The sequence below is a fragment of the Balaenoptera musculus genome, chromosome X (assembly GCF_009873245.2).
Source record: "Balaenoptera musculus isolate JJ_BM4_2016_0621 chromosome X, mBalMus1.pri.v3, whole genome shotgun sequence".
Taxonomy (NCBI): Eukaryota; Metazoa; Chordata; class Mammalia; order Artiodactyla; family Balaenopteridae; genus Balaenoptera; species Balaenoptera musculus.
Genome location: NC_045806.1, coordinates 90166261 through 90454618, shown reverse-complemented (window position 1 = coordinate 90454618; position 288358 = coordinate 90166261). Strand labels below are relative to the sequence as shown.

The 288358-nt window shown below is 37.5% G+C and overlaps 3 protein-coding genes across 6 annotated transcripts; 2 read left to right on the top strand and 1 right to left on the bottom strand.

Moving 5' to 3' along the window:
* Positions 1-76693: 76693 nt before the first annotated feature.
* Positions 76694-123709, bottom strand: DNAAF6 (dynein axonemal assembly factor 6). Of its 2 annotated transcripts, none has more exons than XM_036840076.1 (7): positions 123595-123709; positions 117608-117745; positions 113516-113588; positions 106278-106383; positions 103239-103335; positions 87888-87973; positions 76694-80002 (listed from the first exon to the last, which is right to left on the bottom strand). In XM_036840076.1, the coding sequence occupies exons 2-7, from the start codon at positions 117740-117742 to the stop codon at positions 79873-79875; spliced, it is 627 nt and encodes a 208-aa protein (XP_036695971.1). In that variant the 5' UTR covers positions 117743-117745; positions 123595-123709; the 3' UTR covers positions 76694-79872. The 2 variants fall into 2 exon arrangements, with proteins under 2 accessions (XP_036695971.1, XP_036695972.1); XM_036840077.1 differs by lacking the exon at positions 76694-80002 and adding an exon at positions 86656-86976 and having other exon boundaries at positions 123595-123668.
* A 112-nt stretch (positions 123710-123821) lies between these two features.
* Positions 123822-199111, top strand: NUP62CL (nucleoporin 62 C-terminal like). 2 transcript variants are annotated; one of them, XM_036841019.1, is made up of 10 exons: positions 123822-124143; positions 149217-149321; positions 151224-151322; positions 155287-155446; positions 167172-167322; positions 167581-167630; positions 167774-167908; positions 169603-169714; positions 173242-173308; positions 198191-199111. In XM_036841019.1, the coding sequence occupies exons 2-10, from the start codon at positions 149264-149266 to the stop codon at positions 198280-198282; spliced, it is 924 nt and encodes a 307-aa protein (XP_036696914.1). In that variant the 5' UTR covers positions 123822-124143; positions 149217-149263; the 3' UTR covers positions 198283-199111. The 2 variants fall into 2 exon arrangements, with proteins under 2 accessions (XP_036696914.1, XP_036696915.1); XM_036841020.1 differs by lacking the exon at positions 123822-124143 and adding an exon at positions 150254-150309 and having other exon boundaries at positions 149246-149321.
* A 4783-nt stretch (positions 199112-203894) lies between these two features.
* On the top strand, positions 203895-263392 carry RBM41 (RNA binding motif protein 41). Of its 2 annotated transcripts, XM_036840992.1 has the most exons (8): positions 203895-203918; positions 206996-207112; positions 207675-207867; positions 208338-208542; positions 210434-210505; positions 238563-238966; positions 260098-260245; positions 262193-263392. In XM_036840992.1, exons 1-8 carry the CDS (start codon positions 203911-203913, stop codon positions 262357-262359), a joined length of 1314 nt encoding a protein of 437 aa, XP_036696887.1. In that variant the 5' UTR covers positions 203895-203910; the 3' UTR covers positions 262360-263392. The 2 variants fall into 2 exon arrangements, with proteins under 2 accessions (XP_036696887.1, XP_036696888.1); XM_036840993.1 differs by lacking the exon at positions 210434-210505 and having other exon boundaries at positions 203897-203918.
* Positions 263393-288358: the final 24966 nt, after the last annotated feature.

The following is a 288358-nucleotide window of genomic DNA, read 5'->3' as shown; positions in this document are numbered from 1 at the left end:
CTCCTCTCCATCCGCACCCATCCTTCCTTTCTTCTCCCCCAGTTTCAGAGGGTGAGGTACCCTCTTCCTGTTCAAGGCCAACACCTTTAGCCAGGCCTTGGACCTACCCCTCCTGCTTCCTCCAGGACCTTACTCTGTCAGATGACCCCTCTCTCCCTCATCCTCTATATCTCTTCCTCAACTGGGTTCTTCCTCTCAGCCTAAAAATTCAAGCCTCTCTTATAAAAACAAAACAAAACAAAACAAAAAAGCCAAAACAAACCCAAACTTTTTTTTTCTTGGCCCTTTTTCTTGATCCCTTCTAGCTACTTTTCAGTCTCTTTTCCTCTCCTTCTCATCTAATTTTCTCAGGAGCGTATTCTACATATGCTATCTCCACATTCTTTACATTCACTTCTCAACCAACTAAAGTCTGGCTTCTGTCCCTCCCCTACTACTTTGCTAAATACTCTTGCTAAAAATCACTAGTTACCTACTCCTTGCCAACTCAATGGACACTGCTCAGTTCTTAGCAAATCTCTCTGAGGTTTTTGAGATTTCTGACCACTCCCTCTTTAAAGAAAAAAAATAACAGGCTCTTGGCTTCCACAGCCCCCTGTTCTCCTTGTAATACCCATTATTCATCCCTCTGCACGTGTGTAAGCTCCTCTTCAGCCACTTACCCCTTCACTGTTGGTATTCCCCACTGTTATCCTTAAGCCACTGCTTTCATCCTGTGCTAGTTTCTCCCTGCATGATCTCATTCATTCTCATGTTAGTAACTCCTCTTTTGGTTGGAGAAAAAAAAACAAAAACAAAAAAACCCTCATTCAAATTATCCTCGATGGCTGGGCTTTGATTTGAGGCTGCACATAGACTGAGGTGGGAACTCTATCAGGTAGTGAAGCAGCTTCAAGAATGGGCAAGTCCCTCCATCTTTTTCTTGGGCCACATGCTCACTTTCTCTGTCTCTCTCTTTTTGTATCCTTTTGTCCAGTGTCTACTCCATTCTTCTCTTTCTACCGCCTGATGTCCTCTGTTGATCCATTGTTTTCATCCCCTTCTTACTTCAGCTTCAAATGGCCTCAGCTTGTCATGTCCCAATTTTCTACAATCTTCCATCTTCGACTTCCATTGTTAACTGGCCTGGAGTCTCTGTAGTTCTTAGTTCAAAATCCTTAGAGAGAGATTCTAATAATCCCAGTTAATCTTTTTCACCAGGCCATGGGTCATAAGTCTCTGGTCAGTTTACAGATTGGCTGCCCTTGGGTCAGGGACATACTTGGTTCCATTGGCTGCAAGCACGGCAGGTGGGGGGAGTAGGTTAGATGGATCCTGTAGCACAAACTATAGCTGCTTGGACATCAGTCAGTGGATGCATTAAGTTCCCTTAGAAGTGCTGTGGTCATGGCAGGCCATGACTAATATCCCCGGTGTAATCTCACATCTAAATCTCTAGCACAGACTCTCCCCAGGGCTTTAAACGTTTTAAATTTTTAATATTAAAATGGAAGCATTTAAATTTCAAAATGCCTGCTAGGCATCACCTCTTGGATACTCCCTAGGCACATTAAACTCAACATATCCCAAAGGGGAAATTCTCCATTTTCTTCTAAACCAGCGCTACCTTTTGGATTCTCTATCGTAGTTGATGGCACCACCATTTTATTGCTCTTTTTATTACTGCTGTTGTTAGTACTATCCATAGAGCTACCCAAACTAGAGATCTGAGTATCATTTTGAAGTTTCCTTCACATAAATCATCCATCTTCAATTGATCACAAAGCCCTGCCTATTTTACCTCCTGATTTTTTTTTCTTAATTCCATTCTCTCCTTTCCACACTGCTCCAGTTTAGGCCACCATTATTTTTCACGTGGATGGTAGCAACAGCCTCCCAACTGGGTTCCCCTTTTATGGTCTTGTCCCTCTATAACCCATCCCTCACACCGCAAGTAGAGTGATCTGTATTTCTAAAAACATACATGACCCTTCCTCTTCTCTGTCTTAGATCTTGCAATGACTCTCTATTGTCTACTGGATCAAGACTAAGCACTTAAAATAACGTACAAGGCCCTCCTCTTTCTTCTGCTCCAGCTCCTCAGCTACCACGACTTGCCTTTCATTTCACATCTCAGCATCACCACACTGCTTATTCCCTCCACACAGCATGCTGTTTCTCACCTCTATGCCTTTGCTTCTGCTGACCCTCTCTGCTTGGAATACCTTCGCCCTGTTCCTTCCTCCACATGACAGGATCATTCAGATTCTGTTCAGGTATAACTTCCTCCAGGAAACTATTTTGTCTTCTCTCCTGTTTCCAATGTGAACAAGGCAGTCCTCTATGTTCTAATTATGTCCTGGTCTTATTTCTATCATTGCATATCTTCCCACATTGCTCTTCAGAGGGCAGAGCCTGTGTCTTATTCATATCTATATTACTAACACCTAGCATAGGTCCTGGCATGCAGTAGGGGCTCAATTTTTGTTGAATGCATGAAAGAAGGAGAGGAAAAGGACGCTGAGGCAATAATAGGCAGGCCGGTGAGACAAAGGAGATGGGGAGGATGAGAGGAAGAGGGAGGGAAGATAGAGAAGATGGGAGGGGAGAGTGAGAGAGAGAACGAGAGGAACCACCACACTGGGTCAAAATCATCTTTCCTCTGACCTAACTCAGAGAGACTAGCCAGAGGGCTGGGACCTGGTTCATCCCCCTTTTCCCTCTCCTAGAATCACAAAAGCTGGCAGAGCTATGTCAAAGGCTGGGCACAAGAAGCCCTGGAGATAGATGGAAATGCAGGCTAAAGGACTGTCAGCTGGGTCACTGCTGACAGCTGTAGCAAAAGGGCAGCAGACTATAAGAGGATGCGGTCCTGCTGGGCTGCTGGAACCAGAGATGGGAGAGCCATTAGTTATTAATAACCATAACTAGGCCGTGGTGGCGCAGAGAGGTGACTGCCTCCAACTGGCTAGGATTCCACTTTTCAAATAAGCCATCGCTTCCCACACCTGTGGGTAATGGCGCAGTTCCCAAAATGAAGCCACAGTCCTATCAGCCAATCCCAGGTGGTTTGGGCTTTTAAACCACATAGAGAAATGACAAATGACAAGGGCTTTGAAATAAGAGGCTGAAAGCCTAGGAATTATGATAGTGTGGCCTGGACTCAAGGAAGACTAATCCTAGTAGAAGCAGAAAGAAGGCCCTTCCCCTGGAACAGAATGCTCCTCCATCCTCCCGTTTCCCCCAAACCACTCCTGGCTCAGGCTTCCCCATTTCTGTCAAGGATGTAAATAGCCTCTCAGTCACCAGGCTCTTCCTCACTATTTAATCATTAATTAGCCAAGACTTGCTTAATCTTTCTATAAAATTTCTCTCTGCTCTTCCCCAGTTAAGTTCTTTACACTCAGGTTAACATATAACATAGTCGCCTCCTAAAGCCCAAAGTCTTCAGTGGTTCCATGGTGTCCAACAAGTGGAATCCACACTGCTAATCCCAAGCTCTCTTTCCAATTTTGTTTCTGACCATCTGCAGTATCAACCTTTTACTCCTGCAGGTCTAGAAACTCACAGTTTTCTGAACTCTCCCTTATGCTGTCCTACATCTGGGCTTGACTTGAGGATTCCTTCCACCTAAAATGCTCTTCACCAATCTCTCCCCCCGGGACATCGCTGCTAAGTCCATACTCAGAGCCAAGAACAGCCCCTGTCATTTACCATCAGTGTGAAATTGGGCAAGTTGTGTTGCCCCCCTAAACTTCCATTTCCTCACCAGTAAATGGGGGTAAAAACAATACCATTCGGGGCTGATGGGAGAAATACATAAATTTTTAAAAGGTATTCAGTGCTCCTTAGCTCAAACAACAAAAGCCAACTCTAGTTATGTTCAGAAGAGGGAATTATTGAAAAGATAGCAGGTTGCTCACAGAATCAACTGGAAAGGCTAGCTATCCAGTTCAGAAAAGGGTCAGGGACCCAGGGAAGCTGGGCAGGGAGACCCCCAAGTAGCTCACATCTCAGGGTCAGTCTAACTAAAATGCCACTACTGATGCTACCTTGCCACGGGTACCACCCTTGGACTCCTGACCCCCCTCTGCTTAAGTGCTCCGTGAATGGTAGCTTTCATATTAAATCTTCACCATCTTTTGAGGCTCAACTCAATTACCACAATAATAATACCCCCCGCCCCCCAGTTTCCAACACCCTGAAATGTCGATATTCTCACTTGATCCCTTCAAGCACCTGGTCAGGTAGAAAGTAGCCAGCTGGAGCAGAACTGGTTAGGTCTAGGATACATGGCCAGTAAGTGACAGACTGAAAGCCAGGTCTTCTGTCCCTAAATTCTATAACAGTAAAATTTATTGGGTGATTACTATGTGTCATGCACTATTCTAAGAGTTTTGTGTGTATTAACTTATCTAATCTTAATATAACCCTATGAGATAGGTATTATTATATAGCCCCATTTTACAGTTGGGGAACTGAGGAACAGAGAGGTTTAGTAACTTGCCAAGGTCATAGAGCTGATAAATACCAGATCTGAACCCAGACAGTTAAGCCTTAGAGTCTGTCTTCTTAACTGCAACACCCAGGCCAGAGTGCCTTCAGAGCCTAAGCTCTTAACTGCTGTACCGTATTGCATTGCAAGTCTGAGATCTCTTTTCTTTTTTTTAATTTTTTTAAAAAATTATTTATTTATTTATTTATTTTTAATTTATTTATGGCTGTGTTGGGTCTTCCTTTCTGTGCGAGGGCTTTCTCTAGTTGTGGCAAGCGGGGGCCACTCTTCATCGCGGTGCGTGGGCCTCTCACTATCGTGGCCTCTCTTGTTGCGGAGCACAGGCTCCAGACGCACAGGCTCAGTCATTGTGGCTCACGGGCCTAGTTGCTCCGCGGCACGTGGGATCTTCCCAGACCAGGGCTCGAACCCGTGTCCCCTGCATTGGCAGGCAGATTCTCAACCACTGCGCCACCAGGGAAGCCCTGAGATCCTTTTTTATGCAGACTAATGTTCCTCCTTTTTCAGCAACCAGTCCAACCACCTCAGCTAGAAGTGATGCCACACACCTAGTTCATCTCTCACGCTACAGGGTAGATACGTAGCGTTTACAAGACATTAAGTTCCTTGAGGACCATGTGCTATACTGCTTGTAGCACTTTGTAACTGGTGAGTGATTGAGTGAAGGAGGAAGTGAATGAAAGAGAAAAAAGACAAGTGACTTCAACTATGGAGAAATGGGCATTGGGTCCAGGGCGCGGGTTGGGGGAGGATTACAAACCTGGTCAAGCTCCATGTCAGAGGCCCAGATGATCAAGGCCCAGGGATGACTCTGAGGGTACCCCAGCATCCCAAAGCTGAACTGGAGCCCAAGGTTTGCTGATGATTGGACCTTGTCTTAGTTTGCTAGGGCTGCCCTAACAAAATACCACAGACTGGTGGGCTTAAGCAACAGAAAGTTATTTTCTTATAGCTCTGAAGGCTGAAAGTCCAATGTGCCAGCAGGCTTAGATTCCTTGAGGCCAATCTCCTTGGCTTATAGATGGCCACCCTCTTGATGCCTCTTCAAGTGGCTGTCCCTCTGTGCCTGCATGCCCCTGGTGTCCCTTTTGTGTGCTCAACTTTCCTCTTCTTATAAGGACATCAGTCCAATTGGATTAGGGCTGACCTTGAGGGCCTCATTTTATACTTAATTACCTCTTTAAAGGCCTATCTCCATATACAGTAACATTCTGAGGTACTGGGGTTAGAGCTTCAACATATGAATTTTGGGGGATACAATTTAGCCCGTAACAGACCCCTTCCTCCATCTTACCCTTGGCTTTTTCCCAACTAGGGTAGAAGGGAAATGGGTGTGCAGTGGAGGTAAACGCATTGAGTCACACTGGGCCTTGTTCACCTACCTGGGGACCTTAGGCCTGTGTAACTCTATGCATTTGCCTTGGGCCTGAAGTGGGTAGAGAGTATCTTTTGAGATTGGACTTAAGGTTAAACAGGACAATGCTGGCAACTTTTGTGCATCCCTTCCAGATATACAGAAAATGAAAGTTGTGCCATCTGGCTTTTAATATTCCACTTGGGTGCTGTCTATTTAGTTAATAAAAGAAAACCCTAATCACTGTCCTTTGCTAAGTGAGCTGTTATAACATCTGTTTGAAAGCCCCCTACACACAAGTAATTAAACAAGCACCGTGTCCTCTGGGGGTGAGGCAGGGAAGTCAGCTGTACTGCCAGCGTTCTCCAGCTGCACAATGCTCGACATCCCAGAGTGCTAGTTCATTCAGCAGCTATTTACTCAACGTCTACCATTGCCCAGGCCCCAGGGGAGGAGGTGGGAATAGAGACAGAGAGGGAGGCCTAGTTCTTGCCCTTAAGAAGCTTACAGTCTAGTGGTGGAGAAAAATGGGTAGCCAGATAATTCAGTACAGTGATCAGTGCTCTGGCAGAGGGAGACACCGGGTGCTGTGCAAAGCAAGGAGGGGCATCTCACCCGGCCTTGGGAGCCAGAGCAGGTTTCCTGGAAGAGGAGGAGATGAAGAGCTCAGTCCGGAAGAGGGACTTCCCTGGTAGCCCAGTGGTTAAGACTCTGTGCTCCCAATTCAGGGGGCGTGGGTTCCCCGATTGGGGATCCCGCATGCCACACTGTACGGCCAAAAATTAAAAAAAAAAAAAAAAAAGAGAGCTCAGTCCTGAAGAAGCAGAAGTTAGAAGTTAGTGAGTTAAAGATGGGGACAGGCTGGGGTGGGTAGGTGAGTAGATGCTGCAAGCAACGTGATTGTGTTGCACAAATCCAGGGGGCGCCACTCACCCTGTGGTCTATGACAGAAGCTGACCCTGGAGTTGTGTGACTCAGTGACAGAAAGGAGTTAGCCTCCCAGTTTTCCAGAAAACCTTTTTTTTTTTTTTAACTGGTTGGTGTTTTTTCTCTTTTCTTTTTTTCTTTTTAATTTTATGTTGGAGTATAGCTGATTAACAATTTTGTGTCAATTTCAAGTGTACACCCAGAAAACCTTTAAAAAGCTAGACTGAGAATCTGGACAAGGTCTTATGCTAAATGCAAAGAAAAGGGCTTTAGGAGGAGGCTATGGCACGAGGCAAGGGGGCACGAGTGGGTTTCTAGGTTCCTACAAAGACTGAGTTGAGACCTCCACTGAAAGTATCTCTCCATGCCCCTAGACCTGGAAACAGTGCTGGGGCCTGGCTGGAGAAAGGAAAGGCTGTCAGGAGGTAAAGCTGGAGAAGGCTGCAACTTCAGACCAGGAACGCTAACAGGCAAGACTCATCCCTAACGGAAACCAGGAAAGAAATTCACCGTCAGTCTCATGTTTTACAATCAGGAATGGCTCATTTTCATAAACCCACTTTTAACAAGAGAAAGCCCTGGGCAAGATTGCGAAATAAAATAATCATACTCCTTTCATTCATACTGCATTGTGTGGTTTACATAAAGTTTCATTTTCTTTTTTTTTTCATGCTAGCTTCACAATAAGCCAGTGAGGCAGGTGGAACAGGGATTGCCACTGCCTTCTGGCAGATGAAAAAACTGAGGCCCAGAACAGTTAAGTTACCCCAATTCATAGAGAAGCAGCTGAGCTAGAATTCAGGCCCTTTTAGACCTGGTCCATGCTTGTTCCACTCACCACGGAGAAAGGCCTGCCTTTGACAGCTTACTGGCCAGCTCGCTCGCCCCGCCTCCTGCCTTCCGGCATCACACTCCTTACATCCACTTCGGATTTTTCTCCCCCTTCGGCAGCTACCCTTTCTAGGCCACATGACCTCATCCACATCCAGCCTTTCTCTTATCTCAGGAATGTGTCCAGGTAGAGAAGCTCTTTTTAAGATTCTACTCCATGGGAGAGGGGGGAGAACCTACCCACTAACCTAATTAATATTCCTGAGAGGTTTGGGAAATGACTGTTACCCCTCCCAGAGAACAGTGCACTTTAAGTTCTCAGTGCCTTAATCCAAAGGGTGGACTCCAATGGTGAGAATTCTAGCGTTTTGGCCTATTTTGTAGCACACTCAGATCCTACCATGTACGTGCCCCCAGCACACACACCTGGGACTAGCCCCACCTGGGTGAGCTAACAAGCTACTCATCTAGTCCTTTGCCCATAGGTTAGACAAGTGCCTTCTGCCCTCTGAACCCCACGTACCCAGGGACCACATCTCCTTGACTCACAGCTGACCAACTGTGGCATGGTGGCCAGCTGGCACCGTGAGCTCTCCAGGGAGAGCCAGCTTCGGGTGCTAACGGCACACTCCTGCCTGGTCTGGAGAGCCGGCCCCCCGCCATACGTGCCCCCTTCCTGCCCCTCCAGGCAGCTGCAGCTTCCCTCTCCTTTCCCCTGGGATGCTCTGGGATTCTTGTCAGGTCGGAGCCAGGGGGCGTGCGGCGCAGGTTTGTCACGATGGGAAAATGGAAATCACAATCACAGACACACGTGTGCTCTGTGCTGACCAAGGTACCAGTCCTGGTGCAGGTCCGCTCAGGCCTCTGATAAGACCCTGGGAAGAGAAAGAAGGAGAAAGATTTCACTTAGAAGCCAACGAAGCCCAGAAAGGAGAGTGCCTTCCTGTAGGAAGGGCTGATGCCTGGCATTGAGCTGGAGGAAAGCGGCCACGCTCCCCATAACTGGGAAAAGGGATGGAGCTGCACAGGCCTGGTGAGGGGGAGTCCTGGGGGCGCTGGGAGGGAGATCAGGAGGCCCATTTAGCACTTTGCTCCTGCCACCTCCCTCGGACTGGCAGGTACATTGGGGGAGTGCCGATTCCTCTCCCAGCAAGAAGTCTGTGGAGCCATCACTCTGGGAAGGGAAGTCCTTTAGTCCTCTGTGCCACTTGCCCGTAGGTCTGAGCCCCTGCTTTGCCCTCTGGGCTTCTCCCTCAGAGCCCCTTCCCGTCCCTGGTCTCTCCTATCCAGGCCCTCAGTCAACCCTGCTGTCCTCCAGCCCCCTCCTTCCACGGTGAGGGCTCCACAGTTTAATTATGCTCCAGCACTGCGTTTCCCTGTTCCCCTGGCTATAAAACTGCCTAATTTAGCTCTCTAGATCTATTTAGATCTCTAATTGATATGACAGTTGGAGAGTATATCTCCCCCGCCTCTGCCCTTTATTTTCTTTATTTATTTTCTGAAATCTGTTTGCCTTTCTCAAGTCTTCACAACTGGAACTGAAATTAGAGCTGTAAAGCACATCATGCCAGTGGCTGCAATGAAACTAAATCCCTGTTCAAAAATGCTTATTCATATTGTATTCCAAATGTTCTATTTCATGTGCCAAAGCTTTTACCACTAGCAACAAGCCATTGGAGAAATAAGTACTAAATGTAAATCGAGTTAGACCAGCCATGGGTCCTATTTGAAACGACTGGTCAGAACAGATAAATTCAAAGAGTAAAGTGGAAAGGGAATTCCTTCTAATTAGGAAACAGGGTTTTGTATATCCTCTCTATCAATATGTTTTTGTCTCCCTTTTTATCTTCCGTGTAGTAAGGAAGAAAGAAATAGCCAGAGAATGGGGCAGCTGAAAAAGCAAATGAAGTTAAACTAGTTTGCAAAGTCTAGGCCAGTGGTTCTCAAACTTGAACCTGAATCAAAATCACTTATGGGTCTGGGGCAGGGCATGAGGATTTTCATGCTAACATGTTCCCAGGCGGTACTAATGCTGTTGGTCTGGGGACCACACTTTGAGAACCACTGCTTTAGGGGCTGTGCTGAGTAGGCTTGAAGGTCAGGAGTCTCTGGTCCTGGGAAGACTTGCCCAGTGGCAGGGACTGCCCCGTGCGCCCTGCAGGAGGTTCGAGCTCAGCGGGCAGAGCTCAGCAACTCGCTCCTGGGGAGCCTACAGTGGCCAAAGAGCACAGGTTACGCCCGGGACCTCCGACTCCAGAGCTCCCCATGTTGTGTCTGCATCACAGTTCAACTTCCTCCTCTACCCGCTCCTGCTCCCCAAGAATCCTCCTGCCTGCGAAGCTCTGTGTCACACTCTATTTCCCTGGGAACGCAGCCCGTGATGCTTCCCCAAGGTCACAGGCCAATTCAGTGGATTCGGGACAGGAGCCCATGTCTTCTGACTTTCGACATTTCTACCACACGTGGCTGACCTCCCACACTGATTCCTCTTAGGCTCTCTCTCTATAACATCCATCCAGGGATTTGGGACAAGTGACCTTAGAGACTGGGTCAAAGGGTGCTAGGAGAAATGCCCCTCGTGCGCCAGGAGCGCCCTGCATGGTAATGAGTACATGCGTGCGTCGGACAATTAGAGCTGTTACAGGTTCATCCGCCAGGAGGAACTGCGAGGTGCCTTCCTGGCTCCTCCAGGCTCCTCCACCTGCCTGGGAGACCAAACCCTAGACTTTCAACAGTTCCCTGGGCCCCTCCGGATCGCCCCTCTGTCTTGGGGAGCTGGAGAGGGGCTGAGAGGAGGCCTCTGACCCCAGTTAACAATCAGGAGGCCAAGTACTTGGGAAGACACAAAGCTTTTGTTTAAGTATCAAATCCCCCAAGTAGTAAACAGGCCAATACTTAGTGCAGCGTTCACAATGCCCCACAGCAAGTGAGACAGACGGACCACAGGCCTTAAAAGAAGGCCAGGAAATGGGCATTTTTAGAAGTTCCAAGACTTGAGCCAGATAAGAGTGAGGGCCAAACAAGGCTTTCAAAAGTGTTGTGCTGCGCTGAGAGGGAGAAATGGCAGTGGGTCACTGTGCAAGGAAGATTATGGAGGCTCGGTCCGGACAGAAGGGTGCTGGTTAAAACCTCACCAGAATGGACATTTATTGTCCCTGCTTCTGTGTCCTGCTTAATATGTTTCTCTCATCTGTAAAGACCAATCTCTTTCGTATTAAAACATTTTATCATGAAATATTCAGATATACAAAATATATAGAATAGCATAATATACACCCATTTATTCACCATTGTGTTTAAGAAATCAGACCTTACAAGTATAATTGGCATCTCCTGTTTACAGCATTCCCATCCACTTCCCCACTCCCATGGAATAGTACTCTGATTTGGAGTTTATCATTCCCTTGCATGAGGAAACACCTTCTTTGTTCTCTGTTAACCCATATTCATCAGTAATTTCAAACCTAGGGCAAAACTCACCGCCTGGCGCAAAATCATCCCCGATTAATCGCACCTCACTTAAATTTCTTTGTTCTCTCTTCTAAGGTTTACATCTTCCACTTTTTTTTACTCTGTTCCCTTTTACCTGTGGATTCATTCCTCGGTAACAGTAAACTTCCTTTATGGGCTCCCTTGATCGCTCCAACCAGCACTGATGTTAGTTCTGAAGGGGAAATATAGTTGGCTTTTAAGTTAAAATAGTCCTGGATTCAAATCCTGACTTCATCACTTACTAGCTCTGTGACCTTGAGCAGTCAACTCCTTTCTCTGGGCCCCTAGTTCCTTATCTATAAGATGGGGGGGGGGTCACATTAAGTTTGCTGTGAAGATCAAGAAAGATAACATATTGGGGTTTATCATCCCCATGCACGTGAAAGTCATCTTCAATGTATTGAAATCCACAGCCATCATCAATTTCAAACTTGTAAGCATTGATTTGGTTGCTTGCGCTTATTTGATTCATCTATTGGTTACGCACTGTCTCCCGATACACTGTAATTGCTCCATGTGCATAAATGTCTTGTCTTCCCAGAAAAGCTGTATGCTCATGAAAAGCAGAGAGTGAGCCACACAGAATGACAATATAATTTATTGCCCAAACCAAGATATTGTTTAGAGTAGGGAAGGGGTGTTAATAATTGCATCAGGTCCCAGCATAAACAAGGACTGTCCTAATGGAACCGGGATATATGGTCATCCTAGTCATATATCTCTTCAGAATCTCCACCAACCCTCAGGCCCAGTACCAGGTGGGGAGTAGATGCTTGCTAAATCAATGCTGTGGAGAGGAATTGAAGGGCTGGCAGCCTTGGAAGTTAGCAAACATGGCTAGCCTTGTATAGCTCATCCCTTCCTCTCTCTGTCTCTTGCACGCCCTTCTCCTTATTCAGCACTAATGTCACCCCCAAATGGTACATTCATCATCCCAAATTAGCCATTATTAAAGCCATTCATTTGCAGGGCTGCAGCTAAAATGAATTGTGTTATTATTCCAGTTATGGCAATGAATGGCTGAACATCAAAAGCCATTTTGATTTTGCAGTAAGAAGGCAATCAATTATTGTGTCCTGCTGGTTTGTCCAAAGCAGCATCCAGCTTGCTGCTGGTGAAAAAAGTCTCCCTCCCCACCTAGTCATACACACAATTCCTTGGGCCTCCCCTCACGACACCTGAGAGCCCAAGAAGGGGAAGGACATATTTCTTCTACCAGTCTGGGGTCCATTTTACCTCTCAAAACCTGGGGTCTTCTTCCACTACAGATGCAAGAAAAAAGTGTCCTTGTGTTTTCTGTCTGATTGTGGTGGCCCGATTGAATGGAGGAATACAGCAAAAAAATTTTGCAGCTCACAAATAACCTTGTGAGCGGTAAAAGCCTGCTTTACTCCAAAGAAGAATTTGAGTTTACAAGAAAAGTACTGGAAAATTACTTCCCTATACCCTTGCCTTCTGTGAATCTACTTTTAAAAGCATAAGGGTTGGGACTTCCCTGGTGGCGCAGTGGTTAAGAATCCGCCTGCCAATGCAGGGGACACGGGTTCGAGCCCTAGGTCTGGGAAGATCCCACATGCCACGGAGCAACTAAGCCCGTGCGCCACAACTACTGAGCCTGTGCTCTAGAGCCCGCGAGCCACAACTACTGAGCTCGTGTGCCACAACTACTGAAGCCCGTGCAGCTGGAGCCCGTGCTCCACAATAAGAGAAGCCACTGCAATGAGAAGCCTGCTCACCGCAACTAGAGAAAGCCCACGCAGCAAGGAAGACCCAGTGCAGCCAAAAATAAATAAATAAAAGCATAAGGGTCAAGTCTAATTAAAGGCAAGCCAATGGGAAAAAAAAAAACCCCTGGGGTCTTCTTGGCTTTGAGGCTGAGGTATGAGACTCCTCCTGGCTTATACTGCTTTCATCGCTCCCCTGCTCCTGATCCCTACAGAGCCGGCCAGTGAGCCAGACTTGGGGTGATTTCTCGGTTCAGTCCCCTCCACTGTCCTGCTAACCTACACTATAGGCTGGTCTTGTTGGAGGCAACGTTGCAAGGCCCAGCAACCTCATTTCTGGGCTCCTCCTTCTCGAGTCACACAGTTCTCTGGGTCCCCACCCTGGCTGCCCAGTACCATCACGTCGCAAAGTTACTGATGCATGAAAAAGGCGTGAGGCAGATCATCTCCCAGAAAACACCTGCATCTTAATAGGGTCTTTACTGCTTTACCTCAAAGGAGTGATTTAAACTCCCAGGGGAGGACAGTGCAGGTTGGGATGGAGTGATGGTGACAATGTAGCCCGGACAAGGTATTGATTAGCAGAGGCCCTTTCTGGGCTGGGAATAATGATGACGGTGATGAGAATAATAGCAGTGACTGGACTTTGGCTGTTTACACTGTGCTAGACTTAAACCAAGCGGGCCGGGCTCCTCCAGTCCCCACTGTGCACAGCCTTGAGCTGTTGGGAAGATTAAATGAGCTAAAGTATTGCAGCACTTCAAAGCATGTTTCCTGAGGGCTGTACTGGGTAAGGCGCTGTGAGCTCTGCTACTTCTCCTCATGTCACACTTTGGCTCTGCTGCCTGTAGCCAGAGCTCCTCACTGATGGTCCGTCTCCCCTTCTCCCAGCTTGGCTTTAGGAGTCAGGCCTGGGGGTAAGACTTAGCAAGAGTGTGTGACGTAGAGCAAGTTTTCCAGGCCTGTCTCCTCATCCACAGGTAGTGGGAACGGAGGCCACGTTAATTAGCTGAAATGAAGTTCTCTCAGTTGGAGAGTGCCCCCAAGGGCTACCACTATAGAATTCATTTGCCTGTGCCCAGTGACAGAAATTACACAAGCCCTGGCATTTCCCCCAAGCCCCAGAAACAGAACCGTGTGAGACTGTCAGCCCCAAGGCTCTCTGTTCACCACCACCCCTGCGCTCCTGATCTGTATTTCCCAATGTGTTGTGCACACACACACACCACACGTACACACACACCACATACACAGCCACACCCACAATACCTCCCCCCCAATCTCACCCCCCGCACACACACACACCCACCCCTCCCCACCCCCTTACCCCTCACACACACACACCCTGAGGAAACTTTCTGGTGAGATCCTCCTAAGAAATGGGCTACGGGGACAGAAACGGTCCTCAAGCAACAGCCCCCAAATACTTGCCAGCTAATATATGGATTTTTGCTGTATATTTGCATTGTCTATGGGAACACAAGCAAGATTATGAAGTATTTGATCAATGTTTTTTTGTGTGTTTTTAGCCGCATTTCTGCCCCTACCATGAAGAGGAAGACCTCTATTTCCAGGAGCAAAGACAAGTATGAGAAGTAAGTGACTTGTTGAAATGGTGTGACAAATCAGAAACTGGACTGGAACAGCAAATGTAGCTTCAGAGTTTCTGATTTGTTTCCTCACTTTTAAGTTATCTCTGAGTTGAGAGCACTCATTTATTTGTTCTGTCGGGCCAGGAAGATCCCAAAGATTACAGTGGTCCTGCAAGTATCCATCCAGCTTGTTTTTCTCTATGCCAACCTTTTATATCCCAATGGGGAGCAACAGCCTTTAAAATACAAAGCCCAGTTCTTTAAAAAAATCTGTAATGTTTTTACAATGTAACAGTAAAACAAGCTTACTTCAGATGTTTAGAGAATGAAGAGAAGCTGAAATCTACACAACCTGTAAGCATTTTGGTACATTTCCTTTTTGTCTTTTTTCTGTATGTGTGTTTGTAGCCATATTTCAAACCACATTTCCTGAATCCTGAGACACATATTCTTCATTTCTGAAATCAGGATGCATCTTATAATGGATGTCAAAAGTGATTTGCAAATGGCCAGACAGAAGAATCCACTGTGATATTGTTGTCATTGCCTGCATGTGCGCAGACTTAGCCGGGTGTCGAGGATATCTGTTCATCTGACTCTCACTTCAAGTGAGTTATTTGCATTGGTTGCATCACTCATGGTTAAATTTTTAACTTAAATTTGGCTTTCTCCCTAATTGTCACTTAAAATGTCTTCTAAAAATTACACTATGATGCATCATTGAAATGAAAAATTATTGTGTCTGCAGAAGATTGCCTGTCATGGTCCAGACAATGCAATTAAGGACAGTAGAAATTGCCAGATCTCTTGGAATAGATCATAAAAATTTCAAAGCTAGGAAAGGTTGGTGTGACCGTTGCATGCATTGTGAGGGACTATTACTCAGGCACTGAACGTCTATCTGTCAAAAGCTTCTGAGTGACTTTCAAGAGAAAGTCTGATTGATTTCTAGCTAATGTAATTGAATTGAAAAAAAAATAGACAACGGAAAGAAAAAAAGAAACTATGAGTTTAACCGAAGAGGAAATGTGGATAAACTCCCAAGATTCTTCTACATGCTTCGATATGATCTTCTCACCTTATCACAAGCCAGGGTTATGAAAAGCAGCCATATCTCAACACAATATGCTGCGACACTGCCAATGGCCAAAAGTAATTCAGAAGAATCTTTAGATTCTGGAACGTGAAGAAAGGTTAGACTCTACTTTTGGGGGTGTTCCTGAAGAAGAAAGTGGTATAAATTGTATGGATCTATGCACATTACTATCAGCAGAATACGATTTGGGTATATTAAAGGTAGTGTTTCTTTTTCCCCAAGCTATTAATAAACCAATTTCTTACAATCTATGTCATCTCTGAATTGAAAAAAATAGGATCATACTGTATGTACAGTTTTGGATTATGCTTTTTCATTTAATATATCATGAGCATTTTCAATGTGGCTGAATATTTGAAAACCCGATTCTATGGCTTGCTATTTTTTAGTATGTGACTATACTGTAATTATTTCAACCATTCCCCTATTATTGGACATGTAGTGTTATAAATAACACTGAGATCAACATCCTTATCTTTTATCAGGATAAAAGGAATTTATCCTGGAATTTATCAGGAATTCCTAAGTTCCTCAGACATAAAAATTGTGAAGGCTCTTGATACATGTTGAAAAACTGCTTCTCAGAAAGGTTTTGCCAATTTACAATTCCACCTACAGTGAATGAGAGTGTATTCCATCAGTACACTTTTTTTCAATTGAAAAATTGGCCTTTGCTAATTTGATAGACAGAAAAAGATAGCGTCTCATTTATACTTGCAGTTCATTGATTACTACTGAGGTTAAATGCTTAAAAATATTATTGTTGGCATTCATATTTTTTGTGTACAGTTTGCCAGTTCATATCCTTGGCTCCTGTGTCCGCTGGAGTCTCAAGGTCTGTCAGATTTGTTTCCAGTTATGTCCAAGATGCTGTTGATGTCCCATATGCCCCGGCCCACCTGATTTCACCTGCAGCTGCAGTTTCCAGCCTCCTGACAGTCATCCACGTTAAGTGGACTGTCTTTCCTCTCTGTCTGCGGCTTTCTTGGGCACAATAGAAGCTTGCTCTGCCTCACCCAGGTGTGCCCTGGAAGTGCAGGATATTTTAACACCACTGAGGCTAAACTTCAACCAGTGGGGATGGAAGTCCACGGACAAATATCACAGACTCTCTGTCCTCCAGCGGGATGATTCTGAGACACGTCTCACACAGTTTCTCAGAGAGTCCCCAGCAGGCCTGAGTCCCAGCTGCCCACAGGTAACTTGCTCATTAACATTCTCCATGTTAGTTTTTCTTCCTCGTGTCACTTTCCCTATTTTCTTTTTGCGCTTCCTGAGATCACCTCCGAAATAAACCACCTGTACCCAAATCCTTTTCTCAGGGTCTGATTTTGAGAACTGGAAGTAAAAAAAAAAAAAGAAACCAGAATGTTTTCTGTCCACATGCCTTTTGACAGCAATGTTCATTCTCTCAGATCGAACTCCTCCAATATGAATGGCATATTTGAAAACAAACACAGAAGAATGAACACTATCCCCTTGGTAAACTTCAGAGTGCAGGACACGGCAAGGCAGATGGTCCCGTCACCTGGGGAATAGCAGTTGGTTGCTTCCAAAACCTTGCAGGAGATGTCTGGACTCTCAGCATAAAGACAAAATTAGCCTTCTGCAAGGCTAAAGATCAGAGTCTGGATTCAGTGAATTCAATAAGGTAAAGTCAACTTAAGCAGGCTCACATGGCTTTTTGATACATAGAGACTTCAATAATCTTTGTGTTTATATCTATATTTCTCTATCCCTCACAAATATATTGGTATTCTGGTCTTGTATATATCTATACTGGCATGCCAATTTATTAATTTACAATGAGAAATACAATTGTTAAACAGGCTAAAATGCTTGAGTGGGCAGATCAGTGTATTCTTTCCCTGTGGGCAAGTTGTATGGGGAGCCAAGTAAATTATCAAAACATTGCTTGGTGAGCATAAAATCAGAACAAGGGGGAGTTAGTTGATCATAATAATGATCTCTCAGATTAGACAACCTGAAGCACTCTCATCAAGTATAGGGCCAGCCTTGCCAAAGAACCCGTAATGCTGGGTTCACTTGGCCAAGATCATTCTCTTGGATGGAACTGGCTGGTAACTGTCATTTCTTTGCTTCTAGCTGGCCAACTACTTTCTATTCACTCCAAGAAGTGTATCATACAATTAATTTGGTTTCCACTTACCAGAATTACAGTTGCATTCCAGTTCTGCCTCCTTAAGATTTGTCCCAGTTCACCTTGAGCAGAGTTTTGAGAGTTTGCAAAATTTCTAGTCACGTGTTTACTGATAATTTCCTGGTTGATTTCCAGATATCTAATCCTGTGCCTTGCATGTGAATTTTACTAGTTTAACTCTCAGGTGGCAACTTAATTTACATTTTTTGGAGGGGGGAAAGTGTATATAGGGAGCATCACATAGGTGCCCCCACCCCTGTTGAGATGAAAACTACTTTCAACTCAACAGATTTCTGCCTTCTTTTCCAGCTTCATCTCCCACAATCACTCTGTGTTCTAGTAACAGCCTTCAACGTGCCATCCCCAGAATAGCCAGTGCTCTTTCCCTTTCCCACAGTCCACACGTGAGAGAATGTGCTTCCTGTCCTCATTCCTCAATGAACTCATCCATTCTTCAAGATCCAGCTAACATAGCACTTCCTCTGAGATTACATCCTTGAACCACCTCCATCCCTACTTCAGCACCGAAGAGATGGACTCTTTCTCTTTAGTGCTGTCACAGCGCTTAATTCAAACTTCTATCATACCATTTACCCCATTGTACTACAATAATTTATAGGCCCACCTTCCCAATAGACTATGAGATCCCTGGTGGCAGAGGCTGGAGTCTTATTTATTTATTTGTTTATTTATTTATAAATTTATTTATTTTATTTATTTTTATTTTTGGCTGCGTTGGGTCTTCATTGCTTGCACGGGCTTTCTCTGGTTGCGGCGAGTGGGGGCTACTCTTCATTGTGGTGTGCGGGCTTCTTATTGCAGTGGCTTCTCTTATTGTGGAGCACGGGCTCTAGGCACACGGGTTTCAGTAGTTGTGGCACGCGGGCTCAGTACATATGGCACACGGGCTTAGTTGCTCTGCGGCATGTGGGATCTTCCCGGACCAGGGCTTGAACCCGTGTCTCCTGCGTTGGCAGGCGTATTCTTAACCACTGCGCCACCAGGGAAGCCCCTTATTTATTTTTATATTCCCAGTGCTTAGCATAGTGCCTAGCCCTCAGTAAATGCTTGAATAAATGAGTTATCCAAAGTGAGACAGCCAAGTATCCAGGAACTGTTATATTTCGAAAACTGTGGTCTTGAAAGATATATGACAGAAAATCATCGAGGGTCGTTTAACAAAGTTGACAGAGAGCTATGAGCTCATATCTTATGCCATCCAGTCATTCATCAACAAATATTTGTGCCCAGCACTGGTGACATGGCAGTGAGTAAGATACGCAAGGCCTCTATTTCATGGAACTTACATTTCTACTGGGGGGAGACAGATGATAAGCACATAGATAATTAAAATAATTTCCAGACTGTGGCAACTATTGTGAAGAAAATAAAGCAGAGTGACATGAAAGTAAGTGACCTGAAGAAAAAGGGTTTTCTTTGATTAGGTTGTCACGGAAAGCCTTTTTGATAGAATGACATTTGATCTGATATCTGAATGATGAGGAGGAGCCAGGTATTCAAGGATCTGCGGAAAGAGTGTACCAGGCTAAAGGAGTGGGAGGTGCCAAGTCCCTGAGGTAGAAACAGGCTTGTGGTTAAAAGAACAGAAAGAGGGCTTCCCTGGTGGCGCAGTGGTTGGGAGTCTGCCTGCCAAAGCAGGGGACACGGGTTCGAGCCCTGGTCTGGGAAGATCCCACATGCCACGGAGCAGCTGGGCCCGTGAGCCACAATTACTGAGCCTGCGCGTCTGGAGCTTGTGCTCCGCAACAAGAGAGGCCGCGATGGTGAGAGGCCCGCACGCCGTGATGAAGAGTGGCCCCCACTTGCCGTAACTAGAGAAAGCCCTCGCACAGAAACGAAGACCCAACACAGTCATAAATAAATAAATAAATAAATAAATAAATAAATAAATAAATAAATAAATAAATAAATAAATAAATGGATCATCACCTTTAAAAAAAAAAAAAGAACAGAAAGAAGTTCTCTGGGGCTGAAGAATTTGTGAGTGCTGGAAGCATGGTGCAGGATGAGCTCAGAGAGGTGAGCAGAGCCCAGATCATGCAGAGTTGTGTAAGCCACATGCAGAAGCTTGGGTTTTATTCAAAGTACAATGGATAAGCACTGGAGGGTTTTCGGTAGGAGAATGATATGCTTTGATTTGCATTTTAAAAAGATCACTAGCCTGTTGCAGGATAATTATACATAGAAACTAAGATTCCCATAAGCAGTACAAAACTGAAAGCTATCACTAATTCTGCTACTTCTACAGCACTCAGTCTAATGGTACACTGATACACAAGGGAGTGAAAAACCAACTTAAGGCTCTAATATACCCTCCAGAAAGTTAGTTGAGTGGCACCACTTTTACAGATGGTTGGGGCAGGTCATGAACACCTTACTCCTTTATAAAGAGAACTTTAAAGAATGCAGAGTCCACTCCAGCTGGATACTTAAAAATGAGGAGGGAAGAAGAGTAGTCCACAAAATGGCCTAGAGTAGGCTGGGGAGGAGACTCTTTGGTCCACGGCCAGATTCATCATTAAGGTATAAGTAGCTTTCAGCTCACTTTTAGTGGTCAATAATCTGTGCTGGAAACCCCACCTAAACTCCCTAACAAAGGTTTAGGAGTTGGAAGAGAGAAGGGCTGAGCAGGAAGCTGTCCACAGAGCACCCACTTTCCCCTCCTGATAAATCACTGCAGAGAAACTACACAGCCGCTTGGTCTCATTCTCAGCCCCTCTCTGCCAGCTGCAGGATTGGGAGCAATGCAGGTGCAATTACAATTCCACCATAACATAACCTGTGTGCCCTGTGAGGTTCTGGATTTGAATTTCCCTTAATAAATCTTAGGAGAGATATGGGAACAGAGGCCCACTGAAGTATTCTGTCAGAGTTGGGCTTTTTGCTTAGAGTGAACCAAGAAGACTTCTGGTGAAGCCTGAGCAAGACAGGACAACATCATCAACTAGGGAAGCATTTTGAGGCAGAACCACGGAGGCTATTTCAATCTCAACCCCTCCGCACAAAGAGGCAGGAGCATTGGATAAGGAAGGCAGACCTAGGACTCATATCTTAGAAACCGAACATGTAGAGGGTCGAGCCGAGCAAGAGGGGGGAGATTTAGAAGACAACAAGGAGGAGGTCCAGATAGATGCTGCAAACTGCCGGGGATCTAAGGTAACGCACTGCCAGAGGTACTAGTGATGCTGATAAGACGAGGTCTTTGCATGACAAAGAAGAAAACAAAAAATCCAAGGCATTGGGTCTACCTAGATGGAAGAAGGGGGCTCCTAATACTGTTTGTCCCCAAAGGATATTTAGAATCCAGGTGTCGTAAGCAAGGGGATCCGGGTCCAGCTGTGAAAGTGAGGAAAGGGTTTTAAATTCTTTCCCCTAATGGGTACACAAAAATTAAGGTAGCATCTAAGCCAGGGGAGCAATTGAAACATCAGGTGGGGGAATTGAAGTCGCTTCTAAACTAATCAGGGGAGTTTGGCCATGTAGATTAAATTCAAAGTATTAAGACCTTAACCAGTAATCTGGTATCTATATGAGGGCCCCAAAGAAGGGAAGGGCCTGGAATTTTTTAAATGAGCACCTGGGGAGAGGTTTTGCTGGTCCCTCAGTGAAAAGGATCCCCAAGAAGAGGGCAGGAAGAGAACTGAATGGAGGAGCTACATGCTGTGAATAAAATGGCCTACCTAGTGAGAGGAACCTAATGGAAATGTGTGGGAAGGGCTGATTAATTAACTGACTTGTATGGAGGGATATAATTATAAATCTCCCACAATTCTCTTACAGCGCCTCCAGTAGGGGCAGTCATTTACTTCATAGCCCTTGAGCACCTCAATCAACAGTGCATGCGGTGCCCCTTCCCCCTCCATACGAGACCATCATCCTGAATTGACTGGAGAAGATCACAGATCGTATATGAGCAGTGCATGGAATTGTACTAAGCCAGGCGCATGTGGGATGAAGGGTGGAGGGAGAAAACAGTGACCTCGAGTTAGGGAGCCCATCTTTGAAGCTGCTGATTGGCTACTCAGGTGCCAAGGGCCTATTAAGGAATATCCGTATCAATTGCCACCCGCCCCTCCTCCCCAACATATTGCAGAGCTACTTCAGGCTAGGGAAATATGACACCTCATCAGTTGGTGGGAAGACAGAATAGCAACTGCATGATATGCCGTCTGGAAGACAGCTGAAGCTGCAGGTTGGATGCAGGACATTAAGGGAAGGAGTGAATGTCATGGCTCCTATAAAGGGACATATCACAAAGGAGTCCATTTTTGTTATATTGTTTGACCTGATGTGCTTGAAATATAGCAAACTGTCCAACTCTATAACACTTGAAAGATTTTGGCCTGACAGTTCCTGATTCCTTCAATATGGGTGGCATTTCGTTTAGAAAAATATATGACCATCGCCAGAAGAGATATAAAGCTGAGAGAGAGAGAGAGAGAGAGAGAGATCCCAGCAATAGTTAGCCAAAGCTCTATTGGCCTTTTTCTCAACCTTGGGTTGATCTGTCAAGTCTAAATTGTATTGTATTTTCACAGAGTTATTGTTTCTAAGTGTTCACAGAGGCAGTGGGCTATAGGGGTAGAACACTGAATTACATTCAGACCATCTGAGTTCTAGCAAGTGACAGAACAAGGATATGAGTAGCTTAACCTCTCCAAGCTTCAGTTTCCCCCCCTATAAGGAGGAGCCAAACCTCATCTACCTCACAACGTTATTTTGACAGTCAGCTGAGAGAAAATGGATGTGTTTTGTAAACTGAAATGCACTCTGTAAACATGAGGGATTATTGTTTATCATCACCATAGATCAGGGTCAACAATCTTTTATTTGTAAAGAGCCATATAGCAAATGTTTTAGGTTGGTCAGATTTGGCCTGTATACCATAGAATGCCAACCTCTGTCCCAGATTATCAACATATTTTGGGACTGATGATCCACCTTCTCTGTATTTTGTAAGGTCCCCCATAAAATCTATCTTGACTGTAAAACTATAAGGATTATCTGAATCTCTCCAGTTTTATTAAGGTAAAATTCACACAACATAAAATTCTCCATTTTAACCATATTAAAGTGTACCATTCAGTGTCTTTGAGTACATTCAAAATGATGTACAACCATCATTATTATCTAATTCCAGAGCATTCTGATAACACCAAAAAGAAACCCATGCCACTAAGCAGTCACTTCCCTTTTCCTGCTTCCCCCCGATTGGCAGCTGCCAATCTGCTTTCAGTTTCTATGAATTTGCCTGTTCTGGACAGTGAATGTAAATGGAATCATGCAATATGTGACTTTTCATGTCTTGCTTCTTTCATTTAGCATAATGGTTTCAAGTTTCATTGATGTAGCATATATCAGTACTTCATTTTTTATGGTTAAATAATATTCCATTGTCTGGACATTTTGTTTATCTATTCATCAATACATGGATATTTGGGTTGTTGCCACTTTTGAACTATTAAAATAGTGCTGCTATGAACATTCATGTACAAATTTTTATGTGCACGTGTTTCCATATTTTCATATTCTAAGTATATATCCATTTCCCTTGGGTATGTGGTTAACAGTGGAATTGCTGGTCATATGTCAATTCTATGTTTAACATTTTGCAGAACTCCCCAACTGTTTTGTACAGTGGCTGCACCATTTTATATTCCCACCAACAATGTATGAGGGTTCCAGTTTCTCCACATGTTCATCAACAACTTGTTATTTATTGTTTTTTTTTTTTTTTTTTTTCTTTTTCTTTTTCTTCTTTTTTTTTTTTTTTTTTTGGCTGTGCCACATGCGGGATCTTAGTTTCCTGACCAGGTATTGAACCCATGACCCCTGCATTGGAAGCAGAGTCTTAACCACTGGACTGCCAGGGAAGTCCCTTTTGTTTGTTTTGTTTTTTAATAATAGCCACCCTAAAGGGTATGAAATGATATCTCATTGTGGTTTTGATTTGCATTTCCCTAATGACTAATGATGTCATATGCTTATTGGCCATTAGTATGTGTTCTTTGGAGAAATGTCTACTCAAATCCTTTGTCCATCTTTAAATTGGGTTGTTTGTCTTTTTGTAGTTGAGTTGTAAGAGTTCTTTTATGTAGTCTGGATATTAGACCCTTTTCAGATACATGATTTGCAAATATTTTTTGCATTTTGTGTGTTGTCTTTTAATTTTATTGATAATGTCTTTTGATGCTCAAAGTTTTTAATTTTGGTAAAATCCCATTTATCTATTTTTTTATTGCTTTGCTTTTAGTGTCATTTTAAAGAATCCATTCCCAAATCCAAGGTTACAAAAATTTACACCTATGTTTTCTTCTAATAGTTTTATAGTTTCAGCTCGTACATTTAGGTCTTTGATCAATTTTTAGGTTTTCTTTTTTTAATGCAATGTGCTGGTTAATTTTATGTCAACTTGACTGGGCCCCAGGAGCCCAGATATTTGGTCAAATATTATTCTGGGTGTTTTTGTGAGGGTGTTTTTGGATGAGACTAACATTTAAATTGGTAGACTGCCCTCTGCCAATTTAAAGGGTAAAGTAGAATGCTCATGTGGATGGACCTCATCAAATCAGTTGAAGGCCTGAATGGAATAAAAAGACTAACCCTTCTCTGAGTAAGAAAGAGTTCTTCCTGCCTTTGAACTGGGACATTGGCTTTTTACTGCTTTTGGACTCAAAATGAAACACTGCCTCTTCCTGAATCTCAAGCCTGCCGGCCTTTGGACTGGAACTACACCATTGGTTCTCCTGGTTCTCAGGCCTTTCGAATTGGACTGGAACTACAGTCTCCTGAGCTTCCAGCTTGCCCTCCACTCTATCATCGATCGATCTATCTATCTATCTGGAAGAACACAAGAATGTGTGCTCTCACTACTCCTATCCAACATTATATTCCTATTGGCTCTGTTTCTCTGGAGAAACCTAGTACATATTGTGTGAGCTCTAACTTCATTCTTTTGCATGTGCATATCCAATTATCGCAGCCCCATTTATTGAAAAGATTCTTCTTTCCTCATTGAATGTCTTAGCACCATTGCAGTAAATCAACTGACTGTAAATGTAAGGGTTTATTTATGGACTCTCAATTCTATTCCATTAATATATATGTCTATCTTTATGCCAGTATCTCAGTATTTTGATTATAGCAGCTTTGTAGTAGGTTTTGAAATCAGGAAGAGTTTCCCAACTTTGCTCTGCTTTTTCAATATTGTTTTGGCTATTCAAAGTCCCTTGCAATTCAATGAATTTTAGGATCAGCTTATCATTTTCTGCAAAAAAAGGAAGTTGAAATTTTTATGAAGATTGCATTGAATCCGTAGATCAATTTGGGTAGTATTGCCATCTTAACAACATTAAGTCTTCCAATCCATGACCATGGGATGTCTTTCCATTTATTTAGGTCTGCTTTCAACAATATTTTGAAGTTTTAAGTTTACAAGTCTTATACCTCCTTGGTTAAATTTATTCCTAAATATTTTATTCTTATTAATGCTTTTATAAATAGAATTTTCTTAATTTGGTTTTCAGATTGTTCATTTCTAGTGTATAGCATATAGAAGTACAGCTGATTGGCATGGAAGGATGTGGAGTTTGCCTCTCCTCACAACTAGGGCACCTGCCAGACACTGGTGGGGGACCCTGACGCCCAAGGAGACAGGAGGAACCCCTGAGTGACCGGGTAGAATGTGGGGGGGGAGTGAGGGGGGAGGACAAATGGAGGCCGGACAGGACCAGCACCCCTGAGGGGTGGCAGGGAGAAGGGAGGTGTTCCTTGGCCTGGAGGGACCCTTGGGGGCTCAGAGGATCAGGGGAGGCATGGAGGGTGTTTCCCGCACCCACTCAGGCCCCGGGAAGCCTGCTGGGCTCCCAGGCCTGGTCCTCCACCCTCCAAGGCCCCCTCTGGCCACAAGGGAACTAGGGGTGTAGGAGGGAGGGACGAGGGGGGAAGAGGAGGAGAGGCAGACATGGGGGACCCTCTGGGATCAGAGGATCAGGGGGAATGCGCCTAGCGTTTCCCCACCCACATGGGCCCAGGGAGCCTGCTGGGGTCCCGGACCTGGTCCTCCATCCTCCAAGGCCAGAGGCACTCCTGGGCACCTCCTGCTGCGTTGAGCCTAAGCCCCACCCCACCTCCCAGGGCCTTTTCCGGCCCAGTGGGTCCTAAGCATAGGCCTCGCCCAGTGCCTAAACCCTGCACTTGCCTAAGCCCCACCCCCACAGCCAAGGCCTTTTCCAGCTTTTTTTTTTCCTCTTTTTTGCCATTGTGGTTCTGTTTTACCTTCAAGTTGTTTCATCTATATTTTTATTTTGTTATTTTTTCTAACATATCTGTTAGTTTTCTAATCTTATTTTATTCTTTACTCTTTGTTACTGTTTTGCTCCTTTTTTCCTTTTTCTTTTTTTTTTTTTTTTGCCTCCCCATGCAGCTTGCAGTACCTTGATTCACAAGCTGGGGGTCGGGCCTGAGCTCCTGTGGTGGGAGCTCCAAGTCCAAACCACTGGACTAACAGAGAACCTCAGACCACAGGGAATATTAATGGGAGTGAGGTCTCCTGGACGTCCTCATTATGGCACCGAGACCCAGCTCTACCCAACAGCCTACAAACTCCAGTGCTGGAGGCCTCAGGCCAAACAACCAGTAACACAGGAACACAATCCCACCCATCAAAAAAAAAAAAAAAAGAGATGACAAAAAAATATGTCACAGATGAAGGAGCAAGGTAAAAGCCCACAAGACCAAATAAATGAAGAGGAAATAGGCAACCTACCGGAAAACGAATTCAGAGTAATGATAGTAAAGACGATCCAGAATTGCGGAAATAGAATGGAGGCATGGATCAAGAAAATACAAGAAATGTTTAACAAAGATCTAGAAGAACTAAAGAACAAGCAAACAGAGATGAACAACACAATAACTGAAATGAAAAATACACTAGAAGGAATCAGTAACAGAATAACTGAGGCAGAAGAATGAGTAAGTGAGCTGGAAGATAGAATGGTGGAAATAACTGCCAAGGAGCGAATAAAGAAAAAAGAATGAAAAGAATTGAAGACAATCCCAGAGACTTATGGGACAACACTACATGCACCAACATTTCAATTACAGGGGTCCCAGAAGAAGAAGAGAAAAACAAAGGGACTTAGAAAATATTCAAAGAGATTATACTGGAAAACTTCACTAACATGGGAAAGGAAATAGTCACTCAAGTCCAGGAAGCACAGAGAGTCCCTTACAGGATAAACCCTAGGAGAAACACACCAAGACACATATTAATCAAACTAACAAAAATTAAATTAAAAAAAATTAAAAGCAGCAAGGGAAAAGCAAAAAATAACATACAAAGGAATCCCCATAAGGTTATCAGCTGATTTTCCAGCAGAAACTCTGCAGACCAGAAGGCAGTGGCAGGATATACTTAAAGTGATGAAAGAGAAAAACCTACAACAAAGATTACTCTACCCAGCAAGGATCTCATTCAGATTTGAGGGAGAAACCAAAAGCTTTACAGACAAGCAAAAGCTAAGAGATTTAAGTACCACCAAAACCAGCTTTACAACAAATGCTAAAGGAACTTCTCTAGGCGGGAAACACAAGAGAAGAAAAAGACCCACAAAAACAAACCCAAAACAATTAAGAAAATGGTAATAGGAACACGCATATCAATAATAACCTTGAATGTAAATGGATTAAAAGATCCAACCAAAAGACATAGACTGGCTGAGTGGATACAAAAACAAAACCTGTATATATACTGTCTACAAGAGACCCACTTCAGACCTAGGGACACATACAGACTGAAAGTGAGGGGATGAAAAAAGATATTCCATGCAAATGGAAATCAAAAGAAAGCCAGAGTAGCAATTCTCATATCAGACAAAATAGACTTTAAAGTAAAGACTATTACAATAGACAAAGAAGGACACTACATAATGATCAAGAGATCAATCCAAGAAGAAGATAGAACAATTGTAAATATTTATGCACCCAACATAGGAGCACCTCAACATATAAGGCAAATGCTAACAGCCATAAAAGGGGAAATCAACAGTTACACAATAATTGTAGGGGACTTTAACACCCCACTTTCACCAATGGACAGATCAACCAACATGAAAATAAATAAGGAAACACAAGTTTTAAATGACACATTGAACAAGATGTATGTCATTGATATTTATAGGACATTCCATCCAAAAACAAGAGAATACACTTTCTTCTTAAGTGCTCATGGAACATTCTCCAGGATAGATCATATTTTGGGTCACAAATCAAGCCTTGGTAAATTTAAGAAAATTGAAATCATATCAAGCATCTTTCCGACCACAACACTATGAGACTAGATAACAATTACAGGAAAAAAACTAAAAAATACAAACACATGGAGGCTAAACAATACCCTACTAAATAGCCAAGATATCACTGAAGAAGTCAAAGAGGAAATAAAAAAATACCTAGAAACAAATGATAATGAAAACACAACTACCCAAAACCTATGGGATGCAGCAAAAGCAGTTCTAAGAGGGAAGTTTATAGCAATACAATTCTACCTCAAGAAACAAGAAACCTCTCAAATAAACAAACTCTCCTTACACCTAAAGCAATTAGAGAAAAAAGAACAAAAAACCCCCAAAGTTAGCAGAAGGAAATAAGTCATAAAGATCAAATCAGAAATAAATGAAAGAGAAATGAAGGAAACAATAGCAAAGATCAATAAAAGTAAAAGCCGGTTCTTTGAGAAGATAAACAAAACTGATAAACCATTAGCCAGACTTATCAAGAAAAAAAGGGGAAAGACTCAAATCAAAAGAATTAGAAATGAAAAAGGACAAGTAACAACTGACACTGCAGAAATATAAAGGATCATGAGAGATTACTACAAGCAACTCTTTGCCAGTAAAATGGACAATCTGAAAGAAATGGACAAATTCTTAGAAAAGAACAACCTTCTGAGACTGAACCAGGAAGAAATAGAAAATATAAACAGACCAATCACAAGCACTGAAATGGAAACTGTGATTAAAAATCTTCCAACAAACAAAAGTCCAGGACCAGATGGCTTCACAGGCGAGTTCTATCAAACATTTAGAGAAGAGCTAACACCTATCCTTCTCAAACTCTTCCAAAATATAGCAGAGGAAGGAACACTCCCAAACACATTCTACGAGGCCACCATCACCCTGATACCAAAACCAGACAAAGATGTCACAAAGAAAGAAAACTACAGGCCAATATCACTGATGAACACAGATGCAAAAATCCTCAACAAAATACTAGCAAACGGAATCTAACAGCACATTAAAAGGATCATACACCATGATCAAGTGGGATTTACCCCAGGAATGCAAGGATTCTTCAATATATGCAAATCAATCAATGTGATACACCATATTAACAAATTGAAGGATAAAAACCATATGATTATCTCAATAGATGCAGAAAAAGCTTTTGACAAAACTCAACACCCATTTATGATAAAATCACTCCAGAAAGTAGGCATAGAGGGAACCTACCTCTACATAATAAAGGCCATATATGACAAACCCACAGCCAACATCGTCCTCAATGGTGAAAAACTGAAACCATTTCCACTAAGATCAGGAACAAGGCAAGGTTGCCCACTCTCACCACTATTATTCAACAGAGTTTTGGAAGTTTTAGCCACAGCAATCAGAGAAGAAAAAGAAATAAAAGGAATACAAATTGGAAAAGAAGAAGTAAAACTGTCACTGTTTGCAGATGACATGATACTATACATAGAGAATCCTAAAGATGCTACCAGAAAACTTTTAGAGCTAATCAATGAATCTGGTAAAGTAGCAGGATACAAAATTAATGCACAGAAATCTCTTGCATTCCTATACACTAATTATGAAAAATCTGAAAGAGAAATTAAGGAAACACTCCATTTACCATTGCAACAAAAAGAATAAAATACCTAGGAATAAACCTACCTAAGGAGGTAAAAGATCTGTACTCAGAAAACTATAAGACACTGATGAAAGAAATTAAAGATGATACAAACAGATGGAGAGATATATCATGTTCTTGGATTGGAAGACTTAACATTGTGAAAATGGCTATACTACCCAAAGCAATCTACACATTCAATTCAATCCCTATCAAATTACCAGTGGCATTTTCCACAGAACTAGAACAAAAAATTTCACAATTTGTATGGAAACACAAAAGACCCCGAATGGCAAAAGCAATCTTGAGAAAGAAAAACGGAGCTGGAGGAATCAGGCTCCCTGATTTCAGACTATACTACAAAGCTACAGCAATCAAGACAATATGCTACTGGCACAAAAACAGAAATATAGATCAATGGAACAGGATAGAAAGCCCAGAGATAAACCCATGCACATATGGTCACCTTATGTTTGACAAAGGAGGCAAGAGTATATAATGGAGAAAAGACAAGCTCTTCAATAAATGGTTCTGGGAAAACTGGACAGCTTTATGTAAAAGAATGAAATTAGAACATTCCCTAATGCCATACACAAAAATAAACTCAAAATGGATTAAAGACCTAAATGTAAGGCCAGGCACTATAAAACTCTTAGAGGAAAACATAGGCAGAGCACTCTATCACATAAATCACAGCAAGATCCTTTTTTGACCCACCTCCTAGAGGAATGGAAATAAAAACAAAAATAAACAAATGGGACCTAATGAAACTTCAAAGCTTTTGCACAGAAAGGAAACCATAAACAAGATGCAAAGACAACCCTCAGAGTGGGAGAAAATATTTGCAAATGAAGCAACTGACAAAGGATTAATCTCCAAAATTTACAAGTAGCTCATGCAGCTCAATATCAAAAAAACAAACAACCCAATCCAAAAATGGGCAGAAGATCTAAATAGACATTTCTGCAAAGAAGATATACAGATTGCCAACAAACATATGAAAGGATGCTTAACATCACTAATCATTAGAGAAATGCAAATCTAAACTACAATGAGGTATCACGTCACACCAGTCAGAATGGCCATCATCAAAAAATCTACAAACAATAAATGCTGGAGAGGGTGTGGAGAAAAGGGAACCCTCTTGCACTGTTGGTGGGAATGTAAATTGTTACAGCCACTATGCAGAAGGGTATGAAGGTTCCTGAAGTAACTAAAAATAGAACTACCATATGACCCAGCAATCCCACTACTGGGCATATACTGTGGGAAAACCATAATTCGAAAAGAGTCATGTACCAAAGTGTTCATTGTAGCACTATTTACAATAGCCAGGACATGGAAACAACCTAAATGTTCAATGACAGACGAATGGATAAAGAAGATGTGGTGCATATATACAATGGAATATTACTCATCCATAAAAAAGGAACGAAATTGGGTCATTTGTAGAGATGTGGATGGACCTAGAGTCTGTCATACAGAGTGAAATAAGCCAGAAAGAGAAAAACAATTATCATATATTAACACATATATGTGAATCTAGAAAAATGGTACAGGTGAACCTATTTGCAGTGCAGGAATAGAGACATAGACGTAGAGAATGGACATGTGGGCATGGAGGGTAAGGGGACTGTGGGACGAATTGGGAGATTACGTTTGACATAAATACACTACCATGTTTAAAATAGCTAGCTAGTGGGAACCTGCTGTAGAGCACAGGGAGCTCAGCTTGGTGCTTTGTGACCACCTAGATGGGTGGGATGGGGGAGATGGGAGGGAGATCCAAGAGGGAGGGGATATAGATATACTTATAGCTGATTCACTTCATTGTACAGCAGAAGCTAACACAACATTGTAAAGCAATTATACTCCAATAAAAAAAAAGAAGTACAGCTGATTTTTGTATGTTCTCGTATCCTGCAACTTTGGTGAATTCATTTATTAGCTCTAATACTTTCTTTGTATATGGATTCTTTAGGGGTTTCTATATGTAAGATCATGTCATCTACAAATAGATAGTTTTACTGCTTCTTTTCTAATTTGGATGCCTTATATTTCTTCTTCTTGTCTAATTTCCCTGGCTGGAACCTCCAATACAATGTTGAATAGGAGTGGTGAGATCACAGATTCTTGTGTTGTTCCTGATGTTAGGGTGAAAGCTTTCAGTCTTTCACCATTATGATGTTAACTTTGAGTTTTTAATAGATCCTCTTTATCATTCCTATTCTGTTTGTTGATTTTTTTTTTATATAAATGAAAGGGTACTGGATTTCGTCAAATGCTTTTTCTGCCTTAATTGAGATGATAATTTTTCCCCCTTCATTCTTTTAATAAGGTATATTATATTGATTGATTTGCATATGTTGAAACACCCTCACATTCCTGGGATCAATCCCACTTGTTCATGTGTATAATCCTTTTGATATGCTGCTAGATTTGGTTTGGTAGTATTTTGTTAAGAATTACTGAAACTAGATTCATAAAGGATATTGGTCTGTAGTTTTCTTTTTTTTGTGATGTCTTTGTCTGGCTCTGGTATCAGGGTAATGCTGGCCTTAGAATAAGTTAGGAAGTGCTCTCTCCTCTATTTGTTTGGAAGAATTTGAGAAGGATTGGTTTTAATTCTTCTTTAAACATTTAATCAAATTTGCCAGTGAAACATCTGGTCGTGGACTTTTATAATTCATTTTATTACAGTAAGGTCAGTGGTAATGTCCCCACTTTCATACTTGATTTTAGTGGTGTGAGCCTTCTCTCTTTTCAAAGAACTAGCTTTTGGATTTGTTGGTTCTCAATGTTTTTCTCTTTTCTATTTTATTTATATTTGCCCTAATCTTTTTATTTCCTTCCTTCTGTATGCTCTGGGTTTAGTTTGTTCTTCTTTTTCTAGTTCCTTAATATGGAAGATTAGGTTATTGATGAGATCTTTTTTCTTTTTCAATCTAGGCATTTACAGCTATAGGTTTCCTTCTGAGCACTGGGTTAGCTTTATCCCATAAGTTTAAATGTTGTATTTTCATTTTTATTCATCTTAAAGCATTCTCTTATTTACCTTGTGATTTCTTCTTTGATCCATTGGTTGTTTAAGAGTGTTAATTTCCACATGTTTGTGACTTTTCCAGATTTCCTTCTGTCATTGATTTCTAATTTAATTCCATTGTGGGTGAAAACATACTTTTTATGATCTAAATACTTTAAATTTATTGACTTGTATTATGGCCTAATATATGGTCTACCCTGGAGAATGTTCCATGTGCACTTGAGAAGAATGCATATTCCTCGGTTGTAGGGTAAAGAGTTCTATATTCTTCTAGGCCTGTTTTGTTTATAGTATTATTTAAGTCTTCTGTTTCCTTGCTTATCTTTTGCCTAGTTGTTCTATCCATTATTGAAATTGAGATTTGAAGTTTCTAACCATTATTGTTGAACTGTCTATTTATCCTTTCTGTTCTATCAGTTTTTGTGTCACATATTTTGGGGCTCTATTGTTCGCCGTATATATGTTTATACTGTCTTGATGGATTGGCCCTTTTATCATTATATAATGTCCTTCTTTGTGTCTTGTAACAATTTTTGTCTTAATGTCTGTTTTGTCAGATATTAGTATCCACTCCAGCTCTCCTTTGGTTACTGTTTGCATGGAGTACATTTTTCCATCCTTTCACTTTCAACCAATTTGTGTCTCTGGTTCTAAAGTGAATCTCTTGTCTGCAGTGTATAGTTGCATCATGGTTTTTATCCATTATTCCAAACTCTGCCTTTTAATTGGAAGATTTGCTCCATTTATGCTTAATGTAATTACTTATAAGGAAAGACTTACCTCTGCCATTTTAGTATTTGTTTTCTATATATCTTACATCATTTTGGTTAATCAATTCCTGTTATTGCCTTCTCTATGTTAGATATTTTTTAGTATACTAATTTGATTCAATTCTCATTTTTTTTTATTATATAATTTTGATCATTTTTCCTGGGGATTACAATTAACATCTTAATTTATAACAATCTAGTTCTAATTAATATCAACTTAATTTCAATAGTTTACAAAAACTTTTCTCCTATAAAGCTCTGTCCTTCCCCTTCATATTGTTCTGATCACAAGTAATATATTTATACATTTTGTATTCACCAACATAGATTGCCTTATGTAATTGTCTTTTAAATTGTATAGGAAAAATAGAGGAGTTACCAACCAAAAATACAGTAATACTGACTTTTATATTTTCTTATTTAATTATCCTTACCAGTGTTTTTATTTCCTTATATGAATTTGAGTTATGTTTAGTGTGTTTCCATTTTAGCCAGACAGACTCCCTTTGGCATTTCTTGTAGGACAAGCCTACTATCAATGAACTCTCTAGGATTTTGTTTATCTTGGAATGTCTTAACTTCTCCTTCATTTTTGCCAAACACAATATAGAATTCTTGGTTGACAGTCATTTACTTTCAACACTCCGAAGATGTCTTCCACTGCCTTCTGGCCTTCATGGTTTCTGATGAGAAATTACCTGCTTATCTTATTGAGAATCCTTTGTATGTAAGTTACTTCTCTTTTGCCGCTTTTTAAATTATTTTTGTCTTTTGACAGTTTGATTATAACATGATCTCTGGATTTATCCTTTTTGGAGTTCTTGAGTTTACTGGGCATGTAGATTCATGTTTTTCATTATAACTAGGAAGTTTTGGGTCATTATTTCTTCAAATATTCTTTCTGTATCCCCACATCTCCTTCAGTGACTAACATTATGCATATGATTGTACACTTGATAGTGTTCCATAGGTCTCTGAGGCACCATTCATTTTTCTTCATTCCCTTTTCTTTTTGCTCCTGAGACTAGATAATTTCAATTGTCCTATCTTCACCTATTCTTTTTCTTCTGATTCAAATCTACTATTGAACTCCTCTAATGAATTTTTAATTTCAGTTTTAATTTTTAACCTGAGAATTTCCATCTGGTTCCTTTTTATAATTTCCATCTCTTTATTCATATTATCTATTTGGTGAGACATCATTCTCATGGTTTCCTTTATTTCTTTGTACATGATTCCCTTTATCTCTTTGAGTTATTTAAGTTAGTTGATTTAGTCTTTTTCTAATCAGTCCAATGTTTGGGCTTCTGCAGCGACAGATTCTATTAATTTCTTTTTTTCTTGTATGGGTTCTACTGTTATGTATGTACATATGTATGCATTTATTTTTCATGCCTTGGAATTTTTTTTGTTGAATACTAAATATTTTGACTATTATGCTATGCTAACTCTTGAACTCATGTTGCCGCCCCTCCCACCCCACATAGTTTTCTGTTGTTCCTTGGTGTGTCTGCTCTTGTTTGTTTGTTTAGTGACATTTCTGAACTAATTTTGTAAAGTCTGTACTCCTTGTTGTACATGGCTATTGAAGTTTCTGTGAATTTAGCTTAGTAGTCTGTTAGTGAGTAGAAAGTCACAAAGCTCTTCCACAAAGATTCAGGCCCCATTTTTTCTTGATTAAGCATGTTTCTGGTTGCTATAAACCTTTGATTAATTTCCAGAGCTCCAATAAAGTTGATTCTGATAATTTTTGCCCATTTATTCACTGTTTTGTTCGAGGGATGGGCCCTTGGGGTTCCCTACTCTGACATTTTCACTGATAAACTTAACTTGTTCAGTTTCCTTCACCTCTCTGGTCTCAGCTTACTCACCTGATAAATAGGAAGAATATAACATATCTCACCAGGTTATTGTAAAAATTAAACAGTGCCATCTAGCATGGTAGGCTAGCAATATATGTTTTCCAAAATGCTACTTGGAAAGAGTATCACACTAAGCCTTATAGATCATTACCACCTTAGCTCTAATTGGTTTCCAAGGAGATGGTGGATCTTGAGAAAAATGTGGACATAGGACAGGTGAGTTGGATTAAGTAGAGGACAACAACTTGGACACTACTGGCAACTTGAGAAGTATTAGACACTGCCTAGGGAAAGGGGTAGAATGAAAAGGCAGGAAAGACAATTTTTTACTTTATAATTTTGTCCTAGATCAATTACCAGTGGCCAGCACTTGTGACTTAGCCTCACAGAAAGCCTCTGAGACACACAAAAAGCAGAAGATCCTTTGCCTATTAAGACCTCATTTGATTTATTACCTTCTCCCCAGAACTTTCCTGATTTGTCCAATCCACAGAGATTTCTCCATCTTTATCCTGACTTAGTTTTTAGTATTTATTTATTTTTATAGCTGTGTTGGGTCTTAGTTGCAGCATGTGGGCTCTTCATTGCAGTGTGCAGGCTTCTCTCTAGTTGTGGCATGTGGGTTTTCTCTTCCCTAGTTGTGGCATGCAGGCACCAGAGAGCTTGGGCTCTGTAGTTTGCATCACGCGGGCTCTCTAGTTGAGGCATGTGAGCTCAGTAGTTGTGGTGCGTGGGCTTAGTTGCCCAGTGGCATGTGGGATCTTAGTCCCCTGACCAGGGATCAAACCCATGTCCCCTGCATTGGAAGGTGGATTCTTTACCACTGGACCACCAGGAAAGTCCCTATCCTGACTTTTTTTTTGTATTATTATCCTGACTTTAAATCATAAATTGCTTTTGTACCATTGTAGTTTTAACTCTTCTTGTATGCTAACTCAACTCATCCTCTACTGCCCCTCCCTAATTGTACTATAATCTCCTTGAGAGTGTATTTTGACATTTATTTATTGTATTTGTTATAGCATTCAACAAGTGCTATGCACATAGTAGGTATCCAATAAACATTTAAAAAATATTTCTAGCATGATAAAAAAAATCACTAGCTCAAAAAATAGATGGAGTTCTTTCAACATCTCCATGTCAAGGCAAATCATTTGAATGCTAATTAGTTTTCTGAGCTCAGCTATAAGCTTTGTCATGCTTCAGCAGGGAGCAAGGGTCCTATATAATAGTCAAAATGGAGCAAAATTCTTGACCCAAATCAAAGAAATTCTCTTTCAAGGAGAACCCTTCAATTTCAAAGTCCTTCTGCTCACTATTAATTGAGAGTTACCTCCTGCTGATATTAAAAGCCCCAGAAGCTCTTTTAGCCCAAACAACCCTGGCTTCAAAGTCAAAATTCCTAGGGACTTCCCTGGTGGTCCAGTGGGTAAGACTCCACGCTCCCAATGCAGGCGTCCTGGGTTCGATCCCTGGTCAGGGAACTAGATCCCACATGCATGCCACAACTAAGAAGTCTACATGCTGCAACTAAGAGCCTGTGCCCTGCAACTAAGACCCGGTGCAGCCTAAATAAATAAATAAATAAATAGTTTTTACAAAGTCAAAATTCCTAGTACATTGTGTTGATTCTCCATCCCAGACCTTTTAGGAAGCAACAGAAGCTTTGCACTTGCCCATTTCCTGACAGGCTATCACGTCAGTTAACTCTGGGATGCATCAGTCCATTCCTCTAGTATCCGGGCTATCAGAAAGTGATCATAATGATAGGGGGTCCTCCCCAGCCTGTTGGTTTCATTATCCTTCTTGATTAATAGGGCAACCTGGCCCATTCTACAGAGCTTCTTCCTGCCTTTGTGTTATTGGCCCTTAGTTATGAAAGCTTTTGCCTGGAAAGCTGTGTCAGAGGTTAATGTGACTATTTTTTTTTTTTCTACCCAGATTCACTTTACTGGAAACAAACTCCCTAGAATGCTGCTTAGATAGTTATTTATCTTTATAACTTGAAAAGGCCATGTTCATGCTAGGGGCTCTGGGTGAATCTCACCATTGTTATTTTCCCTCTGTCACCTCCCACTAATCGCATCAGCTAAAAAGATCCAAAACAGACTGTGAAAGAGAGTAGGTCAATGGGATGCAGGGCTTGGCCTTCTAAAGGGCATGCTTTTTTCTCAAAATGGTTTGTCACTGGACACTGGAACACAAGGACATGGATGTCTCTCTAGGGCCTTCCCATCTTGAATTTGAATGAACCTGGTCCAGGGTGAATCAATAATGATCTTTGCTTTATGCTTTTCAGCTACCCTAATATGCTGCTCAGAGCATAACCACTGTTAAAACACGGGGTGGAAGGCAGTTTCTTTGTGTTGGAAGGACAGTCACATTTTCTTTCCAGTTCAATCTTCAACTCAGGATTTTAGCTTACTACTTTCTCTGAGGCTTGAAGTTTCGGGGGTTAGTGGGCGATCCACCCTACTATTTAAAAAATCACATTGTAGCTTCTCTGGAGATGCCTCTGTCATCTGGAAGGACAAGAATACAAAAAATTGAGCTATGTTCTGGACATGGGAGAGCCACAGGGCTGGATGGAGAACAAGGACGGGGACAGCCCCAAAGCCTGGTTCAAAGGCTACCCCCTCTGGAAGATTTAATGTTCTCTCCTTTGTGTTTCCAGAGCACTTTAAAAAACCTTTAAATAGTATTTCTTTATTTTTAGTTGCTCAATTAATATATGAATACATTCTTAAAGTATTCAAATAATGCAGGAGAAGATAAAGACCCACTTACCTACCTCTTTGCCCTGCAATCCTAATCCCCTCTCCAGAGGTAACCCCTATTATCAGAGTGGTATACCTCCTAGACATCTTATATGTACATGCAAACATATATATATTATATACATATATATGTGTACATTGAAAACATTCAGTGTTTTTAAAAACATATATAGAGTATCACACTGTGTATTTCATTCTGCAGCTTTTTTCCTTCTAAACTAATGGTTCTCAAATGTTAGTATGCATCAGAAACACCTGGGGTGGCTTGTTAAAACACAAATTTCTGACTCCCACTTCCAGACTTTCTGATTCAGTAGGCCTGGGATGAGGTCAAGAACTTACATTTCTAAAAACTTCTCAGGTGAGCTGAAACCGATGGTCAGGGAACACACTTTGAGAACCACTGCCTTAAACTTCACTTTATTCTAAAAACTGCTGCATAGCATTCCATAATAGCATCATGTATATACCCCTTCTATAGTGTTTATCATGTGTCATTTTAGTTAACAATCTTCTCTGCCATCATTGCCACACTCCCACACTCACAATATATTGAGCTCTGTGAGGGAAGAGATTGCAGCTTTGATTTTTATAGCCTCCATAGTGCCTGGCATGTAATATATACCAAATAAATTAGTGATTGAAAAGAATAAAGGACCAACTGATCTGAGGGGCTATTTGAAGCTGAGTATTTGTGTCTGGGGGTAGGTCCAGTAAGATTTAGGAGCACTAGACATCTTGGACTCCATTTGAGCTCTGATGAGTCACTGATTTATCGATGGGAAGGGTGTGAGTGTGTGTGTGTGTGTGTGTGTGTGTGTGTGTGTGTGTGTTAGGGTGGGGATGGAGAATGTACAGTAGGAGAAAAAGCTGTAAGTTGATTTCTTATCTCCCCCACCACTTCCTCACCCTTCCACCCCCTCCCACGCTGTCCACTGCCTTTTTAAAAAAGCAGTGGCTTATATGAGGGCAGAATAAATGGCCTCTGTCTGTGCTCAGAGGCTAATAATTTACTGGTTACACATTACCAGAGGTAGAAATCACTCCTCTTGCACTTGAATATTCTCATCTATAAGATGGAATGGCACTGGAAAAGGATACTCATTTTACACTTTGAGTTTAGCACTTTTCATTTGAGAATCATAAGGCATTCTTATCGCTTTTGTCCTTATCTCCTCTGCCTGCGGCCTGATAATTTGCTATCAGAGAAACATTTACTACAGTCATATGCAGATGCCTGACATATCTCCAGTGGACTTGTAGTATGTTTCTCAGGCACATTTCTTTACTGAGGTGTGAATTACAACCCTCTGCTCATTGTATGATGCAACCAAAATCACTTACTCATACTATTAACTACTATTAGCATAGTACCATGCTAAAACTTGAGGGCCATAAAAGAATTTTAAGGTGAGATTTCTGTTCTCAAGGAGCATAGGTGTTAGGTGGAAAGATTAGACATTTACACATGAAACTTTCAAGTAGCAATACATCATGATGTATGATTAGGTGCCAATGTGTATAGTATAAATTTGTGTGGTTCAATATGTAGCCACTAGCCACATGTGGCGATTGAGCAACTGACATGAGACTAGTCAGAATTGAGATGTGCTATAAATGTAAAATACACCCCAGATTTCAAAGACTCAGGACAAAGAAAAGAATGTAAACCATCTCATTAAGAATTTTTATGTTGATTATATGTTAAAATGATAATATTTTTTGATATATTGGCTTAAATAAAATATGTTAAATGTATTTCTCCTGTTTCCTTTCACTTTTTAAAATGTGGTTACTAGAAAAATTAAAGTTATATATATATATATGGCTCATTGTCTTTCTGTTGAACAGAGCTGGTATAGATAGCTGTGTTGTAAGAATTCATAGAAAGCTGAAGCAGTCACAGAAGAGATGGGACTCTTGGTAACGAAAGATGAAAACTCAACTCAGCTTAATTAAGCACACACACACACAAGGTGGAGGTGGTACTTTATTGATTCAATTAACTGGGAAAACTAGAGAGTATATTGGGACTGTAGGAAGCCATCTCATGCACCATGTGAAAATAACATTGTCGAGACAGGAACAATTCTGATGATGCTGTTGGAGCCCCAGACTCACAATGTCCTAGGTAAGTAACCCGAGCAGGAAAAAGAGACTCTTTTCCTCTGGCTTCAATACACAAGTCTTATTCTGTTTTGTATATAAGTTCATTTGTATCTTTTTTTTAGATTCCATATATAAGTGATATCATATGATATTTGTCTTTCTGTGTCTGACTTACTTCACTTAGTATGATAATCTCTAGGTTCACCCATGTTGCTGCAAATGGCATTATTTCATTTTTTTATGGCTGAGGTACAAAACAGAAATAGACCCACAGACATAGAAAACAAACTTATGGTTACCAAAGGGGGAAAAGTGGGAGAGAGATAAATTAGGAGTTTGGGATTAACATATACACACTACTATATATAAAATAGGTAACCAACAAGGACCTACTGTATAGAACAGAGAACTATACTCAGTATTTTATAATAACCTATAAGGGAAAAGAATCTGAAAAAGAACACACATATATATAATATATATATATATATATTATATATATATATAATATATATATATAGTCTGTGTGTATAACTGAATCACTTTGCTGTACACCTGAAACTAACACAACATTGTAAATCAACTATACTTAAAAAAAAGAAAAAAAGACAAGTCCTGAGGAGGATCCTCATTGGCCCAGCCACACCTGTGGTTGGGAGAAGCAAGAGATCTGTGATTATGAGGTTTACTAGGGTCATACGGAGAGGGGGAAGTGTTCTTCAATGGAACCAGAAGAAGAGAAGTAGGAAAGAGTAGACAAAAACCAGTTACTATGTCCACTGCAGCTGGACTATATATATGTAAATACAATTTAGATAAGAATATAAATATAATTTAGATAAGCTAATGTGCTACACAATGTCAGAGGCAGACTTGTTTTTTCTTTTAGTTAACCTTATTTTTTGAAAATTAATGTCAAGGCTGGGACTTCCCTGGTGGTCCAGTGGTTAGGACTCTGCGCTTCCACTGCAGGGGGCACAGGTTCCATTCCTGGTCGGGGAACTAAAATCCCGCAAGTATCAGGGAACAGCCAAAAAAAAAAAAAATTAATATCAAGGAAGTTTTTTTAAAAAGTTTTGCCTCACCACTTCTATCTGGTATTTGTTGTCTCCTCCCCTCTAGAGAGCCAGTGTATTGAGCTTAGACCCAAGGCTGAATCAAGGCTCTGCCACTTACTCGACATGCAATATTGATAAAATACTTAATGTCTTGGGACTTCCCTGGCAGCCCAGGGGTTAAGACTCTGTGCCTCCACTGCAGGGGGCGCGGGTTTGATCCCTGGCTTGGGAACTAAAATCCCACATACTTCACACAGCATGGCCAAAAATAAACTAAAATAAATAAAATTACAGAAAGAAATGCACAGCATTTGTGCTAATAAATGTTTACGAACCGATTCCCTGGGTAAAAAGTCCTCTGACTTGTAGAGTTTACCAATTTCTGTGGTGTAAATACTCCCACCATGGCAGATTTCAAGTTACCAACGTAAGGTCACTGAACACATGGTTAGGAATAGATGTGCAGAATCAACTCTCTTCATATCACCTTTACAACTCAATTCTCTCCTCGAGCTTTGAAACCATACTGCTGTCCCCTTCAAAGGGGACTATAGAACAAAATGGAGAAGTTATCATTTGTGAATACTGTCCTGGAAATTCTCTCCTGATTTCCCTTCTTTGCCTGACTCTTCTGATTACCTCAGATGAATCGACTGTAGCTATCTCAGCTTTTCTTTGGGCCTAGTAGAAGCTAAGCAACTACTTTGTGGTTTTAGGGCTACTGGCTCCCATATGAATGGAGATCTTTTATAGCAAAGGTCAAAATGGCTTTCCAGCAAAAACCAGTCAGGAGGCTTAAACTGAAATAGTAAGAGGTCTTATCTCAAAGGAATTTCAAAACAGCTTCTCCTCTCAAGTTTGCCTGTTTAAAAAATAAAAGATTGACATCACTACATACCCATTTAAGTGACTAACAAAAAAAGTAGTGAGACCACCAAATACCGGTGAGGATGTAGAGAAACTGGATCACTCATGCATTGCTGGTGGGTATGTAAAATGGTACAGCTACTCTGGAAAACATTTGGCACTTTCTTAAGAAAAACTAAACACGCCACTGTAAAACCACCCAGTGATTGCACTTCTGGGCATTTATCCCAGAGAAATGAAAAGTTTTATTCACACACAAACCTGTGCATGAATGTTCATAGTATCTTTTTTCATAATAGCCAAAAATTGGAAACCCAGATGTCCTTCAATAGATGAATGGTTAAACAAACAGTGATACAACTATACCATGGAATACTACTCATCAATAAAAAGGAGCAAACTATTGATATACACAGTAACTTGAATGACTCTCCAGGAAAATTATGCTGAGTAAAAAAAGCCAATCACAAAAAGTTACACACTGTATGATTTCATTTATATGACACTCTTGACAAAATTATAGAGATGGAGAGCAGGTTAGTGGTTGCCAGGGGTCAGGGATGGGGATATGGTGGAAGGTGAAGGTGAACTTGGCTATCAATGGCAACATGAAGGATCTCTGTAGTGTTGAAATTTCAGTATTTTGACTGTGATGGTGGATACATGGACCTACACAGGTGATAAAATTGTATAGAACTGCACACACACACACACACACACACACACACACACACACACACTGAGTACAAGCAAAATTGGGGAAATCTGAGTAAGACTGGTGGATTATATCAATATCGACATCCTGGTTGTGATATTATACTATAGTTTTGCAAGATGTTACCATTTGGAGAAATCAGACAAAGTACACAGTGGCTCTCTCTGTATTATTTCTTACAACTGCATGTGAATCTACAATTCTAAATTAAATGACTAATTAAGAAGTCAGAGAAACGCTAAAAAAGAAAAAAGAATAAAAGAAGATCCTCAACCTCAGAATTCTCCAATGTGATAAAGTCCTTTCATCTATTTGCTTCCGCCAGATGTCTCATCCTTTAGCACTGACCTTTTCTACATTAATGTCTTCATTTAAATGCCGATACTTTTTCACTTGCCCCCAATTTGCTACTGTGTGTTGTGTGCATCATGCCAAGCACTTCTTAGTCATCTTCTCCTGTCTCGTTTCACACACTTCTTCTTACACATAGTAATCTTATTGGTAAACTGTCTTTTTATAAATCTGGTGATTTAAAAACAACAACAAGGACCTCCCTGGTGGTCCAGTGGCTAATACTCTGTGCTCCCAATGCAGGGGGCCCAGGGTTCAACCCCTGGTCAGGGAACTAGATCCCACATGCCGCAACTAAGAGTTCGCATGCTGCAACTAAAAATCCCGCATGCCACAACTAAGACCAGGCACAGTCAAATAAATATATAAATATTTAAAAATAAAAATAAAACCAACAACAGTGTCAAAGACACTGGCCTAGGGCCTTGTACTGCCTGTCTATCTCAGTTAGATCTGGCAGCCTTACTTAGTCTTCCAGGCTAGGCCTTCCTTAAGCCATGCCACTCTCCAGGATTTTATTTATACAGAGGTAATCTAGAAAACTCTTATTTTTCCGTCATGTTAGAGTGTGCTGTTTAAGAACAAGAGCTTTGGAATTAGACAGACCTAGGTTTCAGTCAAAGGTTTGGCACTTACTAGCTGTGACCTTAGGTTACTGAGTCTGTTTCCTCATATGTGAATGGGGGTAATAATAATATCTACCCCATAGGTTGCTTTGATGATGAAATGAGATAATATATGTTAAATGCCTAGCATACACTAAGTGCTCATTTATTATTTTCTGAGATCTTGGATCATCTTTACTATAATTACTCTAAATTCTTTTATAGGTAGCTTGCCTATCTCTTCTTCATTTAGTTGTTCTTGTGGGTTTTTATCTTGTTCCTTTGTCTTAAACATATTTCTCTGCCATCTCATTTTATCTGACTTTCTGTGTTTGTGGTCTCCTTTCTGCTGGCTGGAGGGTCGTAGTTCCTCCTGCTTCTGTTGTCTGCCATCTGGTGGTTGAGGTTGGTTCTGAGGCTTGTGCAGGTTTCCTGGTAGGGGGGACCGGAGCCTGCCCACTGGTGGGTGGATCTGGGTCTTGTCCCTCTGGTGGGCAGGGCCGTGTCAAGGGGGCATGTTTATAGGTGGCTGTGAGCTCAATATGGCTTCAGGTACCCTGTCTGCTGATGGGTGGGTCTGTGTTCCTACCCTGCTGGTTGTTTGGCCTGAGGTGTTCCAGCAATGGAACCGGTAGATTATTGGGTAGGGCTGGGTCTCGATGCCAGAATGGCAACCTCTTGGGGAGCTCACACTGATCACTATTCTCTGGGGCCTCTGTCACCAGTGCCCTTGCCCACAGTGAGTGCTCATTTATTATTATTTCATTACTCTTGCACTTTCTGCATTTAAACTTCACAGCATGCCAGCTTTGCACCCTCAGGCTTTTTTGTGTATGTATCCTAGGCCAGGATCCATTTTTCCAGTCTTTTGCCTCCCAATGCCCTGCATGCTTTTGCTACCTAGTGCCTTTATAAAGCAAAAACAGATGACTATGCTCAGTATAGAGGAAGGATGTGACTACTGACAAGGGATGTCTCAAGGTTCAGTCTCTTCCTTGTTTGAGTCCTAAGCCAAGACTGCCCTGAAATCTTTTCTTGCCTTCTCAGGCTTTGGATCGGTTTAGCAATGTCCCATCTAGTAAACATCAACGAGCTGGTAGGCTTATCCTTTTTCCCAGTCCCACCATATCCCTTAGGCCCTAGAGCTCAACTGATCTCTCCTGTACTAGTCAGAAATATGGTTGCTTTACTCAATTCTAGACAGGGTGGTAGGATAATTCTTCCCCCACAACCTAAGGGAGAATATTTCAAAGCAGTTGGAGAAAGCAAGCAACACCAACATTATCCCAAGCCTTTCTTTCCCCATGTACAAAAGGGTGGTGGTTCTCAAAGCGTGGTCTCTGGACCAGCAGCATCAGTATCACCTGGGAGTCTGTTAGAGATGCAAGATCTTGGGCCCCATCCCAGACCTTCTGAATCAGAAACTCTGGAGGTGGGGTTCAGCAATCTGTGTGTTAACAAACCCTCCACGTGACTCTGATAAACACCACAGTTTGAGAGCCACAGGTGTAGTGGTTAGAAGCACAGATTCTGAAGTCAGATTGCTTGGGCTTAACTCCCTGCTCTTCTGTTACTAGCTATGTGACCTTGGGCAGATTACTAATACTCCCATGCCTCAGTTTTCTTACCTGCAAAATGGAAATAATAGTGCTCTCTCTCCTTGAAACTCCCACTATTTTTTCTCTTGGCTTCAGTGACACTACACTTTCCTGGTTTCTTTTATACCTCACTGCCCCTCAGCCTCTTTTGCTGGTTCCTTGTCCACTGATTGACCTCTAAATGTTGGAGCCTCCATGGCTCAGTCCAGGAACTTCTTCCTCTTTTCTATTCCATCCTCTCCCTAGACAAGGTCATCCAATCACAGGGCTTTAACTATTATCTACCTGTTGTTGACTCCAAAATTAATTTGTATCTCCCACTCTCATATCACCCAGAACTCAGACAGGTATACCTGATTATTTGACACCTCAGTTTGGAATTTTATGAGGCATCTCAGCCTTTACATGTCTAAAACTGAATTTTTAATATGTGACCAACTCCTTCTCCTTGAGTCTTTCCCATTTTAGTAAATGATCTCACCATTCACCCAAGTCAAGAAACCTGGGAATACCCTTGAGTCTTCTCTTTCCTTTTAGACCCTTCATCCAGACCATAACCAAAATCCTAACTCCAAAATACATACAGAATTGTCCTTGTCTCTGCTCCCTATCGCCTTACTCCAAGCTACCACCACCTCTGACATTGGCTACTGCCAATAGTCCCCTAACTGGTTTCCCTGCTTCTGTTCTCACTCTAAGATGGTTTATTGTCTAAAAGTATCAGGGAGATCTTTAAAAATGTCAATCTGACCACCTCACTCCTCTGCTTAAGACCTTCCAATATCTTTTCTGAACAAGTATTCAGAAGAAGAATGAAATCCAGGCCCCTGACCCAGGCCGACAAGGCCTCCATGATTTAAACACTGACCGCCTCCCCGACCTCCTCTCACATGACTCTCCCTGTTGTTCATGATACTCCTGTCACACCAGCTTTCTTTGCACTTCTCCAACACGTCAAGCTCTTTCCTGCCTTCAGGCTCTTGCATCAGCTATTCCTTCTGTCTGGAACATTTCTCTCCCAGGTCTGCAAATGGCTGGCTTTTTATCATTTAGATCTTGGCTCAAATGTCACCTCCTCAGAGAGCCATTCCCTTATCAACCAATCAAAAGTAGACTCTCCATCTCAATCACATTACTCTGTTTTTATTTTGTTCATAGCACTTATCAAAGCACCTGTCATAATATATTTCTTTGTGTGTTTATCTGTCTCTTTGCACTAGAATGTAAGCTCCATGAGAGCAGGGGCCTATCTTGCTCACTGTTGTGTCCCAGTGTCTAGCACTGTGCTGGCACATAAAAGGCTCTCAATAAATATTTGCTGAATTAATGAATATTCTCAAATACAGTCAATCCTTCAGTAATCGCAGGGGATTGTTTCCAGGACCCCCTGCGGATACCAAAATCTGCAGATGCTCGTCCCTTGTATAAAATGGTATAGTATTTGTATATAACCTACGCACATCCTCCTGTATATGTTAAATCATCTCTAGATTATAATACCTAATAACAATGTAAATGCTATGAGAATAGTTGCCAACACGTGGCAAATTCAAGTTTTGCTTTATGGAACTTTCTGGAATTCTTTTCGAATATTTTCAATATGTGGTTTGTTGAATACACCAATGCAGAACCTGTGGATACGGAGGGCCAACTGTAGTTGTAGTTCTAGGAAAATGGGTAGTTCTCCATCTGTATGCTGGAACATGCCAGACATAAATTCCTACATGCATGCCTACATTCACACCTAACCTTAGGCTCTTGTTTTCTCTGAGCAATTTATGACTCTCTCTCTCTCTCCATGTATACAAAATATATAATATATATATATATATATATTCCCTGTATATATTTTTTTTCAGTAAATGTTCCTAGAATGAATAAATGAAGGAATGAACTTCTACAATCTCCTCTCTGTTTCACCTAGCACATAGATATAAGCAACAATGATGATTCTGATATTTGCTTAGCCATTATATTGCCCTAAAAGCACCGCCTTCCAAATGAAGGAATAGGGCTACCTACATGTCATAATGGAAGAAGGTAACAGTTAAAGCAGTTAGCAAAGGCAGTGAGTGCCACAGTGAGCCAGCTGCAGGCTATGTGTGTGCGGAGGGGGTGGTCTTCAGGGGGGAGTGGAGGGGATGGAGTGCTTTGGCCACTACAGTGGTTCTCAAACTTCAGTACTGATAAGAAGCAGTGATTCTGATTCAGTAGATCTTGGGTAGGGATGACCATCCATGCAGGTTTGTCCAAGACTTTCCCAGTTTTAGTACTGAAAGTCCAACGTCTGGGGAAACCCCTCAGTCTTGGGAAAACCCAGATGATTGGTCACCCTGGTTCTGAGTCAGTAATTGTCAAACAACATCCCCAGGTGTTTCTGATGCAGGTTGTCCCCAGGCCACACTTTGAGACACTGCAACATGAATAAAAGGTTTGGTGGAGGCCCAACTTGCCTCACTAACTCTGATCTCCATTCTGATACCAAATAATAGGGTTGGCTCAGCTGCTGCTGTTCTCTTTCCAACCTTAGCTAAAAGGAACACTTTGTAAGGCTTCAACTGATTCAAGAAGATTGAAAATACAGGGCTAAGTGATTAAACCTCTTACAGATGGAAGAACATTTAAATGCCTGAATTGCCTGAGTACTTTAAAAATAGGGAGAAATGGCCAAATTGTATCACTCAAGAAGGTCTAAAACAATCAACTAAAAGGAACCACTCAGAATGTGAGTGGCATAGTGTCATTTCTTCCCAGTCTGCTGACCTCTTCACTTCAATGGCTATGGGCAGAGTTGTTAAGTGATCTATGAAATGTTAACCTTTCTATCATGGCTGCAGGCGCTGTCACAGGAATAAATTTGAATTCAGTCAATGAAAGTGTGTCAGAGGACACTGATCTCTCTCCCCAATCATCTCCAATTCTTTCAAAGATTTTCTGCTCAGTTGTCATTATGATTTGAAATGCATTTCAGTTTCTTCACCTTAGATTTCATAGTTGAAGTGTGTACAATTAAGGATACAACCTTTAGTTTCAAATAAGCCAGTCTGAAGACAGACAACTACCTAAGTAGAGGTGTATTTGCAATACAGGTGCTATTTACGGTTTGTGGCATGTGTCGGCGGGGATGTGGAGAAATTGGAGCCCTCATACATTGCTGGTGGGAATGTAAAATGGTGCAGCTGCTGTAGAAAAGTTTGGCAGTTCCTCAAACAGTTCAACATAGAATTACCATATGACCCAGCAATTCTATTCCTAGGTATATGCCTCAAAGAATTGAAAACAGACTCAAACAAATACTTGTATGCAGATGTTCACAGCAGCATTATTCACAATGGCCAAAAGGTGGAAACAACCCAAATGTCCATAGATGGATGAATGGATAAACAAATTGTGGTATATATACATACAGTGGAATATAATTCAGCCATAAAAAGGAATGAAATTCCTCCATCCAGAGTGGAGTTCAGACACATGCTACAACATGAATGAACCTTAAAGACATCAGGTTGAGTGAAATAGGCCAGGCACTAAAGGGCAAATATGGTATGATTCCACTTACATGAAATATCTAGAATAGGCAAATTCATAGAGACAGAAAGTAGGCTAGAGGTTACCAGGGGCTAGAGGAAGGCAGAAATGAGGAGTAACTTTTCAATGGGTACAGAGCTTCTGTTTGGGGTGATGAAAATATTTTAGAAATAGATTGTAGTAATCATTGTACTACAATATGAATGTAGTTAATGGCACTGAATTGTACACTTAAACATGGTTAACATTTTATGCTATATATATTTTAACCTCAATTAACAAAAAAACCCCTGGTAGTGAGTAGGCACTAAGTAGTTGGGGGTGGTGGTAGGCTGGAGGAGAGGATGAGAAGCCTGATGCCCTGAAGGTAGTTGCCTGGTAAGCCTGTAGCTTTGAAGATAGGATTATGTAGGGCCCAGAACACTGCAACAAAGATACAGAAGGTAGTATATGAGGTGCCACTCAGGTGAGTGGCGCAGGTAGTCCTTGGAGCACACTTCCATAAGCTACAGAGTACAATGATGGGTAAGTGATCAGCAAAGTCTTGTTAACTGGAAATTTGAGTGAGTGAACAAGCATCCAGGAGCCTAGCATAGCACCTAGTAGGTGCTCTAAAAATTGTGTTTCATTATTGATTGATGGGAGGGGTGTGCAATAAATCTTTTTGAATAAATAATTTCATATTATTGCCTCTTTTTGAGATGCCTTTTTCCTCCATCTCTGAGGAAATCCTGCCCCGCATCCCTCAAAACTTGGTATAAACACAGCCTCCTCTGTGAAGGCTTTCTTGATTTCATGTCCCCTGCCCTAAATATGTGACCTCTCCTGTGACCATGAGGAGTTATGGAGAGGCATTAGTGCCATGGTTCAAGGGAGTATTGACACTGGGGCAGCTAGGTGAGAAATGTCAGGAAGGGTCACAGGTTTGCACTAGGAGTTTGTACACAGAAGTTAGGGTTGCTACAAGGGAAGGGAGCTGAGGGTCAACCAACAACAAAGTAAGTAAGGGCAACCCCCTCCCCCCTAGTGATTGGTCAGAAAAATGAACGTAAGCTACAATTGGAGGGAAACCAGTCAACCGATAACAAAGTAACCCAGCCCTAGCCCCCTGATTGGTCCCAGTGACACATTCAATCCATATAGCAACCCCTCTCTTTATCTTTACATTAATGTATGGCCGTGTCTCCTTCTGGAACATTCTTTCTCTTCCCAACTCTGCCTGTGGAAATCCTGCCTTGTTCTTCAAGGCCCAGATCAGGCTGAAGCTCCTTTTATGAAGCTTTCTCTGTTTTCATGTCTCCCATCCCCAACAGGAAGATGAGCCCTCTCATAATGCAATGAAAAGGAGATATGGGGGCACAAGACCCGGAGTGCAGGGCATTGTTGGACTCGTTGGGATAAGAGAGATGGGAGAGTGCTGGAAGGAAAGACTCAGGTTTTGCATTAAGATTTTGCACCTGCGTTTGTTCATTTACATTGTGGTTACTGTACATAACAAAGTAACCAACCCTGGCCTCTGAGGGTAAGAGCTAAGCCAGTGAGATAGCAACACAGGTATGAGGGCAAGGAGTAGGCAGTGATACCTAAAAAGAGAAGGTAAAACTACTCATTGGCAGAGCTAAGATTTGAACCCAGGTTCTTTTGGCTCTAAAACCCATGAAGTCATTCTTTATATCAGTTGTTCTCAGACTTCAGTATGCATTTGAATTACCTAGGGAGCTAGTTAAAATGCATATTCCTGGGCATCATACCTGAGATTTTGATTCACTATATTAGAGCCCAGGAATTGGCATTTTAATAGACTCCCCAACTAATTCTGAACTCAGTTGTCCAAGGACCACATTCTGAGAAACTTTTCTGTTTCCTGGTGCCATGACCTCAATCCTTAACCCATCTTCATCATTCATCTTTAGCAGTGTGATAGACGCCTCATTTTAGAAAAGACGCTTTTTCCCATTGATTGGTCTTGGCACACCCTTGTAGAAAATCAATTGACCACAGATGTACAGGTTTATTACTGGACTCTCAATTCTTTCTCAATGTACAATATATCTCAATTATCTATATGTCTATCCTTATGCCAGTACCACACATATTTTTAAATTGAGGTAAAGTTCACATCACATATAAATCACCATTGTAACCATTTTAAGTGTACAATTCAATGGCTTTTAGTACATTCACAATATTGTGCAACCATCACCAATATCTAATTCCAGAACATTTTCAACATAACAAAAAGAAACCCTGTACCCATTAAACAGTCACTGTTCATTCCACTTCCCCCACTTCCAGCTCCTGGCAACCACTAATCTGCTTTCTGTGTCTATGGATTTGCCTATTCTGGACATTTCATATAAATGGAATCATACACTATATAGCCTTTTGTGTTTTCAAGGTTCATCCATGTTGCAACGTGTCAATACTTTATTCCTTCTTATGACTGAATAATATTCCATTGCATGGATATACCCTATCCATTAGTTGATGGACAATTGAATTATTTCTGCTTTTTCACTCTTATGAATAATGCTGCTATTAATGTACAAGTTTTTTTGTGGACATATATTTTCAATTCTCTAGGAGTGAAATTGCTGGGTCAGATGGTAACTCTATGTTTAACTTTTTGAAGAACTGCCAAAATGTTTTCCACAATGGGTGCCCTACTTTGCATTCCTACCAGCAATGTGTGAGGGTTCCAATTTCTCCACATCCTTGCCAACACTTGTTATTTTCTTTTTCTTTTCATTTTTTTAGTTATAGCCATCCTACCAGGTGTGAGATGGTATCTCAGTATGGTTTTGATTTGCATTTCCCTAATGACTAATGATGTTGAGCATCTTTTCATGTGCTTATTGGCCACTGGTATATTTTGTTTGGATAAACATCTATTCAACTCCTTTGTCCATTTAAAAATTGAGTTGTCTTTTTTGTTGTTAAGTTGTATGGGTTCTTTATATATAATATTTATGCTAAACCTTTATTAGATATATGATTTGTAAATATTTTCTCTCACTTATGGGTTGTCTTTTCAGTTCCTTGATAGTGTTCTTTGATGATCTAAAGTTTCAATTTTGTTAAAGTTGAATTTTTGTATTTCTTCTTTTATCATTTGTGTTTCTGTCATATTTAATGATAATTAATTACCAAATTCAAAGTCATACAGATTTTACCTTTATGTTTTCTTTTAAGAGCCATATAATTTTAGCTCTTGATTTAGGTCTTTGTTCTGGTTTTTTTTTTCTGTTTTAAAAAATATAATAATAAAAGTGTCTTTTATTATTTTTGTGAACCAATATATTGGACAAGATGGTATATTTCAGTTACATGCTACCTGTTATAGATATTTCATAATAAAAATCATTAAAAGAGGGAAGCATTAATGCAAAATAAATTCTAAATAAAAATCATTTTTAAAGATAAAAAGTAAAAATATTTAATATTTTAAAAGTTATTCTTCAAATGACAATTTAAAACACATAAAACATTAATAGCTTTATCCAATAGATTTGATCTTTGTTTTGTGACAAATGAGAGGAAATTCCTCTTACTCTGTATTTGATGTTGGTTCAGCTGTTAAAAGTGCTTCCAAAAGTATTATCAGATTGGGCATTAGGGCATATGTTGCTTTTTATAAGCTCATTTACTTTTGTTCTGTTTTGAGTTAATTTTTGTATATGATGTGAGGTATGGGTCCACCTTCATTCTTTTGTATGTGGATATTCAATTGCCCCCACACCACTTGTTGAAGAGACTATTCTTTCCCCATTGCACAATCTTGGCACCTCTTCAAAAATCAATTTTGTGTTGGTTAAAGGAGAAATAAATAACATAGAGTGTATGGGTTTCTATCTGACCCTCAATTCTATTTCATTGATCTTACATGTCTATCCTTATGCCAGTACCACACTATTTTGATTACTGTAGTTTGTAGTAAGTTCTGAAATTGAGAAGTGTGACTCCCACAATTTTGTCCTTTTTCAAGATCATTTTGGTTATTTAGGGTTTCTTGAAATTCCATGTAAGTTTTAGGATAATCTTGTTCATTTCTGCAAAAAAAGGCAATTGCATTTTGATAGGGATTGCATTGAATCTGTAGATAGCTTTAGGCGATATGGTCATCTTAACAATATTTAGTCTTCTAATCCATGAACGTAGTATGTTTTTCCATTTATTTATGTCTTCTTAATTTCTTTCAACAATGTTTTGTAGTTTTCAGTGTATAAGTCTTATACTTCCTTGTTTATATTTATTCCCAAGTATTGTATTCTTTTTGATCCTATTGTAAGTATAACTGTTTTCTTAATTTCTTTTTCAGATTGTTCATTGCTAGTGTATAGAAATATAAAAGATTTTGTAGGTTGATCTTGTATCCTTAAACTTTGCTGAATTCATTTACTAGCTCTGGAAATTTTTTTTTTATTTAGAATTTTCTGTATATAAGATCATTCCACAGGTGAATAGAGATAGTTTTTTCTAATTTGGATAACTTTTATTTCTTTTTCGTGATGAATTGCTCTGGTTAGAACTTTCAGCACAGTGTTGAGTGAGAGTGGACATATTTGTGTTGTTCCTGTCTCCCAGGGAAAATCTTTCAGTCTTTCACCATTGGGTATAATGTAAGCTGTGAGTCTTTCATAAACACTCTTTTTCAGGTTGAGGGATTTCCCTTCTATTTCTGGATTGTTGAGTGTTTAAACCAACCTTACATTCATGGGATAAATCCTGCTTGGCCATGGTATATAATCCTTTTTTTATGTTGTTGGGTTCATATTGCTAACATTTTACTGAGTGTTTTGCTTCTATATTCATAAGGGATACTGGTCTTTAGTTTTATTTTTTTGTGTGATGTCTTTGTGTTCTGTGTCAGAGTAATACTTCATAAAATGTGTTAGGAAGTTTCCCTTCATTTCAATTTTTCTGGAAAGTTTGAGAAAGATAGGTGTTTGTTTTTCTTTAGACATTTGGCAGAATTCACCATTGAGGCCATCTGATCTTGAGTTTTTCTTTGTGAGAAAATTTTTTTATAACTCATTCAATCTCTTTACTTGTTACAGGTCTAAACAGGTTTGCTACTTATTCTTAAATCAATTTCAGTAGTTTTCATGTTTTTAGGAATTTCCCCATTTCATCTAGTTTATCTTATTTGGCGACATACAATTATTCATAGTATTCCCTTGTAATAATTATTTCTATATAGGTTGCTTGTAACACCCCCCCTTTCATTCCAATTTTAGTTCTGTAAGTCTTCTCTCTCTTTTTTTATTGGTCAGTCTAGCTAAAGGTTTGTCAGTTTTGTTTATCTTTTCAAAGACAAAATGTTGGTTTCACTGATTTACTCTATTGTATTTCTATTCTCTATGTTATTTATTTCTCCTTTAATCTTTGTTATTTCCTTCCTTCTATTTGCTTTTGGTTTAATTTGTTCTTTTTTCTGTGTGTGTTTCTCAAGGTAGAAGGTAAGATTTTTGGTTTGAGATTTTCTTTTTTAATGTAGGCATTTACAACTATAAATTTCCCTCCGAGTGCTGGGTAAATTTCTTCTCCTAAGTTTTGAAATGTTGTGTATTCATTTCCATTCACCTGAAAGAATTTTCTTATGTGCTTTGTGATTTTTTTAATCCCTTGGTTGTTAAAAAGTATGTTGTTTAATTTCAACATATTTGTGAATTTTCCAATTCTCCTTCTGTTATTGATTTCTAATTTCATTCCACTGTGGTCTGAAAACATATTTTGTATGATTTATATACTCTTGAGAGGGCAGACAGCAGAAGAAAGAAGAGCTACAATCCTGCAGCCCACGGGAAAAAAACAACAATCACAGAAAGATAGACAAAATGAAAAGGCAGAGGACTATGTCCCAGATGAAGGAACAAGGTAAAACCCCAGGAAAACAACTAAATGAAGTGGAGATAGGCAACCTTCTAGAAAAAGAATGCAGAATAATGATAGTGAAGATGATCCAGGACCTCGGAAAAAGAATGGAGGCAAGGATTGAGAAGATGCAAGAAATGTTTAAAAAAGACCTAGAAGAATTAAAGAACAAACAAACAGAGATGAAAAATACAATAACTTAAATGAAAAATACACTAGAAGGAAACAATAGCAGAATAACTGAGGCAGAAGAATGGATAAGTGACCTGGAAGACAGAATGGTGGAAATCACTGCCTGGAACAGAATAAAGAAAAAAGATTGAAAAGAAATGAAGACAGCCTAAGAGACCTCTGGGACAACATTAAACGCACCAACATTCGTATTATACGGGTCCCAGAAGAAGAGGAGAGAGAGAAAGGACCCGAGAAAATATTTGAAAAGATTATAGTCGAAAACTTCCCTAACATGGGAAAGGAAATAGCCACCCAAGTCCAGGAAGCACAGAGAGTCCCAGGCAGGATAAAGCCAAGGAGAAACACGCCAAGACACATAGTAATCAAATTGACAAAAATTAAAGACAAAGAAAAATTATTAAAAGCAAAAAGGGAAATACAACAAATAACATGCACGGGAACTCCCATAAGGTTAACATCTGATTTCTCACAGAAATTTTGCAAGCAAGAAGGGAGTAGTATGATATATTTAAAGTGAAGAAAGGGAAGAACCTACAGCCAAGAATACTCTACCCAGCAAGGATCTCATTCAGATTCGAAGGAGAAATCAAAAGCTTTACAGACAACCAAAAGCTAAGAGAATTCAGCACCATCAAACCAACTTTACAACAAATGCTAAAGGAACTTCTCTAAGTGGGAAACACAAGAGAAGAAAAGGACCTACAAAAACAAACCCAAAACAATTAAGAAAATGGTCATAGGAACATACATATCGATAATTACCTTAAACGTGAATGGATTAAATATTCCAACCAAAAGACATAGACTGGCTGAATGGATACAAAAACAAGACCCATATATATGCTATCTACAAGAGACCCACTTCAGACCTAGGGACACATACAGACTGAAAGTGAGGGGATGGAAAAAGATATGCCATGCAAATGGAAATCAAAAGAAAGCTGGAGTAGCAATTCTCATATCAGGCAAAATAGACTTTAAAATAAAGACTATTACAAGAGACAAAGAAGGACACTACATAATGATCAAGGGATCAATCCAAGAGGAAGATATAACAATTATAAATATATATGCATCCAACATAGGAGCACCTCAATATAAGGCAAATGTACTAGCTATAAAAGAAGAAATCGACAGTAACACAATAATAGTGGGGGACTTTAACACCTCACTTACACCAATGGACAGATCATCCAGACAGAAAATTAATAAGAAAACACAAACTTTAAATGACACAATAGGCCAGATAGATTAAATTGATATTTGTAGGACATTCCATCCTAAAACAGCAGATTAAACTTCTTCTCAAGTGCACATGGAACATTCTCCAGGATAGATCACATCCTGGGTCACAAATCAAGCCTTGGTGAATTTAAGAAAATTGAAATCATATCAAGCATCATTTTTGGCCACAATGCTATGAAATTAGAAATAAATTTTAGCAAAAAAAAACATGAACACATGGAGGCTAAACAATATGTTACTAAATAACCAAGCGATCACTGAAGAAATCAAAGAGGAAATCAAAAAATACCTAGAGAAAAATGACAATGAAAACACAATGATCCAAAACCTATGGGATGCAGCAAAAGCAGCTCTAAGAGGGAAGTTTATAGCAATAAAAGCCTACCTCAAGAAACAAGAAACATCTCAAATAAACAATCTAACCTTACACCTAAAGGAACTAGAGAAAGAAGAACAAACAAAGCCCCATGTTAGTAGAAGGAAAGAAATCATAAAGATCAGAGCAGAAAGAAATGAAATAGAAACAAGGAAAATAACAGAAAAGATCAATAAAACTAAAAGCTGGTTCTTTGAGAAGACAAACAAAATTGATAAACCTTTAGCCAGACTCATCAAGAAAAAGAGGGAGAGGACTCAAATCAATAAAATTAGAAATGAAAAAGTAGAAGTTACAACAGGCACCGTAGAAATACAAAGCATCCTAAGAGACTACTATGAGCAACTTTGTGCCAATAAAATGGACAACCTGGAAGAAATGGACAAATTCTTAGAAAGGTATAACCTTCGAAGACTGAACCAGGAAGAAATAGAAAATATGAACAGACCAGTCACAAGTAATGAAATTGAAACTGTGATTAAAAATCTTCCAACAAACAAAAGTCCAGGACCAGATGGCTTCACAGGTGAACTCTATCAAACATTTAGAGAAGAGCTAACACCCATCCTTCTCAAACTCTTCTGAAAAACTGCAGAGGAAGGAACACTCCCAAACTCATTCTACAAGACCACAATCACCCTGATACCAAAACCAGACAAAGATACTACAAAAAAGGAAAATTACAGACCAATATCACTGATGAATATAGATGCAAAAATCCTCAACAAAATACTAGCAAACAGAATCCAACAACACATTAAAAGGATCATACACCATGATCTAATGGGATTTATCCCAGGTATGCAAGGCTTCTTCAATATACGCAAATCAATCAATGTGATACACCATATTAACAAATTGAAGAATAAAAACCATATGATCATCTCAATAGATGCAGAAAAACCTTTTGACAGAATTCAACACCCATTTATGATAAAAACTCTCCAGAGAGTGGGCATAGAGGGAACCTACCTCAACATAATAAAGGTCATATATGACAAACCCACAACAAACATCATTCTCAATGGTGAAAAATTGAGAGCATTTCCTCTAAGATCAGGAACAAGACAAGGATGTCCACTCTCACCACTATTATTCAACATAGTTTTGGAAGTCTTAGCCACAGAAATCAGAGAAGAAAAAGAAATAAAAGGAATACAAATTGGAAAAGAAGAAGTAAAACTGTCACTGTTTGCAAATGACATGATATTATACATAGAGAATGCTAAAGATGCCACCAGAAAACTATTAGAGTTAATCAATGAATTTGGTAAAGTTGCAGGATCCAAAATTAACGCACAGAAATCGCTTGCATTCCTATACACTAACAACGAAATATGAGAAAGAGAAATTAAGGAAACAGTCCCATTCACCATTGCAACAAAAAAAATAAAATACCTAGGAATAAACCTACCTAAGGAAGTAAGAGACCTGTACTCAGAAAACTATAAGACACTGATGAAAGAAATCAAAGATGACACAAATAGATGGAGAGATATACCATGTTCTTGGATTGGAAGAATCAATATTGTGAAAATGACTATACTACCCAAAGCAATCTACAGATTCAATGCAATCCCTATCAAATTACCAGTGGCATTTTTTACGGAGCTAGAACAAATCATCTTAAAATTTGTATGGAGACACAAAAGACCCTGAATAGTCAAAGCAGTCTTGAGGGAAAAAAAACGGAGCTGGAGGAATCACACTGCCTGACTTAAGACTATACTACAAAACTACAGTAATCAAGACAATATGGTACTGGCACAAAAACAGAAATATAGATCAATGGAACAGGATAGAAAGCCCAGAGATAAACCCACACATCTATGGTCAACTAATCTATGACAAAAGAGGCAAGGATATACAATGGAGAAAAGACAGTCTCTTCAATAAGTTGTGCTGGGAAAAGTGAACGCTACATGTAAAAGAATGAAATTAGAACACTCCCTAACACCATACACGAAAATAAACTCAAAATGGATTAAAGACCTAAATGTAAGACTGGACACTATAAAACTCTTAGAGGAAAACATAGGAAGAACACCCTTTGACATAAATCACAGCAAGACCTTTTTTGACCCACCTCCTAGAGTGATGGAAATAAAAATGAAAATAAACAATTGGGACCTAATGAAACTTAAAAGCTTTTGCATAGCAAAGGAAACCATAAACAAAACAAAAAGACAATCCTCAGAATGGGAGAAAATACTTGCAAATGAAGCAACTGACAAAGGATTAATCTCCAAAATATATAAACAGCTCATGCAGCTCAATATCAAAAAACAAACAACCCAATCCAAAAATGGGCAGAAGACCTAAATAGACATTTCACCAAAGAAGACATACAGATGGCCAAGAGGCACATGAAAAGCTGCTCAACATCACTAATTATTAGAGAAATGCAAATCAAAACTACAATGAGGTATCACCTCACACCAGTTAGAATGGGCATCATCAGAAAATCTACAAACAATAAATGCTGGAGAGGGTGTGGAGAAAAGGGAACCCTCTTGCACTATTGGTGGGAATATAAATTGTTACGGCCACTATGGAGAACAGTATGGAGGTCCCTTAAAAAAATTAAAAATAGAATTACTATATGACCCAGCAATCCCACTACTGGGCATATACCCTGAGAAAACCATAATTCAAAAAGACACATGCACCCCAATATTCATTGCAGCCCTATTTACAACAGCTAGGTCATGGAAGCAACCTAAATGTCCATCAATAGACGAATGGATAAAGAAGATGTGGTACATATATACAATGGAATACTAACCATAAAAAGGAACGAAATTGGGTCATTTGTAGAGACGTGGATGGACCTAGAGACTGTCATGCAGAGTGAAGTAAGTCAGAAAGAGAAAAACAAATATCGTATATTAACACATATATGTGGAATCTAGAAAAATGGTACAGATGAACTAGTTTGCATGGCAGAAATAGAGATACAGATGTAGAGAACAAATGTATGGGTACCAAGGGGGGAAAGCAAGGGGTGGGAGGTGGGGGGGTTGCATGAATTGGGAGATTGGGATTGACATATATACACTAATATGTTTAAAATAGATAACTAGAAAGAGCCTGTAGTATAGCACAGGGAACTCCACTTCACTGTACTGAAGAAACTAACACAACATTCTAAAACAACTATACCCCAATAATAAATAAATAAATAAGTAAATAAATAAATATTCTTAAATATATTGATACTTTTTTTAAAGTGTGTTTTGTCATTTATTATGTCCTACTTATTGTATAATATAAAATAGTTAGTTTCCAATATGGGCAAAGGATTATGTTCAAAATCTTATTTCTTTTAAGTTTTTAAAATTATATTCTATTCTAAGCTATAATACAGTTTTGGTGGCAACATCTAGAACTTTCTTCCCACCTGAAATACCTTTTTGTCCTTAAATTTCAATTCAAAATTCAGTTGAAATTGATAATATTCCCCAGAAATTAGCACATATTCAGAAAAACTTCAGACAAGAACCAACTGTACAATATATCTGTAATGAGCTACTTAAATCATGCTATCATATGCAATCCTAGTTTTAGTCTGTACTTTTATATCATGAAAATTATAGAATTTTGCCACATTTCTATACATCTTAGTCACAAAATAGCAAGACTTGAATTACTCTTTTTGTTGATTCTTTTTTTTTAACATCTTTATTGGAGTATAATTGCTTTACAATGGTGTGTTAGTTTCTGCTTTATAACAAAGTGAATCAGCTATACATATACATATATCCCCATACCTCCTCCCTCTTGCATCTCCCTCCCATCCTCCCTATCCCACCCCTCTAGGTGGTCACAAAGCACCGAGCTGATCTCCCTGTGCTATGCGGCTGCTTCCTGCTAGCTATCTATTTTACATCTGGTAGTGTACATATGTCCATGCCACTCTCTCACTTCGTCCCAGCTTACCCTTCCCCCTCCCTGTGTCCTCAAGTCCATTCTCTACGTCTGTGTCTTTATTCCTGTCCTGCCCCTAGGTTCTTCAGAACCTTTGTTTTAGATTCCATATATATGTGTTAGGATATGGTATTTGTTTTTCTCTTTCTGACTTACTTCACTCTGTATGACAGACTCTAGGTCCATCCACCTCACTACAAATAACTCAATTTCATCTCTTTTTATGGCTGAGTAATATTCCATTGTATATATGGGCCACATCTTCTTTATCCATTCATCTGTTGATGGACACTTAGGTTGCTTCCATGTCCTGGTTATTGTAAATAGAGCTGCAATGAACATTGTGGTACATGACTCTTTGTGAATTATGGTTTGTCAGGGTATATGCCCAGTAGTGGGATTGCTGGGTCGTATGGTAGTTCCATTTTTAGTTTTTTAAGGAACCTCCATACTGCTCTCCATAGTGGCTGTAACAAATTACATTCCCACCAACAGTGCAAGAGGGTTCCCTTTTCTCCACACCCTCTCCAGCATTTATTGTTTGTAGATTTTTTTTTTCACACACACACACTGTATTTTATTTTTACAAGAAATAAATAGACTGACACCAAGCATTGTAAATGGATGACCACAACAAAAGCAACAATGATTGCAATTACCAAATACGAAACACACTCATACTATGTCATAATATTGACATTCAGTCCAGTAATCCTCCACTGTAACAGCTCCTTTACTTTGCAGTGAAAATTGATTTCTATATTCTTTGCCTCTGAGTCCTTGTGGGATTTTTTTTTAATTCAAACAGAAAGTCACAAAAATTATAATCATCCTCATCAGTTCACTCAGTCCCATGTAATTAATTTTTTTTTCATCTTGATCTTTTGTTAACACTTTTATGAGTTCATCAGTTTTTCATTAGAGTTCTGAAAATGCTTATTCATTCAGTTCAGCAGTACAGTTACCAGAAACCTGTACTTGTCAGAGTCTTTTCTATGAATTCCTTGAAGATGAAACCCTTTTATAGGAACATATTTGCAAAAGCATCAGAGTACACCCAGAACTGTCTGTAAATGACAAAAGACTTAAAAAATGACCACGGTTAAAGATTTGATGAAAGTTCATAATAGTGCAATTGACAAGGAAATTTAGTTTTTTCTGAGATATACATTTTAAAGTAATAACTAGAATTATGACTTATAACATTATACCAGAGCATATAAGATTTTTAGAAATTTCATGTAATGTCTGAAACATTTATATTAACATATTTCCATACAGATAACCCAATGAAAGTTTAGTATTAGTTGTTTTGTTTGTTTGTTTTTTTATACTGCAGGTTCTTATTAGTCATCAATTTTATACAAATCAGTGTATACATGTCAATCCCAATCGCCCAATTCAGCACACCACCCTCCCCCCCCACCACAGTTTTCCCCCCTTGGTGTCCATATGTCTGTTCTCTACATCTGTGTCTCAACTTCTGCCCTGCAAACCGGCTCATCTGTACCATTTTTCTAGTTTCCACATACATGCGTTAATATACGATATTTCTTTTTCTCTTTCTGACTTACTTCACTCTGCATGACAGTCTCTAGATCCATCCACGTCTCAACAAATGACTCAATTTCGTTCCTTTTTATGGCTGAGTAATATTCCATTGTATATATGTACCACAACTTCTTTATCCATTCGTCTGTCGATGGGCATTTAGGTTGCTTCCATGTCCTGGCTATTGTAGATAGTGCTGCAATGAACATTGGGGTGCATGTGTCTTTTTGAATTATGGTTTTCTCTGGGTATATGCCCAGTAGTGGGATTACTGGGTCATATGGTAGTTCTATTTCTAGTTTTTTAAGGAACATCCATACTGTTCTCCATAGTGACTGTATCAATTTACATTCCCACCAACAGTGCAAGAGGGTTCCCTTTTCTCCACACCCTCTCCAGCATTTGTTGTTTGTAGATTTTCTGATGATGCCCATTCTAACTGGTGTGAGGTGATACCTCATTGTAGTTTTGATTTGCATTTCTCTAATAATTAGTGATGTTGAGCATCTTTTCATGTGCTTCTTGGCCATCTGTATGTCTTCTTTGGTGAAATGTCTATTTAGGTCTTCTGCCCATTTTTGGATTGGGTTGTTTGTCTCTTTAATATTGAGCTGAATGAGCTGTTTATATATTTTGGAGATTAATCCTTTGTCAGTTGCTTCATTTGCGAATATTTTCTCCCATTCTGAGGGTTGTCTTTTCGTCCTGTTTATGGTTTCCTTTGCTGTGCAAAAGCTTTGAAGTTTCATTAGCTCCCATTTGTTTATTTTTGTTTTTATTTCCATTTCTCTAGGAGGTGGGTCAAAAAGGATCTTGCTGTGATTTATGTCATAGAGTGTTCTGCCTCTGCTTTCCCCTAAGAGTTTTATAGTGTCTGGCCTTACATTTAGGTCTTTAATCCATTTTGAGTTTATTTTTGTGTATGGTGTTAAGGAGTGTTCTAATTTCATTCTTTTACATGTAGCTGTCCAGTTTTCCCAGCACCACTTATTGAAGAGGCTGATTGACACTTGTTTTATAGCTTAAAATATCTTCTATCCTGAAGTATGTTCCATGTACACTTGAGAAGAATACATATTCTCTTGTTATTAGGGGTAGCGTTGTTCCTATGTTTGTCATGTCTGCTTGGTTAATAGTGTTGTACAAGTTTTCTATATCCTTGCTGATCTTCTGTCTAGTTATTCTACCCATAATTGATAATGGTGTGTTAAAATCTCCAACTACTATTGTTGAATTGTCTATCTTCCCCTTCAATTCTGTCTGTATATGTTTCAAGCGTTTTGGATTTCTGTTGTTAGATACATATATATTTGTAATTGTTATATCTTCCTTTTGGATTAATCATTTTGTCCTTATGAAACGTCTTACTTTGTCTCTCTAAATAATGTTTGTCTTCATGTCTGTTTTGTCTGTTATTAGTCAGCCACTCTAGCGATCTTTTGGTTACTGTTTGTGTGATATATCTTTCCCCCTACTTTTATGTTCAACATCTATTTATCTTTGATTCTAAAATGAGTCTCTTGGACTTTCCTGGCGGTCCAGTGGTTAAGACTCTGTGCTTCCAGTGCAGGGGGCATGGGTTCAATCCCTGGTTGGGGAAGATCCTGCATGCCACACAGTGTGGCCAATAAATAAATAAAATAAAATAAAATGAATCTCTTGAAGACAGAATCCAGTTGGATTTTGAGTTTTATCCATTCTGCTAATCTGTACCTTTTATTTGGAGAGTTTAATTCATTTATATTTAATATAATTACTGTTAAGATAGGATTTATGCCTACCATTTAGCTATTTTTCTATGTGTCTCATGCCTTTTTTGCTTTGTTATTCCTCAATTACTGCATTCTTTTGTGTTAAATATATATTTTCTAGTGTATTATTTTAATTCCTTGTCTTTTTTCCCCACTATATATATTTTTTTGAGTATATTTGTGGTGACTCTAGGGAATATAATTAACCTCCTAATCTATATCAAAATAGTTTAGATTAAAACCAATGGAATTTCAATAATATAAAAATCTGCTCCTACATTGCTTCATCCACCTCTCTTCTATCCATATTATTGTCACAAACTACATCTTTATATATTGTGTTCATCAACATAGATTTATAATTTTTGCTTTATGAAGTTGTCTTTTAAATCAGATATGAAAAAATGTAGTTACATGCAAAGAATACATTTGTACTTTCTTTTATATTTTCCTATGTAGTTATTTGTGAGCCTTCTTTATTTCTTCATGTTGATTCAAGTTAATATCTTGTGTCCTTTTATTTCAGCCTGAAAAGCTCCATTTAGTATTCTTGGAGAACAGTTCTGCTAGAGATGAACTCTCTCAGTTTTTGTCTCTCTTAACTTTTCCTTTATTTTGAAAGTAGTTTTGCCATATATAGAATACTTGGTTGACCTTTAAAGTTTTTTCTTCCAGCACTTTTAATATGTCATCCCACTGCCTTCTTGCTTCCATGGTTTCTGGTGAGAAATCAGCTGCTAATCCTATTGAGGAGCTCTTATGTATGCTTACTCATTTCTCTCTTCCTGCTTTCAAAATTCTTTGTCTTTTGACAGTTTGATTATGATGTGTCTCAATGTGGATATCTTAGTTTGTCCTACTTTGATTTCATTGAGTCTCTTTTATATGTAATGTGTTTCATCAAATTTGGGAGTTTTTCAGTCATATTTCTTCAAATATTCTTTCTGCCTCCTTTTATTTTTTTCCTTTCCTTCTGGGACTCACAGTATATGTATGTTGGTATACTTCATCATATCCCACAGGTCTCTGAGTTTCTGTTCAGTTTTCTTCATCCTTTTTTCTTGCTGTTCCTCAGACTTGATAATTTCAATTGATCTGTCTTCATATTCATTGACTCTTCTGTTCTAATATGCTGTTGAGCCCCTCTAGTGAAATTTTTATTTCACTTATTGTACTTTTCAACTCCAGTATTTCTATTTGATTCAGTTTTATAATTGCTATCTCTTTATACTGTCTATATAAAGAGACACTATTCTCCTAATTTTCTTTAGTTTCTTTAGAAATTGTTTCTTTTAGTTCTCTGAACATATTTAAAATAGCTGATTAAAAGTTTATATCTAGTATTGCCAATGTCTGGACCTGCTCATGGACAGTTTCTTTCTATTGCTTGGTGTTTTTCCTGTGTTATGGCCATAGGATTTTTTTCATGTCTCATAATTTTTCATTAAATACTGGAAATATATGTGTTTTTGGCCACACCACATGTCACGCAGGATCTTAGTTCCCTGACCAGGGATCAAACCCATGCCCCCTCAGTGGAAGCATGGAGTCTTAACCACTGGACCACCAGGGAAATCCCAATACTGGATATTTTAAATAATATAATTGACAATCCTGGAAATTATGTTGTTCCCTCCCCCTAGGGTTTGTTGTTATTGCTGGTTTTTGTAGTTGTTTTTTGTAGTTGTTTGCTTGTTCAGTGAATTTTCTGAACTAATTCAGTAAGCTCTATACTCTTTGTCATATGTGGCCAGTGATGTCTATGCTCAAGTAGCTTAGAGGGCAACTAATGACTAGGTAGAGATTTTCTTAAATGCCTAGAGCTAAAAATCTCACAGTCTTTGCCAAGGGACTCTGCAAGCATGTTGGACACACTTTCAACTGTCAGCCAAACACTTTACGACTCTGCATTAGCTTACACTTCCTGCTTGCACAGAACCACAAATCAGCCAGGGGTGGGTGAAAGTTTATGGCTTTCTCAGGGCTTTCCTGTGTGTGTGCACAGCCCTACACATGCGCCTGGTCTTCTAGATTATAAGAAATATGTACTAGCTTTTCAAAATCCCTACGGACAACTCATTTTTCAGTTTTTCCTTTTAAGCTTTTCAGGTAATCTATGGTTTGCTCCAACTGTTATCCATTACCTTAGGCATCTATCACATTAAAACACTTGCTGAAGTCTTCACAAAGTTAATTTCTCAATACTTCAAAGCAACATATCATTTTATTTACATTATTTCCTAGAAAACCAATGAAAGGTAAATTTTAGCTCAGTTCAAGTCAAACTATTTCAAAACAATACAATTTTCTAAGCACTTTAAATGTAACTGAGGATCAGGTTAGCAAGCTTTCCCAGAGTCTGGTTGCTAAATCATTTTAGGCTTTAAAAAAAGAAGAATATTTAGAACTAGCAGTAAGTGGGAGAATGCTAGCACAGTAAATGAAAGTGACAATGATGCCTTGCCATATCAAGATTCAAAGGTATTAACCAACTTCAAAGCTGTGAAATAGTAAAGGTACAGTATTTGTGATGGAAGTAGTCTGAGACACAATTTAGTCCTAGGTTTGTCTGACTCTGGAGACTATTTTCTTTAATTACTAGGTTATATATTTCCTCTTCTCTCTGTATCATGTCAAGTATCTGATAAAAATCTGGATTTACTGGATCAAGGCTAAACTCTTCTTCTGACTTTCAAGCTCCTCTCTAATTTTTCTTCCACCTGCCTAGCCATATTTATTCTCTACTAATTCCTAAAGCAGTCGTCCGATTTAGTCAGATCAGTTTGCATACTGTGCTTCAAATCTGTCATATTCACTTCTCATTCTGGGCCTTCACTTACCAGGAGTGCCCAAATCTCAGCCATCCTCCAAAACCCAGATCAAGACCAATCTCATGTACAAAGTTTTTCCTGATGTAGTCCTCTGAAAACCTATAGAATTTATCATCGTAGCACATAATTTTTCCATCTGGTTTATTTTTCAATGATTTAAAAATTGAGGTATAATTTACATACCATAAAATTCACCCTTTTAGAATGTACAATTCAGTGGATTTTAGTATAATTCACAAAGGTATACAACCATATTTTTATTGCCTACTCTTCACCCCATTGGTGAGAGAGGGAGTCCGACCCTAAGATTATGGGGATGGCCAAGCACATGACACCTGACACTGGACAGATGAGATTGACAGCAGTTTATTAATCACATATACTCAATCCCCAGGGGAAGGCACAACATGTCACACAGGGCCACAGAGGAGTTGTACTTGGGAACAGAATGAATATGCAGGGGCTGTGGGAGGCAGACTTTGTAGTATCAGGAATGTGGAGTGATCTTTGGTTCCCACATGAGAATGTGATTGGTTTGTTTGAATAATTTCACAGACTGGCAGGGAACTGAAACCTTTTACTTAAAGATAAGCAGGAATTTTGCCTGGTCCCTGTGATAAGGAGGGTTATTTAGCCAGGGGACCTTATCCACAGGAGTAGATTGGGGAGGATGGCTTATAGTTAGGCTATTAGATCCACACCTTCCTCCTCACTTTAGATGTCAAGGAAGTACATAATATTGATCTACAAACCATTTTCACTTTCTAGAACATTTTTATCACTCCAAAAAGAATCCCCATGCCCATTAGCCCATTCCTCCTTTTGTCAGATGTAGGCAACCATAAATCTACTTTCTATCTGTAGATTTGCCTATTCTGAACATTCTTTATATATATATATAGTTTATTTATTTATATATTTTGTTTCACCAGGTCTTAGTTGCAGAAGGCAGGCTCCTTAGTTGTGGCTCACCTGCTCCTTAGTTGCAGCACGTGTGCTCCTTAGTTGCAGCTGGCAGGCTCCTTAGTTGTGGCATGCAAACTCTTAGTTGTGGCATACATGTGGGATCTAGTTTCCTGACCAGGTATTGAACAAGGACCCCCTGCGTTGGGAGCTCGGAGTCTTAACCACTGCCAGCAGGAAAGTCCTGAACATTCTTGATTATTGTACCTTTGTAGTAAGTTTTGAAATTGGGACATGTGGGTTCTCCAACTTGTTTTTCTTCTTCAAGATTTTTTGGGCTATTCTTGGTCCCTTGCATTTCCACATACATTTTAGAAGCAGTCTGCCAATTTCTGCAAATAAGCTACCTGAGATTTTGATAGGGTTTGTGTTGAATCTGTAGATTAATTTGAGAGGATATTACCATCTTAACAATATTAAGTCTTCTAATCCACGACCATGGAAAGTTTTTCCACTTATGTAGGTCTTCTTTAATTCTTTTCAACAGTATTTTGTAGTTTTCCATGTACAAGTCCTATAGTTCTTTTAAAAAACTATTCCTAAGTATTTTATTTTATTTTATTTTATTTTATTTTATTTTATTTTATTTTATTTTCTGGCCATGCCATGTGGCATGTGGGATCTTAATTCCCCAACCAGGGATCGAACCCACATTCCCTACATTGGAAGCACGGAGTCTTAACCACTGGCCCGCCAGGGAAGCCCCAATATTTTATTATTTTCGATGCCAGTGTAAATGTAATTGTTTACTTAATTCATTTTCAGATTGTTTATTGCTAGTGTATAGAAATACAACAAATTTTTGTATGTTGATTTTATTTCCTACAGCTTTCGTAAACTCATTTATTAGCTTTAAGAGATTTTTTGAGGGTTATTTGGGTTTTTCTATATACAAAATTCTGTAGATTTTGTTCTGTATACAAGATCATGTTATCTGCAATAGTTTTATTTCTTCTTTTCCAATCTGGATGACTTTTATCTCTTTTATTTGCCTAACTGCCCTGGTTAGAACCTCCAGTCAACTGTTGAATAGAAGTGGTAAGAGTGGACCTCCTTGTCTTGTTCCAGATCTCAAGGGGAAAACTTTCTGCCTTTCACCATTAAGTACGTTGGCTGTGGGTTTTTCATAGATGCCCTTTATTAGGGTAAGGAAATTTCCTTCTATTTATAATTTTTGGAAAGTTTTTGTCATGAAAGGTATTTAATTTTGTCAGATGCTTTTCCTGTATCTGTTGAGATGATCATGTGGTTTTTGTCCTCTATTTTATTAATATGCTGTGTTACATTGATTGATTTTCTTTTTTTTTCTAACATCTTTATTGGAGTATAATTGCTTTACAATGTTGTATTAGTTTCTGCTGTATAACAAAGTGAATCAGCTATATGTATACATATATCACCATATCTCCTCCCTCCCACCCTCCCTATCCCACCCCTCTAGGTGGTCACAAAGCACCGAGCTGATCTCCCTGTGCTATGTGGCTGCTTCCTACTAGCTATCTGTTTTACATTTGGTAGTGTATATATGTCCATGCCACTCTCTCACTTCATCCCAGCTTACCCTTCCCCCTCCCTGTGTCCTCAAGTCCATTCTCTACGTCTGTGTCTTTATTCCTGTCCTGCCCCTAGGTTCTTCAGAACCTTTTTTTTTTTCTTTAGATTCCATATATATGTGTTAGCATGCAGTATTTGTTTTTCTCTTTCTGACTTACTTCATTCTGTATGACAGACTATAGGTCCATCCACCTCACTACAAATAACTCAGTTTCGTTTCTTTTTATGGCTGAGTAATATTCCATTGTATATGTGTGCCACATCTTTATCCATTCATCTGTTGATGGACACTTAGGTTGCTTCCATGTCCTGGCTATTGTAAATAGAGCTGCAGTGAACATTGTGGTACATGACTCTTTACATTGATTGATTTTCATATGTTGAACCAACCTTCCATTCCTCAGATAAATCCCACTCAGTCATGGTGTATGATCCTTTTGATATGTTGCTAGATTTAGTTTGCTACTATTTTGTTGAGAACTTTTACATCTATATTCATAAAGAATTATCGGTCTGTAGTTTTCTTTTCTTGTGATGTATTTGTCTTATTTAGGTATCAGAGTAACACTGGGCATGGAACTTTGAAGGAGCTCTGCATTAGTTAGGGTGCTCTAGAGAAACAGAACCAATAAGAGATATATATGTGTATAGAGATACAGATGTAGATTTATTATAAGGAATTGGCTCACACGGTTATGGAGGCTGAGAAATCCCACGATCTGCCATCTGCAATCTGGAGACCCAGGAAAGCCAGTGGTATATTTCAGTCTGAGTCCTAAGGCCTGAGAACCAGGAGAACCAATGGTGTAAATTGCACTCTGGGTCTGAAGGCCTGAGAACCACAGGTACACAGGGGGCAAGAAAAGATTGATGTTCCAGCTCAAGCAATCAGGCAGGAAGTGCTGAATTCTTCCTTCCTTCACTTTTTTGTTTATTTAGGCCCTTAATGTATTGGATGATGCCACTCACGCTGGGGAGGGCAAACTGCTTTACTGAGTCCACAGGTTCAAAATGCTAATTTCATCCAGAAATACCCTCACAGACATACCCAGAAATAATGATTAGCCAAATATCTGGACACTTTGCAATCCAGTCATGTTGAGACATAGAATTAACCATTACAATCTCCAACCTCATTTTGCGCCCTCCAGTGGTTTCCAGGCTGCTTGTTTTCACCATGATTGTGGCCCATTGATTTTCAAAGTTACTGTGGAATCAGGGAGAAGGTGGAGGTGGGAATACAGTAAGTTAAAATGCCACAAATCTTGCTATTTTTACTCAGATTCAGCTATTTTCCTTAAACATTCCCTGGATTGTTGCAAGCTTTTTGTTAATTTCTAGAGTTCTCAGTTAATTCTTAAGAATTTGTGCTAGTTTTCTCATTGCTTTTATGGAGAAGAGGATTTTCGGTGGTCCTTACACTACCATTTTTGCTAACATCCTGCAATATAACATACATATATTGCTTTTGTATCACATGCTACTCATATTTTCCAAACTAAACTGTAGATTTTTTGACTGTATACTTCTATACACCACCTCTACAATGTCTAGCAAAGAAGTTCACTTACCAACGTTACTGGAATTGAGATTGAGCTCATTGTTTCTATGTCTTTATGTTGAACAGGTTGTATTTGTGAAATAAAACCAGCTGTCATCTACAAACAGATTCCCTGCTTGGTGGAGTATATTCACCAAAACTTGAAACACTCTACAGGTGAAAATGGCAAAAAAAATAAAGTCCCAAGCTGCAAAAGCAGAAAGAGCAGTGATGCTCTGAATATAATTTTGCAGCTGATTTTCTCCTTTACTGACTTTTTAAAACAAACTTTTTATTTTGAAATAGTTTTAGACTCACAAGAAGCACCAGAAATTGTGTAGAGAGTTTTCATAGTTTACCTACCTTCCCTAATGTAACTATCTTGTGTTACCATAGTACAATTATCAAAGCCGAAAAACTAGCATTGGTACAATAATATTAACTGAACTATAGACTTTATTCATATTCCTCAACTGAGTGTTAAAGTCTATAGTGCAACAAGGAAAAAAATGGATGCAGAGAAAGAAGGACTGCCTGAAGTTGTCTAAGGCCAAAGGCATTGAGTAAAAGGGAGCAAGTTGAGCTGAAAATTCAGGATAGGCACTATATAGTGCCTCCCCCTAATTGGCTTCTGGGGAGTGTGCCTTTTTGTTACTGGTCTTTTTGTGGAGGGTGCTTTTGGGGGGCCTTTTTGTCAATGCTTGAGGCAGGGGAGCTTTTTCTTATTTGCATAAAGATTCCATGTTAACCTTGGCCTTGCCTTTCCCTGTACTCAGAGTAATCCATAAGTTAAATGTTGTAAACAAAAAAATTACCTTTGCCCTTACTACCTATCTGTTCAATTCCCCCCCCCCATACCACTCCTGAATGTGGGAATATTTAGACAATACATTTAGATAAAAACACTGCTTAGGAAGAAGGGTGATACTGTCCTTTACTGCATGGAGTATGAAACAAACAAAACAATAAACAGATAGGCAGGATGAGGAAAAAAGGTTGCTTTCCAGCACCTCTCTAGTTGGGTGTTCATAATGAAGCTTCTTAAATTTGTACTAGCATAAATTCAGTGTAAGACCTATTCATACATATGTAAATGTATTTTAAAGTCAAATAAAAACATTGCAAAATTATCTTGTCAGAAGGGTTGACTAAAAGTGCATTGCACTCAAATTCTGTTACTTTGTAATATATTACAAATCATCAACTGCTCTTCTCACAGCATAATTTATGGATGATTTCATGGTAAAATTAAACGGGAGAAGCCAGAGTGTGACAGTGAATGTTTTAAATGTATTTTATAATGCTCAAATCTAGTATTAGGAGACTAAAAATTAATTGTTCTAAAATAAATTCCAGATGGATACAGTTTAAAAGTAGAAGATGAAGCCTTAAAACCACCAAAATAAAAATAAGTGAAGGGACTTCCCTGGTGGTGCAGTGGTTAAGAATCTGCCTGTCAATGCAGTGGACACGGGTTCAAGCCCTGGTCTGGGAAGGTCCCACATGCTACAGAGCAACTAAGCCCATGCACCACAACTACTGAGCCAACGCTCTAGAGCCTGCAAGCTACAACTACTGAGCCCGCATGCCACAACTACTGAAGCCCGCGTGCCTAGAGCCCATGCTCCACAACAAGAGAAGCCACCACAATGAGAAACCCACGCACCACAAGGAAGAGTAGCCCCCACTGACACAAGTAGAAAAAGCTTGCGAGCAGCAATGAAGACCCAAGGCAGCCAAAAATAAATTTAAAAAAAAGTGGATAATCCTTCTACAAATATACTACATAACAATAAAAAATTCCTATTACAAATATTATAAACAAAATTAAAAGGTAAAGAACATTCTGGGGGAAATATTTGTAAAATATATTACAAATAACCAAATTTGACAAATCAATAAGAAAAAGTTAAATATTCTTATAGAAAAATGATCAAAAGAAAAAACAGTCCTCAAAACAAGAACATAAGAGGCTAATAAGTGTATGAAAAATTGTTTAACTTCACTAGTATGTCCGTAGTGTAAATGCCCAACAGTTAGCTTTTTTGACTGTAATATAAGTGCCTGACATTAAGCTTTTGATTTTCGAGGCATCCATTTCAAAGACATCCATCTTCAATAAACACACTGCCAGTTGCACAAGTAGATAAAGAGCCAGGCCGCCCCGCCTGTGAAGTTCCCCTTTTAGAAAGCCCTGGGTGACCTAGATAACTGACCGCTTACTTTTCCCTTCCTGTGATTTAATTCCTGCTCTTATGTTTTAAATTCACCAATGAAGGGTGAATCAAGGGAAACCTTGGACACTTCACACTTGAACCCAATAAAGGCAGAACCCCACGTCCACACAATATCTTTTTACCCGTAACCTCTCCGTGTGGCCCTCGGACATGCTGTGTACTGTCCAGAATATGTAAGTAACATATCTTGTTTTTTCAAAGTTTCTGGATGGTTGTTGCAGAAGTGGGTCTTGCAATCGTAATAAGAACCACGAGGGCCAGTGGGGAACTGTCTATGGGGGCACCTCACAGGTAGCACAGGCCCAGGTGAGAGCCGCAGGCATTCCTAGCTGATAGCATCACTATCAATAGGTGGAAACCAACACAAAACAATGTCGAATAAGGTTATTTGTCAAAATGACATGATGTTATTTTTCCTTATTAAATTGGAAATGATGAAAAGACATGATGACTTTCAGGATTTCTTCGAGTGTAGAGAAATGGGTACTCATATATTGTTGGGGGAAGTAAGTATATACTAGTATAAGCATTTTGATAGACAAGTTGGCTAAACTTATAAAAATATTTTAAAATGTGTATATCTAATAATTTCACTTCTAAGAATTTAACCTAAGGAAAAAAGTATGAGATGTAGACAAAGAGAATGTATAATAATGCTCATATCAGTATTATTGGTATAGGAAAAATTAGAAATAGCCAATCCATTATTATTGGATATTTAGAATCAGTAAATTGTATTATACACATGTGATGGGATACTCTGAAACCATTAAAAGTCATTGTAGTGGACACTATTATGTGCATACAGATCCTGCTTCAAGACAGAAGGCCTTATTCCTCCAGCAGCTAGCAGAGCTGCTGGCAGATTGTCCTCAGCTGTCAGCCTTTTCTGGGAACTCAGCCCAAGAGAGTGACCTATCCCAAGGTTAACACTATCTTCCAAGGTGCAGTTTGCATTCAATGACCAGTCAATGCTGGAATATAAAGGTTCAGCCTCCTTGCTCCAACTGGGGACAATTCTGGGAGATTATTCCAGATTCAGAGCTCCCTATGTGGTCTGCTAAGGCTCTGTGACTGCTTTGCAGCCCAACTACTCTCTTTGTCCAATATTGTTTCCTTTCCTTCCTTCAACAGGTGTTGATCTCAAGAGCACTCTCTAATATACTTTTGCTGAGTTGGAGTCTGATTTCTGGGAAATTCAATCTACAACAGTTGTGTTGAAGAATATTAACATGGGAAGATATTAAAAATATTTTGCTAAATTAAGAAAGCTGACTGGCCATGGCCAATTAAACTAACTGAAAAACCCTTTTGATACAGACCTCTATGAGCACAAGATAAAAATATACAAACGTTTTTTAAATTGCATAACTGACTTCACAAGAAATCAAGGAAAACTCCCAGATGCCAGAAATGAAGAAGAAATGGAAAATCAGAGTTGTAATCTTGTGAGTGGGAGTTGTGGTTACCCTGGGAAGGGAGGTTTTGTTTTGTTTTGTTTTTTAGTTTTTGGGGTTTTTTTGAGTTTTAATAATAAATTTTATTCAACCCAATATGTCAAAATGTCATTTTAACATGTAGTCTATATAAAACATTATTAATGAGATTTAAAAATTTTTTTTGCACATTGTCTTTAAAATCGAGCAGGGAAGGGAGTTTCAACTTTTAAGAACCACAGGGACAGGAGATGAGGTCTTGGGTCCAAGGGTCTCGTCATAAAAGTCCCCTGGAAGGGCTGTACTCTGTATAAAAGTTTGGAGTAGAAAACAATCTGCATCTTTGGCATAGGGAAACAAGGAAGTTTATCTGACTAAATCAAAGATGGAAGAAAAAATTTCCTCTGAGAATTTAAAGCACAGTTCTGGAACTCATGTGAGCTTTGGGTTTTAATTTATCCTACCTGCATGACCAAGGAAACTGTACACTGAGGGTCTTGGAAGAAGCAAAGGTAAAGCTGCTTGAAGGGCTGCTCCCACAACACAGACTGTAAGAATTTTTCACAGAATTTTTTTAAAGCCCAATTAAAGAAGATATTTCAATTTTTAAAAACCTACAAGATTTAGAGAACAAACGTATGGACACCAAGGGGGGAAAGTGGGGGTGGTGGTGGTGGTGTGATGAATTGGGAGATTGGGATTGACATGTATACACTAATATGTATAAAATGGATAACTAATGAGAATCTGCTGTATAAAATAATAAATAAAATTCTAAAATTCTAAAATTCAAAAAATAAAATGTGAAAAAACCCCACAAGATTAAATGATCTACCAAGAGTGAGAGTCAGTGGACACAATCACCAGCAAGATTAGAATCCTGAGAATCATTGAGCTAGGGGATAATAGATTTGAGAAAATTATCCAATATTAAGGAAAAATAGAGACGGAAAATATGTCTGAGAGGCTGAAAAACATGGAGGATAGAATGAAAGGTCCAGGGACTTCCCTGGCAGTCCAGTGGTTGGGACTTCGCCTTCCAATGCAGGGGGTGTGTGTTCGATCCTGGGTTGGGGATCTAAGATCCCACACACCTCGTGGCCAAAAAACCAAAACATAAAACAGAAGCAACATTGTAACAAATTCAATAAAGACTTTTAAAATGATCTACATCAAAAAAAAAAAAATGAAAGGTCCAACCTTAATCTAAGAGGAGTTCTAGAAGGAAAATAGCGAGAATGGGAGAAAGGAAATACTTGAGCACATAATGGCAGAGGATTTTCCAGGACTGATGAAAGATTTAAGAACAAGTGCCAAATAAAATAAATAAAATTAAATCTATATGCAGACACATTATAATCAAACTGCAGAACACCCGAAACAAAGAGAAGAATCTTTAAAACTACCAGAGAGAAAAGATAGATTACCTCCAAAGGAACAACGAGATAGACAGCAGACTTTTAAATTACGAAATATAGTCCAGAACACAGGTAAATAATATCTTCAAAGTTCTGAAGGAAAATATCTGTCAACCTAGATTTCTAAGCCCAGCTAAATTATCATTCAAGAGTGAGGGCAATAAAAACATTTCCAGGAATGAACTGAGAGAATCAAGAACTCACAGACTGTCACTGAAAGAAATACTAAAGTATGCACTTCAGAAAGGAAGCACTAATGTGGAAAAAAGAATGGCGAGCGAAGAATTGGTAGACATGTGGGTAGATCTAAATAGCATCGGTCATGAAAAAACAATAATGAGGATGATGAATAATTTGGGGGTATGAAAACAAAGTTGGAGAGGCATGGTTTAGTTAAAACTTTCTATGTCTTTGAATCGTGTTATGGGCGGTAGAACTATTGAGAAACTTTAGACATTTGAAGTAAAAAAAAAAAAGTATATATAACTTCCAAATCAGCAGGAGGAAAAAAGAATTTTGAAAACTGACTAATAGAAAAAAAAAAGGCAAGAAAGGAGAAAAAAAAAACTTAGAAAAAAGCAGAATAAGAGAGAAATCCCATGATAAGGTGATATAAATAAATCCAAGTGTATCATTCATCACAATAAATGTAACTGGATGAAACATGTGAGAATCTTTGTTGCATTTAAAAATCCAAAATTTATCTAAATTCTGTTCATAAAAGTCATACCTAAAACATAAAGGCATAGAAAGTGATGGAAAAAGATATGCCACGCAAATACTAACCAAAGTTGATGTAGCTATGTTAATGTAAAGTAAAACAAACTTTAAAGCAAAAAACATTATTAGGGATAAAGAGTGTCACAGAATATTGATAAAAGGAATAATCCACCAGGAAGACAGAACAATTTTAAGTCTGTCTGCAGCTAAATATATTGCCTTAAAAAACATAAAGCAAAAATTGACAGAATTACAAGGAGATAATGAACAAATCTATCATCACTGGTAAATTTTATCGATAATACACCTCTTCATGTTGATACAGAAAGCAGGCCAAAAATTAACAAGAATGTAGAAGATCTGAACAACACAGTTTTAAAAAGAAAAACGAGTTGAAACACAACATTGTAAATAAACTATACTCCAATAAAATTAAAATATTAAAAAAACTTGAGTTGATATATATAGATAGAATTCTGTGCCCAATAATTACAGAATACTCATTCTTTAAAACTACACATGGATCATTCATTTATCACACTTTTTTATCACAGTGCAATACAATTAGAATTCCCAGAAACAAAAAGATAATAAAAAAGAATATACTTGGAAATTAAAAGAAAGTAGGTTTTAAAGCCAGTTTGTGTGTTATCATCATATTTGGGGGAAAACTGGTATCTGTCTTATGCATTGAAAGAAAAAGTTGGAAAGAGGCACTAAAAATGGTTAAGAGTGGTTATTTATGGTTTGTTGGCTTACAGGTGATTTTAAATTTTGCTTTATTTTTAAAGAGCTTTTCTGTATTGTTAAAGTTTCCTACTTGGATCATGTAAGCATGTACTTTTTTTCTAATTAGAAAAAAATCAAATGAATTTTACTTAGGATGAAGTGTAGAATAATAATTTGCCTGGGCTATTGCAATAGCCTCCTAAGTGGTCTCCCCATTTTCATTCTTGCCTCCAAATACATCCTCTTCTCCAAAGAACTTAGAATAAAATTCAAGTTCCTAACCTTAGCCTGTAAGGTTCTACATGACATTGCTCCAGCCTACATTTCCAACCTTACCTCCAGTCACACTTGCCAGATTCATTCTACTTCAACCACACAGGCTTTAATTTCCTTGAACTCTACGCTCCAGGTTCTTTCCATCCTGGGTCTTCACATTTGCTACTCCTTGCACCTAGAAGCCCTACCACCCTCCTTCCCTCAACACTCTCTTTGCCTGGCTAAATCCTAGGTATTCTCCATGTTTAAGCTGAGTATGAAATCCTTAGGGGAGCCTTTTCTGACCTCCTTCCCCAGACTAGGTTTGGTTTCTCTGATACTCTCAAAGCACGCATTGTTTTCCTTCATACTACTAATAAACTTGAAAATATGTGTTTATGTGTTTACTTGGTTATTGTTGGTCTCCCTTGCTAAACTACTTGCTCCATGAGGACAGGGACCACATCTGGTTTGATCATTGCTATATGCCCAGCACGTAACATAGGGCCAGGCATGTGGTAAATGCTCAGTGGTTATTTGTTGAAAGAATGCATTAATGAGTGCATGAATGAATGAATGAATTCTCACAAACGCAACTAGAGATTATAAAACCAAAAAGGGAGGTAAAGAAGTTCATGAAGGAGAAGGCTAATAATATGCCACAATTGTGGTTTTAACTTCCTTTTGTATTCTCTTTTTCTACATTTGCTTTAATGGACTATTCCCCTTTAAAGAGAGAAAAGTCCTGTGAGTTAGCTTAAAAACGAAACAGCAACGAAAACAGAGTTGCTACTTCTGAGGCCAAGGACAGTGAAGTAGGATAATTTGTAGATGGGTATAAACTACTGGATCACATTTCATTGTTTCATTATATAATTGATACAGTACAACATAACCAAAGCCCAATTCAAGTTGGCCTGGATATGCTCTATCTTCTCTTCCAGGGACAACTTGTACACATTCAGTCAGCTTGAGTAATAATGGTCTTTGTAATTAGGGCCAGTACATCTGAAGAAGAGATACATTTTCCACTGACTCCCTGTTGCTATCTAGAGAAGAAAAATATTGGCTACTGCTTAGGCTTACTCCAGAGTTTACAGTTTAGGGTATAATCTTAAATTCTTAAAATACAGCCTTTTAAAAAGATGTTAAGAAAGCAAAGTAGGACACTCTTAATTCTGTGACACCATGGACTTAAATTCACAGACACTAACTTCCTTTCAGTTAATCCCACCCTCAGAAGAAAGTCATGGTGGTAATTTCAAAGTCAAATTCTCTACAAGAGCTTGGTGTTTTAACATAACCACTTTTTCCAAAATCTCAGTCTTTTCCTTCTATTTGATCTAGTCATAAACTAGATGCTTCACAGTTATCTGCATAGTTAACCTAGACAATATCTGCTTGAGTATTTAGTCCCTTAATAGTTCACATCTTTCTGCTGTTTATCTCTTTTCAAAATTTACTCCCAGGTAACTCCAGAGTTCTACAATGATGTGTGAGACCAAGTCAACAAGTTTTAAAGTACAAGTGATTCATAAATAATTCTAAAATAAACTTATGCAATACAGTACAGAAGAGGCAGGGTACAAATTCATAACATAAGTATGTCCAATTACAAATAAATATAGGAAATGAGAGAGAACAGGATTTGTAAATGCGCCACACTTTTCTTTATATTCCTTTTAAATGTCAAGAAATTCAATTACTAAATATAAACACAGTATTCAAAAAGGCATTGTTAATAATTATTAGTGCACAAAAGGAAAATATTTTTAACTTAAATAGATCCAAACACTGAGAACAGGACCGAGGAAGCCAAATAACACTGTGTGCTCAAGAGTATTTCTTATTCAAGTAAAACATGTTGTTAGTATGGCACATCAAACTATTTATAATCCTCTGTTATTTGTATATTACAGAACAATAGTGAGAGCCTAAACAGAGAACACTGGAAATCATTTGACTAAATCAACAAAAAGGAAACTAAATAAACTTTTCTGGTGACAGTAATGACCAATTGCTATGCAACTGATTGTATCAAGGTATAATCAATTGGCTTAAGTTCTTCAGACTACTGAAATAAGTGGACCAACGATTTCATGGTCATATTTCAGTTATTTAGCTGACCATGTAGTAATCTAATTGGTTAGCCTGTAAATTCTATCCAGCTATCACTATAAAAATGGAATAGCTTATTAGTATGAGAAAACAGCATTTTCTACTAGATTAATAGAAATGACTGTAAATGATCAGAATAGCACTAGAATTGAATTTAGGCCCTGCCTGAAATATGTCAGAATAATAAAGAGAAGATAGAAAACATTAACCAATTTTTTCAGTTTTTTATCAGTGGTATTTTACCACTTTTCCTCCTTATTCATGTTGTTTCAGAAGAAATTAATAAAATCCAACTCTCGTTTCATAGTCACAGTGACCTCGAGAGTCTCAGTTTCAACAATATAGAAAGCTTTGGCACTGCTGCATTCCACAGGATGGGGAAGGGTTGCCAACAGCTTCCTAAAAAACAAAACAAAATAAAAACCTAGAATCAGTGATATCAAGACAATGGGAAGCAATATATATCATCACAATGTTAGGAACCAAAAAACTATTTAGACAGTATGAATACTGGATCAAAAATATGCCTAAATAGCACAAACAGTATACAATTTTTTTGTCCTTAAAAATCCAAGCAGTGGTTTTGACCACCCCTCTTTTTTTCTAAATTGACCTCATTTCACATTATATACACATAGTCTCAGGCTATGTTTATTGGCATAGAAATAGAACCATTGCAACTTTAAGTTGGTTGGATAGATCTGTTGCCAGTCATACTTATGTGTAGATGGAATGTGGCTGCCTGACAGAAACCTGAACATTGGAATGGTTCTAAATAATTCTGCTAACACAACTGAGTCTCTACTACTACTTTAGGTGTAGTTATTGAAACTCAGGCCTGGAATGATTTCAATACCAGATCAATGAAAGTGCTTTTCTCTGCCTGCTTCTGTTCTTTCTACTATACATTGACAAAAATTTCCTGTGAGAGATTGCTGAGTGTAGTTTGCAGTTTCTGGCTCAGTTGCTGGATAACTGTATACTTTAGATGCATGGTTGGCATGAGAATTATAGGTACATGAGCAAAAACAAATTCACTTGTTTTGCCTTATACTCATTTATACATGAGTATAAATACATGAGCATTTACATGAGCAGAATGTCCGCTCTTATCTTTCTTGGAGCCGGTAAGCATAGTGTTACAGGTGTCAAAGTTAGAAACTAAAGAAAGTAGATGTGAATATTAATAAACTAAAAAACAAGACACATTTCCAATAATACAATTTCAGGTAATAGCATGGCTCCAAAGCATGTTCAAGTGTTTAGGAAAAGTGATAAAAACTTTAATTCTATCTTCTGTCTTCTATCTTTTTTTTTTATTTTTTTAATTTTTTTTCACACACACACACACACACTGTATTTTATTTTTACAAGAGATAAATAGACTGACACCAAGCATTGTACATGGATGACCACAACAAAAGCAACAATGATTGCAATTACCAAACATGAAACACACTCATACTATGTCATAATATTGACATTCAGTCCAGTAATCCTCCACTGTAACAGCTCCTTTACTTTGCAGTGAAAATTGATTTGTATATTCTTTGCCTCTGAGACCTTGTGGGATTTTTTTTTTAAATTCAGACAGAAAGTCACAAAAATTATACTCATCCTCATCAGTTCACTCAGTCCCATGTAATTAATTTTTTTTTCATCTTGATCTTTTTTTAGCACTTTTATGAGGTCATCAGTTTTTCATTAGAGTTCTGAAAATGCTTATTCATTCAGTTCAGGAGTACAGTCAGTTACCAGAAACCTGTACTTGTCAGAGTCTTTTCCATGAATTTCTTGAAGATGAAACCCTTTTATAGGAACATATTTGCAAAAGCATCAGAGTACACCCAGAACTGTCTGTAAATGACAAAAGACTTAAAAATGACCACAGTTAAAGATTTGATGAAAGTTCATAATAATGCAGTTGACAAGAAAATTAGTTTTTTCTGAGATATACATTTTAAAGTAATAACTAGGATTATGACTTATAACATTATACCAGAACATATAAGATTTTTAGACATTTCATGTAATGTCTGAAACATTTATATTAACATATTTCCATACAAATACAAACATAAGATTTTTAGAAATTTCATGTAATGTCTGAAACATTTATATTAACATATTTCCATACAAATAACCCAATGAAAGTTTAGTATTAGTTGTTTGGTTTGTTTGTTTTTTTATACTGCAGGTTCTTATTAGGCATCAATTTTATACACATCAGTGTATACATGTCAATCCCAATCGCCCAATTCAGCACACCACCATCCCCACCCCACCGCAGTTTTCCCCCCTTGGTGTCCATATGTCCATTCTCTACATCTGTGTCTCAACTTCTGCCCTGCAAACCGGCTCATCTGTACCATTTTTCTAGGTTCCACATACATGCGTTAATATACGATATTTGTTTTTCTCTTTCTGACTTACTTCACTCTGTATGACAGTCTCTAGATCCATCCACGTCTCAACAAATGACTCAATTTCGTTCCTTTTTATGGCTGAGTAATATTCCATTGTATATATGTACCACATCTTCTTTATCCATTCGTCTGTTGATGGGCATTTAGGTTGCTTCCATGACCTGGCTATTGTAAATAGTGCAGCAATGAACATTCGGGTGCATGTGTCTTTTTGAATTACGGTTTTCTCTGGGTATATGCCCAGTAGTGGGATTGCTGGGTCATATGGTAATTCCATTTTTAGTTTTTTAAGGAACCTCCATATTGTTCTCCATAGTGGCTGTATCAATTTACATTCCCACCAACAGTGCAAGAGGGTTCCCTTTTCTCCACACCCTCTCCAGCATTTGTTGTTTGTAGATTTTCTGATGATGCCCATTCTAACTGGTGTGAGGTGATACCTCATTGTAGTTTTGATTTGCATTTCTCTAATAATTAGTGATGTTGAGCATCTTTTCATGTGCTTCGTGGCCGTCTGTATGTCTTCTTTGGAGAAATGTCTATTTAGGTCTTCTGCCCATTTTTGGATTGGGGTGTTTGTTTCTTTAATATTGAGCTGAATGAGCTGTTTATATATTTTGGAGATTAATCCTTAGCCCGTTGATTCGTTTGCAAATATTTTCTCCCATTCTGAGGGTTGTCTTTTCGTCCTGTTTATGGTTTCCTTTGCTGTGCAAAAGCTTTGAAGTTTCATTAGGTCCCATTTGTTTATTTTTGTTTTTATTTCCATTTCTCTAGGAGGTGGATCAAAAAAGATCTTGCTGTGATTTATGTCAAAGAGTGTTCTTCTTATGTTTTCCTCTAAGAGTTTTATAGTGTCCAGTCTTATATTTAGGTCTCTAATCCATTTTGAGTTTATTTTTGTGTATGGTGTTAGGGAGTATTCTAATTTCATTCTTTTACATATAGCTGTCCAGTTTTCCCAGCACCACTTATTGAAGAGACTGTCTTTTCTCCATTGTATATCTTTGCCTCCTTTGTCATAGATTAGTTGACCATAGGTGCATGGGTTAATCTCTGGGCTTTCTATCTTGTTCCATTGATCTATGTTTCTGTTTTTGTGCCAGTACCATATTGTCTTGATTACTGTAGCTTTGTAGTATAGTCTGAAGTCAGGGAGTCTGATTCCTCCAGCTCCATTTTTTTCCCTCAAGACTGCTTTGGCTATTCGGGGTCTTTTGTGTCTCCATACAAATTTTAAGATGATTTGTTCTAGCTCCGTAAAAAATGCCATTGGTAATTTGATAGGGATTGCATTGAATCTGTAGATTGCTTTGGGTAGTATAGTCATTTTCACAATGTTGATTCTTCCAATCCAAGAACATGGTATATCTCTCCATCTGTTGGTATCATCTTTAATTTCTTTCATCAGTGTCTTATACTTTTCTGCATACAGGTCTTTTGTCTCCCTAGGTAGGTTTATTCCTAGGTATTTTATTCTTTTTGTTGCAATGGTAAATGGGAGTGTTTCCATAATTTCTCTTTCAGATTTTTCATCATTAGTGTATAGGAATGCAAGAGATTTCTGTGCATTAATTTTGTATCCTGCAACTTTACTATATTCATTAATTAGCTCTAGCAGTTTTCTGGTGGCAGTTTTCGCATTCTCTATAGTATCATGTCATCCGCAAACACTGACAGTTTTACTTCTTCTTTTCCAATTTGTATTCCTTTTATTTCTTTTTCTTCTCTGATTGCCGTGGCTAGGACTTCCAGAACTATGTTGAATAATAGGGGTGAGAGTGGACATCCTTGTCTCGTTCCTGATCTTAGAGGAAATGCTTTCAGTTTTTCACCATTGAGAATGATGTTTGCTGTGGGTTTGTCATATATAGCCTTTATTATGTTGAGGTAGGTTCCCTCTATGCCCACTTTCTGGAGAGTTTTTATCATAAATGGGTGTTGAATTTTGTCAAAAGCTTTTTCTGCATCTATTGAGATGATCATATGGTTTTTATTCTTCAATTTGTTAATATGGTGTATCACATTGATTGATTTGCGTATATTGAAGAAGCCTTGCATACCTGGGATAAATCCCATTAGATCATGGTGTATGATCCTTTTAATGTGTTGTTGGATTCTGTTTGCTAGTATTTTGTTGAGGATTTTTGCATCTATATTCATCAGTGATATTGGTCTGTAATTTTCTTTTTTTGTAGTGTCTGTATCTGGTTTTGGTATCAGGGTGATGGTGGCCTCATAGAATGAGTTTGGGAGTGTTCCTTCCTCTGCAATTTTTTGGAAGAGTTTGAGAAGGATAGGTGTTAGCTCTTCTCTAAATGTTTGATAGAATTCACCTGTGAAGCCATCTGGTCCTGGACTTTTGTTTGTTGGAAGATTTTTAATCACAGTTTCAATTTCATTACTTGTGATTGGTCTGTTCATATTTTCTGTTTCTTCCTGGTTCAGTCTTGGAAGGTTATACCTTTCTAAAAATTTGTCCATTTCTTCCAGGTTGTGTTTCCCACTTAGAGAAGTTCCTTTAGCATTTGTTGTAGAGCTGGTTTGGTGGTGCTGAATTCTCTTAGCTTTTGCTTGTCTGTAAAGCTTTTGATTTCTCCATCAAATCTGAATGTGATCCTTGCTGGGTAGAGTAATCTTGGTTGTAGGTTCTTCCCTTTCATCACTTTAAGTATATCATGCCACTCCCTTCTGGCTTGGAGAGTTTCTGCTGAGAAATCAGCTGTTAACCTTATGGGAGTTCCCTTGTATGTTATTTGTCGTTTTTCCCTTGCTGCTTTCAATAATTTTTCTTTGTCTTTAATTTTTGCCACTTTGATTACTATGTGTCTCGGCAAGTTTCTCCTTGGGTTTATCCTGTATGGGACTCTCTGCGCTTCCTGGACTTGGGTGGCTAATTCCTTTCCCATGTTAGGGAAGTTTTCGACTATAATCTCTTCAAATATTTTCTCTGGTCCTTTCTCTCTTTCTTCTCCTTCTGGGACCCCTATAATGCGAATGTTGTTGCATTTAATGTTGTCCCAGAGGTCTCTTAGGCTGTCTTCATTTCTTTTCATTCTTTTTTCTTTAGTCTGTTCTGTAGCAGTGAATTCCACCATTCTGTCTTCCAGGTCACTTATCTGTTCTTCTGCCTCAGTTATTCTGCTATTGATTCCTTCTAGTGTAGTTTTCATTTCAGTTGTTGTATTGGTCATCTCTGTTTGTTTGTTCTTTAATTCTTCTAGGTCTTTGTTAATCATTTCTTGCATCTTCTCGATCTTTGCCTCCATTCTTATTCCGAGGTCCTGGATCATGTTCACTATCATTATTCTGAATTCTTTTTCTGGAAGGTTGCCTATCTCCACTTCATTTAGTTGTTTTTCTGGGGTTTTATCTTGTTCCTTCATCTGGTACATAGACCTCTGCCTTTTCATCTTGTCTATCTTTCTGTGAATGTGGTTTTTGTTCCACAGGCTGCAGGATTGTAGTTTTTCTTGCTTCTGCTGTCTGCCCTCTGGTGGTTGAGGCTATCTAAGATGCTTGATGGGAGGCTCTGGTGGTGGGTAGAGCTGACTGTTGCTGTGGCGGTCAGAGCTCAGTAAAACTTTAATCCACTTGACTGTTGATGGGTGGGGCTGTGTTCCCTCCCTGTTGGTTGTTTTGCCTGAGGCAACCCAACACTGGAGCCTACCTGGGCTCTTTGGTGGGGTTAATGGCAGACTCTGGGAGGGCTCATGCCAAGGAGCACTTCCCAGAACCTCCGCTGCCAGTGTCCTTGTCCCCACGGTGAAACAGAGCCACCCCCCGCCTCTGCAGGAGACCCCCCAACACCAGCAGGTAGGTCTGGTTCAATCTCCCCCAGGGTCACTGCTCCTTCCCCTGGGTCCCAATGCGCACACTACTTTGTGTGTGCCCTCCAAGAGTGGGGTCTCTGTTTCCCCCAGTCCTGTCAAAGTCCTCCAATCAATTCCCACTAGGCTTCAAAGTCTGATTCTCTAGGAATTCCTCCTCCCATTGCCGGACCCCCAGGTTGGGAAGCCTGACGTGGGGCTCAGAACCTTCACTCCAGTGGGTGGACTTCTGTGGTATAAGTGTTCGCCAGTCTGTGAGTCACCCACCCAGCAGTTATGGGATTTGATTTTACTCTGATTGCGCCCCTCCTACCATCTCACTGTGGCTTCTCCTCTGTCCTTGGACGTGGGGTATCCTCCTTGGTGAAGTCCAGGGTCTTCCTGTCAATGATTGTCCAGCAGCCAGTTGTGATTCTGGTGCTCTCGCAAGAGGGAGTGAGAGCACGTCCTTCTACTCCGCCATCTTGGATAATCCTCCCTTCTGTCTTCTATCTTAATTAATGAATCTTTTTCTTAAGAGACAGTACCTTCATGCACTGAGCATTTAATGTATAAGTACTTTAAGATCCAAATGACCTAGTGCAGCCTACCTTCAATGTGGAAAAATATCTGTGTGTGAGTCTTTCATTTCGTGGGCTCTGATAAATGTCTGGAATGACAGCATAGCCAGAGCAGCTGCCTAAAGATGGATGGAGACAGGGAGAACTGCTAGGGGAACAGAAATTAACTCCATAGTGTGTAGATATGTGTGTGCTTTTAACAAGTGCACAAATATCATGAAAAATTGACTGTTCATTTAACCAACTTTCCTTGCAAAGATTGTGTGGAAGAGTAAATGCGTGTATAACGTAATGGAAAAAAATTACAATACTCCTTGAAGTGAATGGTAGGAATAAGGAATGTAATTTTTATAACATGAGACATTTTTTTGAGTGAATACATTTTTGAAATTATATTAAGTAATGAGAAAATATTTGATATGTTTTCATCTGTAGATCATTTGGGGTTAAATGCATCTACTGTAGAAATCAAGGTTAAGCTATGCATGTCATGTTGGGTTGTTTACACACAGAAGTCTTTTGTACCAGAGATCCAGTTTTGTTATTTTCTTGAAGCCCTACAATCAACAAAGGAGAATTATAGGTACTGATAATGGAAGGAAGAGAATGTGCTAGGAGCTGACTCTGCTCCCCGCACCCAGTTTGAAATGTCTATGAGTTACAAAGAAACACTGCACTCAACCAAAGTGTGCTCATGCTATACATCCAGATGAAAAGTGAACAAAGCAGTGAGATATTTAGACATTTTATCCAGCACTTGCCAGGTTCTATCAATTCCCTCCTTATAGAGTTAGTTTTGAGAGACAGGGCTGATTTATCCAGGTTTCAAGATAAACATTTTTATCAGAATTTTACCGTATACATTGTGTTTGGGGAACATGATTTGAACTTGTATAATAACAAGACTATTTTGAAAATATCAAATGTTTAATTGAATTATTCCATTATCATCTGCATTATTTTTAAATGTATTCATGCAACTTGAGGATCTAGTGATAAATTAGCTGTTAGAATTTTTGTTTTAAGCAATTGATAAGACTTTTTGTTGATTTTTAGATGAATATAATCAAATTTAACCTTAGAGCCCCACAGTATCCAATATGCTTAAAGATTGCTTCTTTCATGCCATCACTGTACCAGAAAGCCACATGCAAGACTTACAACTTAAGAGGTTTTCACCTCTAGCTATTTTTCCTGACAGATAAGCAAACTGTATCTGAATGTCAAGGGCTATGTCTTGGTGGTATCAACCTACTCCAAATGTATGCATGTAAAGTAGGAAAAAATCTAGGTATTTACAAATATATGTTTATATTACCTAGATCAAACATCTGAATGATTGACTTTTTCACTTTTCTTCAGACTTTAGGAGTGAAAGAAAATAATTATGTACACTTTTATAAAGGATATTGACTAAAGATTCATTAATATTATAATATTCATTATTCTAGTTCTAAGTTTTACTCACTTATTAGGAGTACGGAGGTCAAGGGTCATTTCCTGAATGTTGATTTCAATTTCAGAAAGGTTCGTATTTGGCAGTTTAATTTTAATCTGAAAGAGAAAATGAAAAATACCGTTGTCTTGAGGAACAGTTAATTTGAAGAGTGCAGTAAAATATGGGGGAATGAGAAATAATATTTATTTAATGCCGACTATGTGCCAGACTATGCTCTTTCCTCATAACAATCTTGAGAAGCAGTGATTATTACCCCCATTTTACAGATGGAGAAACTAAGATACAGAAAAGTTTAGTGAGTGACCCAAGGCAACTGTCTGTAATTTGACTAAGATCTATCTGCCTCCAAAGCTATTATAGAAACACTTTGGTTACATGCCTGTACATTCATTGCTTGAAGGTGCATACTAGTGCACCTGCTAGAGTTGGGGACCTTCAACTACTTTTATATCACTGGGTACTTTGTATAAAAAGTGGTTAGTTCTCATGTTGGGTGTGGGTTGGTGATGCCATGTTGTAGTCTCCTGGTATAAACTCCCATACACATTTCCTGGAGAAATGTAGGGGTCCAGAAAAGTTGTTAACAGAACAAAAGAGAAATAACAATATGACCCCTACACAAAAATGGGACTATTTATTGATTTAGTAAGATTTCACTTAAAACTGTCTCATCTCAATAATGAGCTAGAAAACTTGAAATATTGGACATCTGGTGAGTTCAGAGCTGGAATAGCAAGCATAAAAGCAACAGGTTATAAAGGAAATACATATCAAATAAGTAGTGGGAAAAATTGGAATTCCTTATAAGAAGCTTAAAATAGGCAATAGTGTTTTTGTGATATAAAGTATGTGAATAAATACATGTCTGTGAGTTATATTTTACTTTATTAAATCTGTATATAAACAAACATTTGTAAATAGAGCTCTACAGGTCCTACTCTCTAAATATATCCTTTAGTTAATATTTTCATTAAACAAAGAATTACCTCCTAATTTATATTTTGAAAATTCAAATCTTCTTAATTAGAGATGCTTTTAATGAGAGAAATAGAACATTTCTCAAAGAGGTAGTTATAGGGACTCTACCTCAAATTAAATGAGCAGTCTACTGGACAAGAAAGACCTATTCTTACTTCAATAACATTCAGATCTGATAGTCAGGTTGAGATGTTCTTTAGTTGCAGGATGACTCATTTCACCTGGACTAAGAAGTACAAATATTTGTTTCTTTAGTTTGAAATGTTTATCTCTTTCAAGGTAAAAAATTATTTCCCCAGGGTTGAAATGACATTTGAGTAAGGAAAAAAAATTATGACAAGTGAAATTTAGATACAACTTTTGGGTAGAACTTCAAAGTGGTTCTTAAAATTGTTTGCAACTCTAGTTAAGGGTAATTCAGAAACAACTCATTAATTTTGCCTCTTGAGGAAATTAAAATTGTGTACTAAAATGGTTTCAGAGGAGGGACAGGAGAAGGAACAAATTAAGTTCCTTAATGGTACACATTAATATCTCATAAAGTAGAAGATTCAATGAAGAGTCAACAGAAAAACTCCTCCTGAAACATGAATCAGACTTCTTCAGAAATACTTTTATTGAATACCTGGAAAATAGACATTGTTATTATTGACTTTGAACTGACTGTACCCAAGATCTAACTTGTCCAGTATTAGTAAATACAGTATGTCACTGACCAGACAAAGGGGTTGATGTTCCTCTCTTTACATAGGAGGCAAACTGAATTCATGTCAAAGAAAAATTATTGTAATGGGTAAACTAATGAAAATTGCTAAAAATGTCATTGGGAAACTTTCAACCTTTTGGGAGCTCAACCTTTGGAGTCAAACTTGGGCTTGAATTCTGGTTCTGTCACATATTATTGTTTATTAGTTATCTATTGTTGTATAACCAAAACCAATTATACCTCCTCCCCCTTAAATTTAATGGCTCAAAACAACAATAAACTTTTATTATCTTACACATTTTTCATAGGTTAGGAATTCAGGAGTGGCTTAGCTAGGTAGTTCTGGCTTAGTTAGGGACTATCATGAGGTTGTGGTTAAAATACTGGCTGAGCTGCAGACATCTGAAGGCTTTACTGGTGCTAGAGAATCTGCATCCAAGATGGCTCACTCACATGGCTGTTGGCAAGAGGGCTCAGTGTTAGGGGAACCACTGACCAAAACCACCCGCCCTGGCCAGGCCCGACAGTAACCACTTGCATGAGTTATCTTACAACAGGAGGTCCTGGTAAGGAATGCGGAACTAACAAGCTACTACCAACCGAAGAATTCGGGAAAGGTTAAAAGGAGACGCCAGTCCATATGCCCTACCAACCTCCCAGAATCCTCCTCGCTGGAATCCATCTTGGCTGAGCCATGCGCACACCAGCAAGAAGGACCCTGAGTCAGAGTGACTGGCCAGAGACAACCCGGAAACTAGCCCCATTACCATAAAACCTGAGGCTGGGAGCCATGTGGCAGAGCAGTTCTCCTGGGTTCCCTTACCCTGCTGCTTTCCGCCCAGGTGCCCCTCCCCAATAAAGTCTCTTGCTTTGTCAGCACGTGTGTCTCCTTGGACAATTCATTTCTGAGTGTTAGACAAGAGCCCACTCTCGGGCCCTGGAAGGAGTCCCCCTTCCTGCAACATCTGTTCTTCACCACATGGATTTCTCCATAGGACTTAGGGCCCTGAGTGTCCTTACGACACAACAGCTGTCTTCTCCCCAGAGTGAATGATCCAAAAGTGTGAGACAGACACCATGCCTTTTTAAAAAATGTAGCCTCAGAAATTATACGCTTTCATTTCTGTAATATCCTATTGGTTATACAGGTCAGCCCCATTCGATGTGAGAGGGGACTACACAAAGGGATGAATATCAGGAGGTGAGACTCATTGCGGGCCATCTCAAAGCCTGGCTACAACCATACCCAACACTAACTTCAATTTACACTTCTGCCTTCCGGCCTTATGAATAAAAAGTAACAGGAAAAGAGTCCACTAATTTAAAGTTTGTGAGATCCCTTTTTCCCATGTTCATCCTGTCTTCGGGCAAGTAGTTGAAACTACTCCTTTAGTCTCTCTAGGAATTCACTTTGGGGCTTTCCTGGAAATGGGTAAATGTAGGTCAAATTACTTACAAATTGTTTTTCATTGTCATTCATTTATTCTCCTCTATGTGTTGTAACAGAGCTGGCTTAATATGCCAAAACCTTTGGGGTGGGGTCATTAATGTGAGATTGTCATTTTGAGTTTTAAATTTCCTCTTTATTGTCTTTTTCTTATGCTAAATTTATATGACAAGGTGGTTCTTAAAGACATTATATTCCTATAATCTGTAAGTGATTAATACAGGCTCCCCAGGTCCTCTGATGAGTGTCTTTGATCATATTTTAAGTTGTTTGAAAATTGAAATGAGAAGGCCAAACAGCAAGTGTTTGTTGGAGATCAACCATTTTAGGCTTCCTCCTGAACTGTCACTTCCTGAATGCCAGAACAAAAGAATAAGTGATACATACCTTATATATATAACTTGACCAGTCTATGCTACCTACTGAAATTTTAGTGAAGCTTAAGATATACAGAAAAATTTGGCCTGTCACTTTGGAAGATAGCCTTACTTTACACGTTCTAGATATTGTAAAAATATTTTCATTTGACAGAAATACAGCAACTACCTCCAATATACTTGATTTTTAGCAAAGAAACTAAGACTATATGAGTTTCCATTTGAAACATAACAACATTAGGAAACTTTGAGTAACAGAAAAAGTTTGGGTAGGACCCATTCTGAATTGCTTCAGTGATTTAATTTCCCATTGTTTAACTACGGAAACACATGTGAGATATTTTTTCCATTGCAGCCATAATAAATATTTTATAAAAACTCTCAGGAACAATGATAATCTAGAGGAAAGTGAAAAAATTTAAAGGTGATGGATCCCCCTACTTTGAAATTGTATAAGTATTTACCTCTGGAGAATAAAAATATAGAGGTATGTGTTCTCCAAAACTAGGACACAAAACCAACAGATGTCTTTTAATATTAATGGATACATTTTCTATAAAGTTACCATGGTGAAACATTCCAGTACTCTATGGCCATGTCTGTTTCATAAGATCATGGAGCATGACTCCTCTCCTCTCACAGGAGTCAAGAGTAAGCTCAGCTCATTCTGGAGTAAGAACACTCATCTACAGGACCTTCATACTTCTACTGTTACCCACACTCATCCCCAAACACAGCCTCACCACCGTTATCTGTCTTGAGACTACCAGAACTAAATTCATTATACTTTTTTTTTTGGCTGTGTTGGGTCTTCGTTGCTGTGCGAGGGCTTTCTCTAGTTGCGGCAAGCGGGGGGCCACTCTTCATCACGGTGCGCGGGCCTCTCACTGTCGCGGCCTCTCTTGTTGCGGAGCACAGGCTCCAGACGCGCAGGCTCAGTAGTTGTGGCTCACGGGTCTAGTTGCTCCGCGGCATGTGGGATCTTCCCAGACCAGGGCTCGAACCCGAGTCCCCTGCATTGGCAGGCAGATTCTCAACCACTGCACCACCAGGGAAGCCCTAAATTCATTACACTTTTATCTCTCTGTGTCAGAATACAGGAAGCCTCAGATTTCCAAGTCCTTCCTTATCACCTAATAATTACCATCTGGTCTTCTATTTTGTTTCCATTTCCTACCCCTTACCAACTCATGTAACCCTTCCATTAGGTCTTCTGGAACACATAGTACAACATACCTTATTTCATAAGCCTCTTTTAATATTCTCTGCAATTTTTCTTAGTTTAACTGAAATCTGGATCTCCCTTGATGACAGATTCCCTTATAGTCTTCTCAATTTGTGCCTATTTTTTTTCCCTCTCAATCCCCTTATATCACCGGGCCTGCCCCCTTCCTTCCAGCTTTTTAAAATAAATCTCATGTCTTTCACACTATACCACCAATTACCCTCCTTGTTGTAACCATCTACCAATTCCTGAGTCAGACCTCCCACCCCAATTTCTCTAAGAATAGTTCTTTGTTCTCCACTGATATTTCTACCATTAACTGCTATCTTAAATATTGGTGATTTAAATATCCACTTACATAACATTTCCACCATCCTAGCCTCACTTCCTGATGAGGTGAGATGCCTTCAGGTCTTTGAACAAATATTGCCTTCTCAGTGAGGTCTTCCCTGACCATGCTATTTAAAGTTGCAGCCACTACCTACACTAGTATTCCATATCACTGCCCCTTGCTCTTTTCCCCTTCACAGCATTAATCACCTTCCAACGTACAATAAAATTTATGCATTTATTTTGTTCATTTCTCTCTCCCACTAGAAAGTATGCTCTGTGAGTACAGTGATATTAGAACAGTACCTGGCACATCATAGGTACTCAATAAATATTTGTTGAGTAAATGAATAAGTGAATTTATGCAAAGATGTTTCAATATTAAGAAATTGAATTTACCAATAGATCAAAAGTAAAAATATCATATGATTTCCACAAATCTTAAAAAGACATTTAATCAAATTCATCATCCATTCCTGCTTAGAACTCTTAATAAAATCAGAATAAATGAATAGTTCCTTAACACACAAGCCAAAATTCAATATCGGGCTGGATGAGGAAACATTAGAAACATTCTAACGGAAGGGAGAAATAAGAAATAATACCATTATTTACCACCATTATTTAATGTAGTTCTGGATGCACTAACTCATGCAATTAAACAGGAAAGAGGCCTTCCCTGTTGGCGCAGTGGTTGAGAATCCACCTGCTAATGCAGGGGACATGGGTTCGAGCCCTGGTCCAGGAAGATCTCACATGCCGTGGAGCAACTAAGCCCGTGCGCCACAACTACTGAGCCCACGTGCCACAACTACTGAAGCCCACATGCCTAGAGCCCGTGCTCCACAAAGAAGCCACCGCAATGAGAAGCCCACGCACTGCAACAAAGAGTAGCCCCCGCTCGCTGCAACTAGAGAAAGCCCACGCGCAGCAATGAAGACCCAACGCAGCCAAAAATAAATTAATTAAAAATAAACAGGCAAGAAATAGGAGGTAAAATTATCATTATCTGAGGGAAGAGCATTCCAATTGGAATGAACAGCAAGAATCAGGAAATAACTTGACATACTGAAGGAACAGAATGAAGGCCAGGGTGGCTAGAACATAATGAAAAAGGAAGAAAATGTGGTATTAGATGAAACTGAAAAAGTAGGTAGAGGTCAGATCACGTAGAGCCTCATAGATTAAGATAAAGATTTTGGATTTTGTTCTAAGTGCAATAGGAAGCCATTGGGGGTTCTGGGCAAAGAAGTGATGTGACCTGATATATCGCTTTTTAAAAAGGATTTCTCTGGACACTGTGTAAAGTTTTCAAGGGAGCAAGAGTGGAAGGAGGGAGATGAATCAAGAGAGAATTATAATGGTCCAGGTGAGAGATGATGGTGGTTTGAAAGATGATGGTAGTTGTGATAATGACAATTAGGTGGATTTCGAATATATTTTAAAAGTAGAGCCAATAAGACTTGCTGATGAATTGCATATGAGGTATAAAGGAAAGAGAAATAAGGAATGATTTAAGTTTTTAGCTTGTGCAATTGAGTGAATGTTGTTGCCATCTCCTGAGATGAGGAAGATCAGTAAGAAAGAGGTTTGGGGAAGACAAGAGTTCTATTTTGGACATGTTAGGTTTGAGTTGCCTATTAAACAAGTGGGCAATGTCAAGTAAGTGGTGGGTTATATGAATCTGAAGCTCACGGGAGAGGTCAAGACTAGAGAGATAAATAGTATTTAAAGCCATGGGACTAGATGGAAAGAGAATAGAGAAAAAAAAAAAGACATAGGTATTTTTCACAGACCTAGAGAACTTCAGGCAGGAGAAGAAGAGCCAGTGATCTGGGACCAAAGAAGATGAGGAGTGTCCAGTGATTTGGGAGGAAAACAAGGAGAGAGTGAGGTCATTAAAGAGAAAAAAGTGTTTCAAGAAGGAAGGAGTAATCAACAGGGTGGAATACTGCTGAGTGGTCACTCTCATGTCTTCAATCTCTCTTTTTCTAATTTTGTCCAGGACAACTCTTCATTTTTCAGGACTGTCCCTCTTATTGCAGGATCTAGAGCATCCCTGGCCCCTGAGTACTAAATGTCAATAACACCCTCTAGCCAAAAATGCGTCCACCCATTTCTGTAAGTCCCCTAAGGGCCCATACCATGACTACTTCTTTACGGTTTGTTCATCAAGTCTAGTGACACGTAGTAGGCAGTCAATAAATATTACATGAGTAAATGAATGGATTCTTGTCATCAACTGAAAAGCATTCTTAAGTCTCTCCTATCCTAAAAAAAAAATCCCTAAACCGGGCCTCCTCTTCAACATACCATCTCCTCTCTCTCCTCCCTTTCACTGCTAAACTTTCTCAAAGAGCAATCTATATTTGCTGCCTTCTCTTCCTCAATTCCTATCCACTTCTCAGCTTTCTGCAACCCAGTGTTGGCCCCTACCATGCCTCTGAAGCTGCCCTCTTCCAGAAATCACCAAAGTCTTCTTAACTGATGAATCTAAAAATTTCTTCTGCATCCTAATCCTGCTTTACTTTTCTACAGCGGGAGATACTATTATGGTTTTCCCCATCTCTGCGTATCCTTCTGAGTTCCTCTTCCTTTATCCATCCCTCAAATATTTGTGTTTTCTATGGTCAACCTGTGAATCTGCTTGCATAGATTCAGAAGTTTCTGCCAGTTCTGGTTCAAGGATTCTGGACCATGTAATTAAAATATTTGATGAAACCTCCTCAAAATGACATAATCAGAATGTAAAATTACTGATTTTGTTGCCAAGTAATATGTATAAGATCTCTTTCACCCTTATTTAATACCTGACCTTAAGCCCATCTCAAACTCCCTCTCCCTCTCTCTTACCTCTCTGTCTTTCTCAATCTCTATCTGTGCATCTATCTATCTCTATCTCTCTCATTTTCGGGGACTTTTATTTTCAACTCTACTAATTTTGGTATTATTTAAAATTTTAAATATATATAAATTCCATCATCAGAAATATATTAAGTCTATACAATTAGATTAGCTTTTAAGGAGGGTATTCATCCCCCTACCATCGTTATGGAAAAATATTATGATGATATTAACTATAAATGTATCTATATTACTGAAAGAACTATCAGAAATTTAATTGAAGGTTTACTGTGCTGCCTGGAGCTGATAATAAGGAATTGTATTACAGATGAAATATCCTTCTCCCTGACACACAGTCTGATAAATAACCAGTCAGGTAAGGTTAGCATAATCAGAAAGCCTACCATAAAAATGTGTCCATCCTCCAGAATTTTAAATGGGAAAGAGAATCCACTCCATTATCAAGCAGCCAAATCTGTTTATTCATAAGGAGTAAATGAAAATGACTGTTTTAACCTTAAGAGAGAAATCGGGATTTGAGAAGCATGCCATTAAAGAAAGAAGTGAATTCTCAGAGGACGTGCAGACACTTTGCTCAGAATGATTGATAGCTCTTTCTGAGATGAATATGTGTGATAAAACATGTGACTCTTGGTTGTGTCTGCCAGATGGTGACTGACTCCTATGCCATCCCTGACTCTCACCCCATTCCCAGTGAGGTTTAAAGATGGAGTAAGGCTCATATCCCAGTGAGGAGGTGACAATGAAAAATAAAAAGAGGCTTAATGGCTTGTTTTTAGTCACATTAACATGTCCCCTTATCAATATATATCCATTATAGTAGGAGCACCAAAATATTATGTATCCATGGCAGCTCAAAAAGAGTATCAAGCCATTTGCAGTTTTGTCCCTGCTCCTAGAACAAATGATGGGCCATTTGTCAGAATATCAACAAACCTAGCCCCATTCATTTTTGGATTTTAGAGATAGTGTGCTGTTAAACACCCATGGGTGAACATGGAAATGCACTGACCTACTTCCCCACTGCACCCATCCCCATTTCTGCCACAAATAGTCCTATGGGGAAGCCAGGCTATCTCCTTACATATCTTTGATACCTAAAATTCCTTTCCCACTCTCCCCAACTGGCACCCAAGAGGTCAGGTACCTCAGTAATCCCTGTTTCTCAGGGATAGGCAGGTTCCCATTCTTCCCACCTTGTTTCTAGGACAGCTTTTTGGCTTCTCCATCATCATTGTTTGCATTTCTAAAGCCATGCCACAATTCCAACTTCATTTTATTGAGACAATGTCTCTTAGTTTTCAATACCTAGGCTGGAACTTGAGTAAGAATTTACAATGTATCTGTTAGAACTTTGTCTCTGATTGTTGAGCCCATCCCAAGGGCCATTTATTCTGTTTCCAGTCAGTCCCATTTCTGCAAGTTTCCTAGTATCCCCCTCAACTCCTCCCCCTCTCCAAACATACACACGTTACTTAAAAACAGTTCTACTTCATTCCAAGCCTGATGAAAGCCAGCACTCTGTGGTATTATGTTCTAACCCCTGCAGAGAGCAAACACCAACTCTGAAAATCAACATCTCTAGTCTCCATCTTTGAATTCCATAGAGACTTGTATTTCTAACAGCCTGCTGGACACATCCAACAAGATTTTCTGCAGGCACTTCAAACTCAATATTACCCGAACTTAATATTTTTCTTATAGAACTTTGCCTTCTTTCTCTTTTGCATTCCATACCTGATCCCTACAACACAAACAAAACCACCCTTTGTTTACTCTCATTCCAAAAGTAATAGATAGTAGTTGCAAAAAATATAGAAAATTCAGATGAGCAAATATGAATAAAAAACATCTCTAAGACTACCATCCAGATTATAAACCACTTTACCCTAAGACTACCATCCAGATATAAACCACTTTACCCTAAGACTACCATCCAGATATAAACCACTTTGCCTCCCCATATCTCGATTAATGCCATCACCATTCACCTAGTCACTCAAGCTAGAAATCTGACTCCTGTTTCTCCCTTACATATCACATTCAACCACTTTCTAAATCCTGTCGACACTACAGTGGATCCTTGAACAACACTGGGTTTGAACTGTGCGGGTCCACTTATATGTGTTTTTTTTTCCAATAAATACATACTACACATCTACAGTTGGTTGAATCCATGGATGCAGAACCACAGATGTGGAGGGCCAACCATAAAGTTAGAAGCAGATTTCTGACTGTGTGGAGGGTAGGCGCCCCTAACCCTTGCATTGTTCAAGGGTCAACTGTACCTCCAAAATGTTTACTGAAACCATTCTTTCCTCTCTATCCCCACTGCCATAGTCCAGGCTCTTACTTCTCTTACCTGAACTAGTGCAACTATCAACTGGTTTTCCTATCACCAGTCTCCCAAACTCACACTCATCTCTTACCATAATCTCCACCAACAACTAGAGTTGTTCTGAAATACACATCTACTTGTTTAACTCACTTACTTTGAAACGTCTAGGAACTCTAATGCCCACAAAATAAGTCCCAATTTCATGGTATCTTAGTCTGCTTGGGCTGCCATAACAAAATACTATAGACTGGAAGTCTGAGAATGCCAGACATGCCAACATGGTTGGCTTCTGGCGAGAGCTCTCTTTCTGGCTTGTAGATGGCTGCCTTTTCACCGTGCTCACATGGCAGGGATAGAAAGCAAGCAGGGCAAGCGCTCTGGTATCTCTTTGTATAAGAGCACTAATATCATCATGAGGGCCCCACACATGTGACCTCATCTAAACCTAATTACCTCCCAAAGGCTCCATCTCTGAATACCATCACACTGGGAGTCAGGGCTTCAACATATGAATTGGGGGGGGGGTGGCCACGATTCAGTCCACAGCATATGGTATGATATTCAAAGACTTTTACAACTACCTCTAAGCTGGGTATTCTGTTTTATCTTTTATTACTCCACACCAGTGCATTCTGGGGCTCCAAGAACATCACATATAGTTCTCAAAACACATCATATACTTTCACAGCACTATGCCTTTGCTCATTCTGTTTACTCTGCTTAGACAGCTGTTCCACCCTGGCAAACTATTATGTTCTTCAAATGTCATCAGATCCCACCTGTTTTGTGAAGTCTGCTTGGATTTCCTCTTTTTTGTACCCATATCACTTCTATCAAATTCCAACTGCCTCGATTCACATCGTAGTTCTGCCAGAGTTTAAATGTGTGACCTTAAGCAAGTTATTTAACTTCCTTGTGCTTCAGTAACCTCATTTGTAAAATGGGGATAACAGCACTTATTTCACAGAGTTTTGGCATGGGGATTAATGAGTTACTATGCGCAAAGTTCTTAGAGAAATGCCTGGCACATAGTAAGCATTATATAAATTGTTTGCTGTTACTATATCACGTTAAGTGAAGACAATCAGGATAGAAACTTTTATTTATGGACCGTAAATGTAGGGAAATGGCTCCACTATGGCATTCTGGCAACTGTGCACTATTCACATAGGCCACGTAGGCAGGGCTCCACTTCAGTCTGCCCTCAGTCTTGGCAGAACATCCTGTGATTCTCCTAGAGCTGGAGAAGATAGGCAGTCTTGTGAGGAGCTGCCTCAAGGCTGCTTCTTACGTCTTTCTATCTTGTGGGAGGCTCCCTATCTTGCAGAGGATGCCATGAGGTTCCAATAAGGCATAGGATTTTCCACCTCCCTCCCCCTGGGTAGAGAGGCAGGCTGTAAAACAGCTGAGCTGCAGTCTAGAGTTGGCTCCTCAGCAAGAGTGCCTCACTACTCATGTCACCTGTCATCTGGCTCCTGTAGTTCAATGTTGTCCTGTGGGGCAAAGGGACATGGGGAGCTTACACCATGCTGATCTTGCTTATGCCGTCTGTATAAGTAATAAACTATATCCTTTTGGACTTGTTTCCTTATTGGATGGACCTATGAAAATCTGTGCTGCTGCTTATGGACTATTTGACCTCTTAACAGTAAGCACCTGGAGAGAAGGAGAACCTTATATCTATTTTGTTCAACACTGTATGTCAAGTGTCTGGCCTGTAGTAAATGCTCAATAAGTATTTGTTGAATTTTAAAAATTACAGAAAACAATGATAAATATGTATTCAAGGATATGTATCAAATCCATTATAGGAGAAGTCTTGTGGGGAGGGATGGAGAGTATAGAAGATAAAAGAGAAAATATAATTTAAGATAAAATAAAATAAAATAAGACAGAGGCGTTCTACTCATGAAGTTTAAGGAAAAACATATGCATGTCACCTAGGAGGAAAAGCCCTCTAGATTCTCTTATATCAGTGTAAGAGACATTGTAAGCATGACCTTATTTTCCCAACTGTAATATAAGGAGGAAAGTCTAAATCAACACTTTCAAACTGTGTTCCAAAGAGCCTCAGTTTTTCTCCTAGGAGCTGTCTCATAGATGATAGTACCCTTTTAACCAAGGCAGTAGTACGTGTTTTATATGTTAGGCTTTCTCACAGAATTTTGTTTGAAGAAAAGAGTTGGCAGCTAAAAACAAAACAAAACAAACCTGCAAACCACTGGCCTAGTTCTATCTCTAAAATTAATGTACAGCATGATGACAATAGTTAATAATACTGTACTGAATATTGGGAAATTGCTAAGAGTAGATTTCAGGTGCTATCACCACACACACCCACACACACAAATGGTATGTGAGGAGATGATATGTTAATCAGCTTGACTGTAGAAATCATTTCACTATGTATATGTATATCAAATCAACATATTGTACACTTTAAATATATACAGTTTTTATTTAGAAAATAAAATGCCCCAATATAGATTAAGGCACAGGAAGCTTGGTAACTACAAACTCAGGAGTAGAGCAGCAGGCATAATTTGGATAATGGAACTCTCTGGGTTGGGGTTAGAAGGAAAAGATGGAAGGTTTGCTGAAGACATACATATTCTTAACTCAGAATTTTGTTTAGGATCAACACTTCGATTTAGGACTCATAAATCTTGCTTTCTTATTTGGAGTCTGGGGAGGGTAAAGGAAAGGTGGTTCTTGTAAATTTTTAAACCCCAAATCAGCCCTTGTATTTAAACAGATTGTTTGTGTTCCTATTACCGTCCTCAGCTTAAGCAGAGGGCTTCTTCTTAAAGTCTCTGGGTCAGATTGTTACATAGAGACCAGGTCCAGGACCCAAATAACATATTTAGCCAATTCTAAGGTGCTATTTTCCTCACATTTTTATGTTTCTGTTATTGGGATGAATCACACAATCAGTGTGTATATTTAATGTGGTAGTATACCTATTTTTCCTATGTTACTAAACAAATGGCACATCTACAATTTGATGATGTCTTAGAGTTGAAAAAATGCCATATTATTAACAGGAATAATAAGCTTAAAAATTGTGCAAGAAATATTTGAGACGAGGTCATCAACCTCTGCAGTCGGAGTCTTCCCAGCGGGGTTAAGCAATGACAGTGGATGTCTTCATTAATATGCCTATAGGATAAAATTCAAGCTGCAAATCTGTTTTTTTTTTCTTTTTTGAGAGACAGATTACCAGTAACACCACTGTCCACAATTATTCTTTACTCTTGTTACACTCAATGCTTACCCAAATAGGTCATGCTATTTCATGCCTGGATACCTTTCCACGTGCTCTTACCTCTGTTTGGAATGCCCTTCTCGGAATGCTGTCCACTGGAGAAATCCTATCCACCTGGTGTCGATCCCTTTCTGCCCTTTCTGCTTCATGTCACCACGTACCTGGTATATGCCTCTAAATATGTACTTGCCATAGTGAACTGCAATGATTTGTTAGGTGTCCATCTCATTACCTGTAAATTCCTTGAGGGTAATTGACTGTTTCTTATTTGTCTTTGTATCCCTAGTACTTAGGACAGTGCCTGGTATGTAGTAGTATTTAAAGATTGAATGTATGAAGAAAAAGAAAGAGAAAAAGAATGCTATACATGTGGTGAAGTGCCATAGCACCAACAAATGTTTCATCTGTTTCTGGTATTCAAAGGTGTCCATGTCTTATCCAAACCTTCTGAACTCCTGGCAAACTTAAAATTGTCAACACTGAATTTAATTGTTAATAATAAAATGGGTTCATTTATGTTGGTTTAGTCTCCCCAGTCAATTATAAGCTCATTAGAGGGAGGGATCAAGTCTTTTTCTGTACATACGTGTCGAGTTTTAGATAAATTGTGTACTCCTACTCTGAGGTGTGATTTAGTTTCCAAGATTATTCATTCAGCATACCTTTATTATTAATGCTGGGAGCAAGCTGCATGAGGGAAATGGAAAGGCTCACAACAGTTTTATTTATTTAGGGCCTAGAATTTCTTTAGAGTTTAGAGTAATCCACAATACCAAACATCAAAAACGTAATCTTACAGTCATTTAAGAGAGAGAAATTTGAATATTACTGGTAAAACCCTGGGAGCTAATTACTTCAAGATCACTTGAAACCTTAACTCATTAAGTTTGAAAAATCTCCTGAGGTCCTTAAAGACGCTATTCCCATTATGTTATGTGATCCAATTGAATGTCTTAGATTTTGCTAATAAGAGAAAATCTGAAGTTTATGCAAAAGAGAGAATCCATTTATCTTTTGCTTAAGGAAAAATATTAAGCATCTCCTATGGGTACCTCAGTACTCTGTGTTGTAGAGTATTATAAGAGAGGGAGGGGAAAATGCAGATGCACAGCCCCTGATTTCAAAAAATAAATTCCCAGCACCAAACACCAGAATTACTAGTGTATATTGCCAAAGCGAGTTGCATTCCACACTCTTGGTTAGGCCCAGTAAGGAAGTCTTATTGATACTGTTGGTATCGCTACTGTTATTATACAGAAACAGTGGCTTGGCAAAGGATGCTCTTCAACATGCTGTAGTGTCATTCAGATAAGGGAGCCAAGTAACATTTTGGATGTCTTTTGAGAGTGTTAAGTCAGTAGTTCAGATCCAAAATTTAAGAAAAAAATCCCCTTTTACATCCCCCAATGTAAGCTGAGTCATTAAAAGAAATACAGATACAAGAGATAAGACAGATTCAGGGAAGGAAATATTTCATTTTGATTGACTGTCACTCATCAGAAATTAATAACCAATCAGATGACATGTATGGGACAGAACTAGGATGAAAGAAAATTCAGTCCAGATTGGGCAGTTTTATTAGGACTAGAAGTAGTGTGTTACGTCATATGATTCTGTTTATTTGTAAATCTTATCCACATGTGTAAACTTAGTTTATTTTGTGCACGTTTACCAATTTTAAACTGTCTATCCTATTATTCCCTTAGTACCTCAAACATAGCAACCACTATTTTTAAAGGGTTTACAGCCTTGCCTATGGTATTATGTATACAACAGTCAATTTAACTATAATGGTCAAATGGAAAATGGGGAAGAGGGGAGAGGCTTACCACTAGATCCTTACAACACGCAGTTGAAGGGTCCTTTCTGGTCAATCCCAGGAACATATCTTCAGTTCCCACCTGCTGTTTGAACACAACTTCATATCTGAAAAAAAAGCCAGTGATATAGAGACTCAAATGAAAGAGCAATTTCCTGTCACAGAGCAGAAAACTGAAACTTATGAGGACATGCTATTACAAAAAATAAAAGGACAAAATAAATAAAGTGCTTGCAGTTTTTCAGGCATGTAGCAGAATATAAGGGAACAAAAGTCTAAAAATTCAGTCAAAAATACCTAACACTGTCAGGATTTATGTTGTGTACACTGTTTTCTAAAAATAAAGCTTGACTATTTCAGAGCCATACAAATAAAATAGATTGAGGGAACTTCTAATAAGATTCTAATAAGAGTAAAAGCAGAAGAAAGAAGGAAGGTCCTTTCCTGGAAAACAGTGGCTCAGAAGAATAGTGAGCCCATAATCCAGGGTTTGATGGATAGATGGAAACCTTCCTCTGTTAAATTTAAGCCTCAGAGTAGAGTTAGAAAATCCAGGTTTAGTACTCTTTCTGTCATTAACTGTGTGATCTTGGTCAAGTCACAAACTCATGTGCTCAGCTTCCGGATTTGTACAATTTATGGGAGGGGGTGGGTTTGAACTAAATGATCTCTATTGTGTTTTCTACCTCAAAAATTCTACAGTAGAAACACTGGTAGTGTAGTCAGCACAGGTACAACTATAGTGTTTAGAATCTAGTCCTACAGAATTCTTAGTTCAGTGAAAGGTTTTCCTGGTATTTCACCTCACACATGACAATTCACAAATCTTTCCTTGCCCCCAAATTTGGGACCCTAGGGATAGAGTGGTTTATAGAAACCCCCAGCCATAATGAACTATATCTTTTTATTTTTTCATTTTCATTTTATTTATTTATTTATCTTGGTCGCACTGCACAGCATGTGGGATCTTAGTTCCCTGACCAGGGATCGAACCCACACCCCCTGCACTGGAAGCGCAGAGTCTTAACCACTGGACCTCCAGGGAAGTCCCTACTCTATCTTTTTAGATGGAATGAAGTAAGTAAACATTTACAAATATTTGAAGGAAGATTTGGTATTTGATTAGATATAATGAATGAGAGGAAGGCATCAATGATGATGCTGAGGTTACTCGCTTGGGTGACTGGGTGAAGAGTGAAGCCACTAACTGTGATTGGGAATGTAGGTGGAGGGGAAGTGGTGAGTTTGGTTTAGGGTGTGTGGAGTGTGAGGTGCCTTGGGACATCCAGGCAAATGTATATAGTAGGCAGCTGGAAAATTGTATCTGGAGACATTGAACTTCTGACCACTTGCAAATAGGAATGCCCAAGGATGAAAGAGGGACTTCTCTGAGTTGGAACAGGGCTAACAGTAAATAGTTATTTGAGATAGGACACTTTTTTCTTAATAGACTGTAACAGCTACCAGGTCTTCACAAAGGTGAAGCCAAGTTAAAACAAAACAGAAAGATATTGATCTATATGCCCAGGACTCCCACATGGATTTGCTCTAGCTACTGCTTTCCTCTCATTCATTGTATCTAATCAAATACCAAATCTTCCTTCAAATATCTCTCAAATAAAGACCCTCATAATTCTCTCCAAGGCCAGTGACTTAGCTCAGGCCCTTATTATTTTTTATGTGGTAGCTTGTGATTCTTCTTTTGTGATCTGCCTGTTCACCTTCTTTACCCATTTTCTTCTTTACTAATTGGGACAGTTTGAAATGTATTTGCATAAGATAGAAAATAAAGATTAAAAAATCTTATAAAGCAATTTTCTTCATATCCTGACTGGAGTTCTTGTTCATTTAAAGCTTTGAGGGATATTCTTTCTACAGAACATCAAACATCAGGATGAAAAGTAAAAATTTACTCAGATTTGGAGCTTGCCACATATGGATGTTTGACATTCATTAAACTATGTGACAAATGAATGACTTAAATCTTACCTTTCATAGGGATGTGTGGGCGCTGTATAAACATAACCTGGGATTCACTCCCTTCATACTTAGGATGCAGACAGAAATGTTTTTAAATCCCCTTTGATTTCTTTTTTTATGAGGCTTACTTTTTTTTATATCGTTTATTTGAAAGCTGGATACTTTTTTTCCAGTTAATTATCTGCAGTCTCCCACTGCTTCTATTTTCAGAACTGACATAGAAGATAGAAGCATCGGGGTTTTTTTTAAACATTGGACACAGTTTTACAGTCAGAATTTTAAAAGTTCTCACATTTGCCATAGACGTTTTCAAGACATTATAAAGCGCACTATAATTTAATAAATATTGCCTTTGTTTTTCAAGCTATTCTAAATATTCAAACAAGATTTTATTTTAAAATACATATTTAAAGCTTAGTGTATTTAATCATAAATTTCAGTTATGTATGTAAACACACTTTAATCCTTAACAGTATGAGTGATTTCACTTATTAGTACGAAAGGCTTTTTATGATAATTCTAAAATTCATATTTATTATTCCTACTGAAAAGACTAGAAAGGAAGCCTTTAATCCTGCTTGCACAATATACTAAACATAATCCTAAAATAACTAGTAAATTAGTCCAGGTAACAGCTGATAATTGGTGGGAGAACATAGCCTTTTACTGAAATTGTGGAACACTGAGTAATTAAAAGCACGTCTTTGGCACAAAAACATGGCATAATAATTTAGTTTGTATGAATGCTTGTAATTTAATGGGCTGGTTTTACCCACTGTTACTTCCACATTATACAACTAAATGATATTAAATATAAATTGATAATGGAAATGACTACTTTTCACTTTTTGTTAGATAATAACTGAAAGAAAGGTATTATGTCTTAATATTTGTTTCTGCTCTAGAAGGAAAAAAATCATCAATTACACATGCCTTCTGTGTGTCACCATAGTTTTATCTTTTATGTGGTAGAAGTTACATTATGAATCTTGTCAAAAATAGACTGGTATCAGATGACACATCTAACTTAAACCCCAAAAAACATGTCCCTTGGCTTCATTTGACTTACTCTGGTGTTTCTCTAATATCCCACACATCATGGTGCTCTGCCCCTTCTGGAACCTCCTCTGGATTCCAGATGTGCTCACTATTTTCATCACTTGTTTGAGGGATGACTGTGAAGAAAGGGAAGATAAAGCTGAAGCTTTTGCCTGTTAGCCCCTTGAAATTGCTCCTGTTCTTCTTCACACTAAGTTTGGGATCACTGAAGTGAAATATTTTCTATTTGTAATCGCTAGCTTGTTTTGTGGTCAGGGGAAGCTAAATTCGGAACAGTTGACTTAAATTTTTTAATCAACACACAGCCAATACATTGAAGAGTTGTAATAATAATTGTAGAAAATTTGGAAAAGACATATAAGCAAAAAGAAGAAAATAAAATAATCTACAATCTAACCACCCAGAGATGATCAGTGATAGCATTCTGGTGTACATCTTTCCAGTCTCTCTCTCTCTCTCTCTCTCTGTATATGTGTGTATATCTATATCTATATCTACAGAAATATATATATATATATATGTGTACATACACATATAAAACATATAATATATAAATATTTAGTACATAAAATAACATACTGTGTATAAAATATATATTATATACAACATATAGGCAAAGAAATATTACACATTTTTTCAGAAACAAATAGGATCATATGTAAAATATTTTTACATAAAAGAACAAATCAAACATGCAATCAATCTGATTTGGATGGAAATATTTTATCTTGCCTTGTGTTTTACTATATAAAAGCCCCTTGATACCTTTTCCATGCAAGCCTGACATAATTCTTCAAAAATACTATCAGTGAAAGAAACTGAAAACAGTAGAGACAATGATCATTTTTAATCCATTATTTTCCTCATATAGACATGAGCTCTAAAGAAAATCTCTCTCATTTGTCCTTTATGTCAACTGAGCACATGCCTGGGGTTTCTACATGTCATCTTTAAATGTTTGAAAGTAAATAGGGGGCTCACACCAATGAGTACTTGCCAGAGCAGTCGCTGCCAGTGTCTTCGTCCCCGCAGTGAGCCACAGCCACCCCCTGCCTCCTCAGGAGTCCCTCCAGTAGTAGCAGTAAAGTTTAACCATTCAGAGGACCTTCAAGATGGTGGAGGAGTAAGACGTGGAGATCAACTTCCTCCCCACAAATACGGCAGAAATACATCTACATGTGGAACAACTCCTACAGAACACCTACTGAACACTGGCAGAAGACCTCAGACTTCCCAAAGGCAAGAAACTCCCCATGTACCTGGCCGTGTGATTGAAAGGGTCTTGGTGCTCCAGCTGGGTGTCAGGCCTGAGCCTCTGAGGTGGGAGAGCCGAGTTCTGGACTACCAGAGACCTCCTGGCTCCACGTAATATCAAATGGCGAGAGCTCTCCCAGAGATCTCCAACTCAACGCTAAGACACAGCTCCACTCAACGACCAGCAAGCTCCAGTGCCGGACACCCCATGCCAAACAACTAGCAAGACAGGAACACAACCCCACCCATTAGCAGAGAGGCTGCCTAAAATCATAATAAGTTCACAGACACCCCAAAACACACCACCAGACGTGGTCCTGCCCACCAGAAAGACAAGATCCAGCCTCATCCACCAGAACACAGGCCCCAGTCCCCTCCACCAGGAAGCCTAAACAACCCATTGAATCAACCTTAGACACTGGGGGCAGACACCAAAAACAATGGGAACTACGAACCTGCAGCCTGTGAAAAGGAGACCCCAAACACGGTAAGTTAAGCAAAATGAGAAGACGAGAAATATGCAGCAGAGGAAAGAGCAAAATAAAAACCCACCAGACCAAACAAATGAAGAGGAAATAGGCAGTCTACCTGAAAAAGAATTCAGAGTAATGATAGTAAAGATGATCCAAAATCTTGGAAATAGAATGGAGAAAATACAAGAAACGTTTAACAAGGACCTAGAAGAACTAAAGAGCAAACAATGATGAACAACACAGTAAATGAAATTAAAAATTCTCTAGAAGGAATCAATAGCAGAATAACTGAGGCAGAAGAACAGATAAGTGACCTGGAAGATCAAATAATGGAAATAACTACCACAGAGCAGAATAAAAAGAAGGACACTACATAATGATCAAGGCATCAACCCAAGAAGAAGATATAACAATTGTGAATATTTATGCACCCAACATAGGAGCACCTCAATACATAAAGCAAATGCTAACAGCCTTAAAAGGGGAAATCGACAGTAAAACAATCATAGTAGGGGACTTTAACACCCCACTTTCACCAATGGACAGATCAACCAAAATGAAAATAAATAAGGAAACACAAGCTTTAAATGATACATTAAACAAGATGGACTTAATTGATATTTATAGGACATTCCATCCAAAAACAACAGAATACACTTTCTTCTCAATTGCTTACGGAACATTCTCCAGGATAGACCATATCTTGGGTCACAAATCAAGCCTTGATATATTTAAGAAAACTGAAATCGTATCAAGTATCTTTTCCGACCACAACGCTATGAGACTAGATATCCATTACAGGAAAAATCTGTAAAAAATACAAACACATGAAGGCTAAAAAATACACTACTAAATAACTAAGAGATCACTGAAGAAACCAAAGAGGAAATAAAAAAATACCTAGAAACAAACGACAATGAAAACACGACAGCCCAAAACCTATGGGATGCAGCAAAAGCAGTTCTAAGAGGGAAGTTTATAGCAATACAATCCTAAATTAGGAAACAAGAAACATCTCAAATAAACAACCTAACCTTACACCTAAAGCAATTAGAGAAAGAAGAACAAAAATCTCCAGAGTTAGCAGAAGGAAAGAAATCATAAAAATCAGATCAGAAATAAATGAAAAAGAAATGAAGGAAACAATAGCAAAGATCAATAAAATTAAAAGCTGGTTCTTTGAGAAGATAAACAAAATTGATAAACCACTATTCAGACTCATCAAGAAAAAAAGGGAGAAGACTCAAATCAACAGAATTAGAAATGAGAAAGGGGAAGTAACAACTGACCCTACAGAAATACAAAGAATCATGACTGATTAATACAAGCAGCTCTATGGCAATAAAATGGACAACCTGGAAGAAATGGACAAATTCTTGGAAAAGCACAACCTTCCGAGACTAAACCAGGAAGAAATAGAAAATATAAACAGACCAATCACAAGCACTGAAATGGAAACTGTGATTAAAAATCTTCCAACAAACAAAAGCCCAGGACCAGATTGCTTCACGGGTGAATTCTATCAAACATTTAGGGAGAGCTAACACCTATCCTTCTCAAACTCTTCCACAATATAGCAGAGGGAGGAACACTCCCAAACTCATTCTACGAGACCACCACCACCCTGATACCAAAACCAGACAAAGATGTCACAAAGAAAGAAAACTACAGGCCAGTATCACTGATGAACATAGACGCAAAAATGCTCAACAAAATATTAGCAAACAGAATCCAACAGCACATTAAAAGGATCATAAATCATGATCAAGTGGGGTTTATCCCAGGAATGCAAGGATTCTTCAATATATGCAAATCAATCAATGTGATGCAGCATATTAACAAATTGAACGATAAAAACCATATGATAATCTCAATAGATGCAGAAAAAGCTTTTGACAAAATTCAACACCCATTCATGATAAAATCTCTCCAGAAAGTAGGCATAGAGGAACCTACCTCAACATAATAAAGGCCATATATGACAAACCCACAGCAAACATCATTCTCAATGATGAAAAACTGAAACCATTTCCACTAAGATCAGGAATAAGACAAGGTTGCCCACTCTCACCACTATTATTCAACAGAGTTTTGGAAGTTTTAGCCACAGCAGTCAGAGAAGAAAAAGAAATAAAAGGAATCCAAATTGGAAAAGAAGAAGTAAAACTGTCACTGTTTGCAGATGACGTGATACTATATAGAGAGAATCCTAAAGATGCTACCAGAAAACTACTAGAGCTAATCAATGAATTTGGTAAAGTAGCAGGATAAAAAATTAATGCACAGAAATCTCTTGCATTCCTATACACTAATGATGAAAAATCTGAAGGAGAAATTAAGGAAACACTCCCATTTACCACTGCAACCAGAAGAATAAAATACCTAGGAATAAACCTACCTAAGGACACAAAACTCCTGTATGCAGAAAACTATAGGTCACTGATGAAAGAAATTAAAGATGATAGAAACAGATGGAGAGATATACCATGTCCTTGGATTGGAAGAATCAACATTGTGAAAATGACTATACTACCCAAAGCAATCTACAGATTCAGTGCAATCCCTATCAAACTACCAATGGCATTGTTCACAGTACTAGAACAAAAAATTTCACAATTTGTATGGAAACACAAAAGACCCTGAATAGCCAAAGCAATCTTGAAAAAGAAAAACGGAGCTGGAGGAATCAGGCTCCCTGACTTCAGACTAAACTACAAAGCTAGAGTAATCAAGACAGTATGGTACTGGCACAAAAACAAAGCACAAAACCAGTATGGTACTGGGAGAAAGAAATATAGATCAATGGAACAGCATAGAAAGCCCAGAGATAAACCCATGCACATATGGTCAACTTATCTCTGATAAAGGAGGCAAGAATATACAATGGAGAAAAGACAGCCTTTCAATAAGTGGTGCTGGGAAAACTGGTCAGCCACATGTAAAAGAATGAAATTAGAACACTCCCTAACACCATACACAAAAATAAGCTCAAAATGAATTAAAGACCTAAATGTAAGGCCAGACACTATAAAACTTAGAGGAAAACATAGGCAGAACACTCTATGACATAAATCACAGCAAGATCCTTTTTGACCCACCTCCTAGAGAAATGGAAATAAAAACAAAAATAAACAAATGGGACCTAATGAAACTTAAAAGCTTTTGCACAGCAAAGGAAACCATAAATAAGACGAAAAGACAACCCTCAGAACGGGAGAAACTATTTGCAAATGAAGCAACTGAGAAAGGACTAATCTCCAAAATTTACAAGCAGCTCCTGCAGCTCAATATCAAAAAACAAACAAGCCAATCCAAAAATGGGCAGAAGACCTAAATAGACATTTCTCCAAAGAAGATATACAGATTGCCAACAAACACATGAAAGGATGCTCAACATTACTAATCATTAGAGAAATGCAAATCTAAACTACAATGAAGTATCACCTCACACCGGTCAGAATGGCCATCATCAAAAAATCTACAACCAATTCATGCTGGAGAGGGTGTGGAGAAAAGGGAACCCTCTTGCACTGTTGGTGGGAATGTAAATTGATACAGCCACTATGGAGAAGGGTATGGAGGTTCCTTAAAAAACTAAAAATAGAACTGCCATATGACCCAGCAATCCCACTACTGGGCATATACCCTGGGAAAACCATAATTCAAAAAGAATCATATACCACAACGTTCATTGCAGCTCTATTTACAATAGCCAGGACATGGAAGCAACCTAAATGTCCATCAACAGATGAATGGATAAAGAAGATGTGGCCCATATATACAATCGAATATTACTCAGACATAAAAAGAAATGAAATTAGAGTTATTTGTAGTGAGGTGGATGGACCTAGAGTCTGTCATACAGAGTGAAGTAAGTCAGAAAGAGAAAAACAAATACCGTATACTAACACATATACATGGAATCTAAAAAAAAAAAAAAAGGTTCTGAAGAACCTAGTGGCAGGACAGGAATAAAGACACAGATGTAGAGAATGGACTTGAGGACACGGGGAGGGGCAAGGGTAAGCTGGGACGAAGTGAGAGAGTGGCATTGACATATATACACTACCAAATGTAAAATAGATAGCTAGTGGGAAGCAGCCGCAAAGCCCAGGGAGATCAGCTTGGTGCTTTGTGACCACCTAGAGGAGTGGGATAGGGAGGGTGGGAGGGAGATGCAAGAGGAAGGAGATATGGGGATATATGTATACGTATAGCTGATGCACTTTGTTATACAGCAGAAACTGACACAACATTGTAAAGCAATTATACTCCAATAAAGATGTTAAAAAAAAAAAAAAGAAAGTAAATAGGCATGCTAAACCCAGCTTACATTTGTTCCAACTGTTGCGGCAGCAAATGGAGACCCACATTAGGTGCAGAACATTATTTTGATTACTGTTAAGTGTTCCCAGAAATGCACCTGATTGTCAGGTTTTCAATTCTGCCAGTTCATTTGAAATGATCTGCTTCCATCTAGCATGGGTTTTGTAAAGCATAGTTACAGATTTATATATAATGTTTTACATATGACTCATTGTTCTTAGAATTTAGAGATTATTAGACCTACATTATCAGAAATACAGGCAGCACAGAAATACATCCAAATTTGAACTAGTCTTCTGTGAAGTGAATATCTCTTGAATAAGGCAAATAGACTCTTGAGTATGTAGAATAACTGAAATTTAAAAATTGTCCACTCAGACCTCATTTTAGTCATTATTTTAAACATTTTTCCAGACAAAATCTTTTACAATTACCTAAATTGATGAGAGTACTTAATTTCCTCTCCCTGTCCACCCTCTGGTAACTGTGATCATGACCAACAGAATTTCAGATTTCTATATTTTTAAAGATGTGAAAAATGTTCAACTCTGTGAAAATGTATAGGCCAAAATGCTGGGAAAACACCCAAAAAATATTTATTCTAGTTTACTGGACCCGTGACTTTATAAGTTACCCCATGGGCTTTAATTTATAAGCTTTTCAACATAAGATAAATATTTGTTTCATTGTGTTCTCCAAAGGACTATTAGCTCAATGGGGGCAGGGACCCTTTCTATTTTGATCTCCATTGTAGTCTCAGAGATGATCATACTACCTGGTACATAATTAGCTCTCAACAAATATTTATTGAATGAATTAATGAATTCTGTGAAATTGCCAGAATATAGCAGCATAGAACGTGACGGAGTTAAGTGTTGTGGTAACTAGACCCTAAATAATAAAAAAGTTATCTAACCACATGTGACTTTCTTGGTTTTCCATCTCAGGAAATATGCCAAAAAATGTGAATAACTCAAGGCAAATTAATTTCCATTACTAGAAAAACAACTTACCTGCAACACTAGAGTAAAAACAACATCTTTATATGTAAATAGTTGTTCATCGTTCCCACAATTATTTGAGTTCATCTTTGATAAGCGCTAGTGTTAGTTAGTATTACTCTCCCTATAATTTTGCTCCCAAAGAAAAGATTATACTGATTATATTGATCTATATGCTTTATTAAATAACTTACCTTTAAGCGCTTCTCTTTTTGGTGGTCCAATATTCCCAGGACCCATGGCTCCCATTGCAGATGAACTATTTGACTGGAGGAGAGGAAAAAAAGTCCAACATTCTGTAATTACTACTTGTATAACTTACATGACCAGTAATACTTTAAATTTGATAAGCTTTCCATCTACAGTTTCATTAAGCTTCCCAGTTTAATTATCCATTGTTGTTATGTAACCAAGAGACAGATGTCAAGTATTATTTTGAATGTGTTTTCCTTGTCCTTTCAAAAAGTATCTGCTTTAATAGACCCCCAAGGCAGAATTGATCTTTGATCAGACTAAATCCCCAGTTCCAGCCCAGTGAATCATGTATTCTTGGGGATAGGGGAATGAGCCACATTCATCTCTTTGAAGGTTAGAACCCAGTGTTAGAATAAGAGCATCGACCCCTTTGGGTTTTGGCAGTTGTCTGGTCATAGTTAGATGGGGGACAGAAGTATGGGAAAGTTTTCTAGAAATAAAAACAAACCACTAAATAGAGTCTAAGTATTTAGACATCAAACAACTCATTCAAAAGTCTTGATAATAGCTTTTACTTCTTTCCACTGTGGATATGAAATACTTCTTCGTCCCATCACCTCATGACACTGAACTACTGGATTTAAACAGCAACCCCAAATTAATAGTGTCAAATACATGCTGAACCACTTCAGTCTTCATGCAAGTTCAGGTTTATTTTGCCATCTTCTGTATGAGCAGACATACCCCCTGTATGGGGCAGGGACAGCAGACATACTGCCCCTGTCTCACCAGTAGAAGAACAGTTTTCTTTTTTCAGCTGAGTATAGTGGCAACCACCTCATTGGTCCCTGTCAGGAGTTCTTCGATACTTCAAGAAAATCCCAATTTTTTTTTTTTACTAATTGTTCTTGCTGATGTCAGACTCTGCAGCTCCAATTCACTCCATTGCTGGCAGTCAAAACTTCTTATCGCGTGGTCCTGGCAAACTAGCACCTCCAACTCTCCTTTTCCAGGCCCCTGCCCTTATCTCCCAAGACTTCAGACAGGTACACAAGTTATAATGTCCTGTTTGGGCAAGAGGAATAGGGTCTGTCCTTGGAAGCTGGTGGAAAAGCTCATCTGTGTCTTTTTTATGCTAAATTATTCCAACAGCTATAAATTAGAAATTAATCTGTAACATCTCAACAGTTTCTGAGACAGAACTCTTGCTTTCCAAAAGGTGCTTCAAAAGTGCTATGTCTGCTGTTAAGGTGTTACAGGCATTTTTATGTGAAAATCCCAAGACAATATTCTGTACATTTTTTTCTTTTAAATCACTAAAGTCATATAAACTTGCAGTGCTTTTCTTAAGTTATTAATCACCAGAATATTAATAATACTAACAGTCAATCAGGGTAAAGCATTTTTTGGAACCTGAGGGCCTCTTGTTTTGTTGAGTGCTTCCTTCCACAGCAAATTAAAATCCATAGAAATAAAAACTTGAACATTCCTGACAAAAATTGGTATGCTTTCCATGGACAGTGATGATTGGATCAGTATATCAGAACAGAGGAGGAGTTTCAGTTTATTAACTTAATGAAAATAAATGATTAAAAATAAAATTTTCAAGTGAAAAGATGGATCAGGGTAATAAAAACATTAAAAACCATCTGGCAATTGTTTCTATAAGAATATCATTTCAGCCTCTACCATGAATCTACATCCAATTATCTGAGCAATTTATCATTGCAATTCATGCCACTTTGCAATATGTAAGAGAGTTAGAACATCCTTGTTACGTTGTCTGTGCAGAGTGGTAAACCTTATTTCCCAAGGTCTTAAGATCCCCTCGTGAGACAACATACTCTCTTCCCAATCTCCTATATTCTTAACAATTCTTTGTGGGGATAGTGTAAATAAACCAACGTGTATGCAACAGTTCTAAATGCTGTTTTCAGTGAGTGTATTTTCAAAAACACTTCGCTCTTGTAATCGTTCCACAGTTCCCAAGATTAATACATGTTAAAAAATGAAAAGCCGTTTCTCTCCTGGAAAATTTAATAGTTCATTACAAACATTAATTTTTCTCCCACTGTTCTGATACCCCAATTCTATATCCTCTAATGATATCTGTACTGTGGTGTCTGAATGACCACTTATCTCAAAATTGCTTATAACCCAGATATACAGAATCATACATTATTATAGTAATTTTCCTGTATATATTGTACAATTTGGTAAAATGATTCTAGTCTCTCTATTCTCATAAGCACTCATCTTTCCCCTGGAAACACCTCTAGATGCAAATAAACATCTCCGTACATAAATGCCAAAGGAAACAGGCTTTGTAACCAGGGGAAATTCTTATCTCTGAATCTGTTCTAGTTACAAGTTCCACTTCCCTTTATTCCAGATCGCTGTTTCTCTATATGACATACTTTTTTCTATGTGACATAACTTTACCTTTTCTATACTTTTTCTATATGGCATAACTTTACCTTTCCCAGGATTTATCATTCTATTTCAGCTAAGGTAGCAAAAACGAGTTTGCCTTCCCAAACTTATTGATATATTGCACTTAACTTTTTCTTTTGTGTCCTATTTGTTGTATATATTCAATGCTGTTACTAATGGCCTGCTTTTTCTTTCCTTCTTTGGCCTCTACTAAGAATTCTCTGACCAAAACTTCTTGGTTCCTAATCCTGGCTCCAAGCTGACTCAGTTCCCCTCCTCCACAAATTTTATTTCCATTGCATGTCTTATTTGATTCTGCCCTGTTCCACGTAACTTCTTCCTGGAGGGTGGAAGCTCATCCAGTGTCAATCTGGTTGACACTGGATTGGCTGCCTATTTAGATTATGCTACTTGTTTTTCCACACTATGGCAAAAAAGAATTTGGGGAGGAGAAAATTGACATGTATGTTCATGGGAGACGGTTTATTCACGGTAAACTGGTCATGATAACAAAGAACATTAAAATAGTTTAAAGCAAATTAATATATTCTGCTATAGTACGAGACTTTTTAATATAAATTTATTTATTTTATTTATTTATTTTTGGCTGCCTTGGGTCTTCATTGCTGTGCGAGGGCTTTCTCTAGCTGCAGGGAGCGGGGGCTACTCTTCGTTGTGGTGCGCAGGCTACTCACTGCGGTGGCTTCTCTTGTTGCAGAGCACAGGCTCTAGAGTGCAGGCTCAGTAGTTGTGGCACGCAGGCTTAGTTGCTCTGCGGCATATGGGATCTTCCAGGACCAGGGCTCGAACCCCGGTCCCCTGCATTGACAGGCGGATTCTTAACCACCGTGCCACCAGGGAAGCACCTATAGTATGAAACTTCTGCCGCAAATTTTGTTTGCCTTCACATAGGCAGTCTGATAGCCAAGGTTTGCTAATATCTAAGGAGGAGGAGAATGGAGAGCAGGGCGTTACATGTAAGTATTTTGAGTATTCTGAGCTTACTGGCAGTGACTGTGGAATGGGCAAAGGTCAATTCATGCAACTGTCCTACCCAAAATGAAGCCCATCTTGCTGCTGCAAGCCTCCCTGAGGTTCCCTGTCCTGACCCCAAATGCTATTCAACTAATTAGATTCCACAGCTCTATCTGAGCATGTAGCCGGAAGCCAATTTTAATAGGCTGAAGCTAGTTTGTCCCCTTATTTGGCTCAAAATATTTTCTGTTCTGCTTTCATGTGTAGACAAATTTTTAAAAATTAAGGGTTTGGGGGCCCTAATTAATACTGTCTAATTAAAATTATTTGTTTTATAGAAATATTGTCTAGGCTTAAAAATCCTAGCTACCACTCTTTGTAATGGTTTTCAAGCATTCTTTGGCCATAAATATAAATGACAAACATTTTGAAATGTGGCTATTGCTACCATAGTTACAGAACTCTTTTCTTATTCAGTGTTCAGGTAGTTTAGAAAAAATATAATTACGTTTGCTAGAAATGTACTAGAGGTTATACTCTCATGCATAATCAGTCCTGCAACCTCCTGTGAATGTATTAGATGACAGAGCCCTGCTCCCACAGCAAGGTTGGAACAAGTTGTTCAAATACAGTTTCACAACTTAGTGTGATCAGAACTAATTCATCTGTAGGTATATAACCACCTGTCTGGACTCAAAGTCATCCTCTTCCGGATAAAGCAGCTTAGAGAGAGCCTGCAGAGCTGAAACTGAGGAAATGGTTTCAATTTCCATATTTTCAGATTCCATATTTTCAGCTTCTGCATTTTCAGATTCCATATTCTGAGGAAGAAGATAATCAGAAAGAGGTATTTTAGTCTTCTATTTTATTTAAGACATGAAGATTTTTCTAAGTTGTCATATCTCCCTTCTTTCCCTGGGTCACTCCATTATCTCTTATTCCTCCTTGAAAATCCTTGTAAACTCCTTCAAATATATGTATTTTGCTGATGCACAGACCTGGGGCAGCAAGTAAACGCAAGTATTCAGCTTGCTTTATTAAAACTTCGTGCTCAATCTAACAAGCATTTCTTGAGCACCTACATAGTGATTCTCAGATTTTAGTGTGTTTAAGAGTCAATTGGGGAGTTAGTTAAAAATGCACATCCTTAAACTCTACCTCAAGAGAAAGGGTATGTCAGTGTCACGTAGAATGTACATTATTATTTGGAAACATACTTTTGTGGACTACCTTTTTATCTGTCTAATATATGCTGTCTAGCTTGTATATTCCTATTCAGTGAACTGAAAAGGATGTTTGTTGGGGGGAATGTCTCAAGGAACTTTACTCATTTCACACTTTTGCCTCAGGCAGGCCGGTATCTTCTGCTTTATTTAAAATTTTAATCAACCCTTGATGTTGCCTTGCATTATATTGCTGTTTGAGACCTCTAGTGGGTTGGTTCATTAACTTTAGTGAAAGTTCACACAAAATAAATTGTTTTTTTCTGATTATAATAGTGATACTATATATGTCTATTGTGGAAACTTTAGGAAATAATACATTAAAAGTAGAAATAAGAGAATCACAACTACTTGTAATCCTACCAACCAGACATCAGTCTTTTAAATAATCTCTACCGTTATATTTGGAGTAGGAATTCAGGATCTTTAAAAATCTTGGGAGTGTCAAACTTTAATGAATAACCTGAATAAAGACTGTAGAATTAGGCCTATTGTTAGTGATTTGGGCATAAATATAATAGGAATCTTTTCTACACTTCTGCTGATATTTTTTGAACATTATTTTATAAAATTAATTCACAGGAAGCATTTCTTTAGTGCTTTTATTAAATGATCCACTAAAATTTTTGTGTTGTGCCTAGAACAGTAATACAAAGGAATTCTCAAAAGTGTGCTGGTACAATCACCTGTCAAAATCAATCTGCATGTAAATGGCGTTTTACAAATCTTTTGTTTTACTATTATATTTTACCATTATTTTGACTTTCCTTTTTAAAAGGAAAACTGATCTGAATGCTTATCAGAGATGTCAAGGGTATGAAACAAATGTTAAATTGCCCTATAGATCTAGCACAGAGGCAAGTATATCATAGTGGTTAAGAGTAAGGGCTCTGGAGTCATGTTGCTTAGATTTGTATCTATCGTTTACTTCCTAGCTCTGTGACTCTGGGCTACATCTTTTAAACTAATAATGATGTCGAATAACTTAATGATAAAACTCATTACATTGAAAACTCATTAAATTGGAAAAGGTGAAATAAGAGCCGATTAAAACAATCTTCTCTCACAGTATGGTCTGGTTGTCTGCTATGGAAATGAATAATTGACACATTAAATTAAACAAAGAGGCTTCTGTTTATATTTTTAAAGTCCTAGCTGATTATGTGTTCATTAAATATTTACTTAACATTAAAAGCAAAAAGTTTATTGAAACATTTTCTACCTTTGACAGTGAAAGGGAAAAATGGATCCAGATATCAGATGCAATGATATAAATGGTATTTTGAGTTGAGATTGTACAATGAGACTTTTAAAAAACAAATATAGCCAAAATTGTTTTACTATTCCAGCATTACCTACCTTACAATATTGTTGTGATGGCCGTATTATGCAACGTAGGTAAAAGAGTTTGCTAAAATATGAAAAGCTTTATAAAAATATCATTATTATTTGGCACATAGTGCCAGCACCCACAGGTACACGATGATGAGGCTTGCTAGAGCTTAATGGTGGGCTGGTGAGAGGGGAAGAAACTGGAACCAGTAGAACTAACCCAGAAGAAGGGTATTCAGAAGTGCCAAATACAGCATCTGAGTTAGCAATCAGAACTGCTATTCACGCGTGCTCATGGGCTTGGCAGTGACATGGCAGCGAGTCTCAGGACGTGAGCAGTGTTTCAGCAGAAAGGTTGAATAGCCATGGTTACAGGGAGGCCTATTTAGGTAAAGTAGGATCCTGGTCCATAGGTGGGGGTATAGGAGGCAGGATGGGGTTCTTGAGTATTATGGGGGAGTTGGCAGCTAGAGGAAGGTTCAGAATAAGGCAGGGCTCAACATCACAGCTAGAAAAGAGAAAAGGAAACAGGCACTCCATCAGAGGCTTTCTAATGTCCCAGTGGAGGTTATGAAGGAAGGCTGTGGTTCAGTAAGTACACTGGATACTGTATTTAGGAAAAGCAGATTAATTCTAAATCCCCATCAGTTGGGAAGTAGCTCTCGCCTGGTTCTCATTTGGTAAGAGGCAGGGCAGTGTGGGCAGTGGGAAGCTACACCTAGAGGCTGAGCGTCTTCAGTAACTGGACCTGGCATGTAGTCAGCAGTTGGTGAATACTGAATGAAGTATGACTAAATTCATACGAATGTTGATTTCAAAATAGTCACCTTGGAATGTTATACATTGATGTAAATTATGCTATCGATGCTCAAAATATTTTGGAACTGCCTTCATATGTAGCACCAAGAAAACAGGTATCACTATGGTATCACTCAGTCTGATTACACATCAGATTTGTCTCCAAGTGATTTCTAGATATATCTAGATATCACATCTACTTTCAAAATATGAAGATTTGATACTTTGAGGATATTCAAAAGAATGTGCTGCAAGCCTCAAGGCGATTCTAAAAGAGTAGCTTCAAAAGTAATTTGAGCAATAACAACAGCATTAGAATAAGTGGATAGCCTCCCAAAGTGACTGCTTTGAAGGGAATACCACTCCTTGGGATGTAAAACAAATCATTCACAATAGTTTATAGTATGCTGTTTATATCTGAAGTATATTAGGAATCAGACTTTTTAAATTCCAAATTATGCTGGCATACAATGGCATAGGTTCATACTTAGCTAAACTGGAGTAGAAATATCATAATAAAATTGGCACTCCAGCAAAGATAATTTTTACCATATCAACCATAATAATCATCTATAAACACAAAATAATAAATCACGACAAGTTTGTTGATATTGTATTTTGACAAACAAAAGAATCAGCAATACTTTGTAAGTAACTAATCAAAGAACTCATTTATCAAAAGAGAAAAACAATGATCTGAATTTTTAGAAAACTATATTCTAAATTCAATGGAAATGAAGATTCTACTAGTTTTTTAGAAGTCTAACAAATTAAGAATAATTTGTTAAACTATTAAAAACATATTAAAGTTCATTTGACAAATAGATAACATCGGAAAAATTAAAGCAAGATGCCTTTTTATGAACTATGCAGTGTTATTTATTTGTAGGACTATCTTTTATTTGTAAATTTGATATAAAGTTCATCTTGAGCCTGACAATCAAGGTCCTTCAGGATTTAACCCCAACCTAATTTTCTGCCCTTCCCTCCTATTATTCTCCTACCTGTAATCTGCATTCTGTTAAAAACTGAACTGCTAATTAAACATACCCTATAATCTCCTGCCTTTGTACTTTGGAATGTATTCTTCCTTTTGCTTAGACTACCCAGATAGTATAGTGTAGTGATTAAAAAAAAAAATTCTGGAGCCACACTGCCTGTTTGAATCTGTCATTGCCACTTAAATAGGCCAAGAATAAATTTAAGGCAAATTTAAGCAGGAACTTCATTTTAAAAATATATTGCTAAATCTTTTATTTGAGATTTGGTTATTTAGAAAGTAAATTTTCTAGACACTTTTTTTTTCTCTCACTCTCTTTTGGCTAGGCCAATTCCAGTGGCAGAGTTTTCTAGACAGTGCTTTTAATTTTTCCCACATCAACTTGGATCCTTAGGGCCTTCATAATTGATTGGGGGATCTCTTTCGGTACTAGCCACAATGAGCTAAAGAGACAGATGCTTCAGAACCAGCTCTTTACCAAAACATTGGAGCCATTTAGGGACTAAACAAGCTCAACCAGGATGACTCCAGACTCACGGCACCGAAACAATAATATCAATAACCCGAGATTAAGTCAGACTCTAGTTGAGAGGGCTGGGGTCTCAGCAGGAATGGCTCTTCGACCTGAACTAATTGGAGAGAAGTCTAGGTTAAATTAGTGAAAATTCTGAATTACACACTATTCAACAAGAAATGACATTTTATTAATTCAAGTTTATATAGCAAATAAAATCAGGGTAATAAAGAATCACCAAATAGCATCATTTGGGAACTTGGTTAATAGGTAAACACATATCCCTATGTAGAGTTACTGACTGTTTATAGCTGAATGATTTCAAAGTATTAAAAATTCATTTACTCTCTTAAATAAAATTGGCATTTCTTCTGCAACTTTATTTATATAGTACCTTATTTAACAATTCCTGTATTAAAATTCTTCTGAAAACACAAAAGTAAACATCATCTATGCCTATGTCTGAGTTAAATTATAATATACTGATTGGCTTTTTCTTACATTTTTTGACAACTATACACATCAATGATCCCCTGCCTATTAAAACGAATTCATTTTGACTTGTTTTTACAATACCAAGAATAATTTCCTTTTTTAGGTCTCTAACTTTCACTGCTATCAAATGTACCAAGTCATAAGTAACTATGGGGACTTAACAAGAGTTTTTGTTACAAATTTAAAATATATTTAATGGAAGATGATTTTTGAAAGTACCTGGAATATATCATAAACCTAAATGTCAAGAAATGAGCCTCTTGATTTAATATTTCCTCTATCCATTATTCTTTGTTTTAGCCAAACTTAATACACTTGGCAACATTTTTTTTGTTTCTGTCTCATTCCCATACTCCACCTCTATCTAAAAAGGAGTTGAGACAGCTCATTTTCCTTCAGAGCTTTGAAATTTTCTCCCCAAGTCAACAGGCCTATTTTCTTCATTTCTTCAGGAAATAGTGTCTGTTCTGAATCCCTGTCACAACAAGAAGCTCTTAGGAGAAGCGACCCCTACGTCTCTGCTCGAACTCTGTACTCTCCCCTCACTCAGATTTTATTTTTTGTCACAGTCCCTTACCTTTTGACGGGTACAGTCCAACGACATATAACACTCTCCCAATCAGCCCTTGGTGAGTAGCAGGTTTGGTAGGGACAAGTAGGCTTTTGCACACCACGCTCCAGCCCCCCAAGTGCGGTCTGACTGCTTCTCACTCCTCAACGGATCTGACCAACTACCGTTGGAACTCTCAGGCCACAGCGTGCACATTCCCGCACACAGGGCATTGTCCACGTAGTACGGGCCGTTTTTTTCAGTCTGAACAGCGTTATACCCCCTAAAAAATATATCGCAACCAAGGCAACCTGGTCCAAGATAAATCATGCCTGTACATGTAAAACAGAAGATAACAGTGGCTACTTCAACTTGGAGCACCCAGATCTACCTACAAGGAAATAATAGTTTTCACTCTCAAATTAGCGTTACAACCGTACGTGTATGTAAGTGTCTAGAGAAAAACGTCGGGAAGGCTTCGCATGTTCATTTTGGCCTTCTGACATTCCACCCGCATCCATCCCTTGTCTGGTAAAACTGCCCCATCTCACTCACATCCTGATAGACTGAGTTTTGTTAAAGCTCAATCCTGCTTCTAGAGAGTCTAGGGCAGGGGGATTTAGGGAACGGGTCTGTTCTATCGGCAACTTGTGGCTTTTTTGAGGTATCTCTCAGAGCCGTAAGTATCTAGAGTTCTCTGATAGCTAAGGCATCTGAGGACCCCTTCTTTCCCCCTCCTAAAGTTCGGATTTCCTCACCTGGGTCAGTTTTTGGGTGGCTCTCTAGGATCCAAAAATACACTGCGGAGAGCTCTGCGTCCCTCTGTTGCCTGGGTAACAACTTTGTTTCCGAAAACCCCCACCCCCCACCTCCGGGTTCCCGCTTGACTTTCCTGGCCAATCATAGAAGAGGGTCCTTTGAACCCTCACGAGAAGCAACCAATCCGAACGCGTGTCAGTTGTGGTCAATGGCCGCCCTTTCCAGTTAACTAGGTCGACCCCTTTTAAGCCTGGGTCTCAGCATCGCTCCAGCGGAGACACGCCCACTGTGCAGGCCGGCTCTTTTCGGCCGCAGAAGTTCCGGGTCCGCCTCTCTGGCCGCTCCGCAGTTTCATCTGCCTTCGGTTTTACTTCGCCGCCACCGAAATAACCGCCGCCACCGAAATAACCGCCGCCACCGAAATAACCGCCGCCACCGGTTTTCGTTTGTTCAGGAAATCAACCGGCTCCCTCATTGTTACTTTTTTCCTGCACGTGGATTCTAGACCGTTAGTTGTCCGGCGGATCTGGAACAGCGTGGACGGAAAGGTAGGCTCGGTGGCCGGGGGGTTTGAGGAGGTTTTGTGGCGGCTCCACACGCGCTCCCCACGCCCCCTTTCCGCGCTGTGACAGAGACACGTGTTGTGGTTCCGTCCCGGCTCAGCGTTTGTGTCTATGTGTGTGTAGGGTGGGAACGCGCTTTTTTTCCTCTGCTGTGGGCAAGCCTTCTGGATCTGGAGCCCCAGGGGGAGCACCCCTACGGCTGCCACGCGGCTCCAGCGAGGCACCGGCCAGAGCTACGCGTCGTTCCCACTCACGGGAACGTCGCCGGACCCGGTGCCCCGCTTTTCCCGCTTTGGAGTGCAGAAACGCTGGCGCGGCGCCCCTTTGCGCCGCTTGGCAATAGGAGTGTTTACACTTCGCCTAGAGGTACAGTTGTGACCCTAGTTTCTCAGGAATTCCGTGGTTTGGTTTTAAACAAAAGGGAAGCAGAATAGATGGCTTAATAAATATTTGGAGTATTCAAAACTGATTAGCTGTGTTCGATAGTGGGCCCCTTCATATAGTATTTGAGTGTTGTAAGCAAGGAGAGGTAGGATGGCTTTAATGGATGGTTACTTTTGGTTATCCAGGACCTGGAATTAGGTTATGAATTAACTAAATTGCTTTCCTTCTTTCTGCTATCCGGTGAAGGGGATAGTGAAGCTTGAGTAATTTGTTACTTGTTATTACCACAAGTAAACATTCTATTCTACTTGTTATTACCACAGTAAACAACAACAACAAAATGGAGGTAGAATATTTAAGTTATTGGCTAAAGTTTTGGCTTTTTAGCCAAATTACCTATAGCGTAATTCCCCTTATTACTGTAGGTGATCAGAGTTTAAGCGTCTTAAATTTTGTTATTTCTCTCGGATACTTGCGGAACTTAAGTTATGTATGCTATGCTGTCTCTTGCTTCTTGATTGTTTTTTTCTTTCTATTCCGCCTCGTTGTGCATTAGCCTAAGTCCGTAATGCCTAGCTAGTGCTTTTCGGACCTTTTTGCTGTGACTCACAGTAAGAAATTTTGTATTGTGACCCAGTACTTATACGCGATATATAACTGACAAGTATTTCGCAGAAACAGTACTTAATTACGTGCTTTTACTCTGATGCTTTCCATTATATTTTTTAAAATGTGGACCACAACCCACTAATGAATTGTCATTCACGGTTTGAAAAAGATCTGGTCTTAGATCTTTCGTTTTCAAACTTGTGTGTGTTTAGGAATCTCTTAGGATGTTTGTGACAAATACAGATTTCCCTGGCTTACTCCAGGAACTGGTTCTGTCGGTCTGTGGTGGGGCCCGGGAAGGTGCTATAAAGTGCTGGGCACAGTGCCAGATGCACAAATATTTAATAAATAATAGTTTTCTTCTTGGAAAACAAACGCTATTTATGTTTAGGGATATAATTACCTCTTCAAGGTTTGGCCTGCCCCTGCAAGGTGGAATCCGTGCTAAGGGCTGTTTTCTCCAGGGTTGGGGAGGTAGGAAGTTTGGAGATCCGTCCTCGGTCTGAGATGAATCTTCAGGCACTTGACTTACATAAAGAATTTCGTAAATACAGAAACTTAGGGGTTGAGGAACACAAAGGTTAGAGAGGTTCAGTGACTTGCCCAGGGTCATGTTGTCAGTGAGTGGATCTCAGAGATAAAGATCACTTGATTAAGTTTAATATTCTCATCCATCCTGCCTTGATAGCAGGTCAGATCTAGAGGCAGATGTTGAAACAGGAAAAGAGCTTCCCTGGCTTGCTTATCCCAGAAGCAGAGGCAACAGAATTTCTTGCTTTTGACTGCTAGTTTGATCTTAAACTAATGAAACTTGAGAGATCTAAAAGATGAAAAACACAACTAAAAGTTTCTCTGGGTTATAGGTGTGAAAAAGGGATATAGCTTAGTTAATTCTTTTATAATATATAAACTGTTTTAAAACGCTAGTTAAATAATTTATTAAACCAGCATTGAAAGAAATTAAATATGAAAAATTTCCCTCAATTCTGCTACCAAAATGTAACTGATATTTCTGTTTCTTTTCTATTGCTTCCAAATCTTAATTCCTGTTTATACAATGTTTTGTTCCTTTTTTTAAAATTTTTTATTTATTTATTTTTTTGTTCCTTTTATTTAATATGGTTCTGGGAATTTTTCCTATGTTCCTGATAGTCCTTATGTTTTTCATTATTAATAGCAGCTTAATATTGCATAAACTGAGATGGCCATAATGTACTCAGTCTAAATAAACAAGCAACAGAAGATTTATTTCCGATTATTCCATGTTATCAATAACACTGTAAAGTTTGGCTATTTAAAATCATTTACATAACTTACCTTCCATGCACTCAAGAGGAATCCTAACAAGAAGGCCAGGAATCTGGACCTGAGCTGTGAATTTTTGCCCCCTTGGATGTATGGATTTGCCCCTCTAGGTTTCTCTGTGCTGGAGTAGCAGTCATCAACCACAATATGAGTTAGGTTGAATGTATTTTTTTAACTAATAACTGTGGACATTTTCAAAAGGATATACTTTAAAAAATATATGAATCCTAGCATATTCAAGCAGATTCAAGTGCCATAATAACACTCATGGTGATTAGCTTTCTTTTTGAATATCTTTTCCAAAGATTATATGAGTATGTATTCATTTGTAATTTAAATTTTTTATAAAGGAAGCAATTAAGTTGACTGGGAGAATAAAAGCTATAATTGGTCTGTATTAGCACATTCCCCCTTTTCAAAGCACACAGGTTGTCTTATTTTCTGTCATTCTAAAACGTTAACTAGCCCCTCTTTTTAAAATTATAAAATATTTCAGACAGAAAATTACAGAGACTATTATACACCATCATCCATGTACCCACCAAAGATTTAACAATTGTTAACCTTTTGCCATATTTTCATTAGATATTGTTTTTTTAAAGAACTAAAACATTACACTAAAACCAAACATAAAACTAAAACACTACCTCTTTGTACCCCTTCCCAATCTCATTTCCTTCCCAATCCCAGAGATATTTGTTCTTCTGAAGTTGTTAAATATTTTTCCTGTGTTTTTAAGTGCACTCAAACATAGATGGCCATAAATGGTTTGTAATATATTGTTTTGTGTGTCCTTTGACATTTTCATAAATGGTATACTGTACTTACTCTTCTGCAACTTTTTGGGGGTCAACATTGTTTTTGAGATTTGTCTGCACTGATAAATGTAGATAAAGTTAGTTATTTTGGGGGGGATAAACTGGGAGATTGGGATTGACATATACACACTACTATATATAAGGATAACTAATAAGAACCTACTGTATAGCACAGGGAGCTCTATTCAGTGCTCTGTAATGACCTGTATGGGAATGGAGTCTGGAAGAGAGTGAATATATGTATATGTATGTCTGATTCACTTTGCTGTACAGCAGAGATTAACACAACATGGTAAATCAACTATACCCCAATTAAAAAATTAATTAAAAAATTTAAAAAATGAAATAACATATATATAACTCACATAAATACTAAAATGTGATTTTTATTTTTTACACAATTATTTCAGTAACACAGAAATATTCAAAAACGCTATCTTGCCATTTAATAGGTACAGTTTTCATAGGTTTCTCCCGGTAGACTTATTGCACAATCCAGGAATAAAGCTTAAAACAGAACGTCATTTAGGAGTAATAAAACCTAAATTAACAAAAGAAAAAAAAAGTTGCTTTTATTGCTGTAAAGTAGCCCTCATATAACTATGCCACTTAAAAATATCTCCATTCCACTACTGTTGTTGGACATTTAGGTTGTTTCAAGTATACAAATATTCATATAAATCATACCACTAAAAGCGGTACCTAAAATAGGCAAATTCGTAGACACAGAAAGTGAAATAGAGGTTACCAGAAAGTAAAATAGAGGGACTGGGGGAGTGGGCAATGGGAAGTTATTGTTCAGTGGGTACAGAGTTTCTGTTTGTGGTGATGAAAAAGTTTCGAAAATATTGAATAGATAGTGGTGATGGTTAAACAATGTTGTGAATGTACTTAATGCCACTGAATTGTACACTTAAAAATGGTTAAAATGGTAAATTTTACATTATATTTTACCACACAAAAAAATTACAAACATAAGAATTATGCTTATTTTTCAAAGGCATACTTTGAAAAATATACTTGATGACTAGTTTTTTTGTGGCGTAAAGTCCTGAGAAAAGTGAGGTTTATTTTAAAAAATAAACTTGAATTAAGTTATATTAGCCAGATCTATTTTTCCTTGTAAAATGATATTTTTTGAAATCTTTAAATGACTACTATTACTTCATGCTTGTATAAGATTTTAATGAATACTAGTATGCTTCAGAAGTTTCCAGTTTTTCATTTGTTTTTTTTTTTTTTGCTTTTTCTCCAAGGTTTTGAGGGAAGATTCTTCTAAAAGGGAGTAGGCGTTGAGGCTGTACTTTGCATCTGAATGCCATTCCTCTTTCATTTCTTAGACTAGTTCTCTCCAGTGATGTACTCACTTCTTTCTCCTCTCCCCTCTCCTAATCCTGTTCTTTCACCGCTGCCCTTTTGGGTCCCTCTGCCTCCTTTCCATTTAGCCAAGCCTTCTCTTTGGGTTTCTCTGCCCTCCACTCCCGTCCTCTCTTGAGTCCCCTCCCCTGCCTTGTATCCTTCTCAGCTCCTCCAAGATTTCCCCTCTCTTGAGTCCTTCTGCCCACCCTCCCCTGTGGTCTCATCCCTGGTCTTTTCTTTTCCAATGTTGTAACTGCTAAAGGCATTCACTAAAATAAGACTTGTTTCATGGAAATTTACAGTCTTCTCTGCAGTGTCAGACTTGTAATATTCGGAAAGTTGGTCTTAATTTTGGGATTTGAAAAAACCTTTCTAGCCTTTAAGATAGGATTCTGACATTATGGCCTTGACAAGTATGAGTACGAAGGGGGAGAAAAGCACTTAATGTGAAAGATAATCAGTGGGTTATATTGCTTAAGATGTTTAATATGAACTGAAAACTAATGCACCATTTTCCATAGCTCTATATTTTATTTTGGCATAAAATAAAATGATTACCATTAGAAGTTTGATCCCTTCCTATTTCCTTGAAAATGGCTGTGCTAATTTCACCTCTCCCTATCCATTTCTCTCTGGGGACTCAAACATTTAGGATAAAACATTGGTAACTCAGTTTCTACTTCCAGAGTTGGCATCAATAACTGTCAGTGCAAATAAGGACCCTATTGTACTTTGAGACTTCAGTTTTTCTACTTTCTTCTTTAGTTCCATTTCTGTAACACTTTCTTGGTGGAAAAGGGGTTTCTTCAGTGATTTGGTACTTTTCCTTTGCTTCTCTTCCTCTCTCCTTAGTTCGATAATTAATATGTTAAGGAACCATATGTATCATCAGAAGTTACTATTTATTGGAATGGTTTTATACCATGACTAATCCCATTGCATAAATTTTCAGGCCAGGTTGTTTAGTCATGATGTTCTTGAGAAGGTGAACTGAATTCGTGGAATTCACCATTCACGTGGAATTCATGAATGGTTATCTAGCAACTAGGCATTTTAGGGGGAACATTGTCTCCAAAGAGGATTTGCTTCCAAGAAGGCAGAAAAACTTTTTAATCCATTTACATGGCTGAACTTCTATGCTAGTCACTTCTTGACAGTTATTTCTCAAAGTAATGTGGGGGAATAATGGCATGAGTGATTTCCCCCCAAATCATTTATACTTTGTGAGACAGAAGCCCCTAAACATTTATGCTTAAATGACTTATAATAGGTACCCAGGCTTGAACTTATTTTGTTTCTGCTCTTTGAGATGCAGTTTTATCTTCCTAATATCTGTTGCATAAGCTAATGTTACAGTGAAAGTATTGTGTTCAGTTCCTTCACTTAGTATTTGTTTGACCTTGGGAAAGTAATTTAGTATCTTAGAGCCTCAGTTTCTTCAACTATAGAATGGAGATCAAAATACCTTTATGGTTTGTTGTAGGTAATTAAAAGATGAGGAATTTCAGATTCGATAAGTGCTTTTATCATTTCCCTTTTATATAAGAGATTCAAGAACTTAAGTGGTAAAATGGTATGTCCTGAAATGACCTACCATCATTTATTGATCCTCAGTCAGATTTCTTACTAACCAGAACACTCCTAGGACCTATAAATGACGATAGGTAGTACAAAAAGAAGATAATTTGCATGCTGATAAATGAGATAGTTGTGTAGTAATTTTTTTTGAATTGTAATTTGAAATGCAATTTATGTTCACTCTCTGGGCCAGCTTAGAGAGTGCTCCATAAATATCCCTGATTGACTGATCCTTCACTGACAGTGAGGAGAACCCCAGCACTATATTTTAGAAAGCTTTCATATAGCACTTTACATTAAATTAAATTAGACAAGATAATATATGTGGAGGGCCCTTTGTAAACTTATTTTTAAGAAAACATTTTGGTTACTCAGTGAAACTGCCAGAATTTTAGAGGTGAGGAAACAGATTCTAATGCATTTAAGTGACTAGCACAGCCCGATACGTGACAGCACTGATTGAATTGCCTCATTTAGATTGGACTACCAGGCAGGGATCATCTGTCCATTTCCAGGAGCCTTTTTCGATGATTTCTTTAGGCCTAGTGAATTTTCTGCAGAAGTCCTTCACCATCTAGTACTTCTTTCTTTGAACATGTGTGCTTGCATTAAGACATCCAGGATGGAACTGTGAGCTGGGCTCAACATAAAAAGCTGTAGTTTTGTCAACTTTAAGCTCCTAGTCAGGCAGTGTGGTTAAGGAGAGAGCACTCTGAAGAGGAATAGAAGTTGGCTAGAGGAACTCAACAATGACAGAGACAGATATTCCTACTCATAGCCACATAGAGGGAGTACAGACTTGTTTTCCATTTTTTATTAAATTAGTGATATGCAGAGAGAAACTAAAGTGTGCTAAGGTCTTATTTGTTAAAAAGGATATGGAATACTGATTAACTTCAGGCTTTCTTAGAAGAACATAAATTTAAACGTGTTAAAGAATTCAAGAGAAACTCATACAAATAAATATAATTAGCATATGTAACTTCCAAGTATGGGAAAAATGATGGAATACAGAAAATTCCATCAGTCCAATTACGCAGAAAAAGATAAAAGATAATACAAAATGGCAAATAAAAAAGACAAAATAAGATGGGAGAAATATGAGTCCAGTTGTGTCAGTAGTCATAATAAATGTAAATAAATTAAACTCACTCATTAAGAGATTCTTAGACTCTATTTTAAAATTTTCAGCTTTGCTATTCATAAAAACCACGCTAAAAATGACTCAGAAAGGTTGAAAACAAAGGGAAGGAAAAAGATACACTAGGCATATAGCAACCAAAAGAAAAATGGTGAAGCAACATTAATGTCAGACAAAATGTGATCTAAGGCAATTTAGTAATAAACAGATATTTCACACTGATGAAAGAAAGGAGATCTACCAAGAGAGTATCGACCATGAATCTATGCCCCTAACAACATAGTCTTGAAATATATAAAGCAAAAAAGCAATAGGATTATAAGCAGAAATTGATAATCTCTAATAATGAGAGACATTTTTTCTTTTTTGGAAATGAGGTTTATTTATTTATTTTTTGGTGCGTTGGATCTTCGTTGCTGCGCATAGGCTTTCTTCTAGTTGCAGCAAGCGGGGGCTACTCTTCGTTGCAGTGCGTGGGCTTCTCCTTGCGGTGGCTTCTCTTGTTGCAGAGCACGGGCTCTAGGTGTGCGGGCTTCAGTAGTTGTGGCATGTGGGCTCAGTAGTTGTGGCTCATGGGCTCTAGAGCGCAGGCTCAGTATCTGTGGTGCACGGGCTTAGTTGCTCCGCGGCATCTGGGATCTTCCCGGACCAGGGCTCGAACCCGTGTCCCCCGCATTGGCAGGTGGATTCTTAACCACTGTGCCACCAGGGAAGCCCATGAGAGACATTTAAAACACCCTTGTTAGAAACTGGTTAAGCAGAATAGATTAAAAAGATTTTTTTAAGTACAAGGATGTGACAGATATATGATCTAAATGAGGTGGAAGGGAATCTTTAATTCCAAATTCTTAATGACAGATTCATTTTTAGTCCCAAGGTGATTTTCATTTGTTTTATTTCTCAAATTTCTAAGGAAGAAAATATTTAAATGTTCATGCTGCATTTAACACAGAAATTCTAATAACAGGATAATTCTTAAATTACTTTCAAAAGAATGGAAAGTCCACAAATGCAAGGGCACAAGAAAAAGTTCCACCTTTTGATGGCTACCAGAAGTTTTTCCTTTGGCCTGCAATATGACATTGATGACACTACCTAATTCTGAAAGTATCAATGTCTATGACAGTATCAGAACCACGGTTTGACAACAGTATTTTTTCTGTCAACATTTGTGATATTATCATATACTTATAATATAATATTATTATAATATAATTTATAATGCTTATAACCTCAGGAGTGTGGTACCCTTGGGAATATAAGACTAAATACAGCAAGGGCTCTTATTCTGCCCGGAATGCCTTTCTTTCTGTGCCTTCCAGGACTGAGTTATTATACCACTGAAATCACCCTTTGGAGCTCACATTTTAAACGTTTTAAGATGTGTATGACTTAAAAATAAGCATGTCATATTAACACATTTAGATAAATATTGTCCTTCAGAGTTAGTCTTGGGGAGGTGTTCACTTATAACCATGACACGAACACTACTCAAGATACTGTATTTTATCAACTCTAAGAGGTATAGTTTTCCATATTTTAACATCTCTGCAATTGAAATGAGTCTTAACAGTTGATGGTATCTTACAATCCCTTTTGGCTAGGCGGCAGTTGTGATGTCATAGTTGTTTCCATATGCACATTTAATATCAAAATGTCTAGGATCAAAACCTGCCTAATGGGCATCTTGGGTGAAAATCCCAGAGATAATAGGGGATCACCTGTAACTCCTAGAAACCAATGGTTGTGGGGAGCGAATGCAAAAGATGGTTAATCAGGTTTAGTTATTGATTATGCTGAAGTGGGAGACAAAAGGAGGCTAGTCTACATATTTGCAAAGCTGGCTTGAAAGCATAGCAAAAATGGCTTTTAGTTCTCTTATGAGTTCTTTTAAGAATTGCTGTAGCAACAGTTAACAATTGTTGTTGGTGTTAACAATTGTTAACAACAGTTAACAATTGCTGCAGCTCCTGGTGGCACAGAAGACTTTAAGAAATTTGAGTGGAAAATTGGATTCTGAATATTTTTTTCTTAATATATGCATGTTTGATTAAAATCTGTGTCTACATTGAAAGGAGCTCTTTCAAAAAGTAAAAAATTTAAGTGATGATAAGGAACTGTAACAGGTTGGTGTTGGTTTTTTTGTTTTCGTTTTTTTTTGCCTTTTTACTGGTGTATAAAGTAATGGGGCTCATAACTTTGATGAAATATTTTTGATACTGATTTCTTAGAATTGCCTTTCAGAGCTATTGTGTAAAACCTGATTGTTAGTCGCATCCCGTTTTAGAAATCTTGACTGGAATAGAATGATAAGTACACCGTGATTTTTCCCTTAACACTTTAAGGGATATTTAGAGATATTATTCCATCTTCTTCTAACATTTACTGTTGCTAATGAAGAGCCTGCTGTCAACCTGGTTGTTACTCCTTATTAGGTAAATGATTTTTTCTCTCTGATAACTTTCAGATTTTTTTCTGTATACTTAATATTTTAGGGTTTCAATATAAAGGGTGTGTGTGTGTGTGTATGGTGGTGGGAGGAGTTGCCTGCTTGCACTTGGTGGCTTTAAATATGAGGACTCATTTTTCTTCAGTTCTAGCAAACTCATTTATTAACTCTGAATAATGTCTCTGCCATTCTATTTTTTTCCTTCTGACATTCCTTCTGGATATATACTGAAACTTCTCTTTTATTTTCTCCTTATCTCTTAATTTCTCTCTTCTTTCCCATCACTTTATCTGCCCTGTGTTCTGGCAGATTCTTTTCTTCTGTTCTCTCTTCCTGTTCAATGATTTTTTTTCCTCTTCAACTGTGTCTAGTCTACTATTTAAATCTATCCCTTGAGCCTTTTTATTTCTAATACTGTATCCGTTTCTTGGATTTCTCCGTGGTTCTTTTTCACATTCACTTCTTTGTTTTTATGGATGCTATTTCTTTCGTGAGCTCTTTGAACATATAAAACATTTTAATGTGCCATTCATATTGCTCTATCACCTCTAATTCCTTAGATGAGAATTTCCTCAATTTTCAGGTCTATAGACTACTTAGACATTTTGTAGTTCTTGTCTTTGAGTTAATTTTCTCCGGGTGTTTTGGATCATGGGTGACCTAGGAAGTGGAGATATCTCTGATAAGTGATGTCATGGACAACCTGCCTGGGCCCTGAAGGTTTCATCAGCTCCTAATTAGTGTTTTTATGTTACCATCTTAGTTTGAAGTTTCCACACCACAAAGGTAAATTGAATTTGAGCCGTCTGTGTATATCTTCTGTACCAGCTTGGGGTTCCAGCATGTCTCCATTGCCTTTGCATTCTCCTATAGAGATTTCCCAGATATAAGCTCCACTAGGTTTCTGCTGATTGAGGAGCCTATGACCTTACCCTGTGGCCTCAAATTTACCCACAATCTAGCATATTTCCAGCTTTTAGGGCACACATCTCATTCAAGTCACCCCCTTGGGCTAAGGAGCTTCACCCTCTGCTCATAGATATGAATTCCCTGTCTGGCACCTGAAAAATTGTCTTCTTTTTTTTTTTGGCCATGCCGTGGGGCATGTGGGATCTTAATTCCCCAACCAGGGATCGAACCCGTGCCCCCTGCATTGGAAGCAGAGAGTCTTAACCACTGGACTGCCAGGGAAGACCCTGTCTTTTTTCTTAAAAAACTCTGTATTTTTTAAAAAGTGTTTTTAGTAAGTGCTTTTGAACTGATATTTCTTGGAGTTTGGAGTATAAGAGAGTGATTCCAGTGTGGCTCCCATATACCGTCTTGACTTGGAAGTCTCGTTGAGATCTCTAAAAATTTTCTTCTTCCATTCCTCTCTTAACCCCATTTAGGGTTTGGAGTCAGGAGCCGGTTTATTTTTGGAGGAACTGGTGCCCTTACCGGTTGGTTCACTTCTGGCTCTGCAGAGACAACCACTTAGCTAGAGTTTACTTTTTCTACACCTAGTATAGGAGGTTTAACTTAGGGACTCCATTCCACCCAGTTAGAAGTTCATCTTCTACCGGCCTGTTCTCACTCTGTAACACAACTCCAGCTAGGCAGAATACAGGATTCGGCTTTGGAGGATCAGTTGCATCAACTCCTATCCCAGTAGGAACTGGATTTCCTTAGGGTAAGAAGAGTACCATTTGATTCTTTTAGTGGCTACAAAGGTAATCATCTTTCAAAGACAAACTTTCAATTCGGAATATGGAAAGGGTAAAAGGATGGTGTGGCATTTCTAAGTCAATTATTAGGAATTATGCTACTCATTCCCAAGGTAGTCCTATAAATTGAAGTCATTTCTGATTTGAGACACAAGGCACATTGAGTTCTGATCTGTGGTATCCCTTCATTTTTTGTGAGCCATAGGAAGAGTACTCACTGGGTTTTGAACATATACCATCTTGAAATTAGACTGCTTGCTTATTAAATGTCTCTCTCTAGAGAGATCTTTGTCTATTGATCATTTTAATGACCTTGGATATACATTCTTCCCTCCTGCATCTCAGAATTTTTAAAGGGAGCATTTTTAAAAATGCCTTTCTATGTGAATTCAGTTGGATCCAGCCCTTTCTTTCAGTAACACCTGATAGCCTGATGAAAGCTATTCCCTCTGGAATTCTCCCCTATACTGTTAGTTATCTAATAACCTGTAATTGAGCGTTAAATAACCTTTCTTAGGACGGGTAATTTAAATACTGAAGCACTTTTTTCGTGGGTCATGAAATACATTTAAAATTTTCTAGAAACTCTATTAAAGGGATGCCTCACGTGACTTTGTGATTCAGTGTCTAAAACTAAAAATTATGTTTTTAATAAAGTCTGCCAGACTGGTAGAAGAAGTGTAAGTTCTGTTGTCTGTACTGAAAATAAAAATTTCAGAACTACTCCTTCCCCACCAAAACCTTTAAAACTTTTGTTCTCCTTAAAGTAGACCAAATTAGGAAACCTTTATCTGTAGATGAGTGAATAGGGAGCTCTGTACATGTATTCCTGTATTAATATATGGTTATCTTTCCTTCTGCATTGAGATGAAATAACCTATGGAATAAAATGTTATAAAACTTAATTTGACAGGAGCTATGTTATCTAGCTGCCATTTAATGTGGCGGCAAACTATTATATTGATTTTTTTCCTTTTTCTATTTAGAATAAATGCAATAAAATTAAACTTGGGCAACAGGGCTTTCACACAACCTACAGTGATTCTAGGGGCTTTTGAGCTGGGTGCCACCACCCATACTAATGCTGTAACAAGCAGTGCCCTATCACACCAGGGGACAGCATCCACTCCTTTTGCTTTTGGCTCTACTACTAGCTCTGTTACTCAGTCTGCAGCAGGGTTCTCGTTCATTGGTGGAAGTGCACCTCAGACTGGGTGCACCAATTTCAATATTGTCTTGATGGGGAACGCCTCTCAACCAACAGCGTTTGCAGGATTACCCCTCACTCCTGCTACTCGGACGTCTAGTGGAACGATTGCTACACAATCAATTACTCCTTTCAACCGTGGTGGACAGTCCACCAAACTGGTAAGGTTTGAACTCTGCTCTCTAGTGGAGGAGCACCGTATTCAGGATTGATTTTGAGATTCTTATTTGATTGATTCATCCGAATATGACTGACTTCTCTTGTTGGAGGTTAGTGTTATTGATGAATATGATAGAAATTAAATCTAAACTGCTCCTTTTGGTTTTGCAGTTTTAGGTTTAGAACCAAGGAATGTTTGTTTGGGGGAAAAGTTACACCCTTCTGAGAATGAATAGTCTAGACAAATTGGCCTCTAGTAATAATAGAGTTACACTGAAATGTTTCGTTCAACTGTTTAATGCTTGTGTTTACCAAGTATTTTTTTTCACACTCTGTTGATATGTTCTGTTTTCCTTTTTTAAAATAAAACTTCTGAAATGAAATTTATCAGGAGGTACAGTAAAACAGGAAAGAATATTTTTGGAGTAGTATAAAAATTTTAGAGAATATTAATAATGTAAAAAAAAAATAATGTAATAATAAGTGAGTTATATGGCATAGTTGGGGAATGGTAAAATATTTTGGCTAGTAGAGACATTTTACATGCATGGGTTACCAGTTTCTAAATAAGTAGGATTCAGTAAAATGCATTTAACCTATATTGAACATTAATGAGAAGACATTTAAGATCTTTCTAAACCAAAATGCAGTTAATAAAAAGTACTGGTTTATAAGCCATATAAGCTTGGTTTTACTGTGGATGCCTCAGATATTTTAGAGCTTGAGAAATACACTGAGTGAGATATTGTGTACATTTTACTTTATGGTATATTTTATTGAATTACATATCATAGTAATGGTTTCAGAGCTTTTGGAAACAACCAAAAAGGTAAAATATTTTTAAAATTATAGATAATAAACAACTTATTTATAATTTGTATTTAGTAGTGATAATGTAACCAATTTTGATTGGTTGGTATGGCATTGTAGGACACAAAGAGATGAAGTGGAGCATTAAAATCATTATGAAGCTAGAATATTTGGTCACTACCTTGGGGGGCATTATTTTAATTGTGTACAAATGCATTTTTGATATTACAAATAATACATATCTGTTATCAATAAAAAACCAACCAGGAAATAAGTGTTTGAACTTTGGCTCTGTTATTTACTAGTTCTCTGACCTTGGACAAGTTACTCTAACCTCTCAATGCTTGGTTTGCTCATCAATAAGTGCTCAGCATTTTACCTTGTAGGGTTGTTGTGAGGATTAGGTAGGTAAGTGAATATAAATAATTAAAGTGCTTACAACCTTGTCTGACATGTATATAATAGGTATTCAATAAATGTTAGCTATCTTTGTCGTTTTTATGAAAGTATACATTTCCCCGCAGTGTTAAATATGTTGGATATTATCCCTTTTGTTTGTTTGTTTGTTTTTTAAGCTTTGGTAGTTTAACACTGAAAATAGTATCATAACCTCATGTTCATTTACATTTTCCTTTATTAGTAGTAAGGCTAACTTCTCTTCAAATGATTGATTAATTGTATTTGTGTTTTTTTCGTGTGTTTGTGTGTGTGTGTGTGAGAGAGAGAGGGAAATTGAATGAATCCCCTTTTTGTATCATTTGCTCAGTTTTCTGTCTTTTTTTCTTTTTTTTTGGCCGCACCATGCAGCTTGCGGGATCTTAATTCCCCCAACCAAGGATCGAACCCAGGCCCTCGAACCCGCGCCTTTGGCAGTGGGAGTGTGGAGTCCTAACCATTGGACCACCAGGGAATTCCCTGCTCAGTTTTCTAATATGGGGCTTATCTTTTTCTCGTTTATATGCAGTTGCAATATCCTAACCCTTTGATATTTGTATAAGAAGTATTTTTGTACCTATGATTTCTGTTGGTGACAAAGTCACAGGTACTACTAACCTACGTGGTTTGTTGCCTACCTTTATAACTAAGGAAAGTGCTCAGTTTCTGCTAGACGTTAGTGAAAATAAAGACGTAATTCCCCTTCCCCCCAAAAAGAAGTATTTTCCCCAGTTTGTTTCAGTTTTATTTTACTTAGTTTTATAGATATTAAAAGATTTAAAATTTTTAAACTAAGCTTTTTATTTTGACATAATTGTAGATTCTCATGCAGTTGTAAGAAAAGATACAGAGATCCCACATACCCTTTGGCCATTTTCTCCTTGTGGTAACATCTTGCAAAACTATAGTACAATATTGCAACCAGGATGTTGATATTGGTAGTCAAGATATAGAATAGTTCTCTCACCACTAGGATTCCTCATTTTGCCCTTTCATAGCAACACCTACTTCTCTTCTGCTCCCACACTCTATTTAACCCTGGAAACTATTAATCTGCTCTCCATTACTATAATTTTGTTATTTCAAAAACGTTATATGGATGGAATCATACAGTATGTAATCTTTTGGGAATGGCTTTTTTCACTCAGTATATTTCCCTTTAGATCATCCAGATTGTTGTGTGTGTCAGTTGTTTGTTTTATTGCTGCATAGTATTCCATGGTAGGGATGTCAATTTGTGTAACTATTTGTTATTCAAATGATTTTTCCTCTGTAGGTCAGATGACATTTTTCTCTTGCTGTTTTCAATATTTCTTCTTTGTCTTTAGTTTTCAGAAATTTAATTATTAAGTGTCTTGGTGTAGATTCCTATCATTCTGTCATCAAGTTCATTGATTCTTGTCTCTATCCCCTCTGTTCTGCTGCTGAGTCCTTTTGCTTGGCTTCAGCTTTGCATTTTGGTTATTGGTTATCTGGTTATCTCAAATTTCCACTTGGCTCTTCTTTATATCTTCTATTTCTTTGTAGAGATTTTCATTTCTTTTCTTTTTCTTTTTTTTGCTAAGGGTATTTTTTCTTGTGTTTCAAGTGTGTTCATAATTTCTTTTTGATGCACTTTTATCATGGATGCTTTGAAATATTTGTCAATTCTAACATTTCTATCATCTTGGTATTGTCTTTTTAAATTCCATTTGAGATCTTTCTGGTTCTTGGTAGGAAGAGTGATTTTTAATTGAAACCTGGACATTTTCTTATTATGTTATGAGACTCTGAATCAGATTCAAGACTTTTGCTTTAACTGGCTTTATTTGACATTGCTCTGGCATGAGACAGAAGGGTTTCGCTGTGTTACTGTAAGGTGGGAGTAGAACTTCATTTTCCCCAGTCGGTCTCCATTGCTACCCAAGGCAAGGGTCTCCTAGTTACTGCTGGGCAGGAGTGGGAGTTCCTGCTCCTGATGTGGTTTCCACTGACACTGTGAGGACATGGGTCATTAACTGCTGGCAGAGATAACATCCTGGCTCCCTACTTGACCTTCTCTGATACCATCCTGGCTGGGGTACTGGGACACCTCGTTATAGCCTCACAATGGTGGAAGTTTAAGTTCCTCACTTGCTGTTCTCTGGAATAGGTAGGGAGTGGGACCACACTTTTTTCTGTGATGTTTGGTTATTGTCTAAAAGTTTTCTGTCTTGTTGGTCTGCCCCATTCTTGTCTTTTGTCTAGAGAGCAGGTTTTTGTTGGGTTTTGTTTTGTTTTTCTATACCCATTGTTGTTTCTGGCTGGCCAACCTATTCAACTCCAAGCCTGGGAAATACGAGGCAGAAAGAAAACCTATGGAATTCATTACCATAATGTTCCTTGGGTCTCAAGATCCCTAGTTGATTTGCCTTCTCGCCACCTTTCAGGGTTTTCTTGTTTATTTTATATATAATGTCCAGGGGTTTTAGCCGTACGTAGCGGGAGGAATAGGGAAAGTACATTTTCCTGGAAATGGAAATCCTTAAGATTTAGATTTTTATGTTGTCAAATCTCTCATTCTTCTGAGTTTCTCTCTCTGGACTTATTTGTATAAGACCTTTTTCACCTTAGGATTCTTGATTCTTTTTGTTCTTTTATGGTTTATATTTTTAGGAATTTCCTGCCTTCCTATTGATTACTTGAACATTTTTAGAATTCCATTATATTTTTAGGAATCTTTTTTCTAAATGATTAGTGAATTAAACCATAGTATTTCATTAAATGGCCATTTTTCCCAATTGATTTGAGATGCTGCCTTCCTCGTACACCAAATTATTATATATGCTTGGTTCTGCTTCTGGACTTCCTATTTTGTTCTGTTGATCTGTCCTTTCTTCTTCTAGTATCACCATTCCGTTACTGTAGCAAGCCCCACTATCCTGTAGTGTATGGCCACCTTCCCCCATTCTGTTAAAAAAAATGCCTATTTTCTATGGCTAACAATTTATTAAGCTAGTTGACATTTTCCTCTGTTCTTAAACATGAAGGAATGAAGGCTTATTTTGTTAGCCTTACAGCACTAGATGGAGACAATTATGATATTGAGCCCTTCCTCTTGTCCAGTGGTTCTCAACTGGAGGCGATTTTTGCCCCTTCTCCCAGAGGATATTTGGCAGTATCTGGAGACAGTTTTGGTTGTCCAGACTGGGTAAGTGTTACTGGCATCTGGTGGGTAGAGCCCAGAGATGCTGCTAAATACTTTGCAGTGCACATAAAGGAGAATTCTGTTGTCCTCAACACACAACCTTTTGTCACCAAATATATGGGGGTTCTTCCCACACCAACCAATTCTCCAACTCTCCAGACACCAAATGGGTGTCCTACAATTCAGCTATGATGCTCACCATCTGGAGGTAGCACAGACCCCACAGGGTAAGGGCTCAGTTCCTCAAGACTATCCCCCACTTCAGATATCAATTGCAAGTCCCAGGTTGTCACCTGTACTTCTGACCAACTGGCTACAAACTGGGGGTGCCTGTGACCCCTCCCTCCTCGGGTTTGATGATTTGCTAGAACAGCTTACAGAACTCTGGGAAACACTTGACCTAAAATTTCTGGTTCACTATAAATGATACAATTTAGGAACAGCCAAATAGAAGAGATGCGTGAGGCAAAGTATGAGGGAGCAGCCCAGATCTTCCATGTCCTCTCCAGGCATGTCACCCTCCTAGCACTTCCGTGTGTTCACCAACCCAGAAGCTCTCCAAACCCCTTCATTTAGGGTTTTGATGGAGATTCCATTATGTAGGCATGATTGATGAAATCTTTGGCCTCTGGTGATTGATTGAACTCAATCTCCAGCTCCTCTCCTCTCCTGAGACGTCAGAGGGTTAGGCTAAAAGCCCCAACCCCTCTAATCACTTGGTTGGTTCCTCTGGTAACCAGCCTCTCAGCCTTAGGGGCTTTCTAAAGTTCACCTCATTGACATAAATCAGGTGTGGTTGAAAGGGACTTGTTAATAAATAACAAAAGAGGCTCCTTTCACCTTTATTGCTCTTGGAGCTATTTCTGAAACTGGGGACAAAACCCAAATATTATAACAAAAGATGCTTCTATCTCTCTTCTCACTTAGGAAGTTACAAGGGTTTTAGGATCTTTGTCCAAGAAAGGGTACAAAGACCAAATATGCATGTCTTAAATCCCAGCATGGGACAGTCCTCCACAACAAAGAATTGTCGGCCCAAGATGTCAGTAGTGCCATGTTGAAAAACCCTGTTCTAGTCCTATGATTAGGAAAATGAGACTTTGTCTTTTAAACCCTTCCTTATTTAAGAGTAAGGCTCCTTTAGCTTAAAAGCACATCATATTAAATGGCATTTGTTTCCTTAGTTACCTCTGGGTATGTGATTTAAGGTCAGGCCCCTGAAATTATGCCAGTATCTGAGACAGATGATCAAGACTTTAAAATATGGGCATAACTCTAGTGTAAATTTAATTAGCGCTAGTGAAGAGATTTCAGTAATACAGTCAGTTACAAAATAAATAATGCAAAAAACAGTTGCTTTCCCATGTTTAAACAATAGTAATTGGGAAATATAATGGAGGAAGTTCCCATTAACAATTTCAACCAAAGTTATGAAATGCCTAAGAATGAACTTTAAAAATGTGTATGGGGCTTCCCTGGTGGCACAGTGGTTAAGAATCCGCCTGCCAATGCAGGGGACACGAGTTCGAGCCCTGGTCCGGGAAGATCCCACGTGCTGCGGAGCAACTAAGCCTGTGCGCCACAACTACTGAGCGTGCACTCTAGAGCCCGCGAGCCACAACTACTGAGCCCGTGTGCCACAACTACTGAAGCCCACGCGCCTAGAGCCCGTGCTCTGCAACAAGAGAAGCCACCGCAATGAGAAACCTGTGCACCACAAGGAAGAGTAGCCCCCGCTCGCCGCAACTAGAGAAAGCCCGTGTGTAGCAACGAAGACCCAACGCAGCCAAAAATAAATAAATAAAATAAATAAATTTATAAATAAATAATAAATTAAAAAATTTTAAAAAATGTGCATGACCTATATGAAGATAACCATAAAATTTTACTGAGGAATATAAAAGAAGACATGAATAAATGAAGAATACACACGCTCGATAGTATAGGAATGTCATTTAGTTCTAAATTAATCAACACGTTTAACATTCTTATAAAACCACAATGGGAGTCTTTGGGGGAAGGAAAGGAAGGAGGGACTTGACAAGGTTCTAGAGTTTAAATGAAGGGGATAAATGCATGAGACTAGTCATCTCTTGTTTTTTAAGAAAAGTAATGATAGTGTCCTTGTAGAAAAATATATGAAAATGTATTGTAAATTTATTCTCTGACTCTAAGTTTAAAATATTTAGTATAAAATATAAATGAATTCTAGTGCTTCAATAATTGGAACTCTCTTGTGGACCAGGGATAGAAAGAAAAATCAGTGAAAAATTTTAAAGAACAGAATCAAACCTGGGTTTATGAAGATGACGTTTCCAATCTGGGGAGAGAGGATGGAGTATTGAACAAATGAATTGCAGTAGCTGGCTAGCCAGGTGATTTGGGGGAAGGGGATTATGTTTTGCCTAAAAAGATTAACTGAAAGAAATACTAGGTGAATTAAAGGTAGAAAATGAAACCATAAATATTTCAAAAGCATAGGTGAATATGAAAATGTGTAAATAATATTTCTTGGGTTAGGGAGAGGACCATTTATTTAAGTATAATTTTAAAATATATAATATAGTCTGTCAAATGATTTAAAATTAAGACTATAAAAATAGTATAAATAAGTATACTGCCCCCATCTACCCTGTATTACTCCCTCCCCCCTTCCCCACCCCGTCTATTCAGCTAACCACTGTAATTGTGTGTATCCTTCTAGAGTTTCTTCATGGATTTGCTAGCAAATAAAAATATATATTCCTAGCCCTCTGCCTTTTTAAAAAATAATATAAATGAGAGTATACACATTATTCGGTACCTTGCTTTTTAAACGTAAAACTTTATATACTTATTTTAAACATTTTGTAGCTCTTTTCACATCAATCAGTATATGGAGAGCTTCCTCAGTATTTTTTATAGCATCATAGAATTCCATGGTCTGGATGTGCTATAATTTATCTAGCCCTTTGCTTGTGGACGTTTGGGTTGTTTCCTCTTTTGCTAATATAAACAGTGGTGCAATGGATCTTATTTTACATGTCATTTTACAGGTGTATAAGTATATCTTTGTGGATAAATTTCTAAAAGAAGTATTACTGGTTCAAAAGATAGATGCATTTGTAATTTTTAAAACATTGGCCTCTTATTTTGCATAGGGGTTATACCAGTTTACACTCCCATTAGAAATCTCGGAGGCTGCCCATTTCTTCACAGTGTCCTTAAACAGAGTGTGTTACCAGTTTTTTTTATTTCTTCCCATCTGTTAGGTGAAATTGTTCTCAAGGTAGTTATAATTTGTGATTTTCTCCTAAAAGTGAAGTCGAACACCTTTTATATGTTTGAGGGAATTTTGAAACATGATATGGAGACATAAACCATAAAGGAGAAAACAATGGAAAGATTTGACTGCATAAAAAATAAAAACACAATCAAAAAAGCAAATGACAAACTGGGATTAGGAAATATTTGCAACATTTGACTAAATAGCCTCAATATATATATAATACTTTTATTAAAAATCAGTAATAAGAAGACAATACTCCAATGAGAAAATGGGCAGATGACATGAATAGGCAATTTTGAATGAAGAAATTAAAGCAGCCATTAAACCCATGATAAAAATTTAGCCTCACTGGTAGGTATTGAATTAGAAATATTAAAACACCTTTGCTATAATTGGTTATTTCTTTAAAAGTATACATGTGGTGCTTCTCTTAAATGAAACATACGGATATTCCATGATACATATTTTAAATAGTTGGAGGTATGTGGTAATGTTCCCGGTTCCTTCCTAGCATCTCCCCCCCCCCGTCCCCAAACCCCCGGTGGCCCTAGATGTTTTGGATAGCAGAGTCTTACATCATATATTGTCATGAATTGTTCAACAGTTGGATACAGGTAGCAACAGATTCAAATGCAGTTACTTATTAAGCACTTTTTCCTTTTGAAAAGGAAGAAGAATATCTGTAATTATGTATTGGAGTCTGGAAAAGGTTGGCTCGATTCAGCATAAATATTTATTGAGTACTTACTATCATGTGCCGTGTGCAATGATCTATAGTGAGGATGAAAAGATAAACTTTGTTTTCAATTAACCAATTAATCTTATTTGTGTCTTTATGTACTTAATTTCTCTAGCTTTATTTCTTTTATAGATTTTATTTTAAATTTTCAAGAAGGGTCCAGGTAATCTGTTTTCTGAAACTTTATTCCAGACTTCTATTTATTATTTTTTCTCACAGATTTATTATTGTATAATTCACATACCACATAATTTACCCATTTAAAGTTCACAATTAATTGGTTTTTAGGATATTCACAGAGTTGTGCAGCCATTACTGAAGTCAGTTTTAGAACATTTTCATCACCCACTGAAGAAACGTCATACCCATTAACAGTCGCTGCCCATTCTCTTCTCACCCTAGTTCTGGCAACCATGAATCTGCTTTCTGTCTCTATAGATTGCTCTGTTCTGGACATTTCATATAAATAGAATCATACAATATGTGGTATTTCGTGATTAGCTTCTTTTACTTAGCATGTTTTCAAGGCTCATCCATGTTTTAGCATGTATCAGCGCTTCTTTTTTATGGCCAAATAAAATTCCATTGTATTAATATACCACATTTTATTCATCCATTCATCAGTTGATATTCATTTGGGTTGTTTCCTTTCATCTTTTGTCTGTTATGAATAATGCTGCTGTGAACATTCGTGTACATATTTTAGTGTGGATATATGTTATCATTTCTTTTGTTTGTATACCTAGGAGTGGAATTACTGGGTCATATGGTAACTTTATGTTGAACACTTTGAGGAAGTGCCATACAGTTTTCCAAAGAGATTACACTATTTTACATTCCCATCAGCATTGCATGAGGTTTACAATTTCTCCATATCCTTGCCAACACTTGATATTATGTCTTTTTGGTTATTGCCATCTTAGTCGATATGAAGTAGTATCTCATCGTGGTTTTGATTTGCAATTCCCTAATGACTAATGACATTGAGTATGATTTCAAGTGTTAGATGGCCGTTTGTATCAGCAACTTTGCATTTTTATGACCATTCTTTTTTTTTTTTGGCTGCACTGTGCAGCATGCGGGATCTTAGTTCCTCAACCGGGGTTCGAACCTGTGTCCCCTGCAGTGGAAGCACAGTCTTACCCACTGGACCGCCAGGGAAGTCCCCTGACTATTCTTTTGTAGTCACCATCTCCTTCTGACCACAGCCTGGAAAGGATCTCTACTTTTAAGGATTCATGTCCTTAGATTTTGCTTACCTGGAAAATCCAGGATAATCTCCCTCTTCGAGTTACTTAACCTTCACTTCATTTGTAAAGTCTCTTTTGTCAAGTTAGTAATATGTTCACAGACTCTGGGTATTAGGATGTGGGCATCTTTGGGGACCATTTTTCTGTCTACCATACCATCTTAACAATATAAAATTATCTGATCCATGAACATGAGAGCTTTCCCTTTATTTAGGATGCCTTTAATTTCTTTCAATAATGTTTTTTATTTTTCTGGATACAAGCCTTACACTTGTTAGATTTGTTCTTAACTATTTTATTCATTTTGAACAATCATAACTGGAATTATATTCTTAATTTCATTTTTGGATTGTTCATTGATAATATATAGAATTGTAATTTATTTTTATATTGATCTTGTATCCTGCAACTTTGCAGAACTTGTTCATTGTTCTAATAGATTTTTTTTTATTGGCGTATAGTTGCTTTACAATATTGTGTTAGTTTATACTGTACAGCAAAGTGAATCAGCTATACGTATACACACATCCCCTCTTTCTTGGATTTCCTTCCCATTCAGGTTACCACAGAGCATTGAGTAGAGTTCCCTGTGCTATACAGTAGGTTCTCATTCGTTATCTATCTTACACATAGTATCAACAGTGTATATATGTCAATCCCAATCTCCCAATTCATCCCGCCCCCCACTTTCCCCCTTGGTATCCATACGTTTGTTCTCTCTACGTCTGTGTCTCTATTTCTGCTTTGTAAATAAGATCGTCTATACCAATTTTTTCAGATTCCACATATATGCGTTAATATATATTTGTTTTTCTCCAGATTTTTTTATGGGTTCCTTAGAATTTTCTGTATTCATGATCATGTCATCTGTTTATAGAGATAATTTTACTTCTTCCTTTGCAATCTGGTATCCTTTATTCGTCTTCTTGCCTGATTGTCCTGGCTAAAACTTCCAATGTGTGGTTGAATTGAAGTGGTAAGAGCAGACATCCATGTTTTGTTTTTGATGGCAGTGGAAAAGTATTCAGTCTTTTACTGTTAAGCATGATGTTAGCTGTAGGTTTTTCATAAATGCCCTTTATCATGTTGAGGAAGTTCCCTTCTCTTTCTAGTTTGTTGAGTGTTTTCATCATGAAAAAGTGTTGGATTTTCTCAGATGCTTTTTCTGCTTCTATTGAGATGATCATGTAGTTTTTAAATAACAGCATAATTGAGGTATAATTCATGTGTCTTAAAATTCATGCTTTTAAACTGTACAATCCAGTGTTTTTTTAAAAACATATTCACAGGGTGTGTAGCTATCACCACTATGTAATTCAAGAACATTCTCATCACTGCAAAAAGAAACCCTGTAACCCTTAGCAGTCACTTCCCATTACCTTCTCTTTCCAGCTCCCGCTAACCACTAATATACTTTCTGTCTATGGATTTACCTCTTGTGGACATTTCATATAAATGGGATCATACAATATGTGGCCTTCTGTGTCTGGCTTCTTTCATTTAGCATAATGTTTTCAAGATTCATTCATGTATCAGTACTTGATTTTTCTGATCCTCAGGAGGGCTCTTTTCAGCCTTCTCTTTCCCTGGTTATCTCTGCTAAACTGGCTGACCTGCAGCCTAAATGTTGCTCTCATGAAGCTACTTACTTCCTCTTAATTGCTTACCACCAAAATCTCTATTTTTTTTCGAGAGAGTCCTTTGGCTTGAACTTCCTCATACTCTGTTTCAAATAAAGTCAGTTCTTCTGGATATAGCTTGGGAACTTTCTGTTCTTATGGGCTACCTTTATCCCTGGGCAAAATCTTTGAACCAGTGCTTTGGGTGCTGGGCAGTGACCGTTGCTTCTGATCTTCTTGCTTCTTTCTTCCGGCATGCAACCTCAGCCCTACAGGTAAGCTGGGGCAAGGCAGTCAAGGTGATTGATGGGGCTCCAGCATTGCCAGCCTACTGTGCCTGGTGTAGACCCTCTGCCCTATGAGTGGGGGCTGACTGGAGGAAAGGAGCCCCTCAAGTCTTGGCTGTGCTCACCAGGAATTTCAATCCTTTAACTGTGTGTCAGGGGTGATGAGGAATGCTGGCTGCTTCCCTTCCTAATGAGATACTGTATTCCTTGGTTGGGAGCTGAGGGAAGAGGGAGTCCAGTCTTCTTGGCGACTCCTGCCTGGAGTGTAGCTTCTCTCAGGGGGAGCAAGGGGATGGAGGGAAGAGCGTGGGTTATGATTCATATGCCGTAGACTCTCACCTGTATTACTGAATTTTAGCAGATTTTCTTGAATAAATGTTTCTTTATTTGCTGTACCTTCAGGACAATTTCCAGAGATTTCAATTTTTTAAAAAAAAATATTTTTTACCAGTTATGGTTGCTTCACTGGGGAATGGGTCCCTAGGACTTCTTATGTCACAATTTTGGAAGTGGACCCCCCTGTTAGGTTGCTTACTTTTTTAGTAGAGTTTCTTTCTTATGATGGTGCTAGAAGGCTGGCTATACTAAGCAGTACTGATGAACTATTTTTTAAATCGGGATTTTACTATGTCAGATTTATTAAATATCACGGTACTTGATTTTCCTTGCTTTGTTGTTATTTCTCCATATAAGTGAAGTTTGTTATAATGGTGTTTTCCTTATTAAAAATTATTTTTTTTGACATATTTTTCTGCTTGTTACTTTAATTTAGGGTTGGTTCCAGCATCTACTGTTGCTGCCGCTACTAGTTCAAGCACCATGCTGTTTACCTCATTTTCAAATGCTTCTGCCTCCACTGCTGCTACTAGGCTCTCATGTAAGTTACTGGTTGCAAAGAAAATACTATTATTTCGCATCAGGCCACTTAACTCAATTTGCCAGTATAAGCTATGGATCTCCGACGTCTCATAAATTATCATTATGCTTGATCCCGTTTGTAACTGTTGACATCAATAGTAGCTTTGCTTAAGAACCTGATTGTCATGGCTTTCGCTATGAATTTTATATTAACATGATTATTACAGCTTCAAGTGATGATTTTAAGCATATAATTCATTAACAGTGTAATGTTTTGAAGTGAATGGGAATAGGAAGAGTGGAAGTTTTGCCAAGTATGTCTGAAGGGAAGAAGTCTTATTATCCATGTGAATAAGATAAAATGGGAAATAAATGTTGGAGCCTTGCTGTATTTTATTCTTCTATATAGACCAGGTTTGCGGTCCTTATATTTTACTTATCAGAAGTGTTACATGACAAAAGGACCAGCTGTAGTTTTGAGCTTTAATGACACTGTGTGATGTCTCCAGTTCTCTCCCCTTAAAGATGAACATCTGGATGCTTTGAGCTGAGAAGTGGGGCGTTAATTATCTTGTAACCCCAACTTCTTTGCTACACCTCTTCCATTAGTAGAGTAATAACAAATGGTGAGAATATTGACTTCTGTATATATCTTAGGCAATTCTTTCTTACAGGTCCATATAAGCTGCTTGTGCTTTTGCGGCATCTTCACAGTGCCATGATGTTCATCATTAAAGTTTGTTATTGTAATCCTAGCAGTAATATGGTCCTCCCAAAGCCCTGTTATAGCGAGCCTGTCACCATTTCTGGGAATAAAACTTGCCAGGAATTGCTGATGCCTAGTTGAGCATGAAAAATGGCGGCCGCCATCCCCATTGCCTTGTGCAGTTGGCGTAGGTGGAACATTAGTTGAAATTGCAGGTTGCCACTTGAATTGTATTTTCTTCCAAGTAGATACAGTTCCAATCCTGAGACATGACTGAGATTCTGGAAACCTTTTGATATATGTAAGCAATATCCTTCTCAAGTATAATAGATTTTGTGAATATGACCATGTCTGAGGTTGGGAGTTAAAATTATTGAATGAATTCCATTTTCAATCAAAGTCTTGACTTCTGACCTTTTTTTAAATAATTAATTAATTAATTTATTTATTTATTTTGGGCTGCACTGGGTCTTTGTTGCTGCGTGCAGGCTTTCTCTAGTTGCGGCGAGCGGGGGCTACTCTTTGTTGTGGTGCGTGGGCTTCTCATTGTGGTGGCTTCTCTTGTTGGGGAGCACGGGCTCTAGGTGCACGGGCTTCAGTAGTTGCGGCATGTGGGCTCAGTAGTTGTGGTTCGCGGGCTCTGGAGCGCAGGCTCCGTAGTTGTGGTGCTCGGGCTTAGTTGCTCCCGCGGCATGTGGGATCTTCCCGGACCAGGGCTCGAACCTGTGTCCCCTGCACTGGCAGGCGGATTCTTAACCACTGCACCACCGGGGAAGTCCAACTTCTGACTTTTGACAGGTTTTTTTTTTCTTTCCTGTCTTTGATGTCCTTGCCCACAAAATGAAAAGAAATCTTGACCACAGTGTTTTTAAAGTTAACTTTAATGAGGTATAATCTACATATCATAAAATTAACTTAGGGTGTATAGTTCAGTGATTTTTAATCAATTTACCGAATTGTGTAACTCTCACCATAGTCTGGTTTTAGAACATTTCTATCATCCCAGTAAGATCTCTCAGCCCGAGACAACTACTAATCTGTTTTCTGTCTCTATCTATGCCTTTTCCGGACTTTTCATATAAATGGATTGACTGTAGTTTTTTGAGGCTTAGCCAAAGTTACTAAAGGACTCAGATGAAAAAGACCCTATATAAATTCTTCAATCACTGTTTTTGATTAAAAGGGTAATAGGTAATATTATGTTGTTCTCTGCAGTTGGTGCCCCTACAACTTTGTCTGGAATGCTTGGCGGTACAACTTTGGGATTTGGATTAAAAATCCCTGGAGCAGGTGGAGCAGCTGCTGTTGCATCTAGTAAGATTTTTAGAACTACTGGGATGTGTTTGAATGCTCACTGGAAATGTACTGCATAACAAAAGCAGTAAGTAGGTTGTATTCCTTAGCTTCTAGGACTAAGAAGGTTTTGATCATCTCACCAGCGTATCCAAAAGGTACATCAGTATTGACAATTGCCAAAGGGTAGAATGAGACAGTTGATATCAATGAGATTACTTCTTTGAGATGACCATAATCAAAGCTGCTATCAAACTCTTGTCAACTCTGAAACTTAAAAATTCTTATTATTGATCATACTGTTTAAAGTGACCCAGTACATTGGGATTCATAGTTTTATTCTCTAAAAGTTAATTTAAGGTTCGACCTGTATTAAAGTTGATCCTCTCCTTAAGCTGATTACAGGAGTTTCTGTGGACCTATCCTAAATTTGTTTCTGCCAGTTAGGCACTAGTTAGGTTGTAAATTAAAGAAAACTTGGTTATCCATTGCCTTTTAGCTGTTGTGAGCTGGGTGGTTAGAGGTCAGTTACTACTTAAACCTACCATTTAAGTCAGACTCCACTTTAGGGAAGTCTTGTTTGTTTTGACTTTTAAAAGTTTACTTAGGACTGAAATGAATCTTTCTTCAAACCTGTCATAAGCTAAAAGTCAGTCCCTGTTAAGTTTAAAATAATTATTCCTAAACAGAGATGTAAACCATCTTTTGCATGACCAACACTTAACTGAATTTCTACTGTGTACTCGGCTAACTGGCCAACCTATGAGCATTATGAAGGGCATGGCTTGAGAATTTTATAAGTAACCATATTTGCAAAAAATATAACACATAGTTTCCCTTATAAAGTGCTGAACAAAAAATTGATTCTTTCAGTCGTGGGTGGAGTCACTGAAATATGAATTTGCAGGCTTTTTGGTGACTCTGCCGTAACTCACCCCCTACCTATCTGAGTCCTAAGATTCCTTCCTGCAAACTGGTACCTTTGCTACTACCCCATTCCATCCACCACTGCCTTATGTACTTACCCACCTCCCCATCAGATATGTCTCAACTCAATACCCCCAACCCAGAGTTGTTTTTCTCCCCTACTCACCTTTCCTTCTCCCCAAGTATATTTACTTGCTCAGATTCTTCATCTCACAAATTAGCCCTGTAGGGCAGCTTTCAGGTATCTGTATCTGTAAATTTATAGCCATTTGAGATTATTCTCTGCCCTAGGTATAATCAGCAAGTTTTAAGAGAAGCTTGCTTGTTATAAATCTCATCTTTCGCATTAGTCTATGAAAGTAATGATGTCCATTCCTCACATGGAGTAAGATACATAGTTGTTGATCAGAGACAGGATAGGAAAATTGGATAGTAGGATCTTTTAAAGGATGGTCTCACTATTTTATGTAATGATTTTTAAGATCATCAGAATGAGATTTATTTAAATGTAAATCCAAATTTGGTATGCAATTATTTTCTATTATTTGTAGAACAGTGCTTCCCTTTTAGTACACAGATAACATAGAGTTGACTGTATTTAGTTTAGACCAAAGTTGTAACTTGCAAAATCAGACTGAGATAGAACCTTCATTTTCAAAACCATTGCTTCTTTTGGTACTAATTGAAATATTATTGTTATTTGAATATTGTCTACTATGCCAGAGCTAATTTATGCCTTTTAAAAATACCATGAAAATAAGGAACAAAGATAAATACCATATAAAAAGTTTAAAATAATCATACCATTTTTTATGACTCAAGATTCCTTTGTGTTTAGACTGACAGGTATTAATTTCCTGAAGGTATCGCACAGCATCTTTGGAGAGCTGTTCATTTGTCTGTTAACCTCTTTCTTTAGTGGTAGTGATGGTAGTTGCTTTTTTAAAAATTATAAAAACCATACACACATGCATATATACATATATCACACCCTCTAGAGAAAACAGTTTGGTGCTTGTCTTAACAGGCTTTTTTCCAAATGCATACAAACATACATTAAATTTATTTGTTTTACAAAAATGGGATACACACACACATAATCATAGAATTTGCTGTTTTCTCTTAAGTATACATTATCTTTGGACATCTGTCCATGTCAGGAAATGCTGACTTAAAAAAAAATCTTCTCCAGTGTCCTGAGTGATAGTGACCCCGGGGATCCTTTGTGACCGGGCATGGTCTTCTCTTGTGGCGCTCATTCCACTTTCACAAAAGCTAACCAAAAGAATGGGGGAATTATTGTAAGGATCCTTGTGGCCAAAAGGGAAATGAAATCTTGTGGAAATCTAATACAGGTATTATTGTGGCAATGAACTTCAAGGAAAGTGGAATTTAGAAGTTGTTCTGAAGTCAGCTTTAGGGACCTCCTGAATCTAATATTGCATAAACATAATTCAGCTATTCTCCTTTTGTCTGTTTTTTTCTTTTTTTAACTTCCTTTTGGTTTCTTTACCTCTTTTTCTGCTTTATATTCTTAATTTTGACTTGCTCATGACTCTTTAAGTCTACTTCATGTTTTTCCTCTGTCAGTCCTTTCAGCTCCCTCTGCCTGTTGTCTGATTCTTTCTACATGTTTGGAAATATTTCCAAATTTCTGCTTAGAGTCTGATTCCTTCCATATTTCTGGAAATATTTCCGTATTTTTACCTACCGTCTGATTCTTTCCGCAGTTCTAAATTTTCGAAAATGAGATTCTGACCTACCTTATCCCTGTTTGGCTAGAGCTTTTTGTGCCAGACCCTCTCATAGGCTGCCAGGAGCATATGGGATGGCTTCCTATACTTCAGATGCCCACCCTTGTCAACTGTGAACTAGGATCAAAGGACAGAGTTACTGAAATAAGGAATGGGTGTCTGAGCCTGATCCCTCAGCAGGAACGGAGTAGGCCAGTTTCCCTAAGAATAGGCAGTGCATGTTGGCAGGCACCGTGATATATGTATTTATCTCGGGTGGCAATTAACCTGAAAGTATTGCTAATTGGGAAAACAAGGCTAACGTAAAACAAACAAATAATTGTATACATGTTATAATATATTTTTGTAACAAATTTCTTGTTACAGAAGCAGCATTTATTAATTACAAGAACATTTGAAAATACAGAGAACCAAAAAGAAGAAAACACTTCCAGTCCCCACCAGCCACAATTTTCTGTGCATTGTTGGTTAAGTGCTCACTGTGTAAGGAAGAACCAAAAGTGCTATAGAAGTTCAGAAAACCACGAGATAACCATGAGTAGAAGAGAAGTGGACAATAAACATGGGGAAGGAAGACTCTGAGCTCGGCCATGATGTGTACTGAGAATTTCATGTACAGAAGACAGGGCATTTTAGTAAGGGTGTAATAGAAAAGACACACAGAAGAGAGGTCTGGGCTGTAGATAAAACTTTGAGAGGGTTTTAACTATAATACTGGCTAAGATGTATGCCTACTATGGGCTGTGGTGTAGAGAAACAGGCAGTCTCCCCTACTGATAGGAATGTAAATTGGCAAAGTCTTTTTGGTAGGGGAATTGGAAAGTAATATTACAATTTAGAGCATGCTGACCCTTTGATCTAGCAATTTCATTTCTAGAAATTAATTACACAGATATATCCACGTAAGTATGCAAAGTTATAGATGTACAGAGATTTTGTGTAAGATTGCAATTATTCTTTCCTTGAAAGTTTAGCAGCACTCACCACTGAGGTCCTCTGGGTCTGGAGTTTTCTTTATGGGAAGAGTTTTCAGGATTGATTCAATTTCTTTAATGGTTATAGGTCTGGTTAGGTTATAAATTGTATTTTTCTATACATTTATCCAGGATTTTAAGTTGTTAGCAGGAAGCTTAATCCAGATACCTGGCCTGCCATATATTATAGCAACATTGAGTTAAAATCATACAACTTGGAGTTCAAATTCACATTAAAAAAATACTTCTATAGTTTTTCATCCTGAATGATCAAGGACTGAATTTAAAAATTTCTTACTTATAACTAACATCATACACTTTATTTTCCAGCTACAACATCAACCATCACCACTACCACGGTCACCACCACCAGCACCAGCACCAGCACCACCAGTAGCTTTGCCTTGGATCTAAAACCACTGACATCAACTGGCATGAATAACACTCCTCCATTCGGCCTGACTTCTAGACCTTTTACTTCGACCATTAAGTAAGCCTATTTATTTGAAAATTCGTGTGAGTCTCATTTTCTTTGTCATATAGAAGGCATAGGCATTTGTCAAAACCCATAGAAATGTATGACACAAAGAGTGAGGCTTAATGTCAACTAGGGCCCTTAATTAATAATAATGTGACTCCCTCTTGCAAGAGCACCAGAATCACAACTGGCTGCTGGACAATCATCGACAGGAAGACACTGGACTTCACCAAGGAGGATACCCCACGTCCAAGGACAGAGGAGAAGCCACACTGAGACAGTAGGAGGGGCGCAATCAGAGTAAAATCAAATCCCGTAACTGCTGGGTGGGTGACTCACAGACTGGCGAACACTTATACCACAGAAGTCCACCCACTGGAGTGAAGGTTCTGAGCCCCACGTCAGGCTTCCCAACCTGGGGGTCCGGCAACGGGAGGAGGAATCCATAGAGAATCAGCCTTTGAAGCCTAGTGGGAATTGATTGCAGGACTTCGACAGGACTAGGGGAAACAGAGACCCCACTCTTGGAGGGCGCACGGAATAGTGTGCGCATCGGGACCCGGGGGAAGGAGCAGTGACCCTGGGGGAGACTGAACCAGACCTACCTGCTAGTGTTGGAGGGTCTCCTGCAGAGGCGGGGGATGGCTCTGTTTCACCGTGGGGACAAGGACACTGGCAGCGGAGGTTCTGGGAAGTACTCCTTGGGGTGAGCCCTCCCAGAGTCTGCCATTAGCCCCACCAAAGAGCCCAGGTAGGCTCCAGTGCTGAGTTGCCTCAGGCAAAGCAACCAACAGGGAGGGAACCCAGCCCCACCCATCAACAGTCAAGTGGAGTAAAGTTTTACTGAGCTCTGACCGCCACAGCAACAGTCAGCTCTACCCACCACCAGAGCCTCCCATCAAGCCTCTTTAGATAGCCTCAACCACCAGAGGGCAGACAGCAGAAGCAAGAAAAACTACAATCCTGCAGCCTGTGGAACAAAAACCACATTTACAGAAAGATAGATAAGATGAAAAGGCAGAAGGCTATATACCAGATGAAGGAACAAGAAAAAACCCCAGAAAAACAACTAAATGAAGTGGAGATAAGCAACCTTCCAGAAAAAGAATTCAGAATAATGATAGTGAAGATGATCCAGGACCTCGGAATAAGAATGGAGGCAAAGATTGAGAAGATGCAAGAAATGATTAACAAAGACCTAGAAGAATTAAAGAACAAACAAACAGAGATGACCGATACAATAACTGAAATGAAAACTACATTAGAACGAATCAATAGCAGAATAACTGAGGCAGAAGAATGGATAAGTGACCTGGAAGACAGAATGGTGGAATTCACTGCTCCGGAACAGACTAAAGAAAAAAGAATGAAAAGAAAAGAAGACAGCCTAAGAGACCTCTGGGACAACATTAAACGCAACAACATTCGCATTATAGGGGTCCCAGAAGGAGAAGAGAGAGAGAAAGGACCAGAGAAAATATTTGAAGAGATTACAGTCGAAAACTTCCCTAACATGGGAAAGGAAATAGCCACCCAAGTCCAGGAAGCGCAGTGAGTCCCATACAGGATAAACCCAAGGAGAAACACGCTGAGACACATAGTAATCAAATTGGCAAAAATTAAAGACAAAGAAAAATTATTGAAAGCAGCAAGGGAAAAACGACAAATAACATACAAGGGAACTCCCATAAGGTTAACAGCTGATTTCTCAGCAGAAACTCAACAAGCCAGAAGGGGGTGGCATGATATACTTAAAGTGATGAAAGGGAAGAACCTACAACCAAGATTACTCTACCCGGCAAGGATCTCATTTAGATTTGATGGAGAAATCAAAAGCTTTACAGACAAGCAAAAGCTAAGGGAATTCAGCACCACCCAACCAGCCCTACAACAAATGCTAAAGGAACTTCTCTAAGTGGGAAACACAAGAGAAGAAAAGGACCTACAAAAACAAACCCAAAACAATTAAGAAAATGGTCATAGGAACATACATATCGATAATTACCTTAAACGTGAATGGATTAAATGCTCCAACCAAAAGACACAGGCTTGCTGAATGGATACAAAAACAAGACCCATCTATATGCTGTCTACAAGAGACCCACTTCAGACCTAGGGACACATACAGACTGAAAGTGAGGGGATGGAAAAAGATATTCCATGCAAATGGAAATCAAAAGAAAGCTGGAGTAGCTATACTCATATCAGATAAAATAGACTTTAAATAAAGACTATTACAGGAGACAAAGAAGCACACTACATAATGATCAAGGGATCAAGCTAAGAAGAAGATATAACAATTGTAAAGATTTATGCACCCAACATAGGAGCACCTCAGTACATAAGGCAAATGCTAACAGCCATAAAGGGGGAAATCGACAGTAACACAATCATAGTAGGGGACTTCAACACCCCACTTTCACCAATAGACAGATCATCCAAAATGAAAATAAATAAACACAAGCTTTAAATGATACATTAAACAAGATGAACTTAGTTGATATTTATAGGACTATCCATCCAAAAACAACAGAATACACTTTCTTCTCAAGTGTTCATGGAACATTCTCCAGGATAGATCATATCTTGGGTCACAAATCAAACCTTGGTAAATTTAAGAAAATTGAAATCATATCAAGCATCTTTTCTGACCACAACGCTATGAGATTAGAAATGAATTACAGGGAAAAAAACGTAAAAAACACAAACACATGGAGACTAAACAATACGTTACTAAATAACCAAGAGAACACTGAAGAAACCAAAGAGGAAATCAAAAAATACCTAGAGACAAATGACAAGGAAAACACGACGACCCAAAACCTATGGGATGCAGCAAAAGCAGTTCTAAGAGGGAAGTTTATAGCTATGCAAGCCTACCTAAAGAAACAAGAAAAATCTCAAGTAAACAATCTAACCTTACACCTAAAGAAACTAGGGAAAGAAGAACACACAAAACCCAAAGTTAGCAGAAGGAAAGAAATCATAAAGATCAGAGTGGAAATAAATGAAATAGAAACAAAGAAAACAATAGCAAAGATCAATAAAACTAAAAGCTGGTTCTTTGAGAAGATAAAATTGATAAGCCATTAGCCAGACTCATCAAGAAAAAGAGGGACAGGACTCAAATCAATAAAATCAGAAATGAAAAAGGAGAAGTTACAACAGACACCGCAGATATACAAAGCATCCTAAGAGACTACTACAAGCAACTTTATGCCAATAAAATGGACAACCTGGAAGAAATGGACAAATTTTTAGAAAGGTATAACCTTCCAAGACTGAACCAGGAAGAAACAATATATGAACAGACCAATCACAAGTAATGAAATTGAAACTGTGATTAAAAATCTTCCAACAGGGCTTCCCTGGTGGCGCAGTGGTTGAGAATCTGCCTGCTAATGCAGGGGACACGGGTTCGAGCCCTGGTCTGGGAAGATCCCACATGCCACGGAGCAGCTGGGCCCGTGAGCCACAACTACTGAGCCTGCGCGTCTGGAGCCTGTGCCCCGCAACGGGAGGGGCCGCAATAGTGAAAGGCCCGCGCACCGCGATGAAGAGCGGTCCCCGCACTGCGATGAGGAGTGGCCCCCACTTGCCGCAACTAGAGAAAGCCCTCGCACGAACCGAAGACCCAACACAGTCAAAAATAAATAAATAAGTAAATAAATAAAATCTTTGGAAAAAAAAAAATCTTCCAACAAACAAAAGTGCAGGACCAGATGGCTTCACAGGTGAATTCTTTCAAACATTTAGAGAAGAGCTAACACCTATCCTTCTCAAACTCTTCCAAAAAATTGCAGAGGAAGGAACACTCCCAAACTCATTCTATGAGGCCACCATCACCCTGATACCAAAACCAGACACAGACACTACAAAAAAAGAAAATTACAGACCAATATCACTGATGAATATAGATGCAAAAATCCTCAACAAAATACTAGCAAACAGAATCCAACAACACATTAAAAGGATCATACACCACGATCAAGTGGGATTTATCCCAGGGATGCAAGGATTCTTCAATATATGCAAATCAATCAATGTGATACACCATATTAACAAATTGAAGAATAAAAACCATATGATCATCTCAATAGATGCAGAAAAAGCTTTTGACAAAATTCAACACCCATTTATGATAAAAACTCTCCAGAAAGTGGGCATAGAGGGAACCTACCTGAACATAATAAAGGCCATATATGACAAACCCACAGCAAACATCATTCTCAACAGTGAAAAACTGGAAGCATTTCCTCTAAGATCAGGAACGAGACAAGGATGTCCACTCTCACCACTATTATTCAACATAGTTCTGGAAGTCCTAGCCACGGCAATCAGAGAAGAAAAAGAAATAAAAGGAATACAAATTGGAAAAGAAGAAGTAAAACTGTCACTGTTTGCGGATGACATGATACTATACATAGAGAATCCGAAAACTGCCACCAGAAAACTGCTAGAGCTGATTAATGAATATAGTAAAGTTGCAGGATACAAAATTAATGCACAGAAATCTTCATCTTTAAGAAATTCATGGAAAAGACTGACAAGTACAGGTTTCTGGTAACTGACTGTACTGCTGAACTGAATGAATAAGCATTTTCAGAACTCTAATGAAAAACTGATGAACTCATAAAAGTGCTAACAAAAGATTAAGATGAAAAAATATATTAATTACATGGGACTGAGTGAACTGATGAGGATGAGTATAATTTTTGTGACTTTCTGTTCGAATTTAAAAAAAAGATCCCACAAGGACTCAGAGGCAAAGAATATACAAATCAGTTTTCACTGCAAAGTAAAGGAGCTGTTACAGTGGAGGATTACTGGACTGAATGTCAATATTATGACATAGTATGAGTGTGTTTCATGTTTGGTAATTGCAATCATTGTTGCTTTTGTTGTGGTCATCCATGTACAATGCTTGGTGTCAGTCTATTTATCTCTTGTAAAAATAAAATACAGTGTGTGTGTGTGAAAAAAAAAAAAGAAGGCATAGTTTGCTTGTACATCTTTAGAATAGTGTTTGAAAGTTAGGTAAATGACTCAGAGTCGAGGAGCAGTTACAGAAAGGATTTCTGTTGCTTAGGAAGTTGAACAACGAAAAGGATACCATTGTCTTCTGAATACCATTATAATACAGTTATTACTATTGCTAATAATAGATAACATTTATTGTGCGATTACTATATGTTTAGAAATATGACAGTGCTTTACAACATCATACCATTTAATCCTCACAATAACCTTATGAGGTAGGTACTATTTTTGTTCTCATTTTATAGATGAGTAAACTGGAGCACATAAAGATTTTATAATCCACCTCTGGTCACACACTTGGTAATGCTTGAGCCAGGATTAAAATTCAGGTAGTCAAGCTCTAGAGCCTGTATTCTTACAGTTTATGACATGTTCATCTCTAATTATTTGGGGTTTTTTTTACAACTTTATTGGAGTATAATTGCTTTGCAATGCTGTGTTAGTTTCTGCTGTACAACAAAGTGAATCAGCTATATATATACATATATCCCCATATCCCCTCCCTCTTGAGCCTCCCTCCGACCCTCCCTATCCCACCCCTCTAGGTGGTCACAAAGCACTGAGGTGATCTCCCTGTGCTATGCAGCTGCTTCCCACTAGCTATTTATTTTACGTTTGGTAGTGTATATATGTCCATGCCACTCTCTCACTTCGTCCCAGCTTACCCTTCCCCCACTGTGTCCTCAAGTCCGTTCTCTACATCTGCGTCTAATTAAACTTTTTATTTTGAGTTAACTGTAGATTCACATTTGCTTCTAAGAAATAATACAAAAAATTCTGTGTGTACTTAACCTAGTTTTCCCCAATAATAATATCTTGCGATACTATAGTACAATATCACATTCAGGGTACTGACATTGATATAGTCAAGATATAGAACAGTTCCATCACAATGAGAACCCCTCCTGTTGCCCTTTTATATCCACACTCGCTACCCTCTTCTTTCCCTGAACCTGGGCAACAATTGCTCTGTTCTCCATTTCTATAACCTTGACATTTAAAGAAATGTCATACAAGTGGAATCATACAGCACGTGATCTTTGGGGACTGTTTTTCCCACTAAGCATAATTCCTTGAGATAAAGTTGTCATGTACATCAATAGTTTGTTCTTTTTTATTTCTGAGTAGTATTCCATGGTATTATAGATGTGCCATCATTTGTTTAACCATTCACCCATTGATGGACATCTAGGTTGTTTCCAGCTGGGGACTATTATGAATAAAGCTGCTATGAACATTTGTGTACAGGTTTTTGGTGAACCTAAGTCTCATTTCTCTGGGGTAAATGCCCAGGTGTACAGTTGCTGGGTGGTATGGTAGTTGCAAGTTTATTTTTTTAGGAAACTGCCGTAAATCTTTTCCAGAGTGGCTGTACCATTTTACCTGCCCAGGAGCAATGTATGAGAGATCCAGCTTGTCCAGATTCTTGCCAGGATTTGGTGTTGTCACTATTTTTTACTTTAGCCCTTCTAATAGATATGTAGTGATATCTCACTGTGGTTTTAATTTGCATTCTCCTGATGACTAATGATGTTGAACATCTTTTCATGTGTTTATCTGCCATCTGCATGTTTTCATTTGTGAAGTGTCTTTTCATATCTTTTGTCCATTTTCTACTTGAATTTGTTTTTTGACTGAGTTTTGAGGGTTTTATGTATTCTAGATACCTGCCCTTTGTCAGATATGTGGTTTACGAACATTTTTTCTAACTCTGTAATTTGTCTTTTCATCTTTTAAAGAGTATTTCACCAAACAAAACTTTTAATTGATGAGGTCTGATTTATCAATTTTTCCTTTAATGAATTGTGCTTTTAGTGTCAAGTTTAAGAACTCTTTGCCTAACCCTAGGTCCCAAAGATTTTCTCCTAATTTTTTTCTAAAAGTTTTATAGTTTTACATTTTATATTTAAGGTTGTGATCTATTCTGAGTTAATTTTTGTATAAGGTGTGTGTTTCAGATTGAGATTCTTTTTTTTGGGGGGGGGTCTATGGGTGTCCAGTTTTTTCAGCATCATTTGTTGAAAGGCTATTTTCTTCCACTGAATGGCTCTTTCACCTTTGTCAAAAATCAATTGGACGTATTTGTGTCAAATGCTTTTTCTGCCTCAATTGATAGGATCTTTTAAGATTTTTGTTCTTTAGCTTCATGATATGATGAAATATAGTCAGTGATTTTCAAATGTTGAACCATCCTTGCATATGTGGAATAAATCCCACTTGGTCATGATGTGTAATTTTTTAGTACATTTTTGGATTCAGTTTACTAGTATTTTGTTTGTGGGCTTTTGTATCCAAGTTCGTGAGAGATATTGGTCCATAGTTTTGTTTTCTTTCTTTTTTAAATTCTGTCTTTGGTTTTGATATCTGGATGTTACTAGCCTTATAAGATGATCTGGGAAATATTCCCTTCTCTTCTATTTTATAGAAGAAATTTTGTAAAATTTGTGTTAATTCACTAAAAGTTTGGCAGAATTCTCCAGCGAAACCCCTTTTTAAGGAGCTTTTAAATTATAAATCAATTTCTTTAGTGGTTCTAGGACTATTCAGGTTATGTTTCATCTTCCATGAGTTTTAGTAGTGTGTGGTTTTCAAGGAATTGGTCTGTTTCTTCTAAATTGTGGAATTTATGAGTGTAAAGTTGTTCTTATTTCCTTTTTGTCCTTTTAATAGCTATAGGCATAGTCCCCTGTTTCATTTCTGATACTGGTGATTTGTAGCTTTCTTTTATCAATTTCATTCATCTTTTCCCAAAGGAGTAGCTTTTATTTCACTGATTATTCTCTATTATTTTCATTTTCAATTTCATTGACATCTACTCTTTATGAATTTCTGCCTTCTGATTGCATTGGTTTTATTTTGCTCTTTTTTCTTGAGGTATGAACTTAGATTATTGATTTGAGACATTTCCCCTTTTGTAATGTAAAGCATTTAGTGCTATAAATATCCTTCTTAGCACTGTGTTAGCTTTGTACTACATCTTCTATAATGTTGTATTTTCATTTTCATCCAGTTCTATGTACTTAAAAAATTTCCCTTGTGAATTCCTCTTTGACTCATAGATTATTTAGAAGTGTGTTAATATCCAAGTGTTTAGAAATTTTCTTGTTTTATTTTTAGATTGATTTCTAATTTGAGTCCATTATGGTTGGAGAGCATGTTCTGTATGATTTCAGTTCTGATATATTTGTTCAGATTTGTTTTACGAGCGGGGATATGGTCTTTATTGGTCAGTGTTCCATGAGCACCTAAAAATTGTTTTCTGCTCTTGGGTAGAGTGTTCTATATATGTCAGTTAGTTTCTGTTGCTTCACTGTATTTTCAGATCTGTATCCTTGCTGCTCTAGCGCTTCTTTTCAGTTGTGGAAAGTGGCTTTTTGAATTTCCCAACTGTAATTGTGGATTTGACTATTTTTCTCTTTAGCCCTATCAGTTTTGCTTCATGTATTTTGGGGTCCTGCTGTTTGGTTGGTACATATTCAGGATCATTAGCTTTCCTGGTGCTTTAATTCCTTTATTACTATGTAATGTTCCTCTTTGACTCTGGTAATTTTCTTTGCTCTGAAATCAACTTTATCCGATATTAATATAGCCATTTATTTTTAACAATTAATCTTGCATGTGTATCTTTTTCCATCCTTTTACTTTCAACATGTGTTCTTGTATTTGAAGTGAGTTTCTTATAGACAGCATACTGATGGATCATAATTTTTATCCATTCTGCCAATCTCTCTCTGTTAGTTGGTATACTTAGCACATCTACATTTAAGGTAATTATTGATGTGTTAGGGCTTAAGTCTGCCATTTTACTATTTTGTTGTTGTTTGTTACCTCTGTTTTTTGTTTTCTGTTTCTCTTTTTTTAAAACTTCCTGTGGGTTATTCAGACATTTTTTAGGTTTCCAGCTTGTTCTGTTTATAGTGCTTCTGAGTATATTGCTTTGTATAGTTTTCTTACTGATTGCTCTAGGTGTTGCAATATGCATATGTAACTTACAACCATCTAGCCATAATGACATTTTACCACTTTGGGTAAAGTGTAGAAACCTTACTTCCATTTAGTTCCCTTTATGCTTCTTACCTTTTAAGTATAATTGTCTCAGGTATTTCCTCTATGTACTTTGAACACCACATTCCATGGTGTTATACTTTTTGCTTCAACCATCAAATATGATTTACGAAACTCACGAGGGGTAGAATAGCCTATTATATTTACCCTTTTCCATCCATTTAGCTGTTCTTCTTTCCTTTATGAAATTCCATGCCTTCTTCTGTTTTCAGTTCCTTTCTGTTTAGCCAATCTTCAAGGGTAGGTTTGACAGCAACAAATTCTCTTTAGTTTACTTTGCATAAAAATATCTTTATATTCCCTTCATTTCTCAAGGACATTTTCACCAGATATAGCAGTTGTGGTCAACAGTTTTTTTCTTCAGTACTTGAAAAATGTTGTGACACTTGCTTTTAGCCTCTATGGTTTAAGATGAGAAATCTGCTGTCATTCGAATTAGGGTTCCATTTTAAGTGATGTGTTGTTTCTCTCTGGCTGCTTTCAAGATTTTTTTCTTTATTTTTAGTTTTCAGAAATTTAAGTATTATGTGTCTTAGTGTAGATTTCTTTGAATTATTCTCTTTGGGGTTTGCTCAGCTTCTTGAGTCTTTAGGTTTATATCTTTTGACAACTTTGGGAATTCTTCAACCTTTATTTTTTCAGAATACTTTTTAAATCTCATTCTGTCTTTTTTTCTCTTTGTATAATTCTCTGATGATAAGTATGTTACCTCTTATTACCATCCTCCAGTTCCTTGAGATTTTTTTTCACTTTTTGTCTCTATTTTCTCTCTGCTGTTCTGTAAGTTCTATTAATTTAGCCTCAAGTTCACTGATTCTATTCTCTGTCATCTCCACTCTAGTATCAAACCCTTCAAGTGAGCATTTATTTCAGTTATTTTTCAGTTCTTTAATTTCCATCTGATTGTTTTTCATAACTTCTATTTCTTTGCTGAGATTTTCTTTTTTTTCATTTGCTTCCCCAGACTTCATAATTGCTTGTTGAAACATTTTTTTGATGGTTGCTTTAAAATTCTTTTCAGATAATTCCAACATCCGATACCTCTCAACATTGGGATCTCTAGGTTGTTTTCTTCTCTTTTGAGTTGTCATTTTCCTGGTTCTTGATATGATGGGTAATTTTCGATTGTATCCTGTACATTTTATCTATTATGTTAGGAGATCTTGGTCCTATTTAAATCTTTGTTAATTAGGGAATCCTTTTGTTAAGGTGTAGTGCAAGAGTTGGGTACGTTTGTATGTTCAGCTTCCCACTGGACCCTGCCCACACCACCTCAGCCAAAGTGGTGCAGTGACTCACACTGCCTCAGTGCAGATGAAAGGTGTGGAAGTTCAGTTCCCCCTCTGCCCTGCTGACTCATTCCCCATGAAAGTGGGGGCATTGCATTGTACTACTTCAGTGCCTTTAGTGGGGTTATAAGCTCAACTCCCATCTGGGCCCCAGGGCTCCCAGAACAAGAGGAAGCGGGGAGCTAACTCATATTGCTTAGTTGCTGCAGAATTTCAGCTTCCTATTGGGCCCCACTGACACAGGAGGAAGGGGGAAGCAAGATGTCAACTACTCTGCCTCATATCACTTCATTCAGCCTCATTGGTGGTGGGTTGGTATGGAAGCTTAGCTCACTACTGGGTCCCACTGACATAGGCTCTGGGAGAAGGGGCACAGAGTGCTGGCCCTGCTTTGCCCTGCCTCAGTCAGTCTTGATTTTTCCAGTGGGTATAGAGGTTAAGCTCTCCACTTAGCCTTGCTGACATAGGGGTGGTAGGAGGTGGAGTCCTTATTAGCCCGAGTTGCATTACCTTGTTCAGTCTCAATGATGCCAGGTGGGTACACAGGTTCAGGTCTCCATTGCCCACCACTGACACTGAAGACAAGGGGTGAAGCCTCATGGTAACTAACACTGTCTCACTCTTCCTTATTAAGTCTTGTTGCTGCTGGGTGGGGATTTAGGTTCAGCTTATCACTGGACCTCGCCAACAATACCCTGGTGGGGGAATTTGAACACTACCTGCCTCTGCTGGGCTGGGAATTGATGATCACCTCTCCACCCAGCCCTCCTGACACTGCCCCAGCAGGGAATCAGAGCATTGCCTGGTTCCACCAGTCCCTTGATGGAAAATAAGGTACCTGTTCAGCCTATTTGATACCACCTGGTAGGGGAATCAGAGTTCCCCTTAGTTCTGCCCAGTGGAGGGTGGAAGATCAGCTGCCTACTCTGTCATGGATACTGCTTAGATGGGGAATGGATCACTTTGACTAAGAGCTGAGGGGAGAGGGAATCCCGTGTCTTTGGCCGCATAAATGCAGAATGGAGCTTACATCATGCTGAGTTGAGGGAGAAGGAAAGGAGCAGGTTGTGGCACAGACTTTAGCTGTTCTTATGGAAATTTAGTAGATATCTTAATAAATCTTTATTTGCTGTATTCCCCTAAGGTAATTTCCAGAGAGTTTGAATGGTTGTTTTTAAAATAATCTTTACCAGTTATGGTGGTTTTGTTGGCGAGCAGGTCTGAGAAACTCCTCATGTGCTGTTTTCTTCTCTAAGTCCTCATATGTTGTACTAAAGTATAAAAAAATCTGATCATACTTTTGAAAGTATGATCATATGATCATACTGTATCCTTTTTTTTAGTGAAATCATAACTCCTGTGATGACATATGGTCAGCTGGATGGTCTGATAAACAAATGGAGCCTTGAGTTAGAGGATCAAGAGAAATGCTTTCTTCACCAGGCCTCCCAGCTCAATGCTTGGGACTATACATGTATTGAGAATGGTGAGAAGGTAAGAAGATATTCTCATTAATCTACCTGCATTGTACAAGTATTTTCAGATGAACACAGGAGAATAGACCTGTGTTTAGTGGTTAATTTTTCCTTCCAATATTGGTGATAAACTTAAAAATATTTTCTTTAGGTAATAAGTGCCCTGAATTAGGAACTCTTTCATACTTGAAGTGTATGTGAGAAAAAAAAATACTGCTTTAAAATTACAATGTAAATTCAAATATTTACACTATTGTATTCTTATTTTCCTTTATAGATTATTGCTTTACATGGAGAAGTGCAAAAGGTGAAACTGTATCAGAAAAGGTAGAATCTTAGATTCCCTAGGTTGAAAGATTAAAGATCTGTTTCTTTGTCCAGTTGTTTTTCCTTGTTATAGTTTATTGACATTTATTTTGTCACTCCAAATTCCTTTCGTCAGCCCTTCTATTGACTTGTTTTTTTTTCAGGCTGGAACAAGAATTGGATTTTATCCTGTCACAGCAGAAAGAACTAGAAGATCTCTTGACCCTTTCAGAGGAGTCTGTAAAGGACCAGAGTGGGTCTGTTTATCTGCAGCATACAGATGAGGAGCGTGAGAAGACGTAAGCAACTGAATAAAGATTGAGGAATGGGGCAGGACTTAGCTACCAAAAAACGGAAAAAATAGTATTGAAAGGCAGGGAATAAAAAAATTGGTAGAAAAGTGCAAGTTCTGGTAGTTGCCATTTATCACTTTATTTGACTATTTTCTGTTTATCTTTTCAGGATGCTTGAAAATGAAGTAATCATTCTGGCAATTTTGTTTTATAGCAGTTTGTACACTGTTATTAATCTGAAGCTTATACATGACCACTTATATAAAGTTTTTATATTTGTCAAATTTGTTCTTAAATCAGAAATACCAATTTTATATATGTGGTGTCATGATACTGTGGAATATTTATGATCTCCTATTTATACTGACTCTTTTAAACCTAATGTTCCTTCAGTTGCTTCAGTGATAAATTCATTTCCTATTTTAAAGGCAATTTGTTAATCTGGGGGGCAAACTGCATGGCTTTTAAACATTGAATGATTTCATCAGTGTCTTGGGCTGGATATATTTTATTTGTGTGTGATTCAGTCTTTACCTTTGGTCAATATATTGCCAATGTTCCCACAGTAACTTTATCTCTTTGGAACTGAGATTTGTTAATCAGGCCAAATTATAAAATGCTGTTAGGAGAACTTGTATGAATGGCTACATAAACTAGATTGAGATTAAATCTGACTCATTTTATCAATGGCTTATTAGTGAGTCAAGACTGAGCTTATTTTTTAAAACCTTGCAAATTAGCTTTTTTGTAGGTGCATAAAATGTGGTAAGTACAGCTAATCTGCATGGACCCTAGTTCTGTTTCTGCTTTTGTATTTCAGCCTTTGTGAATCTTTCTTTCCTTTGCATTGACTATTCTATGCATTCTATCATTTTTTTTGGAAACATAGATTTACATTTTCAGCCATGAGATCCTAACTGTAGGTTGAAGAAATAATTGAAACATTAGGTTCTTTCCAATTGCTTTTAGGTAGTCAGATTTACATTGTGTTGGAATCTGCACTAGAATCTTCAACAATCTAGGCAACCAATTACCTATAAGTACTTTGGAACAGAAAAGCAGTAGATGGTTATCAATAAATCTAATTGAATTATTTAATATTTATAGAAGTTAAGATTGAAAAATCCTCTGGTCACTTTAATTCTTATAAACATATTCATTGACTAGGTTAAGAGAGTGTGTGTGTGTGTGTGTGTGTGTGTGTGTGCGCGCGCACAAATAGTTGGGGTGGAAATCTTGAGAATTTAGCCAACTAATCAATTTGTTGTGAACTTAGCAGATTTATCTGCCTTTGATTATTGTGAATCTCATTTCTTAAAATATCTTTTGTTGGATGATGGAGTATATTTGTATAAGGTTTTACTTTGAAAATTTATGTATTCAAAATTGTTGAAGACATCTCAGCATTCACTAACTATTGCTAAACACCAAATAACTTCTCACATATCTAAGTGACCTATGGGTTTATTCTGATACCTAAAAAGAGGGTAAATAGGTGACTGTAAAAATGACAAGATGGGTAAAAGCCTTCACCTATGGAGTATTTTTAGAATATGGTCATGAATGCTACATCCATTAAAATGAGAAGGTAGGGGAACTGGGGCAAATCCAGTTGACGGTATCATTCTTTGTATGTCAGTAACAGTGCATAGTGGAGAAAACATTTCTGGTTAATCCCTTTATTTTACCTACCTTTTCAGTTACAAGTTAGCAGAAGATGTAGATGCTCAGCTGAAACAAATGGCCCAAGATCTCAAGGACATTACTGAGTACCTGAATACATTTGGAAGTCCTGCTGACACTACTGACCCGGTGTGTTAACTGCTTTATCTATTTAGGCAACCAGAATTTAGTATGAAATTAGCATTCTGTGGTTTCTTTAGCTAGTTATCTTCTCCTGTCCACTGTAGTGCTCCTTACCTGCCTCCAGAGATATGGAGCTTTTGGGTGTAGTTAGTGGGGCAGGAAATACTTAGGAGCAGAAAAGGTTGTGAGTTTTTTGTGGTTATTCCCAGGAGGGTAAAAAAAATTACTGTTCTCCCAAAATTTTCAGGGTTTTTTCTTTGTTCTTCCTATAAGTATGCCCTTGTTCTTATTTTTCTGTTCACTTACTTGTTAGCTAGTTTATTCTTCCTTTTACATATTAATCTATATATTCACATAACTGTAAGTGTGTGTATATATACATATATATGTATGTATATACATGTTTGAGTCTGTTAGGTATATCCAGGCAATCCTTAACTTATAATTAGGATATATCTCAAAAGTTTGATAAGTCAACTACGAGACTTAAAAATATATTTTTCCATAGATATTTGTTAAGTATGCTTATTAGGTTTCCACCTGCCTTGTGGAGTCCTAGTTAACTCATAATGTAACTTTATTGTAACCTGAGAAAATACAGCCGAGGCTCCAATTAGAGAGATGAGATTTTTTAGTTAATTTGGAGGTAAGGAAGGACTGGTTTATTTCCTTTTTCTATACTCTAATTAAAGAGCTTATTTCCTCAACCTTTCCCTATTGTCTTAGCTGCTAAATGGAGTCCTCCTTTTCCCCTCTCCCACCCCATGGCAGTGACGGTAAGAGGAATCTCCCCATTGTGGGAGCTTCCATTGTACTTTCTATCAGTTGATTATAATTAGGAGTGGAGCCAGGAGCTGGATAGGCGAGGATGAATGACCTATCTGTAAGTAGTAATTATTCTTTAGTGAGCTCTTTGTCAATTATACATAGACAGTTCTTTATCTATGTACATATTACTAGCTTTTTTAATTAGAAAGAGAGCATGGTATAGTTGAGCAAGCACTAGAATTTTATTCAAGTCACTTAATCTCCTTGGGTCTTGGCTCCTTTTGCAGAATGTCAAGGGTGGACTAAATGATCTTGAAGTCTCCTCCAGCTATAAAAATTATGCCATTCCCTACTTTGGGTGAATCTAAAATTGAATAATTACAAATATAAATTAGTCTGGGATTATACATGCTACCATCTTCCTGTGTTCACGCAGATGCAGGAGTTGACAATATAGGTTTTCTTTTTAGTGAAAGATTAGATCACCATTGCGATTCTAAAATTCAAAATTGTTTTGTTGTCATAGAACTTTGATGCATAGATAAATACATGCAGACTTAGACATGAAGCAGAGCTGATGTCTAATCTCTCTGTGTTGAATTAATATAAAATGAGTGTTCTGAACAGAGCAAGTAAAAGGAGACTGCAATCCCATCCTTATCCTTTTTCTCTGCTTAGCCTTGGATTGTTTTATTTTATTTTAGTAGTGGGGAGTAAATGATTTGAGTCTTTTGTTTTTGTTTTTACTGGCAAGGGTGACTGAGATGTTTAAGATGAGTGAATTAAAGGATAATTGCTTCTTGATAGCAGGACAAAAGAAGCAAGAGATCAGCAACAATTCATCTCTCTTCTCAGATAGCATAAATCATTGGACAGGAAGCAGAGAAAACATTTGTTGAACATTAATATTCTTGTAGATAATTAAGTGTAACCAGATCAACAGAGCTTTGTTACTGTGGGCCATACACCAGGGTAGAAAAATAGCAAGTATGTTCAACAGTATTCACGATGATGAGACTTACCTGTTTATTTTCACCATTTTTGAGGGGAGATAGGAAAGACCACCTAATTTCTAAAATTTTTATTAAGCAGGTTCATATTATGGTATATGATATCAGCCACATATTTTTATAAAAATTCATTGTTCCTACTACAAATTATATTTCTGTTTGTTATATTAAGATACACTAAATTTGCTGTTTTTATTACATACTGTTTAAGTGTGGTAACATTTTCATTTCTTCTTGTTTTCAGTATTATCCTGGACTTTGCCAGAATATTTGTCAAAAGTGTTCTAACATTTTTAAAAGGTTTAGTACTTTTGTTACAAAGTTAATGCGTATGCTTATTCCATGTATTAAGCTTGGGAAATATGGAAATCTGTAAAGAAAAGTAAAACACCTGTGTTACCAGTACTATGCTAATATATTAGTGTATTTCTTCCAAGTATTTTTGCAATGCTGGTAAAAATACTTATTTTCTTTTAAATAGCTTCGGAAACATACCTATATAAAGTTTTGGATTCTGTCTTCATTTAATATTCTTTCATAGTATTCTCCCAAAATTTTAACCATTCTTTGAAAATATGGTTTTAATGACTCTATAATATTTCATTAGAGATGACTTTACCATAATATATTTAATCATTTTTTATTGATGGAGCTATTGTTTCAAATTTTTACCATTGTGAAATTAACCTGTAATGACCAGTTGTATGTTTAGGTTTCATTATTTCCTCTGGATAGATTTCTAGAAGTAGAATATACTGAGTTAAAAGGTACAAATGTTTTAAGACTTTGGTATATATTGCAAAAATTTACATTTTGAAGGGCTGGGTCAATTTATATTACCATAGGCTGTATATGAATGTACGTGTTTCCCCCACACACTTGACAACTGAGTATTACCATTTATTAAAAATTGCTGTTTGGAAATCTTGCCACTTGTGACAACATGGATGGACCTTGAGGGCATTATGCAAAGTAAAATAAGTCAGATAGAGAAAGACAAATACCATATGATCTCACTTATGTATGGAATTTGAGAACAAAATCTAAAACTAAACCAAGCTCATAGATACACAGAACAGAATGGTGGTTGCCAGCGGCTGGAGGTAGGTGGTGGGCAAAATGGCTGAACGGGGTCAAAAAGTACAAACTTCTAGTTAGAAAATAAATAAGTCATGGTGGCTATAGTTAATAATAATACTGTATTATATATTTGAAAATTGATAAAAGAATAGATTGGAAAAGTCCTCATCACACACAAAAAATTTTTTTTGTAACTGTATGGTGGATGTTAACTAGACTTGATGTAGTGATCATTTCACAATATATACCAATATCAAATCATTACTGTATATACCTGAAACTAATATAATGTTACATATGTCAGTTATACCTCAATAAAAATGTTGAGTTTGTTGACAGAAGGTAATATTTTGAAAAACATTATATGAATTTCTTGTCCTGTCAAATGTCTCTTAATGTTCTTTACTTATTTTTGTACTATAGAAGTCAGTTTTTTATTGAATTGTAGGAATTGAATTCTTGACAGTTGCAAAATAGATTGAACTAATATATAGATGTAATGAACATTACAGATATAAAATAGCAAAAAAACCATGCAATTAATATTTAGCACATTCTCAGTCAATTTCTTACCAGAAGAAATGAAAATAACTTCCTAATTTCAATTTTTTATGTTTATTTTTTATTTACCATATCAGAATAATCATAATCTAAAAATTTTGTGTGTGTTTTTAGCTCCAGCAGATCTGCAAAATTCTGAATGCTCATATGGACTTTCTACAATGGATTAATCAGACTTCAGGTGGGAGTTTATTTGTACCCCAAGTTATCTGTAAGTAGAAAATGTGATACAAGTCAGGTTTTGTGCACCATGACCACACTCAAATAAGAGCTCAGTTGTAGGGGTATTATTTAACACATGGTATGTCTATATTAATTCTGAAGAACTGTAATTGCTTATTTTTATAAAATGAAACACAGGAAGGATAAACTAGAAACTGATGAAAATAAGGGATGTTTAGGAATGAGGTGGAGGAGATAGGGATAGAAACAGTACTTCTGTGAGTATACCTTTTTATATAATTTTGACTTCTGAACCATATAAAAGTTTAAATACTCAAAAATTTAAATTAAGCCAAAAATAATGGAAAGAAAGACAAATGCTAAAATTGAATACAAAATGAAAACAAATAAACCTGTGTAACTAATCTATAACATAAACATGCAGCTCAGATAACTTTTGTACATAGTGTTCTTGATGATGCATCCTTGCTAGGATGTAATCTTAATGATAAAAAGAACTGCAAAGAAATCTTAAGCTACCTTAATAAGTTTATCGTTAGTTTCAGAATTATACTATGTATTATATATGCATGTGGTATAATAATATTACTACCATTATATATATTATAGTAGAAAGCAAATGCACGAGTATATTGATAATAGAAACCAAGATTTTCATTGAAAGATAAAAGAGATATATTTTTCTTCCTTTCATATTTTTATTATAAATTGGAATTGCAAACATCAGTATGAATTCCTATTTCCTTTTTCTGTACATGGAAGGGGCCAAGAAGCAATGACACACCCTGATAGCAGTGAGCACATCTAACACCTAGATCTTGGTTTCTAAATACCATTACGATTAAAAGGAACCTTGGAGAAATATCTGATCTCAGGTCTCAGGCAGGGAAAGTACAGGGTGACTTTGGCACTTTTCACGCCAGAAAACAAAGATTGTTCAATGACTTATGAGATTATATCAGGATACAAGATTGTGCTTTAGTGGGCTTCTACTGGCCAAATCAGGTTTCAACAACAAAAAGAATAATGACGGTGATGGATTATAACACACTGAGAGAGAAAAAACTCATGAGTCCACAGTGATACTCCAAAAAAAAAAAAAAGAGAGAGAGAGAAATGGAAGGTACAGGGAAAAGTTTTTATAGAAGCATGGCAGCTAATAATTATAGAAAGAATGATAGGATTAGAGAACCACCATTAAAAACACTTTCAACAGAATACATTTATTAAGCTTTCCCTGATCTTGAGTACTCGGCCTCATTTATAAAATGTTTCAACTGTCAGTCATTTCTTGGCAGAAAAAATATACTAGCAGGAAATGAACCAAATATAAATTGCAAATTACTGAATTATTTTTAAAATTTTATTTAGGTATAATTTATATACCTCATTTTAATTTAATTTATATACACTCATTTTAATTGTACAATTTAATGAGAAAGCCGCCATGTTGTAGCCCCAGCTCAATGATTGAATGATTCAGGCAAGGGTCATCAAGGGATGCTAAAACCATTGAATTTAAGATTGTTGGGGAACAGGATATTTGCATAGTCTCAAAAATATTACTCTACACATTACTTAAAAGTTACAAAGGAGCAAATGTACCTTTGCAACAGTGCTGACAAGTACCACTTCAATCAAGTGATCAAATTTAATATCACCAATAGTGGGATAATGACATTGTTTGCCTCTTTTTTTTTAATTTTTATTTATTTATTTATTTATTTATTTATTTATTTATTTATTTATTCTTGGCTGTGCTGGGTCTTCGTTTCCGCGCGAGGGCTTTCTCCAGTTGCGGCAAGCGGGGGCCACTCTTCATCGCGGTGAGCGGGCCTCTTACTATCATGGCCTCTCCTGTTGCGGAGCACAGGCTCCAGACACGCAGGCTCAGTAGTTGTGGCTCACGGGCCCAGTTGCTCCGTGGCATGTGGGATCTTCCCAGACCAGGGCTCGAACCCGTGTCCCCTGCATTGGCAGGCAGACTCTCAACCACTGCGCCACCAGGGAAGCCCTTGTTTGCCTCTTGATCTGACATGAGAAGTGCACAATATCCCATATGTAGTATTCTTTTTAAAAATGTTTAACCTGAGTCTAATATTAAGAAAATAATCAGACATTCTATGTGTGAGACATTCTGGAAGATAATGTAGTGTTCTTACCAAAAATGTTTAACTGAATCAAGTCACAAGAAAATAATCAGTCTATGCGTGAGACATTCTGAAAGATAATTGGCTTGGACTCTTGAAAAATCAGTCATGGGAAACCAAAAAATTCAAAACAAAAAATTAAGGGGATTTTGTAGATTAAAAGAAATATAACAATCAAGTCTACCATGTTAACTTTGATTAGATACTGGATTAAAGCCAAGAAGACATTATTTAAAACAATTGGGGAAATTGAATTTGGACTACACATTAAATATTAAGGAATTTTTTATCTTCTTATATGTCTTACTGTGGTTATGTAGGAAAATATTTTTATTCTTAGAAGCTGCATGCTACGTTATTTAGAGAAGTGTCATATCTCTAGTTCTGTTTCAAGTGGTTCAACCAAAATCATTTGTGAAGAGAAAAAGATGGAGCGATTTGTGGCAAAATGGTAACAGTGGGTTAATCCAGGAAACGGGTATATAAGTTTGTGACTTTTACTATTCTCTCAACTTTTTAATAGATTTAAAATAAAAATTGGTGGGAAGTGATTTTTATAGACTTTTGCCTAAATATGGAATATATTGAGACCTCAGTAATTGAGACAAATGGGGGCTAGTTAGCCAATCAGAGTTACTACTTTTAAAGATGTAGTATGAAAATAATACAAATCTTGTTTGGCTTTATAGATTCCTCATTCTCTACATTAATAGAGGTCATCAACCACGAACTTCTTCTGCTTCTTTCCCTTCCAAACATACCTATATCATCATCATCCATCTTTACTTCTTTCTTTCCTGTGTTCTATTCCTTTCTAAACTGTGTTTTGAATCATCAGAGGGAGATTAAGTTCTATATTGCTTTAGTATTAATTACCTGAGGGGGAGAGGTTTCTGAGTCAGACAGATATGGATTCAAGTCAAGGTATTACTACTTAATAGTTGTGTGACCTTAATTGTTACTTAATCTCTCTGAGTCTGTATCCTTATTTTAAAAATGAGGGCTAATATTTACCTTTTAGGGCTTTCGTAAGGATTAAAGGAAGGAAAATTGAACTTTCCTTGAGCAGTGCCTGGCCCATGGTTGGTGGTCAGTAAATGACAGCAGCAGAACTGGTTGTCAGAGTTTACTGTATATAGGAGGGGCAGGGTGGGGAGAAGGACAAGAAGGGTCATATGGTTCAAAAGGTAGCTATTAAATGAGTCTAGAGAAAGCAGTTCCACATAGATTATCATTGAAAACCACTTACCTAGAGAAGTTGTTAAGAACAGCTGAGATGTGGGAGAATGTCAGTGGCTATAAAACACCGAGGAATGAGATCATACAAAGTTTGACTCAGTTGTATTCCTCTCTGTTGCATATTTTCCTACAATGAGCAATGCTTCTTCGATAGAGTTGGGGGGATGTCAAAATGTAATTAGGTAAAGACAGATTATAGTGATTTTTTTTTCTCTTGGCTGAGATCCTCTTTGTCATAAATGAAATCTCAAGGCTCTCAGCCAGTGTTTTCCTACTAATAAAATTAAGGTTGTTAGTGCTACAAAGAACTTACTTTATTATGTAAATGAAGAAACTGTGGTTCAGAGAGGTTAAATGACTTCCCTAAGAACACACAGTTAATCAGTGGCAGAGCTAGGACCAGAATCTAAATTTCCTAATTATCAGAACAGTATTCTTTCTGCTGGTATGCTCTTAAAACAATTCTAATGTAGGCATCACTGGATATAAAAACAAATCTTAATCATTTACCTAACAATAGAGGACATGGGTTTTCAAAGTATGATAATGGTAGTACTTGAGTAGGATGTAAGTTCTAGGTGTCTGGGTAAAGTTTCAGTCAACACAGGGTAAAAAGGGTAAGACAATGGAGAGTAATGATTACTTGGAGTTACTTTTCTGCTAAAATTTGAGTTGAGCTGGAGGGGCATGAGAGCTCATACAGGTTCCCAAATGAGACAGGGAAGCCACGATAATGGAAAAAAGCCTGGTGATTCTTGATACTGTGGGCTCCTTTTTTGCTGTTCCCACAAGGAACCTTTCCTTTTCATATCAGGAAAAGACACGATCAAGGAATGGAGAGTGGCAGGATTTAACTATGCTAAGAGAAGGGTTTTTTTGTTGTTGGTTTCTTTTACTTTTTAATAATTAAGGGGTCATGTCTGCTGAAATGGTCTGTGGACTGAGAAGTTTTAAGGTTAAACTTCTCAATGAGTCTCTTTATTCACATCCAAATAATAGTTATAAAAAAACTAATACATGTGTTATTTTAACAATAGAAATAATGTAATATTTTTAATTAAAGAGAAATCTCTAACAGTAAGGTTTGTTTTAAATAAAAATGATTTTAGAGCTCTACCCACCACCAGAGCCTCCCATCAAGCCTCTTAGATAGCCTCAACCACCAGAGGGCAGACAGCAGAAGCAAGAAAAACTATAATCCTGCAGCCTGTGGAACAAAAACCACATTCACAGAAAGATAGACAAGATGAAAAGACAGAAGGCTATATACCAGATGAAGGAACAAGATAAAACCCCAGAAAAACAACTAAATGAAGTGGAGATAGGCAACCTTCCAGAAAAAGAATTCAGAAAAATGATAGTGAAGATGATCCAGGACCTCGGAATAAGAATGGAGGCAAAGATTGAGAAGATGCAAGAAATGATTAACAAAGACCTAGAAGAATTAAAGAACAAACAAACAGAGATGAACAATACAATAACTGAAATGAAAATTACACTAGAAGGAATCAATAGCAGAATAACTGAGGCAGAAGAACGGATAAGTGACCTGGAAGACAGAATGGTGGAATTCACTGCTCTGGAACAGACTAAAGAAAAAAGAATGAAAAGAAAAGAAGACAGCCTAAGAGACCTCTGGGACAACATTAAACGCAACAACATTCGCATTATAGGGGTCCCAGAAGGAGAAGAGAGAGAGAGAGGACCAGAGAAAATATTTGAAGAGATTATAGTCGAAAACTTCCCTAACATGGGGAAGGAAATAGCCACCCAAGTCCAGGAAGCACAGCGAGTCCCATACAGGATAAAGCCAAGGAGAAACACGCCGAGACACATAGTAATCAAATTGGCAAAAATTAAAGACAAAGAAAAATTATTGAAAGCAGCAAGGGAAAAACAACAAATAACATACAAGGGAACTCCCATAAGGTTAACAGCTGATTTCTCAGCAGAAACTCTACAAGCCAGAAGGGAGTGGCATGATATACTTAAAGTGATGAAGGGGAAGAACCTACAACCAAGATTGCTCTACCCGGCAAAGATCTCATTCAGATTTGATGGAGAAATCAAAAGCTTTACAGACAAGCAAAAGCTAAGGGAATTCAGCACCACCCAACCAGCTCTACAACAAATGCTAAAGGAACTTCTCTAAGTGGGAAACACAAGAGAAGAAAAGGACCTACAAAAACAAACCCAAAACAATTAAGAAAATGGTCATAGGAACATACATATCGATAATTACCTTAAACGTGAATGGATTAAATGCTCCAACCAAAAGACACAGGCTTGCTGAATGGATACAAAAACAAGACCCATCTATATGCTGTCTACAAGAGACCCACTTCAGACCTAGGGACACATACAGACTGAAAGTGAGGGGATGGAAAAAGATATTCCATGCAAATGGAAATCAAAAGAAAGCTGGAGTAGCTATACTCATATCAGATAAAATAGACTTTAAAATAAAGAATGTTACAAGAGACAAGGAAGGACACTACATAATGATCAAGGGATCAATCCAAGAAGAAGATATAACAATTATAAATATATATGCACCCAACATAGGAACACCTCAATACATAAGGCAACTGCTAACAGCTCTAAAAGAGGAAATCGACAGTAACACAATAATAGTGGGGGACTTTAACACCTCACTTACACCAATGGACAGATCATCCAAAATGAAAATAAATAAGGAAACAGAAGCTTTAAATGACACAATAGACCAGATAGATTTAATTGGTATTTATAGGACATTCCATCCAAAAACAGCAGATTACACTTTCTTCTCAAGTGCGCACGGAACATTCTCCAGGATAGATTACATCTTGGGTCACAAATCAAGCCTCAGTAAATTTAAGAAAATTGAAATCATATCAAACATCTTTTCTGACCACAACGCTATGAGATTAGAAATGAATTACAGGGAAAAAAACACAAACACATGGAGGCTAAACAATACGTTACTAAATAGCCAAGAGATCACTGAAGAAATCAAAGAGGAAATCAAAAAATACCTAGAGACAAATGACAATGAAAACACGAAGACCCAAAACCTATGGGATGCAGCAAAAGCAGTTCTAAGAGGGAAGTTTATAGCTATACAAGCCTACCTAAAGAAACAAGAAAAATCTCAAGTAAACAATCTAACCTTATACCTAAAGAAACTAGGGAAAGAAGAACACACAAAACCCAAAGTTAGCAGAAGGAAAGAAATCATAAAGATCAGAGCGGAAATAAATGAAATAGAAACAAAGAAAACAATAGCAAAGATCAATAAAACTAAAAGCTGGTTCTTTGAGAAGATAAACAAAATTGATAAGCCATTAGCCAGACTCATCAAGAAAAAGAGGGAGAGGACTCAAATCAATAAAATCAGAAATGAAAAAGGAGAAGGTACAACAGACACTGCAGAAATACAAAGCATCCTAAGAGACTACTACAAGCAACTTTATGCCAATAAAATGGACAACCTGGAAGAAATGGACAAATTCTTAGAAAGGTATAACCTTCCAAGACTGAACCAGGAAGAAACAGAAAATATGAACAGACCAATCACAAGTAATGAAATTGAAACTGTGATTAAAAGTCTTCCAACAAATAAAAGTCCAGGTCCAGATGGCTTCACAGGTGAATTCTATCAAACATTTAGAGAAGAGCTAACACCCATCCTTCTCAAACTCTTCCAAAAAATTGCAGAGGAAGGAACACTCCCAAACTCATTCTATGAGGCCACCATAACCCTGATAGCAAAACCAGGCAAAGATAGTACAAAAAAAAATTACAGACCAATATCACTGATGAACATAGATGCAAAAATCCTCAACAAAATACTAGCAAACAGAATCCAACAACACATTAAAAGGATCATACACCACGATCAAGTGGGATTTATCCCAGGGATGCAAGGATTCTTCAATGTATGCAAATCAATCAATGTGATACACCATATTAACAAATTGAAGAATAAAAGCCATATGATCATCTCAATAGATGCAGAAAAAGCTTTTGACAAAATTCAACACCCATTTATGATAAAAACTCTCGAGAAAGTGGGCATAGAGGGAACCTACCCCAACATAATAAAGGCCATATACGACAAACCCATAGCAAACATCATTCTCAACGGTGAAAAACTGGAAGCATTTCCTCTAAGATCAGGAACGAGACAAGGATGTCCACTCTCACCACTATTATTCAACATAGTTTTGGAAGTCCTAGCCACGGCAATCAGAAAAGAAAAAGAAATAAAAGGAATACAAATTGGAAAAGAAGAAGTAAAAGTGCCAGTGTTTGCAGATGACATGATACTATACATAGAGAATCCTAAAAATGCCCCCAGAAAACCACTAGAGCTAATCAATGAATTTGGTAAAGTTGCAGGATACAAAATTAATGCACAGAAATCTCTTGCATTCCTATACACTAATGATGAAAAGTCTGAAAGAGAAATTAAGGAAACACTCCGATTTACCATTGCAACAAAAGGATAAAATACCTAGGAATAAACCTACCTAGGGAAACAAAAGACCTGTATGCAGAAAACTATAAGACACTGATGAAAGAAAGATGATACCAACAGATGGAGAGATATACCATGTTCTTGGATTGGAAGAATCAATCTTGTGAAAATGACTATACTACCCAAAGGAATCTACAGATTCAATGCAATCCCTATCAAATTACCAATGGCATTTTTTATGGAACTAGAACAAATCATCTTAAAATTTGTATGGAGACACAAAAGACCCAGAATAGCCAAAGCAGTCTTGAGGGAAAAAAACGGAGCTGGAGGAATCAGGCTCCCTGACTTCAGACTATACTACAAAGCTACAGTAATCAAGACAATATGGTACTGGGACAAAAACAGAAACATAGATCAGTGGAACAAGATAGAAAGCCCAGAGATAAACCCACGCACCTATGGTCAGCTAATCTATGACAAAGGAGGCAAAGATATACAATGGAGAAAAGACAGTCTCTTCAATAAGTGGTGCTGGGAAAATTGGATAGCTACATGTAAAAGAATGAAATTAGAACACTCCCTAACACCATACACAAAAATAAACTCAAAATGGATTCGAGAGCTAAATGTAAGACCGGACACTATAAAACTCTTAGAGGAAAACATAGGAAGAACACTCTTTGACATAAATCACAGCAAGATCTTTTTTGATCCACCTCCTAGAGTAATGGAAATCAAAACAAAAATAAACAAATGGGACCTAATGAAACTTCAAAGCTTTTGCACAGCAAAGGAAACCATAAACAAGACGAAAAGACAACCCTCAGAATGGGAGAAAATATTTGCAAATGAATTAATGGACAAAGGATTAATCTCCAAAATATATAAACAGCTCACTCAGCTCAATATTAAAGAAACAAACAACCCAATCCAAAAATGGGCAGAAGGCCTAAATACACATTTCTCCAAAGAAGACATACAGATGACCAAGAAGCACATGAAAAGATGCTCAACATCACTAATTATTAGAGAAATGCAAACCAAAACTACAATGAGGTATCACCTCACACCAGTTAGAATGGGCATCATCAGAAAATCTACAAACGACAAATGCTGGAGAGGGTGTGGAGAAAAGGGAACCCTCTTGCACTGTTGGTGGGAATGTAAATTGATACAGCCACTATGGGGAACAATATGGAGGTTCCTTAAAAAACTAAAAATAGATTTACCATATGATCCAGCAATCCCACTACTGGGCATATACCCAGAGAAAACCATAATTCAGAAAAACACATGCACCCCAATGTTCATTGCAGCACTATTTACAATAGCCAGGTCATGGAAGCAACCTAAATGCCCATCGACAGATGAATGGATAAAGAAGTTGTGGTGCATATATACAGTGGAATATTACTCAGCCATAGAAAGGAATGAAATTGAGTCATTTGTTGAGACGTGGATGGATCTACAGACTGTCATACAGAGTGAAGTAAGTCAGAAAGAGAAAAAGAAATATCGTATACTAACGCATGTATGTGGAACCTAGAAAAATGGTACAGATGAGCCGGTTTGCAGGGTAGAAGTTGAGACACAGATGTAGAGAACAGACATATGGACACCAAGGGGGGAAAACTGCAGTGGGGTGGGGATGGTGGTGTGCTGAATTGGGCGATTGGGATTGACATGTATACACTGATGTGTATAAAATTGATGACTAATAAGAACCTGCAGTATAAAAAAACAAACAAACAAAACAACTAATACTAAACTTTCTTTGGGTTATTTGTATGGAAATATATTAGTATAAATGTTTCAGACATTAAAAAAAATGATTTTAAACCCAAAATCTCTATCTTGGAAGGTTTCTGGGAAATATTTTTATGATTTGATATCTTTAATGACAGTACAAATTTTTTTCTGCTATAAAACATAACTGTTATGCTATGTACTTAACTTAAAAATCAGCTTATCTTTAAAAGTGATTTGAAAATCATACACTATGGTTTATATATGTTAAAATATTACACTGTGCAATCAACTTTTCAATATCTATGAGTAAACAGAGAACCAGGCCCCTTTCTTCCTCTAACGTATGTAGAACTGACTGATGGAACCAGACTAGGAAGAGATAAGTTTAAGAGTATTGAATTAAGGGAGTGTCTGAACATGTACTGCTATTGACCAGTTTTTAAATTTGATATTTATCCATTTTTTAACATTTTCTATGCCTCTTTTCCTCATGATTAATATAGCTGAGTTAATAGTAACTATAGTCAAATACTAGTTCCCTCTCTTGTCTTTCTCTTTATACAAATTTACGGCATTATTTCGAGGTTGGCTTGATGGCAACGCTGCAGTCACACATCTGTCTTCTCAGTTGGCAGTCATTGAAATTGCAGCAACTCCAGCTCTGCTGGGACCACTTATGACAGAGTTGGCAGTCAATCTGAGCCAATTTGTTATTCATTTTAAATATATGGAGCTACTTCTTTTAGAGGAGGGAGGTAGGACTGAAGGGTAGGCGTTTTTTGTTTCTTCATATACCAAACCTTGTCATGTCTGTTAATATTTATCAAACACCATAATAAAGGGATGGGCAGTGGAATATCTTATGCAAGTCATTATTTGAAAGTTCCTTGAGTATTTTCATGGCATTTGTTTCTTTCATGCAGTGTCCCAAAGCTTCATGACTAAAATTTATTTCATCCATAATCATTGCAGTCTCCTATGGGTTAGAACCCCATGATTATTTAATAGCTGCTCACAACATTTAGACTGCTATTTATGGCAGAAGGAGAAGAATCTTCAGAGTAACTAAAAATGCCATAAGGAATTTTGTGATATTTCTACAATATAGTTCTATTAGCAGTGGTCTGTGAACACCTTATTTATTTTTGGCATAAAACATACTTAGTCGTCTAGCGTGACTCTACTAACTTGCATAAAACGCCTTCAGGATCATTTTAGAGAAGCAGCTTTTTGTGATATGTCATAATCATACTTCATTTTTACCCAATGTTAATATTTATTGTTTGAGGGATTCTTTTAAATTAGATTTTTCAGGGCTGGGCATGTTGTTATCTTTTTTTAAAAAATTGAGGTATATTTGACATATAGCATTATATTAGTTTCAGGTGCACAGCATGATTCAATATTTGTATATATTGCCAAACTATCACCACAATAAGCCTAGTCAACATCCATCACCTTACACAGATAGAAAAAAAAATTGTTTTTCTTGCAGTGAGAACTTTTAAGATCTACTCTCTTAGCAACTTTCAAATATGCAATACAGTATTATTAACTATAGTTACCATGCTGTATTTTTTAAGAAGCTTTGGTCCAGATAAGAAATGCTTTAAAAAATTTTTTTTATTAATTACTTTCAGCCCTCTCATATCTGAAGAGTATCTAATGCCGAGATGCCAAAAGATGCCTTTGGATTCCAATCAAAGTGTCTTCTTCCTAGTTCATCTTCTAGAATAGAATCTGATTTACTGATTGAGCTGGTTTCTTTTACCTCTTCTTTTTCTGAAATTCTTTGGGAAATCTTGGTGACATTGGTTGATCGATGAGGTCATCTCTTATGTTCTGGAGTATAATGTTCCACTTTAGATACTTGAGAGGCAGATGCTCTTGGTCTGTCAGAGATGTGGCAACAACACAAAGACTCACTTTAAAGGTCTGTTAAGCTCAACAGAGACAGGTACTTACTTGCTTCTTCCCATTGCAGTTAACTGAAAGGTATTTTATTTCTTTCCATTGTTTAATGAGCTACCTGCTCATCTCTGCTCCTCTTTACAGACAAAATAGATTTATTGTCACACCATTGTTCCTTAATTCTAAAGAATTTCTTGTAGGTTAGATTAGGATACTGAGATTAAAAATGATCAAGACTTCAGCTTCTGTTAGGAAAGAGTGCGTGATGGTTAACATTCTCAGAGCTCCTCTTACCAAACTTCCTTTCTACATGTAAATCCAGATTTGAAATCCACTCAATACATCTGCAAAATTAGATTTCTCACTAATCCTCCTTATGTACATTTTGTGCCCAAGTGAATTTCCTCAAACTGGAGAGTCTCCCCAGATGAATTATATGTAACATGATTTAAATCACTCCCAAATAGCAGAATTTATATTGTTTGTGAGATATACAGATTTTTCTCCAAAGCAATTTTCTTCCTGTTAGTGACTAAAAACTATAAATATACTGAAGCCTTGCTATAACGCAGTTTAGGGGCCCATGCTCTATGGCTACCTCATAGATAAAGTGGCCTGATAGTATTTCACCAATGAAATCTCCCCAGTTGGGATTCAGATAGGCCTGTCTTATTTTGAGCACTTCAGTGTTTGAAGGGACAACAAACAGTGTTATGCTGTGGTGCCAGATAGTACTTTTTATTTAAAATTTTCCCAGCATTTGACAAACAGATGCACTGTAACAGAAAAAGCGCTCTTAGATGGGCGTCTAAAGATATGAGTCCTAGTGTCAATTTTCATTAGTTTTGGCCTTTGGGAAGCCACTGAACCTTCTTGAGTTTTTAGTTATTCTCTTCATCCTAGGATATTGTGGAAATCAAATAAGGTAATATGCATAGGCATTTTGAAAACTCAAGTGCTGTATAATGGAAAGTATTATTTTAGATACAAGTCAAAACCAGAGAGTAGTGACTTTCAATACAAAGCACCTACTATGTGCCAAGTGCTGTGTTAATCAGCGTAGGAGGTGTAAACGTCAATGGCATGCACCTCTGCCTCGAAAAGGTTCAAAGTGCATGTGTAGGGAGCAGTAAAGAAAGAGAAACCTATCTTTAGTTGATTCCCTAGAAGAGCTAGAATTTGAAATGAGACTTGAATAGTAAGTAACATTTCAACAGGATGACTGTCTGAGGACGACTTCAAATGCAATAATTCTACTATCTTGTCCCCCTCCTGCCCCTGCCTCCAAGAACTCACGATACCTTCACCATCTTTTATTTTTATTCCTTTCCTTTAAATGTATTTCTTATTAATTTTGTGTGAAGGGTAGTGCTATATACAAGCAGAGTGTCTTGTCATCACCAACTTTTTTTTTTAACATCTTTATTGGAGTAAAATTGCTTTACAATGTTGTGTTAGTTTCTGCTGTATAACAAAGTGAATCAGCTATATGTATACATATATCACCATATCTCCTCCCTCTTGCATCTCCCTCCGACCCTCCCTATCCTACCCCTCTAGGTGGCCACAAAGCACCAAGCTGATCTCCCTGTGCTATGCGGCTGCTTCCCACTAGCTACCTATTTTACATTTGGCAGTGTATATATGTCCATGCCACTCTCTCACTTCGTCCCAGCTTACCCTTCCCCCTCCCCATGTTCTCAAGTCCATTCTCTACGTCTGCATCTTTATTCCTGTCCTGCCCCTAAGTTCATCAGAACCATTTTTTTTTTAGATTCCATATATATGTGTTAGGATATGGTATTTGTTTTTCTCTTTCTGACTTACTTCACTCTGTATGACAGACTCTAGGTCCATCCACCTCACTACAAATAACTCAATTTCATTTCTTTTTATGGCTGAGTAATATTCCATTGCATATATGTGCCACATCTTCTTTATCCATTCATCTGTCGATGGACACTTAGGTTGCTTCCATGTCCTGGCTATTGTAAATAGTGCTGCAGTGAATATTGGGGTGCATGACTCTTTTTAAATTATGGTTTTCTCAAGGTATATGCCCAGTAGTGGGATTGCTGGGTCATATGGTAGTTCTATTTTTAGTTTTTTAAGGAACCTCTATACTGTTCTCCATAGTGGCTGTATCAATTTACATTCCCATGAACAGTGCAAGAGGGTTCCCTTTTCTCCACGCCCTCTCCAGCATTTATTGTTTGTAGATTTTTTTGATGATGGCTATTCTGACTGGTGTGAGGTGATACCTCATTGTAGTTTTGATTTGCATTTCTCTAATGATTAGTAATGTTGAGCATCCTTTCATGTGTTTGTTAGCAATCTGTGTATCTTCTTGGGAGAAATGTCTGTTTAGATCCTCTGCCCATTTTGGGGTTGGGTTGTTTGTTTTTTTGATTTTGAGCTGCATGAGCTGCTTGTATATTTTGGAGATTAATCCTTTGTCAGTGGTTTCATTTGCAAATATTTTCTCCCATTCTGAGGGTTGTCTTTTCGTCTTGTTTATGGTTTCCTTTGCTCTGCAAAAGCTTTGAAGTTTCATTAGGTCCCATTTGTTTATATTTCCATTTCTCTAGGGGGTGGGTCAAAAAGGATCTTGCTGTGATTTATGTCAAAGAGTGTTCTTCCTGTTTTCCTCTAACAGTTTTATAGTGTCTGGCCTTACATTTAGGTCTTTAATCCATTTTAAGTTTATTTTTTATTTTTATTTTTTTAATCAGTCATCAATTTTATACACATCAGTGTATACATGTCAATCCCAATCGCCCAATTCAGCACACCACCATCCCCACCCCACCGTGGTTTTCCCCCCTTGGTGTCCATACGTTTGTTCTCTACATCTGTGTCTCAACTTCTGCCCTGCAAACCGGTTCATCTGTACCATTTTTCTAGGTTCTACGTACATGTGTCAATGTATGATATTTGTTTTTCTCTTTCTGACTTACTTCACTCTGTATGACAGTCTCTAGATCCATCCACGTCTCAACAAATGACTCAATTTCGTTTCTTTTTATGGCTGAGTAACATTCCATTGTATATATGTACCACAACTTCTTTATCCATTGATCTTTCACTGGGCATTTAGGTTGCTTCCATGACCTGGCTATTGTAAATAGTGCTGCAATGAACATTGAGGTGCATGTGTCTTTTTGAATTACAGTTTTCTCTGGGTATATGCCCAGTAGTGGGATTTCTGGATCATATGGTAATTCTATTTTTAGTTTTTTAAGGAACCTCCATATTGTTCCCCATAGTGGCTGTATCAATTTACATTCCCACCAACAGTGCAAGAGGGTTCCCTTTTCTCCACACCCTCTCCAGCATTTGTTGTTTTGTAGATTTTCTGATGATGTCCATTCTAACTGGTGTGAGGTGGTACCTCATTGTAGCTTTGATTTGCATTTCTCTAATAATTAGTGATGTTGAGCATCTTTTCATGTGCTTCTTGGCCATCTGTCATTTTCAGTTTATTTTTGTGTATGGTGTGAGGAAGTGTTCTAAATTCATTCTTTTACATGTAGTTGTCCAGTTTTCCCAACACCACTTATTGAAGGGGCTGTCTTTTCTCCATTGTATATTCTTGCCTCCTTTAAAAAAAATAAGGTGACCATAGGTGCGTGGGTTTATCTCTGGGCTTTCTATCCTGTCCCATTGATCTATATTTCTGTTTCTGTGCCAGTACCATACTGTCTTGATGACTGTAGCTTTGTAGTATAGTCTGAAGTCCAGGAGTCTGATTCCTCCAGCTCCATTTTTCTTTCTCAAGATTGCTTTGGCTATTCGGGGTCTTCTGTGTTTCCATACAAATTGTAAAATTTTTTCTTCTAGTTCTGTGAAAAATGCCATTGGTAGTTTGATAGGGATTGCACTGAATCTGTAGATTGCTTTGGGTAGTATAGTCATTTTCACAATACTGATTCTTCCAATCCAAGAACATGGTATATCTCTCCATCTGTTTGTATCATCTTTAATTTCTTTCATCAGTGTCTTATAGTTTTCTGCATCCAGGTCTTTTGTCTCCTTAGGTAGGTTTATTCCTAGGTATTTTATTCTTTTTGTTGCAATGGTAAATGGGAGTGTTTCCTTAATTTCTCTTTCAGATTTTTCATCATTAGTGTATAGGAATGCAAGAGATTTCTGTGCATTAATTTTGTATCCTGCTACTTTACCAAATTCATTGATTAGCTCTAGTAGTTTTCTGGTAGCAGCTCTAGGATTCTCTCTATATAGTATTACGTCATCTGCAAACAGTGACAGTTTTACCTCTTCTTTTCCAATTTGCATTCCTTTTATTTCTTTTTCTTCTAAAACTTCCAAAACTGTGTTGAATAATAGTGGTGAGAGTGGGCAACCTTGTCTTGTTCCTGATCTTAGTGGAAATGGTTTCAGTTTTTCACCACTGAGAACAATGTTGGCTGTGGGTTTGTCATATATGGCCTTTATTATGTTGAGGTAAGTTCCCTCTATGCCTACTTTCTGGAGAGATTTTATCATGAATGGGTGTTGAATTTTGTCGAAAGTTTTTTCTGCATCTATAGAGATTATCATATGGTTTTTACCCTTCAATTTGTTAATATGGTGTATCACATTGATTGACTTGCATATATTGAAGAATCCTTGCATTCCTGGGATAAACCCCGCTTGATCATGGTGTATGATCCTTTTAATGTGCTGTTGGATTCTGTTTGATAGTATTTTGTTGAGGATTATGGCATCTGTGTTCATCAGTGATATTGGCCTGTAGTTTTCTTTCTTTGTGACATCTTTGTCTGGTTTTGGTATCAGGGTGATGGTAGCCTCGTAGAATGTGTTTGGGAGTGTTCCTTCCTCTGCTATATTTTGGAAGAGTTTGAGAAGGATAGGTGTTAGCTCTTCTCTAAATATTTGGTAGAATTCGCCTATGAAGCCATCTGATCCTGGGCTTTTGTTTATTGGAATATTTTTAATCACAGTCTCAATTTCAGTGCTTGTGGTTGGTCTGTTTATATTTTCTATTTCTTCCTGATTCAGCTTCGGAAGTTTGTTCTTTTCTAAGAATTTGTCCATTTCTTCCAGGTTGTCCATTTTATTGGCATAGAGTTGCTTGTAGTAATCTCTCATGGTCCTTTGTATTTCTGCAGTGTCGGTTGTTACTTCTCCTTTTTCATTTCTAATTCTACTGATTTGAGTCTTCTCCCTTTTTTTCTTGATGAGTCTGGCTAATGATTTATCAATTTTATCTTCTCAGAGAACCAGCTTTAGTTTTATTGATCTTTGCTATTGTTTCCTTCATTTCTTTTTCATTTTTTTCTGAGCTGATCTTTATGATTTCTTTCCTTCTGCTAACTTTGGGGTTTTTTTCGTTCTTCTTTCTCTGATTGCTTTAGATGTAAGGTTAAGTTGTTTATTTGAGATGTTTCTTGTTTCTTGAGGTAGGATTGTATTGCTATAAACTTCCCTCTTAGAATTGCTTTTGCTGCATCCCATAGGTTTTGTGTCATCATGTTTTCATTGTCATTTGTTTCTAGGTATTTTTAAATTTCCTCTTTGATTTCTTCAGTGATCTCTTGGCTATTTAGTAGCTTATTGTTTAGCCTCCATGTGTTTGTATTTTTTACATTTTTTTTCCTATAATTGATATCTAGTCTCATAGCATTGTGGTCAGAAAGATTCTTGATACGATTTCAATTTTCTTAAATTTCCTAGGGCTTGATTTATGACCCAAGATATGATCTATCCTGGAGAATGTTCTATGAGCACTTTATAAGAAAGTATATTCTGTTGTTTTTGGATGGCATGTGCTATAAATATCAATTAAGTCCATCCTGTTTAATGTATCATTTAAAGTTTGTGTTTCCTTATTTATTTTCATTTTGGTTGATCTGTCCATTGGTGAAAGTGGGGTGTTAAAGTCCCCTACTATGATTGTTTTACTGTCGATTTCCCCTTTTAAGGCTCTTAGCATTTGCCTTATATATTGAGGTGCTCCTATGCTGGGTGCATAAATATTTACAATTGTTCTATCTTCTTCTTGGATTGATCCTTTGATCATTATGTAGCGTCCTTCTTTATCTCTTGTAATAGTCTTTATTTTAAAGTCTATTTTGTCTGATATGAAAATTGCTACCCTAGCTTTCTTTTGATTTCCATTTGCATGGAATATCTCTTTCCATCCCCTCACTTTCAGTCTGTCTGTGTCCCTAAGTCTGAAGTGGGTCTCTTGTAGACAGCATATATACGGGTCTTGTTGTTGTATCCATTCAGCCAGTCTATGTCTTTTGGTTGGAGCATTTAATCTATTTACTTTTAAGGTAATTATCGATATGTATGTTCCTATTACCACTTCTTAATTGTTTTGGGTTTGTTACTGTAGGTCTTTTCCTTCTCTTGTGTTTCCTGCCTAGAGAAGTTCCTTTAGCATTTGTTGTAAAGCTGGTTTGGTGGTGCTGAATTCTCTTAGCTTTTGCTTGTCTGTAAAGGTTTTAATTTCTCCGTCGAATATGAATGAGATCCTTGCTGGGTAGAGTAATCTTGCTTGTGGGTTTTTCCCTTTCATCACTTTAAATATGTCCTGCCACTCCCTTCTGGCTTGCAGAGTTTCTGCTGAGCTGTTAACCTTATGGGGATTCAGTTGTATGTTATTTGTTGCTTTTCTCTTGCTGCTTTTAATATTTTTTCTTTGTATTTAATTTTTGATGGTTTGATTTTTGATTAATATGTGTCTTGGTGTGTTTCTCCTTGGATTTATCCTGTTTGGGACTCTCTGCACTTCCTGGACTTGATTGACTATTTCCTTTCCCATATTAAGGAAGTTTTCAACTATAATCTCTTCAAATACTTTCTCAGACCCTTTCTTTTTCTCTTCTTCTGGGACCCCTATAATTCGAATATTGGTGCATTTAATGCTGTCCCAGAGGTCTCAGAGAGTGCCCTCAATTCTTTTTCATTCTTTTTTCTTTAATCGGCTCTGCGGTAGTTATTTCCACTATTTTTCTTCCTGGTCACGTATCTGTTCTTCTGCCTCAGTTATTCTGCTATCGATTCCTTCTAGAGAATTTTTAATTTCATTTATTGTGTTGTTCATCCTTGTTTGTTTGCTCTTTAGTTATTCTAGGTCCTTGTTAAATGTTTCTTGTATTTTCTCCATTCTATTTCCAAGATTTTGGATCATCTTTACTGTCATTACTCTGAATTCTTTTTCAGGTAGACTGCCTATTTCCTCTTCATTTGTTTGGTCTGGTGGGTTTTTACCTTGCTCCCTCATCTGCTGCATACTTCTCTGTCTTCTCATTTTGCTTATCTTTCTGTGTTTGGGGGTCTCCTTTTCGCAGGGTGCAAGTTCGTATTTCCTGTTGTTTTTGGTGTCTGTCCCCAGTGGGTAAGGTTGGTTCAGTGGGTTGTGTAGGCTTCCTGGTGGAGGGGACTCGTGCCTGTGTTCTGGTGGATGACGCTGGATCTTGTCTTTCTGGTGGGCAGGTCCACGTCTGGTGGTGTGTTTTGGGGTTTTTGTGAACTTAGTATGACTTTAGTCAGCCTCCCTGCTAATGGGTGGGGCTGTGTTCCTGTCTTGCTAGTTGTTTGGCATGGGGCATCCAGCACTGGAGCTTGCTGGCTGTTGGGTGGAGCTGGGTCTTAGCGTTGAAGTGGAGTTCTCTGGGAGAGCTCTTGCTGAATGATATTACGTGGGGCCAGGAGGTCTCTGATGGTCCAATGTCCTGAACTTGGCTCTCCCACCTCAGAGGCTCAGGCCTGACACCAGGCCAGAGCACCAAGACCCTGTCAGCCGTGTGGCCAGGTACGTGGGAATTTTCTTGCCTTTTGGGAAGTCTGAGGTCTTCTGCCAATGTTCAGTAGGTGTTCTGTAGGCATTGTTCCACATGTAGATGTATTTTAGATTTATTTGTGGGGAGGAAGGTGATCTCCACGTCTTACTCTTCCACCATCTTGAAGGTCTCCCCCATCACCACCTTAATGTATCAGTGGTGAGATCAGGATGAGAATTCTCATGGCAGAGTGGAGAGCTTCGTATGTTTTTAGAAACACTGTTCTTCCCATCAGATCACAGTTAGCAGTAAGAATTCAAGTATATTTATTCTGAGTGTTACTTTAGTTTCAGTAACCTGGGAATCTTCTTAAAATTACCTATGACAAGTGGGAGAACAGTGTTCTGTCTCTTTCTCTCTTTTTCCCCCTCCTTCCCTCTCTTCCTTTCTTCCTCCCTCCCTTCCCCTCTCTCCCCCTTCCTACCTCCTTCTTCCCCTTTTTGAATGAGAAATAAACCTTAATTAGGTTAAACTCCTGAGATTTCAGGGTTGCTTTTAAACAGCAGCCTAACCTAATACTGAAGTATATTCTACAGCAACTAAAACCTTAAAATCTGTCTTTGGCTTAGCAGGCATGCAACAATGAGGAAACCCATATTGGAAGCTGAAAAGATGGCCAACCATATTAAGCAGTGAGAATAAATGTTAAAACTCTTGCCTCACATAAATTGGAGGTCATATTATGTGCCTACTCAGCAGGCACTTCTACAAGAAATTGGGAATCAAAACCTTATTTGTGTGGGTTAGTTTTTTACACTAATTGAAATTTTCATTGAGGTAATTGTGGATTCACATTTAGTGTAAGGAATAATATAGGTCCTGAAGAAATAATATAGAGTCCCTATTGATAGTTTACCTAGTTCTTCCCAGTGATAGCATCTTACAAAACTGTAGTACTGTATTGCAACTGGGGTATTAACATTGATAAAATTTGTCTTGTTCAGATTTCTACAGTTTTACTTGTGTGTGTGTGTGTGTGTGTGTGTGTGTGTTTAGTCATATACAATTTTATCACATGTGTAGGTTTGTATATCCACAACCATAGTAAAAATACAGAATAGTTCCATTACTACAAGAATTCCTCATATTCCCCTTTTATTGCCACACCCACCTCCCTCCTACCATATCCCCCCTACTCCCTGCCCCCTAATTCTTGGCAACCACTAATCTATTCTCCCTTTCTAAAATTTTATCATTTCAAAATACTATATAAGATGAAATCATATAGCATGTATCCTTTAGGGGTTGGCTTTTTTTCACTTAGCATAATTCCCCAGAGATTCATCTAAATTGCTATGTGTATCAGTGGTTTGATCCTTTTTGTTGCTGAGTAGTTTTCCATGGTTTAGATGTACTACAGTCTGTTTACACATTTACCTGTTGTTGTAGTACATCTTAGGTGTTTCCAGCTTTTGACTACTTATGAGTAAAGCTTCTATAAATGTTTATGTACAGAGTCTTGTGTGAACATAAGTTTTCATTTCTCTTGGATAGATGCCCAAGAGTGCAATTGCTAGGTCATATGGTAGTTGCGTCTTTACTTTTATTTTAAAAACTGTTACACTGTTTTCCAGAGAGACTGTACCATTTTACATACCCACCAGCAATGTATGAATAATCTAATTTGTCTGCGTCCTCAACATTTGGTATTTTCACTTTTTTTTTTCATTTTAACCATTCTGATAGATGTGTAGTGAGATCACTGAAGTTTTAATTTGCATTTTCCTAATGGCTAATGATGTTGAACATCTTTTCATGTGCTTATTTGTCATGAGTATATCCTCTTTGATGAAATGTCAGTTCTTGCCTTTTGTCCATTATCTAATTGGATTTTTTTTTTACTGTTGTTTTGAGAGTTCATTATATATTCTAGATACTAGTCCTTTGCTAGCTCTGTGGTTTGCATATATTTTCTCCTACTCTGTACCTTGTCTCTTCTTAGCAGAGTTGTTCACAGGACAAAAGTTTTTAAAATTAAGTCCAGTTTATCAATTTTTCCTTTTACGGATCATGCTTTTGGTGTGAAGTCTAAGAACTTTCTGTGTAGTCCTACATACCCCCAATTTTCTCCTCTGTTTTTTCCTACAAGTTTTATTGTTTTATATTTTATATTTAAGGCTGTGATCCATTTTGAGTTAATTTTTGTATAAGATGTGAAGTTTAGATCAACGTTTTTTTTTCCTCTATGGATATCAAATTGTTTTCTGGGATCTCTATTCCGTAGATCTATATGTCTTTCCCTCCACCAATACCACACTCTCTTCATCAATGTAGCTGTATAGTAAGCCTTAATATCTTGGAGAGTAATTTCTCCCACTTTATTTTTCTCCATCAAGGTTGTTTTAGCTATTTTAATTCCTTTGCATTTCCATAAAAATTTGCTGGGATTTGATAGGAATTACATTAAATTTATAGATCAGTTTGGGGGAAAATTGACATCTTTACTGTATTGATTCTTCTCATCCATGAACATGGTATGTCTCAGTATTTATTTAGGTCTTCTTTGAGTTCTTTCATCAGCATTTTGTAATTTTCAGCACCCACATCATGTATATGTTTTGGTTTTGTCCGACTTATACCTAAGTATTTCATTTTATTTGTAGTGATTGTAAATGATATTGTGTTTTAAATTCTGATTTCCACATGTTCATTTTTAGTACATAAAAACACAATTTTTATATGTTGATCTTGTATGCCTGCTGAACTCACTTCTAGGAGTTTGGTATTTTGGGGTTTTGTTTTGTTTTGTTTTTGATTCCTCAGGATTTTCTACATAGGTAGTTACATCATCTGCAAAAAGGGACAATTTTATTTTTTCCTTCCCCATCTGTATGCTATTTATGTCTTTTTCTCACATTACACTGGCTAGAACTTCAGGACCATGTTGAATAAGAGTGGTGAGAACAAACGTCTTTGCCTTGCTTCTGAGTTTAGTCTTTCACTGGAAGTATGATTTTAGGTATAGGTTTTTTTGTAGATGCTTTTTATCAAATTGAGGTAATTCCACTCTTTTCCTGACTTTTTTTATCATTAATTTTTATTATTAATGAGTATGGATTTTGTCAAATGCTTTTTCTACATCAATTGATATAATCATATGATTTTTCTTCTTTAACTTGTTGATATGGTGAATTACATTGACGCATTTTTAAACATTGATTCAACCTTACATTTATGGAATAAATTCTACTTGGCCCTGGTTTCTAGTTCCTTTTATATGTTGGTTTGCTAGAATTTTCTTGAGGATTTTTAAGTGTTTGAGAGATTTTTTTAAATTGTTATTTTATATTGGAGTATAGTTTATTTACAATGTTGTGTTAGTTTCAGGTGTACAGCAAAGTGATTTAGTTATACACATACATATATCTATTCTTTTTCAGATTCTTTCCCATATAGGTTATTACAGCGGTTTGAGTTGATTTTTGTTCATCGTTAGAGGTAGGGGGTCAACTTCAGTTCCATGTAGATAAGCAGTTGTCCCTGTATTATTTGCTGAAAAAGACTATGCTTCCCCCCATTGTATTGTCTTGGCACCTTTGTTAAAAATGAATTGACCATAAATATAAGGTTTTATTTCTGGACTTCATTTCTGTTCCATTGATCTCTATGGCTATCCTATGCTAATACCATGCTGTCTCGATTACTGTAGCTTTGTAGTATGTTTTAAATTGGGTGGTGTAATTCCTGCAATTTATTATTCTTTTTCAGATTGCTTTGGCTATTATGGGTCCTTTGTCTTTCCATGTAAATTTTAAAGCTTGTCTATTTCTACAGAAGTAGCCTTCTGGAATTTTCATAGGCACTGCATTGAATTTGTAGATCAATTTGTGGAGAATTGACATCTTAACACTATTGAGTCTTTCAATCCATGAACATGGAATATCTCTTCATTTTTTTAGATCTTCTTAAGTTTCTCTTAGCAATGATTTATAGTTTCCAGTGTACAAGTCTTATAGTTCATTTGCTAAGTTTATTCCTGAGTGTTTTAATTCTTTTTTATGCTACTGTGAATGGAGTTGTTTTATTAATTTCACTTTCATATTGTTCAGTACAATTGCTTTTTTAGTAATGTCAAATGTATATGGCATATTTCTCATCAAATTTTGACTATTACTAGCATTTTACTTCTAGTATGATATATAATTTAATACGCCTGCAGGGACAATCACTGACGCATATCATGGGACCAGAACTCTGGGCAGTTAAGTGCCTAGGTGCAGTTTTTGTCCTTAAAGAATGAAACTCCTGAAAAATGTAAAGTATGTTAATACAGAGATAGTCTTGAGAATTCAATTTGAAGCCATGACAAAATATTTATGGTAAGCCTCTCTTAATAATGCTGACTTGTGTTTCTCGACATTTCATTGATTTTTAAAAATGTTTATAAAAGTACTCTTTTGCATTTAATATGTATCAATCAGAAAATTAAGTAGTCTGTGCTTATGTTGACACTTCTGGCCTCAAGTTAATGGCTTGTTGTAGTGCTCATTTGTGTTTCTGTCACATTGAAAAATGTTATTCAGGGGGAAAAAATTGGTCCCTGCAGTTAGTTATTACAACAGAAAGGAGATGTGTTTTCCCAGACTGTTCTCCTAACCTTTCAGTAGACAACCATCATTTAAATCACTTGTTCTTAAAAGGTGTGATCTTACGGAATGCCTATATGTCATAAGATAGAATGAGGTATTATACTTCAAAAACTGCAAAACATTGGTTCTTTTCCAATTGGCTGAAGAAAATTAAAGTATATTGTCCCACATTTTTTAGTTTTTCTCTTGTAAAGTTTTCCTTACATTTTTGGCACCAGTTATTGCTTATCAACCAGTGAACATTAGTGAATACTAAAACAAATGACCAAATTTATTTGTACACATTAACAGAAAAACTCAGATTATCACACTTACTTCAACAGCTTATTTTTACTGCAGAAAGTTACTGTTCTATATGGTGAAACTAATGGTATTTTGTGTTGTTCTGCCCCTGAGCAAATTAAGGACCACGAAGTTAAATAAATCATTAGAAAGGAACTGAAATGTGAAACTATTCAGTGTACTAATTTTCTTATAGGCAGCAAAGACCTACCAAAATCTACACATTCAATTTCATGACCATCCTGTATGACACTTTTAGGCTGTAATGAGTAAAAAGCAGTTAACACTTCTCTTCAACAAAATACAAATGTCAGGTAGACTGTTACTTCCCTGAAAGCTAGGGAGAGCAAATCAAGAACAGTCTTGTGCAATAGTTTCCAACCAGACAGAGGCATGTTTTTCTCTTCCTCTGTATTTTCTAATACTTAAAGCTATTAAAATTGACATGTATGGGACTCCCCTGGCTGTCCAGTGGTTAAGACTCCGCACTTCCACTGCAGGGGGCACAGGTTCAATCCCTGGTTGGGGAACTAAGATCCCACAAGGTGCACGGCGTGGCCAAAAAAAAAAAAAAAATTGACACGTAAAGTTTTGTCAATCATATGTTGAAGGGAGAATGTAAGTTACGTTCCTGGGATATTTTGTCCTCTGAGTAATGATGTGTGCCTTTTCCCCTTATAGACATGCTGCAAAGGAAGGTAGAAGAGGTACAAGTTTTCCAGCATCGTCGTTACAAGGAGCAGGAATGCAATGTCAGGATTGCTTTTGATTGAATGACCCTATCTTCAGCATGCTGTTTTTGGATTATACATTACCTACCAAGTTTGATGGTGTTTGTTAGAGTAGTATTTACAGTTAATATTTAATCTTTGGTGGCAATAAAGGCTGCATGTATTTTTCCCCCACTTAAATATTGTGCTGTTGGGAATGATACTGTAGTTTGGCTTTTAGTATTAGCAAATCAAAACTATATCAGCTCTTCTGTCTAGAGAGCAACCTATTTGATGTTGACTCTGTGTGTGCAATTCATGGCTTACTCTGCTAGATTCCATATCTTACTGCCAGCACGCATTGTCCTTTTCACTGCAACCAGATCATAAAGAAATGTTTGCCAAAAAGTAGATGCCAACCAGTCTTTACTGGGTGCCTGTTAACATTCAACGTATAGTGTTAGCTACTGTGAAGTCTCTCTCCTCAAAAGAACTTACTGTCTACTTTGAGATATACTTAATGCCTGTCTGTATAAAAAAACAGTATAGACAATACAAGGAAGTGTGTTATGAAGTACAGAAAGTATGCTGTAGAAATTCAGAGAAGGGAGGAAGAGTTAGGATGGATTTGGGACTTGATTTAGGTTATTTTAAAAAGGGTATGGTTCAGGCAATTCATTTATTTTTGACGTACAGATAATCTGGTGTTTTACTTGGTTTTAGCATATGATTTATAGTTGTATATTTGTTTATTTGTTTTTCAAGAAAAAGCGTTGTTCTTAGTTTGGAAACAGTCTGATTTCTTGTGTTTCATGTTTTACCTAAGTCATAAATAAAGGCAATGCTCTGAAAAATAAAAGTATAACACTAAAATAAACAACTTAAAAGTTTTTGAGTGACTAAAGCTTAATTGCCTGTAATTCCTGAGCTGAACTTCTGTTGTACTGACTGAACATGACCATCCCGAAGGGTACATATTATGGAAAGAAAATATTTTTGAAATGAGTATTAGTGATTTACATCACCTTATTAGTAAACCAAATATCAGAACTTACATGGCCTCTTTTTTTCCTACCCACACTTCTCAAAGTAGCAGCTTCTAATCAGGTAAGTTTTCATTACCTCTCAAAATTACAGAGACCATTTAACTTTATGGATGATTTCTGTAGGTAAACAGCTTTTGAGTATTATCTTGAGTAATCTTTAGTGTTTGAATACAATATTATTATCCTAGATAAAGACATTTTCCCTATTGTTTTTGGCAGTTCAACTCTTATAGTCTGTGAATACGTTAAGTTCCACATTCAGTAAAGAGAACATAGTATATAGAAGGAAATACTGGATTTATTCTTGTCCCTGCTTAATTAACTGGACAGATAATTTCATTTGGAGCATTATCTTTTGTCTATAACATGAAAGAGTTGGACCATATGAAGGTTTTCCCAACTGGAAGAAACTAGTTTTCATTTCTCACAAGTTTTTTGACTCCTTTATGTCTTTTCACTACCAGTACTTGTTTACTGTAAACTTCCTCAGTAAAATAAAGAAAGAGGAGGCTACAGTACTCCTGTTGACTTTGCATTGGCAGTTCTAATATTTTTTTTCCAGGACATAAAAGAGGCATGTGATACAGAGTGAAGTAAGTCAGAAAGAGAAAAACAAATACCGTATGCTAACACATATATATGGAATCTAAAAAAAAAAATGGTTATGAAGAACCTAGGGGCAGGATGGGAATAAAGACGCAGACCTACTAGAGAATGGACTTGAGGACATGGGGAGGGGGAAGGGTAAGCTGCTACAAAGTGAGAGAGTGGCATGGACATATATACACTACCAAATGTAAAACCAATAGCTAGTGGGAAGCAGCTGCATAGCACAGGGAGATCAGCTCCGTGCTTTGTGACCACCTAGAGGGTGGGAGGGAGGGAGATACAAGGGAGAAGAGATAGATATGGGGATATATGTATATGTATAGCTGATTCACTTTGTTATAAAGCTGAAACTAACACACCATTGTAAAGCAATTATACTCCAATAAAGATGTTTAAAAAAAAAGGCTAAAAAAAAAAAAAGAGGCATATGAATGGCAAGTGGCTTCCAGATCAATGCAGTAATACTGTGGGTTTACTGGTAGATCTCAGTGTACTGTTTGGAGCCTTGGACTAAATCGTTTTTAAGGTTCCTTCTGACTCTGGTTCTAACATGTGTCTAAAACATATGGCATTGTTGAACAGATATTAATTAAAAGATCAGAAATAACCTATTCTTGCCAGTAATTTTAAGGCTACATTTATGTTAGGTACTGGAATCTTGAGACCCCTCTCCCCCACAGCCATTGGTAAAGACCAGCTAAGATATTAGCTGAAGGAGAATTCTTAAATTTGTCGTGCTGACACTTTCCCAGTGCTTATCTACTTTTTTTGTCCTCTGAAAAAGACAGCATTTATGCTATCTCATTTGGAGGATTTGAAAGACATGCACAGTTGTTTACTCTTAATATTAGATGAGTGATGCTATCCCTCTTCAAGAGAAGATTTTTGGTTTTAGCATCTTCTTTCATATCTGGAAATTATAATTGCTTCATAATGTATTCATCAGAAGTGTGCTGTGAACAAAGCACCTAAAAAGGACAAAGCCTGAAAATATGTCTATGTTAAGGAGGAACTTCTGGCTTAAACTAACCTTGTTAAATTGTCAGAAAGACAAATGAGGCATATTTTTCAGTTTGTCATAAACTCTTCTGGGGGTGAAATTGTGAAATTACCTCGTGCTAAGATCTCTGTGCCCATGAATAACATCTAGAAATCTCAAAGCTTTTAATATACTGTCTGATATCCTTTTGAAGTGGGGAGAGGATGCTGTGGGGAAATGGAATAGCTATTATTCCACAGGTAATAAATTTGGCAGAGCTAGAAATAGCCTGGTTTTCCTTCTAGTGCAATTTTCTGAATGTTTGTCCCTTGGTACCTACCACTTGGACTGGCTACAGTTATACACAGGTACATAGAGTACTTCCTTATGACCTTGCTTTGTAGTTGTAATTCCACCCCATGTATGTCTTTTTAGCCATTCATTCTCCACTCATCCCACCTAGTGGATTTGTAATGTAGTGTGTATCACTTCAGTACCAATAGAATGTATGTTTTATAGGAAGTTGTATACAAGTCTGGTGTGGTGGTCAGTGTAGTAATCTGTTCCACCTTTTGCCGCCTTCCCAGGGGACAGACACACTAGCAACTTTGGTGTATTCTTCCATTTCCTTGTTGATCAATGTGTCAATTGGACAGTTTGGTTGAGCAGCAGAATTCAGCCCACCACCATATAGGATTTACTTAATGCGGGTTATGTTATGACCCACACTTTGTTTTTGCTTAGATTCCATCCCTGTTCTGTGCCAAAACCACAAAATGGTGCATGTTAGAGCTGCATTCATTCACCTGTGTGCTTCAAGAGCACAGTCATTTGCATATGCTAGGTCTTGGATAACTCTAGTACTTTCCATGACATTCTCATCTGTTAGAAATTCTCAGGATAGGAAGTATAATGTCTTCCAGTAGCTGCTCTTTGGTCTTATCCTCTAACTTGAGTGTGGCAATACAGACAGTTTGAATAAGTCTGAACCTACTGGATAAACTTGGAATATTTGCTCATAGATGACCACGCTGCAAGTGATTTTAAAACCATTCTTTTGTATAGTACTTTATAGTCACCCTATTCTGAAGAATTATCGCCATTTTACAGATGAGAAAACTGGCCTAGACCAGTTAAAGAAACTTAATGAAACTTACATAGTCTTGTAACTTGCCAAACAAAAGTTCAAGTCCAGATTGCCTACTATGTTATATTGTCAATAACTGTGGGAACTGAGAATCCAAGCAGTGTGACCCCCCCAAACCCATGATCCTTTTCTTCTTTGGCTCTTTGTGGTATAAGAAGGGTTCTCTTTAATTAAAAAATATATTGACTAGGTAATATAATCATGTGGTTCAAAATTCAAGAAGATAAAGTGAAAAGTTTTATCCCTCACCATCCAGTTCCCTTAACCCAGAATCATTTACTTATCACTGTCTTATGTTTTCCCAGAGGTATTTTATTGCATATACAAGCAAACACATACATATATTCCTTCTTTTTTAAAAACTAAAGTGGAAGCACACTATACACATCGTGCTGTACCTTGCTTTTGCACTAAATATATTTTAGAGATTGTTCAGTAGCAGTCCATAGAGAACTTTGTCGTCTTTGGGACTGCTGCATAGTTTTCCATTGAATGGATGTATAACATTCATGGATATTTAAGTTGTTTCCAATATTTTGTTATTACAAACAAGGTTGCATGACTAATTTTATATATATACAAAATTTTATAATATATATAGTTTATAAAATTGTATAACCTATAATTATATATGTACACATACAATTAATTTCTTGAGGACACATAGTATTGAGGATAACTTGAATTGTTGCTTTAAAGGAAATGTGCATTTATGATTTAAATTGTATCCTCAAGTTGCCTTCCACAGAGGTACCAATTTATGTTTCTACCAGCAGTGTATTGAGAATGCCTGTTTCCCCTCAATCTCAACAAAACAAGTGTGTTCTCAAACTTGTAGATCTTTACTAATCTGGTGGGTGAAAAATGTTAATGTACTTTTAGAAAATAAACTTTATTTTTTAAGAGAAGTTTTAGATTTACAGAAAAGTTGCATAGTACAGAGTTCTGTATTCCTCCACTCAGTTTTATTTAGTGTTAACATCTTAAATAACTCTGGTATATTTGTCACAGCTAATGAACCTTATTATTAACTAAGGTGCATAGTTTATTGATATTTCTATATTTTTTACCTAGGGCCCTTTTCTGTCCCAGGATCCCACATTACATTTGGTCATCATGTCTCCTTTGATTCTTTTGGTTGTGACAGATGCTCAGACTTTCCATGTTTTTGATGACCTTGACAGTTTTGAGGAGTACACATCAGGTATTTTATAGTCAGTGTACTTTGAAATTTACATCTCACTTGTGAGATTAAACATCTTTCTTTTCATGTACTTAAGGACATTTGTATTTCCATTTCCGGGAACTAGGAGCCCATTCTCTTAACCACTGTGTTCTACCACTCATGATTCATCGTAATTATCAATAAAAACATTCATGGGCCTGAATACACGTGGGTTTCTGATTCTCAGGATAGGAAGTACAATGTCTTAGCCTCTGTTAGAGACAGAGGAGAACCATTTGTGCTAGTGATGTGGTCAAACTTGAGTCTGATCACTGCAGAGGATGAACCAGAGGCTCGACTGGAAACAGCAGGTAGGTGGGATTCGGGATAAGAAGCCCTTGAAAACAGAAGCAGATTTGATAGGGACACATTCAAGGGAAATTAGAGGGGCCAGGATTTGGTGATACTGGATGAGAGAGTCAAGAAGTCAAAGGCGACTCCTAGGTTTATGAGCTGGATATTTTGGATGTTACCTTTAACCTATACAAGAAATCCAAGAGAAATACTTGAACAATTTACAATATACCGGTTGCTCAGTACGTACTCTGGGTTCCTAGCTCTGCGAGACTACAATTCCCAGAATCCTGCGCTCCACCACAATCCCCTTAGAGTCGGCCGCGCAGAGTTCTGGGACTTGAAGTCCGCGGCCTATTTACCCAAGTTAGAGCTAGGGGCCTGTGGAAACATGAAGAGGTAAGGGCTTGTCTGAGAGCAGACGGCGAAGGGAGCTTTGTTCTATCTTTTAACTCTTCAAGTGGCTTTTGTTACTTTGGGTTTGGGGTATGTCACGTTCTGGGGACGCGGTTTCGTGTGAGCGGGAAGACAAAGGAGGAGGGAAAAGGGGAGACGGGCTGGACAGGCCTGTAGGGCGAAGTTCAGGAAGGGCCGCCGCTGCTGCCGGTCCCCGTAGGCATGCCCTCCCGGCACAGGCACCTAGGCAACGGCGCCGGCCCCGGGACAGATGCTGTGGCTCCTTCCTATTTCAGACGGACCCACCCAGGTAAAAGGGTCTTGGACGATTGATGAAACCGGCCTGCGCCGGAGAAACGCGGGCCAGCTCCTCCCTGTCCCGCCCTACCTCCACCCCGTTCTTAGAAAGGGGCCCAGGGTAGGCGCGTTTATTCGCAGTGTTTGTGTGTTAAAGAGGACTTTCTCGGGCTCAGAGACCATGTAGCATTTTCAGGTCTTAAAGTAAACAAGTGATACTTTGTTTTTACAAATTTAGAAGCAGGGTGCCAAACCGGTTCCATGTATTGTAAGAAAAGAAAGGCACCGCTGCGAGCAGTTCCCCCTACTGGTTCTGCAGGAAATGGCAGCTTTAATGTGGCTGGTCTTTGTTGAAAGCCTGAGCTTACAATTATTGACAGTACACAAAGCCTTTTGAAAGGATCCTCATTAAATTAGTTCTGTATTCATTCTGCAAGTAGAATAATCACTCTGGAATAGAGCGGTGCATTTAAATTCTTACTGGTATAATGCTCTCCTGCACCGTCAGTTTCTGCATCTTTTTCAAAAGAAGTTTCTGATTTTCCTTGTCTCAAAATGACTTTTAAAAAATGTTTATATATCTTTCATACATGCAGAATAATGTATATATACAGGTTAAAGAATAATAATAGACTCGTACTCACTACAAGCTTTAGAAATAGAACATTACCAGTATCGGTAACATAGATGCTGTATCATTTGATAACAGCAGTATCATCGATACAGTATTCATAGAACATTAACAGTATCAGAAGTCCCCTGTGTGCCCTTCCCTGAGTGCTTCTCTTCCCTCCCTGAGGGGATCACTAGCCAGTATTTTGCGTTAATCATTCCCTTGCTTTTTTCTTTTTAAATAGTTTTATCACATACGAATTTATATCTAAACAAAGTGTTGTTAGTGTTATCCCATTTTCAACTCTACGCAGACACATATATGAATTTTTCTGTGACTTGCTTTTTTTCACTCCACATTTCTTTTTGAAATTCATGTGTACTGATGTATTTAGCTATGGTTTATTCATTTCAAAGCCACTTTAAACTTAGCAAGAACTTTCAGAATTCTAAATAATAAGTAAAGATTAAGATACTTAAAAGGAATTTTTGAAAACCCTGGCCCTATGGATACTTTAAAATGTCCCAATGTTGGTAGAAGTCTGTCTAAAGTATGGGAATCTTGCTTACAATTATGGGAGATACATCTTTTAGGTCTCATCATAACCCCAGTAGTAAAGGGCTATTTTTTAAGAAAGGTATTTAATATTTATTTTCCTCATGGAGTTAACTCGCTTTGTTTTTGTCTTTTATAATCATTTGTTGCACACTTAAATGGTCCTGCTATTTCTTTACACTCAGAGTTTTTGATTATTTAGGGTTAGTTAGCTCATATTAGCATTACCTAGATTTCTACACAGTAGTGCTTAAGCTGTAAAATGTTATGACCCCCTTCATCTTTGTTTCTATACTCTCTTCTTTGGTAATCTTCTCCTCTCTCACAGCTCCAGATCCTGACAACACAGATGACTCAAGATTTCCATATGCAGCCTCAGACTCTTATCTATGCAACAGTTCTGCTATCACTTTCCTTTTAGCCAGTATCATATTGTCACCTCAGACTCAGTATGTCTTTGAAGCATTCCTAATACTTCATGCTGGTATTTCAGTTGTAATAGGTAGTTGACTCAACACGGCTAACACAATGATGACTTCCCTTTCCCAAACCATTTAGTCCATCTGGAACTTCCTCTTTAGTTCATTGGTCCCATCTCTCAGTTACACAGCTTGAAATTCAGGGTTATCTTTCACTTCTCCCTTACCCCTACCTTCAAAAGGCCTGTCTCATCTAACCCTTCCTTTCAATTTCTATTACCACTCCAGTTTGTACTTTCATCACCTTATGCTTGATAAATTATAGTTTCCTAACTAGTTCTTCTGGTTTCTTTCTTACTATTCCATACTATTCCATAAGGCTTATTATAACCGCATTCATTTTCCTAAACCATCACTTGTACCATGTCACTTAACTACCTAATAAATTGCTTTCTAATACATGTACATTAAGGTCCAGACCTCTTAGTTGGTGTATTTAAGGCCATTCACAGTCTGAGTCTAATTACCCTTCCAACATGATCTCCCAAGGCTCCCATACATGAATGCCAGCTAAATTGAACTTCTTATTATCCCCCAGAACATAGTTCTGTCTCTTCATACTCGTTCTCCCTGTTCTTTCCTTCATCATACTCAATCCTTCAAATGCCAGTGTAAGAATTACCTTTCCCAAGTCTTCATTTACTACCTTGCCTCCCAATTATCTTTCTTCTGTGAACTACTGATTTGGCATATGCTTCATAAAGAAGATATAAAAGATATAAAATCTTTCTTTCTCTCTCTCTCCCTCTGTCCCTCTCTCTCTCCCTGTCCTTTTCCCTCTCCCTCTCTCTCCCTCCCTCGCTCCCTCCCTCTCTCTCTCCCCCTCTTCCCCCCCTGCCCCACACATGCACTCAACACATACGTATCTGTTACCTTTCCCTAAATAAATTGCAAGCTTCTTGATGATAAAGACTCTGTCTTGAATATCTTTGACTCCATCAGTACCTAGCACAATGCATTCATTGTATGTAAACAGGTATTTAGTTAATGTTTGTGGAATGAATGATAAAGGACAACAAATAGAGAAGTGTCTTTGAACAAATGGAATCACTAATGGTAGATAATATTGATAAGGAATATATTTTGAGATTAACTGTCTCTTCTACTTTCCACATATATTCTTGTTTCTATTCCAGGGTAAATAGCTGTGTGAAGAGTGATGAGCACGTCCTGGAGGAGCTGGAAACAGAAGGGGAGAGGCAGCTGAAAAGCCTCCTTCAGCATCAACTTGATACCAGTGTCTCCATTGAGGAGTAGGTATTGATTTTGCAAAGAGACTATCATAGACCCTCACCTCCAGGTGACGGACGCCTCTTAAAGTCTGGATGTAACACTCCTCTCTCAGCCCGCTTTCCTTGGCAAACTTCTACTTATTAGGCAGGGTTTTACTTCTGTGTCTCTTCCCCTAGGAAGCCTCCCATATCCCACTCCGTCCGGGCTAAGTACCTTTCCTGTGTCTTCCTTTAACATACATAGCACTTACAATCCAGTATTATCATTGCCTGTTTACTTGCCTCTTTTCTACAGTTCTTCCACAAAAGCAGAAACTGTTTTTATCTTTTTTACTGTTTCATCCTCAGTACCTGGCACAGTCTCTGATGCCTAGTAGGTGCCCAGTAAATAAATATTTGATTCAGTCATTAGTCCTGGATTACTGGTGGAGTTCCATATCATTACAGTGGTGCTTCAGCCTAGAAATAGTATGTGAGAGAGAAATTGCCACTGAGTTTCATTGTGCCTCTTAATGGCGAGCCCCATTTCTGTGAATTGTGGTAACTTGAAGATGTTCTTACTCTCTTCCTGCTTGTTTTGCAGATGTGTCTCTAAGAAAGAGAGCTTTGCTCCTGGTACTATGTACAAGCCCTTTGGGAAGGAAGCAGCTGGGACTATGACTTTGTCCCAGTTCCAGACACTGCATGAGAAGGACCAGGAGACTGCTTCTCTCAGGGAACTAGGGCTTAATGAGACAGAAATCTTGATTTGGAAGAGCCATGTTTCAGGTGAAAAGGTGAGTGGGGCACATTTTTTCTGGAGAATAAAAAGTAAGATCTTTTCATTTTGGTACTGAGAACCTTTTCATTTTTAGTTCTCACAACACTGAGCTTTGTGTCTGAATCTTCTTTGGTTTTTAGGATAGGGACCTTGGTAAAAGAGAAGCTGCTCCTTGACTTCTTTCCCCCTAAACAAATGGGATTTTATTTTATTTTTTAAATTTTATTTATTTATTTTTGGCTGTGCCACGTGGCTTGTGAGATCTTAGTTCCCTGACCAGATATTGAACCCGTGCCCTCGGCAGTGAAAGTGCAGAGTCCTAACCACTGGACCGCAGGGTATTCCTGCTCCTTGACTTCTTAGCTAACATGTCTGTAAATGACCATTTCTGGGCCCTGATCATTTTCTTTCTTGTTTAAGGCATCAGATTGTCACTTTTAGGGTGTGTCCTTTGTGATATATGCCATCTCATTTCTCTTATTTCAGAGGACGAGACTTAGGGCAACCCCTGAAGCGATACAGAACCGTCTTCAAGATATTGAGGAAAGAATCTCAGAGCGTCAGCGCATCCTTTGCCTGCCACAGAGATTTGCAAAGAGCAAACAGCTGACCCGGCGAGAAATGGAAATAGAAAATTCTTTATTTCAGGGAGCTGAACGTCACTCCTTCCTCAAGGCTCTTTATTACCAAGGTATGTGATCGCCACTGACTTGATATATTCTTTCACTGACAGAAAGATTTAACATCAGGGCATTAACTATGAAGAATTAGTGAAGGGAGTAGGGGAAAGATGAACTATTGATACTCTTGAGGAATGTATAGTCCCTTGAGAAAGACAAATATGTACCTAGTTAGTTGCAGTACAACATGAAAATTGCTATTGTAGAGATGTGAATAAAATGCTGAGGGGACACAGGGATAGAACATCTAAGTCTAATTGGGGGAGTCAGGAGTTGACATTTGTACCAAGTCTTGACTGATCAACAGGCACTTGTCAGATAAATAGTGGGGAGAGGGCATTACAGATACTGGGTGAGTAGGAATAGGATTGTGAAAGAACCTGGTGTGTCTAGGGAACAGTGAAAAGTTCAGTGTGGCAGGAAGTACAGGACACAGTGAGGACTGACAGGAGATGATACTGGAAAGGTAGGTGAGGCTAGATTGTGAAGGGTCTTTAGGTAGAACTATAAACTAGCACAAAATATATAGATAAACGGTGTGTGTCTTAACCAGAAAGAATGGGTTTAACAGGTAAGTTTTGCTAGGCACTGTGGAAGGTATGCAGAAGTTTAAGAAATGGTTCCTGACTTTGTGCCAATTGCTGGTTGGAGAGAGAAACATATAACATTTAGTAACAATGCTAGATACAGTTGTTAAGGGCTGTAGGAGTTCAGAGGAGGGAAAGGCCACTGTGCGTTGATTGGCATGACTGAACATGGCCTCTCAGAGGAGGTAAGATTTAAATGTTCTTTTAATACTACCAAGTCTTCAGGAAGGAGAGGGAAAGGCATTTCACTAGCAGCAGTTGTTGCAAGCACTGTGGCGTGTTTGGAGGTGTCGTGAGAGACAAGGTTAGAAAGGAAGCTAAAATTTTTGAACTTTATTTGGCAGGTAGTATAGACCTATACAGAGTTCGTTATTCAGTTAGTCATTTTGGATATGGTTAAAGGTCTTTGAGCCAGGAGTAACATGATAAAAGCAGTATTTGAAAGTGATTAATCTAGTGGCCAGTAAATAGGATGCACGAGAGGGAGAACTGGAAGCGGGGAGAACAATTTAGGAGGCGTTACAGTCATTTCAGCAGGAAGAGCTGACTAGGATGATGGCAATGGAATTGGAAAGAGAAGTAGGTATGATTATAAGAGACATTACAAAAGAAGAATTGGTAAAACTTGTTGACTGAGAATGAAGGTCAGTGGAGAGAAATGTGTCAAAGATAGCCCAGGTGCTTCAACGCTGTGTAATTTAACAGTTGGCAAAATTAAGGAAGCCTTTATGGGGAAATTTTGAGGAAAGATGATGAGTTTGATTTTAAACATGTTAAATTTGTGAGACCGCAGGATCATCAAATGCAGATATCGAGGAGGCTGTTGGAAATGCAGCAGTGAAGCTCAGGGGAGAGGGCAGAACTAGGTCCATAGAATTGGGGCTCATCTATGCTTAGACCATAGGTAAAGCCAACAGAATGAATGAGTGATTTGTTAGAGACAGAGAGACCATAGACATGGAAGAGCAGTGGTGAAGGAAGGAAAGAAAGAATGAACAAACAGCCTTTGGTGGAGAGACATTATAGCATACTGATTAAGAACATGGGCTCTGGAGGCAGACTGCTGGGAACATTCCTGGCTCCCCCGCTTACTAGCTATAAGATGTTGGGCAAGTTACCACTCTATGCTTCATCTTCTTCATGAGAATATTAATGAGAATATTAATAGTAGCTATGTTTTAAGGTTGTTAGGAGAATTAAGAGAGGTAATACATGTGAATCACTTAAAGCAGTACCTGGTATTTGGGGTGGGCGGGTGGTATATGAATCTGTTCTGTTTCCTATCTTTGAAACTCCTTGCTTTACACCTTCACAGCATACCACAAAAAGACAAGTGCAGACAAGTACATGACCTCAATGAAGAGGAAGATAAAATTAGGCACAAAAGGCAAGTCGAGAGTTTTCTTACAGTGTTAGATTTAGGAATGTAACCTAGGGTCCCAGACTTCTAAGTTGAGTTCTTATTTAATTCCATATTCAGTATATGACAATGTTTATAGGACATGATCCACAGGGAGCATATTATCCTGATACAGAATATTAAAGAGAGGAGTTAGTAGAAGTTGTAATAAAGCTTTTACATTTAGTGTTGTTGATATTTTTCTCTATACCTTTAAGTTATTATACCAGACATAAAGTGACCTTAATGAATTTTAGATCCTATTTTGTAACTAATTCTGAATACTTTTATTAATCAGTAACGTATAACTATTGATGATGATATAATAGCTAATATTTTATTTTTGAAATGAACTTACAATAAAATTGCCTGTTTATTTGGGGGGGGGCTATGTGTACAATTCTGTGAATTGTAAATCGTGTAAATCACATAGATTCATGTAACCACCACCACAATCAGGATAGAGAACAGCTCCATGACCCTCAAACTTCCTCATACTATCCATTGATAGTCACTCCCAACTCCACCCATAATCCCTGGCAATCACTGATCTATTCTCCATCACTGTGATTTTGTCTTTTAGAGAACGTCATATAAATGGAATCATACAATATGTAATCTTTTGAGAGTGACTTCTTTCACTCAGCATAGTGCCTTTGAGATTCATCCAAGTTGTTGTGTGTACCAATAGTTCATTCATTTTGCTGAGTAGCATTCCATTGTATGAATGTTCCAAAGTTTGTCATCCATTCACCCATTCAAGTGCATTTGGGCTGTTTCCAGGTTATGGTGATTATGAATAATACTGATATGAATATTCTTGTACAGGCTTTTGTGTGAACATAAAATTTTTATTTCTCTAAGGTAAATATCTAGGAGTGGGATTACTGGGTCATATGGTAAGTGTTTGTTTAACTTTATAAGAAACTGCCAAACCATTTTCCAGAGTGGCTGAACCATTTTGCATTTTCACCAGCAATGTATGAGAGTTCCAGTTGCTCTACATCTTTGTCAGCATTTGGTATTGTTGGTATTTATTTTAGTTATTCTAATAGCTGTGAAGTCGTATCTCATTGTAGTTTTAATTTGCATTTCCTTAATGGCTAATGATATTGAACATCTTTTCATATGCTTATTTGCCATCCTTATATCCTGTTGCTGAAGTGTCAGTTCAAATCTTTTGCTGTTTTTTAACTGAGTTGTTAATTTTTTCCTGATGACTCTTGAGAGTTGTTTATGTATTCTAAACACAATTCTCCGTTGGATATATGATTTGCAAATATTTTATCCCAGTGTGTAGCTTGCCTTTTCATTCTCTTAACAGTGTCTTTTTCAGAGCAAACTTTCTTTTATTGTGGTAAAATATACCTAACATAAAACTGACCATTTTAACTATTTTTTAAGTGTATTAAGTATATTCACATTGTTCTGCAACAATTGTAACCATCCATCTCCAGAACTTTTTCATCTTCCCAAATGGAAACTTTTTACCCATTAAACACTAACTCCCCATTCTCCCTTTCCCTCATCTCCTGCCAACCACCATTCTGCTTTCTGTCTCTATGAATTTGAATACTCTAGGTACCTCATGTAAGTGGAATCATAACAGTGTCTTTTTGTGTCTGGCTTATTTCACTTAGCATAGTGTCTTCAAGGTCATCTATGTTGTAGCATGTATCAGAATTTCCTTCCTTTTTAAGGCTAAATAATATTTCATTGTATGTTATCTACCACATTTTGTTTATCCATTCATCTGTCAATAGACCCTTGTGTTGCTTCTACCTTTTGGCTATTGTGAATAATGTTGCTGTGAACCTGGATATACAACTATCTGTTCCAGTCCCTACTTTCAATTCTTTTGAATATATACGCAGAAGTGAAATTGCTGGATCATATGGTAATTCTATGTTTAATTCTTTGAGGAACCACCATACTGTTTATAGAGGCTATACCATTTTCAATTCATACCAGCAATGTACAAGGGTGTCTTTTGCCCATTTTTTAGATGAGTTGTTAATTTGTTGTTGAGTTGCAGTTCTTTATATATTCTGGATATTACTCCCTTATCAAATATATGATTTGCAAATATTTTCTCCGATTCTGTGGGTTGCCTTCTCAGTCTGTTGATAGTGTCCTTTGATGCACACAAGTTTTTATTTTTGATGAAGTCCAATTTGTCAATTTTTTTTTGTTCCCTGTGCTTCTGGTGTTATATCCAATAAATCACTGCCAAATCTAATGTCATAAACCTTTTTTCCTGTATTATCTTCACAGAGTTTTATAGTTTTAGCTCTTATGTTTAGGTCTTTGATCCATTTTGAGTTAACTTTGTTTATGATATAAAGGGTCCAACTTCATTTTTGCATGTTTGATATCCAGTTTTTCCAGTACTACTTGTTGAAACGACTGCCTTTCCCCATTGAATGGTCCTAACACACTCTCTGAAAATCATTTGACTGTAAATGAAAGAGTGTATTTCTAGGCTCTCCATTCTATTCCATTGGTATGTATGTCTGTCTTTATGCCAGTACCACACTGTTTTAACTACTGTAGATTTGTAGTAAGCTTTGAAATCAGGAAGTGTGAGACCTCCAACTTTGCTCTTCTTTTTCAAGATTGTTTTAACTGTTTGGGTCTCTTGAGATTCCATATGAATTTTAGGATGGATTTTTCTATTTCTTTTTTTTTTTTCCTCGGCCATGCCGGGCAGCTTGTGGGATCTTAGTTCCCCAACCAAGGATCCAACCCAGGCCCACGGCAGTGAAAGCACTAAGTCTTAACCACTGGACCACCAGGGAATTCCTGGATTTTTCTATTTCTGCAAAAAACGTCATTGGTATTTTGATAGGATTGCTTTGAATTTGTAGATCACTTTGGGCAGTACTGACATCTTAACAATATTAAGTCTTCAATCCATGAACACGGAATGTCTTTGCATTTATTTCATTTATTTGTGTCTTTAATTTCTTTCAGCAACATTTTGTAGTTTTCAGTGTACAAATTTTTTTGCATTAATGCAAATATTTTAAATTTTGATACAGTCCAGTTTATGCATTTTTTTCTTTTCATGGATTGTGCTTTTTTTATGTCTAAGAACTCTAACACCAGATTATGAAAAAGGATTTATTCCTTTACTTTCGTTTTTTTTTAAACCTTATTTTTTATTTTTATTTTTAATTTTTGGCTGCATTGGGTCTTCGTTGCTGCACATGGGCTTTCTCTAGTTGCGGCGAGCAGTGGCTACTCTTCGTTGCAGTGTGTGGGCTTCTCATTGTGGTGGCTTCTCTTGTTGCAGAGCACGGGCTCTAGGCGCGCAGGCTTCAGTAGTTGCAGCACGTGGGCTCAGTAGTTGTGGCTCACGGGCTCTAGAGCGCAGGCTCAGTAGTTGTGGCACACGGGCTTAGTTGCTCTGCAGCATGTGGGATCTTCCCGGACCAGGACTTGAACCCGTGTCCCCTGCATTGGCAGGCAGATTCTTAACCACAGTGCCACTAGGGAAGCCCTATTCCTTTATTTTCTTCTAACAGTTTTATGGTTGTATATTTTACATTTAGATCTATGATCCACTTTGACTAACTTTTTACATCAGGTGTGAGGTTTATGTTAAAGTTCACTTTTTTGCTTATGAATGTCCAATTATTCCAGTACCAATTGTTGCAAAGAGTATTCTTTCTTCATTTACTTGCCTTTGCATTTTTGTCAGAAATCAGTTGACCATATATTTGTGTTAATAATTAACATCATAGTTAATGGTGAAAGACTGAAATCTTCCTTCCAATACCAGGAATAAGACAAGGATGTCTACTCTCACCACTTCTATTCACAGTGGAATGAAATTAGAAATCAATAATAGAAGGACATTTAGGAAATTTACAAATATGTGGAAATTATACAACACTCTACTGAATAACCAAGGGATCAAAAAGAAGTTAAAAGGGAGATTAGAAAATACTTTGAGATGAATGAAAAAAAAATACCAAAACTTAAGTAATGTAGTAGAAGCAATACTTAAGGGGCTAGCTAAAGCTGTAAATGCCCGTATTAATAAAGGAGAAAAATCTCAAATTTATAATCAAAACTTCCACCTTAAGAAACTACAAAAATTTGTCCAAACCCACAGAATATACAATACCAAGAGTAAATGGTAATGTAAACTAGAACTTGGGGTGATTATGATGTGTCAGTGTAGGTTCATCATTTGTAACAAATGTCCCACTCAGGTGAGAGATACTGATAATGAGGGAGGCTGAGCATGTGTGGGGGCAGGGGAGCATGTGGGAAATCTCTGTAACTTCCCCTCAATTTTGCTGTGAACCTACAGCTTCTCTAAAAAAATTAAGTTTAATGAAAAAAAACCTACAAAAAGAAGAGCAAACTAAACCCACATCAAGCTTAAGGAAGGAAATAATAAAGATTAGAGCAAAAATAAATGAAAAAAAGAATTAAAAAATAGAGAAAATCAAGAAAACCAAAAGTTGGTTCTGTGGAAAGATCAACAGAATTCACAGTCCTTTAGCTAGACTTACCAAGGAAAAAAGGGAGACTCAAATTTCTTGTACCCTGTTCTACTTTGATTCTTTTTTGCATGGAATATCTTTTTCCATCCTTTTACTTTCAACCTTTTTTTTTTTAAACAAAACAAACCAAAAAAAAGTGTGTCTCCTGTAGACAGCAAATAGTTAGATCATGTTTTCATTTTTTAATCTTTTTTTAAGCCATTCTTCCAATTATGTAGAGTGTTAATTTATATTTAATGCATTTAAGTGGAGTCTGTTGATAAGGTAGGATTTACATCTGCCATTTTGCGATTTATTTTCCATATGTCTTGTATCTTTTGTTCCTCTATTACTCAATTTATTCCTTCACGTTAAATAGGTTTTTACAGTATGTCATTTTAATTAACTTGTTGCTTCTGTTACTTTCTGTTACTCTTTTAGTAATTGCCCTGGGGATTATAATTAACACCTTAGCTTAAACAAATTTGTATTAAAGTGCCAACTTAATTTCAGAATATTTAAAAACTTTGTTCCTGTTTAGCTCTGTTCTCTCCTTCCTCCTTTGTATTATTATTGTCATACAAGTGACATCTTTCTAGATTTTAAGCCCATCAACAGAGTTTTATAATTATTGCTTTACGCAGTTATCTTTTATCTTTTAAGTCAGATAGAACAAGAGTTACAAGGACAAAAATGTTTATACTGTCTTTAATGTTTACCTGTGTAGTCAACTTTACTAGTGTCTTTGTGTGAATTTGAGTTACTGTTTAGTGTCCATTTATTTCTGTCTGAAGGACTCCCTATAGTTTTTCTCATAGGGCAGATCTTCTAGTGATGAACTCTGTCAGTTTATGTTTATCTTGGGATGTTTTAATTTCTCCTTTAGTTTTAAATTATAGTTTTTTGCTGGACATTGAATTTTTGGTTGGCAGTCTTTTTCTTTTAGCAGATCAAATATGTCATCTCACTGCCTTTTGGCCCCTTGTAATTTCTATTGAGAAGTCAACTAATAATCTCAGGACCCCTTGTCCATGGTGAACCTCTTTTTTCTCACTGCTTTCAAGATCCGTTTTTCATCTTTTGCTTTTGACAGTTAGACTACTTGTCTTAGTGTCTCTTTGGACAGACTCCACGTAGGTATCTTCGTGTTTATCCTACTTGGAGTCTGTTGAGGTTCTATGATGTATGGATTAATGTTTTTCATCAATTTGGGGAAGCTTTCGGCCATTAACTCTTCAAATATTCTTTATACCCCTTCTGAGATTCCATTATGCATGTGTGGGTATGCTTGCTGGTCTCCCATAGGTCCCCAAGGCTCAGTTATTTTTTCTTCATTCTTTTTTCCTTCTGCTCCTCAAATTTAGTAATCTTCATCAGATGAGGTAGTTGACATATCTTCAGGTTTGATGATTCTTTCTTCTGTCAACTCAGATCTCCTGTTGAGCCCCTTTAGTGTATTTTTCATTTCATTTATTTTACCGTTCAACTCGAAAATTTCTGTTTGATTCTTTATTATAATTTCTATCTTTATTCTCTGTTTGGTAAGATATTCTGAAATATTCTTTTAGTTCTTTATAAAATGATTTCCTATAATTGTTTGAATAACTTATGATAACTGATTTAAAGTTTTTTCGTGAGAAGCCCTATGTGCTTCCTCAGGGGAGTTTCTATCAGCTCTTTCTTTTTTCCTGTGTATGGGCCATTCTTGGTTTTTCGGGGTTTCGTTTTGTTTTTCTCAGTGTCTTTGTCTTAGTCATCTCAGGCTGCTTTAACAAAGTACCATAAACCGGGTGACTTATAAACAACAGATATTTATTTCTCACAGTTCTAGAGGCTGGAAATCTAAGATCAGGGTTCCAGCATGAACAGGTTCCGATGAGAGCCCTCTTCTGGGTTTCAGACTGCTGAATTCTTGTTGGATCCTCACATGGCAGAGAACAGAGAGAGGAACCAAGCTCTCTGATGACTCTTATAAGGGCACTAATCCCATTCCTGAGGGTTCCACTCTCAGGACCTCATCTAATCCTAATTACTACTCAAACATCCCCATCTCCTTTTACCATCACACTGAGGTGTAGGGATTCAAGATACGAATTTTGGGGGGGACACAAATATTCAGTCCATTACAGTCTTAAATTTTTTTTGTTGAAAATTAGACATTTAAAATGATACTATGTGACAACTCTGAAAATCAGTCAACCCCTCCCTACCCAGTGTTTGTTGTTGTTGCTATTTGTTTGTTTAGTGATGTTCCTGGACCAATTCTGTCAATTTTGAATTCTTTGTCATGTAAAGCCACTGAAGTCTCTGTCCAGTTAGCATAGTGGCCCACTAATGATTGGAGAGAGTTTTTCTTAAATGTCTTGAATCAAGAACTCTACCAGCCTTTACCAAGGCGCTGTGTGTGTGTGTGTGTGTGTGTGTGTGTGTGTGTGTGTGTGTGTGTGTGTATTGGGTCACTCCTTCAGTGCTCAGGTGGGCAGTTTGCAACTCGGTCTTTTTTTCTTTATTCTGCTCTGCAGTAGTTATTTCCACTATTTTATCTTCCAGGTCACTTATCCGTTCTTCTGCCTCAGTTATTCTGCTATTGATCCCTTCTAGAGTATTTTCAATTTCATTTATTGTGTTGTTCATCATTGCTTGTTTCCTCTTTAGTTCTTCTAGGTCCTTGTTAAATGTTTCTTACATTTTGTCTATTCTATTTCCAAGATTTTGGATCATCTTTACTATCATTATTCTGAATTCTTTTTCAGGTAGACTGCCTATTTCCTCTTCATTTGTTAGGTCTGGTGTGTTTTTACCTTGCTCCTTCATCTGCTGTGTGTTTTTCTGTCTTCTCATTTCGCTTATCTTACTGTGTTTGGGGTCTCCTTTTTGCAGGCTGCAGGTTCGTAGTTCCCATTGTTTTTGGTGTCTATCCCCAGTGGCTAAGGTTGGTTCAGTGGGTTGTGTCGGCTTCCGGGTGGAGGGGACTAGTGCCTGTGTTCTGGTGGATGAGGCTGGATCTTGTCTTTCTGGTGGGCAGGTCCATGTCTGGTGGTGTGTTTGGGGTGTCTGTGGCCTTATTATGATTTTAGGTAGCCTCTCTGCTAATGGATGGGGCTGTGTTCCTGTCTTGCTAGTTGTTTGGCATAGGGTGTCCAGCACTGTAGCTTGCTGGTCGTTGAGTGAAGCTGGGTCTTGGTGTTGAGATGGAGATCTCTGGGAGATTTTAGCCGTTTGGTATTACGTGGAGCTGGGAGGTCTCTTGTGGACCAGTGTCCTGAAGTTGGCTCTCCCACCTCAGAGGCACAGCCCTGATGCCTGGCTGGAGCACCAAGAGCCTTTCATCCACACGGCTCAGAATAAAAGGGAGAAAAAATAGAAAGAAAGAAAGAAAGGAAGGAAGGAAGGAAGGAAGGAAGGAAGGAAGGAAGGAAGGAAGGAAGGAAGGAAGAAAGGGGATAAAATAAAATAAAGTAAGATAAAATAAAATAAAGCTATTAAAATAAAAAATAAAAAATAATTATTAAGAAAAAAATTTTTAAAAAAAACGGACGGGCAGAACCCTAGGACAAATGGTGAAAGCAAAGCTATACAGACAAAATCTCACACAGAAGCATACACATACACACTCACAAAAAGAGGAAAAGGGGAAAAAAGAATATATCTTGCTCTCAAGGTCCACCTCCTCAATTTGGGATGATTCGTTGTCTATTCAGGTGTTCCACAGATGCAGGTACAGCAAGTTGATTGTGGAGCTTTAATCCGCTGCTTCTGAGGCTGCTGGGAGAAATTTCCCTTTCTCTTCTTTGTTCGCACAGCTCCCGGGGTTCAGCTTTGGATTTGGACCCGCCTCTGCATGTAGGTCGCCTGAGGGCGTCTGTTCTTCGCTCAGACAGGACGGGGTTAAAGGAGCAGCTGATTCGGGGGCTCTGGCTCACTCAGGCCGGGGGGAGGGAGGGGTACGGAGTGCGGGGCGAGCTTGGGGCGGCAGAGGCCAGCCTGAGGCATGCCGTGCGTTCTCCCGGGGAAGTTGTCCCTGGATCACGGGACCCTGGCAGTGGCGGGCTGCACAGGCTCCCGGGAGGGGCGGCGCGGAGAGTGACCTGTGCTCGCACACAGGCTTTTTGGTGGCGGCAGCAGCAGCCTTAGCGTCTCATGCCCGTCTCTGGGGTCCGCGCTGATAGCCATGGCTCGCGCCCGTCTCCAGAGCTCCTTTAAGCAGCGCTCTTAATCCCCTCTCCTCGCGCACCAGGAAACAAAGAGGGAAGAAAAAGTCTCTTGCCTCTTTGGCAGCTCCAGACCTTTTCCCGGGCTCCCTCCCAGCTAGCTGTGGTGCACTAACCCCTTCAGGCTGTGTTCACGCCGCCAACCCCAGTCCTCTCCCTGCGATCCGACCTCTGAAGCCCGAGCCTCAGCTCCCAGCCCCGCCCGCCCCGGCGGGTGAGCAGACAAGCCCCTCGGGCTGGTGAGTGCTGGTCGGCACCGATCCTCTGTGAGGGAGTCTCTCCGCTTTGCCCTCTGCACCCCTGTGGCTGCGCTCTCCTCCGTGGCTCCGAAGCTTCCCCCCTCCGCCACCCACAGTCTCCGCCCGCGAAGGGGCTTCCTAGTGTGTGGAAACCTTTCCTCCTTCACAGCTCCCTCCCACTGGTGCAGGTCCCATCCCTATTCTTTTGTCTCTGTTTTTTCTTTTTTCTTTTGCCCTACCCAGGTACGTGGGGAGTTTCTTGCCTTTTGGGAGGTCTGAGGTCTTCCGCCAGCGTTCAGTGGGTGTTCTATTGGAGCAGTTCCACGTGTAGATGTATTTCTGATGTATCTGTGGAGAGGAAGGTGATCTCCACGTCTTACTCTTCCGCCATCTTCTCCTCTCTCTGCAACTCGGTGTTAAACTTCACTTCCTGCTTGCGCAGAGCCTCAAGATCAGTCATAAGTGAGAGATTAGTGACTTTTCAGGCCCTAAATTTCCTTGGCATATGCATAGCCCTGCACGTGTACCTTACCTTCTAGAGTCCCAGGAATATGTCTGAACGTTTCAAAGCCCCCTATGGATATCTCATTCCCTATTTTTCTTTCTTTTTTTTTTTAATTGTGGTAAGAATACAACATGAGATCTACCCTCTTAACAAACTTTTAAGTGTACAATACAGTATTGTTAACTATAGGCACAATGTTGTACAGCAGATCTTTGGAACTTAAGTCATCTTGTATTATTGAAACTTTATAACCATTGAATAGTAACCCCCCATTTTCCCCTTTCCCCTGGCAACAACCGTTATACTCTTGGCTTTGATATCTGTGATTTCAGTTCTTTTGGATAAATACTCAAAAGTGGGATTGCTTTATCATATGGTATTTCTATTTTTAATCTTTTGTGGAACCTTCATACTGTTTTCCATAGCAGTCATACTATTTCACCTTCCCACCCAAAGTGTACAAAGGTTCCAGTTTTCCAGATCCTCACCAACGCTTGTTATCTCTTATCTTCTTGATAATAGCCATCCTTACAGGTGTGAGATGATATCTCATTGTGGTTTTGATTTGCATTTCCCTGATGATTAGTGATGCTGAGCACCTTTTCATATACCTATAGGCCATTCATATACCTTCTGTAAAGAAGTGTCTATTCAAATACTTTGCCCATTTTTTATTCAGGTTTTGTTTTTATGCCATTGAGTTGTAGGTGTTTCCTATATGTTTTGGATATTAACCCCTTATCAGATATGTGGTTTGCAAATACAGTTGACACTTGAACAACACAGGGCTTAGGGGCGCTGACCCTCCGAGCAGTCAAAAATCCATGTATAACTTTATATTCAGCCCTCCATATCCATGGTTCCACATCTACAGATTCAACCAACCACAGCTCTTGTAGTACTATAGTATGTATTTAGTGAAAAAAAAATCTGCATTAAGTGAACCTGTGCAGTTCAAACTGGTGTTGTTAAAGAGTCAACTGTATTTTCTCCCATTCTATAAGTTGCCTTTTTACTCTCTTAATTTTTTCTTTTGCTATGCTAAAGCTTTTTAGTTGACGTAGTCCCACTTCTCTGTTTTTGCTTTCGTTACCTATGTTTTGGAGGTTACCTATACCAATGTCAAGAGGCTTTTCCCCTGTGTTTTCATCTAGGAGTTTTAGAGTTTCAGGTCTTATTTTTAAGTCTTTAATCCATTTTGAATTGAGTTTTGTGAATGGCATAAGGTAAGGGTCCAGTTTCACTTTTTTGCACAAGGATATCCACTTTTCACCATTTGTTGAAGGGACTATCCTTTCCCCATTGTGTATTCCTGGCACCCTTGTCAAAGATCAGTTGACCATACATGTGTAGTTTATTTCTGGGCTGTCTACTCTTTTCCACTGGTTCATACATCTGTCTTTAAGCCAGTACCATACTGTTTTAGTTGCTATAGCTTTGCAGTATATTTTGAAAGCAGGAAGTGTGATTTCCCTATGTTTCATATTCCCTATGTTTCCTTTTAAGTTTTTTTTTTTGTCAGCCTCTTGTTAGCTCCAACTGATAATGCCATCTCAAGCAGCTGCAGTGTTAAACAAGCCCCACTGATTGGTTTTGACATGATCTAGGGATGGGCTGTTCCACAGAGTGAGATATGAACCAAGTCAAAGACAAACCCTCAGAGTGTAGCTTTTCATTGAGGTGCTAGGAAAGTCAAACAGTGACAGTTCTCTGAGGATGGCACTTTTGGGGAGCACCAGAACTGCTCTGCTTCCTCTAGTGTCAGTTAGGCTGCTGTTTTTCACAACTATCATAGTGGCTACTGAAAAACTAGAGAGAGGGAAATGGGATTATGGAAGTTAAAGTGCCACAAATCTTACTATTCTGACTGCTACTCAGCTGTTTTTCTTGAATAACTGTTCCTCATATTGTTGCAAGCCTTTACTTAATTTCCAGACTTATCAAAAGTTTGATTTTGACAACTTTTGCCGGTGTTCTTTTTGCTTTTATGGAGCAGCAGATTTTCAGAGGTCCTTACTCCAACATTCCAGAATTGCTTTCTCTCCATTTTACTTTTATCCTATCTATATTGTTATATTTGAAAGTGAGTTTCATATTTTGAAAAAAGCGAGTTTCTTAAAGAATGTAGGTGGGTCCTTTTTTTTCACTTCTTTATTGAGCTGTATTTTACATACCATAAAACTCATTTTAAATGTACAATTCAGTGGTTTGTAGTAAATTTAACAGAGTTGTTCCACCATTACCACAGTCTAATTTTAGAACATTTTCATCACCCCAGAGATTGTTCTCAGTCACTGTTTCTACTTCCAGCCCAGGCAGCCACTGGTCTACTGTCTGTCCCTATGGATTTGCCTATTCTGGACATTTCATATAAATGGAATCATATAATATATGACCTTCTTTAACTTAACACAATGTTTTAATTATGTCTAGAACTAGTACTTTTCCCAGTACTGAGGGATTTCCCAGTACCGATGGACTTTGTGTGTAAGCTGAAGACATCTTCAACAGTCAGCTAAGCAGTTGATAACTCCATTGTAGCCTTTACTCCCTGCTTGCGCAGAAACTCAATATTAGTGGTGAGAGCTTACGGATATTTCAGGTCTTTCCTGAGCACACACAAAGCTCTGGCCATGTGGACAGTCCTGTGCATATGTATGGCCTTCTAGATTCCTAGAAACATGTTGGAGCTTTTCAGAGCCCCCTAAGGACATTTTATTTCCTAGGATTTCCTTCTAAGCTTTTTGGTTAACCTATTGTTTGTCTCAACTACACCACCTCAGCTAGCCAGAAAATTCAACAACTGCCTCTGATTGTTTTTGACAGAAGTTCTTGGGAAAAAGGCTGTTACCACTGGATGAATTTTGAGCTGGGTCAGATAAAGAGAATGTTGCTTGTGTGATCTTCCAGGGAACCACTAGACAGATCAAGTAATGACAGTTCTCTGGGAATGGGGCTTTAAAGGAACTCCAACTCTGTTCTTTCTTCTTCAGTGGTTGCCAGGCTGCCGGTTTCACTGTGATTTGGGGTTGTTGGTTTTCAAGGTTACTACCGACATGGGAGAAAGGGATGAGAAAAAGGCAAGTTAAAATGCCACAAAACTTATTATTCTTACTGATATTCAGCTATTTTTTTTCAATAAATGTTTCCAAGATTGGTTAATTTTCAGAGTTCTGAAAAAGTTGATTCTGACATTTCTGCCAGTGTTCTCATTGCTTTTATGACGAGAGAAATTTAAGAGGTTCTTTTTTTTTTTTTTGGCTGTGCTGGGTCTTTGTTGCTGCGTGCGGGCTTTCTCTAGTTGCAGCAAGGGGGGCTACTCTTCGTTGCAGTGTGCGAGCTTCTTATTTCGGTGGCTTCTCTTATTGTGGAGCACGGGCTCTAGGTGCATGGGCTTCAGTAGTTGTGGCACGTGGGCTCAGTAGTTATGGCTCGCGGGCTCTAGAGCACAGGTTCAGTAGTTGTGGCACATGGGCTTAGTTGCTCTGCGGCATGTGGGATCTTCCCAGACCAGGGCTCGAACCCGTGTCCCCTGCATTGGCAGGCAGATTCTCAACCACTGTGCCACCAGGGAAGCCCATATATCCCATTTTCTAAACTTAAATCAGTGGGAAAACAACATATATTATCTCTAGAAATATACTTCCTCTGAAATCTTAAACTCCAGTATACTACTCTTAATCACAACCTTTCTCTTATCCTTCTGACTCTCACAACTCTCTTACATTCATTTTACCATTTCTTCAACCCTGTTGAAATCTCCAGTTCCTTGACCTTTTATTTTTTTCCCAATCTGTCATCCCCTTCCTGTCTCCTCTTCCTTCCACATCTCGCTTAGACTCCATCATCCATTATTTACCCAAGTTCTTGCCACTGAATCATTCTCCTTGCTTCCTTGTCTGTGTATCATACCCACCCAGCAAATCCTCAACCCAGAATCAATCCAACTAATTGCCTTCTTTATTTCTGCATGGCTTTTGAGCACTACTAGAGAAAAATAGTATAACTTTGTTGATTAGTGCCTCTACAAATTCCTCATTGCTGGTACTGTCTAGAACCTTCTTCTTTCGTCAGCAATCTACTTCCTAGTCCCTGGTCAGCTATTTCATTCCTTATAAATGCTATTTTAGATCTTCATTACTCTTTCCTATCCTACTGTTTCATTATTTTTAGCAGATAGTCTTCTTTCCTATTTCAAAGAAAACAGTGCCATCAATAAGAACCTTCATCCACTTTCTGCCTGACTTTCTGCTAACTTTCGTATCTTAGCTATCATTTTCTTCAGTCTCAACTCAGTGCTAGGGACATCCTTTCTGCCTAAGGTTAATCTTTATTCCTTTGTGCTGGATCCTACCCCTCTTATCTCCCCAGGGACCTTAGTCAGTTATCCCCAGTATTACTTCTTTCCTTTCAAGATTTTAACATGATTTGTACCATTTGCCATTGTCCATGGTGTATGTACTCCTACCATGAACTATCTTTAAAAAATGATAAAAACAAAAAATGCCCTTCAATTGTTTTGCTACTTGAGCAAACAGTACGTTTAGATTCTCTGCCTTCACTATATACCATAAGAAGTAGCAATTGGTTTAAAAATGAAATATAAAAATTGAAGCCCTAAAAAAGATAGGATTAAGCTACATATGTTAATATTTTTGATATCCAAATGGGAAAATATTTTTCCAATATTTAATGAAAAATTTTAAACACAGAAAAGTTGGAAGAATTTTATCACAAATGCCCAGTGATAACTGACTAGATTATAACATTAATATTTTACTTATTTATCATATCTGTCTATCCCTTTATCCATCTGTCAAACCATCTTACTTTATTGATGTATTTTAAATAGATTGCCAATATAAATATATGTTCCCCTAAATATGTCAGTATACATATTGTTGACTAGAATTACATATTTACATTTTTTTCTTTTGATATAAAATTTCCATGCAATGAAATGCACACATCTTAAGTATTCATTTGCTGACTTTTAACCAATGTATACATCTTTGTAGTGATGTGTTGGTAAATGTTTAACAGCCAGCTCTCCAGAAAAAGAGACTCTGATATGTATCATCTGCCAGTTTTAATGATGTACACATTCCCACCATGGCCAATTTCAAGCTACCAATGTGTTATCACTGAACATGGAGTCTGGAAGTGATGCACACAATCATTGGACCGTGTTCAACACACCACTGCATTTGTGTAACCTAACCCTTATTAACGCATAGAAGATTACCATCACCTCAGAAAGTTCCACCATACTTCTCAGTAATTCCCATCCCACTCTCCTAGAGGCAACTAGTGTTTTGATTTTTTTATGCTATAGATTAGTTTTGCCTGTTCTAGAACTTCAGATAACCAAAACCATACACTATATATTCTTTGTGTAAGGCTCCTTTAACTCAGCATAATGTTTTTGAGATTCATTGATATTGTGTGTATCAATAATTTTTCCTTCTCTCTATAAAATAAAATTTCTTGGAAGAGTTTTCTAAAATAACTGTATTATTTTTCTAGTGTTGCCATAACAAATAACTACAAATCTAGTGGCTTAGAACAACAGAAATTGATCCTTTCACGGTAGCTAGAAGTCTGAAATCAAGTTGTTGACAAGGCCATGTTCTTTCCGAAGGTTCTAGAGGAGGATTGTTCCTTGTCTCTTCTAGCTTCTGGTGACTGCCAGCATTCCTTGGTGTTGCAGATGCATCACTCCAGTCCCTGCCTCTGTCATTGCATGACAGTCTCCTTGTGTGTCTATGTTTCTATGTCTTCACATAGCCTTCTTATTAAGGACACTAGTCTTTGCATTTAGGATCCATCCTAATGCAGTATGACCTCATTTTAACTAATTACGTCTGCCAACCCCCTATTTCCAAATAAAGTCACATGTTGATGTGCTGGATGGACATGAATTTTGAGGGTACACTATTCAACCCAGTATAGTCAGCCCTCTGGCCTCCACAAATTCATATCTGTCTCACGTGCAAAATACATTCACCTCATCACAACATCCCCCAAAGTCTTAACCTATTTCAGCATCAAGTCTAAGTCCCAAATCGCATCTAAATATCAACTCAAAAAGTCCAAAATCTCATTATCTAAATCATCTAAATGAGGTGTAGGTGAGACTCTTGATTATGTTCCATCCTAAGGCAAAATTCCTTTCTGTCCAGAGACCTATGAAACTAGACAAGTTGTCTGCTTCCAAAATACAGTGATGAGACAAGCATAGGGTAGGCATTCCCATTCTGAAAGGTCAAAAAGGAAGGAATAAAGGGGTTACTGTTCTAAAGTGAGTTAGCAGCCCAGCAGGGCAAATTCCATTAGATTTCAAGGCCTAAGAGTAATGCTCTGGCTTCAACGCTCTGTCCTCTGGCGCCAGGGATAGCCTTGCTCTCTGGGTCCTCTGGGACAGCCCTACCATCTTAGCCTACCAGGGCAGCTGCAGCCCCACCCTCTCTGGCTTTTGCATTTGTGACTTCATTTTACCTACCTTCATTTTACCCTGTCTCTGTCACTTTTACATCAGGCTGGCACTGTTTCTGCTGGTATAAAATCCTTAAAAACCTTGTCAGTCTCCTGTGTATGTCAAGAGATCCACACCGTTAGATATGAGGGTTCTTCACAGATCATTTCTGGATAACCCCTTGTCTATTCCTGGCTTCTGAGATGGTTGATTTGATCCATGAGTCACATACCTAATCTCTTCAGTGAAAGTTTGTCCAGCCACACCATTGGCCCTTTTTCCAGAGCAGGCTGTCTAGATAGGCTGAGAATTCTCCAGATCATCAAGTGCTGATTCCTTTTTAAGCAGATACTTACTCAATTTAACTCTCTCCTCTCTCATTTTATTATAAGCATCAGTGAGAAACCAGGCTACATCTTTCACACTTTGCTTGGAAATCTCCTCAGCTAAATATCCAAGTTCATCATTTATAACTTACACTTTCGACCCAACAGCAGAACTCAATTCAGCCAAGTTTCTGCCACTTTATGATAAAGATCGCCTTTCTTCCAGTGTCTAATAACATGTTCATCATTTCCTTCTAAGGCCTCACCAGAAGCACTTTTAATGTTCATATCTCTAGCAACATTTTGTTCATGATTATATATGTATTCTCTGAGATGATAGAAGCTTTCTCTACTGCCCTCTTTACTTCCTTCTGAGCACTCACCAAAACTACTATTAACATTCATATTTCTGGGAGGGGGAAAGGTAAGCTGGGACGAAGTAAGAGAGTGGCATGGACATATATACACTACCAAACGTAAAATAGATAGCTAGTGGGAAGCAGCTGCATCGCACAGGGAGATCAGCTCGGTGCTCTGTGACCACCTAAAGGGGTGGGATAGGGAGGATGGGAGGGAGACGCAAGAGGGAGGAGATATGGGCATATACGTATATGTATAGCTGATTCACTTTGTTCTAAAGCAGAAACTAACACACCACTGTAAAGCAATTATACTCCAATAAAGATGTTAAAAAAAATCTCAAGAAAAAAACATTCATATTTCTACCAATGGTCTCTTCAAGGTAACTAGTCTTTTGCTATCAAGCACCTCAAATTCTTCTAGCCTCTATCCATTACCCAATTCCAAAACCACTTCTACAGTTTTAGGTATTAGTTTCCCAGGGCTGCTGTAACAAAAACCCACAAACTGGATGGCTTAAAGCAACAGAAATTTATTCTTTCACAGTTCTGGAGGCCAGTTCAAATCAAGGTGTCGGCAAGGCTGTGAGGATGAATCTGTTCCGCGCCTCTCTCCTAGCTTCTAGTGGTTGCTGGCAGTCCTTGGCTTATAGATGTTTCACTCCAGTCTCTGCTCCTATCATCATATGATATCCTCCCTGTGTGTCTGTGTGTCTGTGTCTTCACATGGTCTTCTGAAAAGGACACCAGTCATTGGATTTAGGGCCCACTCTAATCCAGTATGACCACGTCTTACCTAATTATATATGCAAATACTCTATTTCTAAATAAGATTACGTTCTGGCGTTCTGGGTGAACATAAATTTGGAAGGGATAATGAAAAGGATCATGACAAAGAGTACATAAAACATATGTTCAGTCAGATCAAAAAATAAAACATTGCCAATACTCCAAAAGTCGCCATATGCCCTTCAGAAATCACAATCCCTGTTAATTTTACTTACCCCTATGCTATAATCACACAACGCATTGTTACTATTATTATTTTCAACACTTATTGTTCAGATCAATTAAGAAAATGAAAACTAATATTTGATTTTACCTTATATTATTCCTTATTTAATGCTCTTCCTTTCTTTATGTAGATCTAAGTTTTGCCCCTATATTATATTCCTTCTCCCAAAAGAACTTCTTTTAACATTTCTTGCAGAGTAAGTTGTTTTTGTTTGTCTGAGAAAATCTTTATTTCTCCTGTACTTTTGAGGGATAATTTTTGCTAGATATAGAATTCTACACACCACTATGTATAACAACAAGGATTTACTGTATAGCACAGGGAACTATATTCAATATCTTGTAATAACCAATAATGAAAAAGAATCTGAAGCTATATACCTGAAACTAACACAATATTATAAATCAACTATAGTTAAATAAAAAATTGTAACTATGAAAAAAAATGAAATCACAACCCCCTGCCCATCAGATATAACCAGTGTCCAGACTTGTGATAGTAATTTCTATGTATTTCTTTGTATTTTTACCACCCATACATACAGCACTAAACAGTGTTCAGTTTTACCAGTTTTTAAGCACTATACCAATGAATTTTACAATATGTATTCTATTGGGTCTTTCTTTCTACTTAACATTATATTTGTGAGATTTATTCATATTGCAATGTGTAGCCATAGTTCATTCCTCTTCATTGCAGTATAGTATTCCTTTATCTGAACATACCAACCTTTATTTATCCATTCTACTGTGGTTGGACACGTGGGTTGTTTCCATTTGTGGGGGTATAAGTATCAGTGCTGCTACTGTGATCATTCTTGTACATGTATCCTGGGACACATGTGCAGGAGTTTCTCAGGGTCTAGGAGTGGAATTGAGGGGTGAAGAGTTCATACATCTTCAGCTTTAATAGATGTAAACTCTCTTTACATCTATTAAAGGGATTGTCCCAAGTTAAAATTCCACCAACCATGTGTGAAGGTTCAGGTTGCTCCATATCCTTGTCCATGCTGCGTATTGTCAGACTCTAATCTGATGGGTATTTGCTTATATTTCATTGTATTCTTTTTTCCCTTTCTTAATAATTAGCATTCATTTATATTGCTTTTTATTTTCTTAGTCTTTAGTAAAGTGTTATTTTCCATGCCTTCTACTTTTAAAATTTCAAACATGGAGAAAAATTGAAAGAATAGTACATCCATACCCCTCACCGACATTTAACAACTGTTGACATTTTGCCACATTTGCTTTACATCTCTTTTCATCTACATGAGAATGGTGTGTGTGTGTGTATGTGGTTTATCACTAAACTGTTTGAAAGTAAGAGACATTAAAAAGTTTTACTCCTAAATACTTCATTATGTATCTCCTAAGAATACAAAATTTCTCCTATATCATCACAGTATTATGATCACTCTTAAGATATTTAATATTATCACACTAATATGATCTAACATAGAGTTTGTAATTAGATTTCTCAATTTTAAATCCAGAATGCAATCAGGCATCACACATTGCATTTACTTTGCTTTAGAATAGTTCCGCTGACTCTGTTTGTGTATGTGTGTGCATGCACGCGCATGCACCTGCACATATCTTTCTGTCTGTCTGTGTGTCTGATTTTCAGAACATTGATATTTTTCAGGAGTCCAGGTCTATGTTGTTTGTTTCATTGTGATTTTAATTTCATTTTCTTGATGAGGTTGGAAACCTTCTCAGACATTTATTGACCATTTGGATAGCCTCCTTTGTGAAATGGCCGTTCAGTTCTTTTGCCCTTTTAGCAAATGTAGAAATGTCTGTTTCCTGCATGAATGTCTTTCCATCTGTTTTTATCTGTGTCCAGATGCAGTCTTGTTTCAGAGGTCACTCTAGGTATGCATCAAAGCAGTAGTTCAGCCCCAAAGCCCTATGGTAGATATGGCAGATCTCAATGATAACTACTTGCCTTCAGTACTGCTATAGAGAAGAGGGAGCTAGAAAGGTGTTGTGATTATATGTCATGAATAGTCTGTCTCTAAACTTCATCGCTAATCTTACATGCATTTCTTATAAATTTAAAAAAGTTCTTTATCATTGTGGATACTTGCTCTTTGTTGGTTATATATGTTGAAATTGTCTGTTCCCATTCTTTGGCTTATCATTTCACTGCCTTTATGGTTTCTTTTTATGAATAAAAGTTCTTCATTTTTATGTAATAAAGTTTATTAATTTTTCCTTTCTCCTTAGTGCATTTTGTGCTTTGATTAATAAATCCTTCCCTACATGAACTCAGGAAAATACTGTCCTTTATTCTAAAAGCTTTATGATTTTTTTCCTTTTACATTTAAGTCATTAAATTGATTGATTTATGTGTATAATATGAAGTAAGGATTCCAGTTTCTTTTTTTTCATATGGATAACCATCTATCCCAATACCATATATTGAAAATGTTGTCCCCGCACTGTTATTGTATGTCTAGCTCTGTCATATATCAGGTATTCATATATGCATGGGTGTTCTTCTGGGCACTTTCGTTCCTTTGATCTTTTTAGCTATTACAAAATCAATATCACTACCATATCAGTATTAATGTCTTGATACCTGGTACAGCAGAAGAACAATTCCTTCCACCTTGTTCTTCTTCAAAAGAGTTTTATCTACTTTTGGCACTTTGCCTTTCCAAATTTTAGAATCAGCTTGTCAAGTTCTACATACACATGCACACGCGTGCGCACACACACACACACACACACACACACACACACAAACATATACTCTCTCTCTCATGTGATTTTGATTGAGATTCCATCAAGGAAATCAGTTAAGGACAATTGACTTATTTATAGTATGAATCTTCAAATCTTGGAATGTAAATATGGTATATATTTTCATTCATTTAATTGTTCTTTAATGTATATTTTCTGTTTTCTATTCTAACATTTTGTGAAACTGAATAGGTTTTTTTTCTTAATTTTTAAACAGCTTTATTAGGTATATAATTTACATATAATGAAATTCACCTATTGTGTTCAATTAGGTGCATTTTACTAAATTTATTGAATTGTGCAGTCATTACTACATCCAATTTTAGGACTTTTCCATGACTCTGCAAATTCCCTTGAACCCATTTGTGGTAAATAACTCCCATGTCTACCCCAAACCTTTTGCCTCTACAAATTTGTCATTTCTAGATATTTCATATAAATAGAATCTTATAATATATGATCTTTGAAATTTTGCTTCTTTCAGGTAGCATGATGTTTTTGAAGTTTGCTCATGTTGTAGCATGTATCAGCAATTCATTCCTTTTTGTTGCTAAATAGTTTTCCATTGTATAGATATACCACATTTTGTTTATCCCTTTACCACTTGATGACACTGGGTTGTTTCCACTTTGGGGCTATTATGAACAATGCTGTAAACATTCATGTCCAGGTTTTTGTGTGGATATATTTTCATTTCTCTTGAGTGAATAGAATTTCTGGGTCATACAGTAACTCTATGTATAAACTTTTGAGGAACTGCCAAACTGTTTTCCAATGTTTCCAACTGTTTTGCAAGTAAAATGGATGCACCATTTTACTTTCTCATCAGTGATGTATGAGCGTTCCTACTTCTCTACATCCTTGCCAACACTTGTTATTGCATATTTTTTTATTCAGCTATTCTTGTGGGTGTGTACTGTTATCTGATTGTAGTTTTAATTTAAATTTCTGTAGTAACAAATAATCTTGATACTTTTTCATGTGTTTATGAGCCATTCATATGTCTTTTTTTGATGAAATGTCTATTCAAGTCTTTTACCCAGTTTTGATTGGGTTGTTTGTTTTCTTTGTGTTGAGTGGTAAGGGTTCTTTATGTATTCTGAATACAAGTCCTTTACAAGATATATGCTTTGCACTTATTTTCTTCCAGTCTGTTTCTTTTTGTTTTCTTAATGGTGTCTTTTGAAGCACAAAAGTTTTTAATTTTAATGAAGTTCAATTTATTAATTTGTTCTTTTATGACTTGTGCTTTTGGTATCATATCTAAGAAATCTTTGCTGAATTCAAGGTCAGAAAGATATTCTCCTATGTTTTCTCCTAGAATAGTTTTAGCCTTTACAATTACATTTATTATTCATTTTGAGTTAATTTTTGTGTGTGAGATAAAGGATCAAAATTCATATTTTTGTATGTGGATATCCAATTGTCCCAGCATTGTTAATTGTAAAGATTATTATTTCCCCATTGAATTGTCTTGGCACTTTTTTAGAAAAATCAGTTGATCAGAAATGTTAGTGTTTATTTCTGGACACTCATGTTGGTTCCATTGATCTATATGCCTATACTGTATATATGCCTGTCCTTACGCTCTGAATCTCTTTACCTTTATAGTAAGTTTCAAAATCAGATAGTGTAACTCCTCCAATTTTGTTCCTTTTTCTCAAAATTGCTTTGGTTATTCTAGGTCCTTTGTATTTCCATGTAAATTTTAGAAGCAGCTTGTCAATTTTTCTACAAAAAAAGCCTGCTGGAATTTTATACAGATTGTGTTGAATCTGTAATTCAATTTGGGGAAATTGCTGTTTTAATAATATTGAATATTGGAATCCATGAATATGGAATGCATCTTCCTTTATTTTGATTTTCTATAATTTATTTCAGCAACATTTTGAAGTTTTCAGATTATATATACTTTTACTAATTTCTAAATATTTTATTCATTTTTGAGGATATTATGAATAGAATTTTTCTTATTTCATTTTCTGATTGTTACATGTAAATATATAGAAATACAGTTGTATAACCATCTTGTATTCTGTGAATAAACTCTTTTATTAGTTATAGTAGTTCAGTGCATACCTTAGGATTTTCTACATAGACAATCATGTTGCCTATGAACAAAGACAGTTATTTTTTCCTTTCCTATCTGGTTCCCAGTCTAAGGGGGAAAACATTCAGTTTTTAACCATTAACTATGATCTTACCTCTAGGGTTTTTGTGCATGCTCTTTAGCAGTATATTACTTTCTTATGGGTACTGTAATTACCATAAGTTTAATGGCTTAAAGCAACACAGAATTTTTCTCTTACAGTTCTAGAGGTCAAAAGTCCTAAAATCAAGGTGTCCACAGGGCTGCATTCCTTCTGGGGTTCTCTAGGAGAGCCTTTTCCAGCTTCTGGAATCCACCTGCATTGCTTGGTTAATGACCCCTTCCTCACATTACTCCAACCTCTACTTCCATCCTACCTCTCCTACTGTTTCTGACTCTTCTTTCTCCTTCTTATAAGGACCCTTGTAAATTACATTGGGATCACCTGCATAATCAGTGACTTAATCACATCTGCAGAGTTCCTTTTACCATGAGACATTTTCACAGATCCCAGGGTGTAGGATGCAGACATCTTTGGTGCCTACCACATGCACGTTGAAGAGGTTCCCTTCTATTCCTAGTTATTTGAGGATTTTTGAAAATCATGAATGGGTGTTGGATTTTGTGTACTGCTTTTTCTGCACCTACTGTAGTGAGCATGTGGTTTAAAGTTTTAATCTGTTAATATGACATATTTTATTAATTGATTTTTAGATGTGAAAACAATCTTTCATTCCTGGGATAAATCCACTTATAAGTGTATCATCATAATCATTTTTATATGTTGCTGGATTAAGCTTGCTAATATTTTGTTAAGGATTTTTGTGTCTGTTTTCATGAGGGATATTGGTCTGTGGTTTTCTTTGCTTGTGATGTCTTTCCTTAGCTTTGGTTTCGGTGTAATAATGACATAATAGAATAAGTTGGAAAATATTCCCTCCTCCTTTATTGTCTGAAAGTGTTTTTGCAGGATCGATATTATTTCTTAAATATTTGATAGAATTCACAAATGAAACCATCTGGACCTGGACTTTTCTTTGTGAGCAGTTTGTTGATTACTAATTCAGCCTCTACTTATTATAGGTTTTTCAGCTGTTCTCTTTCTTCTTGAGACTGCTTTGTTAATTTATATCTTCCTTTGAATTTGTCCATTCATCTAAGCTTTCTCATTTGTTGACCTAAAGTTATAATTAATGTTCCCTTTTAATCGTTTCCATTTCTGTAGGGTCAGTAATGATGCCTCCCTTTTAATTCTTGACTTTAGTCATTTTTGTCTTCTCTCTTATTTTCTTGGTTGATGTAGCTAAGGGTTTGCCATTTTGTTAATCTTTTCAAAGAACCAGCTTTTGGTTTCATTGATTTTTCTCTATTTTTAATGTTTTGTGTTACACTGATTCCCTAATCTTTATTATTTTCTTCCTTCTCCTTTGTGTTTAGTTTGCTCTTTTTCTAGTTTCCTAAGTTGGAAGCTCAGATTATAGATTTGAAACCATTCTTTTCTGGTATAGGTGTTTAAAGCTCTGTACATTGTTTTATCTGTATCCATAAATGTTATGTTGTGTTTTCATTTTCATTTAGTTCAGAATATTTTAAAATTTCCTATGGAAGTTCTTTGACCTATGGGTTATTTAGAATTGTGTTGTTTAATTTCCAGATATTTATATTTTCCCAGATTTCTTCTAGCAGTATATCTCTAATGTGATTCCATTATGGTCAGAGAAATACTTTGTATGATTTCAGACTTTAAAAATTTTTTGAAACATACTCCCACCTTGGAGCCCTCACTCCAATATCAGGATGATAGATTACTTCACTTTCTGTAAGGCTTCTCTCAAATGTCACCTTCTCAATGAGACCTACTCAGACCAACAGTAAAATTGCAACCAACACTAGCACCACCTTCTAGCCCTTCCAGTTATCCCTTATGCTGCTGTATTTTTTCTTTTTCATAGCACTCATAACCTTCTAGCATACCATATAATTTACTTAGTTCTTTGAAGTTAGGGATCTTTGTTTTATTAATGTGTCCCAAGAACCTAGAATACTACCTGGATCATAATAGTCACTGAATAAATATTTTTGAGTATATACATTAGTATATTCATCCACTTGGTCATATGTAACCAAAATTTGTTCACTTTTGTTGTAGTATAGGATTTCATTATATAAACTTACTACAATTTTATAATTGATTCTTCTTAGGTGGATACTTATATTTTTGCTAGTTTCAGGCCTGTTATAAATAGTACTGATCTAAATATTCTTATTATTGTATTCTGGTGCACTATGCCCAAATTATTCTAGGGTATATATGTAGGAGTGGAATTGATGGGTCATATTACGAGCATATATTCAGCGTTAGTAGGTAATGTCATGGTGATTTGCACTGTGGCTGCACATTCCTACCAGCAATGTATGGGGGCTCCATTTGCTCTACAGCCTCACTGACATGTGGTATTGGTATTCTTTTTTATTTTTTGCCAATATGGTATTCCCTTCTTAATTAGTATTTCCCTGAATTCTAATATTGAGCACTTTTGCATATATTTATTAGCCAGTGTATTTCCTCTTTTGTGAGGCACCTTTTTCTGTCTTTTGCCCATTTTCCTAATGATTGTGTTCTTTATCAGTTATTTGTATAGCAAATATCTTTTTCCATTCCGTGAGTTTTCTGTTTAGGATATTTTGATGAACAGAAGCTTTTAATTTTAATGTAGTTGAATTTGTCGATATATTCCTTAATGGTTAATGCTTTTTGGGTCTTAACAAATCCTTCCATAAATATTCTTATACCTTGCTGGTGGAAATGCAGAATAGTACAATTCCTACAGAGTGGAATTTAGCAATGTATAGAAAAATTACATATACATTTGCCTTTTATCTCAGCAATGCCACTTCTTGGAATCTATTTCAAAGATATACTGAGAAAATACAAAATCCTGTATGCAGAAGGATGTTTGTCAAGGCATTATTCACAATAGCAGAAAAGACTGGAAACAACACCAAGGTGCATCAGTAAGGGAGTAGTTGAATAAACTATTGTACATCCACACAATGAAGTACTATGCAGCTATAAGAAGGAAAGGGAAGAGCTCTATACATTAATATGGAATTATCACCAGGATATATTGCTAAGTGCAAAAAAGTAAGTTGTAGAACAGTGAAGTAAGTTACCTTTTATGTAGGAGAGGGGGTGTAATGCATTTTATTTATATATATATATATATATATATATATATATATATATATATATATACATACACACACACACACACACACAGACATATATATGTGTGGTGTGTTTGTGCCTATTTGCTTATATTTCAAAAAAGAAACAATGGAACCATAAAACCAAAACCTAATAAAATTATTATTTATGGAGAAGGAAAGGAGTGGGATGAAGGGGACAGAGGTGGAAGTGAGACTTCTGTGAAGGTACTGTATAACACAGTTTTCACTTTAGACCCATGTAAATGTTTTGCACAATTTAAAAATTTAATCAAAAGGGAAAAAAAATCAATCCTTAAAATTTATAAACAGCCTGAAGCAAATGAGCCTAACTATGAATAAAGTTGGTAGCATAACCATATAGAGAAAATAATTATTTAAAATGACTTCGAAACAGTATTTGTATATTCCTAATGGGATATATTTTAAGGTCAAAAGTAACTGCAAAGAATTATAAAACTGTATTAAGTAGTTTTGTTGTTGATAGTCATATTAGTATTGTTGATAACCATATTAGTATCGTTACTGACATTTAAAAATTCTATATATTGTAGGAAAAAGCTAATAAATAATTTTGTTAATATCATTAGGAGCCAATATCTTAAGCACATGTGAAAAGAGATACAAGTCAAAAATCAAGGAGTTTGAGTTAAAACCTTGTAATCTTAAATTTGAAGTGGAAATACCAGTATGAATTTATGATTTATTTTTCATAAAAATTTTCCTACCTTTGTTCACTGAAAAGGCCTAGAAGCAACAACAACTCAACATTTATGAACAGAACTAGCAACGTATTATGGTTTCTAAACACTATTTCCCACTAACAGGAGCCAGCGGTCCTTAGAGAAATATTCCAGCTTTGAGTCAGGAAATATACAAGATGAGCTTAAGACATCTTGCTGTGCCAGAAAACTGGAAAGCAATACAGGAGCCAATTTTAAGGGACTTTCACTAGTCCTGAGTGGGATAATTTGACCACTAAAAAGAATGACTACATTTAATTGAAACACATCAAATATATGAAAATACAGGTCTCACAATTATACTAAAAATAATCATTTTTAACACTTTTAAAGTACCGACTCATTACTTTTATAGTTGGTAAATAATGGGAAACAAATCAAGCATTTATCCTGCTTTTGCTGTATGAACCGTATGTAGGGAAACCACATAGTTGATGACGGTAAGTCCATTATAGAATTCCAGATAATAAATACAGAAGAAATAATAGAAATAATAAGTACAAAATAAATAATAGAATTAGGGGAGCCCCATTTTACAACTCTTAATAAATTAATGGATTTAGGCAATGGTCATCAATAGATACAAAACCCCTTAGGTGAAATGTGAATGGGAAAACTTCATAATGGAAAGATCAGACTAATACCACCTGAATCCACGGATCAATTTTAGCATCACTAAAAAGGGAACCACTAAACATTATGTGCCTTATGACATGATGTAATAGGAAATACACATCTATATAATATATGGAAGATTCTTGCCTAAAAATATTGAACCCAAATCTAAATCAGCACTATCCAATGCAACTTTCTACAATGATGTAAATGGTCTTTGTTCTGCCCAGTGTGGTATCCACTAGCCACATGTTCTTGTTGAGCATTTGATATTCCTAATTTAACAGAGGAACTGACATTTTAAAAATTAATTTAAATAGACTCATGTGGCTAGTGGCCACATGAAAGCATAGCTCTAGATTTAACTGCCAGTTTGTAAGAAATAGAGGGGATTGAGGAACAAGTTAAATAATATCATGAGGAACAGCCAGTCAAATTCATTTGTTCTATGAACAAATGATGTGGTTTCTCTAATAAATCAATGGGATGGGGGAAAAACAGGTTGGAGGGGTGGGAAAGAAGGGGCACTGTTTGGTTTTTTTTTAATGAGGCTTAAAAGATATAACAGCCAATGGCTGGTTTAGATCCTGAACCAAGTGTAAAAAGATATCTTTGAGAAAATCAGGGCCATTTGAATATGAACTCAGTAGTAGATAATGCTAAGGAATTATTATTAATTTTGTGAAGTGTGATAATGCCATACTAGTTACATTTTTCAAATGTCTTTATCAGTTAGATGCATGTACTTGCATGACCCTGAGAGTGAGCACCTCAAATTTTGTACCCCAGGTGCCTCACTTGCCTTACCATAAGCCCGGCCTTGCCCAAGATGCACTGTAATAACATAGCTATATATTATTGTCATTTTTCACAGGTTGTAAACACCTGCCCCAGCAGAGTTTCATTATCTGAGATTCAAATTTTAATTTTTATTAATTTGTCAAAGGTTGTATTGGTAGGCTTTGTAGAACTTCCCTATCTCTTTGTCTTGATCCAGATGAACCCCAAAAGAAGAACAAAGGTGATCCCATGAACAACCTGGAAAATTTTTACCAAGAGATGATAATGAAAAAACGTCTTGAAGAGTTCCAACTAATGAGAGGTGAACCCTTTGCTTCCCACTCACTGATCTCAGCTACATCAGTGGGAGATAGTGGCACAGCTGAGAACCCGTCATTACTCCAGGACAAGGGAAAACAGGCAGCACAGGGTAAAGGTCCCAGTCTCCATGTGGCAAAAGTTATTGATAATTCACCTGAGCAGTGTTGGACGGGGCCTAAGAAGCTGACGCAGCCAATAGAATTTGTCCCAGAAGATGAGATCCAGAGAAATCGTTTGTCAGAGGAAGAGATCCGAAAAATTCCTATGTTTTCTTCATATAATCCAGGGGAGCCAAACAAGGTATAGGCCAAACCAAGAAAAAAAAAATGGGTTGTTTTCATTTTTATTTACTTCTACCTAAAGTAATACTTTTATATTAGCTTTGATTATACCAAAGAATCATGACATAGGCACAGTGATTGTGTTTTTCCTTGACCTTGACTATTCATTCTCTGCTATATAAGTAGATCTGACTATATAAGTAACATATTTCCTGTGATGTTCTTTGTGGTTTCCTAAGGTCTTAAGCTACCCTTAGAATTTTAAAGAAATCTTGATCAGACTCTAGTCCATACCCACTAGAAACCCTCAACTGAAAAAAAGTAACCTCTAATTTCCTAGGCTAGTAATAAATCAAGTAGTATTCATAGTAGCACCATATCTGGTAGCCATGGTGCCTGGTTGTGAGTAGGGTTTACTATTACCACATGAGTTTTCTCTTCAGAATGCTCCACCTGGCTTTTATATGACATATGACTTAAGTTGCTGATAGCTAAGCAGCAAAGTGAAAGCACAGGGCCTCTAAGCCTTGAGGAATTGGCAAATATCTAAGAAAAGTTGTAAATAATCCTTGTTTTGTTGATCAGATCATTATTTCACATTCATGGTATATGTTTCATACAGAATTGAAAATTTCATTATCATGTCACTCAAAGAAGCAACACAAGCCCCTGGAGTATATACTTGATTGCGTCTAATTTAAAAAACAAAACCAAAAAAATAATGTTAGCTTCTGGCTGTCCCTGAATTTTTAAAAAGGTATCGTAGGTAAGGAATATTAAAGCAGTTTCCTTTGAATGATTGCATTTCTAATATATTCTTGATGTTCAAGGGTAGCTTTTTATTTATTTTTTATTATGAAATATTACTCATTATAAAAAGTTACAGAGAATAATATAGCAAAAACCTTTGTACCCAGCCAGCCATCTTTATCAATTCTTGCCTTTTTTTTTCTTGGCCATGCCACACAGCTTGTGGGATTTTAGTTCCCTGACCAGGGATTGAACCCAGGCCCTTGACAGTGAGAGCGCAGAGTCCTAACCACTGGATCGCCAGGGAATTCTCTATCAATTCTTAACAGTTTCCATATTTGCCTAATTTAAAAAAAATAAGGCCCTATAAAGATGCCTGAAGACTTTCATGTATCCCTCACCAATCCCATTCCTCTTTCTCCTTTCCATTGGTAACCACGATCCTGTATTTGCTATTTATCGTTACCATCAGTGTTTTTATATTTTTACTATATATATTCATAAACAACATATAGTTTTACATATTTTTAAAATATATAGATGATATCATACTCTACATACGCTTCTACAACTTGCTTTTTTGACTCAATATACATGTTTTTGAAATTTATTTCTAGATATAAGGAACTATGTAGTATTCCATTGTAGAAAGATACTATAATTAATTTATCCATTCTCCTGAAGATTTTTTCTTTTCATTTTTTTCTGTTATAGACAGTTCTGCAGCAAACATTATTGTACATATCTCCTGTTGCATACGTACAGGAGTTTCTCTAGGACAGGTTTTCAAATTTTAAATTACTGTTAGTAGGTCACAACCAGCAGTTTTTGAAAGAAATGGAATATAATAGAAAATATCAAAGTGTATTCCATAGAGTAGTAAGGATAATTATTGTTTCTTGAAGCTTTTGTTTAATATGTGTGTGTGTGATATCTGTGTGGGCCAGAATATAAAATGCATTTCTTCCTGTAGATCTCAGTCAAAAAGGCCAGAAAAATATTGCTCTATTGCAGTGATTCTCAAATGTTAGTGTGCAGCAGAATCACCTGGAAGGCTTGTTAAAACACAGATTGCTGGGTTCCGCCCCCAGAATTTTTTGTTCTATACATCTGGAGTAGGGCCTGAGAATTTGCATTTCCAAGTTCCCAGGAGATACTGATGATGCTGCTGGTCTGAGAGTGACATTTTAAGAATCACTGTTCTATATATTACATATCTAGGAGTGGAATTACTGTGATATAGGGTATGTGTATCTTCACCTCCATGAGCAGGGTTTAAGAAATCTCTTTCACATCTTTGCTAAGACTTTAAAGTTTTTGACTTTTTATTTTTGCCAGTCTAATGTGTTTGAAAGGTATCTCATGGTTTTAATTTGCATGTTCCTGATTTCCAATGAAGTTATGCCTGTATTCATAGTCTTCATTAGTCTTTCAGGAACCTTCTATGAATTGCCTGTTCTGTTTCTTTGCCCATTATTTGATTATTTAGTTTTTAATATTATTTATAGATTTTGATTATTTAGTTTTCAATATTATTTATAGATTTTATTTTAAAATTCTGGATACAAACCCTTGCTGCACCTGGTGAGTAACTTATATTTTTAACATTGTTTCTGATGTCTTTTGTTAAGCAGAAGTCTTTCATTGTAACGTAATTAAATCATCAGTATTTTATTTGATGGTTTGTGCTTTTTGAGACATTTTAAGGAAATCTTTCCCTACAAATCAATAAGAAAAAGAGAAACAACCCAATAAAAATGGCCAGAAGATATGAACAGGCAATTCACAGGGGAGAAAACGTGAATGGACAATTAACTTATAAAGTCTCATTAGTAATCAAAGAAATGCAAAATAAACTATAATGAGATACCATTTAACACCCAGGATGTTGGCATACATTTAAAGGCCTGACAGTGCCAAGTATTGGTGAACGTATGGAACAGTAAGAACTCTTAATATACCGCTGGGTGAATATAAATGAGTACAACCACTTTCAAGAACATTGTGGCAATATCTAGTAAAATGAATGATGCTCATACACTATAAGTCAGTAATCCTACTTCTTGGTATCTATCCTAGGGGAACTCTTACACATGCACATTAGATGTTATAAGGATGCTCATAGTAGCATTGTTTATGAACAACATACATGTTCATAAGCAGGAGAATGGATAAAGCATGGTATATTCATAAAAAACAATACTATACAGAAGAAAAAAATGAATGAAATAGAACTACAGGTATCAACGTGGATGAAACTCACAAACAATATTGAATGAAAAGTTTGTTGCAGACTTTGGGTTTCAGTGCCAACATGTAAAGTGCTTAGAAGTCATCACTGCTCTCTTACAACAGGAAGAACAGCTGAACAAACTAAAAATCAATGACTTTTCTTGGACCCATCAGGGATTTGACATCAGAGAGCAAACTGCAACCCTGAAATCTGGAGAGACAGGCAATTACAAAGAATGACAGCCCAGATCTGCTTATCAGGAGCAGAAAGCACTAGAGCCATAAACTGGTAGGAACACTTAAGCGGTAACTTTGACAAATTATAAGAAGCAGAGTGTAGATTAGTGTTTGAGTAACAAACTCCTGGGGGCCACAGTCTATGGGGGCCCCCACATTTTCATGACTTTTACCTCCAGGAACTCCACTGGGTTCTCAGTGTGAAGAGCCAAGAAAAAGTCTCCTGCTCCTGGCATGGTGACAGGGAAAGTAATCAATTTGAAATACATCCAAAGCTTCTACTTAACAAAGAGCTATCCAGCAAGTAAAACAACTTTACCAAAGCCTTCTCTAGTGTGGGAGAAGGGAAATTATCCAACTCCAGGCTCCTCTAGCCTTACTGTCTCATCTAAGAGAAAGAGAATAAAAGCTGTGAAATACTTGTGAAGGTTACAGGCTGGGTACATGGGCACAATAAAAGACTGAAACTTAATTATAGGATTGCAGAATGTTTTCCCATACCCCACACCTTACTACCACATCAGCAGGGCTTCAGTATGTTAACTGTGGATTACAGTCAAAAGACCTGCAAGGCTCAGACTCTAAGACGTTTTTAGGGAAACCCAAAGAAAACAAGGGAGACAAAAACAAAGACATTAGAGGAAATTGAAAAACCTCTGACACCTACAGCAAGAGTAAACATTAAACACAGCCCAGCTTCTAGCCAGATTAACATAAAACCTCACACTAATGACTTGTTTATCTCAGTTTCTATTATGTTATGCATTGTGTCTGGTTTTCAACAAAAAAGAAATGATAAGGCATGCTAAAAGAAAAACCACAGTCTCAAGAGACAAAACAAGCATCAGAACCAAACTGAGATACAACATAGGTTTTTGAACGATCATATATATGGAATTTAAAATAACTATAATTAATATGATAAAGAGTCTGTTAGAAATAGTATACAACATGCAAGAACAAATGGATAATGTAAGCAGAGAGATAGAAACTCTAGAAAGATGCAAGAAATCAAAAACACTATAACAGAAATGATGCCTTTGGGAGTTCCCTGGTGGCCTAGTGGTTGGGATTCTGGGCTTTCATTGCCATGGCCCAGGTTCAGTCCCTGGTCAGTGAACTGAGATTCCCACAAGCCATGCGGCATGGCCAAAAAAAAAAAGAAAAAGAAAAGAAAGAAAGAAAAAGAAATAATGCCTTTGATAGGCTCATGAGCAGACTGCATACAGCCAAGGAAAGAATTAGTAAGCTTGAAGACACGTCAATAGAATCCTCCCAAACTGAAATGAAGAGATTAAAAAAAGACTTTAGGGGCTTCCCTGGTGGCGCAGTGGTTGAGAATCTGCCTGCCAATGCAGGGGACACGGGTTCGAGCCCTGGTCTGGGAAGATCCCACATGCCGCGGAGCAACTGGGCCCATGAGCCACAAATACTGAGCCTGCGCGTCTGGAGCCTGTGCTCCGCAACAGGAGAGGCCGTGATAGTGAGAGGCCCGCGCACTGCGATGAAGAGTGGCCCCCGCTTGCCGCAACTAGAGAAAGCCCTCGCACAGAAACGAAGACCCAACACAGCCAAAGATAAAATAAATAAATAAATAAATAAATAAAATTTTTTAAAAAAGACTTTAAAAATGTAACAGAATATCCAAGGACAATTTCAAAAGGTGTAACATACACATTATTGGAATAGCAGAAGAAGAAAGGAGCAGAAGAAAAAGAAAAAAAGAAAGGAGCAGAAGAAATATTTGAAGTAAGAATGGCTGAGAATTTCCCAAAATTAATGACAGGCACCAGACCACAGATTCAGAATCCAAGCAAAGAATACAAAGTAGGATAAATACCAAAAAAATACACCTAAGCATATCATGTTCAAACACAGAAAACTGAAGACCAAGAGAAAATCTTGAAAATGGCCAGAGAAAAACTCTTTACCTATAGAGGAACAAAGATAATAATTATACTGGATATCTCATCAGAAACCATGCAAGCAAGAAGAGAGTGGAGTAAAATATTTAAAGTGATGAAAGGAAAAACACCCACCTAGAATTCTGTATCCAGGAAGAACAATCATTCAAAATTGGAGGAAAAATACTTTATCAAACAAACAAAAACAGGGAATGTACAACAAACTAAATAAATTAATATTGGATTATAACCCAAAGTACAGAATATCTGTGAGTCAATACTGATAATAAAATGACTGAATGAATCAATAAATGGGGGAGAGGAGACAAATATCCCATGAAGAAGAATCCTAAATAGTTTATGTAGATGCTCCACCTCAAGGAAGGGAAGCATAACTCCTGACTTCTTAGTTTTGAGCTACTCTTAGCGACTTATTTCCAAAGAGTACAATATAGAAATACAGAAAAAAAAAGAGTAACATTACAGTGTAGAAACCCAACAAACACTGCCTCAGGTGATCGAAGCGAAGATCAATCATAAATCATGTTGATAGTATGTATGCTTGATATGATGTGATCAAAATTGTACTTTTTCTCTGTAGTCTTCCTCCTAGTAATCCATAACCACAATATAACCATAGGAAAACATCAGAAAAATTCTAGTAGTGGGGACTTCCCTGGTGGTCCAGCAGTTAAGAATCCACCTGCCAATACAGGGGACACTGGTTTGATCCCTGGTCCAGGAAGATCCCACATACCGTGGAGCAACTAAGCCCATGCGCCACAACTACTGAGCCCATGCTCTAGAGCCCACAAGCAGCAACTGCTGAGCCCATGCGCCACAACTACTGAAGCCCGCGCTCTGTAGAGCTCGTGCGCCACAACTACTGAGCCCATGTGCTGCAACTACTGAAGCCTGCATGCTCTAGGGCCTGCGTGCCGCAACTACTGAGCCCAAGTGCTGCAACTACTGAAGCCCGCGCGCCTGGAGCCTGTGCTTTGCAACGAGAGAAGCCACCACAATGAGAAGCCCACGCACTGCAATGAAGAATAGCCCCCCCTCACCACAACTAGAGAAAGCCCGCGTGCAGCAATGAAGACCCAGCGCAGCCAAAAAATAAATTAAAAAAAAATTCTAGTAGTGGGGCATCCTACAAAATACCCAACCAGTACTCCTCAAAAATGTCAAGATCATTAAAAACAAGAAAAGTCTGAGAAACTGCCACAGCCAAGAGGAGACTAAAGACATATGAAAACTAAATGTACTATGATATCCTGGATGGGATCCTGGAACAGATAAAGGACATTAGGGAAAAACTAAGGAAATCTAAATAAACTATGGACTTTAGTTAATAATAATGTATCAATATTAATTAATTTATTTAAAGAAACATACCATAGTAATGTAAGATGTTAATTATAGGAGATATTGGGTGTGGGGTGTATGGGAACTCTTTGTACTACTCAGTTTTTCTGTAATTCTAAAACTGTTCTAAAAATGAAGTATTTTTTTAAAAAATTTCAACAGGTAGCTGCAGAAAATGCATATAGTATAATACCATATATATAAAGTTCAAAAAATACAAAACAACACTGTTTATTGCAGAGGGATACTAGGAAGAGCTTCATCCTCTGTTATCACTTGGAGTTTCTGTTTTTCTCTTTCACAGAAATATTTATCTTGTTTTTGAGCCCAGCTGTATCTTTGTGTGTATCTTTGTATATATGAATATATATATATATATGTTGTGGACATATACATACATACATACCCATGTGTATGTATGTATGTATGCATGTATGTATGTATATTTTTGGAACAGAGAAGATGCATCCAAGCAAGAAGTGACCGAGCCACCTTGACCAGAAGTCCTCTTGATTTTTTTAAAAATGTTCATATCAAAGGGAATAATCTTAGTATGGATCTTTCCTACTTGGTGAGAAACTTGCAGTATGTTTCACATACCTCTCCCTTCCTCTGGTTATTTAATTTGATGATGCTTTCATAATGAGTGTTTCAGAGCCAAAACTCTGGATCACCTGAAATTACTTAAGTGAATCACAAGTCAGTTATTCTATGCCCTTGCCTTTAAGATATGAGTGTGGTTAAATGCTAAATATGTGAACATCCAGCTTCAGAGGCTTTGAGACATAAAGAGTCTACTGCTGATTGCAATGTTTAATATATTTACTCATATGTTTCAATGGTAAGTCATTTAAGCAGGCTCTGTTTTCTAGCTCTTTGCTTTTGCTGCTCCTGTCCGAATTTTTCTCGTTTTTTTTTAAGCTATAAAGCATATAACTTATGCTAGCCAATGTATCTCTTTTTTTCTCCTCCAGTGCAATAAAATACACATAACCTGAGATCTACTTTTAACAAAATTTCAAGTGTACATTACAGTATTGTAAACTGTAGGCACAGTGTTGTACAGCAGATCTCTAGAACTTTTCATCTTGCATGACTGAACTTTATACCCACTGAACAGCAACTCCCTATTTCCTCATCCTCCCAGGCCCTGGAAACTACCATTCTACTTTCTGCTTCAATGACTTTGACTACTGTAGATACCATATATAAGTGAAATTTTGCAGTATTTGTTTTTCTGTGACTGGCTTATTTCACTTAGCATAGTGCCCTCGAAGTTCATCCATGTTGTAGCATATGACAAGATTTCCTTCCTTTTTTCTAGCTAAATCATATTCCACTCTATGTATATACCACACTTTTTAATTCATTCATCTGTGGTGGACATTTAGGTTGCTTCCACCTCTTGGCTGTTGTGAATAGTGCTGCAGTAAACATGTGAGTTCTGATATCTCTTCAAGATTCTGATTTTAATTATTTGGATAAGTAACCAGAACTGGGATTCTTGGATCATATGGTAGTTCTATTTTTAATTTTTTGCGGAACCTCCATACTGTTCTCTGTAGGAGCTGCACCATTTTCCATTCATACCAAAAGTACACAAGGGTTCCAATTTATCCACATTCTCATCAACACTTATTTCCTGTATGTGTTCTTTGAAGAAATGCCTATTTAGGTCTTTTGCCTGTTTTTTTCAAGTTGTCTTTTGCTATTGAGTTGTGGTAGTTCCTTATATATTTTAGATATTAACCTCTAATCAGATATATGGTTTCCAAATATTTCTCCCATTCCGTAGGTTGCCTTTTCACTTTACTGATTGTTTCCTTTGCTGTGCAGAAGTGTTTTAGTGATGTAGTCCCACTTTATTTTTGCTTTTGTTGCCTGTGTTTCTGCTGTAATATCTAAGAAATCATTGCCAAGGCCAGTGTCATGAGGTTTTTCCCCTATATTGTCTTCTAGAAGTTTTAGAGTTTCAGGTCTTATGTTTAAATCTTTAATCCACTTTGAGTTGATTTTCGTGTATGATATAAATAAGAGACCAATTTTATACTTTCGCATGTGGATATCAACTTTCCCCAACGCCATTGGTTGAAGGGACTATCCTTTCCCCATTGTGTATTCTTGCCTCCCTTATTAATCAGTTGACTGTATATGTGTGGGTTTATTTCTGGGCTCTCTATTCTGTTCCATTAGTCTACATGTCTGTCTTTATGCCAGTATCATACTGTTTTGATTATTCTAGATTTGTAATATATTTTGAAATTAAGAAGTGTGAGGCCTCCCCAGTTTTGTTCTTCTCAAGATTGCTCTGGCTATTTGGGGGTCTCTTCTGGTTCCTTATGAATTTTAGGATTGTTTTTCTATTTCTACAAAAAATAACATTGGGATTTTGATATGGATTGCATTAAATCTGTAGACCACTTTGGATAGTGTGGACATTTTAATAATATTGACTTCTAGTCCATGAACATGTGACATCTTTGAGTTTATTTGTGTTGTCTTTAATTTCTTTGAGCAACGTTTTGTGGTTTTCAATGTACAAGTCCTTCACTTCCTTGGTTAAGTTTTTCTTCAATTGAAGTATGTTTGACATACAAAAAAAGCTGTACATATTTAATGTATGCATCTTGGTAGGTTTGAAGATAAATATACACCATGAAACCATCACCAATACAATGCCCTAAACTTAACCATCACCTCCAGGAATTTCCTCCCTCCATTTTTTCTTTTGATAAGAATATTTAATGTAAGATCTATCCTTTTAACAAATTTTTAAGTATCCAGTACAGTATTGTTAACTATATATACTCTGCTGTACAATAGATCTATAGGACTTACTCATCTTGCATAAGTGAAACTATATACCCTTTGATGAACACCTCCTCAGTTACCCCTCCTCCTAGCCCCTGGTAAGCACGATTCTATTCTCTGCTTCTATGAGTTTGACTATTTTAGATTCCTGATATATGTGGGATCATGTAGTATTTGTTCTTCTGTTTCTGGTTTATTTCATTTAGCATGTCTTCCAAGTTCACCTATGTTGTAGCAAATGACAAGATTTTATTCGTTTTTAAGGCTGGATAATACCTTGTTGTATTTATACACCACATTTTCTTTGTCCATTCATCTGTCAATAGACATTTAGGTTGTTTCCATGTCTTTGCTATTGTGAACAATGGTGCAGTGAACATGGGAATGCAGATATTTCTTCCAGATTCTGATTCCAGTTCTTTTAGATATATAGCCAGAAGTGGGATTGCTGGATTATGTTGGTTCTATTCTTAATTTTTTAATGATCTTCCAACTGTTTTCCATTGTGGTTGTACAAATTTACATTTCCACCAACAGTGTACAAGGGTTAAAATTTTTCCACATCCTTACCAACACATCTTTTTTTTTTTTTTTTCGCTTTTGAGTTTCAGGAATCCCTTATATATTTTAGATATTAACCCTTTATTAGATATATGATTTGAAAATACTTTCTCCCATTCTGTAGGCAGCTTTTTAACTTTGCTGATTGTTTCCTTTGCTGTGCATATTGGTTTGAATTGATGTAATGACACTTGTCTGTTTTTGCTTTTGTTGCTTGTGCTTTTCACAGCATATCTAAGAAATTATTGCCAAGGCCAGGGTCAAGATTTTTCTATGTTTTCTTCTAGGAGTTTTAGAGTTTCATGTCTTATTTTTAAGTCTTTAATTTCTTTTGAGTTGGGTTTTGTATAGGGTGTAAGAGAAGCATCTAATTTCATTCTTTTGTACTGGATATCCAGTTTTCCAAACACCATTTATTAAAAAGACTGTCTTTTCCCCATTGTGTATTCCTGCCCTCCTTGTCTAAGATCAGTTTACGATAAATGTGTGGTTTATTTCTAGGCCCTCTATTCTATTCCATTGGTCAATATGTCTGTTTATTTTTATGCTAGTACCTTACTGTTTTGATTACTGTAGTTTGAAATCAGGATATGTGACACAGCCTACTTTGTTCTTCTTCCTCAAGATTACTTTGTTGATTTGGGGTCTCTTGTGGTTCCATATGAATTTTAGGACTTTTTTTATTTCCATAAAATTTGTAATTGGGATTTTTTTTTTTTTTGGCTGTGTTGGGTCTTCTTTGCTGCACACGGGCTTTCTCTAGTCGTGGCAAGCAGGGGCTACTCTTTGTTGCGGTGTGCAGGCTTCTCATTGCAGTGCCTTCTCTTGTTGCAGAGCATGGGCTCTAGGTGCTCGGGCTTCAGTAGTTGTGGTGCAAGGGCTCTAGAGTGCAGGCTCAGTAGTTGTGGCGCACAGGCTTGTCGCTCCGCGACATATGGGATCTTCCCAGACCAGTGATCGAACCCATGTCCCTCACATTGGCAGGCAGATTCTTAGCCACTGTGCCACCAGAGAAGTCCCTGTCACTGGGATTTTGATAACAATTGCATTGAATCTGTAGAGCACTATGAGTAGTATGTACATTTCGACAATATTAATATTTCTGATCCATGAATATGGGATGTCTTACCATTTATTTGTGTCTTTTTCAATTTTTTTTTCTAATATTTCTAGTTTTTTTTTTACTGAAGTATAATTTACAATGTTGTGTTAGTTTCTGGTGTACAGCAAAGTGATTCATTTTTTTTATACACACACACACACACACACACATGTATACAGTTAGTCCTCTACATACAAACCTTCAAGTTGTGAGCTTTCAGAGATGCAAACGTGCGTTCACATGTCCAATCACGTAAGTTCACATGTCTGGCCTACATTGTCACATGCATGCATCCTCTACAAGTGATTGTGCTTTTGTGTACTTTACAGTAGTGTATAGAGTACAGTAGTACAGTATCTTTATTTTAAGCCCAGGATGTCCGGAAGCAAGCATAAAAGCAGTGGTGATGTAGCTGGTACTGCTAAGAAGCACCAAATGATAACGATGGAAACAAAAGTGAAAATAACTGAGAGAGTGGAGTGAGGCAAAACAATGGTAGATGTCACTCGTTCTTATAACATGAATCTTTCAACCATCAGCATGATTTTAGAGAACAAGGACAAGATCATGTAACATGTGAAGTCTGCTGTGCCATTGACGTCAACAATAATATCAAAGAAGCGTGGAAAAGTGATGGAGGAGATGGAGAAACTTCTCAGTGTGTGGATGCAGGATCAGCATCTGCATCAAGTCCCACTCAGCTTAATGCTGATTTAAGAGAAAGCTAAAAGCCTTTATGAAGACTTGAAGAAGAAACATGGCGAAGAATCCGAGGGCACATCTTTTAATGCCAGCCATGGCTGGTTTCATCGGTTCAAGGCTAGAGCCAACCTTCACAATGTAAAAGTAAGTGGCGAGGCAGTGAGTGCAGATAACAGTAGCTGCCCGGGAATTTCCTGAAGTGTTTCGAGAAATTATCGATGAAGGTATGTATTTACCCGAGCAAGTTTTTAATGTGGATGAGACAGGACTGTACTGGAAGAGGATGCCAGACCGAAGTTACATCAGTAAGGAGGAAAAGTTGATGCCAGGCTATAAAGCAGCAAAGGATAGGCTATCTCTGTTGTTTGGTGGCAGTGCTTCCAGCGTATGAAGCTGAAACCTCTCTTAGTTTATCATTCAGAGAACCCAAGAGCCCTTAAAACATAGCCAAGGGCTCTCTTCCTATTGTGTGGAAGAGTAACCCCAAAGCCTGGGTTACACAGGCCATTTTCCAGGACTGGTTTTTCCACCAGTTTATCCCGGAGGTAGAGAAATATTGCTTGGAGGAGGATGTCCCATTCAACATTCTTTTGCTGCTGAACGGTGCTCCAAGTCAACCCCCATTCATGGACGACTTTCATCCCAACATCAAAGTACAGTAGTGCATATGCCACTGAATACTATATCGCTCATCCAACCTATGAACCAGAGAGTTATAGCAACCTACAAGAAATATTATTTACATCACACTTTTCGTCAGGCAGTAAAGGTGAGTGACGAATCAGGAACAACTTGGCGACAATTTTGGAAGGACTATGACATCTACAAGGCCATAAAAAACATTGACTTTGCTTGGCGTGAGGTTATGGCTGTCACCATGAATGGGGTTTGGAAGAACCTTGGCCCACAGTTTGTTCACGATTTTCGTGGATTTGAGAAGGTGGATGAGGAGTCCAAAGAGGTCTTCAGCAATGTAGTGACCCTCAACGAGCAGCTGGAGCTAGATCTGCAAGAGGACGACTTCATTGAACTCCTTGCTGTGCAGCACGAGGAGCTTACTAATGAGGACCTGATGGAATTGGAGGCCCAGAGAAAGGATGAAGAAAGACAAGAGGAAGAAGTAACTGAAGAACTGAAGAGATTCACGATGCAGGAAATGGCAAGGGGATTTTCTTTATTTAAGTAGGCACTGTTAGTTTTTGAGGCACAGGACCCAAACGTAGAAAGGTACACAAAGGTTGCAGCAGCCGTTCAGAATGCAATCCAGGCTACCATGTCATCTATGATGAGAAAAAAAGAGCTACTACCCAGACATCACTAGATCATTTTTTTTAAGAGGGTAGATAGAACTGAATCCAGCAAGGAACCAGAACCTGTGCCATCAACGTCAGGCATGAGTGAAATTGCAGCTTGCCCTGCATCGCCTATTGCTGATGATCCTTCAGCTCTACCACCTCCCACTTCCTCTCCTTCCTCCAGTCAGTAACTCTTCTTGCCTGTTCACTTGATGCCAGCCCCTGTATGCCAGCTGTTGTACTGTACTACTGTACTTTTCAAGGTACTGTACTGTAAGGTATAAAATGTTTTCTTTATTTTTTTGTTTTTGATGTATTATTTGTGTGAAAAGTATTATAAACCTATTACAGTACAGTACTAAATAGCCGATTGTGTTAGTTGGGTACCTAGGCTAACTTTGTTGGACTTATGAACAAATTGGACTTAGAACACACTCTTGGAACGGAACTCGTTCATATGTAGGGGACTTACTGTATATAATTTTTCAGATTATCTTCCATTATAGTTTATTACAAGATATTGAATATAGTTCCCTGTGCTATACAGTAGGATCTTGTTGTTTATCTATTTTATATATAGTAGTTTCTATCTGCTAATCCCAAACTCCTAGTTTATCCCTCCTCCCTGCCTTTCCTCATTGGTAACCATAACTTTGTTTTCTATGTCTGTGAGTCTATTTCTGTTCTGTAAATAAGTTCATTTTTATCATATTTTAGATTCCACATATAAGTGATATATGATATTTGTCTTTGTCTGACATTCTTCACTTAGTATAACAATCTCTAGGTCCATCCATGTTGCAGCAAATGGCATTATTTCATTCTATTTTGTGGCTAGGTAGTATTCCATTGTATATATATACTACATCTTCTTTTTCCATTAATCTGTTGACGGATATTTAGGTTGCTTCCATGTCTTGGCTATTGTAAATAGTGCTGCTATGAACACTGAGGTGCATGTATCTTTTTGAATTAGAGTTTTCTCCAGATATATGCCCTGGAATGGGATTGCTGGATCATATGGCAACTCTATTTTTAGTTTTTTAAGGAACCTCCGTACTGTTCTCCATAGTGGTTACACCAATTTACATTCCCACCAACAGAGTAAGAGGGTTTCCTTTTCTCCACACCCTCTCCAGCATTTATTATTTGTAGACTTTTTGATGATGGCCATCCCGACTGGTGTGAAGTGATACATCATTTTAGTTTTGATTTGCGTTTCTCCAGTAATTAGCGATGTTGAGCATCTTTTCATGTGCTTATTGGCCATCTGTATGTCTTCTTTGGTGAAATGTCTATTTAGGTCTTCTGCCTATTTTTGATTAGGTTGTTTGTTTTTTTGTTGCTGAGTTTTTTGAGCTGTTTGTATATTTTGAAAAGTAAGCCCTTGTCAGTCGCATCATTTGCAAATATTTTCTCCCAGTACGTAGGTTGTCTTTTAGTTTTGTTCATGGTTTCCTTTGCTGTGTGAAAGCTGATAAGTTTGATTAGGTCCCATTTGTTTATTTTTGCTTTTATTTCTATTGCCTTGGGAGACTGACCTAAGAAAACATTGGTACAATTTATGTCAGAGAATGTTTTGCCTGTGTTCTCTTTTAGGTGTTTTATGGTATCCTGTCTTACATGTAAGTCTTTAAGCCATTTTGAGTTTATTTTTGTGTATGGCATGAGGCAGTGTTCTAACTTTATTGATTTACATGCAGCTGTCCAGCTTTCCCAACACCACTTGCTGAAGAGACTGTCTTTTCTCCATGGTATATTCTTGCCTCCTTTGTCAAAGATTAATTGACTGTAGATGTGTGGGTTTATTTCTGGGCTCTCTGTTCTGTTACATTGATCTATATGTCTGTTTTTGTGCCAGTACCACGCAGTTTTGATTACTGTAGCTTTGTAATTGTCTGAAGTCTGGGAGGGTTATGCCTCCTGCTTTGTTCTTTTTCCTCAGGATTGCTTTGTCAATTCTGGGTCTTTTATGGTTCCTTTAAATTTTAGAATTATTTGTTCTAGTCTGTGGAAAATGACATGGGTAATTTGATAGGGATCACATTAAATCTGTAGATTGCTTGGGGTAGTATGGCCATTTTAACAATATTAATTCTTCCAATCCAAGAGCGTGGTATATCTTTCCATTTCTTGAAATCATCTTCTGTTTCCTTTATCAGCATTTTATAGTTCTCAGCATATAAGTCTTTCACCTCCTTGGTCAGGTTTATTCCTAAGTATTTGATTTTTTGATGGAATTTTTATTTATTTTTATTTTTTTTAATTTATTTTTTATTGAAGTAAAGTTGAGTTACAATGTTGTGTTAAATACTGCTGTACAGCAAAGTGACTCATATATATATATATATATATACATTCTTTTTCATACTCTTTTCCATTATGGTTTATCATAGGATATCAAATATAGTGGGATAGGATATTTGCTATACAGTAGGACCTTGTTGTTTATCCATAGCTTTATTCTTTTTTTTTTTTTTTTTTAGAAAGGAACCGTTTATTAACTAACTTACATGTAATTCTACTAACTTTCTATGTCTCATGGTCATGACCATTGTCAGGATGTTGTTAAGGATACTGTGTCCCCTTTATGAGATCCATCAGAAGAAACTGCTGACTCGTCTTTTTTTTTTTTTTTCTTTAAAACATCTTTATTGGAGTATAATTGCTTTACAGTGTTGTGTTAGTTTCTGCTGTATAACAGAGTGAATCAGCTGTATGTATACATATATCCCCATATCCCCTCCCTCTTGCATCTCTCTCCCACCCTCCCTATCCCACCCCTCTAGGTGGTGACAAAGCACCGAGCTGATCTCCCTGTGCTATGCAGCTGCTTCTGACTAGCTATCTATTTTAAATTTGGTAGTGTATATATGTCAATGCCACTCTCTCACTTCATCCCAGCTTACCCTTCCCCCTCCCCATGTCCTCAAGTCCATTCTCTACATCTGCATCTTTATTCCTGTCCTGGCCCTAGATTCATCAGAACCTTTTTTTTTTAGATTCCATATATATGTGTTACATATGGTATTTGTTTTTCTCTTTCTGACTTACTTCACTCTGTATGACAGACTCTAGGTCCATCCACCTCACTACAAATAGCTCAATTTCGTTTCTTTTTATGGCTAATATTCCATTGTATATATGTGCCACATCTTCTTTATCCATTCATCTGTTGATGGACACTTAGGTTGCTTCCATGTCCTGGCTATTGTAAATAGTGCTGCAATGAACATTGTGGTACATGTCTCTTTTTGAATTATGGTTTTCTCAGGGTATATGCTCAGTAGTGGGATTGCTGGGTCATACAGCAGTTCTGTTTTTAGTTTTTTAAGGAACCTCCATACTGTTATCCCTAGTGGCTGTATCAATTTACATTCCCACCAACAGTGCAAGAGGGTTCCCTTTTCTCCACACCCTCTCCAGCATTTATTGTTTGTAGATTTTTTGATGATGGCCATTCTGACTGGTGTGAGGTGATACGTCATTGTAGTTTTGATTTGCATTTCTCTAATGATTAGTGATGTTGATGATGTAATTTTTAAAGGGATTTTTTTTAAACTTTCCCTTTCTGATATTTCATTGTTAGTGTAAAGAAATTCAACAGATTTCTGTATGTTAATCTTGTATCCTGCTACCTTGCTGAATTTGCTTATCAGTTCTAGTAGTTTTTGTATGGAGTCTTTAGGGTTTTCTATATATAGTATAATGTCATCTGCATATAATGAGAATTTTACCTCTTCCCTTCCAATTTGGATACCTTTTATTTCTTTTTACTATCTGATTTCTGTGGCTAGGACTTCCAGTCCTATGTTGAATAGAAGTGGTGAAAGTGGGCATCATTGTCTTGTTCCAGATTTTAGTAGGAAGGCTTTTTCCCTTTTCACTGTTATGTATTATGTTGACTGTGGGTTTGTCATAAACAGCTTCTCTTATGTTGAGATATGTTCGCTCTGTACCCACTTTGATAAGAGTTTTTATCATGAATGGATGTTGAATTTTATCAAATGCTTTTTCTGCATCTGTTGAGATGATCGTGTGTTTTTTGTCTTTTCTTTTGTTGATGTGGTGTATCACATTGGTTGATTTGCGTTTGTTGAACCATCCTTGTGACCCTGAGATGAATCCAACTTGATCATGGTGTATGATCTTTTTTATGTGTTGTTGAATTTGGTTTGCTAATACTTTGTTGAGAATTTTTTGCATCTATGTTCATCAAAGATAGTGGCCTGTAATTTTCTTTTATGGTAGTGTCTTTGTCTGGATTTGGTATCAGGATGATGGTGGCTTCATAGAATGACTTTGGTAGTGTTCCCTACTCTTCAGTCTTTTGGAAGAGTTTGAGAAGGATTGATATAAGTTCTTCTTTGTATGTTTGGTAGAATTCCCCAGTGAAGACATCCAGTCCTGGACTTTTGTTTGCAGGGAGTTTTTTTAAATTACAGATTCTATTTCACTTCTAGTGATTGGTCTGTTCAAATTATCTATTTATTTTTGATTCAGTTTTGGTGGACTGTATGTTTCTAGAAACTTGTCAGTTTCTTCTAGGTTGTCCAATCTGTTGGCATATAATTGTTTATAGTATTCTCTTATGTTTTTTTTGTATTTCTGCAGTATCAGTTGTGATTTCTCCTCATTTATTTGGGTTCTCTCTCTTTTTTCGTTGAGCCTGACCAGAGGTTTGTCAATTTTGTTTACATTTTCGAAAAAACAGCTCTTGGCTTATTGATTTTTTCTATTGTTTTTTGATATCTATTTTATTTATTTCCTCCCTGATCTTTGTTATTTCCTTCCTTCTGCTGACTTTAGGTTTTGTTTGTTCTTCTTTTTCTAATTCTTTTAGGTGGTAGGTTAGGTTGTTTATTTGAGATTTTTCTTGTTTTTGAGGAAGGCCTTTATCACTATGAAGTTCCCTCTTTGGACTGCTTTTGCTGCATTCCATAGATTTTGTATGGTTGTGTTTTCATTGTCATTTGTCTCAAGGTATTTTTTAATTTCCTCTTCGATTTCATTGTTTTTGACCCATTGCTTTTTTAGTAGCATGTTGTTTCATCTCCATGTAATCATTTTTTTTCTCGTTTCTCTTTCTGTGGTTGATTTCTAGTTTCATGCTGTTGTGGTCAGAAAAGATGCTTGAAATAATCCCTGGCCTCTTAAATTTGTTGAGGCTTGTTTTGTGTCCTAGTATGTGGTCTGTCCTAGAGAATGTTCCAGTGTGCACTTGAAAAGAATGTGTATTCTGGTTGTTGTTGTTGTTTTGCTTGATTTGGTGTTTTTTGGTTTTGTTTTTGTTTGGATGTAATGTCTTGAAAATATCAATTAAGTCTGTCTGTTCTATTGTGTCATTTTGTTGCCTTATTGATTTTCTGTCTGGAATATCTGCCCATTGATGTCTTTTGAGATGATCTGTGATTTTTATCCTTCATTCTGTTAATATGTTTTATCTTATTGACTGATTTTCATATGTTGAACCATCCTTGCATCACAGGGATAAATCCCATTTGGTCATGATGTATGATCCTTTAAATGTGCTTTTTAATTCAGTTTACTAGTTTTCTGTTAAGGATTTTTGCATCTGTATTCATCAGGGATATTGGCCTGTAGTTTTCTTTTCTTGTAATGTCTTTTTCTGCTTTTGGTCAGGGTAATGCTGGCCTCATAAAACTAGTTTGGGAGTGTTCTCTCCTCTTCAGTTTTTTGGAAGTGTTTGAGGAGGATTGGTATTAATTCTTCTTTAAATGTTAGGTAGAATTCACCTGTGAAGCCATCTGGTCCTGGGCTTTTCTTTGTTGATTACTGATTCAATTTTATTGCTAGTTATATATCTATTCAGATTTTCTATTTCTTCATGATTTTGTCTTGGTAGGTTTTATGTTTCTAGGAATTTATCCTTTTTTCTAGGTTATCCAATTTGTTGGCATGTAATTATCAGAGTAGTCTCTCATAATCCTTTTTTATTTCTGTGGCATCCATTGTAATGACTCCTCTTTCACGGCTAATTTTATTTGAGTCTTCTCTTTTTTCTTAGCCTAACTAAAGTTAGTCAATTTTGTTGATCTTTTTAAAAAACAGCTCTTAGTTTGGTTGATTTTTTTCTATGATTTTTCTAATCTCTATTTCATTTATTTCTGTTCTAATCTTTATTATTTCCCTCTGATAACTTTGAGCTTAGTTTGTTCTTTTTTTTCTAGTTCCTTGAAGTATAGAGTTAAGTTGTTTGAGAGCTTTCTCCTCTTTTAATTTAGGCATTTAATGCTATAAAATTCCCTCTTAGTATTGATCTTGCTGCATCCAATAAATTTTGGTATATTGTGGTTTCATATTCATTTGTCTCAAGGTATTTTCTAATTTCCCTTTTGATTTCTTCTTTGACCCATTAGTTGTTCTAGAGTATGTTGTTTAGTTTCCACTAATTTGTGAATTTTCTAGTTTTTCTTCTGCTATTGAAAGTGAGGTATTGAAATCTCCTAGTAATATTGTGTTGCTTTCTGTTTCTTCCTTCAGTTTTTTCAATGTTTGCTTCATATATTTAGGTGCTCTGATGTTGGGTGTATATATATTTATAATAGTTATATCTTCCTGGTGAATTGACCTTTTTATCATTATATAATATCCTTTTTTGTTTCCTTTGAAAGTTTTTGACTTAAAGTCTAGTTTATCTTATATAAGCATGGCCAACCCTGCTCTTTTTTGGTTACAATTTGCATGGAATTTATTTTTTTATCCTTTCATTTTCAGCCTATGTATGGCCTTAAATCTAAAGTGAGTTTCTTGCAGACAGCACATAGTCAGATCTTGGTTTTTATTTGTTCAGCCACTCTACGTCTTTAATTAGGGAGTTTAATCCATTTATAGGTAAAGTAATTATTGATAGGGAGGACTTACTATTGCCATTTATTAGTTGTTTTCTGTATTGTAGCTCTTTTGTTGCTCCTTTTCTTTCTTGAGGTCCTCCTTTGTATTTCAATGAATTTTTGGTAGTGAAGTGCTTTTTTCCTTTCTCATTTTCTTTTGTGTATCCTCTATAGGTATTTTCTTCATAATTACAATGGAACTTACTCAAAACATCTTATAACAATCTATTTTAAGCTGATAAGAACTAAGTTCAATCACACTTAAGAGCTCTTTTTTGTTTTCTTGAATATTTCTTTTTTTTATAGCATCCCATTCGTAATAGATGGAATATTTTCTCTTATTTCTCTGAGGGTATTAGTGATGGCTTTTTGAAGGTTTTTTTTTTGGTCCTTGCATAGTTTCTGTTTTCTCCCATTTGCTTTCATTTCTTTGTTTGTTCTGTTCTCTTTCACATTAGAGGCTTTTCTCAGATGCCTGATAATCTGTGCTCATATTTATGAGTAGGGGCCAAAAACAGATTGGAAGCTCTGAGCAAATGAGTGATCCTTATTGACTTTGAGCTTCACTTAAAGTCATCTGGCTCGTCCATTTCTTGGAGAAATTCCCCATCCCAAATCAGCATTTTTAGATCTTTCCTCTTGGGGTAATCAGATTCCCCAGAGAAGACTTCAAAACTCTTGCATGGGAGGGTACCACCAGCATTGTGGGAGCCAAATGGGAGGAAGTGTTTGGGGTATCCTCATCATTCAGAATGCATTAATTCTCTTAATCTCCTAGTTTTTAGGAACAGTATTCACATCCTCAACTGTATCTAGTACTCCCTGTGTTCAAAGAATGAACCTCCAGTATTCACCAAGATTGGGAGTGGTCTTTACCCAGTAGCATATTATAGGGGAGGTGTTTAAAGATCTAACCTATTTTTAAAGAGTTTTCAACCTACCCACCTTATCTTAACCCCAGCTCTTTACATCCATTTCCAGAGACACCTGAATATATCAGTTCCTAAACTGTTTGAGGATTCTTAGGTGTAGATTGGGTTAGTTCCTGGCTTTCCCCACTGCTGGTTTAAGATTCAGCTTTCTTGAGTACACTCATTCAGTTATTTTCCAGCTTCCAGAATATTGCTATTGCCTCCTTTCCTTGTTCTTCTTTACCTTGTCAGTTTATATTAAAAAAAAAGTCTCTATAGTTTTTGGAGAGTTTTCTGGAGGGATTGAAATTAGATGCATGTGTTCAATCCACCATCTTTATCTGAAACTAACTAATTCCTACTACAATTAAATAGTTGCCTTACCTCCCTAATGTGATATTTCTGGTGATTCTTGGTTTATATTAGGTGTTATACCTGAAGAACCTTAGCCCTCGGGTGACCGAAGGAGATCTTGTCTCATTATTCGCTCGGTTCCAGGAGAAGAAAGGACCTCCAATTCAATTCCGAATGATGACTGGACGAATGAGGGGGCAGGCTTTTATCACTTTTCCCAGTAAGTAGCTTCAGCTGGATAATTACTCAGTTGTAGCATAAGTTCATTAGTGACTACTTATCCCCTCGTTTAGATATAGCGCTTTGATTTCTCTACAGCACATGAGAAGCATGTGCTTGGACAAGCACATGGGAGGAAGGGAAGAGAACTAAGGAAAACATGTTTTTAATTTTTCTCTACTTTCTCTTCTGTGCTTCCTCTCCTCCTTTGACAGTGCATGACCACTTTACACCTTTGTCCTGACTGTTCCTCAGTCTTGGCGCTTCCTACTCACGCCATCAAAATTTACTTTCCCTTTGCTGAAAATAGTATTTCTAGTCCAAGTTATAATTATGTTAATTATTAATATATTGGTATTCTGATCAGAACACTCGTACTTGCATTATGCCCTATTAGGACTAAGAGACTGCAAGATATTATGCTATTATGCTATATTATGCTAATTCATTAGTAATTCATAATTAGCTAGTAGGTGATATATTCTTTTAACTATTGTTTGCATCTTAATACATGATTTCAGTATCCTAAACCAAAGGGAGGAATAATACAGGCATATCTCAGAGATATTACGGATTCAGTTCCAGACCACTGCAAGAAAGTGAATATCCCAATGAAGCAAGTCACATGAAGTTTTTGGTTTCCTAGCACATGTAAAAGTTATGTTTGTACTATACTGTAGTCTATTAAGTGTGCAGTAGCATTTTGTCTAAAAAAACAATGTACATACCTTAATTTAAAAATACTTTCTTGGTAAAAAATGCTAGCCGTCATCTGACAGTGCAGGGTTGCTAGAAACCTTAAATTTGAGGGAAAAAACTGCAATATCTGCAAAGCATAATAAAGCAAAGTACAGTTAAACAAGTTATACCTGTATAGGAATTTCAGTTTCTATGACAGACCAGACTTTCTTTTTATGGTGGGGGCTGGGTAGGAGCTGTGCCTTTTATTATCCCTAAAGTATCATCATTTATATACAGCCTAGTAATCTATTTAAAGGGAAGTGCTTTTACACATGAGCAGTGCCAAACTCCCCTGCATTCTTTTCATACAGCATTGTACCATCTTTCCTATCTCATTAAAGGTTTGTGGATCCTCAACACTAGTGATTTTTAGTCTTTTCAAGTGTGAGAACCCTTTTTAAACTTATAAAATTACTTCATGCACCCCCACCTAATATGATCCATTAATTGAAAAGATATGTAATAAAAAGGCTCTATACACTAAGTACTTCTAAATAAATCGCCGTTTTAGTAATTATACATGCATTTGAAAATTTGTAGTGCATACATATATGAGACATAAATTGGTTCAATCTAAAAACATTGCTTGTCCACTTACGATTTCACAGACTCTAGGCAGTAATTCCATTCCTTCCTAATTTCCCACATCCAGGCTCTGAGACCCATAAATCAAATCCTCCTGCTATATGCTATATACTCTTACACCTCAAGCTTCCATATGCCTGCAAGCATTCTTAAACTTACTTATCCTAATGAGGGCTCCTACAACCACTCTCTGATCAAAAGGAAAAAGTAGCAAAATGTCCTCAATACCATGATAACTTCTTTTATTTGTCTTCCCCATTTTGAAAATGATTTCATTCTTACAGTACTTATAATCTGTTATCTAAGATAGAGGTTTGTGTATTATTAGTTATAGCTTAACCCTCTTAAGCACACTGTCTGTATCCTTGTTTCTTTACCTGTATCATTGAATTAGGAGAAAGTTCTCAAATATCCATTTTAAGATTTTATTGTTGTTATTCTTAGCCATTAGTTTAATCTTGCTGAGTTATTACAAATTTGAGATTGTAGAAAACACAATAAAATCAAATAATTACGTGGCCTTATAGCCTACACTGAACTCCAAGGCAAAACAACATAAACTAGACTTGGAATAAAATCGATTAAGCCACATATAAACTGATGTTTTTTCTTTCTCTTTTAGATACAGAAATAGCATGGCAAGCATTGCGTCTAGTAAATGGATATAAACTACGTGGGAAAATATTGGTGATAGAATTTGGAAAGAACAAAAAGCAGCAGTCAGATCTCCAGACTGCTTCTCTAATATCATCTACTACAGATAATACTACAGAAATCAGTGGCAGCTAGAAGACATAAAGATTGAGTCCCAGGAGGTCTTTCTTGCATCAGAATCTAGGATCTAGGATTTGTATATAGATAGCAATTTATTTGGAATTGAAGAAGAGAAGCTAACTGAGGGAGAGAAAACTGAATTAAAATCCCTTTCAGCTTTTGGAAAGAATTGGTAGAAAACATTTTCTATAATCAAACACTCTCTAGAATAGACAATATAATGAGTATGGAGGGTAAGGAATAAAGAGTATCATTTTCTCAGGATAAATTACAGTGGATTACTTCCAAGGGTTTTTTTTTAATCATTATAATTTATATGAGGTCTTAAATATTTGTCACTGCCTCCTATATATACAAAACTAAAAAACTAATTAAGTGTTGAAATATTTATCTCGAGCCCATTTGTCCCTAATTTTATTTTCCTAGTAAATAAATGACCAAGACTCCAGGCCTAAACATCAGCAAATGCTCTTGAATGAGACCTATCAGCAGTAACAGTAGGTAGTTTTCATAAGTTAGTAGACATATTTAATGGACATTTCCCTATAAGTTATCACTGTCTTCAAATAGCTTTATATTTTTTCTAATGAAAGAATTTAGATCAAAACATTAATGTTCTCATAGTCATTTAAGCTAGCTACCATTGAGTAATGATTGAATTCAAAGCAATAAACATTGAATCATTGTCTATTACATGTTAGGGATTAGATATATTAATTTTAGAAGAGGAACATACTAGCAAAGAATACTAAAGAGGGGTAGAAAGAAAGAGCTCTCTAGAAGAGAGGCAGCCTACCCCAAATCCCCCAGTTGTTTGTTTGTAGTTGCTGGAGAATAGAAAGATGATATGATATAGAGGAAGTAGTACAAACTTTGGAGTCAGACCTGTTTGAACTTCACAGCCATACTTACCACTCTGTGACCTTGGCAAGTCACTTAATCTGAGCCTCAGTTTTCTCATCTATAAAAATGAGGATAATAATACTACTTACCTCATTGGGTTGTGATGTTTAATGGGATAATTGTATCCAGGTTGAAGATCAGAAAGGAAAAAGAATGGAAATTCATTAAGCACTCCAACATACTTGTAATGGGAATATCAGAGAAAGAAAGGAGCAGAAAAATTATTCCAATAAATAATGGCTGTAAACATCCCAAATTTGATGAGAAACATTATCTACACATCTGAGGAATCTCAATGAACCCCAGTTAGGATAAACAAGAAGAAATCAACAAACATACCATAATAATGCTAAAACCCAAAGACAAAGAGAAACTTTTGAAAGCAACATGAGACAACTGAAGCCACTTACAAGGGAATCTCAATAAGAGTAATAGATGACTTCTCATCAGAAACAATGGAGGTGGCAGTGGGAAAACATATTCAAAGTGCTGAAAGAAAAAAACTGTCAATATAGAATCCTGTATTCAATAAAGCTGTTTTTCAAAAATGAAGACGAAATAAAGACATTCTCACATAGTCAAAAACTGGGAGACTATGTTGCTGTCAGACCTGACTTACAGGAGATATTAAAGGAAGTTCTTCAGGTGGAAAGCAAGTGACCTCAGACAGTAATTTGAATCTACACATCTAAAAAATTATCATGGGTAAAGGTAATTATGTAATTATAAAAGACAGTCAAAATACATTTTTCCTTTCTTAATTGATTTAAAAAGCTATTTTATAAGACAATATGTATATAGTTGCATTGTTGGATCTATAACATATAAAACTGTAATATATTTACCAATAACAAGACAAAGGAAGTGGGTGGAAACAAAGCTGTATTGGATTAAAGAAATGACTCTAAAATGGTAACTCAAATCCACAGGAATGAATGAAGAAAATAAGAAATGGGAAATAAGGTTAATATAAAAAAGTTGTAAATATATACTTGCTCTTTCTTCTCTCAGCTTCTTTAAAAGACATAAAATTATATTAAGTAATGATTATAATGATATATTGTTGGGTTTGTAATGTAGAAATAATAATGATAATAACAATAATACCACAGAAAGTGAGAAAAGGAATAGGTTTATATAGGAATAAGGTTTTTATATCTCATTGGAATTTAGTTAGTATATAGCTGAAGCCAATTAAGTTAAGATGTATATGGTAAACCCTAGAGCAACCACTAAAGAAATAACTAAAAATATATAGTGAAAATATTAAAGACATTTAAATGTTTTATTAGAAAATGTTCAATGCAAAAGAAAGCAAAAAGAGGAATGGAGAAACAAAATCTTGAGACATATAGAAAAGAAACAGTAAAATGGCAGTCGTAAGTCCACCTATATTAATAATAAATATGAATAGATTAAACAATCCAATCAAAAGGCAAAGATCATCAAACTGGAAAAAAACAACAAGACTTACCTCTATGCTATTTATTGGATTCACACTTTAGATTCAAGGATACAGACTGAAGATTAAAGGATAGAGAGAAATATCAGGCAAATGGCAACTATAAGAAAGCTGGAGTGGCTATACTATTATCTAAAGTCTATTTAAGATGGACTTTAAAACAAAAAATGTCACTATAGATAAAGAGTGACATCTTATATTGATAAAAGTCAATCCGCCAGAAAGATATAACAATTATAAACACACATGCACCTAACAACAGAGTACCAAAATACATGAGTCAAAAACTGAAATGAATGGAGAAATATGAAAGTATACAATAAGAGTTGGGGAATTAAGTACCCCATTTTCAATAAGAACTAGATGGAAGATGAACAAAGGAATAGAAGACTTGAACAATGCTATAAATCGACTAGACCTTAAAGAGACTTATGGAACACTTCACCTAACAAGAGCAGAATACACATTCTTCTCAAGTGCACATGAAACATCTCCAGGATAGACCATATCACATACCATAAAACAAACCTCAATAAATTAAAGTGGATTAAAACCATGCAAAGTATGTTCTCTGACCACATGGAATGAAGTTAGAAATCAATAACAGAAAGTTGGGAAACACAAATATGAATTAGACACACTTTTAAATGACCAGTGGGTTAAAGAAGGAATTACAAGATTAATTTGAGATGAGTGAAAATGAACACACAAAATGCCAAAACTTCTGGGATACACCTAAAGCAATGCTTAGAGAGAAATGCATAAGTACAAATGCCTATAATTTAAAAGAAGAAAGATAACATATCAATAACCTCACTTTACACCTTAAGACACTGGAAAAAGAGAAGGAAACTAACTAGAAAAAGCAGAAGGAAGGAAATAAGAGATTAGATAAATAAATGACATAGAGAATAAAAAGTCAACAAAACCAAAAGTTGGTTCTGTATAAAGACCTACAAAAGTGATAAACCTTTCAGTAGGTTGACCAGGAAATAAAGGAGACTCAAATTACTAGGATCAGAAATGAAGGCGGGAACATTACTACCAACCTTATAAAAATTTAAAATAAAAAATTATGAGGGAACACCATGAACAATTTTATGCCAATAAATTAGGTAACTTATTTGAAATAGAAAAATTCCTAGAAATACACGAACTACTGAGACCAATTGTTGGGGGGGGGACAAAGAAAATCTGAAGATTACCTGTAATAAGTAAAGTGGTTAATTAGTAATTTTTTTAAATACCCATAAAGAAAAGCATAGGCTCAAATGGATTCTTAGATTAATTCTCACAAACATTAAAGAAGAATTAATACAAGTCCTTCACAAACTCTTCCAAAAAGTAGAAGAGGATGGAACACTTCTGATATATGCTACAACGTGGAAGAACCCTGAAAACATGCTAAATGAAAGAAGCCACTCCAAAAGACTATATATTATATGATTCTAAATATACAGAGACAGAAAGTAGATTAGTGGTTGCTTAGGGCTTTGGGTAATAGCTGAAGTGTAGGGGGTTTCTTTAGAACTTGATGAAAATGTTCTAAAATTGTGGTGATGATTGTACAACTCTGTGAATATACTACAAATCATGAATTGTACACTTTAAATGGGTGAATTTTATCTTATCTGAATTATATTTTAATAAAGTCACACACACATACAAATACTGGTTATAACCTAAATGTCCGTCAGTATGAGAATGGATAAATTATGGCACATCCATTTAGTGGAATACTATACAGGCATTAAAATAATGGGATATATCTATTAATGCATTCTGACCTGTATGATGTCCAGGATTTTATAATACGTTTAAAAGTTTTATATATATATATATGTGTGTGTGTATATATATATATATATATATATATACATATACATATATATACACACACACATATATATATATAGAATACTTTTTTATAAACAAAAGCATTTGTGTATGTATGGTATATGTATATATAGATATTTCTGAATAAACTTAGGAAAAAGCTGGGAAATACACATACCAAACTGTAAACCTTTTAAAGGTGGGATTGGATAGGCTGAAAGAGGACTTGCTTTATAAAATTTTTAAAGTGTGATTTGGGCTGATTTTTACTTTTTTCAGTATTTTTTTAAATAAAGAAAATTTTAATATTCTGCCGGTGACTTGGCTTCCAGAATATTTGTCAGGCCTGCTCTGAGGATATCATCTAACTATACTCAGGACAAACATCTATTCCTTTGATATACTGCTCACTTAGGATTAACTCCAATTTTAAATATAGTTTAAAGGACAAGAAGTAAGTTATACTGGTATAACCTCTTGCACATGTTACCCAGGAGCATACTTCTAAGCTGGACTTTTCAGAAGAAACTTCTTCCTGTTGGGTATAAAATCTCACCTCTGCCCTTTACTAGACCTGCAGACCATTAACAATAGAGGAAAATAAAAATGGAGGATGTCCCTCAACTGGTGCATAGATAAACTGTGATATATCCATACAATGGAATACTACTCAGCAATAAAAACTATTATGAACTATGATACATGCAACAACTTGGATGAATCTCAAATGCATTTTGCTAAGTGAAAGAGGCCAAACTCAAAAGGCTACTTACTGATAGATTCCATTTATATAACATTCTGGAAAGGATGAAACTATGGGAACAGAACAAATCAGTGGGTGACAGGTTAAAAATGAGAGACTGATTACAAAAAGGTAGCATAGGAATTTGTTTTAATAATGGAAATTATCTGTATCTTGATTATAATTACATGAGTGTATGCATTTGTCAAAACTCCTAGAATTGTACACCAAAAAGGACGAATTTTACTGTATGTAAATGTTTAAATAAATGTAACTTATAATGGAAGAAAGAAAAAGTTTCTCAAAGTCATTTCCATAAAATATTGTTCCTATTCTGTGGTCTTTTGATCACTATTGAAGACTTAAAGCCACTTGGCTACTATTCCTTATTTTCTGTCCACAGGTCAGCAGAAATCATCAGTTTAAAAAAATCTATATACACATATACACACTAACCCACCATAAAAAAAATCAAAAGACAAACTGGAAAATAATTTGCCACACACAGGAGCTAATTTCCATAACATAGAATGCATATAGTTTTCTTAATATACAGAAGTCAAGAATCCAACTAAAAAGTGGGTAAATGAAAAGAAAATTTATAGAGAAACTGAAATATAAATGACTGATAAACTAAGAAAAATGTTCAGAGTAGTAATACAAATTAGGAGAATTAGCTCTCTTTTTTTTTGCTGCATCTTTTTTAAAAAACCTTTTTAGATTGATAGAAAAGTCACAAAAATAGTAAGAGTTCCTATATATCCTTCACCTAGCTTCCCCAATGTTAACATCTTACATAACCATAGTACAGTTATCAAAACTATGAAAATCTTTTTTTTTTTTGGCTGTGTTGGGTCTTTGTTGCTGCGCGAGGGCTTTCTCTGGTTGCAGCAAGCAGGGGCTACTCTTTGTCGCAGTGCACAGGCTTCTCATTATGGTAGCTTCTCTTGTTGCAGGGCACAGGCTGTAGGCGTGCAGGCTTCAGTAGTTGTGGCAGGTGGACCCTAGAGTGCACGGGCTTCAGTAGTTGTAGCACACAGGCTCAGTAGTTGTGGCACACGGACTTAGTTGCTCCGTGGCATGTGCGATCTTCCCGGACCAGGGCTCAAACCTGTGTCCCCTGCATTGGCAGGCGGATTCTTAACCACTGCAGCACCAGGGAAGTCCCGGAAAATATACTAATGCAGTACTATTAACTAGTGTGCAGACCTTATTTGATTTTTTGTTTGTCCCACTAATGTCCTTTTATGATCCAGGATTCCACATTGCATTTTATTATCATGTATCCTTAATCTGTTCCTAATTGTGACAGTTCTCACTGGTCAGTTATTTTATAGAATGCCCCTAATTGGGGTTTGTCTGACATTTTCTCATGATTAGATTGAGGTTATGCATTGTTGGTGAGAATACCACCAAAATGGTGTTGTGTCTGTTTTAGTGCATCATATCAGGAGATACCTGATGCTGACATGTCTTAATACTGGTGATGTTAACTTTGATCATTTGGTTAAGGTACTGTCTGCTATGCTTCACTATAAAGTTACTATTTTCCTCTTTATAATTAATGAATATCTTGTAGGAAGATACATTGAGACCATTCAAATATTCTGTTTCTCATCATACTTTTGCCCACCAAATTTAGCATTCATTAGTGGTTCTTATGGTGACAATTACTGCTGTGGTGTTTACCTAATGGTGATTTTCTATTTCTTCCATTTTATCTGTATGTATTAATTGAAATTCTCTGAGGAAGATGTCCCTTCTCTCCCATTTATTTACTTATAACAGCATAGACTAATGGATGTTTATTTTATTCTATGACTTATAACCTAATACTATCATTGCTTTGTTGTTCAAATTGTTCCAGCTTTGACCATTGGGAGCTTCTATGTCATTTTGACATGTCCCCATTTTTTGATTACTTCCTTATTTTCTGGCACTACAAGATGTTCCAGGCTCATCTTGTGTGTATTCCCTACCCCAGTGATAGAATCAACCATTTCTACATGGTGCCCTAGTTCCCTTTATTGGAAAAAAAAAAAGGTATTTAGAAACCAAGATCTGGGCACTAGGTGTCATGTTTGTATAACCTGTCTGAAGGTTAATATTATAAAGATTGATAACATCAAATGTTTCCAAGGGTATGGAAAATACACACTCTCATACACATTGGATGGGAGTATAAATAAGTATAACCCTTTAGGAAGACAATTTGGCAGTATCTTTTTTTTTAGGTAATAAAACATGGCAGATTTATTCACAAAGCATGGATGTATAAACAAAATAAGCAAATCTACATGGCCTCTAAACCAAACAATTTCAGCAAAGAAATAATCTTTCATAAGAAAGTTTTAGTGTAAGTGAAGAATAGTTTGTCTACCCAGAAAAAAACAAAAAAACAAAAACAGAATACAGGAAAAAGGAAAGCTCTCAGCACTAAATGTAGGCAACCCCCGATTTTTTTTTTCACACACACACACTGTATTTTATTTTTACAAGAGATAAATAAACTGACACCAAGCATTGTAAATGGATGACCACAACAAAAGCAACAATGATTGCAATTACCAAACACGAAACACACTCATACTATGTCATAATATTAACATTCAGTCCAGTAATCCTCCACTGTAACAGCTTCTTTACTTTGCAGTGAAAATTGATTTGTATATTTTTTGCCTCTGAGTCCTTGTGGGATTTTTTTTTATTCAAACAGAAAGTCACAAAAATTATAATCATCCTCATCAGTTCACTCAGTCCCATGTAATTAATTTTTTTTTCATCTTGATCTTTTGTTAGCACTTTCATGAATTCATCGGTTTTCCATTAGAGTTCTGAAAATGCTTATTCATTCAGTTCAGCAGTGTAGTCAGTTACCAGAAACCTGTACTTGTCAGAGTCTTTTCCATGAATTCCTTGAAGATGAAACCCTTTTATAGGAACATATTTGCAAAAGCATCAGAGTACACCCAGAACTGTCTGTAAATGACAAAAGACTTAAAAATGACCATGGTTAAAGATTTGATGAAAGTTCATAATAATGCAATTGACAAGGAAATTTAGTTATTTCTGAGATATACATTTTAAAGTAATAACTAGAATTATGACTTATAACATTATACCAGAACATATAAGATTTTTAGAAATTTCATGTAATGTCTGAAACATTTATATTAACGTATTTCTATACAAATAACCCAAAGAAAGTTTAGTATTAGTTGTTTTTTTTGTTTTTTTATACTGCAGGTTCTTATTAGGCATCAATTTTATACACATCAGTGTATACATGTCAATCCCAATCGCCCAATTCAGCACACCACCATCCCCACCCCACTGCAGTTTTCCCCCCTTGATGTCCATACGCTTGTTCTCTACATCTGTGTCTCAACTTCTGCCCTGCAAACCGTTTCATCTGTACCATTATTCTAGGTTCCACATACATGCGTTAATATACAACAGTATCTTTTAAAAATTTAATTGTGAAGATCTAAAAAAATCTAGAAGTCCGTTATACAGAAATACTTATAAATATGCTCATATATATATATATGCACAAGAATATTTTTTTGCAGTATTGTAATAAAAACCTTGAAACAACTTAAAAGTTCCTCAATAGGGGACTTATTAGTTAAGTAATCAAATTGTAGCACAACCATATGATAAAATATCATGTTGGCATTAAAAGGAATGAGACTGATCTATACATATTGATATGGACCTTTGCTTCATATATATTTTTAAATTATTTATTTGGCTGTGCCAGATCTTAGTTGTGGCATACAGGATCTTTAGTTGTGGCATGCAGGCTCTTAGTTGCGGCATGCGGGATCTAGTTCCCTGACCAGGGATCAAACCCAGGCCGCCTGCATTGGGAGCGTGGAATCTTAACCACTGGACCATCAGGGAAGTCCCTGCTTTGTATTTCATTGAGAAAATAAAAGCAATCACATGAGGACTTCATCTTTTTATCACCAAATCTACTGTCTACTTACATTTGTGCCTACATTCTAGCTTCCTCCATTGTGGTTAAGAGTGTGGGATCTAATGCCATGTTCAAATACTGACTATAATTTACTAGCTGTGTGACTTTAAGTTATTTAAATTTGCTACGCCCTAGTTTTTTCATTTTTAAAATTAATGAGGGTAGTAATAGTACCTACTTCATAGGGTTGTTCTGAGGATTAAATGAATACCTGTGAGGTGTTTTGAATAGTATCTGGTACATACTAAGAGCTCAATAAATGTAAGATTATCATTACAGTGAAGTACCCCTGCTCCTATCAAAGGCCATCCCCTTTATTTATACTTTGGATTCCAGTCCCCTGATTTCTCAAGGCTTAACACAAGTAATTATACTGTCTGTGTCACCAATCTATTATTCCCATCAGCATATAAATATGTTATAGTATGTCCCATTTATTAAAAAAAAAACTTACAATACCTCACATTCCCAAACTATAGCTCCATTTCTCTATTCCACTCAGCACAATTTCTTGAAGTTCTCTATAGTCATGGTCTCCACTTCCATTTTCTCCTAAATCTGTTTCAATAAGACACTGTTCTTTACCACGTCTTTGGTAACACCTCTCCCATCCATCTTGCGAAATCAGTGGTAATTTCTCTGTCCTCATCTCAAACGCTCAGCTGCATTCAATGCAGTTTACCACTTCCTCTTTCTTGAAACACTCTTCTCATTTTAAAAAATATATTTCAGGTGTACAGCATTATAATTTGATATCTGTATATACTACAAAGTGGTCACCACCACAAGTGTAATTATCATCCATCACCATACAGTTGACCTCCTTCACCTGTTTCACTCACCCCTCCAACCCCTTTCCCCTCTGGTAACTGCTAATCTGATCTCTATCTATGAGTTTGTTTTTGTTTTATTTTGTTTGTTCATTTGTGTGTGTGTGTTTTTTTAGATTCCACATATGAATGAAATCATACAGTATTTGTGTTTCTCCATCTGACTTACTTCACTTGGCATAAGACCTTCAAGATCCACCTGTGTTGTCACAAGTGGCAGGATTTCATTCTTTTTTATAGCTGGCTAATATTCCATTGTGTGTATATACCACATCTGCTTTATCCATTCATCCATTGATGGACAATTAGATTGTTACCATATCTTGGCTATTGTAAATAATGCTTCAATGAACATAGGGGTGCATTTATCTTTTTGAATTACTGTTTTCATGTTTTTCAGATAAACACTCAGAAGTGGAATAGCTGTGTCATATGGTAGTTCTATTCATAAGTATTTGAGGATCCTCCATACAGTTTTCCATAGTTGCTGCACCAATTTACAGTCCCAAAAACAGTATATGAAGGTTCCCTTTTCTCCACATCCTCTCCAACATTTGTTATTTCTTGTCTTTTCAATAATAGCCATTCTAACAGGTGTGAGGTGATATCTCATTTTGGTTTTGATTTGGATTTCCCAAATAATTAGTGATGTTGAACATCTTTTAATGTGCCTGTTGACCATTTGTATGTCTTTGGAAAAATGTCTGCTCAGATCCTCTGCCCATTTTTTAATTGGATTGTTTGTTTTGTTGTTGTTGAGTTACATGAGTTCTTTTTGGATATTAACTCCTTATTGCAAATGTGATTTGCAAATATCTACTCCCATTCATTAGGTTGCATTTTCATTTTGATGATGGTTTGCGTCACTGTGCAGAAGCTTTTTAGTTTGATGTAGTCCCTTGTTTATTTTTGCTTGTTTCCTTTGTCTTTGGAGTCAGATCCACAAAAACATTACTAAGACCAATGTCAATGAGTTACCACCTGTGTTTTCTTCTAGGATTTTTATGGTTTCAGGTCTTACATTCAAGTCTTTAATCCATTGTGAGTTAATTTTTGTGTATGATGTAAGATAGTGGTTCAGTTTAATTCTTTTGCATGTGACTGTCCAGTTTTCCCAGCACCATTTATGGAAGAGACTATCCTTTCTCCAGTGCATGTTCCTTGCTCCTTTGTTGCAGATTAATTGTCCACACATCTGTGGGTTCATTTCTGACCTTTCACTTCTGTTCCATTGGCCTTTGTCTCCATTTTTGTGCCAATACTATACTATGTTGATTACTGTAGTTTTGTAGGTTAGTTTGAAATCAGGGAGCATGATAGCTCCAGTTTCATTCTTCTTTCTCAAGATTGTTTTGGCTATTCAGGATATTTTGTGATTCCATATAAATTTTTAGAACTTTTTTGTTCTAGTTCTGTGAAACATGGCATTAGAATTTTGAAAGTGATATCACTGAATCTGTAAGTTGCTTTGGGTAGTCTGGACATTTTAACAATATTAAGTCTTTCAGTGTGTGATCATGGAATATCTTTTCCATTTATTTGTGACTTCTTCAACTTCTTTCATCAGTGTCTTATACTTTTCAGTGTATAGGACTTTCACCTCCTTGGTTTAATTTTTTTCCTAGGTATTTTATTCTTTTTGAAGCAATTGTAAATAGGGTTGTTTTCTTCATTTTTCTTTCTGATAGTTCATTATTAGTGTATAGAAATGCCACAAATTTTTGTATATTGATTTTGTATCCTATGACTTTACTGAATTCATTGATTAGTTCAAACGGTGTTTTGGAGGAGTCTTTAGGGTTCTCTCTATATAGTATTATGTCATCTGCAAATAGTGACAGCTTTATTTCTTCCTTCCCAATTTGGATGCCTTTTATTTCTTTTTCTTACCTGGTTGCTGTGGCTAAAACTTCCAATGCTATGTTGAATAAAAGTAGTAAGAGTGGGCATCCTTGTCTTGTTTCTGACCTTAGAGGAAAAACTTCCAGCTTTGCACCATTGAGTATGATATTAGCTGCGGGTTCATTATATATGGCGTTTATTATGTTGAGTTACAGTTACAGTTTTGTTAATCTTTTCAAAGAACCAGTGCTTAGTTTCATTGATCTTTTCTCATTTTTTTTAAGTCTCTATTTCATTTATTTCCACTCTGATCTTTATTATTTCCTTCCTTCTACTAATTTTGGGCTTCTTTTGTTCTTCTTCTTCTAGTTCCTTTAGCTATAAAGTTATATTATCTATTTGGGATTTTTCTTGTTTCTTGAGGTAGGCCTGCATTGCTGTCACTTCCCTCTTAGCCCTACTTTTGCTGCATTCCCATAGATTTGGGTATGTTGTATTTTCATTTTCATTTGTCTCCAGATATTTTTTAAATGTATCCTTTGATTGCTTCAATTATCCATTGGTCGTTCAGTAGCATGTTGTTTAATCTCCACGTTTTTTGTAATTTTTCCTGTTTTTTTCTTGTGATTGATTTCTAGTTTCATACCATTCTGGTTGGAAAAAATGTTTGATATGATTTCAGTCTTCTTGAATATATTGAGATTTGTTTTGTGACCTAACATGTTATCTACCCTGGAAAATGTTTCATGTGTACTTGAGAAGAATGTGTATTCTGCTGCTTTTGGATGGAATGTTCTTTGTATATCTATTATGACCATTTGCTCTGATGTGTCATTTAAGTCTGATGTTTCCTTATTGATTTTCTGTCTGGATGATCTACCCATTGATGTAAGTAGGGTGGTAAAGTCCCCTACTATTCAATTCTCCCTTTAAGTCAGTTAATATTTGCTTTATATATCTTGGTACTCCTCTGTTGGGTGCATTTATAAATGTTATATCTTCTTGCTGGATTGACCCATTTACATTACATAACACCCTCCTTTGTCTTTTGTTACAGCCTTTGTTTTAAAGTCTGTTTTGTCTGATACAAGTACAGCTACTCCAGTTTTCTTTTTATTTCCATTTGCATAGAATATGTTTTCCCATCCCTTCACTTTCAGTCTGTGTGTGTCCTTTCTTCTGAAGTGAGTCTTTTGTATAGATGGGTCTTGATTTTTTTTTAATCCATTCAGCCACTTTATGTCTTTTTTTTTTTTAAACTCTCCAACCCATCTTTCTTTTTTTTTTTAATGTTAATTTTTCTTTATAGATTTGTGGGGGAGGTTTTTTTTTTAAACTAATTAATTAATTAATTTTTGGCTGTGTTGGGTCTTCGTTTCTGTGCAAGGGCTTTCCCTAGTTGCAGCAAGCGGGGGCCACTCCTCATCGCGGTGCGCGGACCTCTCACTATCGCGGCCTCTCCCGTTGTGGAGCACAGGCTCCAGACACGCAGGCTCAGCAGCTGTGGCTCACGGGTCCAGCTGCTCCGTGGCATGTGGGATCCTCCCAGACCAGGGCTTGAACCCGTGTTCCCTGCATTGGCAGGTGGATTCCTAACCACTGCGCCGCCAGGGAAACCCCACTTTATGTCTTTTGATTGGCAAATTTAGTCGACATACATTTAAAGTAATTATTGATAGGTGTATACTTATTGCCATTTAGTTAACTGTTTTCTGGTTGTTTTTGTAGTTCCTGTTTCTTTCTTTTTCTCTTTCTTTCTTCCCTTGTGATTTGGTCATTTTCTCTAGTGTTATATTTAGATTCCTTTCTCATTTTTTCTTGTGTATTTACTATAAGGTTTTTGTCCTTGTTGTTACTGTGAGTTTCACATATATCATCCTACGTAAATAGTAGCCTGTTTTAAGCTGGGAGCAACTTAAATTTGAAATACATTCCAAAGCTTTATCTTTTTTCTCCCCCCACCACATTTTATACTTTCAATGACACGTTTTGCATCTTTTTATTTTATGCATACCTTAAGTAATTATTGTAATTTTAGTTAATTTTACTGCTTTTGTCTTTTAACCTTTATGCTTGCTTTATATATGATTGATCCACTACCTTTATTATATATTTACCATTTCCAGTGAGATTTTTATGTTCATATGTTTCCTTATTAATTAGTGCCATTTCTTTTTCAGCTTAAAGAAGTCCCTTTAACATTTCATGAAGGGCTGGTTTAGCAGTGATGAACTCCTTTAACTTTTGCTTACCTGGGGAACTCTTGATCTCTTCTTCAGTTCTGAATGATAATTCTTCCAGGTAGAGAATTCTTGGTTGGAAGTTTTTTTCCTTTCAGCACTTTGAATATGTCATGCCAGTCCCTTCTAGCCTGTAAAGTTTCTGCTGAAAAATCTGCAGATAGCCTTATGGGGTTTCCCTTATACATGACAAGTTATTTTTCTCTTGCTACTTTTAGGATTCCTTCTTTATCCTTAACTTTTACCAGTGTATCTTGGTATGTTTCTTTAGGTTCATCTTATTTTGAGTTCTCTGGGCTTCCTGGATCTGGTTGTCTGTTTCCCTCCCCAGATTTGGGAATTTATCAGCCACTGTTTCTTCAAATAGTTTTTTGCCCCTTTATCTCTCTTTTCTCCTTCTGGGACTTCTATAATGTGAATGTTATTCTTGATGTTGACCCTAAGGTCCCTTAAGGTATCTTTACTTTTCAAAATTCTTTTTTCATTTCGCTTCTCTGTCTGGGTGAGTTCCATTGTTTTGTCTTCCAGCTCACTGATTTGTTCTTCTGCCTCATCCATTCTGCTATTGAACCCCTCTAGTGTATTTTTCATGTCAGTTATAATTTCTGTTTGGTACTTTCTTGTATTTTCTATCTCTTCGTTGAAGTTCTTACTCTGTTTATCCATTCTTCTCCCAAGTTTGGTGAGCATATTTATGACCATTACTTTGAACTCTATCAGGTAGATGGCTTTTCTCCATTTAATTTAACTATTTTTCTGAGATTGATCTTGGTCTTTCTATTGGAATATATTCCTCTGTCTCCTTATTTGGCCTAATTCTCTTTATTTGTTTCTATGTATTATGTAAATCAGCTACCTTTTCCAGTCTTGAAGGACTGGCCTTATTTAGAAGATGTCCTATAGGGCTTAGAGGCACAATCCAGAGCCAGGCACTGAAGTAGTGTCTCCTATGTGGGCTGAATATACTCTCCTTTTGTGGCAAGGCTGCAGCTACTGTTGCAGTCTGCTGGTGGGTGGGGCTGACCCCTGGACTTACTGTGAAGCCTGGTTGCAGCTGCTACAGTACACTGGTGGCCATGGTTGCCCCCAGATTGGCTACAGGACTCAGCTGTGGCTAGTGCATGCACTGGTTGACATGGCTGTGACTTGGCTGGCTGTGAGGCCTAAGATGCAGGGGTGGGTGGAGCCTTTAACTGGATGTGCCCACTGGTGCTCACAGTGTAGAAGGAGAATTTCAAAATGGTGCCCACCAGCACTGGCATTAGCAAGGTAGCCTGAGATCACATCAATTGCTTCTGCCAATGTCCCATTTCCCATGTAGCATCCCAACTGATTTATGTCTCTCTGGCAGATGCTTCAGTATTCATAAGTGGGTCCCCTTCACTTATGATCCATGCAATTCTTAAATCTGTTTTTTTTGGGGGGTGCAGTTTGGGGGGGGTTGGGTTTTGGGATTTTTTATTTTGCTGGTTTTGGTTGAGTGATCCTGTGCATGGGCCCTTTTTTTTTTTTTAAACATCTTTATTGGAGTATAATTGCTTTACAATGGTGTGTTAGTTTCTGCTGTATAACAAAGTGAATCAGCTATACACATACATATATCCCCATATCTCCTCCCTCTTGCGTCTCCCTCCCACCCTCCCTATTCCACCCCTCTAGGTGGACACAAAGCACTGAGCTGATCTCCCTGTGCTATGCAGCTGCTTCCCACTAGCTATCTATTTTACATTTGGTAGTGTATATATGTCCATGCCACTCTCTCACTTTGTCCCAGCTTACCCTTCCCCCTCCCTGTGTCCTCAGGTCCATTCTCTACATCTGTGTCTTTATTCCTGTCTGCCTCTAGGTTCTTCAGAACCTTTTCTTTTTTAGATTCCATATATATGTGTTAGCATATGGTATTTGTTTTTCTCTTTCTGACTTACTTCACTCTGTATGTGCATGGACCCTTTAAGACATGGTTTTCCATTCCCTGTAGTTTTATGTTTTTCCTGGACATATTCCTCATTGGTTTTCAAAGCCAGGTGTTTGAGGGGCTCATCTGTCTTGGGCAGGATCTAGGGGTTGGAGTGCCTGATGTGGAGCTCAAATCCCTCACTCCCTAGGGAAACAATCTGTACTTTTGTGATCACTCCTAATTGTGGATCACTATGGCTAGGGTGTGCTTTTTTCCTTGGCAAGAACATATCTTTGTCTCTTGTACCCATCTCAATGCTGTCCTTTTATCCTTTGTTGTGAAGGCTCTGTTAACCCAGTTTTCAGGTCCCTCTCTGGAGGAATTATTCCATATGAAGTTGTAGATTTGTTGTGTCCATGAGATGAGGTGAGTTCAGAATCTTTCTATGACATGATCTTGAACCCTCTCCTCTGAAACATTCTATTCTCTTGACTTCTATAACACCACAATCCTGGTTTACGTCCTACTTCCTTTATAAATTCTCAGTCTCCTTTATGGCTTCTTCTATGCTTCTCTAAATGTTATACTGCCCCAGGTCTCCTTCCCTAGCCTGTTCTTTTCTGAGTTTTTTTTCTCCCTGAAAGCTCTCAACTAGTTTCATGACTTATATTGCTATCTATAGGTGTATTACTCACAAATCTACTGTTTATTTCCAGCTTAGACCTTTCTATTGAACTCCAGATTCTTATAATCCAGCTGACTCCCTGACAAGGCCACTTGAATGTCTAAAGCTATCTCAAATGTAACGTGTCCAAAATAGAAGTCTTGAATATTTATTTCCCCCAACCCATCATTTTTCTAGTCTTTCCCTCATTAGTAAATGGGATTGCCATCTGAGTTCTAAGTACATTCTTCATTCCTCCCTTCCTCTCACTTTCCACATATATCCATAAGTAATCCTGGAGATTACTTCCAAAAGTTAATTTCAAAAACATACCAAGAATCACCCATTTTCTCCAACTTTACTACTAATCCAATTCACCCTAGTGCAATTCATAATTGGATAGATTATGACATAAGCCTCCTAACTGGTGTCCTTTCTTCCACTGTTGCCTCTTTACAATTCAGTCTCCAAAGACCAAAGAGAGGAATCTTTTAAAATATAAATTTTATCCTGTAACTAATTGGCTTAAAACCCTTTAATAACATTTCACATTAGTTAGGAAGAAAATTAAACTCTTGTGAGTGATGTCACCAGAAATGGAGGAGCAGGGAAAGCCAGGGGTCTATCCTTCCACTAATGCAATGATTAAGCTGGCAAAAACTGTCAAAATCAACTTTTTTGAACTCTAAAATCTAATAAAAACTTTGAACAACCAGGGTGGTGCTTGATGAAGAAAGAGTTTTAGTAAGATAGTGTTATGACATTTTTACCTACCTGCTTACCATCCTCCAATCAACAACTCAGTGACAACCAAGGAATGGCCAGCTTACTGGTGCCAAAGTGGGAAATGCAGACCTTGTTCTCAAAGAGTCGTGGTTTTGTGTTTTGACCTGCCTGATTGCTCACTAAAGGATCAGCTAAGGGACTTGCCTTTGTTTTGCCATCCCCTGTCTCCAAACTCTCAAGACTGGAGTCTCCACTTGGGCAGCAATTTTTCCCCAATTAAAAAAAAATTGTAGTAAAATATACATAACATAAGATATGCCATCTTAACCATTTTTAAGTGTACAGTTCAGTGGTATTAAGCACATTCATATTTTTGGGGCCATCACCATCCATCTCCAGAACTCTTTTCACCTTGCAAAACTGAAGCTCTATAAACAATAATTCCCCATTCCTCCCTCCAACCAACCCCTAGCAACCACCATTCTACTTTATATTTCTATGAATTTGATGACTCTAAGTACCTCATATAAGTGGAATAACACAGTATTTGCCTTTTTGTGACTGGCTTATTTCATTTAGCATAATGTCCTCAAGCTTCATCCATGTTCTGACATACATCAGAATTCCCTTCCTTTTTTAAGGCTGAATAATATTCCATTGTATGTGTATACCACATAATGCTTATGCATTCTTCCATCAATGGACATTTGCATCACTTCTACCTTTTAGCTATTGTGAATAAGGCTGCTATGAACATGAGTGTACAAATATCTCTTCAAGGCACAGCTTTAAATTTGGGGGTTATATTCCCAGAAGAAGAATTGCTGAATCATATGGTAATTCATTTCTAACTTTCTGAGGAACCAACAAACGGTTTTCCACAGTGGCTGTACCATTTTACATTCCCATCAACAGGGTACTAGTGTTCCAGTTTCTCCACTTCCTTGCCAAAACTTTTTTTTTTCTTTTTAAAAATATTTGTCAACTGGTGTAAGGTGGCATCTCATTGTGGTTTTTATCTTGAGTGGCAATTTTAAAAAACATTTAAAAGCATATAGCAGCTGCAGCTGCTTGAGGCAAGGTTGGGAAGAAGGTACAAGTTGGGGGGGGGCATAAGAACCTTGAAAGCTCCTACATATATTGAGGGATTTAGAAGACCATGCATGCTCAGGAATAAACACATGCTCAGAAAAGACTACAGAGACCCTAAGTTGTCACCTTTGGCTGATCTTTAGCCTCTGTGCAAAGGGGAAATAAAGACTAAGGCAGAGTTGTAAATGCCCTGGCTAAGCATTGAGGGAGTGCCTCAACTTAGAGTAAATCTACAAAGACCAAGACACTATTTTTATTTGCTTTGTTTTGCTTTTTTTGTTTCAGATATTTAAGGAAATCACTAAGCTAACAGAACAGAGACTTCAGTGACCACACACAACAAAGAACACAGTCATTATAAAAATAGCTTAGAAAATCACTAAGTAAACAACTAACACACAACAAATGACAACAACAAACTATGGGGAGGGAGGAGAATTTGTTCTTCAGGGCTGTAATGTTATACTTTTCAAAATATCCAGTTTTCCACAAAAATTATGAGATATGCAAAGAAACAAGAAAGTGTGGTCCACAGGAAAAAAAATAATGCAAACTTCCCCTGAGGAAGCCCAGAAATTGGACTTACTAGTCAAAGCCTTTAAAATACCAGTCTTAAATATGCTCAAAAAGCTAAGGAAAACCATGCACAAAGAAACAAAGGAAATAAGTAGAAAAATGTCTCACCAAATAGAGAATATCAATAAAGAGAAATTATAAAGAGAAACCAAACAAATTCTGGAGCTGAAAAGTACAATCACTAAAGGGGTTCAACAACACATATAAGCAGGCAGAAGAAAGATTCAGTAATCTTTAAGACATAATGGTTGAGGGACTTCCCTGGTGGTGTAATGGTTAAGAATCCTCTTGACAATGCAGGGGGCATGGGTTCAATCCTTGGTCCGGGAAGATCCCACATGCCACGGAGCAACTAAGCCCATGTGCCACAACTACTGAGCCTGCACTCTAGAGCCCGTGAGTCACAACTGCTGAGCCCGCACACCACAACTACCAAAGCCCACGCACCCTAGAGCCTGTGTGCCGCAACTACTAAGCCCACGTGCCACAACTACTAAAGACCGCGCACCCTAGGGCCCATGTGCCGCAATTACTGAGCCCACGTGCTGCAACTACTGAAGCCCGCGTGCCTAGAGCCCATGTTCTGCAACAAGAGGAGACACTGCAATGAGAAGCCCGTGCACCACAACGAAGAGTAGACCCAACTCACCGCAACTAGAGAAAGCCCATGTGCAGCAACAAAGACCCAATGCAGCAAAAAAAAAAAAGACATAATGGTTGAAAATATATAGTCTGAGGTACAGAAAGAATGGAGGAAAATGAACAGAGGTAGAAAAGTCTAGGTAGAAAAAAGTTCCTCTACCAAAAGGGAAGGATCTATTTTCAAATTTTGCCCTTGAGACTTGTAGTTAGAACTAAGCAGAATTATAACCACAACTCAATGCCAACCTAGCTCAGTTCCTAACTGGTTTGAGATGATTAGCTTCTCACTCATTTTCCTGACAAAGAAAAGAACTTACCCTCTCTGGGAGGAAAAAAACATTGGCAAAAGACTCCATGGTCACTTTAGGCACAATGTTGAGCATACAAAAAATTATGAGGCATACAAAGAAACAGGAAAATGTGACCCATATCAAGAGGAAGAACAGTCAATAGAAGTAGGCCCACTGGTAATCCAGATGTTGGATACACTCATACATGCTACAGCATGGTTGTACCTCAAAACATTATGCTCAGTGAAAGAAGCCTGACACAAAAGGTCACATAGTGTTTGATTATACATACGTGAAGTACCCAGAATAGATAATACATAGAGACAGAAAGCATATTGATGGTTGCTAGGGTCTAGGAGAAGGGGGGAATGGAGAGAGACTAATTCATGGGGTTTTATTTGGGGGTGATGAAAAAGTTTTGAAACTAAAGATAGTGGTCTCACAACATTGTGAGTGTACTAAATGCCACTGAACTATACACCTTAAAATTATTAATTTTATGTTTGTGTATATCATGTCAATTAAAATAATTCCTTGAATGGGTTTACTAGCACAGCAGTCCCCAACCTTTTTGGCACCAGGGACTGGTTTTGTGGAAGACAAATTTTCCATGGCCTGGGGAGGGGATGGTTCAGGCAGTAATGCGAGTGATGGGGGTGATGGTTCAGGCAGTAAGGCAAGCGATGGTTCAGGTGATAATGCAAGCAATGGGGAGCAATTGGGAGTGGCAGATTAAGCGTCACTCACTCGCCTGCCACTCACCTCCTGCTGTGCAGCCCAGTTCCTAACAGGCAGCATACTGGTACCAGTCCACAGCCCGAGGGTTGGGGACCCCTGTACTAGCAGACTGAACATAGCAGATGAGAGGAATAGTGAACTCAAAAACAGTTCAATAGAAACAACCCAAACTGAAGCATAAAGAAAACATAATGGAAAGAAGAGAAAAAAGCATAATAAGTATGTGGGAGATTGTTGGTCAGTTTAATATACGTGTAAGTAGAATCCCAAAAGGAGAAGAGCAAGAGAATGAGGCAGAAAAAAAATATTTGAAAAGGTAATGTCTGATAATTTCCCCAAAATGATTACAGGCATCAACTCATAGATCCAAGAATCTCAGTAAACCCCAAGCAGTTTAAACACAACAAAACCATACCTGGGCACATCATAGTCCAACCTCTGAATCAAGGATAAAGGGAAAAACCTAAAAGCAGCCAGAGGATGGAAAAGGCAAGTTGTCTTCAAAGAAGTGAAAATAATACTAACAACATACCCCTCAATACAACACAATCCACGGATGCCAAGATATAGTGTAACCATATCTTTAAACTGCTATAAGAACTAGAGAAAGAAGAACAAAAAAAGAAACCCCAAAGTTAGTAGAAGGAAAGAAATCATAAAGATCAGAGCAGAAATAAATGAAATAGAAACAAAGAAAACAATAGCAAAGATCAATAAAACTAAAAGCTGGTTCTTTGAGAAGATAAACAAAACTGATAAACCATTAGCCAGACTCATCAAGAAAAAAAGGGAGAGAACGCAAATCAATAAAATTAGAAATGAAAAAGGAGAAATCACAACAGACACTGCAGAAATACAAAGGATTATAAGAGACTACTACAAAAAAACTATATGCCAATAAAATGGACAACCATGAAGAAGTGGACAAATTCTTAGAAAGGTATAATCTTCCAGGACTGAACCAGGAAGAAATAGAAAACATGAACAGACCAATCAAAAGTAATGAAATTGCAACTGTGATTAAAAATCTTCCAACAAACAAAAGTCCAGGACCAGATAGCTTCACAGGTGAATTCTATCAAACATTTAGAGAAAAGCTAATGCCTATCCTTCTCAAACTCTTCCAAAAAATTGCAGAGGAAGGAACACTCCCAAACTCATTCTACGAGGCCACCACCACCCTGATACCAAAACCAGACAAAGATACTACAAAAAAAAAAGAAAATTACAGACCAATATCATTCATGAATATAGATGCAAAGATCCTCAACAGAATACTAGCAAACAGAATCCAACAACACATTAAAAGGATCATACACCATGATCAAGTGGGATTTATCCCAGGTATGCAAGGATTCTTCAATATACTCAAATCAATCAATGTGATACACCATATTAACAAATTGAAGAAGAAAAACCATATGATCATCTCAATAGATGCAGAAAAAGCTTTGGACAAAATTCAACACCTATTTATGATAAAAACTCTCCAAAAAGTGGGCATAGAGGGAACCTACCTCAACATAATAAAGGCCACATACAACAAACCCACAGCAAACATCGTTCTCAATGGTGAAAAACTGAAACCATTTCCACTAATATCAGGAACAAGACAAGGTTGCCCACTCTTACCACTATTAACATAGTTTTGGAAGTTTTAGCCACAGTAATCTGAGGAGAAAAAGAAAGAAAAGGAATCCAAATCGGAAAAGAAGAAGTAAAACTGTCACTGTTTGCAGATGACATGATACTATACATAGAGAATCCTAAAGATGCTACCAGAAAACTACTAGAGCTAATCAATGAATTTGGTAAAGTAGCAGGATACAAAATTAATGCACAGAAATCTCTTGCATTCCTATACACTAATGATGAAAAATCTGAAAGAGAAATTAATGAAACACTCCCATTTACCATTGCAGCAGAAAGAATAAAATACCTAGGAATAAACCTACCTAAGGAGACAAAAGACCTGTATGCAGAAAACTATAAGACACTGATGAAAGAAATTAAAGATGATACAAACAGATGGAGAGATATACCATGTTCTTGGATTGGAAGAATCAGTATTGTGAAAATGACTATATTACCCAAAGCAATCTACAGATTCAATGCAATCCCTATCAAACTACCACTGGCATTTTTCACAGAACTAGAACAAAAATTTCACAATTTGTATGGAAACGCAAAAGACCCCAAATAGCCAAAGCAATCTTGAGAAAGTAAAACGGAGCTGGAGGAATCAGGCTCCCAGACTTCAGACTATACTACAAAGCTACAGTAATCAAGACAGTACGGTACTGGCACAAAAACAGAAATATAGATCAATGGAACAGCATAGAAAACCCAGAGATAAACCCACGCATATATGGTCAACTAATCTATGACAAAGGAGGCAGGATATACAATGGAGAAAAGACAGTCTCTTCAATAAGTGGTTCTGGGAAAACTGGACAGACACATGTAAAAGAATGAAATTAGAACACTCCCTAACACCATACAGAAAAATAAGCTCAAAATGGATTAAAGACCTAAGTGTAAGACTCTAAAGACACTAAAACTCTTAGAGGAAAACATAGGAAGAACACTCTTTGGCATGAATCACAGCAAGATCTTTTTTGACCCACCTCCTGGAGTAATGGAAGTAAAAACAAATGAGACCTAATGAAACTTATAAGCTTTTGCACAGCAAAGGAAACCATAAAGAAGGTGAAAAGACAACCCTCAGAATGGGAGAAAATATTTGCAAACGAATCAATGGACAAAGGATTAATCTCCAAAACATACAAAAAGCTCATGCAGTTCAATATCAAAAAACCAAAACACCCAGTCAAGAAATGGGCAGAAGGGGCTTCCCTGGTGGCACAGTGGTTAAGAATCCACCTGCCAATGCAGGAGACACGGGTTCGAGCCCTGGTCCGGGAAGATCCCACATGCCGTGGAGCAACTAAGCCTGTGCACCACAACTACTGAGCCTGTGCTGTAGAGCCTGTGAGCCACAACTACTGAGCCTGTGTGCCACAATTACTGAGCCTGTGCTCTAGAACCCATGCTCTGCAGCAAGAGAAGCCACCGCAATGAGAATCCCACGCACTGCAAAGAAGAGTAGTCTCCTCTCTCCGCAACTAGAGAAAGCCCGTGTGCAGCAACGAAGACCCAGCGCAGCCAAAAATTAATTAATTAATTAATTAAATTTTTAAAAAATGGGCAGAAGACCTAAATAGACATTTCTCCAAAGAAGACATATAGATGGCCAAAAGGCACATGAAAAGATGCTCAACATCATTAATTATTAGAAAAATGCAAATCAAAACTACAATGAGGTATCACCTCACACTGGTCAGAATGGCCATCATCAGAAAACCTACAAATGATAAATGCTGGAGAGGGTGTGGAGAAAAGGGAACCCTCTTGCACTGTTGGTGGGAATGTAAATTGATACAGCCACTATGGAGAACAGTATGGAGGTTCCTTAAAAAACTAAAAATAGAACTACCATATGACCCAGCAATCCCACTACTGGGCATATACCCTGAGAAAACCATAATTCAAAAGCACACAGGTACCACAATGTTCACTGCAGCACTATTTACAATAGCCAGGACATGGAATCAACCTAAATGTCCCATGACAGATGAATGGATAAAGATGTGGTACATATATACAATGGAATATTACTTAGCCATAAAAAGGAACGAGGGCTTCCCTGGTGGAGCAGTGGTTTAGAATCTGCCTGCCAATTCAGGGGACGCAGGTTCAAGCCCTGGTCTGGGAAGATCCCACATGCCACAGAGCAACTAAGCCCGTGAACCACAACTACCGAGCCTGCACTCTAGAGCCCGTGAGCCACAACTATTGAAGCCTGCGTGCATAGAGCCTGCACTCCACAACAAGAGAATCCACCGCAATGAGAAGCCCACGCACTGCAATGAAGAGTAGCCCCTGCTCACCGCAACTAGAGAAAGCCCAAGTGCAGCAACGAAGACCCAACGCAGCCAAAAATAAATTTAAAAAAAAGAAGGAATGAAATTGGGTCCTTTGTAGAGATGTGGATGGACCTAGAGACTGTCATACAGAGTGAAGTAAGTCAGAAAGAGAAAAACAAATATTGTATATTAACGCATATAGGTGGAATCTAGAAAAATGGTACAGATGAACCTATTTGCAAGGCAGAAATAGAGACACAGACGTACAGGACAAGTGTATGGACACCAGAGGGAAAGGGAGGGTGGGATGAATTGGGAGATTGGGATTGATATATATACACTAATATACACTAATATGTATAAAATAGATAACTAATGAGGACCTGCTGTATAGCACAGAGAACTCCACTTTGCTGTATGGTAGAAACTAACACAACATTGTAAAACAACTATACCCCAATTAAAAAAAGATAAAAAAATAAAAGCTTGTTCTAACCAATCCTAAATCTTTATTGCCTTTGGGAGTTATGTAGCTTAGCCATTACAAGCCTCCTCCTTTCCTTCCCAGTGTTTGAAAAGCAGAAAAGGGTTTGGTGCTCTAACCTGAACACATAGCACCCAACATCCATTTTGGGGATGTTTGTTAGGAGCAGCCTGAGAGGGTCCCCTGCATGTTTTGACTTTTGTATGTGTAATAGATTTATTAAAAATACATGTATTAAAACCCACAATTTAAAAAATAAATTAAAATGTTAAATATCTTGGTAATAAATGGAGGAAACAAGTAAAAAAAAAACTGCGATAAAACTACCACTCTATAATTCTATGTCCAGTGAAATATCCTTCAAAAGTGAAAGTGAAATAAAGATGTTTTTGCCTCATACCAGTCAAAATGACTATCATCAAAAAATCCCCAAACAATAAATCTTGGAAAGGGTGGTGGAGAGAAGGGAACACTCCTACACTACTGGTGGGAATGTAAATTGGTATATAGCCACTATGGAGAACAGTATGGAGGTTCCTTAAAAAACTAAAAATAGAGCTACCATATGATCCTGCAATCCCACTCCTGGGCATATATCTGGAGAAAAACATGGTCTGAAAGGATATATACACCCCAGCATTCATTGCAGCACTGTTTACAGTAGCCAAGACATGGAAGCAACCTAAATGTCCATCGACAGAGGAATGGATAAAGAAGATGTGGCACATATATACAATGGAATATTATTCAGCCATTAAAAAGAATGAAATAATGCCATTTGCAGCAGTATGGACAGACCTAGAGATTGTCATACTGAGTGAAGTTAAGTCAGACAAAGGGAAATATTGTATGATATTGCTTATATGCAGAATCTAAAAAGAAATGATATAATGAACTTATTTACAAAACAGAAACAGACTCACAGACTTAGAGAACGAACTTATGGTTACCAGTGGGGAAGGGATAGTTACAGAGTTTGGGATTGACATATACACACTGCTATATTTAAAATGGATAACCAACAAGGACCTACTGTATAGCACAGGGAACTCTGCTCAATATTATGTAACAACCTAAATGGGAAAAGAATTTGAAAAAGAATAGATACATGTATATGTATAACTGAATCACTTTGCTGTACA

What these genes read in the sequence shown, in the direction of transcription:
- DNAAF6 (XM_036840076.1), bottom strand. Translation starts at nt 117,742, where the DNA reads ATGGAATCTGAAAATGCAGAAGCTGAAAATATGGAATCTGAAAATATG. An exon ending in ATGACTTTGAGTCCAGACAG is followed by an intron (nt 113,589 to 117,607) that starts GTGGTTATATAC and finishes CCTCTCCTCCAG; the next exon opens with TCAAATAGTTCATCTGCAAT. An exon ending in GATATTAGAGAAACACCAGA is followed by an intron (nt 103,336 to 106,277) that starts GTAAGTCAAATG and finishes CTTTTTTTTCAG; the next exon opens with ATATGAAGTTGTGTTCAAAC.
- NUP62CL (XM_036841019.1), top strand. Translation starts at nt 149,264, where the DNA reads ATGCTGTTTACCTCATTTTCAAATGCTTCTGCCTCCACTGCTGCTACT. An exon ending in CCTTTTACTTCGACCATTAA is followed by an intron (nt 155,447 to 167,171) that starts GTAAGCCTATTT and finishes CCTTTTTTTTAG; the next exon opens with TGAAATCATAACTCCTGTGA. An exon ending in GTATTGAGAATGGTGAGAAG is followed by an intron (nt 167,323 to 167,580) that starts GTAAGAAGATAT and finishes TTTCCTTTATAG; the next exon opens with ATTATTGCTTTACATGGAGA.
- RBM41 (XM_036840992.1), top strand. An exon ending in ACCAGTGTCTCCATTGAGGA is followed by an intron (nt 207,113 to 207,674) that starts GTAGGTATTGAT and finishes CTTGTTTTGCAG; the next exon opens with ATGTGTCTCTAAGAAAGAGA. An exon ending in GATAAAATTAGGCACAAAAG is followed by an intron (nt 210,506 to 238,562) that starts GCAAGTCGAGAG and finishes GTCTTGATCCAG; the next exon opens with ATGAACCCCAAAAGAAGAAC.